This window comes from Carassius gibelio, chromosome A17 (genome assembly GCF_023724105.1).
Source record: "Carassius gibelio isolate Cgi1373 ecotype wild population from Czech Republic chromosome A17, carGib1.2-hapl.c, whole genome shotgun sequence".
Lineage (NCBI taxonomy): Eukaryota > Metazoa > Chordata > Actinopteri > Cypriniformes > Cyprinidae > Carassius > Carassius gibelio.
The window spans coordinates 25,865,734-26,094,589 of NC_068387.1; the positions used below are offsets into that span (position 1 = coordinate 25,865,734).

Consider the following 228,856-nt stretch of genomic DNA (forward strand, 5'->3'; position numbering starts at 1 on the left):
TATTATATGACATGACAAGTTCAGTTCAGATTTAACATCAAAATAAATGAACCAATTTTAGCTTCATTTTTAAAACTATTCTAGATTGTCTAACTCAGTTTAATATCGTTTAAATTAACTGAAAATAGAATTTAATTGCAATGTCTTTTACATCCAATTTAATTATACCAAAAAATAAAAAATAAAAAAAAAATATGGCAGCAACTAGGTGGATTTTCATTCAGAAATTGCTAGTAAATGTAACAAATTTATAATTTAAATTGAGATATTTCAAAAATAATAAAAAAAATAAATTAATGGAACTTCTGAATAATTAAGCAATTTCTAACACTTACACCTGATATTTTTTTAAAAAAAATCTGTAAAAAAAAAAAAATCATTTTAAGTTTAACTTTATTGCACTGTAAAAATAATTTCCTCATTACTTTAATTCATCAAAATAATTTAACCAATTTCACCTTCATTTTTTTTAAGTTATGCAACATTCTGAAACTAGATATCTAAGTCAGTTTAATCTAATTTAAATGAACTGAAAAACAAACTAATTAGAAAAGACTACAGCCAATTTAATTTGATTTAATTTCATTCTTACTCTGTAATAATCTAAAATGGTAAGATCTAAATTAAATAGTTCAATACAACTTAGAAATATTATTTAACATCACTGAACCAACCTATGTACATTAATTTACATAATTATACCAAAATGAATTTGAATCGGTTAGAAAAAGCTCTTTGAACAGGTTAACTCTTTTTACAGTCTATTTAATAGAAGTTGCAAATGATTCGAGTGTTTGTGACCAAATACAGTATGTGTTATGAGAAAGTGCTTTTGGCTGCATTATGTGCTTTAGATTAAATTCAGTTCCACCGTATAAAACAGCTCCTGGTCAGACACAAAACAATGCTTGAGGAGCGTTTTCATTTGCTCACGAGTGTGTGTGTGTGTGTGTGTGTGCGAGTGTGTGTTTATTTGAACTCATTTTAAATCAACGCTGGCAGCAACACTGTCAGAGCAGCTTAATGTCTTCAAACATTTCAAATGCCTGAAATAATCTGAGTGGGAAAAGGTTTGTGTACAAGAAGCTGCCGTTAATATGCAACATATTACAGACTTCCCACTGCATGTTGATCCAGGATGCAGGGATTGTTGTATTTATTCAGTATCATCTGATCTGATAACATCTAATAACATTCACTTTCATCTGATCTCGGGGGTGTTCAGTGGGGTTCAGAAAGAGCCCAGAAAAGCCTGTTCATTAGGATGGTGTCCAAATATTTTCCATCATGCAGTGCAAATGCAGTCAGGCAGAAAAACCTTTCCATTTGTCATCTGTCAGGCTGTTCTTGCAACTTGGTTGCATCAAGTCTGGTTATGTGGGTTTTCTGCAAGAAATGTAATATTTCCCAATGCCAAGGAATGTGATTTAGAAAAATCAATTTGCATTTAAAGAAAACTCTGGGCTGACAATCAAATGTGCATATGTATGCATTTAATAAAAATGAACTTGACAAGAGCAGCAATAACAAGCATGCAACCTGTTTTAATAATTTAAAAATGGTCTCCAACAACACCTTTTCTATTAAATGTCATGCATACAGATGTGACATTAAATACTATTAAACAAAAGAGCAAAACATATAGATATTAATATTGCAAAAGTGATATTAAAGAATAGTTCACCTGACAGTGTCTGTTTTTATCAATGCAATGGAAGTTGCTCTGATATACTTTATATGCCAGTCGATTCTTACATTTGACTTCTTACTGATATTTACTGGGAAATGGCATAGGATTTTCATTAAACATAAATAATTACAAGGAAAAAGCAACTGTAAATAATGATTTTTCTTAGGTGTAAACTGATTGGAGCACTTTTAAGAAGAGTCTTTCTGCTTCAAAATGCCATGTTTAATTCAAAGTGTTAATTTTAATTATTCTGAAATATACTAAGCATTTCTGAGTAAATACTGTAAATCAAACACAACTTTTTTCAGTGTAGCATTGTTTTCTATTTTATTTTTTACAGCGTGCACATTTAAAGTTTCAACAAAGTCTACAAATACTGATTATCAGTAACCTTTATAAATACCTTCAGAAAAGTGATTTTATGAGAAACACTACAAAAATAAATAAATAAATCTAAGATGCCGATGCACAAATGAAACCCTGTGTGTATGTTTATGTGACTGTACAGAGCACATGCAAATTTAAAGAAGCCTTTTATGATTGGTTCTTTGTTGCAATACCATGTTTGAGCAGTGTGTCATCTGGGGTTTGCAACACATAAAGTGTAACGTGAAAACCCTTTTTGATTTCTAGAAACATCATTTTTCAGCCTTCTGTCACCTGCACTTAAATGTGCATCCCTAAAACAAAGAGTGACACAGCTTGGCCGGCTCGATGTGGTTTTCGTCCCAGCTGGACAGTTGGTAAAGTGGTTTTGGACGCTGTCCACTTTGTTTCTGAGCGTGGTGCAGCTGCTCTCTCTGTGGATCTGTTTCCAGCCTCCTCTCCTGGCACGTCTGACACTCTCCAGCATGTCTTCTGTCAGCGCGGAGCAGTTGTCTTCATGCATGAGAGCTCATCTAGTGTCGCCTTGAGGAAAGCCCTGTTTGGGACATTCTCAGAGGATCAGACACACACAAACCTCAACATGCATTCAACTAGGTTTTATATATCATCTAATTTGCTTCGAAAATGATTGGAAAAATATATATATTTTTAAATGCATCAGATTATTAAGCCTTAAAAAAAATATTTTTTATTTATTTTTTTTTTAATTTTTTTTTTGAGCATCATATTTGATCCATCAAGCTTTTGTGACTCATATAGTCTGATACAGTGAGAATATGATGGAAAAATAGCTGTTTTATTCAGAGAAAAACATGCAATTTGCTGCAGATGCTGATATCTATATGATGACATTTTGATGCTTGTGACGTAAATCAATGAGATTTTTCTATCAGTAGAGTAGATACTGTTATAAATTTACACAAATATCAGTCGTAGCTCTATATCTACAGTAATATCTCTCAGTAAAATGAGATTAATCCAAAAATATAAAGCAGTGTAATCCAGTGCTGATTGAGAGATGGAGAAATAAAGGAGAGATGTTCTGGAGGCTTGTGAAGATCATTCCTCCGCTGAGGAACAGTGAAACAAACGCTCCTCAAAAGATCCTGAGGATCAGATTTAAGACTCTAAAATATTTCCTTTCTTTTCCAGCAATTTAGCAACACAAGAGAAACTCTAACACATTGTCCGATAGGATTCTAGGAAAGATCCTTCTGGAGAAACTGCAATTCCTGCAAGATGTTTTAAGGCATCTACTGTGTCTTTCACTTTCCAGTATTCATGACAAAAGGCCTGGCACACTGTTGTCTGGCTCTTATGGACCGAAGCACATGAATCTGGACCATGATTGAGTCTCTAGGGATCCTGACATCACTTCATCCAGCAGTTTAACGTGAAAACCTGCAATCAGTGTATGCAAACTATTTTATATGCAGAAGAGAAAGAGCTGATATTTCAACCACAAGCACTTTATTCTCCCATTGTTTTTTAGTTTTCCACAGATTTAAACTTCATTTATTTGTATTTTTTATTCATTCATATTTGTTAAACAAAGATCACAATATCACAATAATATCTCTTATCATGCCTTCATTAATAATAATATATTTTTCAAAAAAAGAATATATATATATATATATATATATATATATATATATATATATATATATATATATATATATATATATATATATATATATATATTTATTTATTTTTTGTTTTTAATTTTCTTTTTTTTTGCTGCCTTTTAACTACAGATGTTTATATCAAGCTAATCTTGTCCCAGTCTCAGACTTTGAATAATTATTAATTATGCTTGTATTGTCCACTGTTGGAGATTATTACTAAAGTTTAATAAATATAAAAAATTTAAAAAAAAATAAAAAATATATATAATTTAGTAGTTTTTGCCGGCAAACTGCACACAACTTTGTATAAAGTGATCTTGTGAAATGTAACATTTATCCATGAACTCTTAGAAAGCATAAATGCTAAATAAGGTCAGCAACACTAAATACATGAGCATACTACTTCTTTTTCCTGCATTCAAGCACATTTTTCAGCAGTTGATTATGTTTTATTCATGGGACGATAGAAATGAATATATTTTGATGAAAAAATCTCTTTCATGCACTTTAATAAATCATAACCATAAAAGCTTGAGGAAAACCAGTGCAACAGAGCAGAGAAATGCTGCAGTGGCCGTTAGGGTTATAGATGACAAAATTATACTCTGTTAATAATTTGATTACTGTTGGTATTTTATTTTAAAATTTTACTTTAATTATTAATTTAATTTATTAAATATAAACTATTTTTATTTTACATAAAATGGGTATATTTACTTGGAAAACTGTATATTTTAAAAAAGTACAATTTAAATAAATTAAATTAAATATATATATATATATATATATATATATATATATATATATATATATATATATATATATATATATATATATATATATATATATATATATATACATATACAATTTTTTTTTTTTTTTTTTTTTTTTTTTTGGGACATTGCACCACAGCAGTACCATTGCTTGTTGGACATTTACCATGGTATTCTTTACAGTCCATTAAAGCATCATATAAATACCAACCGATATCATCCTTGTACTATAGTATTGCAACAGTATGCAGTCGATTTGCTTTTAAAGACAATTTTTTAAAAATGTTTATTTTTTTTTATTTTTTTATTTTTTTATTACGGAAAATGGCATGTAGCACATTTAATTAAATGTGAAATTCTGAAGTAGAAAGACTGAAAAAGCATGCAACACTTTTTTTTATATATATATAATCCCGATTTTATTATTCTATTATAACACCTTAATTTAGTTTGTTAACCGTGTTTATTGAAGTCGTGATGAAGAGTTTCCCCTTCCACTGTTTAAATATCGACTGACGGTCAGCTGGTGTGTGTTTCCCAGATTGGTGTGAGAGGAAAACTGCAGACTTCTCCGAGGAAAATGCTAAACACTGCTCTGAGTGATGAGGAGAAGGGCATCCAAGACAAGGAAAGCAAGGAAGAGTCCATCCTGGCCATGCTGGGGATCATCGGGACGATCCTCAACCTCGTCGTCATCATCTTCGTCTACATCTACACCACCCTGTGAGACCCAGTATGATTGGGAGTGAGATTCAGGCCGCTCCATCAGAGGATCATGGGAATACAGACACTGCTGAAAGAACAGATTCCCTTCAAACACAGACTGCGTTAGCTGTACATAAGCATGTTTTTTTCATATTCCCGTCCGGCAGGCGTTCGTCCCGGATCCGGAGACACTGGAGCGTGTCTATGCATGGCTTCAGATCCATCAGCGTTTTTAACACTTAACATGCTGTGACGTTTCTCACAAACTCCTGCAGGCCACAGTTTCAGGTTTATACTGTATTTATATACAATACATTGCTTGTTATTAGACCTGAGCTTTGAAATACATCTTGAGTTTTGTCATGAGCTTTTTAATGCATAGAGTACAGCATTCAGTCGTTCGGCTGTTAAACGTGTCGTTTGATTAGTTTTGCACTGCATTTAATTGAATTAATTAACTATTTAGTTGTGTTTGTGCGATGCTTATTTGCAGATCTTGTTGTTGTATGTTGATTTTAAATACAGAACTGATTCCCGTTGATTTGAATGAGAGAAACTGTTCATCAGACAGCGTTGCCTTAAGAATGACCGACACATTGCATCATTTCAGAATATATTTAGATGCTTAGGCAGCAAAAGCATCTTATTTTATAAATAAAAGGAAATGGTTTCAATCATTTGATGCAAATATGTTTTTATTTCTATATTTTGCCCTGACACCAACACAAGACTGCACTAATGTTGATAAAAGCACAAGAATACTGTCAGAATGAATGAATGTATATTATGCGAGTACAGTGCATTTCTGAAAATGTGACAGAAAGCATCTGAAATCCAGTTGTCAGTGCATAAAGTGCCTGTGTTTCTGCAAGATATTCTCTAGTCTAGTCAGATTTTAAAGTCATTTTATGTTAATACTGAATTTTAGTTGACTTTAATTGCATTTCTATGTGGACAGAATCATTTGTACATGTGCGATCTAATAATGGTATGTATTTAAATATGTTTTATTGCTACTGCTGATTTAGTAAAGATAGACAAAGTCAAACACCATCTTTTTCTGATAATCCACCTTACGGATCAGTTGTAGCTAAATGCATTTTGTGTAATTATGGGATGGATTGTTATGCACGGTTGCCTAGTAGCGTATAGAGCAATTCCAAATGTTTGAGAATCCAAAAATGAATTCATTAAAGTTGTGTGACCTATGACAGATCCATCTAATACAAACCACTTTAAGTCGTATATTCGTGTCAATTAGGGATTTTTACAAGTGTACTGGAATAAAGGTGAGCGCTGTAAAACACAGCTGAAGGTGAAATGATGCAGTGGAGCGAGTAAACAATGCTTTTTGAAGATTCACAGCTGCAGAAATACAAAGGAGCCCAGGAGCCCTTTCCTCAGGCTTTGTTTCACCTGGATAAAGAGCGTCCAGATGCTAAAGAGACAGAAAACCTTCAGAGAGGCTTTCTCAATAAACAAGAGACGAGACCGTTATTATCAGGGACAAACTACTGAATCAAAAACTTTCACACACAACTTTTATGTTGTAAAGATAATATAGATATATAAATATTAGGCTATAACTTATAATACATCATTTTCTTCAAAAAGTGACAGTAGAAATGATGTATTTTAGGCTTACCATGAGATGATGATGATGACTTTTTATGTCACACTCTCAGACAAAAAGGTACAAAAGCTGTCCATGGTGCGGTACCTTTTCAAAAGGTACAATTTTTTGTACCTTTTAGGCAGAAATATGTATCTTTAAGATACCAATATGTATCTTTAAGATACCAATATGGACTTTTTAGGTACAAAGGTGTGACTTTTGAAAAAGTACAGGCCCAACGACAGCTTTTGTACCTTTTTTCTGACAGCTGCACAATTCAGATCTTTTTTTTCATATGGCTATTTTCTCACAAAAAAAAAAAGAAAAGAAAAAAAGAGAAAAATACATCTTATAATTCTACTTTTTTTTGTATAAACAAATGAATAGGAGTTTTTATCTCACAATTTTTTCTTTTGTTTTATTTTTATTTTAAAAATAAAAAAGTAATTGCTCTCACAATTAATAATAATCTCAAAATGATGACTTTTTTCCTTTTTTTTGCCATTTAATATCTCACTAATTCTGACTTTCATTCTCAGAATAGAGAACTTATATCTCGCAATTCAGTAAAAAATTAAATATATATATACATATATATATATATACATATATATGTATATATGTATATATATATATATATATATATATATATATTTTTTTTTTTTTTTTTCTAATTTCTATTTATTATTATTATTATTATTTAAATCTTGTAATGGAAACAAGTTTCCTTATAAAATAAATAGATCACAAAAATAAGGTTATTTATCGTTACATTGACACCATTTGAGAGTGAGCTCAGGTCATCCAGGTCTCTGAACAAAGCCTTTGCTCGTTGTTTCTTTGTTCCGGGCTGAACACGATCAGCATCACCACAAACACAAACAATGTGGTTAAGAAAGTGAAGCATCACTTGTGCGTCTGCGCTCGTGTCTAAACTTGCGTAAGGAGGAGATATTCTGGACCTAACGATGCTCATCTCTGGGAGTTATATTGAAAACTCATCTCATCTCTTCACGTCTGGCTCAGGGCCGGTCGTATCACACCTGTGAGATGATGGAGCTTCTGGTTTCCATCAGAAGGACATTACTGTCCGTCCATTGAATCTCTCTGGCCGAGTTAAGGCAGTGAAATGGTTTTGGTGGTGAGCCGCGTGTCTTACATACATTTCATGGCTTCTGCACACATTTCATCTCTCAAACTGATCTAAACCAGAGAGACGCTGATACCCATGACCAATCCCAAATCCAACATAAACCTCAGGAGAGGGGGAAGGATCTAGGAGATATGAATAATAAAGTGTGTTGTATTTTTAGGTTTTTGGAAGAAGATTGAAAGTTAGATAGGGAGAGAGAGAAAAATATCAGAAGTGCAGTGAAAACTAACCAACTTTCACCTTGAGCAAATATACTCAGATGTTTGGAGTCAGTAAGATTTTATATATTTTTGCATCAAGGATGCATTGCATTAATCAAAAGTGCAAGACTGTGGAATGCATATGTTTGGATATAAGTGACACAATGAGCTGCTGTTTACTGCACATGTACTGTACAATAAATATCATCCTGCTGCTGTCAGAAGTGCATTCTTCTTTCCAAAGATGCCAGAAATAGAGGCACCGATCATTCACTTGTACTTGGTATTTCTTCTGGTTTTCCAGTACAGATATCTAAACTTTCTTAAATCAAGATACATTTACTGGAGAAGCAGAATTCTTTAGGATATTAAACTCATCTACATCTGGGACGGCCTGGGGGTGAGCACATTTTCAGCAAATGACATTTTTGGTTGAACTGTATTTGGTTCAAGTCTTACTTTCAAAAAAATGTTTTTTACCAAAATGAGTTGAGTTTATGCTTAAAAGAAGAACATATGTCTGCCAATGTCTTCTGAATCAAATCATTCAGATTCCATCGTCAGATATTTTTTCTTGTTTTAAAGCATGCATGAATGCGTGTGTGTGTGTGTGTGTGTGTGTGTGTGTAATGACATGGGTATGACACAGGTATTACAAGGAGAGGGAGACTTATGAGAACATAACCCATGTCCCCATTTTTCAAAACACTTATAAATCATATAGAATGAGTTTTTTTGAGAAAGTAAAAATGCACAAAGTTTCCTGTGAGGGTTAGGGTTAGGTGTAGGGTTGGTTTAGGGCCATAGAATATACAGTTTCTACAGAATAAAAACCATTACACCTATGGGATGAACCCACTTTACACAAAAACAAACAGACTAAATAAACACGTACAAACGTTTCATGCACTTGAGCAAGAAGTCTTCAGTTTAAACAGTACTCTGTAGAGTTTACTGGAGCATGTTTGACTACAAATACTGGTTTGGTTTATCTACTTTTATGTCCAACTTTATATCCAGAGTTGCGCAAATATATACATTTAGTGATTTGAAAATATTGAATTAAAAAAATAAAATTAATAATTATTAATAAAAATTGTTAGCCTGCATGCACTGTAAGTCACTTTGGATAAAAGCGTCTGCTAAATGCATACATTTAATTTAATTTAATTTAATTTAATTTAATTTAATTTAATTTAATTTAATTTAATTTAATTTAATTTAATAAGATTTATTTTCAGTTCTTTGAAATTTTTAAAATTGACTAACTTTGAGGAAAAATTATTGTCTACATTTTTTTCAGTGCACACACTATAGAAATATTCTCAAGTTGCAAAGCCATCTGTGGCTTCATGACAATGCAATATGCATTTTAGAATTAATACAAAGTATATTTTATACTATTTTTACAGAGTAGCAAAAACAAATCTATTTTGATCGTGATTAGATGTTCTTAACATGCATTTGTCACAGAAGGAAAAACAGGAATATGTATTTCTGATCTGGAATCAGTTCCACATTCACATAAATCCTCTCAACTTAAGATAAACAAAGTACTCTTGACATCTAGTGGACAAAACTGAGATCACAGTTGTCACCATCTCATTTTCCTTGTCTGATACTGCGCTTTAAAATCTTGTGAATTATTATGAGAATGTGTTCATTACAGAGTCATTAATTAATTCACTGATCTTGGATTGTTATTATACTTTGATGACCTTTATTGCATTTCATAAACTGAAAAAAAATGGTAAAGGATTCTCAGATCTTGCTAAATTTATATTATTTTACAAAAGAAGCAGCATTGAATTAAACATGCAATTATGAAGTAGACAGATTTTGTATTGCGTTTTTTTTTTTTATTGCAACTTATTTTTTTTATTAATTAATTGATTAATATTTAATTATTCCTTAGTGACAATTAAATGAAAATTACAACAGTATGCACAGTTGCACTTTCCCAATCCTGTCCCCTTTTTCTCTCACTTTGTTTCCTGTCAATATATACTGTCCTACTAACAAAAGGCAAAAATTGCATAAATAAATAAATAAATGTCAACAATATTTGTGCATATACAGGTCCATGCGATCAGCTAAACGTTCTGCATGACATCCAGACAGCAGTTTCATTTCAACTGTGTAGAAACATGATTTATCTATTATAATGCATGCATTGTTTTTATTTGTATTCACCCAGTGAGAGATCAAACACCTGCTGATCATTTATGCAATAACTGCATTTTAACAATATGTCATGTGTGTTATGAGCTTAATGTGAATATTCAGTTTAACAGAAGCAATGATTTCCAAACCGAAGGAGAATATATGGCATACATTATATTTTTCCTCACTTGACTTAAGTTTGATTTGTTGAATTTGTATTTGTATTAGAAAGTTGTATTTAAGTTGATACAATACATTTTATTTATTTATTTATTTTCTTTTTGGACTTATTTGTTATTTCCAATATTTTTATTAAAAAAACACATCTTTTAAAACACTGAAACTGCAAATAAACAATTAAATAAAAACTACACTAGAAAAAAAATACACTATACATATCATTGCTATGAAATTTCACTAATAATTACAAAGAATCAGCAAGAAACACATTGAACTACACATTCAGTTTTAAAATAGAAACACTGTATTTCATGTTTAATTCACTGTTACTTTCCATTTCTTTGTAATTATTTGAGAAATGTACAAGCGATTTCATGATTAAAAATTCACTCCAAATGTAAAGATTTTAATTTATGAGATACACAATGATTTTAGCTACTCACCTTTGAGTTTCCATCCAGGCTTTTTAGCAAACCTGAGTGAGATGACCTTATCAAAATGACATCTGCAAATACACAGTGACAGCGAATGCCACGGTCCTGAAATCAAGACGTTACACGACAGCCGTCCTGACTTTCACGTTGTTTTGAGGAAGCAAAACACAGATAAGAGGAAGTGAAGTGCAATGCAATTGCATGAAAATTAGTCTCACGGTCAGACAATCATACATTTAATCAATGCAATTAAATGAGAGGCATCATTCATTTATCATCTGTAAGGGAATAGTTCACACCAAACTGTAAATGTGCTCACCCTCAAGCCATCAAAGATGAGTTTCTTTCTTCATCAGGTTTGGAGAAATGTAGCATTGCATCAGTGTCTCATCAATGGATGCTCAGCAGTGAATGGGTGCCGTCAGAATGAGAGTCTGATAAAAACATCACAATAATCCACAGCACTCCAGTCCATCATGTCTTCAGCAGGAAAACCTGAAAGAAACCCATCAAGACATTAACTAAAATATGAAGGGGGTGTAAAATAAACCATGTTTGTATTTTATACAGAATGTGTCTAATCAAACTTCACTAAATGAGAAAACACTGAACGTCTTTGATTAGTTTTCTCTCACTAATGGGATTGAATTCAGTGTCCTTTGAGGAAATCAGCTGAGAAACAGTGTGACTATAAAACCGTTCCCTAAAAACACGAGCAGCCAATCAGATGAGACGAGGACGTGATGAGGTCAACATGACAAACTACATGAAAATTACAGACTAAACCTGTCTGTCTAAAAGCAAACAACACTTCTAATAAAAGAGGAGAAATATAAACATTAAGTAGCAAAATGTTTTTAGTGAAAATTATTTAATATCGAATTTAGCTTCTTTTAATGGTGATATTAAGTTGTATAAAGTAAATAAACAAATAAAAATTGACCTCCATCAAGTAACATTTTGGTCTACGTCTAAAGAAAGTTGATTAGCTAACTGTAGTTTGATAATGATATTTTTACTTGGTGTGAATGTTTCTATGGGATTTTTATTTTTATTTTTTATGAATATTAAATAATGTAGTGTTTACACCAAACCATAAATGTAATATGAGAAAAAAATGAATGTAAAAATATTAGTCGGTCCATTTTTTGTTAGTGTCAATGCTGATCATTAAAACTATAAACCCACACAGAGAGAGAATGTTCCAGAACGTTGGATAACTTAATGCAAACATCATTATCATGTCTTTAGAGAAAACACTGAGAGAAACATTGTTTTCAAGGAGATTAAAGCTAAAGAATGTCATTTCTATGCAACTGGTATCATCAAATAGAATTGCAACTGACTAGACGGTTTTAAAGTTTATAAAAGCGACTGGTGGACAGTGACAGAGAACTGGACATCGGAATGTTCCAGCAACCAAAATAGAATGTTCAAACGCGAACTTTAGATCAAAAAGGTCAAAAGGTCATCTTTAGAACAGGAATCCAGCAATTCGCTTGTTAAGTCTGACGTCACGTAGCAGCTAGTGATGGCCGATTTGTGAACGAATCGTTCAATTTAACCGGTTCTTCTTAGTTAACCGGTTGAACCAGTTCACCAAATCGAACTGAATCGTTTGAAACGGTTCACGTCTCCAATAAGCATAAATTCACAAATTACTTAAGCTGTTAACTTTTTTAACGTGACTGACACTCCCTCTGAGTCAGAATAAACCAATATCCCGGGGTAATCCATTTACTCAAACAGTACACTGAATGAAATGCTGTGAAGACCGAACTGAAGATGAACACCGAGCCAAGCCAGATAATGAACGAACATGCCCACTGCTGGAGCAGTTCTCGTTCTCGAGTCAAGAACCGGTTGCTTCGGTTTTCGGATCACCAGTACACTCAACCGAGAATCGTTTCTGTCGGACGCGTCCGAATTGAGAACCGATGAACTGATGATACTGCGCATGCGTGTAATTTTGTAAGTATTTTGTTAAACATCGGAAAGTTTGATAAAATAACTATATTTTATTTTGATTTTTTTTTATTATTATTTTTTTTTTAGATTAATGTTTCCAATCTGTATATTGTATATAATGTATAGGCCCAATGGGTTTTCAGGGAAGTTGGACAATAATTAAGACTCTAAAGACTCTTATGTTTAATATAGCAATAAGGGATGATTTATGAGATATCAGTACTGTATTTATAGTTAATGATGACATTCACAAATTGAGTTTGTAGTAAACAGAACATGAACACGAGTAGAGCAGCTGATGATACTGAACTGCAGCACGTGCTGGTTAGAGCGATTCTCGTTCTCGAGTCAAGAACCGGTTGCATCGGTTTTCAGATCATCAGTACACTCAACCGAGAATCGTTTCTGTCGGACGCGTCCGAATTGAGAACCGATCCCTTACGAAAAATAACCATGGTTTTATTATAGTAAAACTGTAGTAACCCATGGTTTTTTGGCGTATTGACTGCCATTTGTAAAACCACAGATTTACTACAAATACCATGGTTAAACTATGGTTAATATAGCAAAACCATGGTTAATTTGTGGTTACCATGGTTTAACTACAAGAACCATGGTTTTTTGGTTTTATTTGTAGTAAAACCATGGTTAATTTTCATAAGGGGATGAACTGATGATACTGCGCATGCGCGATTCAGCGTGAAGCCAACTGACTCACAGCATGTCTCTGAACCGAAGGGATTCTTTTGGTGATTGATTCTGATTCTGTAGTAATGTTATGAGCGCGGGTATTTCGAGGGCTTGGATGAAGGGCAATCTGGCGAAACGTAAGTTCATTTAATAACAAATACATCGCAATGGATTATGTTTAGTAAGTGGATCATGGTTTCTGCGCTGATGACACCTAATTTATTTACTTTATATCTTCAAGACTTAAATTCTCATATGCACATTATTGCTGTTACTGTATTTAGGTGTTGTTGCAAAACTCAAATGTAAACTTTTCATGATTATGAGGTTTTAACTGACTAAAGTTATGATTACTAACTTTATATATTTGAATGTTTGATAGACGTGACGCCATTACGTCATCGCCAATGACGTCATTACGTCGAGCGTGAAAGAACCGATGAACCGGTTTTTTCAACCGGTTTATTGAATCGAACCGTCCGAAAGAACCGGTTCGCGGAAAAGAATCGAACTTCCCATCACTAGTAGCAGCGCTTCCGGGTCCAAACACTCTATCAGTTACCATGAGAAAACAACAGAAGGTGCTAATATAAACTCACAATGTGATAGAATATTAGCGAAAAAGTTATAATCTTAACCTTTAACTCCATACCGAAGTCCCAGATAGCCAGACAATGAAAATATAAATATTCAAAAAAATATTAAAAAATTATTTTGTGTTTGGGACGCTGTGAGCAGGGAGACTGTAGCGTATACCGTCAGTCTGAAAGTGTTTAGCTTAAATGATTAATATGAATAGACTAAACAGTGCTCATAAACGGCTCCTGAGGTCGTATTCTCAAGTGAAGTGAGTTGAGGCTTGGACCCGGAAACAGCGCTTCTTACGTCATCACTTAACAACCGAATATAGGCAATATATTTATTTATTCTAAGAACATATGCTAATATTTAAAATATGCTTTCAAAACGTCCGTTTTTAATGTTATGTGAGCAGTAAGAGAACATTAAAGAATTACTACAATGAAAATGGAGAATATAAAAAAATAACAACTGATTCAAAATATGAATAATAAACTATAATAGTATCTCAATGATAATAAAATAACACGAGCGATGTATAGATAACACTTTGAGAATATTATTAAAGACCAGATAACTTTACTGGAAGAACATTTGTTCATTACGTTCAGCTGGGAATGTGTGAGATGGGAAAGGTCGAGCTGAAGTGAAGGTCAGATGCGCTCCGGTAAATAACTGCATCGGAGGTTTGTCCTGCTGAACGCAGAGATGAAACATGCGATGAAAACATGTTCTCGTGTGCTGCAGTCAGCACTTACAGCGGCTTTCAGCTGCAAACTGTAAATGGGAAGTGAAAGGTGGGTCACGGCTGTCAGGAGACCGAACGCAAAGACAGCAAGAAGAACCAAACCAGAAGCAGCTCGTAATGACGAAGGATAGTGTTTATTTTATTTTTATTATTATATGTCATGTATTCAAATGCTATGATGTAGAAATAAAAGTAAACAGGTTTGAAAAACATGAATATATATATATTCTTTGAGTCTCGTTACCAGCAGGGATTGTAATTATAAATTAGCATGTTTATCTCCTGAATTATTCACATGTATACTGCCACAACAGGTGATATTTAGATCAAATTGAAGATTCAAAACCTCGGATTATAGAAAACTGGTCAGATTAATCTGAATTTGAAGTTTGATGCTTTAAAATTATAAAAAAATAAATAAATATAAATATAAATATAAATAAATAAAATTATATATATATATATATATATATATATATATATATATATATATATATATATATATATACTGTAAAATCTATTTTTCATAATAGTATTAACTCTTTCCCCATCAGCATCAAAGCATTCTTTTTTTTTTCTACACTTGAATGTAAGTAGGTTTCATAAAAATGTATATTTTTGAGCAAAAAGATGAGAATTGTTTTTTTTTTTCAAAAACTACACCTGTATAATATTCAGTAAAATTATTTTTACTGTACATTTCAACATTTTACTCTGTAACATTATGCCGTTTTCATTTATATGCTGTTTATCGCTGATTATCGCATTATTTCTCATATGCATCTGTTTCGATGAGACACCGCTAGTTTTTCCATCCTGTGTTTTTGTTCGGGAGGTTTTGTACTCATTCAGAAGATGTGTAACAGCGCCCCCAAGTGTATAACAGTGAAAACACAAAAAGCAATAAATCTTGTCAATGGTGGGGAAAGAGTTAACATAACAAGCTGATGAAATTTGAAATTTGTATCAAATTGAAGATTTACAACTTCAGATAATAGCACACTGTTCAGGTGATGCTGAAGTTGAAGCATGATGTGTGATGAGGAGGAGACAGCCGAGCGCTGGAGCATGAAATCAACTCAACACGTTACTCACCGACCGTCATCCTCCTAAACAACTGGACTTTCTGAGTCAGGAGTTTCCTGAAGAGCCGAGCTGCGTGAAGCGAACGGAGAGAAGCGTGTGATGAATCCAGACCTGATCAGCAGTGACTGCGGATGACATCTCGACACGCGAGGATGATGACGTTAAACATCACACGAAAACCGTCACCTGAGACATCCCCGAAACGCTGTACCTCTCAGCTCTTTCTGACAGACGTCTAATGGAGAGCCATTTGAGAGTCTCCTGTACTGTAACGTGTCCAGTCGTGTCTCTTTTATGAATTTAATTATATATATATATATATATATAATTTAGTATAAATTAAAAGTCTTAAAACAAATCATATCATTAAAATACAAATTAATATTTTATTTTTTTATTTATTTGGTACTGTATAACAGTAATGAGAATTTGGGGCATGAATGTGAAAATTAAATTAAATTAAATTAAATTAAATTAAATTAAATTAAATTAAATTAAATTAAATTAAATTAAATTATAATCATTTTCTTTATGCAAAAAAAATATTTAAAAAAATTAAATAAATAAATAAAACTGTTGTTAATTTTTTTATGATCCTGAAGTGAAATCATCCAGGCATTCTAAGTGTGAGCGCACAGGATGGGAGATAAGAGAGAGAAAGAGCGAGAGAGAGAGACTCAGAGAGAGAGAGAGAGAGAGAGAGAGAGAGAGAGCCTCAGCAGTGTTTCTCTCTATGTTCTGCTCTCTCCATCTCCACTCGTTCATGATCGCTGTGTTTAATGATGGACCTGAAAGGATGAACTCGGAGGACGTTTGGAGACGGTTCTGCTGTGAGTATCCCATGAGGAGCTGAAGAATCGTTTCATCCAGGAATCAAACACGTGTGATCACCATGGATCTTTCGTTCATGGCTGCGCAGGTATGTTTGCCATTATTCATTAAAGATTCAAGTGTCACAGAAACATCAGTCTGTTCACTTGGAGTTTAGAGCTCAAGATCCTCATCAAGATCCTCATGACATGATTTCACGTCCTCTGACAGCTTCTTCGTTCCTCTCTGTGCAGTTCAACTAACATCACAGAGACTAGTTTAGTTTACTGGCTCGCTTATTCATGCATATCTGTTTATTATTTATATTTAATGGATTTATTCTGGTTAACAAAGTGACTGTAGCCTCTTTGCTACCCAGAATAAATCCATTAGATATAAATATAAATAAGATACTAAAGTCAGAGGATCTCAAACATTTCTGTGAACTCCTCCACATTCATTTGATGCCTCTATATTCTTGTATGACAGGTAGGAAGTTATTTGGGATTTTTTTTTTTCTTTTTTTTATTATTTAAATAAATGTGTAAAATGTTTTAAAAATTAATAATAAAATAAAAAAATGAACACAAAATTCAAATTAAATGCATGAAAACAAACGCAATGAAAATAAATGTTACAATTGACTTTATTTATTTTCAATTACAGTCTAATGCAAAATCCCCAAAATCTATCAAATGTGTAATATTATGAACATTATAAACTATGCATACAAAGATGTAAATATTTAGTTTAAGAGTCAAGAGTATATCAAGTTTCCTCAGTGAAGTCTTTTCTATTTTATTAAGAACAAATCTTTTATTTTAACGGTTAAACGGTATTTAAACTCACTTTGCAGAAACCATTCTTACTTGTATTATTTGAAAGTGATTTAATAATATCCTTCACAGGGAAGAAAGAATGTGTGAATGAATAAACGCTCTTTATTCAGGTCCATCACACATCAATGAAGAAGAAAAATTACTGTTTTAGACACTTCATGCATTTCGACTAATAAAGAGATGTGTTTTATCGAGACCAGACTGATTGTATATCATCTGCACGTCAGAAGCAGTTGAACAATTGAACCTATTTGTCTTTCGATGACTTTTCGGATGTGATGATAAAACAAGAGTGATTGCATATGAATACAGCACACTCCATTAACCTACTGGAAGAACAACTCCATGAATCGAGCATTGTGAAAAACTGTATTGTTCTCAAACTTCACATCAGACTATGAGTAAATGCATCTGCCATGACCACACCAACACGAGCACGAGCGAGCAGACAGAGCAGACAGCAGGTGCTGAACAATCAGAAGTGTCCCACATCATCACTCAGAGAAAGTCTCGCGGCGCCGGACGGCTCACGTTTCACACAGCAGGAATGAATCTTCTAAAGTAAATGTGTCAGACGGGCTCCAGTGACCCTCCAGAGCCACGAGCGCGTGACACACACACACACACACACACACACACACAATACAGTCACTGTTTCACACTTTACTCAACACAAATCCAGAATGGGCATGATGAATAAGAACATATAAAAGCAGATAGAAGTTATTATAACATGAATGCTGTAGAGAAATATGTACATATATTGAAGTAGGCTTTTACAGGAAAATAAAATGTTAGGCTTTTGATTGCAAAATGTCACATTTATTTCAGTGTGTTACCATTTCTTTGTAGTTATCAAAATCAGAATCAGAATGAAGAATTATTTGTAAAATTTACTAGCAATTCCTGAATGGAAATTGTTTCAAAGTAAATCATACACAATTTTTTCCCCAGTGAATATCTAATTTAGTATTATTTATATACTTTAATATATAAATGTATTATTATTATTATTATTATTATTATTATTATTATTATTATATATTTAAGCATTATTTGAGTAATTTTATGTGATTTGTCATATTTATTATTATTTTATTTTTATTGTTTTAATAATATTATTCAGGTTTCTTTCTTTTTTTTCTTTTTTTTTTTAAATGCTTCAAATTAAACTAATTTAATTTAGTTGCCAATACAGCATTTCTCATTTTTATTTAGTCTATAGTTTAGTTTACTTTCATTAATACTTATATTTTTTTATTTGATTCTAAGTTTATTCAGTAATTTTTTGTAAAATGATTTTGTCATTTTATTAGTATATATATATATATTAAATAATATTATTCAGGTTACATTTATTGTGTATTTCAGTTTTAACTTAGTTGTTATATTACATTTTATGTATTTCAAGTTTTTTATATATATATATATATATATATATATTTGTGCATTAATTCAAATTTTCTTTTAAAATGTTTCATTTAATATTTTTATTTTATTATTATTATTATATTTAATTTGATCCTTATTTCAATCAATACAAATGTTTTGGTTTATATTTATTCAACAACTAAAACCCTAGTGAACATGCATTTAGTGTTTGTCATAAATGACATTCACACATTCTGAATGTGTTTTGGGGTCACTGCATGTACTGTAAACTCATGCTGTCAACTTTATTTATGACCTACTCATGAATCCAGCACTTGAAAAATGAAAACGGAGTGCTAGGAGAACAAGAAATGCTGGCATTAGTAATTTAAGCATTGTGTTGTTTAGAGATGCTGTAACGCTTCAGACACGTTCTGCTCCCTGTGGAGCTTTGTTTCTATCTGTGGCAAATGGTCAATGGCGATTTGTTGCTCACTAGCACCCACTCCATAAAGGCGGCGAATGAATCCTGAGGTGCACCTCCAGACAACCGCACTCTGTACACCTTGTTGAACCCAAAGAGGTTGCTGGAATGATTGGCGACCTCCACAAATATCGACGAATGAACCTCACGTAGTTTTCTACAAAGTCCCTCCTTCTGACAAGCACAGTCTGCTCTGATTGGCCAACTGACCCAGTCTTGGGTATATATATATATATATATTATTATTATTATTTTTTTTTTATTTTTTTTTGATGATTCCCCTCATCCCCTGAGGTAACAACAACTATATTGACGGGCTTTTATATACAGCAGTCAACAGGCAACATTAATAATAAATCCTTTTATTAGTTTGTGGATTTGCTTGAGCTAGAAAGAACTATTGAACATAAATAAAATGTGCAAAAGTATTTTGAAAAAATACCCTTAGAAAGAGCTACTGCATTACTGCATTCAAACTTCCAGACTGACTCAAATGATTCGCGAACCCGCTCCGAACTCCCGAACTGACTCAAATGAATCATGCTCCGAACTCCCTAACTGATTCAAATGATTCGCGATCCCCAAACTGACTCAAATGATTCGCGAATCCGCTTTGAACTCCCGAACTGACTCAAATGATTCGCGATCCCACTCCGAACTCCCGAACTGATTCAAATGATTCGCGATCCCCAGACTGACTCAAATGATTCGCGAACCCTATACGAACTCTCGAATTGATTCAAATGATCCGCGAAGCCGCTCCGAACTCCCGAACTGACTCAAATGATTCGCGAACCCGCTCCGAACTCCCGAACTGACTCAAATGAATCACGCTACGAACTCCCTAACTGATTCAAATGAATCATGCTCCGAACTCCCTAACTGATTCAAATGATTCGCGATCCCCAAACTGACTCAAATGATTCGTGAACCCGCTACGAACTCCCGAACTGACTCAAATGATTTGCGATCCCGCTCCGAACTCCCAAACTGACTCAAATGATTCGCGAACCCGCTTCGAACTCTCAAATTGATTCAAATGATCCGCAAAACAGCTCCGAACTCCCGAACTGATTCAAATGATTCGTGAACCCGCTCCGAACTCCTGAACTGACTCAAATGATTCGTGAACCCGCTCCGAACTCCCGAACTGACTCAAATGATTCGCGATCCCACTCCGAACTCCCGAACTGATTCAAATGATTTGCGATCCCCAGACTGACTCAAATGATTCGCGAACCCTATACAAACTCTCGAATTGATTCAAATGATCCGCGAAGCCGCTCCGAACTCCCGAACTGACTCAAATGATTCGCGAACCCGCTCCGAACTCCCGAACTGACTCAAATGAATCACGCTACGAACTCCCTAACTGATTCAAATGAATCATGCTCCGAACTCCCTAACTGATTCAAATGATTCGCGATCCCCAAACTGACTCAAATGATTCGTGAACCCGCTACGAACTCCCGAACTGACTCAAATGATTTGCGATCCCGCTCCGAACTCCCAAACTGACTCAAATGATTCGCGAACCCGCTTCGAACTCTCAAATTGATTCAAATGATCCGCAAAACAGCTCCGAACTCCCGAACTGATTCAAATGATTTGCGATCCCCAAACTGACTCAAATGATTCGTGAACCCGCTCCGAACTCCTGAACTGACTCAAATGATTCACGCTCCATACTCTGAACCAGGAAGAATTAGGAAGCGTGCATTGTGAGGGCGCTCTGAATAGAGGCAGTGAAGGCAAAGGATTAAAACCTCTATTAAAACAGATGTCCAAATGAACTAAAAGCACGTTCTGGGCGCACGGAGAGGTGGTGGTATGCTCAAGAGCTATATTTGGAAGTGGCGGTACTGAGTACCAAATGATTCGCGATACCGGCCCACTTAAAGCACTGAGAGTCGCCTGACAGACACAGTGATGAAGCCATTTCACGGGCTTAACTTTGATAAAGAATATCTCTTTGGTTTTGAAACTTTAGTCTTTGCAACTCCAGGGATCTTATCTATGCACAGCTTGTAACACTCCAAAGAGAAAGGAAAAATTTTAATCGCATTTGACCCCTTTAAAATAACAAAATGTTTATATTTATGCATTTTAATATTATTTTATTTTATTGAAATGTATGCTAATTTACTCCCAAATTCTCATTACTCTAATTTAAATCTTTACATTTTAAAATACATTTTAAATCTTTAAATTGTAACATTTATCATGATTGCATTTGTCGAGCTGCATTTAATCTGTGCTAATTTAAACGTTTATTTATTTTTTCTTAACATTGCAAAATGTAAACTTAAAATTCATAGAATCAAGTCAGAATCTCAAAATATAAAATCATAATCATGAGATATAAACCTTACCTTTAAACTTTTTTTAAAGTGGGAAAAATAATAATTGTGAGAGATAACTCAGAGTTTGAAGGAGTTTGAAATGTGAGAATTCTGAGTTTACATCTTAATTAAAGAGAAATATATTAATTATTACTTTTTTCTCAGAATTGACAGTTATAAGACAAAATTGTAAGATATTTAAAGATAAAAAGATGCAATCAACTTTATTTTTTTTCATGGAGGGAAATAATAAAAATAAAAAAGCAAACGAAACATAAACGTAATTTGTCAATACAAACAATCAGAAATGACTATGATTCAACAGAAACAGTGACACTCTTAAACACTTTCTTTGATATTTTACAACATTCATTAAATGTGCTTTCACTGTCCAAATACTTTGATTTTCCACTTGAGTAATTCAATACAGAAGTAGGTCAATTCTATTAGAAAAGCTCATTAGCATGACAGAGAGCTGAATGGAGTGTGGAATGAGTTGAAAATGCTTTTTTCATCCAGCTGTAATGAAGCTTTCCTCCGCCGTCTGTCCCTTCATTCACAAGTGAAATTTATTTTCCAGCTCCAGAGGCTTAAATATTGAAATGGCATTATAAAACTGAGAGGTGGGGTGTTTCATGAAGAGCAAGTTTTACAGTTTTGTACAATAACTTTGCTACTATTTTCAGAACCTTGATGTCATTTTTCAAAACTCTAGACACAAAACGTGTATCACTTGTAACACAGTCTGTCTAATGTTCAAAACATTGCATTGTGCATTCACATCTTTAAAGAAATCTCGCACAATCATTGGTTCAAAACACAAATCTACTGTGAAATACCATTGAAACACAACTATAGATCACTCACACACAAGCAACCGATAGTTTCACTGTGTCATTTAGAACAAAATAGGTGAAACAGATTGCATTATGGTATTACATGTACAGTAAATACATCTCTGTAAAAGTACTGCAGCAGTAGAGAGAATACTACAGACACAGTGGAAACATTGAATAAAGTTTGTAATATATCGATGCAAAACACTACAGTACAATCACACCATAGGTTTATTTGAATCAAAGCAAAAGTAATTAGCTATGAAATAGAAAATGAAAGACAGTACTGTAAAACATGTATTGTAAGAAACAATAAAAGCACATCTGTCTTGGCCAGATTAAAACCTGCCTCATCCAAATATATGAATCTGTGAAGGTCATCATCAGCATCCAGCTCCATCACCCTCTAAAAATACCTTTTGGAAAGAGATTTAGAGATTACTGGACAATGTAGAATTTTTGGGAAGGTTTTTTACAAATATTAAGCTACATCGATGGATATTGTAGTCTAATTTGTTCATGCTCCACGCTAATTGGTGACAATGAATCTCGTTATCTTGAAACTTTTATGATGAGTGAACAAATGATCTAAGTTGTATGTGTATTGTATCCAAGCAATTGAAAAAAAAGGGTTAGAGTTTTGGAAAATGTGCATTTTGATCATCGGTTGTGAGTTTTGTGTCTAGAGTTGTGAGAAATGACATCGAGGTTCTGGAAATAGCAATAACAAAGTGATTGTAAAAAGCAGTGATGTTGAATTTGTTCACATCTAATGAGTTCACACTGTTCCCTACAACTGTAATAACATAGTTTCTTTTATTAATAATTCATGCTTAAAAAGAAAACACATTGGTTTGTAATTTAGCTTTCTGTCATGTGCCTCAAGTTTAATTCTCTTCATTCATTCATTCAAGCCAGTGCCATTCCAGCATAATTGATATACATATTATTTTATGCTTTTAATTTTTATTTGTTTTATTTTATTTTAGTAAGTTTGGGATATTTTGTTGTGTTTTTGTCATTATTTGTATTATTATGCTACAAATGACAATCAAATAAATGCATAAAACTAGGTAATCTTTCAAAATCTAATCAAAATGAAATTTAAAAAAATCCCTCAATTTCTGGCAAACAAAATGCTGCACAACAGAGGTTTACATTTAAAACATTTCATCATCATCATCATTATTATTATTATTATACTTCTGATTCATGCATCCAAATCTTGCCCAATTCTGAGGCATTCTATGTTATAATAGTTTAAATGATACCTGTCATAAAGAAAACAACAAAACTAAATAAACAAACAAATAAAAGCAGTATCGCCTCATCATTAGCACGAGACAATGAGTGAATCAGGATTATTATAGTTCATTCAACCTGAAACATAAAAAAAAGTTGTAGTTATTCAAACAGTTATTCAAACGTATCATTTTCATTTAGTTTAACCATTAATTAAAAATAAAGTCATTACAAAAATATAAATAAAACAAAGATCTATAGACAAATGACAAATACAATAAAAATCACTAACACTTGAACAAAATAAAAATGAAAACAGATATAAGAATAAAAAAATCTAACTATTATTAATCATATCTCAACAATAATAATAAGAAAGTCACTGCATTTCTCATCCACACTACACTGCAACACTTTCACATTTTAAAGTGGCTACATTTAGTATTGGAAATTTTTTTTAATAAACATGCTTCATTATAAAAGATGAAGCCCTGAAGAACTTGATATTACATGCTTCTTAGCAGACGATGTAGATACAGTGCTCATGTTTGTGTCACTGTGGATGAGGAAAGGCTTGTTGTGTTCTGTGCATGTACAGTAGCAATGACACTGCACTGTTGGGTTATGAATGTCTCACCCAATAAATCACTATCACTTCCCTCTTCCTAAATATTATGGCACGTGTGTGTGTGTGCGTGTGTGTGTGTGTGTGTCTGTGTGTGTCTGTGTGAGTGTGTGTGAGTAATTGCATGCATGTCATGAGTGCTCTTGTTTTTGTGACATATCAGGACACAACTCTGCATATATATATAACCCATAACCCATGTCTCCATTTTTCAAAACGCTTATAAATCATACAGAATGAGTTTTTTTGAGAAAGTAAAAATGCAGAAAGTTTCCTGTGAGGGTTAGGGTTAGGTGTAGGGTTGGTGTAGGGTGATAGAATATACAGTTTGTACAGAATAAAAACCATTACACCTATGGGATGAACACACTTTACACAAAAACAAACATGAGTGTGTGTGTGTGTGTGTGCGTGTGTGTGTGTGTGTGTGTGTGTGTGTGCGTGCATGCGTCCGTGTGTGTGTGTGTGCGTGTGTGTGTATGTGTGTGTGAAACACTCCTGAGGCCATGATTCAAAAACAGACGATCTGAGAAGTATCTTCTGACAGAGCAACAGCATCTATGCGAAGCGCTCTGCTTTACATCAGTTCTCGTGTGGATGTTATTTGATGGTTTTTATCCTCAGCGCCCGTGGCTGGATTTGATCAGGTTGTATAGAGTTATTCCTCACATGCATGTTCACACAACAACTATGCTGGGACCACCCTAGCAAACACATATGAACCAGGCCCATTAGGTTTATAAATCCAGCTCCTGTGCGTGTTGAACTCTCTGTGTTTCAGCTGCCGATGATGGGTGGTGCGTTCATGGACACGTCTCCTGTGGACGACTGCAGCGCGGAGCACTCGCTCTTTAACTCCTCGGCCAGCGTGAACGCACTGCCTCCTGCATCATCAGCACCGGTCCAGCAGGAGGAGCCACAGCGTGTGTCCAGCGACGCCGTCTGGCTCTGGATCGCCATCTTCGCCACCATCGGAAACATCGTGGTGGTCGGAGTCGTCTATGCTTTTACATTCTGAGGACGGAACAGATACAATATGAAACAACCAATCAGAGCTGCGGTCCCTAACTTTGTTTGTGTTCAAAATGTAGAAAAATGTATATAATAAGCGAGTACACCATGAATCCATTTTCCAAACCGTGTATTTAGCTTGTCTTGAATCACTAGGGTGCACCTATAATAAGTGTTTATATTCTGACTATTTTAGATTGCTTCGGAGATACCGCGGCGGAGTAACCCAGTACCTTTGTGATTCTTCATAGACATAAACAGAGAGAAGTAGTTCCGGCTACGATGTTCTTCCGCAAGACGCAAGCAGTTCTGTTTATTAACCGCTAGAGCGTCATAAGTTACAGACTGCAGCTTTAAGACACTTCTTAACATTGACTTTATGCAACTGGCCTCTGGTCGACAAATATGATCTGATCATAGAAAATCTGTGTAGAAAGTGAAAGCTCAGTGTGTGTATAGTAAACTGTATATTTCAGAGAACAGTCTTTATTTTTCAAAATCAGAGTTGCATGAATCTGTTTCTGTAGCATTTTTATTTATTTATTTTTTTGGGTGAAAATGCCATTTACTATTAAAAGTTAAACAACCAATATCCGTCAGTTTCCCTGTCACCTAATTCTGATTCAGAAACGATGCACAGATCATTACGGCTGTATCAGCGGCGTCTGATGGAGTCACTGATGATAAAAATATGATGTTTACCTATTTAACAAGCTCTGTTTCTACACAATATTGGCAGCTCAATCAATCTAATGCCAGTCATAGGCTCCTCAGTCTACATGACATCATGTCCACATGCATTATGGATCAACATCATTTGTAAACCTCCCAGAATGCATCAGTGCTGACAGCTCTACATGTTAAAGTCAGAGCTGCAGAGATCGACCGGCCAGACCAGACCAGACCAGACCAGAATCTCTCTCAAGCTCAAAAAGTCCAAAACAGACTCATAGAAGTAATAACTTATGACATGAAATCCCTAACACAGACATCCAGCTATAAAAAGGTAAAGATAATACATGCACGATTGCAACTATGTATAGTTTGTGTGTTGTTCTAGTCATCCTCAGGTAATAAATGAATAATGCATTGCTAACTGACATTGCATTTATTACAGTGGCCTATAGAAACTATAAAACATATGTTTTGCCTTATTTTGTGGTCAAATAAATACATAAATAAAAATAAATTAAATCGTAGAATATAAACAAACCATAAAACTGACATTAGGAAAATATAGGATTTATTTTACAAATTATTGGTAACTGTCCAGCAGTGCATTTTATTTCTTAGCCAATTAAAGGTAAGTAAAAAATAAAACCTGTTGAAATGGTGAGAAGAAAATCATGCAATGTCAGATATATATAATTCCCATGCATTTACAGAATTTAAATATATTATTATAATAATTCTCATCAGCATTATAATTATTAATACTAAATAAAAGCATTATAAAAAAATCTAAGTTACTGTATTTACTGCAGATCTAGCATGAACTGTGCTTTACCTGTTGTCCAGCAGGAGGCGCTGATGCTAAAAGAATAAACTTAAACCAATCTCACCTGAATGTTTTTATTTTTTTATTTTTTTATCTAACCTGAAGTCTTAAATCCAATAGTCGTTTATAATCGTAATTATATTGTAACTGATTGACACAAATAATATACTGCAAACAAATGCAGAATTGAGGTGCAGTTCTGATAACAGTGAGGATGATTCTTTTAAAGACGGGAATGACATGATAAATAATGGGTGAACTATTGCTTGTGTAAAGCCAGAGGAACACAGAGGAGACACAGTGTGTTTATCTCCACTTACATAACCTGATGAGTGTGTGTGTGTGTGTGTAAACAGATGTGACATAACGAGCATCACAAACACATGCTATCATCAGCAGAGAAGAATCTGAACCGCTGAACAGTACTTTCAATCTTTATATTTATTACTATTAAAAGAAAAACTTTTATATAATAGTATAGTAGTAGAAGACTTTATTGTCCTCGAAAGGAAATTTGTTGAGGACTACATGTTGCTGCATAAACATGCAAAAAATACAATAATAAAAATGTTAAATTAAGACTTTAAAATGTATTTAAAATTAATAAAATAAGCTGTTATTCAGCATTCATACAGATACAGACACAAAATAATTATACCTATTAAGTTTACACATATGTGTACTTTGGTCACAGCACTTATATATAATTGCCAGTGGTTTGATTGCTTTTATTGCAGCTTTGGATGAAAGTGTCTGCTAAATGATTAAATGTAGAAGTGACCTGAAGCGCTTCAATGATAATCCATGTAAAAAACAAAAACAAAAAACAAACAAACATTGCATTGCAGTTATTTCACCAGTAACTAAGTAAATAAATAAATATGACTTGGTCTGACAGACAATTGTTTCTATTTCTGAAACGAGCGGAGTGTTTTCTATTTTCGTTTTATTTATGCATTGCCATGCTACACGTAAATAAATAAATAAACACAAGGTAAAACCCTGGAACATGTCCAAAAAGTATTGCATTAGTTGGTGAATTTTGCTGGGAGAAAGCAGTCCTGTTCACGAGTGAAAGGTAAAGTGATTGTGCTGTGTTTGGCAGAGAGCTGCTTCATCTGGCAGAGCTTTACTGAGAAGTTATAAATCATTACACTGAAGAAACAAGGTTAAGATGACTCCACGCCGTCCAGACATGAGCACGTTCATCCGGTCCACCCACAGTAATGAATTTCAAACATGCTCCTGGACTTTAAATATGACTCTGTGGTTTTGGGAGCTGGGTGAAGTGAGAAACGACTCTGAAAACTGCTGGAAAATCAGAGTCAATAAACGTACGCTTTATTTTATCTGGATGATATTTAAATCCTGGATGCAACTTACAATTGAATTGTTGTAATTTATATGAATTAACATGCCATGCACTAGTGTTATTTTTGTATCACTGATACACTATACAGTTTTTGTTAATATATTGAATTGGATTTCATAAAATATATAAATATATTAACAAAAACTGTATATTTATTCTGCATATATATTAGGTTTGAGTTTTTAGTTCATTTACTTTTAATTATTTTAGTACTTCAATTTAACAAAATTGAAAAATTCTGACTTGGCAACTAGATATTTTTTTTTTTTTTTTTCAGTTTATTAGAATTTTTTTCTATTATTTTTCAATGGTCATTTTTATATATATATATTTTTTCCATGTTAATTGTTGTTAAAGTTTTAGTAGTTTTGTTGAGTGTTTCTATCATGTTTATAATTTTTTTAATACTGGTTAGGTTTTAGTTTTTAATTAATTTACTTTGAATTTTTTTTTCAGTATGATTACTGGGCCACTAAGTAAAAAAAAAAAAGTTAATTTAAAATTTATATATATATATATATATATATATATATATATATATATATATATATATATATATATATATATTTCATTTATTTACTTATTTGTGTTTTTTTTTTTTTTTTTTGCAAGTTTTTTTTTTCAATTTTTTTTTTTTTTAGTTCTATTTAATCCTGTTTAATCCTAACCCTGGTTTACTTGCTCTCTGTTAGTGTAAGTGTGGATGTCTAATGTCTCGATGTGACGTGTTTTGAAAGCTGTGATCTGCCCTAAGACTTTCCACAGCTCGAGACCATTTCAAAACCACACGTTAAGAATAAATAAATGAAGAAACCCAGACACAAAACCAACACGTTAAAATCTTCCATTCTGTTCTGAAACACAAACACTTCATAAATCTGCACATTTGTCACGGTTGGTTTGGGTTTTGGTTGATGTTCTCATGTCTTTTATTTTGTCATTTTCGCAGTTATTGTTCCTGTCATGTGTTTCCCTTACCCTCATTGGTTGACTAGGTCATGTGGTTCTTATTCTGTTCTGTGATTGGGTCATTGTCTTGATTGTTCACAGGTGTTCCTCTTGTGTATAAATAGCTCTCATATTGTCTTTTGTGGGTGAGTTGTGTCCATGTCTATGTTCTTGTTAGCAAACCAAAGCACTTCAGCAACTGTGATTTGTGCTTGAAACTTATGATTTCAAACTCTCTAAATCATTTCCATCTGCTCAAGTAGCCAAACATGTCCAGTATTTCCTGGACTCTCTTCACTTATTGCTTTTGATGAAATCACGCATCTCTTACCATCCTGAGAATGTCATTCATATTGGCTCAATATATAGCAGTGATCTCAAACAGAACAAAAATAAGGAAATCTGGAGTTTAAATACCGGTTGCATTTACTTTCTTTACTGCTCTTCTTACTGTAAACGATTGCAAAGAAAAAAATGCCTTAATAATCTTTCAATTAAAATGCATGTAACACGCTTTTTTGATCTTCCATCTGACTCTATTCTAGTAAATAACAGCCCTTTTCAAGATCCAACTAATTCCCAATAGATAATCAAGCCTGGACCTCCATTTTTATTTAATTGAGCATCCTTTTTTGACTCATAAATTAATCAGACTTTGCAAGAAAAAATGGTTTTGAATGGCATTTCAATTTGACTAAGTGTCTTTCTCAAGGGAACAATGTTGACTCTACATCACAAAACTAAATCTACTGAACCACATCATTTCACCCAGACGTTGTGCTATTTCCGAAAAAAAAAAAAAAAATAAATAAATAAATAAATTGACAAGCACCATTCAGAATTCTGCAAAATAGAATATGCATACAAAACATGCTATTGTTGCGTGTATGGCATTCTTGGATGACTGAAATTTATGTTTATTTTATTTAAGATGTTTCTTTTTTCACCAAAAAGTCAGTTAATATTATTACAATATAAAAAACTGTTTTCCATGTGAATATCTGTTCAAATATAATTTATTTCTGTGATGCACCGCTGTATTTTCACCATCATTCCTCCAGTCTTCAGTGTCACATGATCTTCAGAAGTCATCCTGATATGATGATTTTCTGCTTAAGATTTGCTCAGTTGTTCTAAGGCACATTTTTGTGGAAGTTAATATCCTTTTAGCAAGGATGCATTAAAGGGATAGAAAGAGAAGTGACAGTAAAGACGTTTTTAAAGTTACAAAAGACTTCTATTTTCTTTCGAACCTTCTGTTCATCAAAGAACCCTGAAAATAAAATCTTGCACATTTTAGACAGAAATATCATGCAGAAAAATCTCCTAAAGTGCAATGCATTAAACTTGACTTAAAATTTCCTATGTGACAAAAATATCATCAATAGATCATTATTTTCCCCCTAATATCTACTCATTGACTTACAATTTGATCAAACTGCCAAAAGCTAAGACATTTTAGTTCAAAATTGGATTAAAAATGACAAACTTCTGTTTTTACGCCTCACTTGACAACAGCGCAGCATAATTATGCAGTATACTAGTAGTATTCCTTTCTGAACATAGCCAACAAAATGTAATTACTTCAGAACGCATAGTTACATGCATCATGATGTCACTATAAGCGATCCATTAGCATTAGTGTGATTTGCATTAGTAATATCTGACAGCTGCATATTCTCAACAGAGCAATAAAAGCACTAGTGTACAGTAAGTGTTCAGTAAGTGCTAAATGATTATGTGATCAAGTGATTTTGATCTTGAGGTCTGTAAACTAACAGCTTTGCCTCAGTAATGGTTTTTTGGGGTCCACTTGGCTCCAGTGTGATTTTTAAATGGAAGCATCATTGGAATTGATTGACATAAACATTGAATGTCTCAGAGCTCCACACAAAGCAAGCATTGAAACTCTTCCCACCAAAGCTAAGGTTTCGTTTTGAAGACAGTGAAGTTCAGAACACCTCAGCAACCAACTATATTGTGATGCCATTCATCCTCATTCACAGTTGTTTTGTAGGATTGTTAATCATTGATCCAGATGTTTGACAGAGGAAGAGATTCAAAGAAGTACCCAGCTAATGAAAAATATGTTCTGAAGACGGTTTGTTAACAAAATGAAAACGTTATTTCTGAATGTTCTCAGAATGTCTAGATATTTTTTCTTGTCGCGGTGAACATTCCATTTTAGCATTTTGAAAACATTATGCTAATGTTACTCTCTGGAGTTGTGTGAAGTTCAATTCCTGCTTCAAACGCTCCACCATCATCCCCGTTCCAAAGAAACCCAAGATAACAGGACTTAACGACTACAGACCTGTGGCTCTAACATCTGATGTCATGAAGTGGTTCTGGGTTATCTGAAGGACATCACTGGACCCTTACTGGGCCCCCTGCAGTTTGCTTACCGAGCAAACAGGTCCGTTGATGATGCAATCAACATGGGATTGCACTTCATCCTGCAACATCTGGACAAAACAGGGACTTATGCGAGGATCCCATTTGTGGACTTTAGTTCGGCTTTCAACACCATCATCCCAACAGCCCTTCAGACCAAACTGCCCCAGCTCTCTGTTCCTAGCTCTATCTGTCAGTGGATCACCAGCTTTCTGACAGATAGGCAGCAGTTAGTGAGACTGGAGAAATTCATGTCAAACAGCTGCTCCACCAACTCTGGTGTCCCTCAGGGCTCTGTTCTCTCACCTCTGCTCTTCTCGCTGTACATCAACGACTGCACCTCTAAAGACCCTTCTGTCAAGCTCCTGAAGTTTGCAGACAACACTACAGTCATCGGGCTCATCCAGGACGGTGATGAGTCTGCTTACAGACAAGAGGTTGAGCAGCTGGCTGTCTGGTGCAGTCTTAACAACCTGGAGCTGAACACACTCAAAACAGTGGAGATGATCGTGGACTTTAGGAGAAACCCCCCTGCACTTTCCCCAATCACCATCATGAACAGCACTGTGACTGCAGTGGAGTCATTCAGGTTCCTGGGAACCACTATCTCTCAGGACCTGAAGTGGGACAATCACATTGACTCCATTGTGAAAAAGGCCCAACAAAGGTTGTACTTCCTTCTCCAGCTGAGGAAGTTTAACCTACCACAGGAGCTGCTGAAACAGTTCTACTCAGCCGTCATTGAGTCTGTACTGTGTACTTCAATAACTGTCTGGTTTGACTCAGCAACAAAATCAGACATCAGAAGACTACAGAGAACTGTTTGGACTGCTGAAAGGATCATTGGTACTCCCCTGCCCACCTTTCCAGAACTGTATACATCCAGAGTGAGGAAAAGGGCTCAGAAAATCACTCTGCATCCCTCACATCCAAGTCACCCCATTTTTGAACTTTTGCCATCTGGCCGGCACCTCAGAGCTGCAAATACCAGGACAGTCAGGCACAAGAACAGTTTCTTCCCCCAGGCAATCTACCTCATGAACAGTAAAATGTAATAAAAACATGCAATTTCCTTATATTTATTTGTAACCCCTCCATCGTAGTACATCCCTGCATCTTACTCAATCCTATTCCATTATCATTTATAGCACAATTGTTTATACACTTATTTATTTGCAAAGGTTTTTTTTATTTTATTTTGTATTTTTTGTCTGTGTGTTGTTGTCTCTGTGTACTGGAAGTTAATGTCCCCAAAACAAATGCCTTGTACTGATTTTACAACATTTTAAATAAGTTAGAAGGTATCCAGTGTTTTTGTGCTAACGTTTTGATAACATTATTAAAGACAGATAACTTTGAATGAACATTTTGTTAAGATTACTTGATGAACGTTGTTCAAAATTTTGAGAAGACCTTATCTGTAAATAAAATGCCTGCTCGTATTATAAAAATAAAGTTCAATACTTATTATTTGGCATTTGAAGGATCAGGAAGGATTTAAAGAGATGCTTGCCTCAGTTTTAAACAGCAAGTGTAAAATATCAACTGCAAACAGATTGGTTTTTCTGGCACAGATTCATCACTTGAAAAATTCTCAACTTTCTATTTTCACCCCCATAATGATGTCAGCAGCAGCTGGGATGTTAGTGGGTTTATAAACACACTTTTACGAGGTCATGATTTATTTATCTTATCCAAAGCATTAAAACTGACAAATACACTGCTAAGCATGAAAGAAAGACTTGAGGGGTCACAGACACTCCTAGACTCTCATCCGCATGGATCTTGACCAATAAAGGGAAATATGCTGTATTTGTTTGATTCCAGGCGGCTGTTTCTGGGTTTTCCAGTACAAACAGGAGGGAAAAGCCGAAGGGTGGAGACCAGGTCTGACATCAGAGTAACGTGGATCCACTCTTTTAAGAGTCAGGCCATGCCATGTGCTCACTAAAGCACGACACACTGGAAAGGGGCACATCAGCGGGAGAAAGCACACATCTGGATTCACTTTTTGGACGAGTGAGGTATGTACAGCTCTGTTTGAATGACAAAACCATGTAGATGTCTGTCAAACGGCGGGTCGTTTTAACTGAATTTACCTAAACTGTGAGGATCAAATGCGTCCACTCTGCTGGAGAGCTTCAATGATATATTGTGCTTTAATTTTGATTTGCTCAAATGATAAAGAACCAAAAAAAAAACGATTACAACATATTGGCTCAAAGGAGTGTCCTGAAGCAACATGTTCTGTTTATACTGAAGTAGAAGAATGGGGGGAAGAGAAAAAGTAAAGCTGAAGAGAAAAGCAAAAGAAAGAGACGTTTTAGCATTTTTAATTCTGTTTAAAACTGCATTACATATTTTGCCGATTTTTCTAAACTTATTAATAAAAACGTACATTATTTTCAGGTTATCTGTATTGCTTATTGATTCTTCTGAATGCCTGAAAAAAAAAAACACTGTTAATATTGATTCATGTTTCTTATTCACTTTTTAAATGCTTTTTGTGATTTATTTGCATTATGCAAATCAACAATAAAGTGATAAATAATGATGGTATATATATTTTACTAACAATTCCAATGTAAAGTTCTAAAGCAGCTGACTGTTGCTATGGTTACCACATTAGTGAACACAAACTGTGTTTTTGACTGTCAATTTAAATTGTACATATGCACGCGTACTAACTAAAAAAGTTTTATTTTTTATTTTTTATTTTCAATAAAATGCATTAAATTTAAGACATTTTTGGGCAAAAACTTTGGGCAACTGTTTTCAACATTGATAATAATCAGAAATGTTTCTTGAGCGGCAAATCCGTATTTCAGAATGATTTTTTGAAGATCATGTGACTCTAAAGGCTGGAGTAATGATGCTGAAAATACAGATCTGCATCACAGCAATCAAATTCATTTTATAATATATTCACAATGAAAACAGTTGTTTTAAAGTGCATTAATATTTAGTTTTTACAGTATCTTTAATTAAATAAATGCAGCAGTTGTGAACAGACGACTAAACAGAAGACTTCTTTCAAAAACATTAAAAACCTTACTGACCCCAAACTTCTGCATACTAGTGTATAAATTCACACATTAATTAGTAGTTTCAGACAGTCTCATAATTCATATCCTGAGATAAACAGACATTAATAAGACTTGAACAAACTTAGCCTCTAAGACAGTCTTAAGAACTAATCTGACCAACTAGCAGTTAGCCAACGGTTAATCAGTCTTTGTGCGTGTGTGTGTGTATGTGTGTGTGTGTGTGTGTGTGTGTGCGTGCGTGCATGGGTGCGTGTGTGTGTGTTTGTGTGTGTGTGACCGAATAATAAAAAAAGAAAACCTTTTAAGCAACCAGTTCCTAGTTAACAGCAATTAGTGAACAGTGAAACAGTGATTAAACAGTGATTTAAACTTCTGACTATACTGATCAATGAAGCTGTAATAAAAATTAAATGTTATGTCAGACTCTTCCTTATTTTGTGTGTGTTTTAGTCCCCATATGTTTCCATGCCCTTTTTTGGTCTTCCTGTCCCTGCTTGATTTCCTAGATTAGCCCCTTAATATAAACCTTTTGCTTCTGAATTCAAGCGCTCAGTCTACATGTGTGTGTTTCTCGTTGTTTGCAAGAATAAATACCTTTCATGTTAATCCTCATTGTCTCCTCGCTCCTTCGTTTCCTCGTTTGCGCAGTTTTCCACAGTAAGTGAGCCGGGACAGAATACCGGACCTGAACAGAACAGTAAGCAGCGCCACTTTGCCCCTTGTTTGTTTTCCATTTATTTTAAGAGGGGTTTTTTTTCCTGTTTGTTTTTGTTCAAGCCCACCGGCCGCTCCGAAGTCAGGCTTGCCGGCCACGCCATTGTGAAGACCACTGGTAGCCATTGACCTAAGCCCACCGACCGTGGCATCGACAGCCGCCCAGTTCACCCGTAATCAGAGGAGGAAGAGCTCAACCCAGCCCCTGATTTCGCTCCAGTGCCAGCTCCTTGTAATCACTTCCCAATCCCTGAGTCTAGCTTAGTGAGTGCTCCTGTTCCTGAGTTCAGCCCACGGAGGGCTGCGGTGCCTATGGCTGACCTAATGCCCTTACACGCAGCTGTGGCCAAATGGTCAGAGAGTACTAGTTACCCGAAGGTTGCTTGAATTACCGTTGAGCAAGGCACCGAACCCCCAGTTGCTCCTTGGTCGCTGGATCTATAGATGCTCACTGCTCCGGGTGTGTGTTTACGGTGTGTGTGTGTGTGTGTGTGTGTGTTCACTGCTCCTGGTGTGTGTTCATGGTGTGTTCACTTCTCATTGCTGTGTGTGTGCACTTGGATTGGTTAAATGCAGAGCACCAATTCCGAGTATGAGTTACCGTACTTGACAAATGTCACGACTTTTCACTTTCAAAGAGGGCCTCGGAACCCTTAATCTTCCCCAAATATTGTGGGGTGGTAGGGCTCCAGCAATAGAGGCCGAGGAGGGGGGCTCCACCATGTTCTCTTAATCTGCCAGCTCGCCCTGGCCCCCCAAGCTGCATGTGCTACCATGGTCTCCTAGTTGGCAAGATCTGCCATGGTGCTCTGAACTTTCGGATCCATGGGTCCCTGGAACATGTGCTGCCCTAGAGACCTTCTGTCCAAGAACCCTGCTTCTAGAGGCCTCCAGAGCACCCACCTTCTGGGAGGGGGGAGTTATGTCAGACTCTGTTCCTTGTTTTGTGTGTGTTTTGGTCCCCATACGTTTCCATGCCCTTTTTTGGTCTTCCTGTTCCTGCCCTGATTGTGTTTATTTGATCCCAGCTGTGTCCCATTGATTTCCTAGATTAGTCCCTCAATATAAACCCTTTGTGTCTGAGTTTCCCTTGTCCAGTTTCTAACATCAACCCCTGAGTTTGCGTGTGTGTTCCAGCTTGTGTTCCTCGTTGTTTGCAAGAATAAATACCTTTCGTGTTAATCGTCTTCGTCTCCACGCTCTTTCCTCTCCTTGTTTCTGCCACAGGAGGCGAGCCGTGACATGTTGTAGGTTCTCCCGCTGTTTTTCCAACTAATCTGTAACCTGACAGACAGTTTTCCTAATCACACTAGAAATATTATTTAACTACACAATGCTTTCATTCCATAGGGATGCCACTTCCGGGATTCAAGGAGTAACTCACCCACAAGCTGTTCCAAACCACCATGACTGATTTTTTTCTTCGTTCTTTTTTTTCCTTCTTTTTTTTTGTGAAAACAGAATAGTACTCCTTTCAGTACAATGAAAGCAAGGCATATGGGTTTTTTTTGTCAGTACGTGCCGACAGCCTTTTAATTTTAGGTTAATTTTCAAGTGAATTACAGTATTCCTTTACCAATCTACACAACCAGTCAAATATTGGGAGTAAAACTGTGAGTAAAAATGTGGAAAGAAGTCTCTTGCTCACCAAGGTTGCATTTATTGATCAGAAATACAGTAAAAACAGTTAAATTGCTAAATATTACACAAATTTAAAATAGTTTTGTGTGAACATTAATTCAATTCATTTATGAGATGTGCAGCTGAAATTTCAGCATCATTCCTCCAGTCTTGCTGATTTGCTGCTCAAGAAACAGTTTTGATTATTATCAATGTTGAAAACAGTCATACAACAGTCAATATTTTTGTAGAAACCATAATGCGTTACCATTCAAAAGTTGGGGGTAACCAAAAAATGTAATAAATAATTTTACTTATACTTTTATTCAAAGTGACAACATTTAAAATAGCAAAAGATTCTTTTGAACTTTCTGTTCACCGGGGAATCTTGAAAAACAACATGTATGACTATTTCCACAAAAAAATATGAAGCAGCTTTTTTATTATTAGCTGTTTCAACACTAATGTTAAACAGAAATGTTTCTTGAGCAGCAAATCAGTATATTATAATGATTTCTGAAGATCATGTGACACTGAAGACTGGAGTAATGATGCTGAAAATACAGCTTTGTTCCCAGAAATTAATGACACTTTAACAAATAATACAATAGAAAACAGTTATTACGTTGACTTGAAAAAGCCAACTTACTGAAATCCTATGTAAAGTTCTTCTTCTTCGACCAAATTTTAAAATGCATCTTCTCCTAGACCTTTAAACTACAATAACCAAACTTGGTCCAAACCTTCAGACTGGTCTGACTCAGGTTGCTATATATTTTCTAACTGATCTTGCTAATGGTTACCAGACTTTCATTGAGGGGGTAAAAACATTTGTAGAATGAATCTCATTGTGTATTTAATCTGTCTATTGCTAAACAACAAAACAACTCCCTACTGAAAAAAAAAGAACAGTCTTGGGTGACTGCCTGCTTGGCTGGTCTCTCAAGCTTTTCTGATGTTTTTTAGAGGTGTTGTTAATCATGCTAAAAACAAGCTAACAACTTGCTAAACATACTAACAAAATGCTAGCAACTTGCTAAACATGTTAGAAAAATGCTAGCATCATGTTAGTAAAATGCTAATCATGCTACCAACATGCTATTAATGTATTAATCATGTTAACAAAATGCTAGTAACTTGGGAATCATGCAAACAATCTAATAATTTGTTAATCATTCAATAATCGTCGTAACAACATGCTAGTAACCTACTAATCATTCTAGAAACAAACTAGCAGCCTGCTAAACATGCGAGAAAATGCTAGTAACATGCTAATCATGCTATAATTATGTTAACAACATGCTAGCAACTTACTAATCATGTTATTAACATTCTAGTAACTTGCTAATTGTGCTAACAGCCAGCTAGAAACATGCTAGTAACTTGCTAATCATGCTAAAAATTGCTAGTAAAATGCTAATCGTGTTAAAAACATGTTAGTAACTTGGTAATCATGATAACAAAATGTTATCACCATGATAGCAACATGCCAATCATGCTATCAACATACAACTAACATGCTAATCATGTTAGAAACATGTTAGTAACGTGCTAATCATGCTAACAAAATGTAAGCACCATTCAAGAGAAATGCTAATCATGCTAGAATCATGCTATCAACATGTTATTAACTTGTTAATTATGGTAACAAAATGCTTAGCATGTTAAAACATACAAGTAAAATTATAACCATGCTGGAAACAAGTTAATTGTGCTAATATCATGCTAATCATGCTAAAAACATGCTAGCTACATTCAAGTCATGCAAGAAACAACCTAGCAACCACCCCAGGTACCCAAGCAATATGTTTTATACCCATCTGACTGTATTGCCTTGAAAACATTCAAACTTTAATCTTCAAAACTATTTTAGCTTACAAAATACTTCAAACTGAAAACATTCAGATTGCAAAGTTTTGAAAGATTTTCAAAGTTCTACCTGGGCTTTTTCACGCCAACTTAAAGTTATTAATAAATACTCATTAAATTATAATACTATTTCACACTATTATTGTTTTGAATGTATTTTTTTATCAAATAAATGCAGCTTAGGTTAGACGAAGATACTTCCTTTAAAATGATTAAATGTAAAAACTAACACTGTACATTTCTCCACAGAAACATGGAGCACGACATACAAGCAACAACACCATCCATCTTTTCCACAATCCCTACGGCTTTCTCCAAGAGCAACCTTACCAACGACACCCAGTGTCCGCAATGGGAAGTGTGGGACTGGTTGTACATAATGCAGCCTGCTTACATGTTCATCATCTGTGTGCTGGGAATCCTGGGAAACATCTTCGTCCTGCTGGTCTTCGGCCTGCATAAGAAAGCGTGTACGGTGGCAGAAATTTATTTGGGGAATCTTGCAGCTGCCGACCTCCTGTTGGTCTCGTGTTTGCCGTTCTGGGCTATCAACATCGCTGATGGGTTTAAATGGCGATTTGGCTCGCTCATGTGCCGACTAATCAACACAGGGATCAGAATGAACATGCTTTGCAGTATTTACTTACTAGTGTTGATTAGCGCAGACCGCTATGTCGCACTCGTCCATGCTTTATCGCGTGGTAGAATGAGACGACCGCGCTATGCCAAGCTCAACTGCATCGCCGTATGGTTTTTCGGATTAATCCTAAGCATCCCCACGCTTCATTTCCGGGATACTCAATTCATCCCGGAGCTGAACATCACGGCTTGTATTCTGAACTATCCGAACCCCAACATCGGCCTCGCTTGCGACATTCTTCTGATCTTGCTAGGCTTCATCATCCCGTTTTTGGTGATCTCCTACTGCACGCTGAAGATCATCCGAGCTCTGCGCGAGCAGGTCCTCGACCGCTTCAATGCGGAAAACACTGAAAGGAAAGCCACCGTCCTGGTGCTGGTGGTGCTGATGGTGTTTCTCTTGTGTTGGGTGCCGTTCCACATCGTGACTCTCATGGATATCCTGATGCGCTTCGGCGTCTTCAGCGGATGTGACTTTCAATCTGGTCTGGACATCTCCAATCAGATATTCACCTACTTGGCTTTGAGCAACAGCGTGTTGAACCCCATACTCTACGTGATCGTGGGCAAGAACTTCAGGAAGAAAGTCAAAGAGCTGATGAAGCAGCTTACGGAGATAAAAAATGATTCGACAAGCGGTTCTACAAGATCACAGCTCTCCTCCACCTTAAAGACCTTCACAACATATTAAGAGCATTATGCATTGAACGTCCATAGGCACAAATTAAAATGATCATTTATAATGTTTGTTTAACATGTCAGTTTTGATGTGTACTAAAAAAAATGAAGTTGTAAATAAATGATTGAAGTAGGTTTTGCAGGAAAATACTATTTCAGCCTGTTTCTGTTTCACATGTTACTTTCCATTTCATCATAATTATCTGTCAAATTTATTGGCAAATATCAAGTGAAAATTGTTTGCGTAAATTGTACAGACCATCACAAAATATTAAGAACATTATGTATAAAATGTATATTAATTTGTTTGTTTAATGTGTCAGTTTTGATGTGATTTTTAAATGTTAATAAAAATGTACGTATAAGAACGTTTTTGTATGTCGATGTTAAAAATCATTAATCTCTGATGTTAACGGAATACTAATAAAATACCGTCAACTCAGTGTTATTTTAGTATCACTCAGATACTATTTTATATATTTTGTGTTAATATTTTCAAAATAGTTTTGTATTTTTGTATTTTACGTTTTCATTTTAGGTTAAAGTTTAAGTCATTTCGTTTTGTGATTTTGTCAATTTATTATTATTTTTATGGTTTTATTATTTTTTTATTTCAATTTTTAGTTTTAAGTAACACAAATTGTTTTAAATGGAGTTATCTACAATACCCCTGTTCCAACTGCCAAATTAAGTACAATTACATTAAACATCACATTTATACGTACAACTCAAGGTTATACACGTGTTTCTTTGTCATTGTGGATAAAAGTGTTTGCTAAATAAATCCTAAAATTCAAAATATTGCAGAAAATACAATGACACTGCAGTCGATCTTGTTCAAAGGCATTGCAATATTTTGGCACTTTTTGTCTGCGTAATGCATGTTAAATATAAGACAGACAGACGGTGATTTCTGCAGACTGTGTCTGTTTCCAGTTTTTGTTTCCAGGGTATGAAAATGACTAGTTGGTTTTTAAATTACATACTTTCCAGTAATGACTCAACACTTGTTCCTCTTTGTGTGTCTATGAATAACAACCTCATAAACAGTGTTTTTCCAGCGATACCTCAATGGTCAGACGTGTTTTCACACAGAGCGGTGGGACCAAAAAAAAAGCAAGAATGGTCACCCTAGGTAAGGGGTTTACTGAACTATCAGTTCGCTTTTAGAAATGAGTTTTGCTCTCAAAAAATGTGCAGTTCTACTTTTAGAAATGAGCCATGAGCGGTGGCCTGAGGTCATGTTTGGACCCTATACTGTCCCTATTAACTACAAATGCCCTCAAATAGACCATCATTATGGAGTAACACAAAAGAGACAAACATATGCTTTGAGGAGCATAAATAATAGAATGAATTTGCAACATCTCTAAGCTAGAGTCAAAGTCTAAATGCAATATTAAATAATCATTATAATATAATAAACAAGACATGTTCTCTCAGTTGAGAGATCAAAACCCTGAAATAACTTTGAGCAAAGAAAAAAAAAGCCAGAGATGTTGGCTTATTAGTATTATAACATTTCTGGTTATATCGGTGTCCTCTTATGTCAGGTTCTTATTATAAATTCAATCAAATAAAAAGACATGCTGGCTATTAACAATCAAATTAAATCACTATAAAATAAAATAAAAACATAGATAGATTGTGCATAAATGTTGTTTAAATATAACATTTTAATGTAGATGATTTAATATTAAATGATTACAAAAAATGAAAATAAAATATGAAATTAGAAATGCCAGTAGGTGACAGCAAGTGAGATGATCATCAAATGAGCAACATTAATATAGTAATATAGAATCATCCTCTGTAAAGAAATTAGCATTAGAATTTGAGAATGTATTATTATCTTTCTAAATGTGCATTGCATAACATAACTTAAAGTTAAAACAAATTGCAACATTACAAACCACTAAAATCAAAAATACTAATAATAAATAATAATAAAAAAGTTAAAAAAAAATCAACAAAGTCAACAAAAACTAAAACTGAAGTAAATATTCATAAAAACTGACAACAAACACTACAAAAGTTTACAGAATCTGATCTCATGTGGTGAACAGAATCTATTCAAAATAAATAATCACTTCTGACATTTCATGAATGCATTCCATATTAAATATAAAAATATTACTCCTCAAATCATCAAGTGAAGATTAGTGTGATAGCATTAGTTATTCTGCCAGAGCATCACAACCCATTTAACAGGTATTTATGAACTCATCTGACAGTTTCAGTCATATGCAAAATATGAACTTATTACCAGGAAGTCACTGAAGGCACATTTTTGGCCATTATATTTTAAACATTTACATATCCACACATCAGAAACACGTGAAGCTGTTGACTCAGATCTCCCTCTGCTGGTAGACATACTGCATTACAAGTGTATGCTGTATATCTATCTATCTATCTATCTATCTATCTATCTATCTATCTATCTATCTATCTATCTATCTATCTATCTATCTATCTATCTATCTATCTATCTATCTATCTATCTATCAAGCCAATATCAAAGTCTGTCCTGAAAATCTTTTTTGTTCTAGTATGGGCTCATAAAAACTGCATGTATAATAAATACAGGTGACAAAAATGTCACACTGCTTCATTTTTATTATATGTACTATTAGTATTATTTATGTGATACTTTCTATTAAGAAGACCAGCACACAAGTCCAGCAGCGCATCAGACTTGACGTTTGCATTGCTCTGAAGTCTTCATCTGTCTCTCTTCGGTGGAGGGAAGAGAAAGTGTGAGTATAAAGAGATTCAGCTTCAGCAGCCGCTCAATGGCTCTGGAGGAATGAGGCTGTGAAGACCGAACTGCTCTCTCTCTCTCTTACTGAACGCTCTTCTGCAAGAACAGGAAGATTGTGAGGAACATCAGTCCAGCAGAAAAAACAGAAAATATAGAAAAACACTTAAAATTAAGGTAAGAAGATACATGATTCAAAGTGGCTCCAAAAAATATATTGGATGCTTCAGACACAATTTCATCATTGCATTAGATCAGGTATAGACACAGTGCTTTTTTTTTTAACAAACCTTTCTATTATTATTATTATTAAATGTTGTCCTTGTAAATTTGTGCTTTAAAAAAATAATAATAATAATTTCAAGTTAAAGTTTCCCCCGAAAAAATGTCAAATCAAAATTAAATAAATGTTTTTTTTTTTTTTTTTTTTTTTACTTTTTTTTTATGTCATGAGACGATTAAACAACTTCAGGGAATCATGAGCATGCATATGTGTTGTTTAGTAATTAAAATAATATTTTTTATCCCAGGGGACTTCAAGAAAACATTTTCGATCAAAGCAGATCGGATGACAAAAAAAAAATCCCTGCAATAAATGACACATCATAAAGTGTAAATCAGAGTACAAATATCTTTTTTTTTTTAATGGTTTTGGATTAGACCTCAAATCTGAACAAACGTGCATCAGCAGAATTACATGTTTCTTGAAATATTTACACAAACCATTTCCATTTTGATATTTTATTTATCTAATGCAATGTCCGAACTGATTGCACTGTATTTTATGTATAATTATTTTCTATTCGAAACTGTTTTAAATCAATTTTAAGTTTAAAAAAACATTTTCAAAAGTTTTTAAATTCCTTGTTTTATCGTTGTGATTATTATTTATTATTATTATATATTATTTAATTTTATTTTATCTAAAGCACATTGAATTACCATTGTGTGTGAAATGTGCTTTATAAACAAACATACCTTGCCCAATGCAAACACATTCACACATTGTAAAGTTACAAATGTTTTAAGCATCCCTCTGGAATAAATTAGACTACACTACTATAATTTGTATTAAAATAAAAATACATTTTTTTTTGAGTTTTGTTGTGTTTTTTTAAAGCCTATATTATTTTTGTATTCACTTTATTTTATCTATATTGTTATCTTCTAGCATGCAGTCAGAGCTTGTGTCATTGGCGACGCTTCAGCCTCCAAATGCATCCGTCACTCCATCATACCAGGATCTGTTAAACTCGACAGAGTGGGACCTGGTCTACTCCATCGTCCCGCCCTACATCTTCACCGTGTGCTTGACGGGAATTCTGGGAAATATTTTCGTGTTGCTAGTGTTCCTGCTCCAGGGAAGCCGCTGGTCCGTGCCTGAGATCTATCTCAGTAATCTAGCGCTGGCCGATCTCCTCCTACTCATCTGTCTGCCGTTTTGGGCCATGAACATCCTGAACCATTTCATGGGGTCTTACCGAGAGATCATGTGCAAGGTGGTCAACCTCTCTATCAACGTCAACATGTACACGAGCATCTACATGTTGGTGATGGTGAACGTGGACCGCTACCTCGCGTTCGCTTTGACCATGAAGGCCATGTGGCTTCGTCGGAAAAGCTACGCTAAGTTCATTTGTGTCGTTCTTTGGCTGTTCGGTGTGGGAATGGGATCTCCGACCATCTGCATGCGAAAACTGAAAGATATTCCAGATCACCAAGCCGTCGAATGCCACATGGATTATCCCAACACGACGTGGAGACTCGCTCATCTTCTGCAGCTGATCCTGGTGGGCTTCGCTCTGCCGTTCCTGGTCATCACGTTCTGCTACGTCAATATCATCTGGGCTTTGAAGCAACGGAGACACATCGGTTATTGGGAGGACAGAAACGACAAGAAGGCTACGGCTCTGGTGTGCGCCGTCACCTTGCTCTTCTTCATCTGCTGGGGTCCGTTTCACTTCATGACTTTGCTAGACTTGCTCTGTGATCAAAAGGTTTTGGATAAGAATGAGTGGTCTCACTTTCTAAACATTGGAAGCCAGTTTTCTGTGTACTTTGCGTTCTCAAACAGCTGCCTCAATCCGGCGCTGTATGTTTGCTCAGGAAAGTATTTCAAGAGGAAAGTCAGCAGCATCTGTAATAAACGAAAACGCTCCTTGGATGCGACTGCGCTTCAGCGGACTGTTTCAACAAATACGACAACCGCCAATTAAATCAACCTGTTGTTATATGAGAAGTAATAGTGTAAGAGTTTTACAACACTGCAAATTGTGTTTCTAGTATTGTTGTGATTATCAGGGTTGGCGCACTTTTTGATCAAACAGCTTTCCGAAATATTTCTCAAAGATTCGATCAATAATTTTAGAAATAGCTTATTAGATTTTTTTTTATTATATAAATACATTAACTATATATGTTACAAAAAATTGAATGTAATATATTAAAGAAAAAAAGGGGTCAATCAACTTTCACTCAATCTTTAATGTATAAGAGGTCATTGTACTAAAATAATGCCCTGTACGTTTCAGAACAACAACAACAACAACAAAAACAAAAACATTGTTACTAAAAATAAAAGCTTTTATCGATCCCGGAATGTGCTTGTAGGTTAAACTCCGCCTCCACAGAAGAAGATCAAAGCCTAATTCTGTAGCCCCGCCCACTGAGTCAGATCGAGCAACCGTGCGATAAACATGGCATTAAATATTGCTAAATATTATGTAGTTCCTGGTTGTGGAAGAACAAAATCGCTGCATAACCTTCCTTCAGAGTCAAATATTAGAAATGCTTGACTGAACTGTATTTTTAATTAAGTTTCAGCTCAAGTGAGCAAAACATTGAGCGTTGTTTGATTAAATTCCTTTGATGCTGGATTTGCAGAGAGACTGAGATTAAAAAGCAATGCTGGTCCATCTATACTGGAAAATATAGATACTATGTCACTATTGCTTCGATCGAGATCGCTCAATGCTATCTCACGACCAATTCTTACGTATTTTATGAGGTGGCTTATTCGTACGAATTTGTACGACCTCACTCGTACGATTTTATACGACCCCAGTGATGGTTAGGTTTAGGAGTGAGGTTAGGTGTAGGTCATTCGTACAAATTCATACGAATTGTGCAAATCGTAAAATACGTACAATTTGGCAACAATCGTATGAATTTGTAAGAGTGTGGTCGTACGAATTCGTACGAATAAGCCACCTTGTGAAAAATGTACGAATTGCCGTGAGATCGGGTTGGATCGCTAGATATGTCCTAGATATGAAGGACCTAGCTGGTCAAACAGACACACAGAAAGTTAGTTTACTATGCAAAATGAGTTCAGTATCCAATCATAGCAGTGGGTGTTTATTTCCAAGTCTTCAATGCAGCATGCCCATAAAAACCAGCGTTTCTCGAGCCGGCCTCAAAACCAGGTATAAAATAGCCTTTTAGTTACTGATTTTAACGTTTTTGAATGTAAAAACCATGTGAACATCATAAGTGGACCTCAGACAACAGTATAAAATAATAATAATAAAGCCAGGTCTTGACCCCTCTAAGTTCTTCTAAAAAATAGCAAAAAAAAAAAAAAAAAAATTGATATTTTATAATATATAGTAAGTATATAATATATAAAATAAGTTTATTTTAGATTTCTCTCAAAGTTTTATATATAAAAAAAAAATCTGATTCACTCTAATTTGCATAAGAAGAGAAAATCAATCAATTTATACATCTCACAAAATTGCATCTTCATCACACTTTTAAAAAGCCTCGATTTTAAAAAGATGATTTTAGTTTTTAATTTTGTTTTTGTTGTTGCTGCTGTTTTTTTTTTTTTTACCTGGCATATATAGGAAAACAAATAATCCAGATTTTATGCTATGGTTGAATTATGGCAGGATTCTAAATTAATTCTGAAGGGAAAGTATGGTTTTCTGTTCACTCTTAACACAGAAATGTCATGCCGTCAGCTTCAGTCTCACAAATTCATTAAGCAGCAACAAATATTCACATATCTAAATGTTTACCAAGCTTGCGCATACAAAGTTTTAATAGCAGTGATAAATAGTTTTTGTTTGTTTGTTTTTTCATAAATTCTTTGCTTCTTCCCTTGAGGTTTATGATTCGAGCTTTAGAATATAAACAGGAAGTGGCAAATTAGGGAAGGCTCATTCAGATAAAGACTGCTTAGCACAGACACACTTCTCCAAATCAAATCATTTCTTTAGCTTTGATGCAACTTTGAACAAAGAAGACTCGGAGGTGAGCATCTATCTCTTTCTCACACTTAATATCGAAATAGCAATGTCATCACAACATGCAGCGGAGCAGGATGTTTACCATCATCAGAGAAGCATTTAACTAGTAAACATTGCTTGAACCATCACAAGACTGTCGCTGAGGTCTTTAGATTTACTAAACCAATTGAAGTGAAGAAACTCTTTAAACTTAATATTTACTTTGAACCAGCCATGCTGGCAAATGAATGTCATTAATTCATCATCCCTTATGAAACAAAAATATATTGCAATATATTGGAAAATATCATGTAATATATTAGGCATATATTCTTATATATATTTATATTTTTCCAATATATTGCAATATATTAAAAGGCAATAATTTGTATATTTTTCAATATATTATATAATATATGTATCATCAATATATTATTAAATGTATTCAAATATATTAAATATTAGAAAATAAAAAAGGAAAATAATATATTGCAATATATCACAATATATTGTAAGAAATATATTGGTAAATACATTTTCCTTTCGTAAGGGATAACAAATAAAGCTACCTTTATATTACTAGAAATAACACAGGGCTGCAAATCTGTAAATGAATGATCAAATTTAGCATGTCAGCTTTAATTTGACCACTTTAATGGGTCATTAGATTGAAACTTTTGGCAAATTTGAAATTTTATTTCAATAAATCATCAAATCTTAATGTTGTGTTTCTATGTTTATTATTGTATCTTGCTTCTAACTTGTATAAATGCAAATACTCAGCTACTGATTAGCAAGTTTTCTTCTGCGAACCCACATATAACTGTGACATGCTCCCATCAATCCCACAAACTCACGGGACATTTCGGTTTTATCTGCCATTTTTGTCAAAATTTTGTTATTCAAATTTTCTTATTCTGTGATAACTCATTTAAATAATAATATTTTTTTTAGTTGTGTACATTTTGGGACAGATGTATGAAAGAGATGTTTCCCATTTCACTGTATGGAGTGCAAACTCTTTGAAGCTCAGTATCTCAAAACTAATCAGAATGCGGACAGAATGTTATAATTCAAAGGTGACATCACACATGGTTTAAACCGCAGCAGTCTGATCCTGATCACTGATGTGAATGATATCGGCCATTCAAATGAATGATCAGGCTTCCACAGAAAGCACATAACGACTTACATGACTCGACTCTGACCTCAAGTGTAAATGTAAAAGATTATTATTGTGCCCCTTTCCTCTCTGGTGAAGCTTTCAGTCTTTGCACTTGCAAATTCCACCATGTAGAAAATCTGCCATGGCCTGAGTGCCACTGGCTTTTAAAGTGAATGGGAGATGATACTCCCAAAAACTCACCCATGACTCATTAGGAGAGTAGGGACAACCCTTTTGGACCATGCATGGGCATGCCAGCCATTTTTTTTCCATCGTTAAACTCGCAAAAGTGGATTCGGACACGTCTTAAGCACAATTGCGCCGTGCGATTTAGAACAGGCGCTTATCATTCAAACACGGACCTATGAGTTTCTTTCTTCTTTTGAACACAAAAGATGATATTTTGAAAAATGTTAGTGTCCAAACTCTTGATGGGCACCATTGACTTCCACAGTAGAAAAAAATATTAAAGTACTATGGAAGTCAATGGTGCCCAACAACTATTCGGATACAAACATTTTTCAGAAGAAAGAAACTCATACAGGTTTGGAAGTGAAGTGGAGGGTGACTAAATGATGACATCATTTTCATTCTGGAAGTGAACTAATCCTTTAAATAAGCAAATTAAAATATATCCAGGAAATCAGCAGTCATGCTATCCTAGTTCTTTGTGAAACATGATTTGCATGGCTCATTTTTCCGTGAATGCAACACCTACTCACATTATTTGGTTCTAATACACTGGATGTAGGCGAGAGTAGCATTCAACTCCTTTTAAAAAATGATACCTTAGCGTCTACAATGGACCAAAACGCTTCGGTAAACTGTACTAACTCCTCATATGGACACGCGGTGGAGCGGTACATGTACCCAACGGCTTACTCGCTGTTCTTCATCATTGGATTTCCAGCAAACTGTCTGTCCCTGTATGTGGCTTGGGTTCTGATGAGGAAAGGCAATAATTTGGCAGTTTATCTGATTAATTTGTCAGTCGGAGATCTGCTGTATATCCTCACTCTTCCCGTTTGGATCGTGATGGCACTCGGATATGAGCTGAACGACAGTCTGTGCAGCGTTATAGCAGTGGTCATGTTCAACAGCTTCTATGTGGGTTCAGGCTTTCTGTGCTGCATCTCTGTGGACCGATATTTAGCCATCGTGTTTCCGCTGTATTTCGCACGTGTGCGAGAAGTCAGAACTGCAGTATTGGTGAGCGCCATTGTATGGCTGGTGGAGATCGTGCTTCATGTGGATCTTCTAACCTACACGAAGGCGATCAGTACATTTTCTGCCAGTCGTCTGTGCGAGGAACCAATGGTAATGAGCGCCGCCGCTGCAAACATGGCCATCACACGCGCGGCCCTGGGATTTCTGGTTCCTGTGCTCATTATGAGCTTCTGCTTCGAGGAGATCATCAGGGCGCTGAAGAAGAGCACCTCTACTGTGGTCAGCGAACGGAGGAAGATTTCCCGCCTTCTCTTCTCTCTTCTTTTCACCTACTTGTTGGCTTTTACGCCCTTCCAGGTGGTGATGTTCATCAGAGGACTGCTGGAGCCCGGAAACTGCAGCGTCGCACACTATCTCAGAGACTATTACATGGTGTTTGTGGCTACGACTACAATAAACAGCGTTTTAGACCCCATCCTTTATTGTCTCATAAGTGACAGTGCCAAAACTGAAATGAAACGGCTTTTTAAGCTCTGTGAGGAACAATTCAGTAAGATGTATTCATCTGTGGTGAAACCCTGAGACTCCAAATATACTGTATATTAATTTCTTGACAGACTCTTAAGATCTTAAAGGAATAGTTGACCCAAGGTAATCAAACAGTGGGTGCTTACCATTGACGTTCATAGTATATATTTTTTCCTACCATGGAAGTCAATGGTAACCACCAACTGTTTGATTTCCCTCAATCTTCAAAATATATTCTTTTATGTTCAACATAAGAAATTGTCAGAATTGTCATTGTTGGGTGAACTATCCCTTTAAGCCTGTAAAGTCTGACATATGAAATTATAGTCAGAATTGTTTCTTGTTTTGTCTTTTTGGAACAGTTTATTAAACCTTTAGACATAAAAAAAGTCATCTTACATGTTTTTGTTGAGTATCATATTTGATACATCATGCTTGTATGACTCATATGGTGTGATATAGTGTGATACATTTAATTTAGACAAATGAGGAACAATATGGTATTTGGCACAGATGCTGATATTTATATTGACAAATATCAGTGGTAGCTCTATATCTCCAGTAATATGTCTCAGTAAGATGAGATCGAAATGATCCAAACATATAATGCAGTGTAATCCAGTGCTGATAGAGAGATGGAGAAATAAAGGAGAGATGTTCTGGAGGCTTGTGAAGATCATTCCTCCGCTGAGGAACAGTCGATTGGACACCAGAAGGCATGGAGTAAATTGTATGATTATCATGTTGATCATTTAGACACCTTACAAATTTGTATATCAAATACGATAGAGTGGATTTTCAGGGTTAAAACAGTTACATACAAATGAGTAGACGAGTCCAAGCTTGCACATCTCCGTGCATTTGTTTGATGTGTGTATTTGTTTCCAGAAAAGAAAAGAGAGTTGTGAAACATATCTTATCTGCTGCAACAAACATGCAAACCTCTTATCGAAGCATCGTCTGTGGTTTCTGAGAGATGTTTGACATCACGTGTTCCTCTGGCAGAAATGCAAAACACTTATAAGAAACTAAAGGAGCGAGTCACCTAAAAGGAAGCCTCTGTGGTTATTTACTTATTCACTCACGTTGCTTAAACCTGCATGAAATTCTTTATTTCTACTAAAACAAAGAACACAAGCAATGTGTGATGACATTGCACCCCAAATCATCACAGACTGTGAAAACTTAACACTGGACTTCAAGCAGCTTGGGCTATGAGCTTCTCCACCATTCCTCCAGACTCTAGGACCTTGGTTTCCAAATGAAATACAAAACTTGCTCTCATCTGAAAATAGGACTTTGGACCACTGGGTCCAAAACAGTCCAGTCCAGTTCTTCTTCTCCTTAGCCCAAATTAGACGCCTCTGATGTTTTCTGTGGTTCAGGAATGGCTTAACATGAGGAATACGTCAACTGTAGCCAAATTCCTTGACAAGTCTGTGTGTGATGCCTTGACCCCAGCCTCAGTCCATTCCTTGTCAAGTTCACTCAAATTCTTGAATCAATTTTGCTTGACAATCCTCATAAGGCTGTGGTTCTTTCGGTTGGCTTCCACACTTTTTCCGTCCAATCAACTTTCTGTTAAAATGCTTGGATACAGCACTCTGTGAACAGCCAGCTTCTTTGGCAATGAATGTTTGTGTATTGTAATTGCATGTGCATTTTATTTTATTCAAACCTCCATTGAGTTTAAAATTAATCCATAATCTAGATTTAAATCTGAGTTTTAAATTATATTGCAACAGGATTAAAGTGAATCTTAAATATAGGCCCAGGATCAAATGATGGGTTCAAATGTAAACCTGATTATTTTTAATGGTTTAATGTTTGGCGCAAAATAATTATTAGATAAACCTTGAATTAATCTAGATTTTAAATGAATCATTGCAAAGCATTTAGCTATAATTTAAAGAAGAAAAATGCACATTAGGCCTGGTGTCTGAAGTGGGCAAGCGGCAATAGGCCTAATGATCATTTAAAATATAATTTGAAGAACTGTTTCTTTCACGAAATGAGTATTGAATATATAACTATAAATTACAGGCTAGCCAATTTTGCTCACTCTTCACCAGGCACTCATGTCACTTCCATTTATTTCAGGATAAATTCATTAATTCATGTGTTGTTAATAAGTTTGAAGGCCTAGTGCACATAGCCCCTAAAATTAGCAATCAACTAAGCATATTATAAACTTAACATTAAACTTTTTTTCTACTAAATGATTCTGTCTTTGTTACTCTTTTTTTTTTTAAATGGTAGCACAGCTTTTTTGAATGACTGTCCTCATGAGTTTGTCTGCATCCATATTGCATGTTTCCTCTCACTTGTAAAGTATGCTTGCATTTACTTCTTCAAGTTCTTTTAAAGCAGTTCTTTCTGTGTTTCCTGTCGCTCACATGTTTTTAAATCTGGTTCATTGAGGTTTCAAATAATGGAAGCATATATTTGTATGCACACGTGCAAAGTATGTTGCAGCTGTTATTTCTACGAAATTATTTTCTCTTTGCTATTCTGTTACTAATAAAATTGTTTGTTTATTTATTAATTTTTTTCACTGCCTTTCCTAATTGAACTTGAGTAGTTTTACTAAGGGCACCGATCGTACATCAAACTGTACTATGTCTATGTACTTTGTTTTTAACCCAGTGTTTCTTAGAGTGTGAAGTCCAAAATGTTACTTCCTTTAAGGAAACAAGCCCATATGTACAAAACAAAAAGTGGTAAGCAGACGAAAAGTAACAAAACATTTGCGCAATCATATTTCGAGAACACTGACAACACTGTCAATGTAACGTCACTTCTTGAGTATTTGGTGGTTTCTGCACACTGTGGTTAAACAAGGAAGTGATGTTTTTTCGTATTTCCTCCCATGTGGACAAGATCGTTGAAATGTGCAGTTCTTTGTAAACCTTAACATATATATATATATATATTTTTTTTTTGTCCAAAAACCAGGTTCCTGAAATGCTGCTGTAATGGTGAGTTCAGAATTGATCCTCTTCTGGTAAAATTCACCACATGTTTGGTTGGTTGATTTATTTCAACATTCTAGTGAAGCTACAATGTCATTCTAGTAATATTACGGTTGTTTTGTGATAGATATTGTGGGCCAGTAAATAAATCCACTTAAAGGGAAACTTCACTCATTCTGTAATTATTTACTCGCCCTCATGACTTTATTTCTTTTGTAGAAGCATTTCTTAGGCAGTTATGTTGACTCCGCTCTTCTGTACAGCAAAAGCAACCAGTGACTGTTGAGCTTAAGCTTTGTAAAAAAAAAAGTCCATGTGTTACAGTCTTACAAGTTTGTGTTGCAAGGAGGGTACATTACAAGTTTTCCAAACCAATATGAGTTTTGTGTGAGGAAGAGATGAAAATATAGCTCTCAAATGGCTTAAAAATGTAATGTGATACTTTGCATTACAGAAATGAATTAAGTTTTATAGAAGAGACTGACAATAAAGGTTTTAAGTAAAAAAAGGCTGATATCAATATATATATATATATATATATATATATATATATATATATATATATAATGATAATAATACATTTATTTTTATGAAGCGCCTTTAAAAGTAAATTCTCAAAGTGCAGATGATATTCATTATGCGTATATTATAGTACATTACCAGTGAAAATGTTCCCATTCTTGTGTCCAAACTTTTGACTGGTATTATATGTAGAATACAGAATATATATAAAGACTTTTGTTTTGTTTTTTTGTGTTTTTTTGCAAAGCCATCATTTAAATGTGGTGGTCACAGGATATTTGACAATTTAACAATAAACAATTATCATCCAAATTTAGTCTGACGTGAGTACACTGAACAGTAAAGTTGAAGTATATTAAACTGTATTTCAATTGAATTCCGTTAAATTTAGGTAAATTTCAGTTCAGATTTGCACTACACCACTGTCTACACACACAGACAAAACTTACTAGAGAAGTGTAACATAATTTACCTACTAAATACTATTTATATTAATGTCTTGTGCACTTTTAAGTCTTTGAATGGAATATATATGGTCCCTTCAAACTGGAATGATGGCAGAAAATCCTGTGAAGTCCACTTCGCAGAGCACTTATGATCGAATAGCACAAACCTATGAAGTGATAAAAGAAACATAAAAAAATGTGCAGAGCGGGCAGTTATGAGGAACAGGATTAAGAACCGCTGCTTAATAGCATTACTTCTTACCAACTTGGTGACAATGTAGCACTAAATCACCATTCAACAGACTCAGGATCAGATCAAAGCGTTTCATCCGGGTCACTAGTAGCAAACAATGGAGCATGCTCTGCTGGAAAAGCTACATAATTACACCACTTGCAAGCATTTTATTTGCATTTTATGTTCCATAAAAAATATATATACTGTAATAATCATATCGGTGGCATATCTGTGACATATACATTGAAACCGATATATCTGCGACAGGCTCATATCGGCCGATTAAATCGACAGACCGATAAATTAGTCAGGCTCTATTTTATAATATGTTCAAATGACCTATTAAAGCAAAATAGCTAATTTTTATTTACATTCAATCATTTAGCATCCATTCAGGCTCCTTTGTCTTTAATCACTTACCCCCAAATCGTTTCAAACCTGTAAATGCTTAGTTTAACTCCAGAACACAATTGAAGATGTTTTGGATGAAAACCGGGAGGCTTGTGTCTGCCCCATAGACTGCCAAGTTAGATACACTGTCAAGGTCCAGAAAAGCATGAAAAGCATCATTGTGATTAATGACAAAACTTTAATTTCGGGGTGGAGTAACCCTTTAAGTTATTATATCAATGTAATAATATTTCATAATATTACAGTTTTTCTTTATTTTAATCAAATAACTGCAGCCTTTGTGAGCAGGGGAAGAATCTTGTTTAAAAACCTCGGCTTAAATTGGCTTTTTCTGCTTTTTCAGCCACATTCACTAATAGCAGCATTATGTATGTTTCACTTATCGCTTCAGAAGTTTGTTTCAATCGACCGTAAGTGTCCAGCAAAGTGTGCATCGCAGGATAAAGAACTGCTGACTTAAAGAAAAGAGCAAGATGAAAAGAGGTTTATAGAAATAGTGAATACTTTTTGCATGATTGCTATTCCACTGTACAACTATCACACAGTAAAAAAAGATTTCTTTCTAAATAGCTGCCTTGAGATGAACACAACGGGTGGATTGATGAACACCAGCCAGAACGAATCAGACTGTTACCCATCAAGTCATGAGGGCATGGTATTTGTAGCCCTTCATCTGGCTGTGATCGTGATCGGCACCCCATCCAACATCTTCTTCCTGTTTGTGTCGTATCGGCTCATCCGTCAGAAGAACGAGCTGGGTGTCTATCTGTTTAACCTGGCTCTGTCGGACCTCTTGTTTATCACATGCTTACCAGTGTGGGTTCAATTTAATCTTTACGATGTGTGGCCTCTCAGCGAGACGATGTGTGTCATTTGTGTTTTCGTGCTCTGGACAAGCTTCTACACCAGTGCTATGCTTCTGAGCTGCATTGCTGTGGATCGCTACTTAGCCATCGTTTACCCGCTCAGATTTGCCTCTTTTAGAAAACGCAAAACTGCGGTCATCATGAGCATTGCTGCTTGGATCTTTACTGTCATATTCAACGCAATCATTGTGCATCCGGAGAGTATTTATGATAAGGATAACTCAGTCTGCTTGGATATATATCCTTTGCCCCTAGAGCAAAGATTGGTCAACATCGCTCGTTTTTTAGTAGGCTTCCTCATTCCCGCATTGGTGGTGGGTTTCTGTTATTGGCGGATATGTTCGGCCGTGAGGAGAAACCAAAAACTTGGGTCAATGGAGCGCCGGCACGTCTTCAGGCTTCTTGGATGCATTTTGTTGACCCTTTATTTGTGTTTCGGACCTGTGCACATCATTATGGTTTTGAGGATTTTTCTGGAACACTGTCCGTATCCCAACTGGCTCTTTATCGTATATAAAGTTAGCGTCTTCCTAGAGACGCTTAACTGCCTGGCCGATCCACTTCTCTACTGCTTCATGAGCAGAACGGGTCAAGCCAGTGCTTCAAATGTGTTACTCATCCTCAGGAGACCGTGGAAGAAAGAGTGTCAAAAAGAGATGGTACAACAAAACAACCAATTTCTTGGAACTGGTTCTGTTCCAATCACAAAAGCATCTTTTAGGACTGAATTTAACACTGATTGCTTGTGATTAGATCATGTCATTGTATGTTGGACTGAAGGAGTGGAAGCTTTACAACTTTACAAGCCGTACTTTCAAACACAAACTGTCTGCATAAGCTCATCTGTCTAAAACATCCAGGTCCTACAGTGTTCAAACAAACTCCTCATTTATTAAAAATCCCTGGAGTAAACTATTTGTAAAAGTTTAAAGGGAAAAGTTGACAGTTAAACACAAAGACTGTTCCATGAACAGTTTACACTTATACATCTCACTTATATATTGCTTTCTTTTGAAATGAGATCAGCGTTTTAACAGCATTTCCTGTTATATAGTCGAGAATAGGCATCATATCAGCTTCATTTTCACACCATCTTCCATAATGTTTTCCACAAAATCTGAAATGTAATGGTAAATATATATGGAGTGTGATGTATTATACAATGCTGGGTCCAACTATATAAAACTGAACGACTGTTCAGTTGGGGGTCAGAAATATTATTCAATTTTTTACTCTTTTTTTTTTTGCAAAAATACTGTAACATTTTTTATTTTATTACAATTAAAATGACCTTTTCTATTTTAATATAATTCAAACTCAATTTGTGATGCAAGCTGTACATATATGTATCTTATAAGCAATTTAGTGCTAAACATTACCCCTTACTGACCCTAAACTTGTGAACAGGAAGTGTGTGTGTGTGTGTGTGTCATTATATCTCATGAATATTTTCTGCAAAGATATATTTAACATGCCATTTGTTTCTCCTTTACACCATGTCGACCACTTCATGTGTGTTGCACACGGAATATAACTTTTTAACCAGATGGTCAATAAAGAGAATGCTACTTGAATCATGTTGAAGTTACGTTTTTAATTTGAATATGTAAAAAAAAATCTGATTTAAAATCTTGAATTGCTCAAAAATTCAGTTTGCCATACAGTATATAATAATAATCAATCCTAATTATTATTATATATTTATTTTCTCGTAAAATGCACCTTTTTTTCCGCTGTGTACAAAGTGATATTATCAAAAAAAAGCAATGTTTTCCAACCCAAGTATCTCAGACGCAAATAGCACAGACAACCACAAACCAACCCACTGATGAAAACTGTACACAAGCACTATCAGATATACACATCCGTATTTTTCTGATAGTAAAAGCATAGTGAAACAAAAGTCAGACACTCTGAATAAGCTTTTATACAAATATAAATATAATGTATGATATAAATATAATCTGACTGGTCAGCTTTTAATGCATTAAATGTTTAAACTTTCAGTTTCAGTTTTGTTTTTTTGTTTTGTGGTTCTTATTGAGCTGAAGTGCAGCTTGTCGTTGTTTGGTCGGGTTTGGCCACATTACGGTTTACTGTTTTGACTCTTTGACCAATGACTGAGCTTAAGGCCTTTATCACAAACCAAATTTATTTGTTGTATTATTTTGTTTACTCTTGCATTATATTTATTGTGATTAACCACCCTTTTTGTATACAGTATAATGCTGTTCAGTCATTGCAATCTATCACGCAGGATATGACTTGGTTAAGATGATCAATCTTATTTTTAATGTCTATGTGCTGGAAATATTGTATTTTTATTTTAACTATTTTAATTTGATGTAATTATTGAGGATTTAATTATAAAGTAAGTGCATGAAAAATGTGACCCTGCAGCACAAAACCAGCCCCAGTCTCTGGGGGATATTTGTAGTAATAGCCAACAATACATTGCATGGGTCAAATTCATGATTTTTCTTTTATGCCAAAAATCATTAGGATATTAAGTAAAGATCATGTTTCATGAAGACATTTTTTACATATCCTACCATAAATATATAAAAACTTTATTATTATGTAATATGCATTGCTAAGAACTTAATTTGGACAATTTTGAAATGCTCTTTAATGTGATATGATGTTCGTATTGTTTTACAAATACAGTGTGGTTTTCATGTTCCCCTTTAAGTCGTGAAATATTCCTTGGTTTCACAATTCTCAATTAATGAATGTATACTGAGTTTTGTGTGTTTATGAGAGGTGTCTGTGGCTGAATTTTATCCCATCATAAATAGATACAGCCTGCAGCGGAAGTTTTTTTTTTTTTTTATGCTATTTGAAACTTCTGCTTTTTAAATGTGGAAGTGTGATAACGCCTTAAACTGAAACTAAAATTAAAACCATAAAAAAATAGTTTCTTAAAATAATAGTATATATATGTTTCATTCCTTATTATCATTCATTACTTTTTTATTTATTTTTGCTAATTTTGTTAAGCCAAAAGAGTGCATTTAACACTGAACATCTGAATGAACATGAATTGGTCAAATGACATGTTACCTAACTTCCCCTTTTTATTAAATAATTCCCTGCTTAATATAAAATAGCCTGCATGAAGCGGTCTTCCTGTCATGACAGATGTGCATTTACTGAACTTTCTTAGTTACTCAGAAGTTCAGTATGTAAAACTTATTTACATTTATTGTCTGACAACAAAACAATATTACATTGTTTGCGTTTTTTTTTTATTATTATTATTAAACTTTTTTAAAATGTAATTTTGTTTTTAAATTTTAAAGGGTCATATGATTCTGCTAAAAATAACATTATTTGGTGTATTTGGTGTAAATCTGTTTATGTGGTTAAAAAAACATTATTTTCCACATAATGTACATTTTTGTTTCTCCTCTATGACCCGCCTTCTGAAATGCATAGATTTTTACAAAGCTCATCGTATTGAAAAGTGAGGTGTGCTGTGATTGGCCAGCTATCCAGGGCGTTGTGATTGGCGGAAATGTTACGCCCCTCAACATATACTGTTATGGCGTGTCTCATTCAAAACACCAGCATGACAAGACAAAAACAATAAAACCCATTACAAACAAGGCAGTTGTTGCATCCAGTGGGAACATGATTACTGATTATATTGACTTATACTGCTTTTTTACACGTTGCGTTGCATATCGCGTAAACATAAAACCATATCTGCATTTGTGATCAAAGAAATGACAAACAACAAGCACTACTCAACATTGCTCAAAACTTGCGTTTGAATCATCAGTGGCAAGTCCTTTAGATATGTAAACCTACTTACATTCAGTGAGTCAGAAGCACTTTAGTCTTTGCAACTTTGCAGATCTTCTTTATGCACCAAGAGCTTGTAACTCTCCAAAGAGAAAGGAAAAATTTAAATCTCATCATATGACCCCTTTAAGTCATTTTGTTGTTTGCTTTTGTCATTTTATTAGCTATTGTTTGCATTTTTTAAATCCTTTATTTAAACATTAGTTTATTTTTATTTTATTTTATTATTATTTTTTTTGTCTCTTAGTTCTTTAGTCTCATAATCAAGGTGAAAACTTTATTGAAAGAGTCATATATATTCTGCACCAGAGGTAGTTTGGTCCTAGAGAGCCGCTGTCCTCCTGCAAAATGTCTGTATAAATGCATAGCCTAAGAAAATGTACAAAACTATGATGCAAAAATGAAAGTGAGGAGAATGAACTAGATATTCCAGGTTTGGCTGTTTTGCAGGTGTGGTGGTGTTACTCCTATTCATCAGATGGGGAAATTATGACATGAGAAGAAGCTTAAGAAAATTTTGGTGGAATATGCAAATTGTTTGGCTAATTTAACTAGCCAGACACACGGTCACACACTGAATGCATTCAAACTTGATATCAACATCCATTTAGGCAACTTTGTATTTTCCGTCTATCATAATAGGAAGAAAAACAGTGGTCTACTACTAATTCATACACAGGGCCAAACGCAACTTGTGAAGTCATACAACACTGTGATTGTCAACTTTTGATTCCTTATATAACCACTTGTGCTTATCATTTGATGTTTTGTATAAAAGTGAAAGAAAAACATGATATGTTTGAGTTATTTAACAATTAACACATTTATGGGCTAGGCTAGTTGAACAACTGAACATTATATTTCATATTGATCATGTTCTAATATATAACTAGTGTTTCCCTGCTGAAAAAAAAAACTTGTCCTTTTGCTGGTTTATGCTGGTCCTTTGCCAGCTCATGAGTCATGACCAGCATAAAACATCAAAGGACCAGCATTAACCAGCAAATGACCAGCATAAACCAGCAAAGGACCAGCATAAATCAGTAAAACAAACAGCATAAACCAGCAAAAGCACCACCATAAACCAGCAAAGGACCAGCATAAACCAGCAAAGGACCAGCATAAATCAGCAAAGGACCATCATAAATCAGTAAAACAAACAGCATAAACCAGCAAAAGCACCACCATAAACCAGCAAAGGACCAGCATAAACCAACAAAGGAACAGCATAAATCACTAAAACAAACAGCATAAACCAGCAAAGGACCAGCATAAACCAGCAAAAAAACAAAAACTGCATAAACCAGCAAAGGACCAGCATAAACCAGCAAAAAAAAACAGCATAACCTAGCAAAGGACCAGCATAAACCAGCAAAAGGACCACAATAAACCAGCAAATGGACCAACATAAACCAGCAAAACAAACCGCATAAACCAGCAAAAGGACCACCATAAACCAGCAAAAGGACCACCATAAACCAGCAAAACAAACAGTTTAAACCAGCAAATGACCAGCATAAACCAGCAAAAGGACCACCATAAACCGGCAAAAGGACCACCATAAACCAGCAAAGGACCAGCATAAACCAGCAAAAGGACCACCATAAACCGGCAAAAGGACCACCATAAACCAGAAAAGGACCAGCATTAACAAGCAAAGGACCAGCATAAACCAGCAAAAGAACCACCATAAACGAGCAAAAGGACCACCATAAACCAGCAAAGGACCACCATAAACCAGCAAAACAAACAGCATGAACAAGCAAAGGACCAGCATAAACCAGCAAAATGACCACCATAAACCAGCAAAAGGACCACCATAAACCAGCAAAGGACCAGCATAAACCAGCAAAAGGACCACCATAAACCGGCAAAAGGACCACCATAAACCGGCAAAGGACCAGCATAAACCAGCAAAACAAACAGCATGAACAAGCAAAGGACCAGCATAAACCAGCAAAATGACCACCATAAACCAGCAAAAGGACCACCATAAACCAGCAAAGGACCAGCATAAACCAGCAAAAGGACCACCATAAACCAGCAAAGGACCAGCATAAACCAGCAAAAGGACCACCATAAACCGGCAAAAGGACCACCATAAACCGGCAAAAGGACCACCATAAACCAGCAAAGGACCAGCATGAACCAGCAAAAGGACCACCATAAACCAGCAAAAGGACCACCATAAACCAGCAAAGGACCAGCATAAACCACCAAAAGTTCCACCATAAACCAGCAAAAAGACCACCATAGACCAGTAAAGGACCACCATGAACCAGCAAAAGGACCACCATAAACCAGCAAAAGGACCACCATAAACCAGAAAAAGGACCAGCATAAACCACCAAAGGACCAGCATGAACCAGCAAAGGACCAGCATAAACCAGCAAAGGACTAGCATCCACCAGCAAAAGGCCTACCATAAACCACCAAAAGGACCACCATAAACCAGCAAAGGACCGGCATAAACCAGCAAAGGACCACCATAAACCAGCAAAAGGACCAGCATAAACCAGCAAAGGACCAGCACAAACCAGCAAAATGACCACCATAAACCAGGCAAACAAACAGCACAAACCAGCACAAACCATTAAAGGACCACTATAAACCAGCAAAAGGACCAGCATAAACCAGCATCCCACTGTCAAAACGTACCTAACCAGCATGTGCTGGTGTTTTTAACAGGGTTATTATAATTTATACACTGTCAGAATAAAATAATTGGACTGTATGGTTGCAACCGGCAGTCTTTTATGAAAATTAACCATTGTCTTACTATACAGTGACCATCGTTTTTGTAGATTTCCATGGTCACCATTACAGTAAATATATTTTAAACATGTACACTAACATATAATCTGAATTTTAAATGCCTTTCAAATATAATCTTAATTGGGTATCATTACCTGTTTTACTCTTAATAATTTAATAAATGTAATAATTTAAAAGTTAATATTAGGGGTATTAGTATACTGGCCTTTGAAATTATCGGTATCTATCGGAAACAAAGTAAAATAATTTCCATAAAAACTGCTCTACACAAACACTACGTCTTTTTTATGTTAACACAAGATTAACAGTAATCTTCCAAACAACACTCACCCGTAGTCAAATTTTGAATAAATATTGTTATATCAACAGCCAGGACACAACCAATCGCTCTCCAGCAAAATCAGTGTGTTTTGCGTAAGTGCACAAACACAAACGTTTGCGCTGAGAAAAGTACCCTAAACTAACTATTACTTAAATTACACTTTCAGTTTTGATCGTACAGATAAGAGCAGTACATCAATCGAATCTATAAAGGGTCTACTTTTTTGTATACAGACATACAGTAATAACAACAAAACTTTGTGCATTTATAAAATAAAGATAACAACAAGGTTTGCTGTCTGCAGCCTTGGTCTGCACTGATCTTCATTTACAAATGCGTCATTAAAATGAACTTTAACTCCGTGAATACTCAACACGGAGACATGAGAGAGATACAGTATCTATCTATAGATATATCGGTAGCACTTTATTTTACAGTCCTGTTCCTCATGTACATACTTTGTACTTATTATAGTAATTACAATAACTATGTAATAACTAGGTACTAACCCTGAACCTAACCCTAAACCTAACCCTACCCCATGTAGTTACCTTGTATTACCAGAACTTTCTTAAATAAATACACTGTAAGTACACTATAAGTACATGTAAGTACACGTACTGTAAAATCAAGTGCAACCGATATATCTATAGATATATCTTTTATTTTTTCACCAACCAGGCATAATTTTTTTTTTTTCTCAAAAACACAATCATGTACATACATGCTGCTCACATATTATTATAGCCCATATTATTTGTGCTTATTACAGTGAGATTAGACTTTAGCCATTTAGATATTTATAAGAAATATAAACACAAATGTCAGGGCATGACAAGACTTCTCCTGGCCCCAAAAATACCCTTAGACCTCAGAGGGTTAAAACAGCAACAGGTATCTGAGACACATTTATATGTTATAGCCTAAACCATATATCAATCCAATAGTTTGCCAATAACCAAGCATACATAAGGTAAATAAATCCTCATCATCCACATCAGTACAAAACCTAAAACATTACAAATAGTAAATATTTGAGTTGTCCTGTCTAAGCTACAAAATAATCCGTTTTTGTCAGAAGACCTCATCCCATGTACTTTCCCTTTACATTTGTACAAGAGAATTAAAACTCCAGCAGAGGGGCTAGAGCCATTGCTACAATATTTACCCATTGATTTTTCCAAAACTTTTACATCCATTTCACATCAGAGTGTTTCCTCAAGATGGATTATCAGACTCTCTGCTCTTACAAAATTATATGTATACCCAACAAACGAAGAGGATAAAGAGAGTTGTATGGTCCTGCCCAGCCTACAGCCTTCTTTATATAGAAACTGACTTCTCAATGCCATAAATACTCAAATGCTCAGCTGCGATGTTCAAACATGAGCAGTGCAACAAATTCCCACGATAAGATATGATATTTACCATCTTGACCACCCGAGCACATAAATGACTGAATGAAAAGTCAACCGTGACGTGATTAAAGGTGAAGCCATGACAGAGAGCCGCATGTGAACCATCCATCACTATTAAAGCGGCAGTAGGTAACTTTTGTAAAAATATATTTTTTACATATTTGTTAAACCTGTCATTATGTCCTGACAGTAGAATATGAGACAGATAATCTGTGAAAAAATCAAGCTCCTCTGGCTCCTCCCAGTGTCCTATTGCCATTTGCAGAAACTCCATCGCTCCGTTAAGAAACAACCAATCAGAGCTGCGGTCCGTAACTTTGTTTGTGTTCAAAATGTAGAAATTTTTTTATAATAAGCGAGTACACCATGAATCCATTTTCCAAACCGTGTTTTTAGCTTGTCTTGAATCACTAGGGTGCACCTATAATAAGTGTTTATATTCGGACTATTTTAGATTGCTTCGGGGGTACCGCGGCGGAGTAATCCAGTACCTTTGTGATTCTTCATAGACATAAACAGAGAGAAGTAGTTCTGGCTACGATGTTCTTCCGCAAGACGCAAGCAGTTCTGTTTATTAACCGCTAGAGCGTCATAAGTTACAGACTGCAGCTTTAATCAGTTCCAGACAGAGATAAGTGGAGGTTACCTCAACCTTGGACACATTTACCGTCTGCTTTCATTTTACAGTTGATGGCTGCTCCCTGATACTGCTGACCCAAATCATTTTCCAATAAAGCATGAGAAAATCTCACATGCATGTCCTCCAGTAAGTAATATCGAATCTACTGAAATGCAGAAATGCAAACATTATATATCATGAAATCCATCTTTCTTTGCTGGTGCAGAAAGGCTTGGCAACTGATGATCACAGATGATGATAAATTTTCTCTTTAAAAAACTAATTTCTTTGCACTTGAGGTTGCGCATTCACAGGTTTGATTGCATCTTGTTTCCCACGCTGCATTGATTTGATCAGTAAATGCTGTGAAAATTTTCCAGCAGTGAAGGTTGAACTAGTGAAACAAACTCAATGTTTTGTGTACATTTTTAATTGTCATTTCCAACCTTAAATGATTTATTTGAAAGTGCCTCCAAACTGTTAAAATAGTACAATAAATATTAATTTTTACTTTCATTTTCAATGATTTTAACCTCATTTTTTGAATATTTTTTTATCTATCTGTCCTAACAACATGCTAATCATGCTAAAATCATGATAGCAACATGCTAGTCGCATGCTAATCATGGTAGAAACATGGTAGCAACATGTTAATCATACTAAAATCATGCTAGCAACATGCTAATCACATGCTAGGCATGCTAGAAACATGCTAGCAACATGCTAATCATGCTAAAATAATGCCAGCAACATGCTAGTCACATGCTAATCATGCTAGAAATATGATAACAACATGTTAATCATGCTAAAATCATGCTAATAATGCTAGCAACATGTTTGTCGCATGCTAGTCATGTTAGCAACATGCTAGCAATATGCTAGCAAAATGTAATCATGCTATAAAATGCTAGCGACATGCTAATCATGCTAGAGACATGCTAGCAACATGCTAATCATGCTAAAATAATGCTAGCAACATGCTAGTCACATGCTAATCATGCTAGAAATATAACAACATGCTAATCATGCTAAAATCATGCTAATAATGCTAGCAACATGCTTGTCGCATGCTAGTCATGTTAGCAACATACTAGCAATATGCTACCAACATGCTAATCATGCTATAAAATGCTAGCATCATGCTAGCAATCATGCTAATCATGCTAGAAACATGCTAACAACATGCTAATCATGGTAAAATCATGCTGGCAACATGCTAGTCACATGCTAGTCATGCTAGAAACATTCTAGCAACATGCTAATCATGCTAGAAACATTATAGAAAATGCTAATCATACTAGAAACATGCTAGTCACATGCTAATCATGCTAGAAACATGCTAGCAACATGTTAGTAATGCTAGAAACATTCTAGCAACATGCTAATCATGCTAGAAACATTATAGCAACATGCTAATCATACTAGAAACATGCTAGCAACATGTTAATCATGCTAGAAACATGCTAGCAAACGTGCTAGTTGCATGCTAATCATGCTAGAAACATGCTAGCAACATGCTAATCATGCTAAAATCATGTTAGCAAACATGCTAGCCGCATGCTAGTAATGCTAGTAACTTGGTAATCATGCTAGCGTCATATCTAGTCACTTGCTAATTATGCTAGCGACATGTTAACAACATGCTAATCATGCTAGAAACATGCTAGTCGCATGCTAATCATGCTAGATACATGCTAGTAACTTGCTAATCATGCTAGCAACATGGCTACTTGGTAATTATGCTTGTGACATGCTAGATACCTTGTTAATCATGCTAAGTACATGCTAGTCACTTGCTAATCATGCTAGCAACATGCTAGCAACTTTGCTAATCATGCTAATGACATGGTTAGTCACTTGCTTGTAATGCTAGCAATATGTTAATCACTGTCTTTTTTAAACTTCTTAAACTTAAATCTTTTTAAACTTTTTAAACTTTTCACATTTTCAAACTTTTCAAACTTTCTAAACTTTTCAAACTTTCTGGTCAGGCTTTCTCAAGCCAATTTTTCTCAAGACAAACTTTTTTATCTAGTTCATATTTGCAGCACAAATTAAGACATTGACATTATTTGGTCAATTGACAAAAATAAGTCAGTAATGTTTAGATCTAAATTTAAGATTAATGAATTTAAATTGCATTGCAATGATTCATACTTTTAATTTTCTTCAGTGGGCAAACAATACATTTGATTTACAGATAATTAAATTATGCATGCTGATTCTAAACAATTTGAATGAATGCATTTTGAAAACAGAATTATTTAAATTACATCAAATGCAAGTCAGATGCAAATAGTTAATAAACTTTGGCATGAACTTTTATAAGTGTAGCGAATATGAAAAAAAAAAAAAAAAAAAAAAAAAAAAATATATATATATATATATATATATATATATATATATATATATATATTATGCATTTTATGCAATTGAACCTGACTTCAGTTCTCTCACAGTTGCATGAAGCCCATGCAGTTTCACTGTAAACCCCTTGTTGGGAAACTCTGCAGTGTAAAAACACTCTCAAAATAATGAAACACTCATGTGGCAATCTGAACACATCCGACCACTAATGAGAAGTTAAGGCTTGAAACAAACTCTGCTCAACCCTTGTGCATCAATTTAAAAAAGTTACACATAGGTCCATAGTGGACAAAAATATCCATGTCAAAAAGTTGTCAGCACAGAGTTAATTTGGTCTCATTTTAAAGAAAACCCATGGCAAATTATTGTTGAAGTAAAAAAAAAAAAAAAAAAAGATATAGAGGTTTAAATTTATGAAAATGGTTTATGAACAATATTTTATATAAAAAATATATTTTATGAAACATGTCAAACTCTATAACTGCTAGAAAATCAAATCCATTAATCTAAACAAGTTCAATTCCAAATTTGAAGTTGATATCTTAAAAAAATAGCTTTCAGTAAGATTTTGTTTGGGCGCAGTACCTAATTTTCCTCATTAGATGCCAGCAAAACTCTGCTGATGCACACAGTAGTTTGATTTGTGATTTGCAATAGAGTTTTTCATACACACGCACACACTTTTTTAAATATAATATAACACATACAAACCAACACACCCACACAATTGTAGTTGCATTATTTTTCCAATTGGCTCTATAATATGCAGAAAACAGGAACCAAGCAAGTATTTGCTTTATAGGCCAAACCTGAAAAAAATGAAACCATCTGGTAAAAAAGGTCCTGACAGGAACAATTTTGTGTACCAAGTGCAAAATAGATTTATTAAAGGAAATGGAACTAAAATAGTAAAATTCCCATAAAATACGCAACTGTGCCAAAATGTACGCAGTTGGCAAAAACACATGCAAAATGTTCCAAAAAAAAAAAAAAAAACAACCTGAAAAGCACAAAACTGGACAAAAGGTTGCACAAGTGTTAAGCACATAAAAGCAATGCATGTTATGTAATAGGAACTTTGATTCACTGATGTGTTTTATTGGCATTTTTGTATACCTTTCTGTCTGACTTTCTAATTGGTTCACCAGTAAATGCTACAAAGCAAAAGCCACATTTCATGATTTATTTTCCCAAAGGCACTCATTAGTACATTTGATGTCATGTTTTGCACAAGTATTGATGTGATCACCATGACAACACAGAGCATGAGTACGATTACCGTAATATCTTGGGATGTAATGTGTGTGTTTGTTTTTGTGACATATCAGGACACAACTCTGTATAATGACATGTTCATCATATTTTCAACACTAGATCAATCGTATAACCATTTATAATGGTACAAAGTTTTTGTGTGATGTTTTGTAAAGATTGCATCTTTCTTTACAATAAAAGACTTTTGTTGTGATATTTTATTTTTTATAATGCAATGATATTCACAAAGTTTTATGTGTGACTGAAGTGTGTCTAGATATTTTTGGGGGTCACTGTATGTCTTATACAGATGCCATTTGTTCATCTTGTTCTAATACTTTGAGAAAATTGGGTTTCATTTTCATTTAATATCATCAGTATGGATTTGATTCCAGTCATTTTGAGGGGGTTTGATATGTTGATAGAGTTCTGTGTGAAAGCAGTATTTTACGATCAGATAAATCGTTGTTGTTTAATCTCTGGCATCACAATCAATTTCACATCTCACATCTCACATCTCAATTTTCAACCAAATTCAATAAATTAGTGTTTCATAGAAGTTCATGATTTGCCATCGTAGATGACAGATTCATCTGAGCAGCAGTAGATATCCATGTTTTTCTTTCCTAAGACATCGTGATTTACAGTTTTCACACCTTCGAAAAGAGCAAAAGCCTTTGTTGACTGTCCTGTGATGAGTAATCAATCCTCATTAAACCCATTTGAGTTTCTTTATATGAGTTTCAATATGATTTCTGACTAAAGCAGATGTATTGCATTATTAATAATAATGTGAAAAAATTCATAGTAAGTTCCAAAAAAGTCGTTATTCACTGAAATCTTACTTTCCACCACAACTGTCAATCTCATTCAAATTGAAAATGGTATATAGCACCAAATGTAACATCAGTGAAATTTTTGTTGTTGTCTTTTTTGGAGCTTTCCATTGAAGGAGGAAATTCATGCAGGTTTGGAACAACACAAGTGTGAGTAAACAATGACAGAATTTACAGTTTAAGGTGATGTCAGTCTGTATTCCTTGAGCTCTCTGTGTCTTTTCATATTTTTGGCAACTTGTCATTTGTCACAGTGAAAATCAGCTCCAGTTGATCGATAACGAGTCAAACCGCAGCTTACAAAACACAAAGGCACATGTTCACCCTGTCACTGTCTGCCTACGGTTGATGTTCTTTCTGCTCCAGTCTTTTATTTCGCTCTTGTTCTTTGGCCTGAGCCGGAGCGAAACCGTTCTGCTGTTTGGGTTCATCGGGATAGTGAGGCAGACGCGTGAAGCCAGTGTTGGCCTCCATTGCTGTTTTCTCTTCCTCCATCTCCTCCTCGTCCTCTCTTCTCTCTTCTCCCAGAGTGACGTTGCTGCTGTTGCTGCTGAGGACATCGCTCAGCCTGCTGGTGTCCTCCGGGATGTTCCTGTGGAGATCTTTGCTCCTGTTGCGCTTGGCCAGTTTGGTGAGCGAACCGAAGCGGTTGAAGATGTTCTCCTCGGAGGACGCCTGCTGTTCACTGTGCTCCGCCTTCAGTCGCAGGTTGTTCAGTTTAGTGTCGATGCTCTCCTGTGAGGAGGTTTGAAATCGCCTGGTGTCCAGACTAGAGAAAACGGCACGCTTTTCAGGTGACAGCATGTCTAGTGACTGCGCCCTCTGCTCCAGACCCAGACGTCTGCGCTCCATGCTGCGGATGGTGGCCGCACGCTGTAGTTTGTCGTGGATCTCGCCGCTGAGGCGTCGCCGTGTCTCGCGTAACTCTGCCCGAACATTTGCTTTCCATTCTGCCGCATGGGCCTTAAACTCTCCGACCTGCGTGAGAGTGACATTTAAGAACTTGACCTTACATTAAAACATCATTTGCAACTAAATTGACCATTTTAAAGCTAGTTTTACTACTTGAATCAAATGTAAAACATTGCTTAAGATTACTAATTGTTAATTTTATCATTAAAGTCAAGGTAAAACAGCATTTGCAACTAATCTTATCATTTACCTAAACCATTATTTGCGACTAATTGTGTCATTTAATGCCAATGCAAAACAACATTTGCTACAAATTTTACCATTAAAGTCAACCTATAAAATAATTTGTGCCTAATTGTATTATTTAAAGCCAATGTAAAACTGCAATTGCAACTTATTTTAACATTTAAAGTCAACATTAAAGCATTTATTAAAAAAATATCTATCTATCAATCAGATCTATCATTATTTGATATTATTGCCATGACCTTTATTGCATTAACCAGCATTAAATGAGTGCATTAATAACTATTGACTAGAAAGGTTGCATTAGCAACTCCAGCCAAATCAATGCCTTCTGGTTAGCATTAACCAATAGTTTACACACCCTAGTTATCATCAGCTGAAAAGGAAAGGCCAGGATGTGTAGCACAAAGTAAATATGGCTCTGATGCTGTGAAACAATGCTGTATTGTATATTGGACATCATGTTTGACATATCATACCTCTTCTTTTGTTTTCTTGGACAGAACCCTGAGCCAGTCTCCAATCATGCTCAGGACCGCTGCGAAATATGCCAGACCCACCAAAATCCAGAACCAGACCAGAGGCTTGTACCATTTCATGTATTCTATTTTGCGATCTCCTCCTATAAAATAATGAACGTTTTAATACCCAAATATTCCATTGGAATGGAGTGTCCAAAGCATTCTGCCCAATTCCATTCCAAAAGGTCAAAACAAGGTCTGAACAGGGACAAAAGATGCAAAATTGCCAGGAAAAGTATTTTGAGAAGCTGTCAGGTAAAAATGACATTTACATTTATTCATTTATGTTGATGCCTTTATCCAAAGCAATTTACACTGCTTTTGATATGTTCATTTGATCAAAATGTGACTTCTCTAGCATTCACACCAATGATTATGGTGCCACTAGCACAATACTCCATCAAATGGGTTATCAAAATTTAGCGACTCTTGACAAAATTATGAAAATTACCATTTAAAACTTAAGGCAGCAGTTTAAACAAATTTGAACAAAGACTACGGAAAATGCCATTTACCATTTTAAAGTCAACAAAAAACTGAATTTACGATTTAAAGTCAATGTAAAGCGGTATTTTCTACCAATTTTACCATTTAAATATACATAAAAAGCATTTTAAGTCAAATTTACCTTTTAAAACCAATATACTGTAAAACGGCATATACTACTTGAAAGTCAACTTAAAATAGTATTTGCAGCTAATTTTACAGTTTAAATTCAACTGAATTTACATTTAAAATCAACAAAGCAGCATTTGAAGCTAAATTTACCATTTAAAACCAATAAAAACTGAATTTACCATTTAAACTCAATGTCAAGAAACATTAGCAGCAAATAAATTCAAGATAAATCTGCATTTACTACTTAAAAGTAAACTTAAAATAGCATTTCCCATTTAAATTCAATGTAAAATAACATTTAACTCTTTAAATTCAACATAGCATTTGCAGCAACTTTAACCATTTAAATTCAACATAAAACTGTGTGTACATTTAATTTCAACATAAAATAGCATTTGCCACAAATTTTACCATTTGAAGTCAAAGTAAAACAGCCAGGACAACATAATATAGCATTTGCTTAAAAACTCTTGACTGTACAAAATTTACAGACAAAACTTACCATTGAAAGTCAAAGTAAAACAGCATTTGCTATAAAAATTAAGCAACTCTTGACTATACTAGGCAAAATTATGTAAAATGCCCTCATCAGTGCTCCTACCTGCTACATAATCTCCAATGCCGATGGTTGTCAGAGTAATGACAACAAAGTAAATGGATTCTAAAGTACTCCATCCCTCGATGTGTTTGAAAATCACTGCTGGGATGGTGACAAAAATGATGCAGCCAGCAATGATGAAGAGTATAGTGGAGGTGACACGGATTTTAGTCTGACTGATTTGCTTGTGTTTTTGCTATAAAGGGAGGCAGAAGAAATTTCAGGTGAACTGAAGTATTTATATAACCAGTAAATAGTTAACTATCCTATAACAAGTCGACTCACCCTGAAAACTTTCTCCACTTTCAGAATGCTCTTCATAAACATGGTCCCTAGCTGATCACCGATCCCGGCCAAGAGGAAGCCAAACAGAGGGATGCCAAATATGGCGTAAAGGATGCAGAAAATCTTGCCGCCCTCAGTACTGGGAGCGATGTTCCCATAGCCTGTAGACGTAGGCGGAAAAGACAAGAGGTTATTTAATCGTTATAAAACAAACTGCTCTAGTTGACCCCCTCTATTAAAACCACATTCATAGATCCAGAGGGAGACAATTGGTGGCTTCTACTGAGAGAACATGGCAGTAATTATAGATTGTTGAACAAAAGGGAAGATCAGACAACGACAAACTAAACAGTTTCAGTAAGAGATGAGAACTGGGCTGAAAGTCTCATGTGTTGTGCAGTTACGCTTAGGAATGTCAGTGCAAATCTTGTTGGAAGTAAAACAATGAAAAACAAATGCATTGTTTAAAGTAAGAAACATTTTTTACCATTTAAAACAATTTGCTGCAATTTTTACTGTTAAAAGTCAACACAAAACAGGATTTACCATTTAAAGTCAAAGTAAAACAGCATTTGTTGTAAATTTTACTGTTAAAAGTCAACACAAAACAGGATTTACCATTTAAAGTCAAAGTAAATCAGCATTTGTTGTAAATTTTACTGTTAAAAGTCAAATCAAAACAGGATTTACCATTTAAAGTCAAAGTAAAACAGCATTTGTTGCAAATTTTACTTTTAAAAGTTAACACAAAACAGGATGTACCATTTAAAGTCAAAGTAAAACAGCATTTGTTACAAATTTTAGCGTTAAAATTCAACACAAAACAGAATTTACCATTTAAAGTCAAAGTAAAACAGCATCTGTTGCAAATTTTACTGTTAAAAGTCAACACAAAACAGAATTTACCATTTAAAGTCAGAGTAAAACATCATCTGTTGCAAATTTTACTGTTAAAAGTCAACACAAAACAGAATTTACCATTTAAAGTCAAAGTAAAACAGCATTTGTTGCAAATTTTACTGTTAAAAATCAACACAAACAGGATTTACCATTTAAAGTAAAAGTAAAACAGCATTTGCTGCAAACTTTACTGTTAAAAATCAACACAAAATAGAATTTACCATTTAAAGTCAAAGTAAAACAGCATTTGTTGCAAAGTTTACTGTTAAAAGTCAACACAAAACAGAATTGACCATTTAAAGTCATAAGTTAAACAGCATTTGCTGCAAATTTTACTGTTAAAAATCAACACAAAACAGGATTTACCATTTAAAGTAAAAGTAAAACAGCATTTGCTGCAAATTTTACTGTTAAAAGTCAACACAAAACAGAATTTACCATTTAAAGTCATAAGTAAATCAGCATTTGCTGCAAATTGTACTATTAAAAGTCAACACAAAATAGCATTTACCATTTAAAGTCAACATAAAACAGCATTTTCTGCAAATTTTTAGCATGACTATGTCAAACCTTGTACTTCCGCTCAATTTCAGTCAAGAGTTTGGTATTACCAGTAAAACATGAAAAACAAATGCATTGTTTAAAGTAAGAATTTTTTTACCATTTAAATCAATTTGCTGCAAATTTTACTATTAAAAGTCGACACAAACCAGCATTTGCTGCAAATTTTATAAATGTAAACACAAAACAGCATTTAGCATTTAAAGTAAATGTTTAACAGCATTGCTGCAAATATTACAATTAAGAAGTCAACATAAAACAGCATTTGCTGACCATTTAAGATTTAAAAAAGTATTTGCAACTAATTTTACTATTTCTCATAATGTTCACATAAAGTAAAAGTTGAACTATTTCTCATAATGTGCAGTATTTTTAGAGGCATCGCTGAGATGCATTGCTGTTCTCTTCTGAAGGTTAGTTTATTTTACCTATCGTGGTGATGACGGTTCCAGCGAAGAAGAAAGCACTGCTGAGGTCCCAGTGGCTGGAATTATAGGACGTGTCTCCAATGGGACTCACGCCAGCGCTGACCGCATCTACTGCATGCTGGGAAAAGATGCACATACAAAAAAAGACTCAGACAGCCAGTCTGGAAATGCTTCATTGACAGTAAGTGAGCAAACAAAATTAACAAATCATTTCACAAAGCCATTTCCCCTGAGTCACCCCGCACAATGGCAGCCACTTTAAGAACATCACGTTTCTCAAAGTAATTCATTAGACTCGGATTTAATTATTAAAAGTGATGTCAATATGACGTCAAGCCACCCACTTTGTTTCATTGTCTAAAAATCCCGCACTGAAAATCAGACTGCTCAGTTAATTTGATCAGTTTGTGTGGCTCTTCTATTCTTTCTATTTAAAGAATAAGTAGTATAAATGGATTAAGCTGAGTAAATGTAGTCAATATATCGATAAGTCCTGTCTGAGCAGACTGTGGTGATGATGTTTTTATGTTAGTCACCAATCCTGAAGTAGTACAAGATATATCTGTACCCAGAGAAAGAGGGATATATGTAACAGTAAGGTAAAGGAGTAGAAGTTAATGCTCTGCAATCGATCCGTATAAACTACAGCAATAAATAAGTTAGATGATATGAAAGCATGAAAGTGTTTTTTTTGTTTTTTTTTTTGAGTAATGTTTTTTCTGCTCCGATTGGACTCGACAAGCGTCCTTGTGGGAAGATTTCTGAGTCATTCCCTCTCCCGGCCAAGAACAACAACACCGACAACAGCCAGCTGGTCTCGCATGACAGGACTGAGGCATGTCAACATGACTGAAACACCGTGCATCTGATTCTGCTCCGATTAAGTGTGAGTTTAAAGGCTTTTTTGAGCTGAATATTCAGTATAAACATCAAGGCTGTCACAATTCCTCGATTAAATTTGAGCACTTGAGTACTTGGTTGCCTTTTGCCTGTGTCAATGAAACGGCAAAATACCGGAAGTGGCACATTCCACGAACGAGAATCCATGAAAAGCATTACTGGACCGTTTTCTGTTTGCATGTTTGCATGTTGTCCACATGTTCGTGTTCAAGAAATGACCGAGGCTGTAGCATTTCTATTATAGAGAAGTGGCCAAATATTAAATGATGTTAGATTGAGCTGTAAAGTGTAAAAACAATCATTAAGCCATGGGCACCCTCTGCAGGCATTTGTTAAAATGCATAATGTACATTAGTTCCATTGTTTATAATACATTATGTTATTTGACCAGTTTTGTTCAATAAAACTATATGATTACTTGCTATAGTTTATTTGAACCAATTATTATTTCAATTATTATTATTATAATTTCAAACAATTATATATTAAGTTATTTTAAAAGTCAATTAAAAATATTTACATTTTAAATTAAATTACTTGATTAATCGTCAGAATAATCGCCTACCAAAATAATTGTTACAGACAGGCCTAATAAAGATGCTTTGCATGTCCTGCAAAATGTTCTTTTTGGAGTCAGTTATAGCACATTGTCTGAGTTGTTTGTCATAGATAACAGTTTGATTAAATAGATATTACCCCGTAATTCCTACTGTATCATAAATGAAATGCACATTTTGTGATCAAGACTTTGCTGTTAAACCTGTTTCACACACGATCTACTCCATGCCTTCTGTTTAGGGTTTTTTAAAGCTCTTTGGCTAATTGCACAAACTTCCAACTTCAGCTCAATCTTCAGTCTTTCTTCTGTCAGATCTCTCCTGATTGTGATCAAGTAAAGGTCAGAATAAGGTCAGTAATATCTCCAGATGAACTCTTCCTGGACTGAAGCAGCTCAGCTTTACTTGATTCTCCATCAATCATGTTTTAGAGTCTCAAATCTGATCCTCAGGATCTTTTGAGGAGCGTTTGTTTCCAGAAGCTTTACTTTCACTGTTCCTCAGCGGAGGAATAATCTTCACAAGCCTCCAGAACATCTCTCCTTTATTTCTCCATCTCTCATTCAGCACTGGATTACACTGCTTTATATGGTTGGATCATTTCAATCTCATTTTACTGCGAAATATTACTCGAGTGATGACTGATATTTTTATTTTCTCTACTGTTGTAAAGATCTCATTGATTTACATTACAAACAACTGAATTCAATCACTTTCTGTCCCTATATATATATATATATATATATCAGCATCTGAACCATATAGTATATTTTTGCTCAATTTGAGTCTCTGAATAAAACTGAGCAGTTTTTTTCCTCCATATTTTCATTATATTATATTATATGAAACAAAAAAATGAATAAATACTTAAAGGTTCAATGACCTGTTCCATTTCAAAACATTTGATTTTTTTACAATTATTTCATATGTCAGATTTAACAGGTCTGATCAGTTATAGCTTCATGCAGACTATGAAGATGTCTGAAGCTCCAGCAGGGCTTTGCTCTCAGAAGACTCTATTAAACTATTAAAGGGGTCATATTATGTTTTATGTTATCATTATTTTTGTGCATTTGGTTTAACAGAATATGTTCATGCTTTAATATTCTAAAAACAAATTATTTTTCAAATCCTGTACATTATTGTAGGTCCTCTATGCCCCGCCTCTCTCAAAAACGTCATTTTCTACAAAGTCCCTCCTTCAGACAAGAGCAGTCTGCTCTGATTGGCCAACTGAGCCAGTGCACTGTGATTGGCCGAACACTGCAAGCAGTGTCAAAAATGTAATGCCCTTTTCCATAATCCTCTATTCCTCTATCACACACAACTTGCAAAACTCCACGTCTGAACATTCAATAGCAAATTCTTAAACTAATAACAAAACATACTTACAGTAGCTGATTCAGAATGCGTTGCTTTTCTGTTGTAAGTAATCTTAAAGATTCCTAAATGCATCTACTTTCGGAAGAACAAATAAAGTGCTTTTGCTTTCTTCCAGATACACACACATCTCCCTGACATGACTGCTTCAACATTAACTGTGTTACTGAAACCATGCCTTCTTTCTTTGTGTCAGCATTTGGGCAACATTATGCAAATATTTCCACATAGTGATGTAGAGATGTGGGGGCGTGTTTAAACGAGGTGTTTTAGGGGGCGTGGACGAGATCATGAATATCTCTTTGGATTTGGATTACAGATCTTCTTTATACACCAAGAACATGTAACACTCCAAAGAGAAAGCAAAAATAGAAATTGCATCATATGACCCCTTTAATAATTGATTATCTCTGATCCTATTCCGTATCGAGGGGTCCGTTTCAACTGTCTTGACTGGAAATGGAAAATGTTTCTTCTTTGGCGTGAGCTCAGGGCACACTTTGAGTCACAAAGGATGCTTGCGTGACGTAAAGAGGAAAAATATGAAGAAGGATGTAGGCGTACATCAAAGTGACATCTTATCACTTACGCATACAGTTATTGACAGGTTTGACTAAACTTTGTAAACTGGGTCAGACTGCAGAATGATCACATGATGATTTAAAGTGAAACATTTAATGTAACGCGGTCATGTGACACTGTTATTTTAGTTTCTTTGATGTGTTATTTCAGTTTGATGTTTTATTTAGTATTCTTTTTTTATTATAATTGGGCCTCAGTTATTAATTTTTTTCTTTTAGTAAATTTGTTGCATGTTTTTGAGTTTGTCGGTTTATTTTTATATTGTTCATTTTATTATCATTATTCAGTTTTAGTCATTGTATTACTTCGAATTAAACTATGCACATGCATGCATCGTGGTACTCTCGTGAACGCACATCAAAGACTGACACAGAAGAGAAGAAATTGTTGAATAAAATCATTATTTTTGTTTTCTTTGAAAAAAATAAATAAATCTTGTAGCTTCATAATATTACAGTTGATCCACTGACGTCACATTACTCCCTTTCTAGACCTTGAACGTAGTAGTTCCCTTGCTGTCTATGCAGGGTCAGAAAGCTCTCGGATTTCATCCGAAATGTCTTAATGTGTTTACATGAGGGTGTGTAATTAATGAAAGAATTGTAATTACCCCTTTAAAAACCCTGGTTTGGTATTTTACTATTTGAAACATTTACACATCGCATTCTGCTGCATATAAAGGCTAGTAATCATGCAGTAAAGTATTCAGTATACTAGCTTTCTGTATCATCTAATCTGTTTATTAGTGACCATCTGCTTCCTTATTATTACAGCTCCCTGGACATTTATTTACATGGAAACGCTTGAATCAGCAAGCCTCAGTTAACCTTGAGATGAAAGTCCTGTTTAATTTCTTGATTATAAAGAACTAACCATGAACAATAGCCTTTACAGCTTTTATTAATATTAAATATGAACTTAAGATACATACAGGACTAAGAATGTCTTCTCAGCTTGTTATAAAATGAAGTGTTTCCTAACCATCTCATCGACCCTCCCTGACTATGAAGAATGTACTGCTGTGAGAAATCAATGCAAAGCTTTAATTGATGGCAGCACATTTGCTTCCATATATATGAGATATATGTGTTCTGTGTTATGTAACAAGCATTGCTGGTGCTTTATCATATACACAACATTCAGCCTAAAGTGAGTTATGCTGGGAAAAGTGAGAGCTGGTAATCCTGATGATGGCTAAAGGGATTCATGCCTGTTTCAGAATGACATTTACTGTTCGATTAGAGCTTGGCGTCAGCCGGAGGAGATGTGTGGTTGAGGAGGATGTTGCTGATGGCCACCGTAGCTGGAAAATACTCATTTTGCGTCTTTAGATATCCTATGATGCAAGTGTCACAAAAAAAATGCTGCTTTAAATATCAATCTACTTTATGACACTGAATGCAGTCTTTATAGTTTAAAGCTTCAGCTTTCACAACTAAGGGTTAAAGCTGCAGTCGGTAACTTTTGACGCTCTAGCGGTTAATAAACAGAACTGTTAGCGTCTTGCGGAAGAACATCGTAGCCGGAACTACTTCTCTCTGTTTATGTCTATGAAGAATCACAAAGGTACTGGGTTACTCCGCCGCGGTACCCCCGAAGCAATCTAAAATAGTCCGAATATAAACACTTATTATAGGTGCACCCTAGTGATTCAGGACAAGCTAAAAACACGGTTTGGAAAACGGATTCATGGTGTACTCGCTTATTATTTTTCTACATTTTGAACACAAACAAAGTTACGGACCGCAGCTCTGATTGGTTGTTTCTTACCGGGAGCGATGGAGTTTCTGCAAATGGCAATAGGACACTGGGAGGAGCCAGAGGAGCTTGATTTATTCACAGATTATCTGTCTCATATTCTACTGTCAGGACATAATGACAGGTTTAACAAATATGTACAAAATATATTTTTACAAAAGTTACCTACTGCAGCTTTAATTGCTCAAAAACTTCATATTTTGTGAAATTGATTTCAGGAGAATCAATCTTATTTTACTGCAAAAATATCATTACAGTTATGTTAAATAAATAAATAACTTAAAAACAAAATTGTAAACGCTATGACTGAACTTATAAATTGTAATGATTTTTTACAAATTATGGTAATATCTATTACACTGCCTTTAATTGAGGCTGATATAAAAAGAAAATACATGTAACTGTTTTATATAAAGAAAATGTGTAGATATCATGGTTTTTATAGTTATAAATATAAATATAAACCATGAAAAAAAATTCCTTGAAGTAAAGTAAATTTTAAATAAAAAATATACAAAAGTAGTGCAACAGGGTTTGAAACTTTTTTCATTTTCATTTAATTTAAATTATGTAAATATATATATATATATATATATATACACTGCTATATCTAAAATATAAAATGTATAACTAAAATACCTACAAATAAAGTTTAAATAAAAACTTATTAAAACCATACAGACATGTTTCTAATAAACAACAACTAATATCAATTACAAAAACATAATGAAATTACTAAAACTTTAACTAAAATGTAATTTTATATTCTTTCATTATTTCTCAGCGGAGGAATGATCTTCACAAGCCTCCAGAACATCTTTCATTTATTTTTTCCATGTCTCAATCAGCACTGGATTACACTGCATTATGTTTGGATCATTTCAATCTCATCTTACAATGACACATTATTAGAGATATTTTAGCCTCTCGTGAGCGGAGTATTTCTCTGATCTCATGATCTCACCTTGATAAGGGCCTCGAGCTCGGCTGGAGAAACACAGGGGTTCCTCTCCAGGAACAGGGCCTTCTCCTGCGTGATGTTGTCCTTCTGGTTGCTCTCGAAGGGTTGCTCCAGCGCGCAGAAGACCAGACCTCCACACACCAGATACATCACCACCACCACAAACACGGCCACCACCGTCTTACACTTCATGACCGAGTGCGGCGCAGCACCGTCTGCATCCATCCCAGTCACCACGCTGGCCGAGCGGGACGAGATGGAGAGGCGCGGGAGAGCGCAGTGACCGTTAGCTTTGACCTCACAGCCCATCGGGTTCTGCATGGCTGCTACGCTGGCCTGGACCAGACTGGACTGCACCTTCTTCGGAGGGACGATGTTTGTCTGGACAGCCACTAAATAGAGACGGAGACAGATGGAGAAGATAAATGAGATTTTTTGAAATTATTGCAACCAGAATGAACATTATATTACGTATCTTTTAGCTTTAATTACTTACAAAGACCTAATAAAGAAAATAAAAGACATGACTTGAAAAAAAAATATATATATATATATATATATATTGCAAAAGTTTGCCTTCCCATTCAGGAATGCTGCAGTGAAATGGTTAATATTCTGCGGGGGAATTTAGACACACTCACAAACTTCTCTAAGCACTTCCCCACGGGGGAATCCCCACTGACATTTTGAAGTGCGTTCCACTTTACGAAGTGACAGACCCTCGACCCCTAGATTTTGACTGAGGGAGTGAGTCTCCGGAATAGGACGGTGTCACTATCCCGGAAGAAGAGTCTCTTGGATGGAACAAAATCTGCTGCTTATATACCATTGATCCTCAAATCTGGCTCACGAGATCCACTTCCTCTCGAGTTTAGCTTCAACATAATCAAACAAGATTAGATTTGAGGATCACTGTCAAATACGGTCGAAACGATGATTGGCAGGACTGGTTTTGATTAGGCTCCTCCCGAAGTTGAAGTTGATGTACTAAAATAACTAAAACCGAAATAAAAATGAATGAGAACTACACATACATTCAAAAATAAAATAAAAATTGAATTCAAAATATTAACAAAGATTATAACATAATGCTAAAATAACACTGGTCTCTGTTTTATTTATTAAAATACACACAAATGAGACAAATATTAGTATAGAGCTCATTTTATGTTGATAGCATGTTGAAAAATGTTCATTTCAGTAATATGAAAAAAAAGCAGCTAATATTGAAAGTATTATTTGTCATGTTGCCTTATTTATTTAAGCTTTTAATGTTTAAAAATATTTTTTTTAAAAATAAAAAATTATAATCACCATTGAGAGTAATGAGTAATTATTAAAAAAAAAGAAATAAAAAGCATGTACACATTCCAACTTTGAAAAAACATTTTATATATATATATATTTAATGCTTTTTCAAAGTTGGAAATAAAGAATATGGAATGGAATATGTTTTACAAGAAAATACTATTTCAGTCTTTATACTTTTTTCCAGTTGTATATATGATACTGTTATTATATATTGAATTATGTGGTATTTTTTTACCATGTTAAACAATACAGAATGCAATTGCATAACAGTTCATAATCACAGAGCGCTCATGCATGAAGAGGGTGTAATAATTCAGACCATTAGTAACGTAATAGATCCTGAAGTGATCTTCTGTGAGTCTCCTGAGAAGCTTTAATCTAATCGTCTGGTTAAACACCACTCAGAGAAGCACTCCAGGTTATGTCTTTACCACTGTAGAGAGATGCTCTTCTCTAAGGTGTTATGGCGTGTTATAGTGTGCTCTTATCGCTCATGAATGGGGTGAAGCAGCACAAGGTGAGACAGATGATATCCTGAGAAGGACAAAGCCATTAGGGGTCCCTACTGAGAGCCATTCATGTGTTCATACGAGCACAGCTGCGTTCAGTCGCCCCCTTTAAACATTCACCGCTGCCTTTGTGGGGGACAGTGGGCGGAGTCTCTGAGTCATAATGATGTCATGCTCAAACCACCACCACATGATTTATGCAGGCCCCGCCCCTCAGCATGCTTCAGTAAACTCCCTTTGTAAAAATGAAACAGAAAATGTTGCAAGTTGGGGATTTATGAAAGATCACTTGGATATCGAGACTGGATTTGCCCAAACAACCATAATCTTTGACTCTGAGTGACTCAAGGACTCCTGTGTCACTATATCTGAGACATAAAATCTCTCTCCAATCCATTTCCAATTTAAGTATAAATATAAACACTGAGGATATATGTGTTGATTACAATATATGACAGAATAATTTAGTGATTTTTTAAGTGCTCAGAGAATATGAAATGGTACATGTCTGCAATTTATAACAATAGATAGATAGATAGATAGATAGATAGATAGATAGATAGATAGATAGATAGATAGATAGATAGATAGATAGATGGATGGATGGATGGATGGATGGATGGATGGATGGATGGATGGATGGATGGATGGATGGATGGATGGATGGATGGATAGATAGATAGATAGATGGATAGATAGATGATAGATAGATATACTTTATATAAATAAATTATACTTATGAAGTATACAAATATACTTATAGAATATATATATATATATATATATATATATATATATATATATATATATATATATATATATATATATATATTAAATCCACAAATAGTTATAAATAAATACATGTGCGTGTGTGTGTGTGTGTGTGTGTGTGTGTGTGTGTGTGTGTGTGTGTGTGTGTGTGTGTGAAGAAAAAAATAAATAATAAATCCAATGATGAAAAAAGACTTAATCTATCAGACCATATTGAAATGAAAGATGTTTTCTCTTATTTAAAAGTGCAACAAACCCGAAAACGTTGTAAATAAATGAGCTCAACTTGAGTGAACACAACTAACCTCGTTCAGGATCCCAGTTCACCTGTTTCCTCTGATTCTCTGACGGGAATTTCATGATGATCACGCCTTTCCGTGTCAGAGTAAAATAAAACTATCCTAACAGTTCGGAGAGACGAATCTGTTACATTCTCGCTTCTCTCGGAGTGTTTCTGCTTCTTTAGAGAAAGCGAACGCTTCAGACCCGAGAGCGCGCCGCGCGCACTGATGAGGATGAGGACGAGGAGAGATGCTCGTGCACTCCTCATTCTCTCGACACTGTCAGTCATTGTGTGAGACCTGCCAACATCCCACTCTCAGCAGCTTCTCACTGGCATTACTTTGAGGAAAGCAAGTAAAGCGCTAAACATCTGCTGGGAAGCTGCACGGGAGCGTCTCGGGATCGCGCCTTTGTTTCAGCGTCTCATCCTTTGTTGCTATCGCGATTCCCACAGGCTTAAAGTCATGAAAATAGATCTTTAGTCATTCGTGCTCGTTGTAATAACTGACATATGATCGTGTCGGGTTGAGGTTGACAGATAGAAGTGATACTCACTGATCATCGGGTTTTTTTCCGGCGTGAATGCGGCACAGAAGCGGCACAGAGCCGGCTCACATGGAGAGCAGGTGCAGAGGGCTGGACTCACTCACCAGCAGCAAATCAACGACTACACACCAATGTGAATTATTCATTTCGACTGTGGGTTGTATTCAAGCCATGAAAACCCTTGTGATAACGTAAAAAAATATTTTAGAGAGTATTAATCTCTACTTATTGCTGCTAATAGGATCACAATAATATTATATAATATTTAACAAATAATAATAATAATTTAGCATTGCATATTGTGAAATTCTATTATAATAATAGCTATATTTATTTAATAATAATATAATTTATATTTAATTATTAATTTAATAATTACACAATTTGTTTCATTTTTATTCTGACAACAATATTATTATTATTATATTTACAACTGTTTAATTATATATATCCATATCTATATTTTTTATAATCTTTATAATTATTTTAAATATGATTTAAATATGACAATAACGTTTAGCTACGTTATATATTGTTCGACATAATAATAATAATAATAATAATAATATTCATTAAGTTAGCATTAGCTAATTATTTAATGTATTGTAAATCATATATGCATTTTTTGTCAAACTGAATGTATTTTAATAGTTTAACATTTGAATACAATTTTATAAAATCTAATATATCTGAATAAAAAAAATTATATTCACTCATAATAAAGATGTTCAAGCCATACACTCACAGAATGATGCATAAACAGAATATATTAATTTACACCATTAGGATACTTTGTATTAATAAATTAATACATTTATTATTTTTATTTTGACAGTAATATTATTGTATAATATTTAACACAGCATGCATGATATACATTAAATATAATGCGTATTCTAATATTACTTTTCTGTATTACAAATGTGATTTGATGTGATTTTTTATTTAAATGTGAAATGTCTTTGAAATGCTCATTATGCTGTCTCATGCTTAGCTCTGTGAAAACATTTACAGGAAGGATGAATTTCTTCGTCATCATTTGCTGATGCACTGAATGCTTCATTGATGCATTGAACAGGAACCACCCAGAGATTCCTCATTAAATATGGATGAAACTACAGCCTCCTTAAGACTCACATCTATTAGTAATGACATCATAACCACATGTGCATTTGTGTATATAAAATATTCAGTATCAGATGAACACAAGTCATTGGACCTTTTTGAACTAGTGGCTCATATTTTGTGTTGTCTAGTATTTTATAGAAGAGAGAAAATTGTCTCTGCAGTGTAAATAGTCTTTTTTTATGTGATTTTTCATTTATGTATTATTCCTTAAACTGCATTTTCAATCTTACTTACAGGGCAAGGTTAGAATTTGGTGGAGTCTATGACTCTGGAAATTTTGTATTTATCTGGTTCTCTCATTTGCTCTTTTTGCATGCACTAGACTAATACAATCAGCAACAATAATCTCTCAATTATTTATTGTAACGATTGATATTTTCGTGGTAGACATCACACTTTTTTTCGCTTGTTTCAAATGTCATGAAACTAGCGAGCTGACGCTGTGAAAAGAGGAACAGACAAACCGAATCAATCGAGTGAGTCGTTTACACTGGAACCGCTCCGATTGATTCACACTCAAACTCGATTCACTGGCAAAACAGATCAAAGAGCCTTTTTTTTCTACATCGCTTGTAATGATTATAAAATGCACTTATAGTGATGGTGAAACGGATCCTTTTGAAAATCTGAATCAGTTAAACCATCGCATCGCAAAAATGATTCACTGTTTGAAGCGCTCCAATCGGATCGCGAATCATTTGATTCAGATCCGGACTTCGAAGCGCATATCGCGATTTTTTTTTTCTTTATCAAACAAGTAAAAAAACATCAAACAATAAAGATAATGCAGTTCTAAAATCAAAACAAAGAAAATGAAATAAATTATAAAAACCTGACCAAACACAGACGATTATAATCTCTTCAAAATATGCGTTTAAGAGAGATGCCTTAAATCATATGTTGTACATCACGTTTTTTGAACATGTAACGTTACTATGGTAAAAGCAAAGTAATGCCATCTGGGATCATTTGATTTGTTGTTTTCTGATGGGCATGTTAATGTATAATGTCATTAAGTGTAATTACTCTTATAGTCTGTAATGGCTTTAATAATCTTCTTTCAGGTTACAGTCTTGTCTCAACAGCAAGTGTCTGAACAGGAGCAGACCAGAGGAGACATCAGTGATGATGAGGTTTATCTCACTGTAACACTGTAATTATCAGGAGGTCAGATCTCTGTTTTTTATGTTATTTTCCTTTTTTGTTTTTTTACAGAAAAGCCATGTGTGTTTTCAATGAAGTGATATTTATACAGTATTTTCAGCATGCTATGTACAGTGTTGAGTACTTTAATGATTTTATTCTGCTCTTAATTTTCGGTGTTTGTTGGTTATCTAGATTGGTTAGGATTCAAAAGCCATGCTGTGTCGTATTTTTGAACATGCTAAAGAAGCCTAGTTTGTGATTTAATTCTTCTATACTTAATTTGTTTAACTTTATGTAACATACACTTGCAGTATTCATATTTCAGTAATATACTTGACTATTTAAACTGGAAGAAAAACGTCTTGATTGCACTACAATATATGCATAGTGTGTGTGTGTGTGTGTGTGTGTGTGTGTGTGTGTGTGTGTCTGTGTGTGTGTGTGTGTGTGTGTATGTGTGTGTATATATATATATATATACAAATGACTTTACTATTGTATTTTTTGTTTAATAATGATTATAGATAATACAATTTTATTGCAATTATCTTTGGTCAATGTTTATTGTACACCTTAATAAGTCCTTGAGAATTAAATCATATCAGCAAAAGTTAAATGTGCAATAAACATTTAACTTAAGGGTCATTCCTGGGGTTGCAGTCACCCTTATTTTCTAACGTTGTGGTCCCCAAAAATTAATTGTTAGAAGCTTTTCGCAACATTTTGGTATACCCATTATAACGAATAAATCGAATTATTGTATTCTGATATATTTTTTTTTTTTGTGCATCAAATAATGTCATATTTATTTTTAACCAAGCATTTTGTCATGTTGAAAAAACAAAAATTTGGTTTAAATGTTACCGAATCCTATGAATGACCCTTATAAAGTTTAACAGATGACCAGACATAAAAGATGACAACACTGTGTTTTATTGCACACCCGCGAATTCTCAAGAGCTGATAAATGCTTGCTTATCACAGAGTTTTATTGTGGTAAATAATGTGCAGTTCTTCACATGGCTTTACAGCAGCTGCTCTCATTCCGCGCATTCCAGGCGACTGACGTCATGCGACCTGTATCGAGCCGCAGCACAGTTGCGCCATTGATTAATCCTATCTAACATTTCGATTAGATATAACCTTGCTTTTCTACTCCAAAATATAAAAATAATAATGCAAAATCAATTTCTACGCGTTCTGCATCAAAGTCAGTTCTCGTGACTGTGCCAAATCCGAAAACGACTTGAAAAATAGTTCCGCGGAAGAATCCGCGTCCCGGCGGTCTCCTTTCCTCTGGTATTCCGAGCGGATGTGACGCAGCAGCAGGAGTGTGACCCGAGGAACCTCAAACATGCGTCAATCCCGAAAAAACAAACTCCACCAAGTATCGGATTATCATCACAAACTGTAATTTCTACTCCGGAAACTATTCATGATATAACTCGAGGATATAATAAATCAGATAATCCATCAGGTGAGCTTCTGAAATAATTCTTTTCCACAGTTTTACTCAAAAGTGTTAGCAGCGCTAGCCAGCGCGCGCGTTCTTAAACTCTAAATAAAGATAAAACTCAGTCATTTTAATAAATCGCATCTATTTATACATTTAACTGTGTGTTTGGAGACTTTAACGTTTTGTTTCATGAAGTGTATACGTCCCATCTGGATGTGTGCGGTTTTGTGGTCACTTGTTGCTCCAAACGCTAGTCAGACATTTTTTGATGTTTGTTTATATTTCGCAAAAGCAGAAAAACTCCTCTATCTCTTATAGAAATAACAGCTTCGACGTACTTTTATATAATCAAATTATTATATTTGCATATTCGAGGACCTTAAGTCTAAATCACAGTTCTTTATTGTTTTGTTTTTGTTGTTTAGTTTTATTCGTTCCATTTTATTTACAGTCATAGTTGATATCATGAATGTATTTATAATAAATATGTAATATTATTAATAAACATAAGACGTACAACTATATGTGTACATATTGACTTTTAATAATTCATAATAAATCATTATACTATTGTGATTGATTTATAACGGTATGAATTATGTTATTGAACTGTATTTTGAGCTACCGCTGTCTGACAGATTGCGTGAATATTCTTCTTGTCATGCTTCAAAAATAGATTTTAATAAATGTATTTTATCTGTAGTGGTTCTCAACTGGTTTTGCATAGAAAATAAATAAATAATACATTTAGAATTGCATATTGAGTGGTGACCTGAATTGTTTATCGTTCAACAGTAACAAAATGTCCCTAAAATCACAGATTTATTCATATTAATAAGCCATCCGTTATGTATAAACACCCAGTTTGGTCTAATATAAATTAGTATACTTTACCAATTAAAAATTTAACTTGAAATATATTTATCTTTCATAAAACTACATTTGGTTTTTGTATACTCCATATGTTAATTTACTGTCAGAGTTTTTATTTATTTATGTACTTAATAATTTGTATTTATTTATCTAAATATATTTGTGCATTTATTTCAATATTTTATTAATTAAAAATATAATTATATTGTTTTATTAATTATAATATTCTATTAATATATTTTACACTGGTTTTCAGTTTAAAAACCCCTTGTGTGTATTAGATTAGAATAAGTTTATGTAAATGTCTTTTATTGACTATTTTGCATATTGTTAGTATACTGTGTCAATTTAAAATATATATTTCTTTTTATAAAGCTAAATATACTTGTTAATATATATATATATATATATATATATATATATATATATATATATAATTTATCTAAATATATTTATATAATTTATCTAAATATATTTATGCATTTATTTTAATATTTAATTAATTAAAATATAATTATATTATTTGGTTATTTATAATATTCTATTAATTGTTTTCCCCACTGTTTCTCAGTTTAAGAATCCCTTGTGTGCATTATATTAGAATATGTTTACGTAAATGTCTTTTATTTAATATTCTGTGATTGTTAATGGTAACACTTAAGTTACTATTGTACTATTGTATTCGTCATACTACTAAATTACAGATTAATTAAAATACGAAATGCGCAAGAAATGCAGAAAGCGTTTTTTCCTCCACGGTAAAAATTGATAACCATCTTTATTTCGCTTCCTAATTATGCATGATTGCATGCTTTTACAGTTTTGTTCTTGTAATCTGAGACCGTTTGTATCTGTGAATGTCATCAATGCTAATCTGTTTGGCTGTGGTCTGTCTTTATCCAGGGACTCATGTGTTTGTCTTGTGGAGCCCTGTATAATCCAGCACCCCTCCATGGATTAACCGCAGAGAAAAGCTGAATCCAGTCGTTCTCGCCGCACCGGTGCAACATGCCCCTTCCGTTCGGATTAAAGCTCAAGAGAACCAGAAGATACACGGTGTCCAGCAAGAGCTGCCTGGTGACCCGCATACAGCTGCTCAACGGCGAATATGTGGAGTTCACGCTTTCGGTGGAAAGCACGGGACAGGAATGTCTGGAGGCAGTCGCGCAGAGACTCGAGTTACGAGAGGTAGGATTGCCGTCGTTTTTGGTTTAATCTGGTCTAAATCACACATGGGCGTGTGTTTATTTTAGCTCGCTGGTGCCGTCTGGAGTCTCGCCTATTCTAGGACCGCTACCAAAACGCTGTCAAACACCCTAAACGCATGTGTGCCAACAATTCGGCCTGGACTCTGAGTGCTGCGTTTGCATGCAGTCAGCTGCTCGTGAGAGTCTGAATCAGATTATAGTGTCGGTATGACATCCATACCTAGTTATAGATGACCGACCGTGTCTTTTCAGATGTGTTTTATGAGTCTTGTTACCGACCGATGTGGCTTTGTGTGTATGAAGCTGCCAAATGTCATGTCCAGGTCAGCATCAGGATTGTAGGATTGATGCATAAGTTAGAGATGCTGTAATAGATCACCATTTCGTTTCAGCTTCCACCCATTTTAATGACCATTTAGCTGTTTTTGCAGGAAATTAGTTTTTAGACGTACACAGATTTAATGCATGTAGTCGGTGACTTGACTATGAGTCGTAAAACTACTTGCATAATCAAAGTTTAATAAAGGAATTTGGAAAATGTTGATTAAAGTAGTTTGGTAGCCCTTTAGTTTCAGTTTTTCACCCATATTCATCATCATTCAGTCTTGCATTTTGATATGAATTTACATTTAATGCAAGAAGTGTGTGACTTAACGAGTCATAAAAACAGCTTGTTCAGTAATTGTGTAAAGGAACTTCAAAAACATGTTGAATACAATATTTTATTTAGTTAGAAACACAGCGTGTTGAACTGTGGTGTTTAAGTTTTTAGATAAGTTTTAAGTTTTTTCCAATGCTTGTAGTTTAGAGCTTAATATGAATCAAACAAACTTTTATGTCATAAAAAAAAGAAAAAAAAAAAGAAATAGTTAATAAAAACAGTTTTAGCCTGGAAAGTTGACACGCATAACGTATTTTATTTTGTTTGTTTGTTTAATATTTTCGATTAAATGCGTATGAATGCATGAAGTGATGCTGTTATTTGGGTTCAGTTTTTCACTTGTTTTTAGAGATCAATAACCATCCCTCAGATCTCATAATGTGTAATTATATAAATACATTTTTCATGATGTCACACCTCTCCTCTTTGGCTAAAAGCGTTGAGAATATGCCCCGTCTTCACCTCCAGAAATACCGATTTGAAGTTAAAGACGAGGTCCGATCAGTGAACTACTTCTCATTCCCCAGATAACGTATTTCAGCCTCTGGTACTGCAACAAACAAAACCAGCCGAGATGGATAGATCTGGAGAAGCCGCTGAAGAAACAGCTGGACAAGTACGGGCTGGAGCCGACCGTTTACTTTGGAGTGGTGTATTACGTGTCGTCTGTTACACAGTTACAGCAAGAGATAACCAGGTGAAGAACGGGAATGTGTTTCTAACGGTCGGTGCTTTAAGGACGCTTCTACTCACTTCCTGTTTTCCACACAGATACCAGTATTATCTCCAGCTGAAGAAAGACGTTCTGGAGGGGAAGATCCCGTGCTCCATTGAGCAAGCCATTCATTTGGCCAGCTTGGCTGTGCAAGGTGCTTTTGTTTTCTTCTATTTCCGGTGATTTACAGTGGGGCTCGAAAGTTTGGGCACCCCTTGCAGAATCTGTGAAAATGTGAATAATTAAAAAAATAGAATAAGAGAGATCATACTAAATGCATGTTATTTTTTATTTAGTACTGTACTGAGTAAGATACTGTACATAAAAGATTAAGTCCACAAGACAAAACTTGCTGAAAAAAAAAAAAAAAAAGCCCCGTTCAAAAGTTTGTGAACCCTTGGTTGTTAATACAGTGTGTGGTTACCTGATGATCCATGAATCACATACAGTTACTGGACTGCAGTGAGACTCACTGTCACAGCCAGATCAAAGAAATATTTCTTCACGTGGTTTGTGTCATTTCGATGAGGCCACACATATTCAGTGGGAGTTATTTTTATGCACCAGCATTGCTTCACGCGATGGTAATGTTTCGGATTGACAGCATAGCTGTGAACATTTCTAACGGCTGGTTAGACATGCTACTACAGTTTCAAAGCTAAATCGATTCCTTCCATAACAAAACGTCTAAGGCTTTTCTAAATTTAGATGTGTGATTTCTATAAACGATGTTGATGATTTTGCAGGAGTGTCATCTCACACTTTACGTTTTAAACCCAACATCAAACCCATAAAATCAATGTGTCTTCATTCAGAATGAGTATGTAAAAATAATAAATAAATAAATATATTGAATAATTTGTCAAATAAAATAAAAATACATTTGTCAAATAAAATAAAATAAATGCTTAGAATAATTAGCAAAATTTAAAAAGGAAACCGATAAATTAGTAAAATGAAATAAAAATAATAATATTCTTTGTATAATACAATAAAAATAAGTATATATTTTGTAAAATAAAAATAAAATAATTTGTAAAATCTAAAAATGAATGTAAAGGTATAAACAAAAAAAATAAAATATATAAAATTAATTCATTAATTGAAAATATATTGAATAATTTGTTAAAAATTAATTTGTCAAATAAAATGAAAATAAATGCTTAAAATAATTAACACAATTAAAAAGGCAAACATTAAATTAATTAGTCAAATGAAATAAAATACAATAAAAATAAGTACGTAATTGGAAAATAAAAATAAAAGGATTTGTCAAATAAAATCTAAAAATAAATAAAAAATACATAAAATTAATTAATGATTGAAAATATATTGAATAATTTGTAAAATAAAATAAAAATACATTTGTAAAATAAAAATAAATTCTTAAAATATTCAGCAAATTTAAAAAAAGGAAAACTTAATTAGTCAAATGAAATAAAAATAATAATATTCTTTGTAAAATACAATAAAAATAAGTAGCTACATCATTTGTAAAATAAAATCTAAAAATAAATGTAAAGGTATAAACTAAAAAAGTAAAAATACATAAAATTGTAAAATGAAATACAAAAAAAGTAAAATAAAAATGAATAAAATACAGTTCTAATTTAATTGGTGTTTGCAAAGTCAAATTATATTCATTATATTGCTCATAATTAGGATTAGAGATTTGAATGTACTTCATGTGCATCTTCAGATATTGTATATTTAGTACATCTAGTTAAATAAATAAATGATATATCGCCCCATGTTTCTTCCTTGGAGGAATCAATATCATTATGTGTTATTTGGAGGCTTTTTTTAATCAAACACTAAACTTGTATTTGTCTGTTGGTTCCAGCTGACCTTGGAGACTTCAATCGATATGATTCCCAGGAATTCCTTCAGAAAATTGTGCTTTTTCCAATGGTACGTAATCATTGAAGGTTTAGATGTCTATTCCAGGAATAAAGACGGCAGGATATTTAACGAGTCCGTTTCTTTTCTTTTCTCAGCCGTGGATACAGGACGAGAGGGTTGTGGAAGAGGCCACTCAGAAAGTCACCATGCTCTATCAAAAGTACCGGTGAGAGGCTGTAGTTGTTGGCCAGAGTTTAAGTGAGGTTCAGTGATTATCAGATGTGTTCAGATGCTTCCTGTTAGAGGATTTCAGAGGACGTGACTCATGACCAGACTTTCAGCAACTTAAACGCTCTTCAATGTCCTGCAAAAGTTCTGCTTCTGAAGCTCTTTCATGCATGAGGTTTTTTTTTTTTCATCTTAAATGTGAACTTCAGTAACAAAATGGAATTTAGGTCTTAATAAGGTTAGAAAGTCAAATTCATAGTCATGGCATTAAATGTTGCATGCAATAAAAAAAAAAAAATATCCTCAGTATTTGTGTGTTATCTTCTAATACACACATCTAAACAGCTCTAAATCAAGATGCATTTGCATAAAATGCTAATTGGAAGTAGTTATAATGAAAAATTAAACCAAATTAAGTTATGCATAAAAAAAATCTCAGTTTGGTATGAAAACATTTTCCAATCGAGTTGATTTTTCTTTGCACTGGCTGATATTTGTTCGTGTTTTAATCACAAGCTCACTTCATTTTGATCAGTTTCTCAGAAAACAAGACTTTGTTACTTTGCGTCTCTGTGTATATTTAAAAACTTTTGGACGGGAAAATAAGACAAAAACACTGAGGAAGACATCACTTTTTAGCAGCATGAAAACAAATCGTGCCAAAAAAATCTAAATATTGAGAAAATCATCTTTAAAGTTGTCCAACTGAATACTTAGCAATGCAGATTACTAATCCAAAATTAAGTTTTGAAATATTTACGGTGGGAACTTTACTAAATATCTTCATGGAACATGATCTTTAATTAAGCTCCTAATGATTTTTGGCATAAAAGAAAAATAGATAATTTTGACCCATGCAATAAATTGTTGGATATTACTACAAATATCCCCCAGAGACTCGAGACACATTTAGAGCTGTGTGTGTGTGTGTGTGTGTGTGTGTTTTCTGTCCCCAGAGGTGTGTCCGCAGCGGAGGCGGAGTTACTCTACATGCAGGAGGTGGAGAAGATGGAGGGCTACGGGGAGGAGAGTGTCCAAGCGAAGGTAAAGCTGTTCTTCGTGCAACTCCTGTTCCTTTTCATGGTGTGACAGTATAAAAGAGTGAAATGCATGCACCTAAAATATCACGAAACCATGCACATGAATATAAATCCTACTGTTTACTTATAAAACTTTAAGCTTGCCTTATAATAGATTCCCCGGACACATTTTGCATTATACAATAAAAATGTTTTTTAGACTTTGGTGTTAATTTGCTTGAAAATGCAGAGAAGAAAGATATTATTTGATATTAAAAATGCAGAGAATTTACTCATGTTTGTTTGTTTCTTCATCAGATTTGTAGAAATGTAGAATTGCATCAATGGGAGTGAATGGGTGCCGTCAGAATGAGAGTCCAGACAGCTGAAACAGTAGGAGTGGTGTTGGATTACTTCTGGTTTACTGTGATGTTTTTATTCAGCTCTTACATTAGACTCTCATTCTGACGGCACCCATTCACTGCAAAGCATCCATTGCTGAATTAATAATTAATTTTATGTTATTTCACGATGCTATATTTGAAGATTTCCTTCCTTGTGTCTAAACAGGACGCTCAGAGCACAGATGTGATCATCGGCTCTTGTCTGGACGGGATTTTTGTCAAGCACAAAAATGGGAAAGCACCTCTCATGTTTCAGTATGTGCGCGTGCATTACAGCTCGTGGAATGTATTCAATATTTGTGACACATTTATGATGTTTAGCAATCCTTAGTTTTATTTTGCATTGACTTTTTTTATGCATTTCTATTTAAAGATGTCTGCATCAGTGAGAAGTCTCTGCATGGCATATGAAAATGTTTTATATCGCAGCATATGAATTAATATGGTTGTTCTTGTGCTAATGTAGTGAAACAAGCATGCATTGATAATGTAACTAGATTTATTTCCATGCTTTACTTAGCTAGAAACATCTATGCATAGAGATTTATGTCGGATATTGTCAAAAGGCTTTCACTCGTGCACTTCAGAAGTCTGTTTATCATTCAGCGTATTGTGTTTTACTGTCATGGGTCTGACTCCTCTCTCCATTGTTTCTGCAGGTGGAATGACATTAATAATATGACTCATAATAAGTCTTTCTTTGCCCTGGAGCTCGCCAACAAAGAAGACACAATCCAGTTCCAGACCGTGAGTCAGATGCTTCTCTTTCTTTAGACTTACATTAAGCTGCAGTTATTCCCTCACATATGTGCCTCGATGAATGTCCTTTCCTATTAGTGAATAGTTCAGGCCCTGAGACACATGAGGCTGATTTGATTGAGTAAAAATGCTCTGGCTTCGTTTCAGGAGGACATGGAGACGTCCAAATATGTGTGCAGGATGTGGCTGGCGCGGCACAAGTTTTACAAAATTAACAACAGCAGTCTGTAAGTGTGTGTGTTTGTGTGTGTGTGTGTGTGTTAGGGATGCACTGGTTTTGGCCAATACAATTTAAGGAACTCTGTAGCCTGCTAAAGATGCCAGTTATTAATCTTTTATTTCCCTAAATTAACCATTTTTAATGCTGTGACTAAACAATCTGTCTTTGGTGGATGGATGTATAAGGAAACATCATATGCACAATAAAAATAAAATAAATAAATAAATCATAATTTAGCAAATAATTCAATTCAGTGTGTGGTCCGTACGGTTATTTATCGTGTTTGTCTCTCGTGCTCACCCAGAGCTGCATTTATTTAATTAAAAATACTGTAAAAACAGTGAAATAGTATTTTAATTTAAAATAACTGTTCTCTATGTGACTATTTTGTTAATTGTAATTTATTCCTGTGATGTACAGCTGTATTTCCAGCATCATTCCTCCAGTCTTCATTGTCACATGATCTTCAGAAATCATTCGGATTTATCAAGAAACATTTCTTATTATGGAAAGTTATTTTACTTTAAGCTTTTTTAAACCAAAAAGTATTAAAAAACAGTTTAATTTATTAGTAATTAGCTGATTAATATGGTTGGCTTGATCAGTGCGTCTGTAGTTTAGTGTCTCCTCCTTGTCTCCAGAGCGCTGTCTGACGGCCCAAACTCTGCGGGCTCCCAGAGGTCCTTTCTCTCTCTTTCTTTTCCTCGTCTCCCAAACCTCTCTCGTCCCTCTGTGCCCGCTGACAAGGGGTGAGCCTGACTGCATGAGGCGTCGATTTTTTAACTGCTCAGAGAGACAGAAAACTCCCGAAAACTCTCCAAAGGAATGACATGACAACATGTCCAGCTCACATTTCACAGTGAAAAATACTATTAAAATTATAAGTAAAATGCAAGTAAAATTTTATTTTAAGACGAATAATAGACAGTAAATCAAATGCTACTTTAAATACAATATATAAAATATTGAGAATGTGGCTGAGAGTTGTCATTAAAATGTCACAATGCAAAAATTAAATGCTTTGCGAAATGCAAACCCTGACTTTGCACCGTAGTATCGCAGTGCATGTGACATAAACGCTGAGCTTTAATACTCTGGTTTCTTTAACACCTGTCTTTGATTGTTTTGTGTTTTATTACAGACAAACGCAGCCTGCTCCAGTAAACACAGTGAGACGACGGTCCTCGACGAGAATGTCTCTGGTCAGCATTAATCCAGTTATTCGATGACTGTCACAGTTTTGCTCATCAATATGACTTGTGATGCTAAGTCTAGAGGGGCAGCTCACTGGGTTTGGGACCGAGTTAATGTGTCCAGCTGAATAATGCTGCTTTTGTTCTGTCTTCTGATGCAGCCAAAACCACAGCCCTACATGATGCCACCTCAGATGCACTTTAACGGCCATTACACCGAACCCTACACATCTTCACAAGGTAGAACATGTCCCATCAGCAACAGGCCAGAAATGCTTTGTCTGTTCTCAAAACAAGTATCTTCTTATTTAGTATTTTGCATCTAAAAATTCTTAAATCAAGAGCATAGTCCGACAGATATTGGTTCTCGTTTCAAGCATGTTTAAAAATAATCTTGATGCATTTTTCAGAAAAGAAGACCTAATATAATATCTAAACATTCTTAAATCAAACAGCAAAGTAACTTCAGATATTAAGTCTTCTCGAGGTAATACATCTTGATTTAAGAGTTTATATATTTATACTTGAAAACAAGACGAAAACAATTAATTTATCTTAGTTAAAAAATACTAACAAAACCATTATTGTGTTTTATTTAAAATAAGGTAAATTGTAGAGAGTAAATAATAAAATTGCAATTTCAATAAATATAAAAATATGGTAAATGATGGTGAAAAAAAAAAATATATATATATATATATATATATATATATATTTATTTTTTTATTTTTTTATTTTTTTAAATAACCAATGCCATTTTTCTAAAGTTTATTTATTCAGATTGTAAGCTTGTATTGGAAAAAGACAAAAGTGCTAAGTATAAGAAATTGTTTATTTTATATATATATATATATATATGTGTGTATTCATTCATTCATTCATTCATTCATTCTCTCATTTTTTATCAAGAAATATTATATCCAGTAAATTAAAAAAAATAAATAAATAATATATATATATATATATATATATATATATATATATATATATGTATTTATTTTTTTATCAAGAAAAATTATATCCAGTAAATCAAAAATGTAATTTTTTTTTTCTTTTTTTTATGTAACTTAACCATACTTTTGCATCCTAATGACTTGCTTCTCGTGAATGTGTCTCGATTAAAGAAAGTTCATATATTTGTATATAATAAAATTATAATAAACCAGAACTGACGCACGTCTCTTGTACATCCCACAGATAATCTGTACATCAACAACCAGAACGGTTTCTACTACCATTCCCAGACCAGTCTGGACCGCTCTCCTCACGAGTACAACGGCCGGATCCGTAACGGCAGCGTTTACAGCGCACAGAGCACCAGCTCCCTCAACAACCCTCAGCACTACCTACAGCCCTCGCCCATGTCCTCCAACCCCAGCATCACAGGAAGTGACCTCATGCGGCCCGACTACGTGCCTTCCCACCGGCACAGCGCCCTGATCCCGCCGTCCTACCGCGCCACGCCCGATTACGAGAGCGTCATGAGGCAGAAGAACCACGGGATGATCCCGCCAGCCGAGCGCCAGAGCCACTCCATGAGGAACCTGAATATTGGGAACTCGTACGCCTACAGCCGCCCCGACCCGCTCGTGTACAGCCAGCCGGAGATCCGGGAGCACGGCACGGGCCAGTACCCCTTCCACCTCAACTACAGCTTCCACAGCCCCTCCCCGTACCCCTATCCCACCGAGAGACGGCCTGTCGTAGGAGCCGTCAGCGTCCCCGAGCTCACCAACGTCCAGCAGGCGCAGGAATATCCTCCGCCCAACATCATCAGGAATCAGGTTTATTGGCCGCCGCCGCCGTATCCCTACCCTCACCCTCGACCCGCTAACAGCACCCCGGACCTGTCCCGCCATCTCTACGTCAGCAGCAGTAACCCGGATCTGATCACGCGCCGCGTCCATCACTCGGTGCAGACCTTCCAGGAGGACAGCCTTCCCGTGGCTCACTCGCTGCAGGAAGTGAGCGAGCCGCTCGTCACGACCCGACGGCCTCACATGCACAAACGCAACTCCATCGAGATCGCTGGGCTAGCGTACGGCCTGGAGAACATGAGGCTGAAGGAGAGGAAGGTGTGATGATGATCATATACACATCTAAAACCATTTCAATAGTGTTTGCACCTTCAACTGATGCACCTTTAGTTATATAAGAGTCCGAATTCTGTAATTAATTATTATAATGTAAATTAAACTCTGAATCTAGATTATGCAATCAAATAATTGTATTGGAATCCTAATAATTTAATATTTTATAATTACAAAGATATATAGTTACATCAGAGGTGGGTAGTAACGAGTTACATTTACTTCGTTACATTTACTTGAGTAATTTTTCAGGGTAACTAATACTTTTCGGAGTATATTTAAAATTGGGTACTTTATACTCTTACTTGAGTAAATTTTTTGGGAAAAATCTGTACTTTTATTTCGTTACTGTGGGCGACGCTCCTCTCGTTACTTTATCTTAAAGCAATAAATGTTATAAATGCTTCAGTTTATTCCAAACGCGCCGTCTACTTTTCTCTGGACAATGAGCGATGCCCATTCGCTAATGATTCATTCTTTTGAGTCAACTCTGTTCAAAGGCTTGATCAAACCAATTGGCAAACGAGTGAATTGGTTCATGAACCAGTTTGAATGAGTCGTTCAGTTCCCTGGAGAAACGCGCTGAGCGTCTGAAGCGGTTCACTCAGAGTTGTAACGTTTAAGAATATCAGCAGCGTTGAAAACGTGGATATGGAACTGCACTGAATTGAAAGCTAATCTGCAAAGGCTATTCTTTGCTTGCGATGGAGATCCTTATTAGATGAACGTGTGTGCTGTCTACTGTTTAACAGGTAATAACTTGAGCTACATTCGATTACAGTAAACGATACCACTGTGACATTAGTTTGTTGTACGTGTGTGGCTTATAACAGAGGGGAGTCAAGTTGAATGCAGCTTCCAAAAGACAAAAAATAGCCGATTAAGATTTTATTAATTTTAATACAATCACACCGGTGCGAGTACGTTCAGCAAGTCATATCATCAGCTGCTAAATTCATATCTGTGATCGCTTGCTGGCGCTGAGCCAGAGATAGATGCGTTTTTACAGCGTTGCGCATTATAACCAATCACACACGGTTCTTTTGAATGCAATCAGGCCAATCGGAGGTGTTCCGATGAGTCATCGCTGAAATGCCGGTGCTTCCTTCACTCGCTCACTGTAACCTCTTTCTGGCGAATTCTCTCGTCAGAAACAACAAAGTGCAGATGTGTGTACGAATCTATAATTAAGATATTGATTTCACAGTGTTAACAGTTTCAGTGATTTTAATGGGAGTTTCTGAAAGGGATTAAAATCTAGACTGTCAGTGAAAATGATCTTTAATAATGTAAATGTTATTTGCTCTCTTTCTGAACAATGAAAGATTAGTAGCAATATTTATATCACATTAACTTTCAATGTTAAATTCACATTTAATATAAAGTCAGTCGTATTAAAAATATGTTATGGCATGAAACCTATATCTGTTACTTAAGTAAACAGACAGGGTTTTATAATGAATTGGAGTAAAGGCTGATGAAATATATACATTTACACACGCACACATACATTATGTACATTTATCTATATATCTAAATAAAATTAGGCTCCGTATATATGACCCAAAGTAACTAACTACTTGAGTAGATTTTTTATCCGATACTCTTTTACTCTTACTCAAGTAACTATTCGAGACTAGTACTTTTACTTTTACTTGAGTAAATATTTCTAGAATTACTTTTACTTTTACTTGAGTAAAGTTTTTGGGTACTCTACCCACCTCTGAGTTACATATATATATATATCAACCTGTGATTCTTGATTGAATTATATTTAAGATAATTGTTTAGATTGTGTTTGGATAAATCCTATGATTATTATTATTATTATTTTTTTATATAAATCATGCTAATTATAACATTTTTATATAATTATTAGCATCATTATATGATTAAAATATATATCAAATTATGTGTATATTTATGAAATTTTTTATTTGTGATATTAAACACATTTTCAATTGTTTTCAGCTGTATTTTGCTGATTCTTATATAATTTCTTATATAGCTTCAATAATTGTAATTATTTATAATTAATATCTGACTCTAGATTGAGCTATTTGAGATTAAAAATGTCTCAAAAAATATTTTAATGTGACTACGCATATTCTGTATTTATAGAATAATCAATTTTATTTTTTATCTGTGTCTTCGGTGTGATGTTATAGACATTTAAACAGGATTTTGCCAATTAATAATATATAATGAATAAAATAATTCCTGCGTAATTATTAATAATATAAGACTCTATTTTCTATATTCAATGAATTCATGAATATGCATCAAACACCCATGGATGTGCATCTTCAGTGTGATTTAAAGCTCTTCTCAACAGAATCATTATAATTCATTAGGAATGATTATAATTAATTCTTATATAATTATTAGCAGTGATCTCAGTTTCTAAATTAACTTTATTTAACAAAATGCATTATTGGTTTTAGTATTCATGGACATTTTTTGCATCATCTCCCCAGGTATCAGCATCTGCAGCCGAGACCCCGCCCCCTGGTGCCCAGACGATGCAACCTGCAGCATCCGGCTCCGACATCAACATCGTCCTGGAGGTCACAAAGCCAGAGGACGCGGTCATCAAGGAGGACGTCATCTACGGGCACAAAAAATCCCTGTCCGACGCCACGATGCTGGTGCACAGCAGCGGTGAGGAGGAAGAGTTCGAAGACGACAGTGGCAGACACACACCTCAGTCTCAGGATGCTGTGGGCGGCCCCGAGCATCACATGACCCAGATGGGACGGCCCCTCGTAGATCCACCCGCTTATCCCTTCAGCCACAGTATGGAGACGGTCCCAACATCCCCTCTGGTGTTCCCCATCCCCATCATCCGCAAACCAGAAGACATGGTGCAGCTGCCGCCTCTGAGAGAGCCCGGACACATGGTGCCTTCAGTATCAGACGGAGACCTGAGCGGACAGGGACGCTTCAGACAGAAGAGAGATGTCTATAAGAGACCCGTCTCAGACGTGCCACCTCCCAGAAGAAACATCGATGGTCTTCCACCGGCCGTAAGTTCACTTAGACATTTGCAAATGCAACCTACACTAAGTTGAGATTTATTGTCATATGCACATAATGTTAAAACCTTAAGAGATGGAATGTTTGAAAATAAAAAATGCAAAGATGTAAACGATACACACTTTCGTACTGAACCGCTTTTAAATAGATTGTAAATGCTTGCACGCATTTTACGTTCACTTTCGAATTGCAGCAACAGCTGACGTCAACAAAACAGTACGACAAACTCACATTAAAATAAAATGTTTCATTTATTTCATTTAAGTTTCATTATTTTAGGCCCAATATAAAATAACAAATATCTTACACAAAGTTTATAAATATAAAACACGGTGGAACCAAAGAAATAAGAAACAATTGATTAAAAAAAAGCTTCCAAAAATGGCAAAATTCCTTCCAAAAATTTTTTTTTAAGATCACATGATTATTTGAATAAATTAAAAAAAAAAGAATAAAAATCATAATTGAAAATTGTGACATCCCTGTTGTATCCAAAACATGAATTTTGCGAATGCTTACACTCCTAATAAATATTATTGTAACGAGTAATGAGTGCTAGAGATAAATTATAATTATAAAAATTATTTTATATTAAGCAGTAGAATTGTAATGTATTTTGAATTTTTATAAATATATAAATATATATAAAAAATATATATTATTTCAAAGCTTTAAATCCACTTTGAAGTCCAGCTTCAAAGTCAAAATAAAACTCTAATTTTATATTTTTATGACTTCACTTAAAGATCAGAATTGAATCAGAAATCGTGAAAAGCAAAATAGACATAATTATTATTGTAACCTGTAGTATAAAATAAAATGATAATTCAAAAATTATTTAACAAAATAATGTATTCAGCATTTGTTGTTGTAATTATTATTTAAAAGCTTTGCACCCACTTAAGTCCAGTTACAAAGTCAAAATAAAACACTTTAATTTAAAATGTATTAAATATTGAATGTATTATTACATGTATGCCATTAACCAGCTTCAGAATTGAATATGCAAATGTTTCATTAAATTATTTAAATATTAACTTTAAAAATCTACTACAAGTAACAATTTTATGTAGAGTTTTTGGACTAAAAAAGTTATGAACCTTACTTAAAGATCAGAATTAAATCACAATCACAAAAAATACAGAAAAACTGGAAAATATAAGATTAAATATTCAAAAATAAATTACTGTAACTTGTAGTGTAGCATAAAATTATCATAACATTTGTATTACAATTATAATTATGTTATTAAGTATTTAACAAAATTGTAATTTACAGAAATGATATATATATATATATAAAGTGTTTTTATTAGTTAAAATAATAATAATTATAATGTATTACAATTGTGTTATATTTTAATGTAAAAAAAAATTATTACATATAATTTATACAAATTTGTAATTAATTTCCCCTAATATATTGTTTTCTGTTTAGTCTGTTTGAGGGTTATTATACTGTAGAATTTGTGATGTGTCATGTAGAAACGCAGGGTTTTTATTAGCCCAAAGTATAATGAACACAATGTAAGGCGTCAGTATTTTGTGTAGCCACCCAGATGAGATCATTACGTCATCATGTGAGCATCTCCAGGAGTGTTTTCAGGTGTTCACTAAAGAAAAGCCTCACAATTAGATGCAGTGTCTCTTCTAATGAGCTTTAACCAGGATCTAAATGCTACTTCCTCCTTCCATTAATAACACATTTAAGTTATGCAGTTATACATATGTGTATGTATGTATATATATATATATATATATATATATATATATATATATATATATATATATATATATATATATATATATATATATATATATATATATATATAATATTATTATTATTTTTTATTTTTTATTTTTATGGTGACAGGAATCAGAATTATTTTTATACTATTATAATTATTTATATTTAATAATCATAATATTATAATGATTAATTTTCTTTTTTTTGTCCTTTGTTACAAACACACACACACACACACACACACACACACACACACACATACAAATAATTTATATATATATATGTGTGTGTGTGTGTGTGTGTGTGTGTGTAAGATATGATAAATCTTTTATAAATAATTATAATAGTATTAAAATAATACTGATTCCTTTCACCCTACTAGTAATTCATCAAGTTTTAGTATTAATGCAATAAATATATTTTTTTTGCTCCAGTTATTCATTTTAATATGTACTGCTGTACTGTTTTTTTCACATACTTAGTTTTGAATTTAAAATAACCTTAAAATAAGATTTCAGTACTTTAACATGTGGAGCATAAATCCAGATGTTTCTCAGAATGTTGACGCTGCTCGTCACAGAGACACAGATATAGATCAGTTCAGCTCAGCTGTGAAAGGAAATGTGAACTGACTTGTGATTCCTTGGTGCTGCTTTTATTTTCATTTGGGGTGTTTGTTCACTGGGCGAGGCCGAGCACTTGACTTCATACGTGTGCTCTGGAGAATGTGACCCGACCGGTCGTCAGACCCGAACGACTGCATTCTGTGTCTCTCAGACGCTGATCCTCAGACTCTGTGTTTCTCTCTCTCTCTCTGTGTGTGTGTGTGTGTCTCTCGCTCGCTCCGGGGATGAAGGGGATGAAGAAAGGACGCTCCGAGGTCAAGAAGGTGGGTCCCCTGAAGATGGCGGCTCTCAACGGCCTGACCCTGTCCAGAATGCCTCTGCCCGATGAAGGGAAGGACGACCCGGAGAACGCCTCTAATGATGAGCGGGTGAGTGCTGCTTTCTGGTTGGTCGAAGAGTAGTTAGTTAGTTTGTTTTTTAATGGTCAGTGATGTTGGGTTAACCAGGCTTGGATCTGCACAGATTTGATTAATGATATTTTTCCCATTTTTGTAAAAAAAAATCAATATTTAAGAATTAGTCCTTTTAATAAATACATGTATTGAATTTTTATATTTAAACAAGAAAACTGAAATATGTTTTAAATGTATTAATGTATTTAATAGTTATAACATTTATAGTAGAGTCATCAAAAATGTGTGTTTATATATATACACACACACACACTTCTGTAATTTACTATCTAAATATATTACTGTGTTAGAAAATTTGTATGATTGTTACTAGTGTAACATATAATATTCATGTTTCTAGGATTTTTTAAAAACTTAAATATTTTGAGAATATATATATATATATAAATATGTGTGTGTGTGTGTAGTTTAAATTTATTACTCTATTAATCATTATATTATTATCACTTTTATTATTGTAAATGTTATAAATAGCATAATTTATATTGATGTCATCAAAAATATCAGTGCATATATAATATTAATATTAATATTTTTGTGTTTTAAATATTTTTTATATATTAAAATTATTATATTTTAATTTATTGTTGTTGTTAGCGTATACAATACTAAACATTTATATTGAAGTCATCGTAAAAATTATATTATAAATTATCATTTATTTTCTAATATTTAAAAAATGTGTTAACTATTCGGAGTTATATCTTTAAATATGTTAATGTATTTATTATAATTATTACAATTATTGTTAATTAATGAAATCAATCAGATCTATGAAATATAACATCTAGTTTTGATTAATCCTCATCGCATCGAGCAGAATCTCAGTTGAGGACAGATTGTTTATTAATGTGAAATACTAACTGGCTTCTCAGACACATCTGCGCTCGATGTTAGCATGCTAACTGCTAACACACCTCACGTCCTGTGTGTTTCCTGCAGTGTAAGATCCTGGAGCAGCGCATGGAGCAGGGGATGGTGTTCACCGAATACGAGCAGGTGCCCAAGAAGCGTCCCAACTGTGAGTGCACTTTCGCTCTGATGCCCGAGAACAGCGACAGGAACCGCTTCCAGGACGTCCTGCCCTACGACGACACGCGTGTGGAGCTGGTGCCCACCAAAGAGAACAACACGGGCTACATCAACGCCTCGCACATCAGGGTGAGCGCGAGATCTGTGATGTCTAGAGACTTATTAGACTGATAGAGAAAAAGATTCTTAAAATAAGAACAATATCACTTCTGTTTATTTATTAAGATTATTAATAACTATGTGTCCCAAAACACTGTAATCTTAGAAAAAAATTTTCTTATAATAAGTTTTATAGTAATAATATTAATTATAATTAATAATGTTTTGTAATAATAATACTAATTATTATTATTATGCCCTAAAATTGTTTGTTATAATGTAGTTTAGGATTATAATAATACTTTTTGAACCATGTTGAACTAAAATAAAATAATATAAATATATATAAAATAATAAATGAAGAAAAATGCAATTATTTTTTTCATTAATTTTAATTTTAATTTATTATTATTATTATTATTATTACTACTATTGAAACAAGAAAAGTAATGATGTTAATATAATATAAATATGTAAAATAATTATTACATTTAAAAATATAAATATTTTTAAGAAGAAATGTACAATTACAAGTTAAAAATATATTCTTATTCTTAATATTATTATTATTATGCATGTTCATGCAGCATCAAAATAATCATAGAGATCTGATATAAAAATGTGCATTATTTTTTGAAGATTCTAAAATAAATCATTGAACGTCATGAAATCAGGAAAGCACATGCATCTTATGACCCAAAAAAAGCATGCAAAAAAAAAATTATATTCTAATTACCTAAATTTTTATTTATGATTTTGGTTCATTGTTACTTGCTAAATTTTACATAATTTTTTTATGCATGCACATAAAAGTCTTAAAGTCCTTGAACACCAATAACTGCTGTTTGCAGCTATATTTGTGGTGCTTTGAATCCAATAAATAATCTTTCATGTTGTGTTTTCTGCTGCTGTGTTGATCAGGTTACGGTCCGAGGGAAAGAGTGGAGTTATATCGCGTCTCAGGGTCCGCTCTCCAGCACCTGCCAAGACTTCTGGCAGATGGTTTGGGAACAAGGAGTCTCCATCATCGCAATGGTTACAGCAGAGGAGGTGACGATGGAAAGCTCATTAACGGAGTGTCACTCTTGAATCTGAAGTGTAAGTCATTGTTTTGTGTGCCGTCCTGCAGGAAGGGGGTCGAGAGAAGAGTTTCCGCTACTGGCCTCGTCTGGGCTCTCGTCACAACACGGTTACATACGGGCGATTTAAGATCACCACACGCTTCCGCACAGACTCGGGGTGCTACGCCACAACGGGGCTGAAGATCAAACACCTCCTGACGGGACAGGAGCGAACCGTCTGGCACCTGCAGTACACCGACTGGCCCGACCACGGCTGCCCCGAGGACTTCAAGGGCTTTCTCTGTGAGTACAGCACAGATACCGGCCTTTCTTTATATCAGATGTACTGCTTTGGCACACAGGACATCACGGTGAAATGGTGTTAGCATCTGCGTGTGAAAAGATAAAGACATTAGTGTCTGGACAAACTACTGAACCAGAAAGAAAAGAGAAAGTATTCTCTTAAACTCTTTAATTATGCAGTTGGTAAAGCGGGTCACAAAACATCTTCATCTTTTTTTCCCAGGTCATATATACCTAAAATATGTATACCAAAAAAACATATTTCATTGTGCATTTATACATGCAATTATATTTAATCAGTATATTATAAAGAAAAACATAATGCATATTTTTCTGAATGCAATTTTTTGTAGCATTATACTTAAGAGCAATTAATCTGTATATGCTATATCTATCTATCTATCTATCTATCTATCTATCTATCTATCTATATATATATATATATTCAGAATAATTGCTCTTTAATGTAATGATGATGATGATAAAATACTAAACAATTTGCATACTCACACACACACACACACACACACATATATATATATATATACTAATCTTTCTTGACACTGTGCCTAAAAGTATTGTCACAAAATCTTGTTTTATTAAAATGTTTGTACATTATACATTAGTTTTATAATTAACTAACATTACATATTAATTCTGAGTATAATAATGTCAAAAAAATATTTATTTTTTTCAGATTTTGGAGTAAAACTTGACTGGTTGTGTTTGCTTAAGCTCATCCCAGCAGTGTTTTTCAGCACCATTATAATGATTCAAGATACATTATTTTGATGATGTTCGTATCGTGCATGACTTTAATCTTCAAGAAGAGTGTTTTCTTGTGGCGTGTCCCTCGGCTGGCCTCTTTCTGTTGTGCAGCGTTGTGTTTTCTCTCCTGGCGTGGCTCTCTAAAGCGCTCTATTTCTGTGTCTCAGCGTACTTGGAGGAGATCCAGTCTGTGAGGCGACACACCAACAGCTCCAGCGACCCAAAGAACACAAACCTTCCCGTCCTGGTGCACTGCAGCGCAGGGGTGGGACGCACTGGTGTGGTCATCCTGTCTGAGATCATGATAGCTTGTCTGGAACATAATGAGGTACATGTGTCCTGTGCTTACAGTGGCAGGAACGCATGAGAGATTTAGTGCATTTGAACAGCTTTTCAGGGCAGAATGGTGACGGTTACCAGGGTAAAGGACATACACTGCACAGAAATGAAATTGCTACACTTCTGCTAAGCTAACAAACACACGGTTGCTAGTCTCTGCAGATGTCAGGATGTGACTGATGGACAGGTTTATACTGCACTTAGACCTAGTTTACACATTCAATGTGGCGAAATCACAGCCGAGAGGCATGGAAGGACAGACAGTGGTGTCGTTATGCAACTCGGGCACAATCATTTAGCCATTAAAAAACACTGAAAATGCCATTTCACAATTTTCTTAAGACGGAGACATTAAACAGACTGTACTCGAATGCCTCATTTACATCAAAATTAAATATGGTGTATGGGGTCGTTTAATTAGTTTCACTGGAAGTACAATAGAAAAATATTTGTGTTTAATATTCTTTTTATTCTTTATTTATGTTCTTTTTAACAGTTAAAAATAACTGTTTTAATGTCTTTATTAATCTAAAAAGAAATGAAACTTGCAAATCAAATAAAACATTTATTACAATTAATTTAATAATTATTAAATATTTTAATAATTTATTAAAATGATTTCATTAAATCTTAATTTGAAAGGTGATTAACAGAAAAAAAATCTAATAATTTGTGTGAATTACTAAAAAAAGATTCATGTTACGAAACACTTCAAACCTAAAGACTTGTTTTTCCATTATTATTTATTTTAATTATTATACTTTAATTTTAAATGTTATTTATTTTTTACATTTATATATTTTTCTATTATGTTATGTACCTTTTTAATACAACTTTTAAATCGTGTAAATTGTGAATGAATGAATCAGTGTGAAAACAGCTTTGTTACTAAAGACTTGAGCTCAATCTTAAAGATTAAAAATTATTACATTTTAATTATTTAACTATTATATTAAATGCTGTGTAATAAGTAAAATAATTAATGTAATCTAATATAAAGGATACAATATTTTTATCTTTTATTTACCCTTTTGTATACATATTTTTAAACATTTTTGTATAAATGATTTTTAGCAAATAAATGAATCAATCTGATATCAGTGCAATAACAGCTTCATGTTATGAAACACTTGAGTTAAAATTAAACTCAATTAGTGGTCGACCGATATGTGTTTTTTGACAGCCGATGCCGATATCTTGGAAAGCAGGGGAGCCGATATAAAGCCGATATAATTGTTTTAATTATTATTATTAATATTTAAGAAATTTGAAATAATTTAACAATGGATTAAAAAATAAATGTGTAACAGAAACATACTTTATATGACAGTATTTTTCACAAATAAATAAATATTTAATTAAAAATATAATTTATCAACAGGGCATTCAGTATTCTGGGAAGTCTGTGTGCACTGGGAATCATATTTTTCAAATACAGCCAGGGTAACACTCACGAGAAAGTATTATAATGTTTGCCTCTCTATTACTAATAGGCCTAATATAATACTTTATGTATACATTAATTGTTTAACCGTTCTATTTGATTATTAGATAGACTTCTGTCTGTATTAGACAGAACTATTAACGACGACGACGATGAACAAGAGAGAGATTGTAAGCACTGTGCGCACTCAGACATTGCCGCTCTCAGCGCTGTCAAAATAAAAGTCCTGCCTCAAACACATCTGCCAAAAGGAAATGCGTATCTGCCATTGCCGATTTTTTAAAAATGCAAAATATCGGCCGATATATCGGTCGACTACTAGACTCAATTATTTGGTTATATTCTAATAGCCATTTACAATTTTGTAAAATTTTATCTCAAGCTCTTTGCATTATCGCTGTATGTGAAATCTGCTTTACAAATAAACATGGCGTACTTTGCTTATTAAATATTTCATAATTCAGAATCTAAATTTGGATTTTCCACATTCAAAACTGCTGTGAAATACTCCTGTTTTAATACTGACGTGTCGATGTTTCCTGACAGATGCTGGACGTCCCGACCGTTCTGAACTTGCTGCGGCAGCAACGCATGATGATGGTACAGACGCTTTCACAGTACTCCTTCATTTACAAAGTCCTCATTCAGTTCCTGAGAAACTCCAGACTGATCTGAGACCAGCGCTGGCACAGAGGAGCCTCTCACAAGCCCTCGGTCCCCGTCGGAGCTTCCTCACGGGGCAGTAATGAAGGACGCCGCGGCGCGCTCTGCTTTACCAGTATTATTCACTGTGGACTTGTACACAGATGTCATCCAGCACTTTTATTTTGCTGTACATAGACGCAGCTTTGTTATTTAATAGAATACGCTGAACTGCAGTGGTTCTTTTATACCGGGTTCCTCGTGGATTTTATTAGTTTACGCATGAAGTTTTAGCAAGCAAAGATTATAATAGCGGACACAGTGTTTACCGAGATGAACTTCAGTCGATGAATCTCATGAAAAGCCCAGATTTTGTGTCAAAATGTGCTTAATATTATGCTGAAATGCAAAAAAGGTTTGCTTTTCTGTATGCAACGTGTTCGAATGCTCTTGAGATTCTCTCAGTTGCATCATGGGATGGATATAACAGGACTCTGGGAGTTTGAAGTATCATGTCCAGTGTTACGCGGCATGTTCAAGCAATGTTTTACAGTTTAACCCTACGAACAGGGTTTCACCCCCGGCTATCGCATCTCAAGTTTGAATGCTGCCAAAGACGGGACAGGTTTCTTTTCTGATCGCAGACACAACCTATGGTTAATTTACAATATGTATTAAAATTGTATATGAAAACTGTATTCTAAATATAATAATCAGAAAGGCTTTCTCGTTGCATTAGGGATGATTTTGTATTTTTGCAGCTCTTGTGACTTTCCACCTGCATCCGACAACCAGACGCACCAAAGAGCATCACAGACTCGACTTTTGCATTGGAGTGAACAATAGTGTGGGTTTATTGTGGACGGTTAGTAACCTCATTATCTTAGACACACCAGCTATGATGGTTTACCTAAGAGATTTCAGCATATCGAGTTCTTTAAGTCTTAAAACACTGTGAAACTGCATAACCCATTCTGTTATGTGCAGTTGAATTGCATTCTGGGTATTTACGATAAAGCAGTACAGACAGATGCTACAGTCCACCATAATGGTGCTGTTGCATGTTCTGAAAGAAATAGTTCGGCCAAAAATGTACATTCGCTGAAAATGTACCGAATTTGGAACCAAAAGCTGTTTAGACTCTCATTCTGATGGCACCCATTCACTGGGTGTGCAAGTGACGCAATGCTAAATTGCTCTAAATCTGATATCTTGGATGACCTGAGGGTGAGCACATTCTAGCTAATTTTCATTTTTAGTAAACTATTGCTTTAAACCCAAACATATATGCAGCGTCCTGCCAAAATATTCCATGGGAGAGTCAAAAATCTAAAGAAAAAAGCAGTGCAATTTAAGTAAAAATTTAAAATAAAAAATACATTAGTAAAGTGGAACTGAAAGTATTTGTTGTACTGAATTTTATTTATTGTGTGCAGAAAGGACAATGTATTACTGAATTTTAGTAATGAGGATGAGATTTCTTTCACCTGTCCATAATGAAAATTTGAGGCAAAATAGTTGCTTAATTGTTCTGAAAAAAGGCAGAAATGTTTAATTGTCCCAGAATCAGCTGAAATATAAAATTATATATATATTTCTATTTCTATTGAATTCGGGCTGAAATATGATTAAAAAAAAAATGTTCTTGTTAAGAGTCACTCTCTCTATTCAGTTCTGACTTGTGCCTAAAACAAAAGCAATGTGTTCTTGTTGGATTTTGGCTAAACTGTAAATTAAAATATTTTTTTGTTGCGAAGAACAATCACTTTTTCACATTATACTGTGCATCTGAATATCATGAAACATTCATTTAAAAACTGAACATATCCACAGGTTGAGCTCCTTCAACGATGGTTTAATCAGCATTTATCCGTCATTACTATGAGGTAAAAGTCATTTAAGTGTTTGGAGTAAACGGTTGTAAAAGCAAACCTTTTCATAATTCATGTTGAGTTTTGTTGGGTTAGCTTCAGACGAACTGCTGTGGTGTTTGAGGTTTGCTGATGTGAGTGGACAAGTGTTCATCTGAACTGGAAAAACAAACTTAAAGACAATTAATGAACAAAGCTGAAAACTGGACTGGAAAAGCCCTTCTCAGAGCTGCTTTTTGGAATACATGTATATTATTTAGCAGATACTGTTTATATTGGTGACTTTTAAATGTTAGTAACTTTTTTAACCACATTACATTTTTGAGGCTGTTCACCCCGGATGGATTCTCATCTGTTTTGGTTTTGTAGAGCAAGATCTCATCCTCCACCATTGCCACCATCATCATGAGTGATTTACAGCTGACAGAAGAGCTAAATTATATCCCATTGTAAACAACTATATTTTTCATTCAGAAAATAAATGTTCTAAATTGTTTAAGTAATGATTTGTGATTCTATCCTTTTGCAATTTTTTACATAGTACAGATATGACAGCACTGACAAACTTACATTAAATTTTTTTTTTGTAGTATTATGCTATTATAGTATTAATTTAAAATATTTATTTATAAATATTTATATTTATAGTATTGATTTTTAAATAGCTTTTTCTTTTCAATTTTAGTATTTTCTATTGCTTTAATTTATTTTCAAGCATTTATTTTTAGTTTAGTTTTAGTTGCTTTAGTATTAAACAAGTTTTGACGATTGTTTTTAATGAAAAAGTGACTACACGTATCTGTTTATGTTTCTTTAAAGTGTTAACAATTCAACTAATTCTGCAAATCAACCCATTTTATTGTTCTAAATGTATCATTTGTTAGGTAAATAATTCCTTTATTTCACTTACATCTCCAATGTATCCCAGCAGCCACAAGAGAGCGTCATGTTTCATGTGATGGTTTTGTGGATGCATCAAAATGTATTTCTGGAATAAATCGTAAAGATGGATTGATTTTAAGAGAATCACAGTGTTGTCTCAGAACATCTAAAAAGTTTCAGTCACTGTCAGATGTGGAGACTGAATACATCTAAAATATTTCTAGTTCCTCAATCTTTCTAAAAAATAAATAAATGTTGGCAATATACTGATGAATATCTCTCAGTATGAAATCTCCATACATTACAAGGATTGACATGCACTGAAGTAAAAATAGTAAAAAAAAAAAAGAATGTTCCGGGCTGCTTAGTCCCTCCCATTTTGCCAATTTACTAATATTTTCCTTTCTACTCATTTATATGAGTATTTAGGTATACATGATGTTACCATTACACATGTGATTAGACTAAAAACTAAAACAAAAATTAATTAATATTTATGATTATTAATCAATAATTTATGAATTCTTTAGATGCCATTAACTATCTATAATGGACAAAATGTTTCTTATTATAAAATAGCGAGCAAATGAAGATTAAAATCTCAGATTCACATTTAGCTTTCTATTGGGTAGTGATGTTCTTGACTTTTCTAAATTTGGGATGAATAAACTCTACAAGCCCAGAGGAGAATCAAAGTTAATCAATTAAGCTGAAAGGGGAGGAGCCACATTAATTCAAAGCTCTACTAAATAGCAAAGCCAACACTGATGTGTATTGTAGCATTGTGCCAAAGTTTGTTAGGATGGGGTTCTTGCAAGGTGTGTTAGTGTTGGTTGTGATTGTGGCTTTTGACCTGAAGAGCGCATTGGGAAGTTTGAAACACCGTCAAAGTCCAAGCAGCACAAAGCCACAATCAGCTCCAGCTTCCAGAGTTCCTGATCTTTCTTCTCAAGGGTTCTTGAATCCTTTCCAAAAGGCTTCTCAGCTTCCGAGTCTTGACTACAGAAAATTTGCGCAAGACCCTCTTGGTCTTCAGGAGAAGCAGCTGTTGCAGGGTCCAGTCAAGCCTTTGTCCTGGAAGTTTCCCGTTGTTCCAGAGGTGCAACGTGAGTTGGCGGTGAACTTCCAGTTGAGGAAACCTGTGACTCCCAGTAGTGTGGCTGTTCAATGCAGTGAGGACCGGGTTCATGTGGAGGTAAAGAAGGATATGTTCAGCAATGGTCAACTGATCCAGCCATCTGGTTTGTCTATGGGAGGCTGTGCTGTTGTTGGTGAGGACTCTGCCTCTGGGGTGCTCATCCTCGAATATGCACTACAGGACTGCAATAGTGTACTGATGGTAAGAATGGTTACGTCTTCCTGGATTAACCAATAAAAGCAAGGGTTGTTCACTAGTATTTGTTGAATGTTAAATCTCCACAGAACCTTTCAGTTTCTGAAACCTGATAACTGACAGCTGCTTTGGGGAACTGCTAGAAACACCCTTCTTGAACATTATTTTTAAGTGTAGTTGAACAGAACCCATTTGGTAACCACTTCTGTCTCTTACAGATGACTGCGGATGAGCTAGTCTACACCTTTGCTGTTACCTACACCCCTGTGGCATTTGCTGGCACGCCGATTACCCGTACTGAGGGTGCAGTTGTTGGCGTTCAATGCCACTATCAAAGGTAAGCGACTGACTGGATGTCTTCAAGCAGTGTCTTATGGTGTTGTAACCAGAAAACGGTTTATTTGGTATCCCCTTGAACGACAGGCTCCATAATGTGAGCAGTGATGCTTTGAATCCAACTTGGGTTCCTTATGCTTCAACGGAGGTTGCTGAAGACGTCTTGGTGTTCTCCATGAAGCTCATGCTGGGTTTGTGTAGTTTCTTTAGATCTTAAGCCTTGTGAAATGAGGCTGTGCCTAAGCTGTTCTTTCCTCTTGCAGATGACTGGGCCAATCAGAGGCCTTCAAATGTTTACTACTTGGGTGACATTATTAATATTGAAGCATCTGTGAAGGTGTACAACCACGTCCCCCTGCGTGTGTTTGTGGACAACTGTGTGGCCACCCAAGTACCTGATGTGACTTCTGTTCCGAGATATTCCCTCATTGAGAATCATGGGTAAAGTCCTGTCACTTCTCTAGAATGGTTTCAGTTTGTTCAGTGAGCACTCGATCCCTGAGAATTAGGTTGAGTCAAGTGACCATCGGTTTAGCTCTTTTTGGTAAATGCTTTTGGCATCGCTGAGAGTGACTGTCCCAATGTTCATCCTACTGAAATGGTATGAGAGCTTTAAAATTCGTCTGAAGCATAGCTTGGCATTTCCGTTTTTGGTTCAAGTGTGGACTTGTGCGCACTCTAATGGCTTATGTTGCCCACAATCTTTTGTGCTCTGGCTAGGAATTGGTTCGATCCACGAACCCCTACTACAGTGTTAACCACAAACATTGATGTGGGCAACTGGCTGTAAACCTCCCTTCACCCACTCTTTATCAGGTGCCTTGTGGATGCTAAGGCTACGGCTTCCAGCTCCCACTTCTTGCCTTGGACCCAGGAAGACAAGATCCGGTTCCAGCTGGAGGCTTTCATGTTCCAGGGAGGATCCAGTCCTTCTGTACGTACTATATTGACTGAATCTGCGTTCTCCCATCTGCTTTGGTTTTGTGAACCCTTACCGGTGTCTCTTGCAGATCTACATAACGTGTACCGTGAAGGCCACTCTTGCTTCTGCACCCAGTGACGCTCTCCACAAATCCTGTTCCTTTTCCAACGGGTATGTTCATGCTGCTTAAGAACACTATGAAGCTGCCGCGTCTGATTGTTCTTGTTGCAGGTGGCTTGCTGCTGATGGGAACCACCAGGTTTGTGCTTGCTGTGACTCAACTTGTGGTCCTGAAGGGGGACGTGATGCTCCTATTGGGGGTAGGTAGCTGCTTTAAGATCGCTTCTGACACTTCATGTGCTCTACTTGACTTGGGATTTGCCTTTTTTCAATAGGTGTTCAGTGGGAAGGCAAGGCCTCACTCGGTCCTGTAATGGTTCAAGGGCGACAGAAGTCTTTAGGTGGACTTTAACAAATGGGGACAACCCTATTGCTTCCAATAAACCGAAAACAGTGTTCTTGCTTCTGCTCTTCTTGTCTAGTTTAAAAACCCTGGGTTTGTGCTCTAAAGATTAGATTCTTCTCATTGCTAGTTTAACTTCATCTTAGTGCTGCATTTGGCACCATAGATCCTGACATGCTCAGATTGATTACAAAACTATACAGGTATTCAAGGGCAGGCTCAAAGATGTTTAGATCCTACCAGTCCAATCGCTACAATTTTGTTTTATTACTTACTGGGCCTAAAAAAGGTACACCAACTACAGTTTGCAACTAGATTGCTGTGCGGTTACTTTCTCTACAGCCAAAAATCTGGGTGGTATATTAGACCGCAACTTGTCTTTTGAAAGCTGTTTCTGATGCAGAAAAGCTAGTTCATGCAATCAGAACCTCTAGACTATTGTACTGCACTTCTACAGTAGGTGGTTGTCCAGCATTTTCAATAAGCTACAGCTAGTCCAAAATGCTTACCATGTCAAGAAATTCTGATCGTCCCTCCCAATTTTACAGTCTCTGCAATGGCCACCTATTAAGATCGGTTTAAGTTCCAAATTATTACTTGACTAAGGCCCTAAATTATTTAGCTCATTTAACTACTCTTATACCATGCTTCAATCACTCTCTCTAAGGTCACAAAATGTTGGACTTCTGGTAGTTCCTAGGATAGTAAAGTCCACTTAAGGAGATTTATGCATTTGGCTTCCAAACTCTGGAATATATTCATAATGTTCGGGGTTCAGACACACACCGTTTAAATTTAGATTAAAAACATGTTTTGCCAAGCATTTGTATAATGCATCTCATGATTTGTGACTGCAGTTGTATCTGATCAAATGTGCATTATTATTATTTGGCTTTGGTTAAACTAATTAATTTTACTTTGTTAGAACAGCATCTACGCTGATGTCTTTGTTTCTGTTTTGCCATGAGATTTACATCCTGTGGTAACTAAGGTTTACACAACCTCCAGTCTGGATCCAGAACACCTGAGAAGAGATGATGCCAAGCCATCAGAAGACCTCAGATGATGCTAACCCTTAAACAACATACAGAGCTACCAAATATTGTTACAAGTGTGATTGCATTATATAATTGCTGTTAAGAGTGTTCATCTGGTTGACTACGTCTTGTATTAATTTTTCAGAAAATTCCTGTTTTTTTTTTTTAAATGCTATCAGCATGATAGACAAATAGGTGTACTATGAACATACCAGACCGCTTTATTATGTGATAAGTGTATTTACACTATAAGCAGAGCTATGAACATTTGCACTTTGTGCAATGGATATTTGAAAAAATAAGTGCATGGAAAAATGTTCCACTGTGCAAACGGAATCTTCTGTATGAAAGAACAGTCAGTAGTGCAAGTAATGAGTGTAAATTTTTTGTTGTTGTTGTAAATCAATGGGGCTCAGTGGGCAGAATTCAGTAAGGAAAAGACTTACAATACAAAAAACACAAGCGAGACTAGCTGCTGCGTGTGGACGCACCGCCCTCTTGTTCCAGACTGCAGCAAAGTCAGATTGTGTCAGATTTCTGCTGATATTCAGAACTAGGGGTCCTCTCTAGAAGCTGATCCACCACCTGGTCTGGAAACGTACTGGATCTGGGTGACTGCAGTGACCATCTTATCTGGATACAGACTGGATCTGGTGGCCACAGTGGTGGACAGTAACGGAGTAGCTTTACTTTGTTACTGTACTTAAGTACATTTTTCAAGTATCTGTACTTTACTGAAGTAGTTTTATTTTGAGTAACTTTTACTTCACTACATTCCAAAGCATAAGATCGTACTTTTAACTTCACTACATTTCATAAAACATATCGTTACTCACTATAATATATCACGTGCTCCGACACGCAGAAGCGGTGTCTGATTCATCATGAACGAACTGAGTCTTTTCAAAATAAGCCTTTAAATCGGATCGCGAATCGCACCAAACGATTCGTTTACGAATTAGAATGATCCGATTGCAGCTGTTCTGGAGTCGACCACTCACTGATTCAAATGAACCATTTAGTGTGAGTCTACAGAAGTAAGAATAGTGAGATCTGGTGAGCGGGTGCGTCTGATGTTGCTAAAAGTAAGTTATTAATGTCAGAATTTAGGATTAACTATTGTAACTGAAAATCATATTTTTTATTATTTATTTTATATATTTTATTTTGATAATTTAGAATTATTACTGAAATACAACCTTTTTTTGTTTCAAACAGTTCATTGAACAATAATAAATGAAGTACCTGAAGCTGACAATGAAGTAAATGTATAATAATTAGCAAAGATGATTAATTTTAACGCTGTAAACGCACGTGTGAGGGGCGGAGACGCGCCGTGGAGCCTCAGACGCGCGTGAGGACCAAACACAGCAGAGCGGTAGGAAACTTCACTCCTCTTATTATTTCTCTTTTACTATAGCGATTTATTTTTAGATACGTGATCTGAGTCTTTCATAGAGTTGTAGAGTTAGAGTTATTAGAGAAATAGAATTATTTTTTACATTCTTTGGTCGAAGTTTTTAGATCGGCAATTCGGAGCCTGTTCGCGACTCTGTTGATTCAGATCGGGACTTCGGAGCCTGTTCGCGACTCAGTTGATTCAGATCGGCACTTCGGAGCATGTTCGCGACTCGGTTGATTCAGATCGGGACTTCGGAGCCTGTTCGCGACTCAGTTGATTCAGATCGGGACTTCAGAGCCTATTCGCGACTCGGTTGATTCAGATCGGGACTTCTGGACTTCGGAGCATGTTCGCGACTCCGTTGATTCAGATCGGCACTTCGGAGCATGTTCGCGACTCGGTTGATTCAGATCGGCACTTCGGAGCCTGTTCGCGACTCGGTTGATTCAGATCGGCACTTCGGAGCCTGTTCGCGACTCGGTTGATTCAGATCGGCACTTCGGAGCCTGTTCGCGACTCGGTTGATTCAGATCGGCACTTCGGAGCCTGTTCGCGACTCGGTTGATTCAGATCAGGACTTCGGAGCCTGTTCGCGACTCGGTTGATTCAGATCGGCACTTCGGAGCCTGTTCGTGACTCGGTTGATTCAGATCAGGACTTCGGAGCCTGTTCGCGACTCAGTTGATTCAGATCGGCACTTCGGACCATGTTCGCGACTCGGTTGATTCAGATCGGCACTTCGGAGCCTGTTCGCGACTCGGTTGATTCAGATCGGGACTTAGGAGCATGTTCGCGACTCGGTTGATTCAGATCGGCACTTCGGAGCATGTTCGCGACTCCGTTGATTCAGATTGGGACTTCGGAGCATGTTTGATATTTTTTTTTAAATTCAGATCTCGAAGCAGGAAGTGTTTGTCAAACAGTTAATTGGTGAAAAATGAATATTTGGACTTGAGGCTTTTTTTTTAGACGAGTAACGTTAGACAGACATGAATGTTTATTCAGAACGGTACTGAAAATAAGTAAATATTGTAGCTGATGCTAAATGTCTAGCAGGCTTGTTGGTGCTAACTTGAGGTAATTTTTATAAATAATGTCCAAATATTTTTATTCAACCACCTATATATATATATATATATATATATATATATATATAGGTGGTTATCTATATTTATATATATAGATAGATAGATAGATAGATAGATAGATAGATATAGATATATAGATTACATCTGGGGAGAAAAGAAATGATGTGATGTTCAGAACATGGTAACTACAGTAATTATCAAAGAGGGGAAGAGATGCACCCCGTTTGGCCAGGGGTGTTTTTACACCACAGACAAGGTTTGAGAAGGAAAAAAATCATTAAGAAAATATAATTATATTTTCCTTAAGATGTTCTTCCTAACTGCAGGCCTTATTATCTTGTCATATATAACTGTGGTGTTCTGTAAAACCACAAACTTTAAAATACTTTTTTCTTACAGGTGAAGATCAGATTATCATCTCTGTTTTCTCTCAGGTACATCACAGTGTAAGCTTCACAGTGAACGTTACTCTCGTAAGCGTAGTCCATATCAACAACAAAAATATATCTTAGCATAGGTCATAATTTAGATATATTTTTTAGATGGAAAAATGCAGTTTTACAGATGCTAGAAATGTGGCTTTCTAAGGAAAGATTGCTGTCAAATAGCACACCTAGGTTCCTAACTGATGACAAAAAATTGACAGAGCAGCCATCAAGTCTTAGACAGCGTTCTAGGTTATTCAATGCAGAGATTTTAGGTCCTATAATTAACACCTTTGGTTTTTTTTCAGAATTTAGCAGTAAGAAATCACCAGTCATCCAGTTTTTTATATTGACTATGCATTCCGTTAGTTTTTCAAATTGGTATGTTTCGCTGGGCCAAGAAGAAATATAGAGCTGAGTATCATCAGCATAACAGTGAAAGCTAACACCATGTTTCCTGATGATATCTCCCAAGGGTAACATGTAAAGCGTGAAGAGTAACAGCCCTAGTACTGAGCCCTGTGGTACTCCATACTGTACTTGTGATCAATATGATGCCTCTTCATTCAATGCTAAAAAATTGATGGCGGTCATATAAGTATGATATAAACCATGCTAATGCCCTTCCATTAATGCCAACAAAGTTTTCTAGTCTATGCAAAAGAATGTTGTGGTCAAAAGCAGCACTAAGATCCAATAGCGCTAATAGAGAGATACAACCACGATCAACTGATAAGAGCAGGTCAATTCTAACTAGAGGAGGACAGGGTACACAGCTTCATTACTTGAGTAAATGTACAAAGTATTTGTACTTGTTTTTAAAAGTACTTAGTATCAAGAGTACATTTTCTAAAAATGCTAACATTTATGTACAGAAACGCCCTACAAAGAGTTATGAAAAATGTTAATGTTAATACCTTGGATAATGTAAAAGGAGTTGAAAGTACTTTTTAGCATATTGCTTTGTTTAACATTTCTCACTTGCCCACAAGGCAATAGCACAATGGAAACGTTCTGACAAACCTCTGCTAGAGTTATAATGGATATTTTTCACCCACATTTGAACCTGACTGTGTTAAACACACTGCATACTGAAGAATGAAGCAAATGCTCAGCTTACATTAATGTGTAATATCAGAAAAGAAAATTCACCTAACAATTGTGTTTCTCTGTTGTTTTCATCAATCAAATCAATAAACCTAAACCAGCAAAGAAGGCAATATAGCAAAGTTCTGACACACCTCTGAACCTGACCATGTTATACACGCAGCATAGAAGAGAAAATAATAATGAAAATCAGCTAATCAGCTGTGTTTAGGTCAGCATACAAAGAAGGAAAACTAAAATTCAGCTCATTTGAGTGACAGTATTAAGCCCCTTCCTCTCACATTGACATGCAGGCGCCTGCACAATCCAATCACGTTTGAGAGGGAAACGATAAATTGAAGGTGCGTTCGACTTCACGCAGTAGTGCACAACCTGATCGCAGTCTGACTTGAAGCAGTGCATGCCGGTTAGATATTTTGTCCGACTTGAGACGGTGCCGAAGCCACAAAGTACCATGAGAGTGTTTCGAGAGCAGCCGGCTGACTCAGCCGCCACAGTTTCTCCAGAGTGACTGCAGGAGCGCTGATGACGACACAGCTGTTTCATGATTGGTCAGATTCACCACATGACTACTACCACGTGTGTTTCAGGTTAGACAAACCCTTTCAGTTCCATTAATGGCAACACATCTGTGTTTTTAGATTGATAATAGCTTTTTTACTGTAGTCCCACTGTTGTATTGAGTCACGTTTATCTCACGTGATGAGAGGCTTAATACATAACCTACTGTAATGACAATGATGAATTAATAATAGTCAGAAGAGGATCTATGACTTCTGGAACCAGCTCTTTTAAGATCTTAGATAGAATAGGGTCTAACATGTTGTTGGTTTAGATGATTTAACAAGTTACAGCTGTCAGCAGAGCTAAATTATATCCCATTGTAAACAACTATATTTTTCATTCAGTAAATAAATGTTCTAAATTGTACAGATATTGTACAGAGATGACAGCATTGACAAACTTACATAGAAAATGTTATTTTGGCATTATTGTTTATGTTTGTTAAAGTGTTAACAATGAAATTGATTCTGCAAATCAACCTATTTTATTGTTCTAAATGTATCATTTGTTAGGTAAATAATTCATTTATTTCACTTACATCTCCAATGTATCCCAGCAGCCACAAGAGAGCGTCATGTTTCATGTGATGGTTTTGTGGATGCATCAAAATGTATTTCTGGAATAAATCGTAAAGATGGATGGATTTTAAGAGAATCACAGTGTTGTCTCAGAACATCTAAAAAGTTTCAGTCACTGTCAGATGTGGAGAATTAATACATATAAATATTTCTAGTTCCTCAATCTTTCTAAAAATAATGTTGGCAATATACTGATGAATATCTCTCACTATGAAATCTCAAAACATTACAAGGATTGACATGCACTGTACAACACTACAACTATAAATTCCATAAAACTTCAATAACAAACAAATCATATTGTTAATTGAAAGCTTGTCCTAAAAAGGGAGCGAGTTCCAGAGCCTTGGAGCCACAACACAGAAAGCACGGTCACCTCTTGTCTTAAGATGTGTTCTGGGAACAACTAAAAGATCTTGGCCTGAAGACCTCAAAGACCCACATGGAGTATGTATATGCAATAGATCCTGGATGTAAGAGGGTGCTTGACCATGCAAGTCTCTGAAAGTAATGACCAGAATTTTAAAATGCACTCTATATCCACATGAACACATGATATGTAAAAATTGATAGCCTGAATGCACTGTAAGTCGCTGTGGATAAAAGCATCTGCTAAATGCATTAATTTAATTTAAATTTAATATCCAATAGGAAGCCAATGAAGGGCCTTCAGCACAGGAGTAATGTGTGATCTCCTGCTGGTCCTAGAAATAAAAGCATGAACAAGCATCTCCCTCTCTTTTTATTTAAACCATAGATCTAACCTTAGAAATGTTCCTGAGGTGGAAAAAAACAGGTACAAACCACAAACTTAACATGACTGTTAAAACACATCGCTCTGTCAAAAATGACACCCAAATTTCTCGTGTCACTTCAGTCAGATGATGATAGACCCTCAAGGACCTGCCTAATCTTAAGGGTAATGTTGTCTGGGGCAAAAATCATCACCTCTGTTTTATCTGTATTAAACAGATAAAACGTTCTTAGCTTTCTATTGGGTAGTGATGTTCTTGACTTTTCTAAATTTGGGATGAATAAACTCTACAAGCCCAGAGGAGAATCAAAGTTAATCAATTAAGCTGAAAGGGGAGGAGCCACATTAATTCAAAGCTCTACTAAATAGCAAAGCCAACACTGATGTGTATTGTAGCATTGTGCCAAAGTTTGTTAGGATGGGGTTCTTGCAAGGTGTGTTAGTGTTGGTTGTGATTGTGGCTTTTGATCTGAAGAGTGCATTGGGAAGTTTGAAACACCGTCAAAGTCCAAGCAGCAGAAAGCTGCAATCAGCTCCAGCTTCCAGAGTTCCTGATCTTTCTTCTCAAGGGTTCTTGAATCCTTCCCAAAAGGCTTCTCAGCTTCCGAGTCTTGACTACAGAAAGTTTTCACAAGACCCTCTTGGTCTTCAGGAGAAGCAGCTGTTGCAGGGTCCAGTCAAGCCTTTGTCCTGGAAGTTTCCCGTCGTTCCAGAGGTGCAACGTGAGTTGGCGGTGAACTTCCAGTTGAGGAAACCTGTGACTCCCAGTAGTGTGGCTGTTCAATGCAGTGAGGACCGGGTTCATGTGGAGGTAAAGAAGGATATGTTCAGCAATGGTCAACTGATCCAGCCATCTGGTTTGTCTATGGGAGGCTGTCCTGTTGTTGGTGAGGATTCTGCCTCTGGGGTGCTCATCCTCGAATATGCACTACAGGACTGCAATAGTGTACTGATGGTAAGAACGGTTACGTCTTACTGGATTAACCAATAAAAACAAGGGTTCTTCACTAGTGTTAGTTGTATGTTAAACATCCACCGAACCTTTCAGTTTTTGAAACCTGATAACTGACAGCTGCTTTGGGGAACTGCTAGAAACCCCCTTCTTGAACCTTATTTTTAAGTGTAGTTGAACAGAACCCATTTGGTAACCACTTCCGTCTCTTACAGATGACTGCGGATGAGCTAGTCTACACCTTTGCTCTTACCTACACCCCTGTGGCATTTGCTGGCACACCGATTACCCGTACTGAGGGTGCAGTTGTTGGCGTTCAATGCCACTATCAAAGGTAAACGACTGACTGGATGTCTTAAACGGTGTTTCTTGTGGTGTTACAACTGGATGACCATTTGTTTTGGTATCTCCTTGAACTACAGGCTCCATAATGTGAGCAGTAATGCTTTGAGGCCAACTTGGGTTCCTTATGCTTCAACGGAGGTTGCTGAAGATGTCTTGGTGTTCTCCATGAACCTCATGATGGGTTTGTGTAGTTTCTTTAGATCTTAAGCCTTGTGTAATGAGGCTGTGCCTAAGCTGTTCTTCCCTCTTGCAGATGACTGGGCCAATCAGAGGCCTTCAAATGTGTACTACTTGGGTGACATTATTAATATTGAGGCATCTGTGAAGGTGTACAACCACGTCCCCCTGCGTGTGTTTGTGGACCGCTGTGTGGCCACCCAAGTACCTGATGTGACTTCTGTTCCGAGATATTCCCTCATTGAGAATCATGGGTAAAGTCCTGTCACTTCTCCAGAATGGTTTCAGTTTGTTCAGTGAGCACTCGATCCCTGAGAATTAGGTTGAGTCAAGTGACCAAGGGTTTAGCTCTTCTTGGTAAGTGCTTTTCACGGTCGCTGAGAATGACTGTCCCAATGTTCATCCTACTGTAAATGGTATGACCGTTTTAAAACTTGTCTGAAGCGTAGCTTGGCATTTCCGTTTTTGGTTTAAGCGTGGACTTGTGCGCACTCTAATGGCATATGTTGCCCACAGTCTTTTGTGCTCTGGGCAGGAATTGGTTCGCTCTACGAACCCCTACTACAGCGTTAACCACAAACATTGATTCGGGCAACTGGCTGTAAACCTCTTTTCACTAGGGATGGGTACCGAAACCCGGTATTAAAATAGCCCGGGGCTAAATTATGAAAGCCCGTAGTATCCATAAGATCTGACTGTATCGGTTCTGCTTTTGGTACTGGAGGGAAAAAATTAATGTACTATGGATTTTCTTAATGTTATCGTGCACATCTTATCTCACCAAACATTTCTAATGTGCGATCATATTAAGATGCTTGTCTGTGAGATCGGTCATGCGCGCCGCGGAGTACGCGTGTACGGTGCACACACACACGCATGAGGGCAAGGGGCCGTTCACATATCACTCAAGTTCGTTATTTCAAATGTAGGCGCACGGTATGCGCGCTCGTAATGGAAGCGGGTTTTTTTTTCAGAATGTCGCAAGTGCAGGTCATGTAACTTCCTCCCCTTTTCCGTAACAATGTTGAAAGCTCAACCAAGATGAAGGAACCACTGATAGCTGTATGGGGATTTTATTTTTATTTTTTTATTTTTTTTTTTAGTAGCGGTGCTACTGAAAGCAGTTTTTAGTGTTGGACCGTTAAGCAGTATCGGTAGGAGTAGTAATGCCGTTAAAGCCTTAACGATACCCATCCCTACTTTTCACCCACTCTTTATCAGGTGCCTTGTGGATGCCAAGGCTACAGCTTCAAGCTCCCGCTTCTTGCCTCGGACCCAGGAAGACAAGATCCGGTTCCAGCTGGAGGCTTTCATGTTCCAGGGAGGATCCAGTCCTTCTGTACGTACTATATTGACTGAGTCAGAGTCCTCTTCCCATCTGCTCTGGTTTTGTGAACCCTTACCGGTGTCTCTTGCAGATCTACATAACCTGTACTGTGAAGGCCACTCTTGCTTCTGCACCCAGTGACGCTCTCCACAAATCCTGTTCCTTTTCCAACGGGTATGTTCATGCTGCTTAAGAACATGATGAAGCTGCCGTGTCTGATCTTCCTCTCTTGTTGCAGGTGGCTTGCTGCTGATGGGAACCACCAGGTTTGTGCTTGCTGTGACTCAACTTGTGGCCCTGAAGGGGGACGTGATGCTCCTATTGGGGGTAGGTAGCTGCTTTAAGATCGCTTCTGACACTTCATGTGCTCTATTTGACTTGGGTATTTGCCTTTTTTCAATAGGTGTTCAGTGGGAAGGCAAGGCCTCCCTCGGTCCTGTAATGGTTCAAGGGCGACAGAAGTCTTTAGGTGGACTTTAACAAATGGGGACAACCCTATTGCTTCCAATAAACCGAAAACAGTGTTCTTGCTTCTGCTCTTCTTGTCTAGTTTAAAAACCCTGGGTTTGTGCTCTAAAGATTAGATTCTTCTCATTGCTAGTTTAACTTCATCTTAGTGCTGCATTTGGCACCATAGATCCTGACATGCTCTGATTACAAAACTATACAGGTATTCAAGGGCAGGCTCAAAGATGTTTAGATCCTACCAGTCCAATCGCTACAATTTTGTTTGTTTACTTGGGTAGTGGTCCCATTATCACCAGTAAAATATGGAGCGCCACAAGGATCCATCTTGGGGTCTTATTTTAAATATACATGTTGCCCCTTGGTAAAATTAGAAAATATGGGTTTAGCTGCCACTTAGATCTCAACGAGACCAGATGACATTACGTGTGTTAATGTAAAGGATTGCATGACCTATTTTCTCAAATTCGGATTAGTCCATTATTACTTACTGGGCCTAAAAAAAGGTACACCAACTACAGTTTGCAACTAGATTGCTGTGCGGTTACTTTCTCTACAGCCAAAAATCTGGGTGGTATATTAGACCGCAACTTGTCTTTTGAAAGCTGTTTCTGATGCAGATAATCTAGTTCATGCAATCAGAACCTCTAGAATATTGTACTGCACTTCTACAGTAGGTGGTTGTCCAGCATTTTCAATAAGCTACAGCTAGTCCAAAATGCTTACCATGTCAAGAAATTCTGATCGTCCCTCCCAATTTTACAGTCTCTGCAATGGCCACCTATTAAGATCTGTTTAAGTTCCAAATTATTACTTGACTAAGGCCCTAAATTATTTAGCTCATTTAACTACTCTTATACCATGCTTCAATCACTCTCTCTAAGGTCACAAAATGTTGGACTTCTGGTAGTTCCTAGGATAGTAAAGTCCACTTAAGGAGATTTATGCATTTAGCTTCCAAACTCTGGAATATATTCATAATGTTCGGGGTTCAGACACACACCGTTTAAATTTAGATTAAAAACATGTTTTGCCAAGCATTTGTATAATGCATCTCATGATTTGTGACTGCAGTTGTATCTGATCAAATGTGCATTATTATTATTTGGCTTTGGTTAAACTAATTAATTGTACTTTGTTAGAACAGCATCTACGCTGATGTCTTTGTTTCTGTTTTGCCATGAGATTTACATCCTGTGGTAACTAAGGTTTACACAACCTCCAGTCTGGATCCAGAACACCTGAGAAGAGATGATGCCAAGCCATCAGAAGACCTCAGATGATGCTAACCCTTAAACAACATACAGAACTACCAAATATTGTTACAAGTGTGATTGCATTATATAATTGCTGTTAAGAGTGTTCATCTGGTTGACTACGTCTTGTATTAATTTTTCAGAAAATTCCTGTTTTTTTTTTAAAATGCTATCAGCATGATAGACAAATAGGTGTACTATGAACATACCAGACCGCTTTATTATGTGATAAGTGTATTTACACTATAAGCAGAGCTATGAACATTTGCACTTTGTGCAATGGATATTTGAAAAAATAAGTGCATGGAAAAATGTTCCACTGTGCAAACGGAATCTTCTGTATGAAAGAACAGTCAGTAGTGCAAGTAATGAGTGTACATTTTTTGTTGTTGTTGTAAATCAATGGGGCTCAATGGGCAGAATTCAGTAAGGAAAAGACTTACAATACAAAAAACACAAGCGAGACTAGCTGCTGCGTGTGGACGCACCGCCCTCTTGTTCCAGACTGCAGCAAAGTCAGATTGTGTCAGATTTCTGCTGATATTCAGAACTAGGGGTCCTCTCTAGAAGCTGATCCACCACCTGGTCTGGAAACGTACTGGATCTGGGTGACTGCAGTGACCATCTTATCTGGATACAGACTGGATCTGGTGGCTACAGTGGTGGACAGTAACGGAGTAGCTTTACTTCGTTACTGTACTTAAGTACATTTTTCAAGTATCTGTACTTTACTGAAGTAGTTTTATTTTGAGTAACTTTTACTTTTACTTCACTACATTCCAAAGCATAAGATCGTACTTTTAACTTCACTACATTTCATAAAACATATCGTTACTCCCTATAATATATCACGTGCTCCGACACGCAGAAGCGGTGTCTGATTCATCATGAACGAACTGAGTCTTTTCAAAATAAGCCTTTAAATCGGATCGCGAATCGCACCAAACGATTCGTTTACGAATTAGAATGATCCGATTGCAGCTGTTCTGGAGTCGACCACTCACTGATTCAAATGAACCATTTAGTGTGAGTCTACAGAAGTAAGAATCGTGAGATCTTGTGAGCGGGTGCGTCTGATGTTGCTAAAAGTAAGTTATTAATGTCGGAATTTAGGATTAACTATTGTAACTGAAAATCATATTTTTTATTATTTATTTTATATATTTTATTTTGATAATTTAGAATTATTACTGAAATACAACCTTTTTTTGTTTCAAACAGTTCATTGAACAATAATAAATGAAGTACCTGAAGCTGACAATGAAGTAAATGTATAATAATTAGCAAAGATGATTAATTTAGCGCTGTAAACGCACGTGTGAGGGGCGGACACGCGCCATGGAGCGTCAGACGCGCTTAAGGACCAAACACAGCAGAGCGGTAGGAAACTTCACTCCTCTTATTATTTCTCTTTTACTATAGCGATTTATTTTTAGATACGTGATCTGAGTCTTTCATAGAGTTGTAGAGTTAGAGTTATTAGAGAAATAGAATTATTTTTTACATTCTTTGGTCGAAGTTTTCAGATCGGCAATTCGGAGCCTGTTCGCGACTCTGTTGATTCAGATCGGGACTTCGGAGCCTGTTCGCGACTCCGTTGATTCAGATCGGCACTTCGGAGCATGTTCGCGACTCGGTTGATTCAGATCGAGACTTCTGGACTTCGGAGCATGTTCGCGACTCCGTTGATTCAGATCGGGACTTCGGAGCCTGTTCGCGACTCAATTGATTCAGATCGGGACTTCAGAGCCTATTCGCGACTCGGTTGATTCAGATCGAGACTTCTGGACTTCGGAGCATGTTCGCGACTCCGTTGATTCAGATCGGCACTTCGGAGCATGTTCGCGACTCGGTTGATTCAGATCGGCACTTCGGAGCCTGTTCGCGACTCGGTTGATTCAGATCGGGACTTCGGAGCATGTTCGCGACTCGGTTGATTCAGATCGGCACTTCGGAGCCTGTTCGCGACTCGGTTGATTCAGATCAGGACTTCGGAGCCTGTTTGTGACTCGGTTGATTCAGATCAGGACTTCGGAGCCTGTTCGCGACTCAGTTGATTCAGATCGGTACTTCGGAGCATGTTCCCGACTCGGTTGATTCAGATCAGGCATTCGGAGCCTGTTCGCGACTGGGACTTCGGAGCCTGTTCGCGACTCGGTTGATTCAGACTTCAGAGCCTGTTCGCGACTCGGTTGATTCAGATCGGGACTTCTGGACTTCGGAGCCTGTTCGCGACTCAGTTGATTCAGATCGGCACTTCGGACCATGTTCGCGACTCGGTTGATTCAGATCGGCACTTCGGAGCCTGTTCGCGACTCGGTCGATTCAGATCGGGACTTCGGAGCATGTTCGCGACTCGGTTGATTCAGATCGGCACTTCGGAGCCTGTTCGCGACTCGGTTGATTCAGATCGGCACTTCGGAGCATGTTCGCGACTCCGTTGATTCAGATTGGGACTTCGGAGCATGTTTGATATTTTTTTTTAAATTCAGATCTCGAAGCAGGAAGTGTTTGTCAAACAGTTAATTGGTGAAAAATGAATATTTGGACTTGAGGCTTTTTTTTTAGACGAGTAACGTTAGACAGACATGAATGTTTATTCAGAACGGTACTGATAATAAGTAAATATTGTAGCTGATGCTAAATGTCTAGCAGGCTTGCTGGTGCTAACTTGAGGTAATTTTTATAAATAATGTCCAAATATTTTTATTCAACCACCTATATATATATATATATATATATATATATATATATATATATATATATATATATATATATATATATGTGTGTATATATATATATAGGTGGTTATCTATATTTATATATAGATATATAGATAGATAGATAGATAGATAGATAGATAGATAGATAGATTACATCTGGGGAGAAAAGAAAGGATGTGATGTTCAGAACATGGTAACTACAGTAATTATCAAAGAGGGGAAGAGATGCACCCCGTTTGGCCAGGGGTGTTTTTACACCACAGACAAGGTTTGAGAAGGGAAAAAATCATTAAGAAAATATAATTATATTTTCCTTAAGATGTTCTTCCTAACTGCAGGCCTTATTATCTTGTCATATATAACTGTGGTGTTCTGTAAAACCACAAACTTTAAAATACTTTTTTCTGACGGGTGAAGATCAGATTATCATCTCTGTTTTCTCTCAGGTACATCACAGTGTAAGCTTCACAGTGAACATTACTCTCGTAAGCGTAGTCCATATCAACAACAAAAATATATCTTAGCATAGGTCATAATTTAGATATATTTTTTAAATGGAAAAATGCAGTTTTACAGATGCTAGAAATGTGGCTTTCTAAGGAAAGATTGCTGTCAAATAGCACACCTAGGTTCCTAACTGATGACAAAAAATTGACAGAGCAGCCATCAAGTCTTAGACAGCGTTCTAGGTTATTCAATGCAGAGATTTTAGGTCCTATAATTAACACCTTTGTTTTTTTTCAGAATTTAGCAGTAAGAAATCACCAGTCATCCAGTTTTTTATATCGACTATGCATTCCGTTAGTTTTTCAAATTGGTATGTTTCCCTGGGCCAAGAAGAAATATAGAGCTGAGTATCATCAGCATAACAGTGAAAGCTAACACCATGTTTCCTGATGATATCTCCCAAGGGTAACATGTAAAGCGTGAAGAGTAACAGCCCTAGTACTGAGCCCTGTGGTACTCCATACTGTACTTGTGATCAATATGATGCCTCTTCATTCAATGCTAAAAAATTGATGGCGGTCATATAAGTATGATTTAAACCATGCTAATGCCCTTCCATTAATGCCAACAAAGTTCTCTAGTCTATGCAAAAGAATGTTGTGGTCAAAAGCAGCACTAAGATCCAATAGCGCTAATAGAGAGATACAACCACGATCAACTGATAAGAGCAGGTCAATTCTAACTAGAGAAGGACAGGGTACACAGCTTCATTACTTGAGTAAATGTACTAAGTATTTGTACTTGTTTTTAAAAGTACTTAGTATCAAGAGTACATTTTCTAAAAATGCTAACATTTATGTACAGAAACGCCCTACAAAGAGTTATGAAAAATGTTAATGTTAATACCTTGGATAATGTAAAAGGAGTTGAAAGTACTTTTTAGCATATTGCTTTGTTTAACATTTCTCACTTGCCCACAAGGCAATAGCACAATGGAAACGTTCTGACAAACCTCTGCTAGAGTTATAATGGATATTTTTCACCCACATTTGAACCTGACTGTGTTAAACACACTGCATACTGAAGAATGAAGCAAATGCTCAGCTTACATTAATGTGTAATATCAGAAAAGAAAATTCACCTAACAATTGTGTGTTTCTCTGTTGTTTTCATCAATCAAATCAATAAACCTAAACCAGCAAAGAAGGCAATATAGCAAAGTTCTGACACACCTCTGAACCTGACCATGTTATACACGCAGCATAGAAGAGAAAATAATAATGAAAATCAGCTGTGTTTAGGTCAGCATACAAAGAAGGAAAACTAAAATTCAGCTCATTTGAGTGACAGTATTAAGCCCCTTCCTCTCACATTGACATGCAGGCGCCTGCACAATCCAATCACGTTTGAGAGGGAAACGATAAATTGAAGGTGCGTTCGACTTCACGCAGTAGTGCACAACCTGATCGCAGTCTGACTTGAAGCAGTGCATGCCGGTTAGATATTTTGTAGCCACAACACAGAAAGCACAGTCACCTCTTGTCTTAAGATGTGTTCTGGGAACAAATAAAAGATCTTGGCCTGAAGACCTCAAAGACTGACATGGAGTATGTATATGCAAAAGATCCTGGATGTAAGAGGGTGCTTGACCATGCAAGGCTCTGAAAGTAATGACCAGAATTTTAAAATGCACTCTATATCCACATGAACACATGATATGTAAAAATTGATAGCCTGAATGCACTGTAAGTCGCTGTGGATAAAAGCATCTGCTAAATGCATTAATTTAATTTAAATTTAATAATTTAATATCCAACAGGAAGCCAATGAAGGGCCTTACGCACAGGAGTAATGTGTGATCTCTTGCTGGTCCTAGAAATAAAAGGATGAACAAGCATCTCCCTCTCTTTTTATTTAAACCATAGATCTAACCTTAGAAATGTTCCTGAGGTGGAAAAAAACAGGTACAAACCACAAACTTAACATGACTGTTAAAACACATCGATCTGTCAAAAATGACACCCAAATTTCTCGTGTCACTTCAGTCAGATGATGATAGACCCTCAAGGACCTGCCTAATCTTAAGGGTAATGTTGTCTGGGGCAAAAATCATCACCTCTGTTTTATCTGTATTAAACAGATAAAACGTTCTTAGCTTTCTATTGGGTAATGATGTTCTTGACTTTTCTAAATTTGGGATGAATAAACTCTACAAGCCCAGAGGAGAATCAAAGTTAATCAATTAAGCTGAAAGGGGAGGAGCCACCTTAATTCAAAGCTCTACTAAATAGCAAAGCCAACACTGATGTGTATTGTAGCATTGTGCCAAAGTTTGTTAGAATGGGGTTCTTGCAAGGTGTGTTAGTGTTGGTTGTGATTGTGGCTTTTGATCTGAAGAGTGCATTGGGAAGTTTGAAACACCGTCAAAGTCCAAGCAGCAGAAAGCCGCAATCAGCTTCAGCTTCCAGAGTTCCTGATCTTTCTTCTCAAGGGTTCTTGAATCCTTCCCAAAAGGCTTCTCAGCTTCCGAGTCTTGACTACAGAAAATTTGCGCAAGACCCTCTTGGTCTTCAGGAGAAGCAGCTGTTGCAGGGTCCAGTCAAGCCTTTGGACTGGAAGTTTCCCGTTGTTCCAGAGGTGCAACGTGAGTTGGCGGTGAACTTCCAGTTGAGGAAACCTGTGACTCCCAGTAGTGTGGCTGTTCAATGCAGTGAGGACCGGGTTCATGTGGAGGTAAAGAAGGATATGTTCAGCAATGGTCAGCTGATCCAGCCATCTGGTTTGTCTATGGGAGGCTGTCCTGTTGTTGGTGAGGACTCTGCCTCTGGGGTGCTCATCCTCGAATATGCACTACAGGACTGCAATAGTGTGCTGATGGTAAGAACGGTTACGTTTTACTGGATTAACCAATAAAAGCAAGGGTTGTTCACTAGTATTTGTTGAATGTTAAATCTCCACCGAACCTTTCAGTTTCTGAAACCTGATAACTGACAGCTGCTTTGGGGAACTGCTAGAAACGCCCTTCTTGAACCTTATTTTTAAGTGTAATTGAACCGAACCCATTTGGTAACTACTTCCGTCTCTTACAGATGACTGCGGATGAGCTAGTCTACACCTTTGCTGTTACCTACACCCCTGTGGCATTTGCTGGCACACCGATTACCCGTACTGAGGGTGCAGTTGTTGGCATTCAATGCCACTATCAAAGGTAAGTGACTCAATGGATGTCTTCAAGCAGTGTCTTATGGTGTTGTAACCGGAAAACGGTTTATTTGGTATCCCCTTGAACAACAGGCTCCATAATGTGAGCAGTGATGCTTTGAGGCCAACTTGGGTTCCTTATGCTTCAACGGAGGTTGCTGAAGACGTCTTGGTGTTCTCCATGAACCTCATGATGGGTTTGTCTAGTTTCTTTAGATCTTAAGCCTTGTGAAATGAGGCTGTGCCTAAACCGTTCTTCCCTCTTGCAGATGACTGGGCCAATCAGAGGCCTTCAAATGTTTACTACTTGGGTGACATTATTAATATTGAGGCATCTGTGAAGGTGTACAACCACGTCCCCCTGCGTGTGTTTGTGGACCGCTGTGTGGCCACCCAAGTACCTGATGTGACTTCTGTTCCGAGATATTCCCTCATTGAGAATCATGGGTAAAGTCCTGTCACTTCTCCAGAATGGTTTCAGTTTGTTCAGTGAGCACTCGATCCCTGAGAATTAGGTTGAGTCAAGTGACCAAGGGTTTAGCTCTTCTTGGTAAGTGCTTTTCACGGTCGCTGAGACTGTCCCAATGTTCATCCTACTGTAAATGGTATGACCGTTTTAAAACTTGTCTGAAGCGTAGCTTGGCATTTCCGTTTTTGGTTTAAGCGTGGACTTGTGCGCACTCTAATGGCATATGTTGCCCACAGTCTTTTGTGCTCTGGGCAGGAATTGGTTTGCTCTACGAACCCCTACTACAGCGTTAACCACAAACATTGATGCGGGCAACTGGCTGTAAACCTCTTTTCACTAGGGATGGGTACCGAAACCCGGTATTAAAATAGCCCGGGGCTAAATTATGAAAGCCCGTAGTATCCATAAGATCTGACTGTATCGGTTCTGCTTTTGGTACTGGAGGGAAAAAATTAATGTACTATGGATTTTCTTAATGTTATCGTGCACATCTTATCTCACCAAACATTTCTAATGTGCGATCATATTAAGATGCTTGTCTGTGAGATCTGTCATGCGCGCCGCGGAGTACGCGTGTACGGTGCACACACACACGCATGAGGGCAAGGGGCCGTTCACATATCACTCAAGTTCGTTATTTCAAATGTAGGTGCACGGTATGCGCGCTCGTAATGGAAGCGGGGTTTTTTTTTCAGAATGTCGCAAGTGCACTGCAGGTCATGTAACTTCCTCCCCTTTTCCGTAACAATGTTGAAAGCTCAACCAAGATGAAGGAACCGCCGATAGCTGTATGGGGATTTTATTTTTATTTTATTTTTTTTTTAGTAGCGGTGCTACTGAAAGCAGTTTTTAGTGCTGGACCGTTAAGCAGTATCGGTAGGAGTAGTAATGCCGTTAAAGCCTTAACGATACCCATCCCTACTTTTCACCCACTCTTTATCAGGTGCCTTGTGGATGCCAAGGCTACAGCTTCAAGCTCCCGCTTCTTGCCTCGGACCCAGGAAGACAAGATCCGGTTCCAGCTGGAGGCTTTCATGTTCCAGGGAGGATCCAGTCCTTCAGTACGTACTATATTGACTGAATCAGAGTCCTCTTCCCATCTGCTTTGGTTTTGTGAACCCTTACCGGTGTCTCTTGCAGATCTACATAACGTGTACCGTGAAGGCCACTCTTGCTTCTGCACCCAGTGACGCTCTCCACAAATCCTGTTCCTTTTCCAACGGGTATGTTCATGCTGCTTAAGAACACGATGAAGCTGCCGTGTCTGATTGTTCTTGTTGCAGGTGGCTTGCTGCTGATGGGAACCACCAGGTTTGCGCTTGCTGTGACTCAACATGTGGTCCTGAAGGGGGACGTGATGCTCCTATTGGGGGTAGGTAGCTGCTTTAAGATTGCTTCTGACACTTCATGTGCTCTACTTGACTTGGGTATTTGCCTTTTTCAATAGGTGTTCAGTGGGAAGGCAAGGCCTCACTCGGTCCTGTAATGGTTCAAGGGCGACAGAAGTCTTTAGGTGGACTTTAACAAATGGGGACAACCCTATTGCTTGCTTCCAATAAACCGAAAACCGTGTTCTTCTGCTCTTCTTGTCTAGTTTAAAAACTCTGGGTTTGTGCTCTAAAGATTAGATTCCTCTCATTGCTAGTTTAACTTCATCTTAGTGCAGCATTTGGCACCATAGATCATGACATGCTCAGATTGATTACAAAACTATACAGGTATTCAAGGGCAGGCTCAAAGATGTTTAGATCCTACCAGTCCAATCGCTACAATTTTGTTTTATTACTTACTGGGCCTAAAAAAGGTACACCAACTACAGTTTGCAACTAGATTGCTGTGCGGTTACTTTCTCTACAGCCAAAAATCTGGGTGGTATATTAGACCGCAACTTGTCTTTTGAAAGCTGTTTCTGATGCAGAAAAGCTAGTTCATGCAATCAGAACCTCTAGACTATTGTACTGCACTTCTACAGTAGGTGGTTTTCCAGCATTTTCAATAAGCTACAGCTAGTCCAAAATGCTTACCATGTCAAGAAATTCTGATCATACTACCCCAATTTTACAGTCTCTGCAATGGCCACCTATTAAGATCTGTTTAAGTTCCAAATTATTACTTGACTAAGGCCCTAAATTATTTAGCTCATTTAACTAGTCTTATACCATGCTTCAATCACTCTCTCTAAGGTCACAATGTTGGACTTCTGGTAGTTCCTAGGATAGTAAAGTCCACTTAAGGAGATTTATGCATTTGGCTTCCAAACTCTGGAATAGCCTTCATAATGTTCGGGGTTCAGACACACACTGTTTAAATTTAGATTAAAAACATGTTTTGCCAAGCATTTGTATAATGCATCTCATGATTTGTGACTGCAGTTGTATCTGATCAATTGTGAATTATTATTATTTGGCTTTGGTTAAACTAATTTTACTTTGTTAGAACAGCATCTACGCTGATGTTTCTGTTTTGCCATGAGATTTACATCCTGTGGTAACTAAGGTTTACACAACCTCCAGTCTGGATCCAGAACACCTGAGAAGAGATGATGCCAAGCCATCAGAAGACCTCAGATGATGCTAACCCTTAAACAACATACAGAACTACCAAATATTGTTACAAGTGTGATTGCATTATATAATTGCTGTTAAGAGTGTTCATCTGGTTGACTACGTCTTGTATTAATTTTTCAGAAAATTCCTGTTTTTTTTTGTTTTTTTTTAAATGCTATCAGCATGATAGACAAATAGGTGTACTATGAACATACCAGACCGCTTTATTATGTGATAAGTGTATTTACACTATAAGCAGAGCTATGAACATTTGCACTTTGTGCAATGGATATTTGAAAAAATAAGTGCATGGAAAAATGTTCCACTGTGCAAATGGAATCTTCTGTATGAAAGAACAGTCAGTAGTGCAAGTAATGAGTGTATATTTTTTGTTGTTGTTGTAAATCAATGGGGCTCAGTGGGCAGAATTCAGTAAGGAAAAGACTTACAATACAAAAAACACAAGCGAGACTAGCTGCTGCGTGTACTTAAGTACATTTTTCAGGTATCTGTACTTCACTGAAGTAGTTTTATTTTGAGTAACTTTTACTTTTACTTCACTACATTCCAAAGCATAAGATCGTACTTTTAACTTCACTACATTTCATAAAACATATTGTTACTCCCTATAATATATCACGTGCTCCGACACGCAGAAGCGGTGTCTGATTCATCATGAACGAACTGAGTCTTTTCAAAATAAGCCTTTAAATCGGATCGCGAATCGCACCAAACGATTCGTTTACGAATTAGAATGATCCGACTGCAGCTGTTCTGGAGTCGACCACTCACTGATTCAAATGAACCATTTAGTGTGAGTCTACAGAAGAATCAGAATCAGAATCAGAATGAGCTTTATTGCCAGGTATGTTTACACATACGAGGAATTTGTTTTTGTGACAGAAGCTCCGCAGTACAACAGAATGACAGCGACAGAACATAAAACACATAATAAAAGAATGAAAAATACAAATAAGTAGATAAACAAATAAGTAGAATCGTGAGATCTTGTGAGCGGGTGCGTCTGATGTTGCTAAAAGTTATTAATGTCGGAATTTAGGATTAACTATTGTAACTGAAAATCATATTTTTTATTATTTATTTTATATATTTTATTTTGATAATTTAGAATTATTACTGAAATACAACCTTTTTTTGTTTCAAACAGTTCATTGAACAATGAAGCTGACAATGAAGTAAATGTATAATAATTAGCAAAGATGATTAATTTAGCGCTGTAAACGCACGTGTGAGGGGCGGAGATGCGCCGCGGAGCGTCAGACGCGCGTGAGGACCAAACACAGCAGAGCGGTAGGAAACTTCACTCCTCTTATTATTTCTCTTTTACTATAGCGATTTATTTTTAGATACGTGATCTGAGTCTTTCATAGAGTTGTAGAGATACATTTAGAGTTATTAGAGAAATAGAATTATTTTTTTACATTCTTTGGTCGAAGTTTTCAGATCGGCAATTCGGAGCCTGTTCGCGACTCTGTTGATTCAGATCGGGACTTCTGGACTTCGGAGCATGTTCGGGACTCCGTTGATTCAGATCGGCACTTCGGAGCATGTTCGCGACTCGGTTGATTCCCAGCAAACACAGAACGTTGTGAGGACGTCGCCAGTTAGTCGTCATTTGGTCAGCGCGACATTACTTTATGGCAACGTTGTAAGGACGTCGTGGTAAAGTTCCATTTTTTAAAATCTTGGCTAACTTCCCAGAAACGTCGTGGGCACGTACTCAAAAGACGTCGCTAGTTAGTCCCATTGGGGACATTGTAGCGACGTGGTCAGCTGGTCTTCAGATAACTTTTAATATTATTGCACTAGATGTCTTATTATTATTAAGATACCATTTGAACAGCATATTCTTTGGGAAATATACAAAAAAATTAATCAAGCATGGTAAAATAATTATATATATATATATATATATATATATATATATATATATATATATATATATATATATATATATATATATGCCATCAGTTTAACAATAAAATAAACAATTTACTTAGCAAATGGTGATAATGTTTGTTAATGAAAGAGAGTACGGGACAAATTAACATTTAAACCTTAAACTAGCAGCGCACGTCACTTTCTGAATGAGGTGCGCGACGTGCGCGTGCCCGTCATTTTGTAACGGTCAACTTCCAGCGGACGGACACGGAGGAAAGGTAAGTCCTATAAATCTACTTTTATTCATAGATTTTAACTGATATAACGTTAAATGCCATCAAAGAGGAGTAGTGTTTTGTATTTTTCTAGGTTTTCTCTTTCAATTTAATAAATAAATGCTCTGTTTGGTTAATTAGCTCAAAAGCAGTCTCAGAGGTGGTCTAAGGTAACGGTAACTGTTAAAATAAAATCGAATATAACCTTACCTAGTTTAAATTATTTGAAATTTATCACTATAAACTATACAGTGTTAACTTTCTAATAATTTAATTTTTAACCGTAGTAACGTTAATTAGTTTGTTTGAATACCTGCTGCTCGAGCTTGATGATGCTCATGCTATCCATGCTGTGAATTTGAATATAAACCGATAGAACGTTAAATATAAAGTTTAACGTTAATTAGACCGAGGCTGCCGAAATCATGTTCAGTGTAACGTTATGTGGGATTAATAATTTCCCCTTTTCTCCCTCAAGTGGCAGGCTTGTAAATTCTGTCATCTGTTCATTATTGGTGTTAATGGTGTTTTTCACATGCATGCTTTTTAATGCTAGTTTAATTCTCAAATTGATCTGATACTTTCGTTTCACAAAAAGTAAACACATTTTTCACTTTCTTAGGGCCTGACAACCACCAGTTGAGTCCATGATTCAGTGAGTTCCTTATAAGGAAATATATTTGTTACCACCTAGTAATTTAAATGTATTATTTATTGTTTTAAAATTAACACATATATTTATCATCAGGGGAAGAGACAGTCTGGGCAGCAGCAACAAGACAACTATTACAAGTAGAGATGGGTTTCAAGAACTGGTACTAATTTGGTTCCTGACTTGTTCAGTACTGAAAACATTTACATAAGGTACAGGATCAATAGTGCTGCTATCAGTATTCTTGTAACATTGATTCATTACCCTTTAGACACAACCACATATCCTCCAAATCATCTCTGCGTGGATGGCAGCAAGGATCCAGGATCAAGAGGTCATTCTTCATGGAGACTGTTCCACAGGAAGCAGTTTCTCCTGGGTGAAAAACTAAACCTGGTTGTTTCAGCATCACTCAGGCAAGCCTAAATACTTTTAAATTGATTTCAGTTGGTTATGTGTTTCAGGTCATCCTGACCATTCTGCTGTCATGGATGTAAGGCCGTGCTGGAACTACATTTCTCGTGATTGAAAGATTTGTGCAGCGGTATCCAGACATATAACGCCCCATCACACGGGGCGTCAACGCCTCTCGTTTACTTTTAAATGAAGTGACGTCAAGGATGGTGAAATTAATTCTAGAAATTAATTCTAAATAGAAGTTGAAGACTTCTCAAGCGCCAATGCAGCCGTCCTCCAGTCAGAACATCCTATGCAAATACCCTAGCGCAGACGCAAGCCAATCGAGTGCATGCAATACCAGAAAACTAATGTGATTGGCTGTCACTATGAGAAGAGACAGTAGTTCTGATCCGATATCAGTGTCGTTTTTTGCAAAAAAAATTTTAAATCAATGTAGAATTTTCTATACTTCTGTGTAGGGATGTCAATTTTCAATCATTTCCATGATCGATCGTCGTTTAAATTAATGAACAAATAATCGATTAATCGTTAACCTTAATGCTGCAAAGTCTATTGCAGTAACACCCAGTCACTGGTATGACAGGATGTGCAAAAGTGTGTGTGTGTGTGTGTGTGTGTATATATATATATATATATATATATATATATATATATATATATAAAAAAACTGTAAAATATATATTTTACAGTAAAGACCAAAAGTTTGGACACACCTTCTCATTCAAAGAGTTTTCTTTATTTTCATGACTATGAAAATTGTAGATTCACACTGAAGGCATCAAGGGCTATTTGACCAAGAAGGAGAGTGATGGGGTGCTGCTCCAGATGACCTGGCCTCCACAGTCACCGGACCTGAACCCAATCGAGATGGTTTAGGGGTGAGCTGGACCGCAGACAGAACGCAAAAGGGCCAACAAGTGCTAAGCATCTCTCTGGGAACTCCTTCAAGACTGTTGAAGACCATTTCAGGTGACTACCTCTTGAAGCTCAAGAGAATGCCAAGAGTGTGCAAAGCAGTAATCAAAGCAAAAGGTGGCTACTTTGAAGAACCAAGAATATGACATATTTTCAGTTGTTTCACACTTTTTTGTTATGTATATAATTCCATATATAAATCCACATGTGTTAATTCATAGTTTTGATGCCTTCAGTGTAAATCTACAATTTTCATAGTCATGAAAATAAAGAAAACTCTTTAAATGAGGAGGTGTGTCCAAAACTTTGGTCTCAAACTGATATATATATATATATATATATATATATATATATATATATATATATATTAGACAGTTTCATCGGATGCACGCGCCTGGACCTAAGTTAACTTCCAGTCTGTGTTGTGTATATCGGTCTGGCTGCGGTGCCTTCTACAAACGCAGTTAAAGGCAAGGTGATGAGTAGACTGAAGTTGGGCTCAGGTGGTTGTGCTGCGGGATGTGTTCCCATACATTTATTTATTTTTGGAGACTCGCCACAATTTTAAAACTGATCGATTTTCAAAAAGGCTTCGTTGAATAAACATGAGTAACGTTACGTACTGCACGTTTAATAATTCCTAACATTTATATGTTTAAACATCAAAACGAGGCACGGGTGTTTTTATATCGTTGTATTTCTGAAGGAGGACTTGCATGTTATATGCCTGATAAAGCAGCGTATGAGCGTAGCTCTGCTTTGTTTACAGCTGTTACTGGGGAAACCTCTATTTCTCGCGCTTTATGTCTATGCTTTAAAACATCTCCTGCTGGCAAAGGATGAATTTGCATTTTCATTAAGTCCGCCTGATCCACGCAGCAAACATATTTTGTTTGTAATCAAAAAATATCTACTCTAGAGGGACTTGGCTGTTGTTATTGATTCTATTTGGAAGTCTACCGGTTAGGTTAGGTCCACAAAAGCGCGCATGCGCAGTAACGTTTTTTTAATGTTGTTGCCGTTGAAACCGTCTATATATATGTGTGTGTGTGTGTGTGTATAATGTATGTGTGTGTAAAATACATTTCTTTTAAATGTATAGCACAGTAATGAAGGCAGCAACATGTGGTAGATGGGACAGAACAAGAATCTATCATTGTGCTAATGTATTATAATACGAAAGGGTATGGCTCCTATACAGCGTGCAGCACGTAAACACAACCAGTGTGCAGAATGATGCACTTGAAGCAACACAGAGTCACAGCGTGTAGCATTACTCACAGAAATGTTCAAAACACAAAAGGAAGAGATATTGTTGTGTATTATATGTGTGCAATATTTTGAGCCTTTTCTTTTAACAGTTTTAAATATCAGTTATTGTGCGCTCTTGAAGAGAGTTTCATTGTTTTGACTGTAGTAACTAGGGCTGGGATGATATGCTAATCTGCCAATTCAATACTATCCCGATACTTGTGTGCCGATTCAATATATATTTATAATTATATATATATATATATATATATAATTTAGCATTGTGATTATAGTTATATAACTATTGCAATTCGTGACTTATCCAAATTGTCTGTAAAATGATGTTTGTTTCTGTAGATTTGAGGGAAAGATTAAAAACAAGGATGTCTGGGAATGACTGAAGGGATCTGACAGCAGTGAGGGAAGGAAGTAATCACCAGAATGTAAGTTCTTTGAGAATGTGTGCATTATTACAAGTTGAGTTTTCATTTAAATGTGGCAATGTACACAACTGGTCAAAAGTTTTAAATATATTTTAAAGGTTTAATTTATTTCTATAATGCACAGTTATATTTTCAGCATTAATTACTCCAGTCTTCAGTGTCACATGATCTTCAGAAATCAGAATAATATGATGATTTACTGCTCAATACATTTTTCTGATTATTATCAGTTGTTCCGAACAGTTGTGCTGCCCAAACATTTTGTCTACACTACAGTTATATTTATTTATTATTTATTTTATTTATTTATTTTATTTGGGGGTGGTTGGCTAATAGCAAGAATGCATAAAATTGAAAACCAGTGGTAGAGAAGACTTTTGTAATTTTACAAAAGATTACATTTTTTGCTGGAAATCATTTCTAATATGGGGTGCGTTTCCCTAAAACCAACTTTGTTCAAAAAGTTCCTTCTTTACCAATAGAGTTCAGTGGAACTAACAACCGTAGTAAGCTAACTGCAGATGTGATTTACATCATGTATGTCATGAACAGATGTACACTTTGATCTTAGCGGCAATAATGCGATTGGGTGCATGTAAATGCACTGATTTGTGATAATCAGCAATGCTTCCCGATCAGCAAATCAGTATATGAAAAAGATCATGTGACACTGAAGACTGGAGTAAAGTTACTGAAAAATTCAGCTTTGCCTCATAATTATTTCAATAAATATGTTTAAGTATATTCAAAAAAAGAGTATGAAAACTGTTATTTCTTTCTTTCTGTTTGCTTTTTTTTTTTTTTTTTTTTTTTACAATTACTTTAAAAAATTTTTTTTATCAAATTAATCTAGCCTTGGTGAGCAGAAGAGACTTCTCTTGAAAACCATAAAGAAAAGATTCCAGATTTTGACTGGTTGTGAACATACATGAGCAACATTAACAAGATGATCCTCCCTTTCAGCTCAGAGAAGGATGTTGACAGTGCAGGCCCAGGATGAAGAAGAGGAGGAAGAACACGTTTAACAATTTTCTCATAAGCTTGCCATGTGTTATAATAAAAACAATGAACATGACTACAATAATATGCTAAATGTTATTAAAAGATTCCAGTTTGCAAGAAGTCTGAGTGTCTGACTCTACACTAGAGGAACTCTTTTCTGAAGAAGATCAGGTGCTGAGAAGAAGCCTTGTTCTACAGCACAACACTGCATCAAGCCTCCTGTCCTTCCCTCAGAAGAGCCTGTCTTCTGCTGCTGGGGTAAGAAACACACTCTTCCTCTTCTCTATCAGCTGTCCAGCACCTAACTCTGCCTCCTCAGCACTGTCTGAAAGAGTCTTCTCCACAGTCAGTAATCACAAATCACAGATTCTTCTGAGAAAGTCGATATGCTCATTTTCTTAAAAAAATTGTTTTTTCGGGTGGGACAAATAATACAGGAGAGATGCTAGAAATCTCTATATTGTTCATTTTTCATATCTTTACGCTTTATGAATGTTTTTCTTCTGAGAAGCTCAAGAATTATGGTTCTTTGGTAATTGCTTTATTGTTTAGGTTTATCCTCTGATAGTGAGCACAGAGCCCTGATCATGACATGCAAGAAAAAGAAAGAAATCATGTCCATGATTTACTAATTCGTTCCCTCTATGTACTAAAACATGCACGATTACTTTTACATTTCATTGATTTGCTAAATCGTATGCACAATTTACTAATTTGTTCTCTTGATGTATAAATAGTGTACACGTTTTAGCAAATCGAGGGAATGAAATAGAAAATCGTGCGCATGAATTAGCCTAAATGTTTTCCTGCATGCCATGTAATTAAAGCACATCACCACCAGACATTTATACCAGGAGCCTCATATATGACGCTCACAGTTTTACTTTGTGCAGTATCTCTGTGCAGTATCTGCTGAATTGTTTCATATCTATTTATCATGTATTTTTTGTTGCACTAAATTATGTTGTATCAATAAGTTTACTGATAATTATTTTTAATTTTCACTAATAACGTCATTAACCATCTCCCCATCTTTAAGACAAAAATGTTCTATTGTTTATATTGTGTAATCTATGAATTGATGTGTTTAGTTTTCTGTGCTCATGACATTTTGCATGTTTAAAGAACAGGTGCGATGTTCAAAATGTTTTGGCTTCGTATTTGTACAAAGTAGTGCAGAATAAATATTGATTTGTGAATGAATGCAGTGTGTTTGTGTCCATTTTATACTAGAATGTAATGTTTTTGTATTTGTTTGCATTGCATGTATGTAATTAATGTATTAACTATGAATCCCCTATAATTAGATTACAATTAGATTTCATAAGGTTTATTTTTTGCACCAGAGATGGATTGAGTTTATTAGTTCTTTATGTATTTCAAGGTAATGGTGAGGTGAAAATATGAATTACCAATATGATCCTGTAATGTCACGTCCTCATAACGTGCCAGTTTGGTCGTCAGGACATACTCATCACGTTCCAGCAACGTTCCACTATAACGTCGCCACGACGGATATGGGAATCACAAAGTTACGTCACTGGAACGTTATGTGGTACGTCGCTGAGACCAATATGGTATTTTATAGGAACGTCCTCATAACGTGACAGTTTGGTCGTTGGGACGTACTCCTCACGTTCCATTGACGTTCCACTATAACGTCGCCACGACGGATATGGGAATCACAAAGTTACGTCACTGGAACGTTATGTGGTACGTCGCTGCGACCAATATGGTACTTTATAGTAACGTTCTCATAACGTGCCAGTTTGGTCGTCAGGACATACTCATCACGTTCCAGCAACGTTCCACTATAACGTCGCCACGACGGATATGGGAATCACAAAGTTACGTCACTGGAACGTTATGTGGTACGTCGCTGAGACCAATATGGTATTTTATAGGAACGTTCTCATAACGTGCCAGTTTGGTCGCTGGGACGTACTCCTCACGTTCCAGCGACGTTCCACTATAACGTCGCCACGACGGATATGGGAATCACAAAGTTACGTCGCTGGAACGTTATTTGGGACGTCGCTGCAACGAATATGGTCTGGTCCAGTTACGTCGTCACAACGTAACTGTGTTAGCTGGGTGTCTGCCGAGTTTGGGGCTTGTGGCTTTAAAGCCCTAGGAGGAGTAGCGTTTAGAATTTCTGTCAGAAAAATAATAATAAGAAAAAGAAGAAGAAGAAGAAGAAGTTTAAATAGCATAACAGTATGGTGGCTTGTTGCCAAGCCAACATAATTATGTCTCTATTTGTTTCTCTGTTTGATAGACAAATGATAGACCGATAGGTGTACTATGAACATACTGGAAAGCTGGATTGTGTGATAAGTCTATGTACATTATAAGCAGAACTATGAACACTTACACTAGTGCAATGGACATTTAAAAAAAAAAAACCTTTAAAGAAACCTACTGTGAACTTGGTTTAAGCTCAGTTTAAAGAATTAAAGCTGCAGTAGGGAATTTTTGACGCTCTAGCGGTTAATAAACAGAACTGCTTGCGTCTTGCGCAAGAACATCGTAGCCGGAACTACTTCTCTCTGTTTATGTCTATGAAGAATCACAAAGGTACTGGGTTACTCCGCCGCGGTACCCCCGAAGCAATCTAAAATAGTCCGAATATAAACACTTATTATAGGTGCCCCCTAGTGATTCAGGACAAGCCAAAAACACGGTTTGGAAAATGGATTCATGGTGTACTCACTTATTATGTTCATTTTTCTACATTTTGAACACAAACAAAGTTACGGACCGCAGCTCTGATTGGTTGTTTTTTACCGGGAGCGCATGACTTTCTGCAAATGGCAATAGGACCACTGGGAGAAGACAGAGGAGCTTGTTTTTTTTCACAGATTATCTGTCTCATATTCTACTGTCAGGACATAATGACAGGTTTAATAAATATGTAAAAAATATTTTTTTTTTACAAAAGTTCCCTACAGCACCTTTAAGTTGAATCTGTTGCCCATGACGCTATAAATTCTTCTGCCAAGAGTTCCACTTGAACACCCACTTCCCAGAAGCTCTGCAGATATTTTGTATGCATCTTATGTTGTGAACTAATTGCTTTCTATATGTTGGCTAAATTCAATTGGACAATTTTATTTGTCCTCGCGTCACCGAATATAATTTATCATTTTTAGTGTGTTTCCCAATATGCCTTGACAGTCCATCACAAATCCATCACTTGCTCCGCAATGAAACCACTCTCATTCTGATGGTACCCATTCACTGTGTGAGCAAGTGATGCAACGTTACATTTTTCTAAAGCTGATGAAGAAACAAACTCCTCTACATCTTGGATGACCTGAGGGTGAGCACATTATCAGCAAATTTTCATTGTAGTAATTTATTGCTTTAATCCCAAACATACAGTATATGCAGCGTCCCGTTCAAACAAAGGATTGATGTAAAAAAAAAAAAAAAAATGTTTTTGTTGTTGTGCAGCCAATGTTTTCCATGGGTGGCTTGCACAGAAACATCCATAATCAAAGAGAAAAGCAGTGCAATTTAAGTAAAAATAAAAAATAATTTTTCAAGTCAAGTCACCTTTATTTATATAGCGCTTTATACAAAACAGATTGTGTCAAAGCAACTGAACAACATTAATTAGGAAAACAGTGTGTCAATAATGAAAAATGACAGTTAAAGGCAGTTCATCATTGAATTCAGTGATGTCACCATTCAACTCAGTTTGGTTTAAATAGTATCTGTGCAATCATTTGCAATCAAGTCAACGATATCCTTGTAAATGAAGTGACCCCAACTGAGCAAGCCAGAGGCGACAGCAGCAAGGAACCAAAACTCCATCGGTGGCAGAATGGAGAAAAAACCTTGGGAGAAACTAGGCTCAGCTGGGGGCCCAGTTCTCCTCTGACCAGACGAAACCAGTAGTTCAATTCCAGGCTGCAGCAAAGTCAGATTGTGCAGAAGAATCATCTGTTTCCTGTGGTCTGTCCCGGTCCCCACTGTCTTTCAGGGCTGTAGAGGTCCTTTCTAGATGCTGCTCCACCATCTGGGCTGGATAAGTACTGGATCCGGGTGACTGAAGTGACCAGCTGATGGGGATACAGACTTGATCTGGTGGCTACAGTGACCTCGGAATAAGAGAGAAACAGACTAATATTAGTGTAGATGCCATTCTTCTACATTGGGTGTTATGGGAAGTGCCCCCGGTTCCAGTTTACCTAACTAATGCAGCCTAAAAATGCTTTAACGGATTTGGATTTTAGAAGCGTATTAGTGTGTTATGTGTAAGTCAGGTTAAAGAGATGGGTCTTTAATCTATATTTGATCTGCAAGAGTGTGTCTGCCTCCAAAACAATGTTAGGTAGGTTATTCCAGAGTTTAGGCGCTAAATAGGAAAAGGATCTGCCGCCCGCAGTTGACTTTGATATTCTAGGTATAACCAAGTTGCCAGAGTTTTGAAAACGCAGTGGATGTGGAGGACTATAATCTAACAAGAGCTTTTTCAAATACTGAAGTGTTGAACCATTGATGGCTTTATAAGAAAGAAGCAAGATTTTAAAAACTATACGATGTTTAATAGGGAGCCAGTGCAGTATTGATGCAGGCTAATATGGTCATACTTCCTGGATCTAGTAAGAACTCTAGCTGCTACATTTTGGACTTGCTGGAGTTTTCAGAATTTAGCAGTAAGAAAACACTTGTCATCCAGTTTTTTTATATCGACTATGCATTCCGTTAGTTTTTCAAATTGGTATGTTTTGCTGGGCCAAGAAGAAATATAGAGCTGAGTATTATCAGCAAAATAGTGAAAGCTAACACCATGTTTCCTGATGATATCTCCCAAGGGTAACATGTAAAGCGTGAAGAGTAACAGCCCTAGTACTGAGCCTTGTGGTACTCCATGCTGCGCTTGTGATCGATATGATATCTCTTCATTCACTGCTAAAAAATTGATGGCGGTCATATAAGTATGATTTAAACCATGCTAATGCCCTTCCATTAATGCCAACAAAGTTTTCTAGTCTATGCAAAAGAATGTTGTGGTCAAAATTGTGGAACGCAGCGCTAAGATCCAATAGCGTTAATAGAGAGATACAACCACAATCAGATGAAGAGAGCAGGTCAATTCTAACCAGAGGCGGACAGAGCACACAGCTTCATTACTTGAGTAAAAGTACAGATACCTCTTACTCAAGTACAAGTCAGATGTCTACTTAAGTAAAAGTAATGAAGTACTTGTTTTTAAAAGTACTTTATTATCAAGTGTACAAGAGTACATTTTCTGAAATATTCCATTACTACTGCCACAGTGCTTACATTTATGTACGGAAATGTCCTACAAAGAGTTATGAAAAATGTTAATGTTAATACCTTGGATAATGTAAAAGGAGTTGAAAGTAAAATTAAGTCATTTTCATCATTTTAGCATATTGCTTTGTTTAACATTTCTCACTTGCCCACAAGGCAATAGCACAATGGCAACGTTCTGACGAACCTCTGCTAGAGTTTTAATGGATTTTTTGCACCCACATTTGAACCTGACTGTGTTAAACACACTGCATACTGAAGAACGAAGCAAATGCTCAGCTTACATTAATGTGTAATATCAGAAAAGAAAATTCACCTAACAATTGTGTGTTTCTCTGTTGTTTTCATCAATCAAATCAATAAACCTAAACCAGCAAAGAAGACAATATAGCAAAGTTCTGACACACCTCTGAACCTGACCATGTTACACACGCAGCATAGAAGAGAAAATACTATAATTTTAAATAATACTGTGCTGCACAGTAATATAAAAATAGACAATAAAATAAAATAACAACTGTTCAAATAAACACCTAGTACAACACTACAACTATAAATTCCATAAAACTTCAATAACAAACAAATCATATTGTTAATTAAAAGCTTGTCCAAAAAAGGGAGCGAGTTCCAGAGCCTTGGAGCCACAACACAGAAAGCACTGTCACCTCTTGTCTTAAGATGTGTTCTGGGAACAATTAAAAGATCTTGGCCTGAAGACCTCAAAGACCCACATGGAGTATTTATATGCAATAGATCCTGGATGTAAGAGGGTGCTTGACCATGCAAGACTCTGAAAGTAATGACCAGAATTTTAAAATGCACTCTATATCCACATGAACACATGATTTGTAAAAATTGATAGCCTGAATGCACTGTAAGTCGCTGTGGATAAAAGCGTCTGCTAAATGCATAAATTTAATTTAAATGTAATAATTTCATATCCAACAGGAAGCCAATGAAGGGCCTTACGCACAGGAGTAATGTGTGATCTCTTGCTGGTCCTAGAAATAAAAGGATGAACAAGCATCTTCCTCTCTTTTTTTAAAAACCATAGATCTAACCTTAGCAATGTTCCTGAGGTGGAAAAAAACAGGTACGAACCACAAACTTAACATGACTGTTAAAACACATCGATCTGTCAAAAATGACACCCAGATTTCTCATGTCACTGCAGTCAGATGATGATAGACCCTCAAGGACCTGCCTAATCTTAAGGGTAATGTTGTCTGTGGCAAAAATCATCACCTCTTTTATCTGTATTAAACAGATAAAACGTTCTTAGCTTCCTATTGGGTAGTGATGTTCTTTACTTTTCTAAATTTGGGATGAATAAACTCTACAAGCCCAGAGGAGAATCAAAGTTAATCAATTAAGCTGAAAGGGGAGGAGCCACCTTAATTCAAAGCTCTACTAAATAGCAAAGCCAACACTGATGTGTATTGTAGTATTGTGCCAAAGTTTGTTAGGATGGGGTTCTTGCAAGGTGTGTTAGTGTTGGTTGTGATTGTGGCTTTTGATCTGAAGAGTGCATTGGGAAGTTTGAAACACCGTCAAAGTCCAAGCAGCACAAAGCCGCAATCAGCTTCAGCTTCCAGAGTTCCTGATCTTTCTTCTCAAGGGTTCTTGAATCCTTTTCAAAAGGCTTCTCAGCTTCCGAGTCTTGACTACAGAAAATTTGCGCAAGACCCTCTTGGTCTTCAGGAGAAGCAGCTGTTGCAGGGTCCAGTCAAGCCTTTGGACTGGAAGTTTCCCATCGTTCCAGAGGTGCAACGTGAGTTGGCGGTGAACTTCCAGTTGAGGAAACCTGTGACTCCCAGTAGTGTAGCTGTTCAATGCAGTGAGAGCCGGGTTCATGTGGAGGTGAAGAAGGATATGTTTAGCAATGGTCAACTGATCCAGCCATCTGGTTTGTCTATGGGAGGCTGTCCTGTTGTTGGTGAGGACTCTGCCTCTGGGGTGCTCATCCTCGAATATGCACTGCAGGACTGCAATAGTGTGCTGATGGTAAGAACGGTTACGTCTTACTGGATTAACCAATAAAAACAAGGGTTCTTCACTAGTGTTAGTTGTATGTTAAACATCCACCGAACCTTTCAGTTTTTGAAACCTGATAACTGACAGCTGCTTTGGGGAACTGCTAGAAACACCCTTCTTGAACCTTATTTTTAAGTGTAGTTGAACAGAACCCATTTGGTAACCACTTCCGTCTCTTACAGATGTCTGCGGATGAGCTAGTCTACACCTTTGCTCTTACCTACACCCCTTTGGCATTTGCTGGCACGCCGATTACCCGTACTGAGGGTGCAGTTGTTGGCGTTCAATGCCACTATCAAAGGTAAGCGACTGACTGGATGTCTTAAGCCGTGTTTCTTGTGGTGTTACAACTGGATGACCATATATTTGGTATCTCTTTGAACTACAGGCTCCATAATGTGAGCAGTAATGCTTTGAGGCCAACTTGGGTTCCTTATGCTTCAACGGAGGTTGCTGAAGACGTCTTGGTGTTCTCCATGAAGCTCATGATGGGTTTGTGTAGTTTCTTTTAGATCTTAAGCCTTGTGAAATGAGGCTGTGCCTAAACCGTTCTTTCCTCTTGCAGATGACTGGGCCAATCAGAGGCCTTCAAATGTGTACTACTTGGGTGACATTATTAATATTGAGGCATCTGTGAAGGTGTACAACCACGTCCCCCTGCGTGTGTTTGTGGACCGCTGTGTGGCCACCCAAGTACCTGATGTGACTTCTGTTCCGAGATATTCCCTCATTGAGAATCATGGGTAAAGTCCTGTCACTTCTCTAGAATGGTTTCAGTTTGTTCAGTGAGCACTCGATCCCTGAGAATTAGGTTGAGTCAAGTGACCAAGGGTTTAGCTCTTCTTGGTAAGTGCTTTTCACGGTCGCTGAGACCGTCCCAATGTTCATCCTACTGTAAATGGTATGACCGTTTTAAAACTTGTCTGAAGCGTAGCTTGGCGTTTCCGTTTTTGGTTTAAGCGTGGACTTGTGCGCACTCTAATGGCATATGTTGCCCACAGTCTTTTGTGCTCTGGGCAGGAATTGGTTTGCTCTACGAACCCCTACTACAGCGTTAACCACAAACATTGATGCGGGCAACTGGCTGTAAACCTCTTTTCACTAGGGATGGGTACCGAAACCCGGTATTAAAATAGCCCGGGGCTAAATTATGAAAGCCCGTAGTATCCATAAGATCTGACTGTATCGGTTCTGCTTTCGGTACTGGAGGGAAAAAATTAATGTACTATGGATTTTCTTAATGTTATCGTGCACATCTTATCTCACCAAACATTTCTAATGTGCGATCATATTAAGATGCTTGTCTGTGAGATCTGTCATGCGCGCCGCGGAGTACGCGTGTACGGTGCACACACACGCATGAGGGCAAGGGGCCGTTCACATATCACTCAAGTTCGTTATTTCAAATGTAGGCGCACGGTATGCGCGCTCGTAATGGAAGCGGGTTTTTTTTTCAGAATGTCGCAAGTGCACTGCAGGTCATGTAACTTCCTCCCCTTTTCCGTAACAATGTTGAAAACTCAACCAAGATGAAGGAACCGCTGATAGCTGTATGGGATTTTTTTTTTTATTTTTTTTTTTTAGTAGCGGTGCTACTGAAAGCCGTTTTTAGTGCTGGACCGTTAAGCAGTATCGGTAGGAGTAGTAATGCCGTTAAAGCCTTAACGATACCCATCCCTACTTTTCACCCACTCTTTATCAGGTGCCTTGTGGATGCCAAGGCTACGGCTTCCAGCTCCCACTTCTTGCCTCGGACCCAGGAAGACAAGATCCGGTTCCAGCTGGAGGCTTTCATGTTCCAGGGAGGATCCAGTCCTTCTGTACGTACTAGATTGACTGAATCAGAGTCCTCTTCCCATCTGCTTTGGTTTTGTGAACCCTTACCGGTGTCTCTTGCAGATCTACATAACGTGTACCGTGAAGGCCACTCTTGCTTCTGCACCCAGTGACGCTCTCCACAAATCCTGTTCCTTTTCCAACGGGTATGTTCATGCTGCTTAAGAACATGATGAAGCTGCCGTGTCTGATCTTCCTCTCTTGTTGCAGGTGGCTTGCTGCTGATGGGAACCACCAGGTTTGTGCTTGCTGTGACTCAACTTGTGGCCCTGAAGGGGGACGTGATGCTCCTATTGGGGGTAGGTAGCTGCTTTAAGATTGCTTCTGACACTTCATGTGCTCTACTTGACCTGGGTATTTGCCTCTTTTCAATAGGTGTTCAGTGGGAAGGCAAGGCCTCCCTCGGTCCTGTAATGGTTCAAGGGCGACAGAAGTCTTTAGGTGGACCTCAATAAATGGGGACAACCCTATTGCTTCCAATAAACCAAAAACCGTGTTCTTGCTTCTGCTCTTCTTGTCTAGTTTAAAAACTCTGGGTTTGTGCTCTAAAGATTAGATTCCTCTCATTGCTAGTTTTTCTTCATCTTAGTGCTGCATTTGGCACCATAGATCATGACCTGCTCAGATTGATTACAAAACTATACAGGTATTCAAGGGCAGGCTCAAAGATGTTTAGATCCTACCAGTCCAATCGCTACAATTTGGTTTGTTTACTTGGGTAGTGGTCCCATTATCACCAGTAAAATATGGAGTGCCACAAGGATCCATCTTGGGGTCTTATTTTAAATATACATGTTGCCCCTTGGTAACATTAGAAAATATGGGTTTAGCTGCCACTTAGATCTCAACGAGACCAGATGACATTACGTGTGTTAATGTAAAGGATTGCATGACCAATTTTCTCAAACTCTGATTAGTCCATTATTACTTACTGGGCCTAAAAAAGGTACACCAACTACAGTTTGCAACTAGATTGCTGTGCGGTTACTTTCTCTACAGCCAAAAATCTGGGTGGTATATTAGACCGCAACTTGTCTTTTGAAAGCGGTTTCTGATGCAGAAAAGCTAGTTCATGCAATCAGAACCTCTAGACTATTGTACTGCACTTCTACAGTAGTTGGTTGTCCAGCATTTTCAATAAGCTACAGCTAGTCCAAAATGCTTACCATGTCAAGAAATTCTGATCGTCCCTCCCAATTTTACAGTCTCTGCAATGGCCACCTATTAAGATCTGTTTAAGTTCCAAATTATTACTTGACTAAGGCCCTAAATTATTTAGCTCATTTAACTAGTCTTATACCATGCTTCAATCACTCTCTCTAAGGTCACAAAATGTTGGACTTCTGGTAGTTCCTAGGATAGTAAAGTCCACTTAAGGAGATTTATGCATTTGGCTTCCAAACTCTGGAATAGCCTTCATAATGTTCGGGGTTCAGACACACACTGTTTAAATTTAGATTAAAAACATGTTTTGCCAAGCATTTGTATAATGCATCTCATGATTTGTGACTGCAGTTGTATCTGATCAAATGTGCATTATTATTATTTGGCTTTGGTTAAACTAATTTTACTTTGTTAGAACAGCATCTACGCTGTCTTTGTTTCTGTTTTGCCATGAGATTTACATCCTGTGGTAACTAAGGTTTACACAAGCTCCAGTCTGGATCCAGAACACCTGAGAAGAGATGATGCCAAGCCATCAGAAGACCTCAGATGATGCTAACCCTTAAACAACATACAGAACTACCAAATATTGTTACAAGTGTGATTGCATTATATAATTGCTGTTAAGAGTGTTCATCTGGTTGACTACGTCTTGTATTAATTTTTCAGAAAATTCCTGTTTTTTTTTTTTTTTTAAATGCTATCAGCATGATAGACAAATAGGTGTACTATGAACATACCAGACCGCTTTATTATGTGATAAGTGTATTTACACTATAAGCAGAGCTATGAACATTTGCACTTTGTGCAATGGATATTTGAAAAAATAAGTGCATGGAAAAATGTTCCACTGTGCAAACGGAATCTTCTGTATGAAAGAACAGTCAGTAGTGCAAGTAATGAGTGTATTTTGTTGTTGTTGTAAATCAATGGGGCTCAGTGGGCAGAATTCAGTAAGGAAAAGACTTACAATACAAAAAACACAAGCGAGACTAGCTGCTGCGTGTGGATGCACCGCCCTCTTGTTCCAGACTGCAGCAAAGTCAGATTGTGTCAGATTTCTGCTGATATTCAGAACTAGGGGTCCTCTCTAGAAGCTAATCCACCACCTGGTCTGGAAACGTACTGGATCTGGGTGACTGCAGTGACCATCTTATCTGGATACAGACTGGATCTGGTGGCTACAGTGGTGGACAGTAACGGAGTAGCTTTACTTCGTTACTGTACTTAAGTACATTTTTCAAGTATCTGTACTTTACTGAAGTAGTTTTATTTTGAGTAACTTTTACTTTTACTTCACTACATTCCAAAGCATAAGATCGTACTTTTAACTTCACTACATTTCATAAAACATATCGTTACTCCCTATAATATATCACGTGCTCCGACACTCAGAAGCGGTGTCTGATTCATCATGAACGAACTGAGTCTTTTCAAAATAAGCCTTTAAATCGGATCGCGAATCGCACCAAACGATTCGTTTACGAATTAGAATGATCCGATTGCAGCTGTTCTGGAGTCGACCACTCACTGATTCAAATGAACCATTTAGTGTGAGTCTACAGAAGTAAGAATAGTGAGATCTTGTGAGCGGGTGCGTCTGATGTTGCTAAAAGTAAGTTATTAATGTCGGAATTTAGGATTAACTATTGTAACTGAAAATCATATTTTTTATTATTTATTTTATATATTTTATTTTGATAATTTAGAATTATTACTGAAATACAACCTTTTTTGTTTCAAACAGTTCATTGAACAATAATAAATGAAGTACCTGAAGCTGACAATGAAGTTAATGTATAATAATTAGCAAAGATGATTAATTTAGCTCTGTAAACGCACGTGTGAGGGGCGGAGACGCGCCGTGGAGCGTCAGACGCGCTTGAGGACCAAACACAGCAGAGCGGTAGGAAACTTCACTCCTCTTATTACAACGCGACTCCGTTGATTCAGATCGGGACTTCGGAGCATGTTCGCGACTCGGTTGATTCAGATCGGGACTTCGGAGCCTGTTCGCGACTCAGTTGATTCAGATCGGGACTTCAGAGCCTATTCGCGACTCGGTTGATTCAGATCGGGACTTCTGGACTTCGGAGCATGTTCGCGACTCCGTTGATTCAGATCGGCACTTCGGAGCATGTTCGCGACTCGGTTGATTCAGATCGGCACTTCGGAGCCTGTTCGCGACTCGGTTGATTCAGATCGGGACTTCGGAGCATGTTCGCGACTCGGTTGATTCAGATCGGCACTTCGGAGCCTGTTCGCGACTCGGTTGATTCAGATCGGCACTTCGGAGCATGTTCGCGACTCCGTTGATTCAGATTGGGACTTCGGAGCATGTTTGATATTTTTTTTTAAATTCAGATCTCGAAGCAGGAAGTGTTTGTCAAACAGTTAATTGGTGAAAAATGAATATTTGGACTTGAGGCTTTTTTTTTAGACGAGTAACGTTAGACAGACATGAATGTTTATTCAGAACGGTACTGAAAATAAGTAAATATCGTAGCTGATGCTAAATGTCTAGCTTACAAGCTTGCTGGTGCTAACTTGAGGTAATTTTTATAAATAATGTCCAAATATTTGTATTCAACCACCTATAAATATATATATATATATATATATATATATATATATATATATATATATATATATATATATAGGTGGTTATCTATATTTATATAGATAGATAGATAGATAGATAGATAGATAGATAGATAGATAGATAGATAGATAGATAGATAGATAGATATATAGATTACACCTGGGGAGAAAAGAAAGGATGTGATGTTCAGAACATGGTAACTACAGTAATTATCAAAGAGGGGAAGAGATGCACCCCGTTTGGCCAGGGGTGTTTTTACACCACAGACAAGGTTTGAGAAGGAAAAAAATCATTAAGAAAATATAATTATATTTTCCTTAAGATGTTCTTCCTAACTGCAGGCCTTATTATCTTGTCATATATAACTGTGGTGTTCTGTAAAACCACAAACTTTAAAATACTTTTTTCTTACAGGTGAAGATCAGATTATCATCTCTGTTTTCTCTCAGGTACATCACAGTGTAAGCTTCACAGTGAACATTACTCTCGTAAGCGTAGTCCATATCAACGACAAAAATATATCTTAGCATAGGTCATAATTTAGATATATTTTTTAGATGGAAAAATGCAGTTTTACAGATGCTAGAAATGTGGCTTTCTAAGGAAAGATTGCTGTCAAATAGCACACCTAGGTTCCTAACTGATGACAAAAAATTGACAGAGCAGCCATCAAGTCTTAGACAGCGTTCCAGGTTATTCAATGCAGAGATTTTAGGTCCTATAATTAACACCTTTGTTTTTTTTCAGAATTTAGCAGTAAGAAATCACCAGTCATCCAGTTTTTTATATCGACTATGCATTCCGTTAGTTTTTCAAATTGGTATGTTTCGCTGGGCCAAGAAGAAATATAGAGCTGAATATCATCAGCATAACAGTGAAAGCTAACACCATGTTTCCTGATGATATCTCCCAAGGGTAACATGTAAAGCGTGAAGAGTAACAGCCCTAGTACTGAGCCCTGTGGTACTCCATACTGTACTTGTGATCAATATGATGCCTCTTCATTCAATGCTAAAAAATTGATGGCGGTCATATAAGTATGATTTAAACCATGCTAATGCCCTTCCATTAATGCCAACAAAGTTTTCTAGTCTATGCAAAAGAATGTTGTGGTCAAAATTGTGGAACGCAGCGCTAAGATCCAATAGCGCTAATAGAGAGATACAACCACGATCAACTGATAAGAGCAGGTCAATTCTAACTAGAGGAGGACAGGGTACACAGCTTCATTACTTGAGTAAATGTACAAAGTATTTGTACTTGTTTTTAAAAGTACTTAGTATCAAGAGTACATTTTCTAAAAACTCTAACATTTATGTACAGAAACGCCCTACAAAGAGTTATGAAAAATGTTAATGTTAATACCTTGGATAATGTAAAAGGAGTTGAAAGTACTTTTTAGCATATTGCTTTGTTTAACATTTCTCACTTGCCCACAAGGCAATAGCACAATGGAAACGTTCTGACAAACCTCTGCTAGAGTTATAATGGATATTTTTCACCCACATTTGAACCTGACTGTGTTAAAGACACTGCATACTGAAGAACGAAGCAAATGCTCAGCTTACATTAATGTGTAATATCAGAAAAGAAAATTCACCTAACAATTGTGTGTTTCTCTCTTGTTTTCATCAATCAAATCAATAAACCTAAACCAGCAAAGAAGGCAATATAGCAAAGTTCTGACACACCTCTGAACCTGACCATGTTATACACGCAGCATAGAAGAGAAAATAATAATGAAAATCAGCTAATCAGCTGTGTTTAGGTCAGCATACAAAGAAGGAAAACTAAAATTCAGCTCATTTGAGTGACAGTATTAAGCCCCTTCCTCTCACATTGACATGCAGGCGCCTGCACAATCCAATCACGTTTGAGAGGGAAACGATAAATTGAAGGTGCGTTCGACTTCACGCAGTAGTGCACAACCTGAGCGCAGTCTGACTTGAAGCAGTGCATGCCGGTTAGATATTTTGTCCGACTTGAGACGGTGCAGAAGCCACAAAGTACGGCGAGAGTGTTTCGAGAGCAGCCGGCTGACTCAGCCGCCACAGTTTCTCCAGAGTGACTGCAGGAGCGCTGATGACGACACAGCTGTTTCATGATTGGCCAGATTCACCACATGACTACGACCACGTGTGTTTCGGATTAGACGAACCCTTTCAGTTCCATTAATGGCAACACATCTGTGTTTTTAGATTGATAATAGCTTTTTTACTGTAGTCCCACTGTTGTATTGAGTCACATTTATCTCACGTGATGAGAGGCTTAATACATAACCTACTGTAATGACAATGATGAATTAATAATAGTCAGAAGAGGATCTATGACTTCTGGAACCAGCTCTTTTAAGATCTTAGATAGAATAGGGTCTAACATGTTGTTGGTTTAGATGATTTAACAAGTTACAGCTGTCAGCAGAGCTAAATTATATCCCATTGTAAACAACTATATTTTTCATTCAGAAAATAAATGTTCTAAATTGTACAAATATTGTACAGATATGACAGCATTGACAAACTTACATAGAAAATGTTATTTTGGCATTATTGTTTATGTTTGTTAAAGTGTTAACAATGAAATTGATTCTGCAAATCAACCCATTTTATTGTTCTAAATGTATCATTTGTTAGGTAAATAATTCATTTATTTTACTTACATCTCCAATGTATCCCAGCAGCCACAAGAGAGCGTCATGTTTCATGTGATGGTTTTGTGGATGCATCAAAATTCTTAGCTTTCTATTGGGTAGTGATGTTCTTGACTTTTCTAAATTTGGGATGAATAAACTCTACAAGCCCAGAGGAGAATCAAAGTTAATCAATTAACCTGAAAGGGGAGGAGCCACCTTAATTCAAAGCTCTACTAAATAGCAAAGCCAACACTGATGTGCATTGTAGCATTTTGCCAAAGTTTGTTAGAATGGGGTTCTTGCAAGGTGTGTTAGTGTTGGTTGTGATTGTGGCTTTTGACCTGAAGAGTGCATTGGGAAGTTTGAAACTCCGTCAAAGTCCAAGCAACACAAAGCCGCAATCAGCACCAGCTTCCAGAGTTCCTGATCTTTCTTCTCAAGGGTTCTTGAATCCTTTCCAAAAGGCTTCTCAGCTTCCGAGTCTTGACTACAGAAAATTTTCACAAGACCCTCTTGGTCTTCAGGAGAAGCAGCTGTTGCAGGGTCCAGTCAAGCCTTTGGACTGGAAGTTTCCCACCGTTCCAGAGGTGCAACGTGAGTTGGCGGTGAACTTCCAGTTGAGGAAACCTGTGACTCCCAGTAGTGTGGCTGTTCAATGCAGTGAGGACCGGGTTCATGTGGAGGTGAAGAAGGATATGTTCGGCAATGGTCAACTGATCCAGCCATCTGGTTTGTCTATGGGAGGCTGTGCTGTTGTTGGTGAGGACTCTGCCTCTGGGGTGCTCATCCTTGAATATGCACTACAGGACTGCAATAGTGTGCTGATGGTAAGAATGGTTACATCTTACTGGATTAACCAATAAAAACAAGGGTTATTCACTAGTATTTGTTGAATGTTAAACCTCCACAGAACCTTTCCGTTTCTGAAGCCTGATAACTGAAAGCTGCTTTGGGGAACCAACGTTCTATGGCTGCTATAAATGCCGTTCTTGAACCTTATTTTTAAGTGTAGTTGAACCGAACCCATTTGGTAACCGCTTCCGTGTCTTACAGATGACTGAGGATGAGCTAGTCTACACCTTTGCTGTTACCTACACCCCTGTGGCGTTTGCTGGCACGCCAATTACTCGTACTGAGGGAGCAGTTGTTGGCATTCAATGCCACTATCAAAGGTAAGCGACTGACTGGATGTCTTCAAGCAGTGTTTCTTGTGGTGATGTAACCGGAAAACTGTTTATTTGGTATCTCCTTGAACTACAGGCTTCATAATGTGAGCAGTAATGCTTTGAGGCCAACTTGGGTTCCTTATGCCTCAATGGAGGTTGCTGAAGACGTCTTGGTGTTCTCCATGAAGCTCATGATGGGTTTGTGTAGTTCCTTTAGATCTTAAGCCTTGTGAAATGAGGCCGTGCCTAAACCGTTCTTTCCTCTTGCAGATGACTGGGCCAATCAGAGGCCTTCAAATGTGTACTACTTGGGTGACATTATTAATATTGAGGCATCTGTGAAGGTGTACAACCACGTCCCCCTGCGTGTGTTTGTGGACAGCTGTGTTGCCACCCAAGTACCTGATGTGACTTCTGTTCCGAGATATTCCTTCATTGAGAATCATGGGTAAAGTCCTGTCCCTTCTCTAGAACAGTTTAAGTTCGTTCAGTGAGCACCCGATCCCTGAGAATTAGGTTGAGTCAAGTGACCATAGGTTTAGCTCTTCTTGGTAAGTGCTTTTGGCATCGCTGAGAATGACTGTCCCATTGTTCATCCTACTGTAAATGGTATGTGAGCTTTAAAATTTGTCTGAAGCGTGGCTTGGTGTTTTTGGTTAAGTGTGGACTTGTGCGCACTCTTATGGCTTATGTTGCCCACAATCTTTTGTGCTCTGGCTCGGAATTGGTTCGATCTACAAACCCCTACTACAGCGTTAACCACAAACATTAATGCGGGCAACTGGCTGTAAACCTCTCTTTATCAGGTGCCTTGTGGATGCCAAGGCTACGGTTTCCAGCTCCCACTTCTTGCCTCGGACCCAGGAAGACAAGATCCGGTTCCAGCTGGAGGCTTTCATGTTCCAGGGAGGATCCAGTCCTTCTGTACGTACTATATTGACTGAATCCGCGTTCTCTTCCCATCTGCTCTGGATTTGTGAACCCTTACCAGTGTCTCTTGCAGATCTACATGACGTGTACCGTGAAGGCCACTCTTGCTTCTGCACCCAGTGACGCTCTCCACAAATCCTGTTCCTTTTCCAACGGGTATGTTCATGCTGCTTAAGAACATGATGAAGCTGCCGTGTCTGATTGTTCTTGTTGCAGGTGGCTTGCTGCTGATGGGAACCACCAGGTTTGTGCTTGCTGTGACTCAACATGTGGTCCTGAAGGGGGACGTGATGCTCCTATTGGGGGTAGGTAGCTGCTTTAAGATCGCTTCTGACACTTCATGTGCTCTACTTGACTTGGGGATTTGCCTTTTTTCAATAGGTGTTCAGTGGGAAGGCAAGGCCTCACTCGGTCCTGTAATGGTTCAAGGGCGACAGAAGACTCTAGCAAGACTTCAATAAATGGGTGTTGGAAACCCTATTGCTGACTTTCAATAAATGCACAACCTTGTTCTTGCTTCTGCTCTTCTTGTCTAGTTTAAAAACTCTGGGTTTGTTCTCTAAAGATTAGATTCATCTCATTGCTAGTTTTACTTCATCTTAGTGCTGCATTTGGCAGCTCAGATTGATTACAAAACTATACAGGTATTCAATGGCAGGCTTAAAGATGTAGTCCTCTCATTTATCTCCGGCAAAATATGGAGTGCCAAAAGGATCCATCCTAGGTCCTCTATTTCCCCCCCCCCCCCCCCCATTAACCCAATTTTACAGTGTCTGCTTTGGCATCTATGTATCTATGTTCCATATCAGTCACAAATTACTACTCCCCTGTAAGGCCCTTAATGGTTTAGCTCCTGTATACCTAACTAGCCTTCTAACCAGGGGGCAAGGAACTCGAAAGGAAGTTGAAGTCGGGTGGGGGCTGCTATCTTTTAGCAGAACTTCACTTGCGTTAGCATTCCCATTGACTCCCATTCATTTTGGCGTCTCTTTGACAGTGAATAACTTTACATCTGAGGCATTTAAAGACTCCGTTTGTCCATTTATTTCTAAAGATACACGACAATGTATAAAGGGCTCCATTACCTTCTATGTTACATTATGGCCCCGTAGAAACAGTTTTTGTAAAAAATAAGCTAACGATATCGCCATAACCACACGTCTCTGCAAGATTAACGATGGCAGTTTGCACGCACAGCTACTAGAAGATTTACATCTGTCAGACAGGTTGCTGACGTTGTCAAGCTTCGTTTGAGTCTGCGCTTCAGAAACGGAAGTGCTAAGAAACGCTAAAAATGGGCTTCACTTGTCTCAGTTGAGTTCCAATGGGGTCGCTGTGTCCATTTCTTTTACTGTCTATACTTCTACCACACTACAATCCATCACACTCCTTGAGGTCACAAAAAGCTGGACTTCTGGTAGTTCTTAGGATGGCGAAGTCCACTAAAAGAGGTAGAGCTTTTTTTCTTTTTTTTTTGCGTTTGGCTCCCAAGCTCTGGAATAGCCTTTCTGATAATGTTCAGACACGCCCTCTGTTTAAATCTAGATTTAAAAATCCATCTCTTTTGCCAAGCTTTTGAATTCTGTCTCTGATTGATAGCCAAATAGGTGTACTATGGACAGCTGGATTGTGCAATGGACATTTAAAATGTCCCTACAGGACAGGTCCTCAGAAATGGTAGTTCCCAGGAACTTGAAGCTGGATACCCGTTCAACCATTCTGTGGATGGGGTCGTGTGTGCTTTCTTTTTTCTGAAGTCCACAATGAGCTCATTTGTCTTATTGGTGTTAAGGAGCAGGTTGTTGTGAACAAGACAGGAGTTGTGTCTCCTCCCTAAATGTGGGGAAATTGGTAGTCATTCTGTCCCTTCTCAGTAGGGAAGTTAACATAACCTTTGAAGAGAACTACTGTGAACTTGTTTTAAGCTCAGTTTAAAGAATTAAGTTGAATCTGTTGCCCATGACGGGTTCCACATGAACACCCACTTCCCAGAAGCTCTGCAGATATTTTGTATGCATCTTATGTTGTGAACTAATTGCTTTCTATATGTTGGCTAAATTCAATTGGACAGTTTTATTTGTCCTTGCATCACACAATATAATTTATCATTTTAAATGTGTTTCCCAATATGCCTTGACAGTCCATCACAAATCCATCACTTGCTCCGCAATGGAACCACTCTCATTCTGATGCTACCCATTCACTGGGTGAGCAAGTGATGCAATGTTACATTTTTCTAAAGCTGATGAAGAAACAAACTCCTCTACATCTTGGATGACCTGAGGGTGAGCACATTATCAGCAAATTTTCATTGTAGTAATTTATTGCTTTAATCCCAAACAAACAGTATATGCAGCGTCCCGTTCAAACAAAGGATTGATGTAAAAAAAAAAATGTTTTTGTTGTTGTGCAGCCAATGTTTTCCATGGGTGGCTTGCACAGAAACATCCATAATCAAAGAGAAAAGCAGTGCAATTTAAGTAAAAATAAAAAATAATTTTTCAAGTCAAGTCACCTTTATTTATATAGCGCTTTATACAAAACAGATTGTGTCAAAGCAACTGAACAACATTAATTAGGAAAAAACTGTGTCAATAATGAAAAATGACAGTTAAAGGCAGTTCATCATTGAATTCAGTGATGTCACCATTCAGCTCAGTTTGGTTTAAATAGTATCTGTGCAATCATTTGCAATCAAGTCAACGATATCCTTGTAAATGAAGTGACCCCAACTGAGCAAGCCAGAGGCGACAGCAGCAAGGAACCAAAACTCCATCGGTGGCAGAATGGAGAAAAAACCTTGGGAGAAACTAGGCTCAGCTGGGGGCCCAGTTCTCCTCTGACCAGAGGAAACCAGTAGTTCAATTCCAGGCTGCAGCAAAGTCAGATTGTGCAGAAGAATCATCTGTTTCCTGTGGTCTGTCCTGGTCCCCACTGTCTTTCAGGGCTGTAGAGGTCCTTTCTAGATGCTGCTCCACCATCTGGACTGGATAAGTACTGGATCCGGGTGACTGAAGTGACCAGCTGATGGGGATACAGACTTGATCTGGTGGCTACAGTGACCTCGGAATAAGAGAGAAACAGACTAATATTAGTGTAGATGCCATTCTTCTACATTGGGTGTTATGGGAAGTGCCCCTGGTTCCAGTTTACCTAATTAATGCAGCCTAAAAATGCTTTAACGGATTTGGATTTTAGAAGCGTATTAGTGTGTTATGTGTAAGTCAGGTTAAAGAGATGGGTCTTTAATCTATATTTGATCTGCAAGAGTGTGTCTGCCTCCAAAACAATGTTAGGTAGGTTATTCCAGAGTTTAGGCGCTAAATAGGAAAAGAATCTGCCGCCCGCAGTTGACTTTGATATTTTAGGTATAATCAAGTTGCCACAGTTTTGAAAATGCAGTGGATGTGGAGGACTATAATCTAACAAGAGCTTTTTCAAATACTGAAGTGTTGAACCATTGATGGCTTTATAAGAAATAAGCAAGATTTTAAAAACTATACGATGTTTAATACGGAGCCAGTGCAGTATTGATGCAGGCTAATATGGTCATACTTCCTGGATCTAGTAAGAACTCTAGCTGCTACATTTTGGACTTGCTGGAGTTTTCAGAATTTAGCAGAAAACTTCAGTATGCAGTGTGTTTAACACAGTCAGGTTCAAATGTGGGTGCAAAAAATCCATTAAAACTCTAGCAGAGGTTTGTCAGAACGTTTCCATTATGCTGTTGCCTTGTCGGCAAGTGAGAAATGTTAAACAAAGCAATATGCTATCTGTACTTTTACTCAAGTAATGAAGCTGTGTGCTCTGTCCGCCTCTGGTTAGAATTGACCTGCTCTCTTCATCTGATTGTGGTTGTATCTCTCTATTAACGCTTGTCATCCAGTTTTTTTATATCGACTATGCATTCCGTTAGTTTTTCAAATTGGTATGTTTTGCTGGGCCAAGAAGAAATATAGAGCTGAGTATTATCAGCAAAATAGTGAAAGCTAACACCATGTTTCCTGATGATATCTCCCAAGGGTAACATGTAAAGCGTGAAGAGTAACAGCCCTAGTACTGAGCCTTGTGGTACTCCATGCTGCGCTTGTGATCGATATGATATCGCTTCATTCACTGCTAAAAAATTGATGGCGGTCATATAAGTATGATTTAAACCATGCTAATGCCCTTCCATTAATGCCAACAAAGTTTTCTAGTCTATGCAAAAGAATGTTGTGGTCAAAATTGTGGAACGCAGCGCTAAGATCCAATAGCGTTAATAGAGAGATACAACCACAATCAGATGAAGAGAGCAGGTCAATTCTAACCAGAGGCGGACAGAGCACACAGCTTCATTACTTGAGTAAAAGTACAGATACCTCTTACTCAAGTACAAGTCAGATGTCTACTTAAGTAAAAGTAATGAAGTACTTGTTTTTAAAAGTACTTTATTATCAAGTGTACAAGAGTACATTTTCTGAAATATTCCATTACTACTGCCACAGTGCTTACATTTATGTACGGAAATGTCCTACAAAGAGTTATGAAAAATGTTAATGTTAATACCTTGGATAATGTAAAAGGAGTTGAAAGTAAAATTAAGTCATTTTCATCATTTTAGCATATTGCTTTGTTTAACATTTCTCACTTGCCCACAAGGCAATAGCACAATGGCAACGTTCTGACAAACCTCTGCTAGAGTTTTAATGGATTTTTTGCACCCACATTTGAACCTGACTGTGTTAAACACACTGCATACTGAAGAACGAAGCAAATGCTCAGCTTACATTAATGTTTAATATCAGAAAAGAAAATTCACCTAACAATTGTGTTTCTCTGTTGTTTTCATCAATCAAATCAATAAACCTAAACCAGCAAAGAAGGCAATATAGCAATGTTCTGACACACCTCTGAACCTGACCATGTTATACACGCAGCATAGAAGAGAAAATACTATAATTTTAAATAATACTGTGCTGCACAGTAATATAAAAATAGACAATAAAATAAAATAACAACTGTTCAAATAAACACCTAGTACAACACTACAACTATAAATTCCATAAAACTTCAATAACAAACAAATCATATTGTTAATTAAAAGCTTGTCCAAAAAAGGGAGCGAGTTCCAGAGCCTTGGAGCCACAACCCAGAAAGCACGGTCACCTCTTGTCTTAAGATGTGTTCTGGGAACAATTAAAAGATCTTGGCCTGAAGACCTCAAAGACCCACATGGAGTATTTATATGCAAAAGATCCTGGATGTAAGAGGGTGCTTGACCATGCAAGGCTCTGAAAGTAATGACCAGAATTTTAAAATGTACTCTATATCCACATGAACACATGATATGTAAAAATTGATAGCCTGAATGCACTGTAAGTCGCTGTGGATAAAAGCATCTGCTAAATGCATTAATTTAATTTAAATGTAATAATTTCATATCCAACAGGAAGCCAATGAAGGGCCTTACGCACAAGCCTAATGTGTGATCTCTTGCTGGTCCTAGAAATAAAAGGATGAACAAGCATCTTCCTCTCTTTTTTAAAAAACCATAGATCTAACCTTAGCAATGTTCCTGAGGTGGAAAAAAACAGGTACGAACCACAAACTTAACATGACTGTTAAAACACATCGATCTGTCAAAAATGACACCCAGATTTCTCATGTCACTACAGTCAGATGATGATAGACCCTCAAGGACCTGCCTAATCTTAAGGGTAATGTTGTCTGGGGCAAAAATCATCACCTCTTTTATCTGTATTAAGCAGATAAAACGTTCTTAGCTTCCTATTGGGTAGTGATGTTCTTTACTTTTCTAAATTTGGGATGAATAAACTCTACAAGCCCAGAGGAGAATCAAAGTTAATCAATTAAGCTGAAAGGGGAGGAGCCACATTAATTCAAAGCTCTACTAAATAGCAAAGCCAACACTGATGTGTATTGTAGCATTGTGCCAAACTTTGTTAGAATGGGGTTCTTGCAAGGCGTATTAGTGTTGGTTGTGATTGTGGCTTTTGATCTGAAGAGTGCATTGGGAAGTTTGAAAGTCCGTCAAAGTCCAAGCAGCAGAAAGCCGCAATCAGCTCCAGCTTCCAGAGTTCCTGATCTTTCATCTCAAGGGTTCTTGAATCCTTTCCAAAAGGCTTCTCAGCTTCCGAGTCTTGACTACAGAAAATTTGCGCAAGACCCTCTTGGTCTTCAGGAGAAGCAGCTGTTGCAGGGTCCAGTCAAGCCTTTGGACTGGAAGTTTCCCATCGTTCCAGAGGTGCAACGTGAGTTGGCGGTGAACTTCCAGTTGAGGAAACCTGTGACTCCCAGTAGTGTGGCTGTTCAATGCAGTGAGGACCGGGTTCATGTGGAGGTAAAGAAGGATATGTTCAGCAATGGTCAACTGATCCAGCCATCTGGTTTGTCTATGGGAGGCTGTCCTGTTGTTGGTGAGGACTCTGCCTCTAGGGTGCTCATCCTCGAATATGCACTACAGGACTGCAATAGTGTACTGATGGTAAGAACTGTTACGTCTTACTGGATTAACCAATAAAAACAAGGGTTCTTAACTAGTGTTAGTTGTATGTTAAACATCCACCGAACCTTTCAGTTTCTGAAACCTGATAACTGACAGCTGCTTTGGGGAACTGCTAGAAACCCCCTTCTTGAACCTTATTTTTAAGTGTAATTGAACCGAACCCATTTGGTAACCACTTCCGTCTCTTACAGATGACTGCGGATGAGCTAGTCTACACCTTTGCTCTTACCTACACCCCTGTGGCATTTGCTGGCACGCCGATTACCCGTACTGAGGGTGCAGTTGTTGGCGTTCAATGCCACTATCAAAGGTAAGCGACTGACTGGATGTCTTCAAGCAGTGTCTTATGGTGTTGTAACCAGAAAACGGTTTATTTGGTATCCCCTTGAACGACAGGCTCCATAATGTGAGCAGTGATTCTTTGAATCCAACTTGGGTTCCTTATGCTTCAACGGAGGTTGCTGAAGACGTCTTGGTGTTTTCCATGAAGCTCATGCTGGGTTTGTGTAGTTTCTTTAGCTCTTAAGCCTTGTGAAATGAGGCTGTGCCTAAACCGTTCTTTCCTCTTGCAGATGACTGGGCCAATCAGAGGCCTTCAAATGTTTACTACTTGGGTGACATTATTAATATTGAAGCATCTGTGAAGGTGTACAACCACGTCCCCCTGCGTGTGTTTGTGGACAACTGTGTGGCCACCCAAGTACCTGATGTGACTTCTGTTCCGAGATATTCCCTCATTGAGAATCATGGGTAAAGTCCTGTTACTTCTCTAGAATGGTTTCAGTTTGTTCAGTGAGCACTCGATCCCTGAGAACTAGGTTGAGTCAAGTGACCATCGGATTAGCTCTTCTTGGTAAATGCTTTTGGCATCGCTGAGAGTGACTGTCCCAATGTTCATCCTACTGAAATGGTATGAGAGCTTTAAAATTCGTCTGAAGCGTAGCTTGGTGTTTCCGTTTTTGGTTCAAGTGTGGACTTGTGCGCACTCTAATGGCTTATGTTGCCCACAATCTTTTGTGCTCTGGCTAAGAATTGGTTCGATCCACGAACCCCTACTACATTGTTAACCACAAACATTGATGTGGGCAACTGGCTGTAAACCTCTCTTCACCCACTCTTTATCAGGTGCCTTGTGGATGCCAAGGCTACGGCTTCCAGCTCCCACTTCTTGCCTCGGACCCAGGAAGACAAGATCCGGTTCCAGCTGGAGGCTTTCATGTTCCAGGGAGGATCCAGTCCTTCTGTACGTACTATATTGACTGAATCTGCGTTCTCCCATCTGCTTTGGTTTTGTGAACCCTTACCGGTGTCTCTTGCAGATCTACATAACTTGTACCGTGAAGGCCACTCTTGCTTCTGCACCCAGTGACGCTCTCCACAAATCCTGTTCCTTTTCCAACGGGTATGTTCATGCTGCTTAAGAACATGATGAAGCTGCCGTGTCTGATTGTTCTTGTTGCAGGTGGCTTGCTGCTGATGGGAACCACCAGGTTTGTGCTTGCTGTGACTCAACTTGTGGTCCTGAAGGGGGACGTGATGCTCCTATTGGGGGTAGGTAGCTGCTTTAAGATCGCTTCTGACACTTCATGTGCTCTACTTGACTTGGGGATTTGCCTTTTTTCAGTAGGTGTTCAGTGGGAAGGCAAGGCCTCACTCGGTCCTGTAATGGTTCAAGGACGACAGAAGACTCTAGCAAGACTTCAATAAATGGGTGTTGGAAACCCTATTGCTGACTTTCAATAAATGCACAACCTTGTTCTTGCTTCTGCTCTTCTTGTCTAGTTTAAACGCTCTGGGTTTGTGCTCTAAGGATTAGGTTCATCTCATTGCTAGTTTTACTTGATCTTAGTGCTGCATTTGGCACCTCAGACATGCTCAGATTACAAAACTATACAGGTATTCAAGGGCAGGCTTAAAGATTTAGTCCTCATTTATCTCCGGCAAAATATGGAGTGCCACAAGGATCCATCCTAGGTCCTCTATCTCCCCCCCCCCCCCCCCCCCCATTACCCCAATTTTACAGTGTTTGCATTGGCTATCTATGTTCCATATCAGTCACAAATTACTACTCCCCTGTAAGACCCTTAATGGTTTAGCTCCTGTATACCTAACTAGCCTTCTACCCAGGGGGCAAGGAAGTTGAAGTCGGGTGGGGGCTGCTATCTTTTAGCAGAACTTCACTTGCGTTAGCATTCCCATTGACTCCCATTCATTCTGGCGTCATTTTGACAGCGAATAACTTTACATCTGAGGCGTTTAAAGACTCTTTGTCCATTATTTCTAAAGATACACGAGAATTTAAAAAGGGCTCCGTTACCTTCTGTTACATTATTGCCCCGTAGAAACAGTTTTTGTAAAAATAGGCTAACGATTTCGTCATAACCACTCGACTCTGTCGCATTACCGTACAGACAGGAGGAGAAGCTCGCAGGCAATTAACTTAATATGGCGTACTGGCGTTACATTTTAAAATACTATACAAAATAATTAATCAGAATACTTACTCCTGCTCACTCACGCCAAAGAACTCAGTCTCTGCAAGATTAACGATGGCAGTTTGCACGCACAGCTACTAGAAGATTTACAGCTGTCAGACAGGTTGCTGATGTCGTCAAGCTTCGTTTGAGTCTGCGCGTCAGAAACGGAAGTGCTAAAAATGGGCTTCACTTGTCTCAGTTGAGTTCCAATGGGGTTGCTGTGTCCATTTCTTTTACTGTCTATGCTTCTACCACACTACAATCCATCACACTCCTTGAGGTCACAAAAAGCTGGACTTCTGGTAGTTCTTAGGATGGCAAAGTCCACTAAAAGAGGTAGAGCTTTTTTTTTTTTTGCATTTGGCTCCCAAGATCTGGAATAGCCTCTTTGATAATGTTCAGACACACCCTCTCTGTTTTAAATCTGGATTTAAAAAAACATCTCTTTTGCCAAGCTTTTGAATTTTTTTTTTTTATAGCCAAATAGGTGTACTATGGACAGCTGGATTGTGCAATGGGCATTTAAAATGTCCCTACAGGACAGGTCCTCAGAAATGGTAGTTCCCAGGAACTTGAAGCTGGAGACCCGTTCAACCATTCTGTGGATGGGGTCATGTGTGCTTTCTTTTTCCTAAAGTCCACAATGAGCTCATTTGTCTTATTGGTGTTAAGGAGCAGGTTGTTGTCAAGACAGGAGTTGTGTCTCCTTCCTAAATGTGGGGAAATTGGTAGTCATTCTGTCCCTTCTCACTAGGGAAGTTAACTTAACCTTTGAAGAGAACTACTGTGAACTTGGTTTAAGCTCAGTTTAAAGAATTATGTTGAATCTGTTGCCCATGATGCTATAAATTCTTCTGCCAATCGGAGTCTCTGCCCCTAGGGTTCCACATGAACACCCACTTCCCAGAAGCTCTGCAGATATTTTGTATGCATCTTATGTTGTGAACTAATTGCTTTCTATATGTTGGCTAAATTCAATTGGACAATTTTATTTGTCCTCGCATCACCGAATATAATTCATCATTTTTAGTGTGTTTCCCAATATGCCTTGACAGTCCATCACAAATCCATCACTTGCTCCGCAATGAAACCACTCTCATTCTGATGGTACCCATTCACTGGGTGAGCAAGTGATGCAATGTTACATTTTTATAAAGCTGATGAAGAAACAAACTCCTCTACATCTTGGATGACCTGAGGGTGAGCACAATTTTCATTTTAGTAATTTATTGCTTTAATCCCAAACATATATGCAGCGTCCAGTTCAAACAGAGAATTGATGTCATTGTTTTTGTTGTTGTTGTTATGCAACATGCAATTTTTTCCATGAGTGACTTGGACAGAAACATCCATAATCAAAGAAAAAAGCAGTGCAATTTAAGTAAAAATAAAAAATAAATTTTTCAAGTCAAGCCACCTTTATTTATATAGCACTTTATACAAATCAGATTGTGTCAAAGCAACTGAACAACATTAATTAGGAAAACAGTGTGTCAATAATGCAAAACGACAGTTAAAGGCAGTTCATCAATGAATTCAGTGATGTCACCATTCAGCTCAGTTTAGTTTAAATAGTATCTGTGCAATCATTTACAATAAAGTCAACGATATCCTTGTAAATGAAGTGACCCCAACTGAGCAAGCCAGAGGCGACAGCAGCAACGAACCAAAACTCCATCGGTGGCAGAATGGAGAAAAAACCTTGGGAGAAACTAGGCTCAGCCGAGGGCCCAGTTCTCCTCTGACCAGACGAAAACCAGTAGTTCAATTCCAGGCTGCAGCAAAGTCAGATTGTGCAGAAGAATCATCTGTTTCCTGTGGTCTGTCCCGGTCCCCACTGTCTTTCAGGGCTGTAGAGGTCCTTTCTAGATGCTGCTCCACCATCTGGGCTGGATAAGTACTGGATCCGGGTGACTGAAGTGACCAGCTGATGGGGATACAGACTTGATCTGGTGGCTACAGTGACCTCGGAATAAGAGAGAAACAGACAAATATTAGTGTAGATGCCATTCTTCTACATTGGGTGTTATGGGAAGTGCCCCCGGTTCCAGTTTACCTAACTAATGCAGCCTAAAAATGCTTTAACAGATTTGGATTTTAGAAGCGTATTAGTGTGTTATGTGTAAGTCAGGTTAAAGAGATGGGTCTTTAATCTATATTTGATCTGCAAGAGTGTGTCTGCCTCCAAAACAATGTTAGGTAGGTTATTCCAGAGTTAGGCGCTAAATAGGAAAAGGATCTGCCGCCCGCAGTTGACTTTGATATTCTAGGTATAACCAAGTTGCCAGAGTTTTGAAAACGCAGTGGATGTGGAGGACTATAATCTAACAAGAGCTTTTTCAAATACTGAAGTGTTGAACCATTGATGGCTTTATAAGTAATAAGCAAGATTTTAAAATCTATACGATGTTTAATAGGTAGCCAGTGCAGTATTGATGCAGGCTAATATGGTCATACTTCCTGGATCTAGTAAGAACTCTAGCTGCTACATTTTGGACTTGCTGGAGTTTTCAGAATTTAGCAGTAAGAAAACACTTGTCATCCAGTTTTTTTATATCGACTATGCATTCCGTTAGTTTTTCAAATTGGTATGTTTTGCTGGGCCAAGAAGAAATATAGAGCTGAGTATTATCAGCAAAATAGTGAAAGCTAACACCATGTTTCCTGATGATATCTCCCAAGGGTAACATGTAAAGCGTGAAGTCCTAGTACTGAGCCTTGTGGTACTCCATGCTGCGCTTGTGATCGATATGATATCTCTTCATTCACTGCTAAAAAATTGATGGCGCTCATATAAGTATGATTTAAACCATGCTAATGCCCTTCCATTAATGCCAACAAAGTTTTCTAGTTTTCAGAATGTTGTGGTCAAAATTGTGGAACGCAGCGCTAAGATCCAATAGCGTTAATAGAGAGATACAACCACAATCAGATGAAGAGAGCAGGTCAATTCTAACCAGAGGCGGACAGAGCACACAGCTTCATTACTTGAGTAAAAGTACAGATACCTCTTATTCAAGTACAAGTCAGATGTCTACTTAAGTAAAAGTAATGAAGTACTTGTTTTTAAAAGTACTTTATTATCAAGTGTACAAGAGTACATTTTCTGAAATATTCCATTACTACTGCCACAGTGCTTACATTTATGTACGGAAATGTCCTACAAAGAGTTATGAAAAATGTTAATGTTAATACCTTGGATAATGTAAAAGGAGTTGAAAGTAAAATTAAGTCATTTTCATCATTTTAGCATATTGCTTTGTTTAACATTTCTCACTTGCCCACAATGGCAACGTTCTGACAAACCTCTGCTAGAGTTTTAATGGATTTTTTGCACCCACATTTGAACCTGACTGTGTTAAACACACTGCATACTGAAGAACGAAGCAAATGCTCAGCTTACATTAATGTGTATTATCAGAAAAGAAAATTCACCTAACAATTGTGTTTCTCTGTTGTTTTCATCAATCAAATCAATAAACCTAAACCAGCAAAGAAGACAATATAGCAAAGTTCTGACACACCTCTGAACCTGACCATGTTATACACGCAGCATAGAAGAGAAAATACTATAATTTTAAATAATACTGTGCTGCACAGTAATATAAAAATAGACAATAAAATAAAATAACAACTGTTCAAATAAACACCTAGTACAACACTACAACTATAAATTCCATAAAACTTCAATAACAAACAAATCATATTGTTAATTAAAAGCTTGTCCAAAAAAGGGAGCGAGTTCCAGAGCCTTGGAGCCACAACACAGAAAGCACAGTCACCTCTTGTCTTAAGATGTGTTCTGGGAACAATTAAAAGATCTTGGCCTGAAGACCTCAAAGACCCACATGGAGTATGTATATGCAAAAGATCCTGGATGTAAGAGGGTGCTTGACCATGCAAGGCTCTGAAAGTAATGACCAGAATTTTAAAATGCACTCTATATCCACATGAACACATGATATGTAAAAATTGATAGCCTGAATGCACTGTAAGTCGCTGTGGATAAAAGCATCTGCTAAATGCATTAATTTAATTTAAATGTAATAATTTAAAATCCAACAGGAAGCCAATGAAGGGTCTTACGCACAGGAGTAATGTGTGATCTCCTGCTGGTCCTAGAAATAAAAGGATGAACAAGCATCTCCCTCTCTTTTTATTTAAACCATAGATCTAACCTTAGAAATGTTCCTGAGGTGGAAAAAAACAGGTACAAACCACAAACTTAACATGACTGTTAAAACACATCGATCTGTCAAAAATGACACCCAAATTTCTCGTGTCACTGTAGTCAGATGATGATAGACCCTCAAGGACCTGCCTAATCTTAAGGGTAATGTTCTCTGGGGCAAAAATCATCACCTCTGTTTTATCTGTATTAAACAGATAAAACGTTCTTAGCTTTCTATTGGGTAGTGATGTTCTTGACTTTTCTAAATTTGGGATGAATAAACTCTACAAGCCCAGAGGAGAATCAAAGTTAATCAATTAAGCTGAAAGGGGAGGAGCCACCTTAATTCAAAGCTCTATTAAATAGCAAAGCCAACACTGATGTGTAGTGTAGCATTGTGCCAAAGTTTGTTAGGATGGGGTTCTTGCAAGGTGTGTTAGTGTTGGTTGTGATTGTGGCTTTTGATCTGAAGAGTGCATTGGGAAGTTTGAAACACCGTCAAAGTCCAAGCAGCAGAAAGCCGCAATCAGCTCCAGCTTCCAGAGTTCCTGATCTTTCTTCTCAAGGGTTCTTGAATCCTTCCCAAAAGGCTTCTCAGCTTCCGAGTCTTGACTACAGAAAATTTGCGCAAGACCCTCTTGGTCTTCAGGAGAAGCAGCTGTTGCAGGGTCCAGTCAAGCCTTTGGACTGGAAGTTTCCCGTTGTTCCAGAGGTGCAACGTGAGTTGGCGGTGAACTTCCAGTTGAGGAAACCTGTGACTCCCAGTAGTGTGGCTGTTCAATGCAGTGAGGACCGGGTTCATGTGGAGGTAAAGAAGGATATGTTCAGCAATGGTCAGCTGATCCAGCCATCTGGTTTGTCTATGGGAGGCTGTCCTGTTGTTGGTGAGGACTCTGCCTCTGGGGTGCTCATCCTCGAATATGCACTACAGGACTGCAATAGTGTACTGATGGTAAGAACGGTTACGTCTTACTGGATTAACCAATAAAAGCAAGGGTTGTTCACTAGTATTTGTTGAATGTTAAATCTCCACCGAACCTTTCAGTTTCTGAAACCTGATAACTGACAGCTGCTTTGGGGAACTGCTAGAAACGCCCTTCTTGAACCTTATTTTTAAGTGTAATTGAACCGAACCCATTTGGTAACTACTTCCGTCTCTTACAGATGACTGCGGATGAGCTAGTCTACACCTTTGCTGTTACCTACACCCCTGTGGCATTTGCTGGCACACCGATTACCCGTACTGAGGGTGCAGTTGTTGGCATTCAATGCCACTATCAAAGGTAAGTGACTCAATGGATGTCTTCAAGCAGTGTCTTATGGTGTTGTAACCGGAAAACGGTTTATTTGGTATCCCCTTGAACAACAGGCTCCATAATGTGAGCAGTGATGCTTTGAGGCCAACTTGGGTTCCTTATGCTTCAACGGAGGTTGCTGAAGACGTCTTGGTGTTCTCCATGAACCTCATGATGGGTTTGTCTAGTTTCTTTAGATCTTAAGCCTTGTGAAATGAGGCTGTGCCTAAACCGTTCTTCCCTCTTGCAGATGACTGGGCCAATCAGAGGCCTTCAAATGTTTACTACTTGGGTGACATTATTAATATTGAGGCATCTGTGAAGGTGTACAACCACGTCCCCCTGCGTGTGTTTGTGGACCGCTGTGTGGCCACCCAAGTACCTGATGTGACTTCTGTTCCGAGATATTCCCTCATTGAGAATCATGGGTAAAGTCCTGTCACTTCTCTAGAATGGTTTCAGTTTGTTCAGTGAGCACTCGATCCCTGAGAATTAGGTTGAGTCAAGTGACCAAGGGTTTAGCTCTTCTTGGTAAGTGCTTTTCACGGTCGCTGAGACTGTCCCAATGTTCATCCTACTGTAAATGGTATGACCGTTTTAAAACTTGTCTGAAGCGTAGCTTGGCATTTCCGTTTTTGGTTTAAGCGTGGACTTGTGCGCACTCTAATGGCATATGTTGCCCACAGTCTTTTGTGCTCTGGGCAGGAATTGGTTCGCTCTACGAACCCCTACTACAGCGTTAACCACAAACATTGATGCGGGCAACTGGCTGTAAACCTCTTTTCACTAGGGATGGGTACCGAAACCCGGTATTAAAATAGCCCGGGGCTAAATTATGAAAGCCCGTAGTATCCATAAGATCTGACTGTATCGGTTCTGCTTTTGGTACTGGAGGGAAAAAATTAATGTACTATGGCTTTTCTTAATGTTATCGTGCACATCTTATCTCACCAAACATTTCTAATGTGCGATCATATTAAGATGCTTGTCTGTGAGATCTGTCATGCGCGCCGCGGAGTACGCGTGTACGGTGCACACACACACGCATGAGGGCAAGGGGCCGTTCACATATCACTCAAGTTCGTTATTTCAAATGTAGGTGCACGGTATGCCCGCTCGTAATGGAAGCGGGGTTTTTTTTCAGAATGTCGCAAGTGCACTGCAGGTCATGTAACTTCCTCCCCTTTTCCGTAACAATGTTGAAAGCTCAACCAAGATGAAGGAACCGCTGATAGCTGTATGGGGATTTTATTTTTTTTTAGTAGCGGTGCTACTGAAAGCAGTTTTTAGTGCTGGACCGTTAAGCAGTATCGGTAGGAGTAGTAATGCCGTTAAAGCCTTAACGATACCCATCCCTACTTTTCACCCACTCTTTATCAGGTGCCTTGTGGATGCCAAGGCTACAGCTTCAAGCTCCCGCTTCTTGCCTCGGACCCAGGAAGACAAGATCCGGTTCCAGCTGGAGGCTTTCATGTTCCAGGGAGGATCCAGTCCTTCAGTACGTACTATATTGACTGAATCAGAGTCCTCTTCCCATCTGCTTTGGTTTTGTGAACCCTAACCGGTGTCTCTTGCAGATCTACATAACGTGTACCGTGAAGGCCACTCTTGCTTCTGCACCCAGTGACGCTCTCCACAAATCCTGTTCCTTTTCCAACGGGTATGTTCATGCTGCTTAAGAACACGATGAAGCTGCCGTGTCTGATTGTTCTTGTTGCAGGTGGCTTGCTGCTGACGGGAACCACCAGGTTTGTGCTTGCTGTGACTCAACATGTGGTACTGAAGGGGGACGTGATGCTCCTATTGGGGGTAGGTAGCTGCTTTAAGATTGCTTCTGACACTTCATGTGCTCTACTTGACTTGGGTATTTGCCTTTTTCAATAGGTGTTCAGTGGGAAGGCAAGGCCTCACTCGGTCCTGTAATGGTTCAAGGGCGACAGAAGTCTTTAGGTGGACTTTAACAAATGGGGACAACCCTATTGCTTGCTTCCAATAAACCGAAAACCGTGTTCTTCTGCTCTTCTTGTCTAGTTTAAAAACTCTGGGTTTGTGCTCTAAAGATTAGATTCCTCTCATTGCTAGTTTAACTTCATCTTAGTGCAGCATTTGGCACCATAGATCATGACATGCTCAGATTGATTACAAAACTATACAGGTATTCAAGGGCAGGCTCAAAGATGTTTAGATCCTACCAGTCCAATCGCTACAATTTTGTTTTATTACTTACTGGGCCTAAAAAAGGTACACCAACTACAGTTTGCAACTAGATTGCTGTGCGGTTACTTTCTCTACAGCCAAAAATCTGGGTGGTATATTAGACCGCAACTTGTCTTTTGAAAGCTGTTTCTGATGCAGAAAAGCTAGTTCATGCAATCAGAACCTCTAGACTATTGTACTGCACTTCTACAGTAGGTGGTTTTCCAGCATTTTCAATAAGCTACAGCTAGTCCAAAATGCTTACCATGTCAAGAAATTCTGATCATACTACCCCAATTTTACAGTCTCCGCAATGGCCACCTATTAAGATCTGTTTAAGTTCCAAATTATTACTTGACTAAGGCCCTAAATTATTTAGCTCATTTAACTAGTCTTATACCATGCTTCAATCACTCTCTCTAAGGTCACAATGTTGGACTTCTGGTAGTTCCTAGGATAGTAAAGTCCACTTAAGGAGATTTATGCATTTGGCTTCCAAACTCTGGAATAGCCTTCATAATGTTCGGGGTTCAGACACACACTGTTTAAATTTAGATTAAAAACATGTTTTGCCAAGCATTTGTATAATGCATCTCATGATTTGTGACTGCAGTTGTATCTGATCAAATGTGAATTATTATTATTTGGCTTTGGTTAAACTAATTTTACTTTGTTAGAACAGCATCTACGCTGATGTTTTTGTTTCTGTTTTGCCATGAGATTTACATCCTGTGGTAACTAAGGTTTACACAACCTCCAGTCTGGATCCAGAACACCTGAGAAGAGATGATGCCAAGCCATCAGAAGACCTCCGATGATGCTAACCCTTAAACAACATACAGAACTACCAAATATTGTTACAAGTGTGATTGCATTATATAATTGCTGTTAAGAGTGTTCATCTGGTTGACTACGTCTTGTATTAATTTTTCAGAAAATTCCTGTTTTTTTTTTTTTTTTTAAATGCTATCAGCATGATAGACAAATAGGTGTACTATGAACATACCAGACCGCTTTATTATGTGATAAGTGTATTTACACTATAAGCAGAGCTATGAACATTTGCCCCAGCCGGCATTTCAACGTTGATTCAACGTTGAAACAACGTCAGGTACCATGGTTGAATCAACGTTGAAAAACCTTTCGATTTGGCAAATTGGATCAACGTTGAAATCACGACGTTGATTCACCGTTGAAATCGTGACGTTGATGTATGGTTGAAATCACAACGCTGATTCACTGTTGAAATCCCGACGTTGAATCAACGTTGAATAACCTTTCGATTTTGCAAATTGGATCAACGTTGAAATCACGACGTGGATTCACCGTTGAAATCGCGACGCTGTTTCACCGTCTTACCTGCATTATGGGTGAATTAGGGTCGTGCTGCAGCCCTGGGATGAAAGCTGAATGAGGTGTTGATTTTGAAAAGTTAATCAGCGTTGATAACACGACGTTGTTTCCCCGTCGTACCTTGCACCGTGTGTAAATACACCTAGATCCTAGTTGGCATTTAGATCAACAATGTACATGCAAGGCTAAAAATCTAATGACTGGCAGCAATGGCTTTACAAACAACTTCAATAAACTACCACATGCTCAAAATTGTCAAACAGCAGTTAAATTTTGGAAACAGATGAAAATAATCCCACACTTTATTATGCAGAGTATGCATGGAGGTAATGCTAAAAACAGGTAGTAGAACAATCCAAATACAATAATATTTAAAGGTTTTTGTGAAATAATTTGGCACATAAATGCATATTTTTTGCAGCACTTACAAGACAAACCCTTGTACCTTTATGACTGAAACCAGTGGATCTTTTATTTTGTTGGAAACCTACAGTTTCTGTCCAAAACATGTTTTAGTAATGTGTCTCATTACAAGAGTTGTGTACATTTGTGCAGTGAAAATGTGTTGAACAGTTCGAGAAGGGAACCTTCCACCAGTTGATTTCTAATGGGAACCCCCCCGGACTGTGTCTTCTTTACCGTGGGGAATGCAGAATGAGATTTCTACTGCAGGGCACTCTAAAATGTTAGAACCAGCAGCCTTAGTGTATACAGTGTGGTTGTGCTTCGGGTGATCCTTGAAAGTGTCCCAGCGCTAGGTCCTTTCTGACGCCGTCCCCTCCACTCTCTCCCACTTGTGCACTTTCTGTACCGTCCTGTATAAACATTTACATTTAATCACTTAGCAGACGCTTTTATCCAAAGCGACTTACAAATGAGTACAATAGAAGCAGTCAGGTGTACAAGCGAACAACAACAGTATACAAGTGCCATGACAAGTCTCAGTTAGTCTAGTACAGAACGCATAGCCAGGTTTTTTTTTTTTTATATATATATAAAAAAGACAAGAAAAGAAGGAAAAGTGCTAGCATTAGTTGGTTAAGTTCTGGTGAAAAAGATGAGTCTTAAGATGTTTCTTGAAAATGAGTAAACACTCAGTTCGGATTGAGATTGGGAGGTGATTCCACCAGCTGGGCACAGTCCAGGAAAAGGTCCTTGAGAGTGATTATGAACCTCTTTGGGATGGCACCACAAGGCGTCGTTCACTTGCAGAGTGCAAACTTCTGGAGGGCACATAAGATTTAACCAGTGAGTTTAGGTATGTTCACAATGTTTGACAATAACTTTGATATTGTGAAATATATTTAACTGAAAACTGAATGCAAAATAAATCACACAATATTTTCACTTTACAGTTCAGTAACAGTGAGGTTGGAAACAAAGTGGACAACACTATTCATTAAACACTTATTTAATGTATTCAGATGAAAATGTACAATATTAACAAATTATTCACAAGCAGTGTTTTCAGAGCCCCCAGTTACACTGTTTTAATCAGAACACTAACATTACAGTGTAGTAAAACAAGTAAAATCAAATTCAGTACATTTTTATTAAACTAAGCACAACCAAAACCTATCACAAAAGGTCAAAGCATCTCTAGCAGAAGTGACAGTGCAATGTAGCAGAAGAACAATTTCTTACCAATGTTTCAAGAACAAGCTGGATCCTCGATGACTCTACAAGGGGAAAGAAGAAATGGTTTACTGAAAAGTTCTTAAAAAGCAGGATTTCATATTATACCATTTCTTTAAACCACTGGTTCTCAAACTTTTTATACCAAGTACCACTTCAGAAAATATTTGTTATTAAATATTAAGTTGCACCATAATGACCAACATTACATTTCAGCAGCGTAGTAGGCCAAACTATTCAGCTACAGCTCTACAGTTAAAAAAATGAGGCAGTTTTATTCTAATAAGAATATTAATTGTTGTCAGACACTTTACCATGGTAAATACAGTTTGAACATTAACACTACAACTGTGCTTACATACACAGGTAAATGAAAAAAAAAAGTTTAAATTAAAATGTAATTTTAAATGTAATTATGTAACAAAAGTTACAAAACTGTACTGTACTTTAACTGTAACATACTTAAATGTGCAAAAAAAAAAACTTACTCAAAGATTAAGTTAAAATATATTAACATTAATTAGTTTAATTTAGTGATTCACCTGCATAACAACTAGAGGGGGCCTGACACTTTGAGAACCATGGCTTTAAACAATCCTTTTTTTTTTTTTCATTTTCATTAATCCATTAAAATTATATTATTTAAATACCGACATTTGCACTTATATGTTGCAGAAAACACTTTGAAACTAATATAAGAATACAAACATATATAACACACCTAATGCATGGGATTCATATCAGGAAAATATGGGAAAATCTCTAAAAGACAGACATTAACACATAACTTACCAGCAACACATTGGGTGAGCATCTAACTTGATCATCTGTGATAAAGCAATGCAAAAATAGACACACGGGTATTTATTTATCTGCAGGTTACATGTCCTTTAAACTACCCATTTGTAAACTCTGGTAATACTTTACTATTTTCAAAAGATAATAAAGATAAAGTTAGCGATTTTCTTACCTCATTTTGACAGGATGTTTTCAGGACCTCGCAGAACACCTGACCCTTCTTGTGTGCACAGTTTTTGTTCTCCATTGACATGTCACGACTCAAATTCGCTCGAAATAAATAAAAAATGTACAGGCAAATATGAAATAATTCGGGACCGACCGAGCAGTCAGTTATAACGAGCAGCAGCTCACAGTTAGCCGCCTCACTCACAGAAAGACGACAATAACGGTCATATTTTTAAATGTAGAAAAGCGCGAACCGATTCATTGTCCAGTTTCCTGAATGACAGCCAGATTAACCAATCACGATAGAAGTAATAAAATAAAACTACCAATGGGAGTTGTTTCAGTGTGATAAAGCAGCGAAATGTATAGTTTTATTGTTGTTAATGATGATAATATTTAACATTTTAGAATAGGTATCATGACTAAAATATTTTTAAATGCTATTAAAATAATAATTAATTTAAATAATTTAATATAAATAATTTAAAAGCTTGTTAACCTTTTTCTACCATTTAGCATTAAACATTTTTAACGTTGTTTCATTAAAACAACTGACCTTATTTCAACCATATTTCAACGTTGAAAGTTGGTCATGTGCTGGATGTTTTTCAACCATTCAGCTTTAAACGTTGAATCAACGTTGTTTCAACGTTGAAACCACAACTGACCTTATTTCAACCATATTTCAACATTGAAAGTTGGTCATGTGCTGGATGTTTTTCAACCATTCAGCTTTAAACGTTGAATCAACGTTGTTTCAACGTTGAAACCACAACTGACCTTATTTCAACCATATTTCAACGTTGAAGGTCGGTCATGTGCCGGCTGGGATGTTCGCGACTCCGTTGATTCAGATTGGGACTTCGGAGCATGTTTGATATTTTTTTTTAAATTCAGATCTCGAAGCAGGAAGTGTTTGTCAAACAGTTAATTGGTGAAAAATGAATATTTGGACTTGAGGCTTTTTTTTAGACGAGTAACGTTAGACAGACATGAATGTTTATTCAGAACGGTACTGAAAATAAGTAAATATCGTAGCTGATGCTAAATGTCTAGCTTACAAGCTTGCTGGTGCTAACTTGAGGTAATTTTTATAAATAATGTCCAAATATTTTTATTCAACCACCTATAAATATATATATATATATATATATATATATATATATATATATATATATATATATATATATATAGGTGGTTATCTATATTTATATATATAGATAGATAGATAGATAGATAGATAGATAGATAGATAGATAGATGGATATAGATATATAGATTACACCTGGGGAGAAAAGAAAGGATGTGATGTTCAGAACATGGTAACTACAGTAATTATCAAAGAGGGGAAGAGATGCACCCCGTTTGGCCAGGGGTGTTTTTACACCACAGACAAGGTTTGAGAAGGAAAAAAATCATTAAGAAAATATAATTATATTTTCCTTAAGATGTTCTTCCTAACTGCAGGCCTTATTATCTTGTCATATATAACTGTGGTGTTCTGTAAAACCACAAACTTTAAAATACTTTTTTCTTACAGGTGAAGATCAGATTATCATCTCTGTTTTCTCTCAGGTACATCACAGTGTAAGCTTCACAGTGAACATTACTCTCGTAAGCGTAGTCCATATCAACAACAAAAATATATCTTAGCATAGGTCATAATTTAGATATATTTTTTAGATGGAAAAATGCAGTTTTACAGATGCTAGAAATGTGGCTTTCTAAGGAAAGATTGCTGTCAAATAGCACACCTAGGTTCCTAACTGATGACAAAAAATTGACAGAGCAGCCATCAAGTCTTAGACAGCGTTCTAGGTTATTCAATGCAGAGATTTTAGGTCCTATAATTAACACCTTTGTTTTTTTTTCAGAATTTAGCAGTAAGAAATCACCAGTCATCCAGTTTTTTATATCGACTATGCATTCCGTTAGTTTTTCAAATTGGTATGTTTCGCTGGGCCAAGAAGATATATAGAGCTGACTATCATCAGCATAACAGTGAAAGCTAACACCATGTTTCCTGATGATATCTCCCAAGGGTAACATGTAAAGCGTGAAGAGTAACAGCCCTAGTACTGAGCCCTGTGGTACTCCATACTGTACTTGTGATCAATATGATGCCTCTTCATTCAATGCTAAAAAATTGATGGCGGTCATATAAGTATGATTTAAACCATGCTAATGCCCTTCCATTAATGCCAACAAAGTTTTCTAGTCTATGCAAAAGAATGTTGTGGTCAAAATTGTGGAACGCAGCGGTAAGATCCAATAGCGCTAATAGGGAGATACAACCACGATCAACTGATAAGAGCAGGTCAATTCTAACTAGAGGAGGACAGGGTACACAGCTTCATTACTTGAGTAAATGTACAAAGTATTTGTACTTGTTTTTAAAAGTACTTAGTATCAAGAGTACATTTTCTAAAAATGCTAACATTTATGTACAGAAACGCCCTACAAAGAGTTATGAAAAATGTTAATGTTAATCCCTTGGATAATGTAAAAGGAGTTGAAAGTACTTTTTAGCATATTGCTTTGTTTAACATTTCTCACTTGCCCACAAGGCAATAGCACAATGGAAACGTTCTGACAAACCTCTGCTAGAGTTATAATGGATATTTTTCACCCACATTTGAACCTGACTGTGTTAAACACACTGCATACTGAAGAACGAAGCAAATGCTCAGCTTACATTAATGTGTATTATCAGAAAAGAAAATTCACCTAACAATTGTGTTTCTCTGTTGTTTTCATCAATCAAATCAATAAACCTAAACCAGCAAAGAAGACAATATAGCAAAGTTCTGACACACCTCTGAACCTGACCATGTTATGCACGCAGCATAGAAGAGAAAATAATAATGAAAATCAGCTAATCAGCTGTGTTTAGGTCAGCATACAAAGAAGGAAAACTAAAATTCAGCTCATTTGAGTGACAGTATTGAGCCCCTTCCTCTCACATTGACATGCAGGCGCCTGCACAATCCAATCACGTTTGAGAGGGAAACGATAAATTGAAGGTGCGTTCGACTTCACGCAGTAGTGCACAACCTGATCGCAGTCTGACTTGAAGCAGTGCATGCCGGTTAGATATTTTGTCCGACTTGAGACGGTGCCGAAGCCACAAAGTACCGCGAGAGTGTTTCGAGAGCAGCCGGCTGACTCAGCCGCCACAGTTTCTCCAGAGTGACTGCAGGAGCGCTGATGACGACACAGCTGTTTCATGATTGGTCAGATTCACCACATGACTACTACCACGTGTGTTTCAGGTTAGACAAACCCTTTCAGTTCCATTAATGGCAACACATCTGTGTTTTTAGATTGATAATAGCTTTTTTACTGTAGTCCCACTGTTGTATTGAGTCACGTTTATCTCACGTGATGAGAGGCTTAATACATAACCTACTGTAATGACAATGATGAATTAATAATAGTCAGAAGAGGATCTATGACTTCTGGAACCAGCTCTTTTAGGAGCTTAGATAGAATAGGGTCTAACATGTTGTTGGTTTAGATGATTTAACAAGTTACAGCTGTCAGCAGAGCTAAATTATATCCCATTGTAAACAACTATATTTTTCATTCAGAAAATAAATGTTCTAAATTGTACAAATATTGTACAGAGATGACAGCATTGACAAACTTACATAAAAAATGTTATTTTGGCATTATTGTTTATGTTTGTTAAAGTGTTAACAATGAAATTGATTCTGCAAATCAACCCATTTTATTGTTCTAAATGTATAATTTGTTAGGTAAATAATTCATTTATTTCACTTACATCTCCAATGTATCCCAGCAGCCACAAGAGAGCGTCATGTTTCATGTGATGGTTTTGTGGATGCATCAAAATGTATTTCTGGAATAAATCGTAAAGATGGATGGATTTTAAGAGAATCACAGTGTTGTCTCAGAACATCTAAAAAGTTTCAGTCACTGTCAGATGTGGAGAATTAATACATATAAATATTTCTAGTTCCTCAATCTTTCTAAAAATAATGTTGGCAATATACTGATGAATATCTCTCACTATGAAATCTCAAAACATTACAAGGATTGACATGCACTGTACAACACTACAACTATAAATTCCATAAAACTTCAATAACAAACAAATCATATTGTTAATTAAAAGCTTGTCCTAAAAAGGGAGCGAGTTCCAGAGCCTTGGAGCCACAACACAGAAAGCACGGTCACCTCTCGTCTTAAGATGTGTTCTGGGAACAAATAAAAGATCTTGGCCTGAAGACCTCAAAGACCCACATGGAGTATTTATATGCAAAAGATCCTGGATGTAAGAGGGTGCTTGACCATGCAAGGCTCTGAAAGTAATGACCAGAATTTTAAAATGCACTCTATATCCACATGAACACATGATATGTAAAAATTGGTAGCCTGAATGCACTGTAAGTCGCTGTGGATAAAAGCGTCTGCTAAATGCATTAATTTAATTTAAATTTAATAATTTAATATCCAACAGGAAGCCAATGAAGGGCCTTCAGCACAGGAGTAATGTGTGATCTCCTGCTGGTCCTAGAAATAAAAGGATGAACAAGCATCTCCCTCTCTTTTTATTTAAACCATAGATCTAACCTTAGAAATGTTCCTGAGGTGGAAAAAAACAGGTACAAACCACAAACTTAACATGACTGTTAAAACACATCGATCTGTCAAAAATGACACCCAGATTTCTCGTGTCACTGTAGTCAGATGATGATAGACCCTCAAGGACCTGCCTAATCTTAAGGGTAATGTTGTCTGGGGCAAAAATCATCACCTCTGTTTTATCTGTATTAAACAGATAAAACGTTCTTAGCTTTCTATTGGTTAGTGATGTTCTTGACTTTTCTAAATTTGGGATGAATAAACTCTACAAGCCCAGAGGAGAATCAAAGTTAATCAATTAAGCTGAAAGGGGAGGAGCCACATTAATTCAAAGCTCTACTAAATAGCAAAGCCAACACTGATGTGTATTGTAGCATTGTGCCAAAGTTTGTTAGGATGGGGTTCTTGCAAGGTGTGTTAGTGTTGGTTGTGATTGTGGCTTTTGATCTGAAGAGTGCATTGGGAAGTTTGAAACACCGTCAAAGTCCAAGCAGCAGAAAGCCGCAATCAGCTCCAGCTTCCAGAGTTCCTGATCTTTCTTCTCAAGGGTTCTTGAATCCTTCCCAAAAGGCTTCTCAGCTTCCCAGTCTTGACTACAGAAAATTTGCGCAAGACCCTCTTGGTCTTCAGGAGAAGCAGCTGTTGCAGGGTCCAGTCAAGCCTTTGGACTGGAAGTTTCCCGTCGTTCCAGAGGTGCAACGTGAGTTGGCGGTGAACTTCCAGTTGAGGAAACCTGTGACTCCCAGTAGTGTGGCTGTTCAATGCAGTGAGGACCGGGTTCATGTGGAGGTAAAGAAGGATATGTTCAGCAATGGTCAACTGATCCAGCCATCTGGTTTGTCTATGGGAGGCTGTCCTGTTGTTGGTGAGGATTCTGCCTCTGGGGTGCTCATCCTCGAATATGCACTACAGGACTGCAATAGTGTACTGATGGTAAGAACGGTTACGTCTTACTGGATTAACCAATAAAAACAAGGGTTCTTCACTAGTGTTAGTTGTATGTTAAACATCCACCGAACCTTTCAGTTTTTGAAACCTGATAACTGACAGCTGCTTTGGGGAACTGCTAGAAACCCCCTTCTTGAACCTTATTTTTAAGTGTAGTTGAACAGAACCCATTTGGTAACCACTTCCGTCTCTTACAGATGACTGCGGATGAGCTAGTCTACACCTTTGCTCTTACCTACACCCCTGTGGCATTTGCTGGCACACCGATTACCCGTACTGAGGGTGCAGTTGTTGGCGTTCAATGCCACTATCAAAGGTAAACGACTGACTGGATGTCTTAAACAGTGTTTCTTGTGGTGTTACAACTGGATGACCATTTGTTTTGGTATCTCCTTGAACTACAGGCTCCATAATGTGAGCAGTAATGCTTTGAGGCCAACTTGGGTTCCTTATGCTTCAACGGAGGTTGCTGAAGATGTCTTGGTGTTCTCCATGAACCTCATGATGGGTTTGTCTAGTTTCTTTAGATCTTAAGCCTTGTGAAATGAGGCTGTGCCTAAGCTGTTGTTCCCTCTTGCAGATGACTGGGCCAATCAGAGGCCTTCAAATGTGTACTACTTGGGTGACATTATTAATCTTGAGGCATCTGTGAAGGTGTACAACCACGTCCCCCTGCGTGTGTTTGTGGACCGCTGTGTGGCCACCCAAGTACCTGATGTGACTTCTGTTCCGAGATATTCCCTCATTGAGAATCATGGGTAAAGTCCTGTCACTTCTCCAGAATGGTTTCAGTTTGTTCAGTGAGCACTCGATCCCTGAGAATTAGGTTGAGTCAAGTGACCAAGGGTTTAGCTCTTCTTGGTAAGTGCTTTTCACGGTCGCTGAGAATGACTGTCCCAATGTTCATCCTACTGTAAATGGTATGACCGTTTTAAAACTTGTCTGAAGCGTAGCTTGGCATTTCCGTTTTTGGTTTAAGCGTGGACTTGTGCGCACTCTAATGGCATATGTTGCCCACAGTCTTTTGTGCTCTGGGCAGGAATTGGTTCGCTCTACGAACCCCTACTACAGCGTTAACCACAAACATTGATGCGGGCAACTGGCTGTAAACCTCTTTTCACTAGGGATGGGTACCGAAACCCGGTATTAAAATAGCCCGGGGCTAAATTATGAAAGCCCGTAGTATCCATAAGATCTGACTGTATCGGTTCTGCTTTTGGTACTGGAGGGAAAAAATTAATGTACTATGGATTTTCTTAATGTTATCGTGCACATCTTATCTCACCAAACATTTCTAATGTGCGATCATATTAAGATGCTTGTCTGTGAGATCGGTCATGCGCGCCGCGGAGTACGCGTGTACGGTGCACATGCATGAGGGCAAGGGGCCGTTCACATATCACTCAAGTTCGTTATTTCAAATGTAGGCGCACGGTATGCGCGCTCGTAATGGAAGCGGGTTTTTTTTTCAGAATGTCGCAAGTGCACTGCAGGTCATGTAACTTCCTCCCCTTTTCCGTAACAATGTTGAAAGCTCAACCAAGATGAAGGAACCACTGATAGCTGTATGGGGATTTTATTTTTATTTTTTTTTAATTTTTTTTAGTAGCGGTGCTACTGAAAGCAGTTTTTAGTGCTGGACCGTTAAGCAGTATCGGTAGGAGTAGTAATGCCGTTAAAGCCTTAACGATACCCATCCCTACTTTTCACCCACTCTTTATCAGGTGCCTTGTGGATGCCAAGGCTACAGCTTCAAGCTCCCGCTTCTTGCCTCGGACCCAGGAAGATAAGATCCGGTTCCAGCTGGAGGCTTTCATGTTCCAGGGAGGATCCAGTCCTTCTGTACGTACTATATTGACTGAATCAGAGTCCTCTTCCCATCTGCTTTGGTTTTGTGAACCCTTACCGGTGTCTCTTGCAGATCTACATAACTTGTACTGTGAAGGCCACTCTTGCTTCTGCACCCAGTGACGCTCTCCACAAATCCTGTTCCTTTTCCAATGGGTATGTTCATGCTGCTTAAAAACATGATGAAGCTGCCGTGTCTGATCTTCCTCTCTTGTTGCAGGTGGCTTGCTGCTGATGGGAACCACCAGGTTTGTGCTTGCTGTGACTCAACTTGTGGCCCTGAAGGGGGACGTGATGCTCCTATTGGGGGTAGGTAGCTGCTTTAAGATTGCTTCTGACACTTCATGTGCTCTATTTGACTTGGGTATTTGCCTTTTTTCAATAGGTGTTCAGTGGGAAGGCAAGGCCTCCCTCGGTCCTGTAATGGTTCAAGGGCGACAGAAGTCTTTAGGTGGACTTTAACAAATGGGGACAACCCTATTGCTTCCAATAAACCGAAAACAGTGTTCTTGCTTCTGCTCTTCTTGTCTAGTTTAAAAACCCTGGGTTTGTGCTCTAAAGATTAGATTCCTCTCATTGCTAGTTTAACTTCATCTTAGTGCTGCATTTGGCACCATAGATCCTGACATGCTCTGATTACAAAACTATACAGGTATTCAAGGGCAGGCTCAAAGATGTTTAGATCCTACCAGTCCAATCGCTACAATTTTGTTTGTTTACTTGGGTAGTGGTCCCATTATCACCAGTAAAATATGGAGCGCCACAAGGATCCATCTTGGGGTCTTATTTTAAATATACATGTTGCCCCTTGGTAAAATTAGAAAATATGGGTTTAGCTGCCACTTAGATCTCAACGAGACCAGATGACATTACGGGTGTTAATGTAAAGGATTGCATGACCTATTTTCTCAAATTCGGATTAGTCCATTATTACTTACTGGGCCTAAAAAAAGGTACACCAACTACAGTTTGCAACTAGATTGCTATGCGGTTACTTTCTCTACAGCCAAAAATCTGGGTGGTATATTAGACCGCAACTTGTCTTTTGAAAGCTGTTTCTGATGCAGATAATCTAGTTCATGCAATCAGAACCTCTAGACTATTGTACTGCACTTCTACAGTAGGTGGTTGTCCAGCATTTTCAATAAGCTACAGCTAGTCCAAAATGCTTACCATGTCAAGAAATTCTGATCGTCCCTCCCAATTTTACAGTCTCTGCAATGGCCACCTATTAAGATCTGTTTAAGTTCCAAATTATTACTTGACTAAGGCCCAAAATTATTTAGCTCATTTAACTACTCTTATACCATGCTTCAATCACTCTCTCTAAGGTCACAAAATGTTGGACTTCTGCTAGTTCCTAGGGTAAAGTCCACTTAAGGAGATTTATGCATTTGGCTTCCAAACTCTGGAATATATTCATAATGTTCGGGGTTCAGACACACACCGTTTAAATTTAGATTAAAAACATGTTTTGCCAAGCATTTGTATAATGCATCTCATGATTTGTGACTGCAGTTGTATCTGATCAAATGTGCATTATTATTAGGCTTTGGTTAAACTAATTTTACTTTGTTAGAACAGCATCTACGCTGATGTCTTTGTTTCTGTTTTGCCATGAGATTTACATCCTGTGGTAACTAAGGTTTACACAACCTCCAGTCTGGATCCAGAACACCTGAGAAGAGATGATGCCAAGCCATCAGAAGACCTCAGATGATGCTAACCCTTAAACAACATACAGAACTACCAAATATTGTTACAAGTGTGATTGCATTATATAATTGCTGTTAAGAGTGTTCATCTGGTTGACTACGTCTTGTATTAATTTTTCAGAAAATTACTGTTTTTTTTTTTTTAAATGCTATCAGCATGATAGACAAATAGGTGTACTATGAACATACCAGACCGCTTTATTATGTGATAAGTGTATTTACACTATAAGCAGAGCTATGAACATTTGCACTTTGTGCAATGGATATTTGAAAAAATAAGTGCATGGAAAAATGTTCCACTGTGCAAACGGAATCTTCTGTATGAAAGAACAGTCAGTAGTGCAAGTAATGAGTGTACATTTTTTTGTTGTTGTAAATCAATGGGGCTCAGTGGGCAGAATTCAGTAAGGAAAAGACAATACAAAAAACACAAGCGAGACTAGCTGCTGCGTGTGGACGCACAGCCCTCTTGTTCCAGACTGCAGCAAAGTCAGATTGTGTCAGATTTCTGCTGATATTCAGAACTAGGGGTCCTCTCTAGAAGCTGATCCACCACCTGGTCTGGAAACGTACTGGATCTGGGTGACTGCAGTGACCATCTTATCTGGATACAGACTGGATCTGGTGGCCACAGTGGTGGACAGTAACGGAGTAGCTTTACTTCGTTACTGTACTTAAGTACATTTTTCAAGTATCTGTACTTTACTGAAGTAGTTTTATTTTGAGTAACTTTTACTTTTACTTCACTACATTCCAAAGCATAAGATCGTACTTTTAACTTCACTACATTTCATAAAACATATCGTTACTCCCTATAATATATCACGTGCTCCGACACGCGGAAGCGGTGTCTGATTCATCATGAACGAACTGAGTCTTTTCAAAATAAGCCTTTAAATCGGATCGCGAATCGCACCAAACGATTCGTTTACGAATTAGAATGATCCGATTGCAGCTGTTCTGGAGTCGACCACTCACTGATTCAAATGAACCATTTAGTGTGAGTCTACAGAAGTAAGAATAGTGAGATCTTGTGAGCGGGTGCGTCTGATGTTGCTAAAAGTAAGTTATTAATGTCGGAATTTAGGATTAACTATTGTAACTGAAAATCATATTTTTTATTATTTATTTTATATATTTTATTTTGATAATTTAGAATTATTACTGAAATACAACCTTTTTTGTTTCAAACAGTTCATTGAACAATAATAAATGAAGTACCTGAAGCTGACAATGAAGTAAATGTATAATAATTAGCAAAGATGATTAATTTAGCGCTGTAAACGCACGTGTGAGGGGCGGAGACGCGCCGTGGAGCGTCAGACGCGCTTGAGGACCAAACACAGCAGAGCGGTAGGAAACTTCACTCCTCTTATTACAACGCGACTCCGTTGATTCAGATCGGGACTTCGGAGCATGTTCGCGACTCGGTTGATTCAGATCGGGACTTCGGAGCCTGTTCGCGACTCAGTTGATTCAGATCGGGACTTCAGAGCCTATTCGCGACTCGGTTGATTCAGATCGGGACTTCTGGACGTCGGAGCATGTTCGCGACTCCGTTGATTCAGATCGGCACTTCGGAGCATGTTCGCGACTCGGTTGATTCAGATCGGCACTTCGGAGCCTGTTCGCGACTCGGTTGATTCAGATCGGGACTTCGGAGCATGTTCGCGACTCGGTTGATTCAGATCGGCACTTCGGAGCCTGTTCGCGACTCGGTTGATTCAGATCAGGACTTCGGAGCCTGTTCGCGACTCGGTTGATTCAGATCGGCACTTCGGAGCCTGTTCGCGACTCGGTTGATTCAGATCGGCACTTCGGAGCCTGTTCGCGACTCGGTTGATTCAGATCGGCACTTCGGAGCCTGTTCGCGACTCGGTTGATTCAGATCGGCACTTCGGAGCATGTTCGCGACTCCGTTGATTCAGATTGGGACTTCGGAGCATGTTTGATATTTTTTTTTAAATTCAGATCTCGAAGCAGGAAGTGTTTGTCAAACAGTTTTGAGGCTTGAGGCTTTTTTTTTAGACGAGTAACGTTAGACAGACATGAATGTTTATTCAGAACGGTACTGAAAATAAGTAAATATCGTAGCTGATGCTAAATGTCTAGCTTACAAGCTTGCTGGTGCTAACTTGAGGTAATTTTTATAAATAATGTCCAAATATTTTTATTCAACACCTATAAATATATATATATATATATATATATATATATATATATATATATATATATATATATATATATATATATATATATATATATATTTAGGTGGTTATCTATATTTATATATATAGATAGATAGATAGATAGATAGATAGATAGATAGATATAGATATATAGATTACACCTGGGGAGAAAAGAAAGGATGTGATGTTCAGAACATGGTAACTACAGTAATTATCAAAGAGGGGAAGAGATGCACCCCGTTTGGCCAGGGGTGTTTTTACACCACAGACAAGGTTTGAGAAGGAAAAAAATCATTAAGAAAATATAATTATATTTTCCTTAAGATGTTCTTCCTAACTGCAGGCCTTATTATCTTGTCATATATAACTGTGGTGTTCTGTAAAACCACAAACTTTAAAATACTTTTTTCTTACAGGTGAAGATCAGATTATCATCTCTGTTTTCTCTCAGGTACATCACAGTGTAAGCTTCACAGTGAACATTACTCTCGTAAGCGTAGTCCATATCAACAACAAAAATATATCTTAGCATAGTTCATAATTTAGATATATTTTTTAGATGGAAAAATGCAGTTTTACAGATGCTAGAAATGTGGCTTTCTAAGGAAAGATTGCTGTCAAATAGCACACCTAGGTTCCTAACTGATGACAAAAAATTGACAGAGCAGCCATCAAGTCTTAGACAGCGTTCCAGGTTATTCAATGCAGAGATTTTAGGTCCTATAATTAACACCTTTGTTTTTTTTCAGAATTTAGCAGTAAGAAATCACCAGTCATCCAGTTTTTTATATCGACTATGCATTCCGTTAGTTTTTCAAATTGGTATGTTTCGCTGGGCCAAGAAGAAATATAGAGCTGAGTATCATCAGCATAACAGTGAAAGCTAACACCATGTTTCCTGATGATATCTCCCAAGGGTAACATGTAAAGCGTGAAGAGTAACAGCCCTAGTACTGAGCCCTGTGGTACTCCATACTGTACTTGTGATCAGTATGATGCCTCTTCATTCAATGCTAAAAAATTGATGGCGGTCATATAAGTATGATTTAAACCATGCTAATGCCCTTCCATTAATGCCAACAAAGTTTTCTAGTCTATGCAAAAGAATGTTGTGGTCAAAATTGTGGAACGCAGCGCTAAGATCCAATAGCGCTAATAGAGAGATACAACCACGATCAACTGATAAGAGCAGGTCAATTCTAACTAGAGGAGGACAGGGTACACAGCTTCATTACTTGAGTAAATTTACAAAGTATTTGTACTTGTTTTTAAAAGTACTTAGTATCAAGAGTACATTTTCTAAAAATGCTAACATTTATGTACAGAAACGCCCTACAAAGAGTTATGAAAAATGTTAATGTTAATACCTTGGATAATGTAAAAGGAGTTGAAAGTACTTTTTAGCATATTGCTTTGTTTAACATTTCTCACTTGCCCACAAGGCAATAGCACAATGGAAACGTTCTGACAAACCTCTGCTAGAATTATAATGGATATTTTTCACCCACATTTGAACCTGACTGTGTTAAACACACTGCATACTGAAGAATGAAGCAAATGCTCAGCTTACATTAATGTGTAATATCAGAAAAGAAAATTCACCTAACAATTGTGTGTTTCTCTGTTGTTTTCATCAATCAAATCAATAAACCTAAACCAGCAAAGAAGGCAATATAGCAATGTTCTGACACACCTCTGAACCTGACCATGTTATACACGCAGCATATAAGAGAAAATAATAATGAAAATCAGCTGTGTTTAGGTCAGCATACAAAGAAGGAAAACTAAAATTCAGCTCATTTGAGTGACAGTATTAAGCCCCTTCCTCTCACATTGACATGCAGGCGCCTGCACAATCCAATCACGTTTGAGAGGGAAACGATAAATTGAAGGTGCGTTCGACATCACGCAGTAGTGCACAACCTGATCGCAGTCTGACTTGAAGCAGTGCATGCCGGTTAGATATTTTGTCCGACTTGAGACGGTGCCGAAGCCACAAAGTACCGCAAGAGTGTTTCGAGAGCAGCCGGCTGACTCAGCCGCCACAGTTTCTCCAGAATGACTGCAGGAGCGCTGATGACGACACAGCTGTTTCATGATTGGCCAGATTCACCACATGACTACGACCATGTGTGTTTCAGGTTAGACAAACCCTTTCAGTTCCATTAATGGCAACACATCTGTGTTTTTAGATTGATAATAGCTTTTTTACTGTAGTCCCACTGTTGTATTGAGTCACGTTTATCTCACGTGATGAGAGGCTTAATACATAACCTACTGTAATGACAATGATGAATTAATAATAGTCAGAAGAGGATCTATGACTTCTGGAACCAGCTCTTTTAAGATCTTAGATAGAATAGGGTCTAACATGTTGTTGGTTTAGATGATTTAACAAGTTACAGCTGTCAGCAGAGCTAAATTCTATCCCATTGTAAACAACTATATTTTTCATTCAGAAAATAAATGTTCTAAATTGTACAAATATTGTACAGAGATGACAGCATTGACAAACTTACATAGAAAATGTTATTTTGGCATTATTGTTTATGTTTGTTAAAGTGTTAACAATGAAATTGATTCTGCAAATCAACCCATTTTATTGTTCTAAATGTATCATTTGTTAGGTAAATAATTCATTTATTTCACTTACATCTCCAAAGTATCCCAGCAGCCACAAGAGAGCGTCATGTTTCATGTGATTGTTTTGTGGATGCATCAAAATGTATTTCTGGAATAAATCGTAAAGATGGATGGATTTTAAGAGAATCACAGTGTTGTCTCAGAACATCTAAAAAGTTTCAGTCACTGTCAGATGTGGAGACTGAATACATCTAAAATATTTCTAGTTCCTCAATCTTTCTAAAAATAATGTTGGCAATATACTGATGAATATCTCTCACTATGAAATCTCAAAACATTACAAGGATTGACATGCACTGTACAACACTACAACTATAAATTCCATAAAACTTCAATAACAAACAAATCATATTGTTAATTAAAAGCTTGTCCTAAAAAGGGAGCGAGTTCCAGAGCCTTGGAGCCACAACACAGAAAGCACGGTCACCTCTTGTCTTAACATGTGTTCTGGGAACAACTAAAAGATCTTGGCCTGACGACCTCAAAGACTGACATGGAGTATGTATATGCAAAAGATCCTGGATGTAAGAGGGTGCTTGACCATGCAAGGCTCTGAAAGTAATGACCAGAATTTTTAAAATGCACTCTATATCCACATGAACACATGATCTGTAAAAATTGATAGCCTGAATGCACTGTAAGTCGCTGTGGATAAAAGCATCTGCTAAATGCATTAATTTAATTTAAATTTAATATCCAACAGGAAGCCAATGAAGGGCCTTCAGCACAGGAGTAATGTGTGATCTCCTGCTGGTCCTAGAAATAAAAGGATGAACAAGCATCTCCCTCTCTTTTTGTTTAAACCATAGATCTAACCTTAGCAATGTTCCTGAGGTGGAAAAAAACAGGTACAAACCACAAACTTAACATGACTGTTAAAACACATCGATCTGTCAAAAATGACACCCAAATTTCTCGTGTCACTGTAGTCAGATGATGATAGACCCTCAAGGACCTGCCTAATCTTAAGGGTAATGTTGTCTGGGGCAAAAATCATCACCTCTGTTTTATCTGTATTAAACAGATAAAACGTTCTTAGCTTTCTATTGGGTAGTGATGTTCTTGACTTTTCTAAATTTGGGATGAATAAACTCTACAAGCCCAGAGGAGAATCAAAGTTAATCAATTAAGCTGAAAGGGGAGGAGCCACCTTAATTCAAAGCTCTACTAAATAGCAAAGCCAACACTGATGTGTATTGTAGCATTGTGCCAAAGTTTGTTAGGATGGGGTTCTTGCAAGGTGTGTTAGTGTTGGTTGTGATTGTGGCTTTTGATCTAAAGAGTGCATTGGGAAGTTTGAAACACCGTCAAAGTCCAAGCAGCAGAAAGCCGCAATCAGCTCCAGCTTCCAGAGTTCCTGATCTTTCTTCTCAAGGGTTCTTGAATCCTTCCCAAAAGGCTTCTCAGCTTCCGAGTCTTGACTACAGAAAATTTGCGCAAGACCCTCTTGGTCTTCAGGAGAAGCAGCTGTTGCAGGGTCCAGTCAAGCCTTTGGACTGGAAGTTTCCCGTTGTTCCAGAGGTGCAACGTGAGTTGGCGGTGAACTTCCAGTTGAGGCAACCTGTGACCCCCAGTAGTGTGGCTGTTCAATGCAGTGAGGAGCGGGTTCATGTGGAGGTGAGGAAGGATATGTTCGGCAATGGTCAATTGATCCAGCCATCTGGTTTGTCTATGGGAGGCTGTCCTGTTGTTGGTGAGGACTCTGCTTCTGGGGTGCTCATCCTCGAATATGCACTACAGGACTGCAATAGTGTATTGATGGTAAGAACCGTTACGTCTTACTGGATTAACCAATAAAAACAAGGGTTCTTCACTAGTGTTAGTTGTATGTTAAACATCCACCAAACCTTTCAGTTTTTGAAACCTGATAACTGACAGCTGCTTTGGGGAACTGCTAGAAACACCCTTCTTGAACCTTATTTTTAAGTGTAGTTGAACAGAACCCATTTGGTAACCACTTCCGTCTCTTACAGATGACTGCGGATGAGCTTGTCTACACCTTTGCTGTTACCTACACCCCTTTGGCATTTGCTGGCACGCCGATCACCCGTACTGAGGGTGCAGTTGTTGGCGTTCAATGCCACTATCAAAGGTAAGCGACTGACTGGATGTCTTAAGCAGTGTTTCTTGTGGTGTTACAACTGGATGACCATTTGTTTTGGTATCTCCTTGAACTACAGGCTTCATAATGTGAGCAGTAATTCTTTGAGGCCAACTTGGGTTCCTTATGCTTCAACGGAGGTTGCTGAAGATGTCTTGGTGTTCTCCATGAACCTCATGATGGGTTTGTCTAGTTTCTTTAGGTCTTAAGCCTTGTGAAATGAGGCCGTGCCTAAACCGTTCTTTCCTCTTGCAGATGACTGGGCCAATCAGAGGCCTTCAAATGTGTACTACTTGGGTGACATTATTAATATTGAGGCATCTGTGAAGGTGTACAACCACGTCCCCCTGCGTGTGTTTGTGGACCGCTGTGTGGCCACCCAAGTACCTGATGTGACTTCTGTTCCAAGATATTCCTTCATTGAGAATCATGGGTAAAGTCCTGTTACTTCTCTAGAATGGTTTCAGTTTGTTCAGTGAGCACTCGATCCCTGAGAATTAGGTTGAGTCAAGTGACCATCGGTTTAGCTCTTCTTGGTAAGTGCTTTTCACGGTCGCTGAGAATGACTGTCCCAATGTTCATCCTACTGTAAAGGGTATGACCGTTTTAAAACTTATCTGAAGTGTAGCTTGGCGTTTCCCTTTTTGGTTTAAGTGTGGACTTGTGCCCACTCTAATGGCATGTGTTGCCCACAATCTTTTGTGATCTGGGCAGGAATTGGTTCGCTCTACGAACCCCTACTACAGCGTTAACCACAAACATTGATGCGGGCAACTGGCTGTAAACCTCTTTTCACTAGGGATGGGTACCGAAACCCGGTATTAAAATGGCCCGGGGCTAAATTATGAAAGCCCGTAGTATCCGTAAGATCTGACTATCGGTTCTGCTCTCGGTACTGGAGGGAAAAAATTAACGTACTATGGACTTTCTTAACGTTATCGTGCACCTCTTATCTCGCCAAACATTTCTAATGTGCGATCATATTAAGATGTTTGTCTGTGAGACCTGTCATGCGCGCCGCAGAGGCTATCGGGTCTTACACGCATAACAAGAACGAGCGTGGTGCACACACACGCATGAGGGCAAGGGGCCGTTCACATATCACTCAAGTTCGTTACTTCGAATGTAGGCGCACGGTATGGAAGCTTTTTTTTTTTTTTTTTTGTTAGTAGCGGTGCTACTGCAAGCAGTTTTTAGTGCTGGACCGTTAAGCAGTATCGGTACGAGTAGTAATGCTGTTAAAGCCTTAACAAAACCCATCCCTTTTCACCCACTCTTTTTATCAGGTGCCTTGTGGATGCCAAGGCTACGGCTTCCAGCTCCCACTTCTTGCCTCGGACCCAGGAAGACAAGATCCGGTTCCAGCTGGAGGCTTTCATGTTCCAGGGAGGATCCAGTCCTTCCGTACGTATATTGACTGAATCGGAGTCCTCTTCCCATCTGCTCTGGTTTTGTGAACCCTTACCGGTGTCTCTTGCAGATCTACATAACGTGTACCGTGAAGGCCACTCTTGCTTCTGCACCCAGTGACGCTCTCCACAAATCCTGTTCCTTTTCCAACGGGTATGTTCATGCTGCTTAAGAACATGAAGTTGCCGGGTCTGATTGTTCTTGTTGCAGGTGGCTTGCTGCTGATGGGAACCACCAGGTTTGTGCTTGCTGTGACTCAACTTGTGGCCCTGAAGGGGGACGTGATGCTCCTATTGGGGGTAGGTAGCTGCTTTAAGATTGCTTCTGACACTTCATGTGCTCTACTTGACCTGGGTATTTGCCTTTTTTCAATAGGTGTTCAGTGGGAAGGCAAGGCCTCGCTCGGTCCTGTAATGGTTCAAGGGCGACAGAAGTCTTTAGGTGGACTTTAACAAATGGGGACAACCCTATTGCTTGCTTCCAATAAACCGAAAACCGTGTTCTTGCTTCTGCTCTTCTTGTCTAGTTTAAAAACCCTGGGTTTGTGCTCTAAAGATTAGATTCCGCTCATTGCTAGTTTTACTTCATCTTAGTGCAGCATTTGGCACCATAGATCATGACATGCTCAGATTGATTACAAAACTATACAGGTATTCAAGGGCAGGCTCAAAGATGTTTAGATCCTACCAGTCCAATCGCTACAATTTTGTTTTATTACTTACTGGGCCTAAAAAAGGTACACCAACTACAGTTTGCAACTAGATTGCTGTGCGGTTACTTTCTCTACAGCCAAAAATCTGGGTGGTATATTAGACCGCAACTTGTCTTTTGAAAGCTGTTTCTGATGCAGAAAAGCTAGTTCATGCAATCAGAACCTCTAGACTATTGTACTGCACTTCTACAGTAGGTGGTTGTCCAGCATTTTCAATAAGCTACAGCTAGTCCAAAATGCTTACCATGTCAAGAAATTCTGATCGTACTACCCCAATTTTACAGTCTCTGCAATGGCCACCTATTAAGATCTGTTTAAGTTCCAAATTATTACTTGACTAAGGCCCTAAATTATTTAGCTCATTTAACTAGTCTTATACCATGCTTCAATCACTCTAAGGTCACAAAATGTTGGACTTCTGGTAGTTCCTAGGATAGTAAAGTCCCCTTAAGGAGATTTATGCATTTGGCTTCCAAACTCTGGAATAGCCTTCATAATGTTCAGGGTTCAGACACACACCGTTTAAATTTAGATTAAAAACATGTTTTGCCAAGCATTTGTATAATGCATCTCATGATTTGTGACTGCAGTTGTATCTGATGAAATGTGCATTATTATTTGGCTTTGGTTAAACTAATTAATTTTTCTTTGTTAGAACAGCATCTACGCTGATGTCTTTGTTTCTGTTTTGCCATGAGATTTACATCCTGTGGTAACTAAGGTTTACACAACCTCCAGTCTGGATCCAGAACACCTGAGAAGAGATGATGCCAAGCCATCAGAAGACCTCAGATGATGCTAACCCTTAAACAACATACAGAACTACCAAATATTGTTACAAGTGTGATTGCATTATATAATTGCTGTTAAGAGTGTTCATCTGGTTCATCTGGTCCTCTTGCAGATGACTGGGCCAATCAGAGGCCTTCAAATGTGTACTACTTGGGTGACATTATTAATATTGAGGCATCTGTGAAGGTGTACAACCACGTCCCCCTGCGTGTGTTTGTGGACCGCTGTGTGGCCACCCAAGTACCTGATGTGACTTCTGTTCCAAGATATTCCTTCATTGAGAATCATGGGTAAAGTCCTGTTACTTCTCTAGAATGGTTTCAGTTTGTTCAGTGAGCACTCGATCCCTGAGAATTAGGTTGAGTCAAGTGACCATCGGTTTAGCTCTTCTTGGTAAGTGCTTTTCACGGTCGCTGAGAATGACTGTCCCAATGTTCATCCTACTGTAAAGGGTATGACCGTTTTAAAACTTATCTGAAGTGTAGCTTGGCGTTTCCCTTTTTGGTTTAAGTGTGGACTTGTGCCCACTCTAATGGCATGTGTTGCCCACAATCTTTTGTGATCTGGGCAGGAATTGGTTCGCTCTACGAACCCCTACTACAGCGTTAACCACAAACATTGATGCGGGCAACTGGCTGTAAACCTCTTTTCACTAGGGATGGGTACCGAAACCCGGTATTAAAATGGCCCGGGGCTAAATTATGAAAGCCCGTAGTATCCGTAAGATCTGACTATCGGTTCTGCTCTCGGTACTGGAGGGAAAAAATTAACGTACTATGGACTTTCTTAACGTTATCGTGCACCTCTTATCTCGCCAAACATTTCTAATGTGCGATCATATTAAGATGTTTGTCTGTGAGACCTGTCATGCGCGCCGCAGAGGCTATCGGGTCTTACACGCATAACAAGAACGAGCGTGGTGCACACACACGCATGAGGGCAAGGGGCCGTTCACATATCACTCAAGTTCGTTACTTCGAATGTAGGCGCACGGTATGGAAGCTTTTTTTTTTTTTTTTTTGTTAGTAGCGGTGCTACTGCAAGCAGTTTTTAGTGCTGGACCGTTAAGCAGTATCGGTACGAGTAGTAATGCTGTTAAAGCCTTAACAAAACCCATCCCTTTTCACCCACTCTTTTTATCAGGTGCCTTGTGGATGCCAAGGCTACGGCTTCCAGCTCCCACTTCTTGCCTCGGACCCAGGAAGACAAGATCCGGTTCCAGCTGGAGGCTTTCATGTTCCAGGGAGGATCCAGTCCTTCCGTACGTATATTGACTGAATCGGAGTCCTCTTCCCATCTGCTCTGGTTTTGTGAACCCTTACCGGTGTCTCTTGCAGATCTACATAACGTGTACCGTGAAGGCCACTCTTGCTTCTGCACCCAGTGACGCTCTCCACAAATCCTGTTCCTTTTCCAACGGGTATGTTCATGCTGCTTAAGAACATGAAGTTGCCGGGTCTGATTGTTCTTGTTGCAGGTGGCTTGCTGCTGATGGGAACCACCAGGTTTGTGCTTGCTGTGACTCAACTTGTGGCCCTGAAGGGGGACGTGATGCTCCTATTGGGGGTAGGTAGCTGCTTTAAGATTGCTTCTGACACTTCATGTGCTCTACTTGACCTGGGTATTTGCCTTTTTTCAATAGGTGTTCAGTGGGAAGGCAAGGCCTCGCTCGGTCCTGTAATGGTTCAAGGGCGACAGAAGTCTTTAGGTGGACTTTAACAAATGGGGACAACCCTATTGCTTGCTTCCAATAAACCGAAAACCGTGTTCTTGCTTCTGCTCTTCTTGTCTAGTTTAAAAACCCTGGGTTTGTGCTCTAAAGATTAGATTCCGCTCATTGCTAGTTTTACTTCATCTTAGTGCAGCATTTGGCACCATAGATCATGACATGCTCAGATTGATTACAAAACTATACAGGTATTCAAGGGCAGGCTCAAAGATGTTTAGATCCTACCAGTCCAATCGCTACAATTTTGTTTTATTACTTACTGGGCCTAAAAAAGGTACACCAACTACAGTTTGCAACTAGATTGCTGTGCGGTTACTTTCTCTACAGCCAAAAATCTGGGTGGTATATTAGACCGCAACTTGTCTTTTGAAAGCTGTTTCTGATGCAGAAAAGCTAGTTCATGCAATCAGAACCTCTAGACTATTGTACTGCACTTCTACAGTAGGTGGTTGTCCAGCATTTTCAATAAGCTACAGCTAGTCCAAAATGCTTACCATGTCAAGAAATTCTGATCGTACTACCCCAATTTTACAGTCTCTGCAATGGCCACCTATTAAGATCTGTTTAAGTTCCAAATTATTACTTGACTAAGGCCCTAAATTATTTAGCTCATTTAACTAGTCTTATACCATGCTTCAATCACTCTAAGGTCACAAAATGTTGGACTTCTGGTAGTTCCTAGGATAGTAAAGTCCCCTTAAGGAGATTTATGCATTTGGCTTCCAAACTCTGGAATAGCCTTCATAATGTTCAGGGTTCAGACACACACCGTTTAAATTTAGATTAAAAACATGTTTTGCCAAGCATTTGTATAATGCATCTCATGATTTGTGACTGCAGTTGTATCTGATGAAATGTGCATTATTATTTGGCTTTGGTTAAACTAATTAATTTTTCTTTGTTAGAACAGCATCTACGCTGATGTCTTTGTTTCTGTTTTGCCATGAGATTTACATCCTGTGGTAACTAAGGTTTACACAACCTCCAGTCTGGATCCAGAACACCTGAGAAGAGATGATGCCAAGCCATCAGAAGACCTCAGATGATGCTAACCCTTAAACAACATACAGAACTACCAAATATTGTTACAAGTGTGATTGCATTATATAATTGCTGTTAAGAGTGTTCATCTGGTTGACTACGTCTTGTATTAATTTTTCAGAAAATTCCTGTGTTTTTTGTTTTTTTAAATGCTATCAGCATGATAGACAAATAGGTGTACTATGAACATACCAGACCGCTTTATGTGATAAGTGTATTTACACTATAAGCAGAGCTATGAACATTTGCACTTTGTGCAATGGATATTTGAAAAAATAAGTGCATGGAAAAATGTTCCACTGTGCAAACGGAATCTTCTGTATGAAAGAACAGTCAGTAGTGCAAGTAATGAGTGTACATTTTTTTGTTGTTGTTGTTGTAAATCAATGGGGCTCAGTGGGCAGAATTCAGTAAGGAAAAGACAATACAAAAAACACAAGCGAGACTAGCTGCTGCGTGTGGACGCACCGCCCTCTTGTTCCAGACTGCAGCAAAGTCAGATTGTGTCAGATTTCTGCTGATATTCAGAACTAGGGGTCCTCTCTAGAAGCTGATCCACCACCTGGTCTGGAAACGTACTGGATCTGGGTGACTGCAGTGACCATCTTATCTGGATACAGACTGGATCTGGTGGCCACAGTGGTGGACAGTAACGGAGTAGCTTTACTTCGTTACTGTACTTAAGTACATTTTTCAAGTATCTGTACTTTACTGAAGTAGTTTTATTTTGAGTAACTTTTACTTTTACTTCACTACATTCCAAAGCATAAGATCGTACTTTTAACTTCACTACATTTCATAAAACATATCGTTACTCCCTATAATATATCACGTGCTCCGACACGCAGAAGCGGTGTCTGATTCATCATGAACGAACTGAGTCTTTTCAAAATAAGCCTTTAAATCGGATCGCGAATCGCACCAAACGATTCGTTTACGAATTAGAATGATCCGATTGCAGCTGTTCTGGAGTCGACCACTCACTGATTCAAATGAACCATTTAGTGTGAGTCTACAGAAGTAAGAATAGTGAGATCTTGTGAGCGGGTGCGTCTGATGTTGCTAAAAGTAAGTTATTAATGTCGGAATTTAGGATTAACTATTGTAACTGAAAATCATGTTTTTTATTATTTATTTTATATATTTTATTTTGATAATTTAGAATTATTACTGAAATACAACCTTTTTTTGTTTCAAACAGTTCATTGAACAATAATAAATGAAGTACCTGAAGCTGACAATGAAGTTAATGTATAATAATTAGCAAAGATGATTAATTTAGCGCTGTAAACGCACGTGTGAGGGGCGGAGACGCGCCGTGGAGCGTCAGACGCGCTTGAGGACCAAACACAGCAGAGCGGTAGGAAACTTCACTCCTCTTATTACAACGCGACTCCGTTGATTCAGATCGGGACTTCGGAGCATGTTCGCGACTCGGTTGATTCAGATCGGGACTTCGGAGCCTGTTCGCGACTCAGTTGATTCAGATCGGGACTTCAGAGCCTATTCGCGACTCGGTTGATTCAGATCGGGAATTCTGGACTTCGGAGCATGTTCGCGACTCCGTTGATTCGGATCGGCACTTCGGAGCATGTTCGCGACTCGGTTGATTCAGATCGGCACTTCGGAGCATGTTCGCGACTCGGTTGATTCAGATCGGCACTTCGGAGCCTGTTCGCGACTCGGTTGATTCAGATCGGGACTTCGGAGCCTGTTCGCGACTCGGTTGATTCAGATCAGGACTTCGGAGCCTGTTCGCGACTCGGTTGATTCAGATCGGCACTTCGGAGCCTGTTCGCGACTCGGTTGATTCAGATCGGCACTTCGGAGCATGTTCGCGACTCCGTTGATTCAGATTGGGACTTCGGAGCATGTTTGATATTTTTTTTTAAATTCAGATCTCGAAGCAGGAAGTGTTTGTCAAACAGTTAATTGGTGAAAAATGAATATTTGGACTTGAGGCTTTTTTTTTAGACGAGTAACGTTAGACAGACATGAATGTTTATTCAGAACGGTACTGAAAATAAGTAAATATCGTAGCTGATGCTAAATGTCTAGCTTACAAGCTTGCTGGTGCTAACTTGAGGTAATTTTTATAAATAATGTCCAAATATTTTTATTCAACCACCTCTAAATATATATATATATATTTATATATATAGATAGATAGATAGATAGATAGATAGATAGATATAGATATATAGATTACACCTGGGGAGAAAAGAAAGGATGTGATGTTCAGAACATGGTAACTACAGTAATTATCAAAGAGGGGAAGAGATGCACCCCGTTTGGCCAGGGGTGTTTTTACACCACAGACAAGGTTTGAGAAGGAAAAAAATCATTAAGAAAATATAATTATATTTTCCTTAAGATGTTCTTCCTAACTGCAGGCCTTATTATCTTGTCATATATAACTGTGGTGTTCTGTAAAACCACAAACTTTAAAATACTTTTTTCTTACAGGTGAAGATCAGATTATCATCTCTGTTTTCTCTCAGGTACATCACAGTGTAAGCTTCACAGTGAACATTACTCTCGTAAGCGTAGTCCATATCAACAACAAAAATATATCTTAGCATAGGTCATAATTTAGATATATTTTTTAGATGGAAAAATGCAGTTTTACAGATGCTAGAAATGTGGCTTTCTAAGGAAAGATTGCTGTCAAATAGCACACCTAGGTTCCTAACTGATGACAAAAAATTGACAGAGCAGCCATCAAGTCTTAGACAGCGTTCGAGGTTATTCAATGCAGAGATTTTAGGTCCTATAATTAACACCTTTGTTTTTTTTCAGAATTTAGCAGTAAGAAATCACCAGTCATCCAGTTTTTTATATCGACTATGCATTCCGTTAGTTTTTCAAATTGGTATGTTTCGCTGGGCCAAGAAGAAATATAGAGCTGAGTATCATCAGCATAACAGTGAAAGCTAACACCATGTTTCCTGATGATATCTCCCAAGGGTAACATGTAAAGCGTGAAGAGTAACAGCCCTAGTACTGAGCCTTGTGGTACTCCATACTGTACTTGTGATCAATATGATGCCTCTTCATTCACTGCTAAAAAATTGATGGCGGTCATATAAGTATGATTTAAACCATGCTAATGCCCTTCCATTAATGCCAACAAAGTTTTCTAGTCTATGCAAAAGAATGTTGTGGTCAAAATTGTGGAACGCAGCGGTAAGATCCAATAGCGCTAATAGAGAGATACAACCACGATCAACTGATAAGAGCAGGTCAATTCTAACTAGAGGAGGACAGGGTACACAGCTTCATTACTTGAGTAAATGTACTAAGTATTTGTACTTGTTTTTAAAAGTACTTAGTATCAAGAGTACATTTTCTAAAAATGCTAACATTTATGTACAGAAACGCCCTACAAAGAGTTATGAAAAATGTTAATGTTAATCCCTTGGATAATGTAAAAGGAGTTGAAAGTACTTTTTAGCATATTGCTTTGTTTAACATTTCTCACTTGCCCACAAGGCAATAGCACAATGGAAACGTTCTGACAAACCTCTGCTATAGATATAATGGATATTTTTCACCCACATTTGAACCTGACTGTGTTAAACACACTGCATACTGAAGAACGAAGCAAATGCTCAGCTTACATTAATGTGTATTATCAGAAAAGAAAATTCACCTAACAATTGTGTTTCTCTGTTGTTTTCATCAATCAAATCAATAAACCTAAACCAGCAAAGAAGGCAATATAGCAATGTTCTGACACACCTCTGAACCTGACCATGTTATACACGCAGCATAGAAGAGAAAATAATAATGAAAATCAGCTAATCAGCTGTGTTTAGGACAGCATACAAAGAAGGAAAACTAAAATTCAGCTCATTTGAGTGACAGTATTAAGCCCCTTCCTCTCACATTGACATGCAGGCGCCTGCACAATCCAATCACGTTTGAGAGGGAAACGATAAATTGAAGGTGCGTTCGACTTCACGCAGTAGTGCACAACCTGATCGCAGTCTGACTTGAAGCAGTGCATGCCGGTTAGATATTTTGTCCGACTTGAGACGGCGCCGAAGCCACAAAGTACCGCGAGAGTGTTTCGAGAGCAGCCGGCTGACTCAGCCGCTACAGTTTCTCCAGAGTGACTGCAGGAGCGCTGATGACGACACAGCTGTTTCATGATTGGCCAGATTCACCACATGACTACTACCATGTGTGTTTCACGTTAGACAAACCCTTTCAGTTCCATTAATGGCAACACATCTGTGTTTTTAGATTGATAATAGCTTTTTTACTGTAGTCCCACTGTTGTATTGAGTCACGTTTATCTCACGTGATGAGATGCTTAATACATAACCTACTGTAATGACAATGATGAATTAATAATAGTCAGAAGAGGATCTATGACTTCTGGAACCAGCTCTTTTAAGATCTTAGATAGAATAGGGTCTAACATGTTGTTGGTTTAGATGATTTAACAAGTTACAGCTGTCAGCAGAGCTAAATTCTATCCCATTGTAAACAACTATATTTTTCATTCAGAAAATAAATGTTCTAAATTGTACAAATATTGTACAGAGATGACAGCATTGACAAACTTACATAGAAAATGTTATTTTGGCATTATTGTTTATGTTTGTTAAAGTGTTAACAATGAAATTGATTCTGCAAATCAACCCATTTTATTGTTCTAAATGTATCATTTGTTAGGTAAATAATTCATTTATTTCACTTACATCTCCAATGTATCCCAGCAGCCACAAGAGAGCGTCATGTTTCATGTGATGGTTTTGTGGATGCATCAAAATGTATTTCTGGAATAAATCGTAAAGATGGATGGATTTTAAGAGAATCACAGTGTTGTCTCAGAACTTCTAAAAAGTTTCAGTCACTGTCAGATGTGGAGAATTAATACATATAAATATTTCTAGTTCCTCAATCTTTCTAAAAATAATGTTGGCAATATACTGATGAATATCTCTCACTATGAAATCTCAAAACATTACAAGGATTGACATGCACTGTACAACACTACAACTATAAATTCCATAAAACTTCAATAACAAACAAATCATATTGTTAATTAAAAGCTTGTCCTAAAAAGGGAGCGAGTTCCAGAGCCTTGGAGCCACAACACAGAAAGCACGGTCACCTCTTGTCTTAAGATGTGTTCTGGGAACAATTAAAAGATCTTGGCCTGAAGACTTCAAAGACTGACATGGAGTATTTATATGCAAAAGATCCTGGATGTAAGAGGGTGCTTGACCATGCAAGGCTCTGAAAGTAATGACCAGAATTTTAAAATGCACTCTATATCCACATGAACACATGATCTGTAAAAATTGGTAGCCTGAATGCACTGTAAGTCGCTGTGGATAAAAGCATCTGCTAAATGCATTAATTTAATTTAAATGTAATAATTTAATATCCAACAGGAAGCCAATGAAGGGCCTTACGCACAGGAGTAATGTGTGATCTCCTGCTGGTCCTAGAAATAAAAGGATGAACAAGCATCTCCCTCTCTTTTTATTTAAACCAAAGATCTAACCTTAGAAATGTTCCTGAGGTGGAAAAAAACAGGTACAAACCACAAACTTAACATGACTGTTAAAACACATAGATCTGTCAAAAATGACACCCAGATTTCTCATGTCACTTCAGTCAGATGATGATAGACCCTCAAGGACCTGCCTAATCTTAAGGGTAATGTTGTCTGTGGCAAAAATCATCACCTCTTTTATCTGTATTAAACAGATAAAACGTTCTTAGCTTCCTATTGGGTAGTGATGTTCTTTACTTTTCTAAATTTGGGATGAATAAACTCTACAAGCCCAGAGGAGAATCAAAGTTAATCAATTAAGCTGAAAGGGGAGGAGCCACCTTAATTCAAAGCTCTACTAAATAGCAAAGCCAACACTGATGTGTATTGTAGTATTGTGCCAAAGTTTGTTAGGATGGGGTTCTTGCAAGGTGTGTTAGTGTTGGTTGTGATTGTGGCTTTTGATCTGAAGAGTGCATTGGGAAGTTTGAAACATCGTCAAAGTCCAAGCAGCACAAAGCCGCAATCAGCTTCAGCTTCCAGAGTTCCTGATCTTTCTTCTCAAGGGTTCTTGAATCCTTCCCAAAAGGCTTCTCAGCTTCCGAGTCTTGACTACAGAAAATTTGCGCAAGACCCTCTTGGTCTTCAGGAGAAGCAGCTGTTGCAGGGTCCAGTCAAGCCTTTGTCCTGGAAGTTTCCCATCGTTCCAGAGGTGCAACGTGAGTTGGCGGTGAACTTCCAGTTGAGGAAACCTGTGACTCCCAGTAGTGTGGCTGTTCAATGCAGTGAGAGCCGGGTTCATGTGGAGGTGAAGAAGGATATGTTCAGCAATGGCCAACTGATCCAAACATCTGGTTTGTCTATGGGAGGCTGTCCTGTTGTTGGTGAGGACTCTGCCTCTGGGGTGCTCATCCTTGAATATGCACTACAGGACTGCAATAGTGTGCTGATGGTAAGAACGGTTACGTCTTACTGGATTAACCAATAAAAACAAGGGTTCTTCACTAGTGTTAGTTGTATGTTAAACATCCACCGAACCTTTCAGTTTTTGAAACCTGATAACTGACAGCTGCTTTGGGGAACTGCTAGAAACACCCTTCTTGAACCTTATTTTTAAGTGTAGTTGAACAGAACCCATTTGGTAACCACTTCCGTCTCTTACAGATGTCTGCGGATGAGCTAGTCTACACCTTTGCTCTTACCTACACCCCTTTGGCATTTGCTGGCACGCCGATTACCCGTACTGAGGGTGCAGTTGTTGGCGTTCAATGCCACTATCAAAGGTAAGCGACTGACTGGATGTCTTAAGCCGTGTTTCTTGTGGTGTTACAACTGGATGACCATATATTTGGTATCTCTTTGAACTACAGGCTCCATAATGTGAGCAGTAATTCTTTGAGGCCAACTTGGGTTCCTTATGCTTCAACGGAGGTTGCTGAAGATGTCTTGGTGTTCTCCATGAACCTCATGATGGGTTTGTCTAGTTTCTTTAGGTCTTAAGCCTTGTGAAATGAGGCCGTGCCTAAACCGTTCTTTCCTCTTGCAGATGACTGGGCCAATCAGAGGCCTTCAAATGTGTACTACTTGGGTGACATTATTAATATTGAAGCATCTGTGAAGGTGTACAACCACGTCCCCCTGCGTGTGTTTGTGGACCGCTGTGTGGCCACCCGAGTACCTGATGTGACTTCTGTTCCGAGATATTCCTTCATTGAGAATCATGGGTAAAGTCCTGTTACTTCTCTAGAATGGTTTCAGTTTGTTCAGTGAGCACTCGATCCCTGAGAATTCAGTTGAGTCAAGTGACCATAGGTTTAGCTCTTCTTGGTAAGTGCTTTTCACGGTCGCTGAGAATGACTGTCCCAATGTTCATCCTACTGTAAAGGGTATGACCGTTTTAAAACTTGTCTGAAGCGTAGCTTGGCATTTCCCTCTTTGGTTCAAGTGTGGACTTGTGCGCACTCTAATGGCATATGTTGCCCACAATCTTTTGTGCTCTGGCTAGGAATTGGTTCGACCTGCGAACCCCTACTACAGCGTTAACCACAAACATTGATGCGGGCAACTGGTTGTAAACCTCTTTTCACTAGGGATGGGTACCGAAACCCGGTATTAAAATGGCCCGGGGCTAAATTATGAAAGACCGTAGTATCCATAAGATCTGACTGTATCGGTTCTGCTTTCGGTACTGGAGGGAAAAAAATTTAACGTACTATGGACTTTCTTTGTTATCGTGCACATCTTATCTCGCCAAACACTTCTAATGTGCGATCATATTAAGATGTTTGTCTGAGATCTGTCATGCGCGCTGCGGAGGCTATCTGTCTCACACACATAAGAACGAGCGCGGTGCACACACCCGCATGAGGGCAAGGGGCCGTTCCCATATCACTCAAGTTTATTTCAAATGTATGCGTGCTTTTTTTTTTTTTTTTTTTTTTTTTTTTTTTTCAGAATGCCGCAGCGCACTGCAGGTCATGTAACTTCCTCCCCTTTTCCGTAACAATGTTGAAAGCTCGTCCAAGATGAAGGAACAGCTGATAGCTGTATGGGGATTTTTTTTTTTTTTTGTAGCAGTGCTACTGCAAGCAGTTTTTAGTGCTGGACCATTAAGCAGTATCGGTAGGAGTAGTAATGCCGTTAAAGCCTTAACGATACCCATCCCTACTTTTCACCCACTCTTTATCAGCTGCCTTGTGGATGCCAAGGCTACGGCTTCCAGCTCCCACTTCTTGCCTCGAACCCAGGAAGACAAGATCCGGTTCCAGCTGGAGGCTTTCATGTTCCAGGGAGGATCCAGTCCTTCTGTACGTACTATATTGACTGAATCGAAGTCCTCTTCCCCTCTGCTTTGGTCTTGTGAACCCTTACCGGTGTCTCTTGCAGATCTACATAACCTGTACCGTGAAGGCCACTCTTGCTTCTGCACCCAGTGATGCTCTCCACAAATCCTGTTCCTTTTCCAACGGGTATGTTCATGCTGCTTAAGAACATGATGAAGCTGCTGTGTATGATTGTTCTTGTTGCAGGTGGCTTGCTGCTGATGGGAACCACCAGGTTTGTGCTTGCTGTGACTCAACATGTGGTCCTGATGGTGGACGTGATGCTCCTATTGGGGGTAGGTAGCTGCTTTAAGATTGCTTCTGACACTTCACGTGCTCTACTTGACTTGGGTATTTGCCTTTTTTCAATAGGTGTTCAGTGGGAAGGCAAGGCCTCCCTCGGTCCTGTAATGGTTCAAGGGCGACAGAAGTCTTTAGGTGGACTTTAACAAATGGGGACAACCCTATTGCTTGTTTCCAATAAACTGAAAACCGTGTTCTTGCTTCTGCTTTTCTTGTCTAGTTTAAAAACTCTGGGTTTGTGCTCTAAAGATTAGATTCCTCTCATTGCTAGTTTTACTTCATCTTAGTGCAGCATTTGGCACCATAGATCATGACATGCTCAGATTGATTAAAAAACTATACAGGTATTCAAGGGCGGCTCAAAGATGTTTAGATCCTACCAGTCCAATCGCTACAATTTTGTTTGTTTACTTGGGTAGTGGTCCCATTATCACCAGTAAAATATGGAGCGCCACAAGGATCCATCTTGGGGTCTTATTTTAAATATACATGTTGCCCCTTTGTAAAATTAGAAAATATGGGTTTAGCTGCCACTTAGATCTCAACGAGACCAGATGACATTACGTGTGTTAATGTAAAGGATTGCATGACCTATTTTCTCAAATTCGGATTAGTCCATTATTACTTATTGGGCCTAAAAAAAAGGTACACCAACTACAGTTTGCAACTAGATTGCTGTGCGGTTACTTACTCTACAGCCAAAAATCTGGGTGATATATTAGACCGCAACTTGTCTTTTGAAAGCTGTTTCTGATGCAGAAAAGCTAGTTCATGCAATCAGAGCCTCTAGACTATTGTACTGCACTTCTACAGTAGGTGGTTGTCCAGCATTTTCAATAAGCTACAGCTAGTCCAAAATGCTTACCATGTCAAGAAATTCTGATCCTACTACCCCAATTTTACAGTCTCTGCAATGGCCACCTATTAAGATCTGTTTAAGTTCCAAATTATTACTTGACTAAGGCCCTAAATTATTTAGCTCATTTAACTAGTCTTATACCATGCTTCAATCACTCTAAGGTCACAAAATATTGGACTTCTGGTAGTTCCTAGGATAGTAAAGTCCACTTAAGGAGATTTATGCATTTGGCTTCCAAACTCTGGAATATATTCATAATGTTCGGGGTTCAGACACACACCGTTTAAATTTAGATTAAAAACATGTTTTGCCAAGCATTTGTATAATGCATCTCACGATTTGTGACTGCAGTTGTATCTGATCAAATGTGCATTATTATTATTTGGCTTTGATTAAACTAATTAATTTTACTTTGTTAGAACAGCATCTACGCTGATGTCTTTGTTTCTGTTTTGCCATGAGATTTACATCCTGTGGTAACTAAGGTTTACACAAGCTCCAGTCTGGATCCAGAACACCTGAGAAGAGATGATGCCAAGCCATCAGAAGACCTCAGATGATGCTAACCCTTAAACAACATACAGAACTACCAAATATTGTTACAAGTGTGATTGCATTATATAATTGCTGTTAAGAGTGTTCATCTGGTTGACTACGTCTTGTATTAATTTTTCAGAAAATTCATGTTTTTTTTTTTTTTTTTAAATGCTATCAGCATGATAGACAAATAGGTGTACTATGAACATACCAGACCGCTTTATGTGATAAGTGTATTTACACTATAAGCAGAGCTATGAACATTTGCACTTTGTGCAATGGATATTTGAAAAAAAAAGTGCATGGAAAAATGTTCCACTGTGCAAACGGAATCTTCTGTATGAAAGAACAGTCAGTAGTGCAAGTAATGAGTGTAAATTTTTTTTGTTGTTGTTGTTGTAAATCAATGGGGCTCAGTGGGCAGAATTCAGTAAGGAAAAGACAATACAAAAAACACAAGCGAGACTAGCTGCTGCGTGTGGACGCACAGCCCTCTTGTTCCAGACTGCAGCAAAGTCAGATTGTGTCAGATTTCTGCTGATATTCAGAACTAGGGGTCCTCTCTAGAAGCTGATCCACCACCTGGTCTGGAAACGTACTGGATCTGGGTGACTGCAGTGACCATCTTATCTGGATACAGACTGGATCTGGTGGCCACAGTGGTGGACAGTAACGGAGTAGCTTTACTTCGTTACTGTAGCCTACTTAAGTACATTTTTCAAGTATCTGTACTTTACTGAAGTAGTTTTATTTTGAGTAACTTTTACTTTTACTTCACTACATTCCAAAGCATAAGATCGTACTTTTAACTTCACTACATTTCATAAAACATATCGTTACTCCCTATAATATATCACGTGCTCCGACACGCAGAAGCGGTGTCTGATTCATCATGAACGAACTGAGTCTTTTCAAAATAAGCCTTTAAATCGGATCGCGAATCGCACCAAACGATTCGTTTACGAATTAGAATGATCCGATTGCAGCTGTTCTGGAGTCGACCACTCACTGATTCAAATGAACCATTTAGTGTGAGTCTACAGAAGTAAGAATAGTGAGATCTTGTGAGCGGGTGCGTCTGATGTTGCTAAAAGTAAGTTATTAATGTCGGAATTTAGGATTAACTATTGTAACTGAAAATCATATTTTTTATTATTTATTTTATATATTTTATTTTGATAATTTAGAATTATTACTGAAATACAACCTTTTTTTGTTTCAAACAGTTCATTGAACAATGAAGCTGACAATGAAGTAAATGTATAATAATTAGCAAAGATGATTAATTTAGCGCTGTAAACGCACGTGTGAGGGGCGGAGACGCGCCGTGGAGCGTCAGACGCGCTTGAGGACCAAACACAACAGAGCGGTAGGAAACTTCACTCCTCTTATTACAACGCGACTCCGTTGATTCAGATCGGGACTTCGGAGCATGTTCGCGACTCGGTTGATTCAGATCGGGACTTCGGAGCCTGTTCGCGACTCAGTTGATTCAGATCGGGACTTCAGAGCCTATTCGCGACTCGGTTGATTCAGATCGGGACTTCTGGACGTCGGAGCATGTTCGCGACTCCGTTGATTCAGATCGGCACTTCGGAGCATGTTCGCGACTCGGTTGATTCAGATCGGCACTTCGGAGCCTGTTCGCGACTCGGTTGATTCAGATCGGGACTTCGGAGCATGTTCGCGACTCGGTTGATTCAGATCGGCACTTCGGAGCCTGTTCGCGACTCGGTTGATTCAGATCAGGACTTCGGAGCCTGTTCGCGACTCGGTTGATTCAGATCGGCACTTCGGAGCCTGTTCGCGACTCGGTTGATTCAGATCGGCACTTCGGAGCCTGTTCGCGACTCGGTTGATTCAGATCGGCACTTCGGAGCCTGTTCGCGACTCGGTTGATTCAGATCGGCACTTCGGAGCCTGTTCGCGACTCGGTTGATTCAGATCGGCACTTCGGAACATGTTCGCGACTCCGTTGATTCAGATTGGGACTTCGGAGCATGTTTGATATTTTTTTTTAAATTCAGATCTCGAAGCAGGAAGTGTTTGTCAAACAGTTTTGAGGCTTGAGGCTTTTTTTTTAGACGAGTAACGTTAGACAGACATGAATGTTTATTCAGAACGGTACTGAAAATAAGTAAATATCGTAGCTGATGCTAAATGTCTAGCTTACAAGCTTGCTGGTGCTAACTTGAGGTAATTTTTATAAATAATGTCCAAATATTTTTATTCAACCACCTATAAATATATATATATATATATATATATATATATATATATATATATATATATATATATATATATATATATATTTAGGTGGTTATCTATATTTATATATATAGATAGATGGATAGATAGATAGATAGATAGATAGATATAGATATATAGATTACACCTGGGGAGAAAAGAAAGGATGTGATGTTCAGAACATGGTAACTACAGTAATTATCAAAGAGGGGAAGAGATGCACCCCGTTTGGCCAGGGGTGTTTTTACACCACAGACAAGGTTTGAGAAGGAAAAAAATCATTAAGAAAATATAATTATATTTTCCTTAAGATGTTCTTCCTAACTGCAGGCCTTATTATCTTGTCATATATAACTGTGGTGTTCTGTAAAACCACAAACTTTAAAATACTTTTTTCTTACAGGTGAAGATCAGATTATCATCTCTGTTTTCTCTCAGGTACATCACAGTGTAAGCTTCACAGTGAACATTACTCTCGTAAGCGTAGTCCATATCAACAACAAAAATATATCTTAGCATAGTTCATAATTTAGATATATTTTTTAGATGGAAAAATGCAGTTTTACAGATGCTAGAAATGTGGCTTTCTAAGGAAAGATTGCTGTCAAATAGCACACCTAGGTTCCTAACTGATGACAAAAAATTGACAGAGCAGCCATCAAGTCTTAGACAGCGTTCCAGGTTATTCAATGCAGAGATTTTAGGTCCTATAATTAACACCTTTGTTTTTTTTCAGAATTTAGCAGTAAGAAATCACCAGTCATCCAGTTTTTTATATCGACTATGCATTCCGTTAGTTTTTCAAATTGGTATGTTTCGCTGGGCCAAGAAGAAATATAGAGCTGAATATCATCAGCATAACAGTGAAAGCTAACACCATGTTTCCTGATGATATCTCCCAAGGGTAACATGTAAAGCGTGAAGAGTAACAGCCCTAGTACTGAGCCCTGTGGTACTCCATACTGTACTTGTGATCAATATGATGCCTCTTCATTCAATGCTAAAAAATTGATGGCGGTCATATAAGTATGATTTAAACCATGCTAATGCCCTTCCATTAATGCCAACAAAGTTTTCTAGTCTATGCAAAAGAATGTTGTGGTCAAAAGCAGCACTAAGATCCAATAGCGCTAATAGAGAGATACAACCACGATCAACTGATAAGAGCAGGTCAATTCTAACTAGAGGAGGACAGGGTACACAGCTTCATTACTTGAGTAAATGTACAAAGTATTTGTACTTGTTTTTAAAAGTACTTAGTATCAAGAGTACATTTTCTAAAAATGCTAACATTTATGTACAGAAACGCCCTACAAAGAGTTATGAAAAATGTTAATGTTAATACCTTGGATAATGTAAAAGGAGTTGAAAGGACTTTTTAGCATATTGCTTTGTTTAACATTTCTCACTTGCCCACAAGGCAATAGCACAATGGAAACGTTCTGACAAACCTCTGCTAGAGTTATAATGGATATTTTTCACCCACATTTGAACCTGACTGTGTTAAACACACTGCATACTGAAGAACGAAGCAAATGCTCAGCTTACATTAATGTGTAATATCAGAAAAGAAAATTCACCTAACAATTGTGTTTCTCTGTTGTTTTCATCAATCAAATCAATAAACCTAAACCAGCAAAGAAGGCAATATAGCAATGTTCTGACACACCTCTGAACCTGACCATGTTATACACGCAGCATAGAAGAGAAAATAATAATGAAAATCAGCTAATCAGCTGTGTTTAGGTCAGCATACAAAGAAGGAAAACTAAAATTCAGCTCATTTGAGTGACAGTATTTAGCCCCTTCCTCTCACATTGACATGCAGGCGCCTGCACAATCCAATCACGTTTGAGAGGGAAACGATAAATTGAAGGTGCGTTCGACTTCACGCAGTAGTGCACAACCTGATCGCAGTCTGACTTGAAGCAGTGCATGCCGGTTAGATATTTTGTCCGACTTGAGACGGTGCCGAAGCCACAAAGTACCGCGGGAGTGTTTCGAGAGCAGCCGGCTGACTCAGCCGCCACAGTTTCTCCAGAGTGACTGCAGGAGCGCTGATGACGACACAGCTGTTTCATGATTGGTCAGATTCACCACATGACTACGACCACGTGTGTTTCAGGTTAGACAAACCCTTTCAGTTCCATTAATGGCAACACATCTGTGTTTTTAGATTGATAATAGCTTTTTTACTGTAGTCCCACTGTTGTATTGAGTCACGTTTATCTCACGTGATGAGAGGCTTAATACATAACCTACTGTAATGACAATGATGAATTAATAATAGTCAGAAGAGGATCTATGACTTCTGGAACCAGCTCTTTTAAGATCTTAGATAGAATAGGGTCTAACATGTTGTTGGTTTAGATGATTTAACAAGTTACAGCTGTCAGCAGAGCTAAATTATATCCCATTGTAAACAACTATATTTTTCATTCAGTAAATAAATGTTCTAAATTGTACAGATATTGTACAGAGATGACAGCATTGACAAACTTACATAGAAAATGTTATTTTGGCATTATTGTTTATGTTTGTTAAAGTGTTAACAATGAAATTGATTCTGCAAATCAACCCATTTTATTGTTCTAAATGTATCATTTGTTAGGTAAATAATTCATTTATTTCACTTACATCTCCAATGTATCCCAGCAGCCACAAGAGAGCGTCATGTTTCATGTGATGGTTTTGTGGATGCATCAAAATGTATTTCTGGAATAAATCGTAAAGATGGATGGATTTTAAGAGAATCACAGTGTTGTCTCAGAACATCTAAAAAGTTTCAGTCACTGTCAGATGTGGAGAATTAATACATATAAATATTTCTAGTTCCTCAATCTTTCTAAAAATAATGTTGGCAATATACTGATGAATATCTCTCACTATGAAATCTCAAAACATTACAAGGATTGACATGCACTGTACAACACTACAACTATAAATTCCATAAAACTTCAATAACAAACAAATCATATTGTTAATTAAAAGCTTGTCCTAAAAAGGGAGCGAGTTCCAGAGCCTTGGAGCCACAACACAGAAAGCACGGTCACCTCTTGTCTTATGATGTGTTCTGGGAACAATTAAAAGATCTTGGCCTGAAGACCTCAAAGACTGACATGGAGTATGTATATGCAAAAGATCCTGGATGTAAGAGGGTGCTTGACCATGCAAGGCTCTGAAAGTAATGACCAGAATTTTAAAATGCACTCTATATCCACATGAACACATGATATGTAAAAATTGATAGCCTGAATGCACTGTAAGTCGCTGTGGATAAAAGCGTCTGCTAAATGCATTAATTTAATTTACATTTAATAATTTAATATCCAACAGGAAGCCAATGAAGGGCCTTCAGCACAGGAGTAATGTGTGATCTCCTGCTGGTCCTAGAAATAAAAGCATGAACAAGCATCTCCCTCTCTTTTTATTTAAACCATAGATCTAACCTTAGAAATGTTCCTGAGGTGGAAAAAAACAGGTACAAACCACAAACTTAACATGACTGTTAAAACACATCGATCTGTCAAAAATGACACCCAAATTTCTCGTGTCACTTCAGTCAGATGATGATAGACCCTCAAGGACCTGCCTAATCTTAAGGGTAATGTTGTCTGGGGCAAAAATCATCACCTCTGTTTTATCTGTATTAAACAGATAAAACGTTCTTAGCTTTCTATTGGGTAGTGATGTTCTTGACTTTTCTAAATTTGGGATGAATAAACTCTACAAGCCCAGAGGAGAATCAAAGTTAATCAATTAAGCTGAAAGGGGAGGAGCCACATTAATTCAAAGCTCTACTAAATAGCAAAGCCAACACTGATGTGTACTGTAGCATTGTGCCAAAGTTTGTTAGGATGGGGTTCTTGCAAGGTGTGTTAGTGTTGGTTGTGATTGTGGCTTTTGATCTGAAGAGTGCATTGGGAAGTTTGAAACACCGTCAAAGTCCAAGCAGCAGAAAGCCGCAATCAGCTTCAGCTTCCAGAGTTCCTGATCTTTCTTCTCAAGGGTTCTTGAATCCTTCCCAAAAGGCTTCTCAGCTTCCGAGTCTTGACTACAGAAAATTTGCTTAAGAGCCTCTTGGTCTTCAGGAGAAGCAGCTGTTGCAGGGTCCAGTCAAGCCTTTGTCCTGGAAGTTTCCCATCGTTCCAGAGGTGCAACGTGAGTTGGCGGTGAACTTCCAGTTGAGGAAACCTGTGACTCCCAGTAGTGTGGCTGTTCAATGCAGTGAGAGCCGGGTTCATGTGGAGGTGAAGAAGGATATGTTCAGCAATGGCCAACTGATCCAGCCATCTGGTTTGTCTATGGGAGGCTGTCCTGTTGTTGGTGAGGACTCTGCTTCTGGGGTGCTCATCCTCGAATATGCACTGCAGGACTGCAATAGTGTACTGATGGTAAGAACTGTTCCGTCTTACTGGATTAACCAATAAAAACAAGGGTTCTTCACTAGTGTTAGTTGTATGTTAAACATCCACCGACCCTTTCAGTTTTTGAAACCTGATAACTGACAGCTGCTTTGGGGAACTGCTAGAAACCCCCTTCTTGAACCTTATTTTTAAGTGTAGTTGAACCGAACCCATTTGGTAACCACTTCCGTCTCTTACAGATGTCTGCGGATGAGTTAGTCTACACCTTTGCTCTTACCTACACCCCTGTGGCATTTGCTGGCACTCCGATTACCCGTACTGAGGGTGCAGTTGTTGGCGTTCAATGCCACTATCAAAGGTAAGTGACTGACTGGATGTCTTCAAGCAGTGTTTCTTGTGGTGTTACAACTGGATGACCATTTATTTGGTATCTCCTTGAACTACAGGCTCCATAATGTGAGCAGTAATGCTTTGAGGCCAACTTGGGTTCCTTATGCTTCAACGGAGGTTGCTGAAGATGTCTTGGTGTTCTCCATGAACCTCATGATGGGTTTGTCTAGTTTCTTTAGATCTTAAGCCTTGTGAATGATGCCGTGCCTAAGCTGTTCTTTCCTCTTGCAGATGACTGGGCCAATCAGAGGCCTTCAAATGTGTACTACTTGGGTGACATTATTAATATTGAGGCATCTGTGAAGGTGTACAACCACGTCCCCCTGCGTGTGTTTGTGGACCGCTGTGTGGCCACCCAAGTACCTGATGTGACTTCTGTTCCGAGATATTCCTTCATTGAGAATCATGGGTAAAGTCCTGTTACTTCTCTAGAATGGTTTAAGTTTGTTCAGTGAGCACTCGATCCCTGAGAATTAGGTCGAGTCAAGTGACCATAGGTTTAGCTCTTTTTGGTAAATGCTTTTGGCATCGCTGAGAATGAATGTCCCAATGTTCATCCTACTGTAAATGGTATGAGAGCTTTAAAATTCGTCTGAAGCATAGCTTGGCATTTCCGTTTTTGGTTCAAGTGTGGACTTGTGCGCACTCTAATGGCATATGTTGCCCACAATCTTTTGTGCTCTGGCTAAGAATTGGTTCGCTCTACGAACCCCTACTACAGTGTTAACCACAAACATTGATGCGGGCAACTGGCTGTAAACCTCTTTTCACTAGGGATGGGTACCGAAACCCGGTATTAAAATGGCCCGGGGCTAAATTATGAAAGACCGTAGTATCCGTAAGATCTGTCTGTATCAGTTCTGCTTTCGGTACTGGAGGAAAAAAATTAATGTACTATGTACTTAATGTTATCATGCACATCTTATCTCGCCAAACATTTCTAATGTGCGATCATATTAAGATGCTTGTCTGTGAGATCGGTCATGCGCGCCGCAGAGGCTATCTGTCTCACACACATAACAAGAATGAGCGCGGTGCACACACACGCATGAGGGCAAGGGGCCGTTCACATATCACTCAAGTTCGTTATTTCAAATGTAAGCGCGCTCGTAATGGAAACTTTTTTTTTTTTTTTTTTTCAGAATGTCGCAAGTGCACTGCAGGTCATGTAACTTCCTCCCCTTTTCCGTAACAATGTTGAAAGCTCGTCCAAGATGAAGGAACCGCTGATAGCTGTATGGGTTTTTTTTTTTTTTTTTTTTTTTTTTTTTTATAATAGTAGCGGTGCTACTGAAAGCAGTTTTTAGTGTTGGACCGTTAAGCAGTATCTGTAGGAGTAGTAATGCCGTTAAAGCCTTAACGATACCCATCCCTACTTTTCACCCACTCTTTATCAGGTGCCTTGTGGATGCCAAGGCTACGGCTTCCAGCTCCCACTTCTTGCCTCGAACCCAGGAAGACAAGATCCGGTTCCAGCTGGAGGCTTTCATGTTCCAGGGAGGATCCAGTCCTTCTGTACGTACTAGATTGACTGAATCTGCGTTCTCCTCCCATCTGCTTTGGTTTTGTGAACCCTTACCGGTGTCTCTTGCAGATCTACATAACCTGTACCGTGAAGGCCACTCTTGCTTCTGCACCCAGTGACGCTCTCCACAAATCCTGTTCCTTTTCCAACGGGTATGTTCATGCTGCTTCAGAACATGATGAAGCTGCCGTGTCTGATTGTTCTTGTTGCAGGTGGCTTGCTGCTGATGGGAACCACCAGGTTTGTGCTTGCTGTGACTCAACTTGTGGTCCTGAAGGGGGACGTGATGCTCCTATTGGGGGTAGGTAGCTGCTTAAAGATTGCTTCTGACACTTCACATGCTCTTCTTGACTTGGGTATTTGCCTTTTTTCAATAGGTGTTCAGTGGGAAGGCAAGGCCTCCCTCGGTCCTGTAATGGTTCAAGGGCGACAGAAGTCTTTAGGTGGACTTTAACAAATGGGGACAACCCTATTGCTTGCTTCCAATAAACCGAAAACCGTGTTCTTGCTTCTGCTCTTCTTGTCTAGTTTAAAAACCCTGGGTTTGTGCTCTAAAGATTAGATTCCTCTCATTGCTAGTTTTACTTCATCTTAGTGCAGCATTTGGCACCATAGATCATGACATGCTCAGATTGATTACAAAACTATACAGGTATTCAAGGGTGGCTCAAAGATGTTTAGATCCTACCAGGCCAATCGCTACAATTTTGTTATTACTTACTGGGCCTAAAAAAAGGTACACCAACTACAGTTTGCAACTAGATTGCTGTGCGGTTACTTTCTCTACAGCCAAAAATCTGGGTGGTATATTAGACCGCAACTTGTCTTTTGAAAGCTGTTTCTGATGCAGAAAAGCTAGTTCATGCAATCAGAACCTCTAGAATATTGTACTGCACTTCTACAGTAGGTGGTTGTCCAGCATTTTCAATAAGCTACAGCTAGTCCAAAATGCTTACCATGTCAAGAAATTCTGATCATACTACCCCAATTTTACACTCTCTGCAATGGCCACCTATTAAGATCTGTTTAAGTTCCAAATTATTACTTGACTAAGGCCCTAAATTATTTAGCTCATTTAACTAGTCTTATACCATGCTTCAATCACTCTCTCTAAGGTCACAATGTTGGACTTCTGGTAGTTCCTAGGATAGTAAAGTCCACTTAAGGAGATTTATGCATTTGGCTTCCAAACTCTGGAATAGCCTTCATAATGTTCGGGGTTCAGACACACACAGTTTAAATTTAGATTAAAAACATGTTTTGCCAAGCATTTGTATAATGCATCTCATGATTTGTGACTGCAGTTGTATCTGATCAAATGTGCATTATTATTTGGCTTTGGTTAAACTAATTTTACTTTATTAGAACAGCATCTACGCTGATGTCTTTGTTTCTGTTTTGCCATGAGATTTACATCCTGTGGTAACTAAGGTTTACACAAGCTCCAGTCTGGATCCAGAACACCTGAGAAGAGATGATGCCAAGCCATCAGAAGACCTCCAGATGATGCTAACCCTTAAACAACATACAGAACTACCAAATCTTGTTACAAGTGTGATTGCATTATATAATTGCTGTTAAGAGTGTTCATCTGGTTGACTACGTCTTGTATTTTTCAGAAAATTCCTTTTTTTTTTTTTTTTTTTTAATGCTATCAGCATGATAGACAAATAGGTGTACTTTGAACATACCAGACCGCTTTATTATGTGATAAGTCTATTTACACTATAAGCAGAGCTATGAACATTTGCACTTTGTGCAATGGATATTTGAAAAAATAAGTGCATGGAAAAATGTTCCACTGTGCAAACGGAATCTTCTGTATGAAAGAACAGTCAGTAGTGCAAGTAATGAGTGTAAATTTTTTGTTGTTGCTGTAAATCAATGGGGCTCAGTGGGCAGAATTCAGTAAGGAAAAGACTTACAATACAAAAAACACAAGCGAGACTAGCTGCTGCGTGTGGATGCACCGCCCTCTTGTTCCAGACTGCAGCAAAGTCAGATTGTGTCAGATTTCTGCTGATATTCAGAACTAGGGGTCCTCTCTAGAAGCTGATCCACCACCTGGTCTGGAAACGTACTGGATCTGGGTGACTGCAGTGACCATCTTATCTGGATACAGACTGGATCTGGTGGCTACAGTGGTGGACAGTAACGGAGTAGCTTTACTTCGTTACTGTACTTAAGTACATTTTTCAAGTATCTGTACTTTACTGAAGTAGTTTTATTTTGAGTAACTTTCACTACATTCCAAAGCATAAGATCGTACTTTTAACTTCACTACATTTCATAAAACATATCGTTACTCCCTATAATATATCACGTGCTCCGACACACAGAAGCGGTGTCTGATTCATCATGAACGAACTGAGTCTTTTCAAAATAAGCCTTTAAATCGGATCGCGAATCGCACCAAACGATTCGTTTACGAATTAGAATGATCCGATTGCAGCTGTTCTGGAGTCGACCACTCACTGATTCAAATGAACCATTTAGTGTGAGTCTACAGAAGTAAGAATCGTGAGATCTTGTGAGCGGGTGCGTCTGATGTTGCTAAAAGTAAGTTATTAATGTCGGAATTTAGGATTAACTATTGTAACTGAAAATCATATTTTTTATTATTTATTTTATATATTTTATTTTGATAATTTAGAATTATTACTGAAATACAACCTTTTTTTGTTTCAAACAGTTCATTGAACAATGAAGCTGACAATGAAGTAAATGTATAATAATTAGCAAAGATGATTAATTTAGCGCTGTAAACGCACGTGTGAGGGGCGGAGACGCGCCGTGGAGCGTCAGACGCGCGTGAGGACCAAACACAGAAGAGCGGTAGGAAACTTCACTCCTCTTATTATTTCTCTTTTACTATAGCGATTTATTTTTAGATACGTGATCTGAGTCTTTCATAGAGTTGTAGAGTTAGAGTTATTAGAGAAATAGAATTATTTTTTACATTCTTTGGTCGAAGTTTTCAGATCGGCAATTCGGAGCCTGTTCGCGACTCTGTTGATTCAGATCGGGACTTCGGAGCCTGTTCGCGACTCCGTTGATTCAGATCGGCACTTCGGAGCATGTTCGCGACTCGGTTGATTCAGATCGGGACTTCGGAGCCTGTTCGCGACTCAGTTGATTCAGATCGGGTCTTCAGAGCCTATTCGCGACTCGGTTGATTCAGATCGGGACTTCTGGACTTCGGAGCATGTTCGCGACTCCGTTGATTCAGATCGGCACTTCGGAGCATGTTCGCGACTCGGTTGATTCAGATCGGCACTTCGGAGCCTGTTCGCGACTCGGTTGATTCCGATCGGGACTTCGGAGCCTGTTCGCGACTCGGTTGATTCAGATCGGCACTTCGGAGCAGGTTCCCGACTCGGTTGATTCAGATCAGGCATTCGGAGCCTGTTCGCGACTGGGACTTCGGAGCCTGTTCGCGACTCGGTTGATTCAGATCGGGACTTCGGAGCCTGTTCGCGACTCGGTTGATTCAGATCGGCACTTCGGAGCCTGTTCGCGACTCGGTTGATTCAGATCGGCACTTCGGAGCATGTTCGCGACTCCGTTGATTCAGATTGGGACTTCGGAGCATGTTTGATTTTTTTTTTTTTTTATTCAGATCTCCAAGCAGGAAGTGTTTGTCAAACAGTTAATTGATGATAAATGAATATTTGGACTTGAGGCTTTTTTTTTTAGACGAGTAACGTTAGACAGACATGAATGTTTATTCAGAACGGTACTGAAAATAAGTAACTACAGTAATTATCAAAGAGGGGAAGAGATGCACCCCGTTTGGCCAGGGGTGTTTTTACACCACAGACAAGGTTTGAGAAGGAAAAAAATCATTAAGAAAATATAATTATATTTTCCTTAAGATGTTCTTCCTAACTGCAGGCCTTATTATCGTGTCATATATAACTGTGGTGTTCTGTAAAACCACAAACTTTAAAATACTTTTTTCTTACGGGTGAAGATCAGATTATCATCTCTTGTTTTCTCTCAGGTACATCACAGTGTAAGCTTCACAGTGAACATTACTCTCGTAAGCGTAGTCCATATCAACAACAAAAATATATCTTGACTCCATATAGTGGTTATTTTGGAAAAAGGTATTTTGAGCAGTAGGATTATAAAAAAAAAAACATGGTCTTTACAGGGGATCTGTCTCTGGGCTCGTCTAGTTGTCCTGGTCTCCGCTGTCTTTCAGGGCTGTATTGGTCCTTTCTAGATCCTGATCCACCATCTGGGCTGGATACATACTGGATCCGGGTGACTGCAGTGACCACCTGATCTGGATACAGACTGGATCTGGTGGCTACAGTGACCTCGAAAAAAGAGAGAAACAGACTAATATTAGTGTAGATGCCATTCTTCTACATTGGGTGTTATGGGAAGTGCTCCCGGTTCCAGTTTACCTAAATAATGCAGCCTAAAAATCCTTTAACGGAGTTGGCTAGTTTGAACTAGCTGGAATTGGTTTATTAAGCATGCAGAGCAACCACCCAATAAAGCATTACAATAATCTAACCTTGAGGTCGTAAATGCATGGATTAACATTTGAGAGCATAGGTCATAATTTAGATATATTTTTTAGATGGAAAAATGCAGTTTTACAGATGCTAGAAATGTGGCTTTCTAAGAAAAGATTGCTGTCAAATAGCACACCTAGGTTCCTAACTGATGACAAAAAATTGACAGAGCAGCCATCAAGTCTTAGACAGCGTTCTAGGTTATTCAATGCAGAGATTTTAGGTCCTATAATTAACACCTTTGTTTTTTTTCAGAATTTAGCAGTAAGAAATCACCAGTCATCCAGTTTTTTATATCGACTATGCATTCCGTTAGTTTTTCAAATTGGTATGTTTCGCTGGGCCAAGAAGAAATATAGAGCTGAGTATCATCAGCATAACAGTGAAAGCTAACACCATGTTTCCTGATGATATCTCCCAAGGGTAACATGTAAAGCGTGAAGAGTAACAGCCCTAGTACTGAGCCCTGTGGTACTCCATACTGTACTTGTGATCAATATGATGCCTCTTCATTCAATGCTAAAAAATTGATGGCGGTCATATAAGTATGATTTAAACCATGCTAATGCCCTTCCATTAATGCCAACAAAGTTTTCTAGTCTATGCAAAAGAATGTTGTGGTCAATAGCAGCACTAAGATCCAATAGCGCTAATAGAGAGATACAACCACGATCAACTGATAAGAGCAGGTCAATTCTAACTAGAGGAGGACAGGGTACACAGCTTCATTACTTGAGTAAATGTACAAAGTATTTGTACTTGTTTTTAAAAGTACGTAGTATCAAGAGTACATTTTCTAAAAATGCTAACATTTATGTAAAGAAACGCCCTACAAAGAGTTATGAAAAATGTTAATGTTAATACCTTGGATAATGTAAAAGGAGTTGAAAGTACTTTTTAGCATATTGCTTTGTTTAACATTTCTCACTTGCCCACAAGGCAATAGCACAATGGAAACGTTCTGACCAATCTCTGCTAGAGTTATAATGGATATTTTTCACCCACATTTGAACCTGACTGTGTTAAACACACTGCATACTGAAGAACGAAGCAAATGCTCAGCTTACATTAATGTGTAATATCAGAAAAGAAAATTCACCTAACAATTGTGTGTTTCTCTGTTGTTTTCATCAATCAAATCAATAAACCTAAACCAGCAAAGAAGGCAATATAGCAATGTTCTGACACACCTCTGAACCTGACCATGTTATACACGCAGCATAGAAGAGAAAATAATAATGAAAATCAGCTAATCAGCTGTGTTTAGGTCAGCATACAAAGAAGGAAAACTAAAATTCAGCTCATTTGAGTGACAGTATTAACCCCCTTCCTCTCACATTGACATGCAGGCGCCTGCACAATCCAATCACGTTTGAGAGGGAAACGATAAATTGAAGGTGCGTTCGACTTCACGCAGTAGTGCACAACCTGATCGCAGTCTGACTTGAAGCAGTGCATGCCGGTTAGATATTTTGTCCGACTTGAGACGGTGCCGAAGCCACAAAGTACCGCGGGAGTGTTTCGAGAGCAGCCGGCTGACTCAGCCGCCACAGTTTCTCCAGAGTGACTGCAGGAGCGCTGATGACGACACAGCTGTTTCATGATTGGCCAGATTCACCACATGACTACGACCATGTGTGTTTCAGGTTAGACAAACCCTTTCAGTTCCATTAATGGCAACACATCTGTGTTTTTAGATTGATAATAGCTTGTTGATTCTGCAAATCAACCCATTTTATTGTTCTAAATGTATAATTTGTTAGGTAAATAATTCATTTATTTCACTTACATCTCCAATGTATCCCAGCAGCCACAAGAGAGCGTCATGTTTCATGTGATGGTTTTGTGGATGCATCAAAATGTATTTCTGGAATAAATCGTAAAGATGGATGGATTTTAAGAGAATCACAGTGTTGTCTCAGAACATCTAAAAAGTTTCAGTCACTGTCAGATGTGGAGAATTAATACATATAAATATTTCTAGTTCCTCAATCTTTCTAAAAATAATGTTGGCAATATACTGATGAATATCTCTCACTATGAAATCTCAAAACATTACAAGGATTGACATGCACTGTACAACACTACAACTATAAATTCCATAAAACTTCAATAACAAACAAATCATAT

General features: G+C 37.3%; 13 protein-coding genes, 1 long non-coding RNA gene and 1 pseudogene across 31 annotated transcripts; 14 read left to right on the plus strand and 1 right to left on the minus strand.

Annotated features, from left to right (window-relative positions):
* The first annotated feature begins 16,891 nt into the window (after nt 1–16,891).
* Nucleotides 16,892–25,566, plus strand: LOC127933132 (uncharacterized protein C14orf132). Its single transcript, XM_052529877.1, has 2 exons — nt 16,892–16,918; nt 25,330–25,566. Exons 1-2 carry the CDS (start codon nt 16,892–16,894, stop codon nt 25,564–25,566), a joined length of 264 nt encoding a protein of 87 aa, XP_052385837.1.
* An 8,016-nt stretch (nt 25,567–33,582) lies between these two features.
* LOC127933128 (B2 bradykinin receptor) lies at nt 33,583–40,698 on the plus strand. The gene is made up of 2 exons (XM_052529872.1): nt 33,583–33,795; nt 39,271–40,698. The coding sequence occupies exons 1-2, from the start codon at nt 33,710–33,712 to the stop codon at nt 40,349–40,351; spliced, it is 1,167 nt and encodes a 388-aa protein (XP_052385832.1). The 5' UTR covers nt 33,583–33,709; the 3' UTR covers nt 40,352–40,698.
* Nucleotides 40,699–43,156: 2,458 nt separating this feature from the next.
* On the plus strand, nt 43,157–57,218 carry LOC127933130 (B1 bradykinin receptor). Its single transcript, XM_052529875.1, has 4 exons — nt 43,157–43,276; nt 44,271–47,356; nt 53,147–53,169; nt 55,348–57,218. The coding sequence occupies exon 2, from the start codon at nt 44,272–44,274 to the stop codon at nt 45,313–45,315; it is 1,044 nt and encodes a 347-aa protein (XP_052385835.1). The 5' UTR covers nt 43,157–43,276; nt 44,271; the 3' UTR covers nt 45,316–47,356; nt 53,147–53,169; nt 55,348–57,218.
* Nucleotides 57,219–67,345: 10,127 nt separating this feature from the next.
* On the minus strand, nt 67,346–83,385 carry LOC128031821 (potassium channel subfamily K member 10-like). Its single transcript, XM_052620282.1, has 7 exons — nt 83,145–83,385; nt 80,252–80,640; nt 74,111–74,228; nt 72,222–72,382; nt 71,940–72,132; nt 70,679–70,821; nt 67,346–70,019 (listed from the first exon to the last, which is right to left on the minus strand). The coding sequence occupies exons 1-7, from the start codon at nt 83,197–83,199 to the stop codon at nt 69,381–69,383; spliced, it is 1,698 nt and encodes a 565-aa protein (XP_052476242.1). The 5' UTR covers nt 83,200–83,385; the 3' UTR covers nt 67,346–69,380.
* A 3,862-nt stretch (nt 83,386–87,247) lies between these two features.
* LOC128031819 (tyrosine-protein phosphatase non-receptor type 21-like) lies at nt 87,248–112,488 on the plus strand. Its single transcript, XM_052620280.1, has 20 exons — nt 87,248–87,418; nt 89,174–89,458; nt 90,667–90,836; nt 90,911–91,008; nt 92,698–92,765; nt 92,852–92,922; nt 93,881–93,968; nt 94,514–94,602; nt 95,007–95,094; nt 95,254–95,333; nt 96,468–96,528; nt 96,681–96,759; nt 97,717–98,594; nt 101,087–101,635; nt 104,248–104,385; nt 105,373–105,591; nt 106,483–106,611; nt 106,691–106,925; nt 107,861–108,021; nt 110,023–112,488. The coding sequence occupies exons 2-20, from the start codon at nt 89,279–89,281 to the stop codon at nt 110,149–110,151; spliced, it is 3,510 nt and encodes a 1,169-aa protein (XP_052476240.1). The 5' UTR covers nt 87,248–87,418; nt 89,174–89,278; the 3' UTR covers nt 110,152–112,488.
* Nucleotides 112,489–113,673: 1,185 nt separating this feature from the next.
* On the plus strand, nt 113,674–115,978 carry LOC127933123 (zona pellucida sperm-binding protein 3-like). The gene is made up of 8 exons (XM_052529869.1): nt 113,674–114,210; nt 114,423–114,541; nt 114,628–114,731; nt 114,804–114,981; nt 115,357–115,474; nt 115,551–115,633; nt 115,694–115,782; nt 115,858–115,978. Exons 1-8 carry the CDS (start codon nt 113,674–113,676, stop codon nt 115,932–115,934), a joined length of 1,305 nt encoding a protein of 434 aa, XP_052385829.1. The 3' UTR covers nt 115,935–115,978.
* Nucleotides 115,979–123,245: 7,267 nt separating this feature from the next.
* On the plus strand, nt 123,246–161,808 carry LOC128031824 (zona pellucida sperm-binding protein 3). Of its 16 annotated transcripts, XM_052620293.1 has the most exons (10): nt 132,874–133,449; nt 133,662–133,780; nt 133,867–133,970; nt 134,043–134,220; nt 135,186–135,303; nt 135,383–135,465; nt 135,526–135,614; nt 135,690–135,755; nt 153,246–153,265; nt 161,766–161,808. In XM_052620293.1, the coding sequence occupies exons 1-9, from the start codon at nt 132,913–132,915 to the stop codon at nt 153,257–153,259; spliced, it is 1,308 nt and encodes a 435-aa protein (XP_052476253.1). In that variant the 5' UTR covers nt 132,874–132,912; the 3' UTR covers nt 153,260–153,265; nt 161,766–161,808. The 16 variants fall into 16 exon arrangements, with proteins under 16 accessions (XP_052476257.1, XP_052476262.1, XP_052476256.1 ...); XM_052620297.1 differs by lacking the exons at nt 132,874–133,449; nt 133,662–133,780; nt 133,867–133,970; ... (5 more) ...; nt 153,246–153,265; nt 161,766–161,808 and adding exons at nt 123,246–123,835; nt 124,048–124,166; nt 124,255–124,358; ... (4 more) ...; nt 126,082–126,150; nt 135,756–135,814; XM_052620302.1 differs by lacking the exons at nt 132,874–133,449; nt 133,662–133,780; nt 133,867–133,970; ... (5 more) ...; nt 153,246–153,265; nt 161,766–161,808 and adding exons at nt 123,246–123,835; nt 124,048–124,166; nt 124,255–124,358; ... (4 more) ...; nt 126,085–126,150; nt 135,756–135,814.
* Nucleotides 138,797–141,081, plus strand: LOC127933135 (uncharacterized). The gene is made up of 3 exons (XR_008147443.1): nt 138,797–138,968; nt 139,588–139,620; nt 139,714–141,081. It is a non-coding gene; the product is annotated as an uncharacterized LOC127933135 (long non-coding RNA).
* LOC128031831 (zona pellucida sperm-binding protein 3) lies at nt 159,458–161,808 on the plus strand. Its single transcript, XM_052620312.1, has 8 exons — nt 159,458–160,029; nt 160,256–160,374; nt 160,463–160,566; nt 160,639–160,816; nt 161,175–161,292; nt 161,372–161,454; nt 161,515–161,603; nt 161,680–161,808. The coding sequence occupies exons 1-8, from the start codon at nt 159,493–159,495 to the stop codon at nt 161,757–161,759; spliced, it is 1,308 nt and encodes a 435-aa protein (XP_052476272.1). The 5' UTR covers nt 159,458–159,492; the 3' UTR covers nt 161,760–161,808.
* Nucleotides 161,809–167,209: 5,401 nt separating this feature from the next.
* On the plus strand, nt 167,210–169,562 carry LOC128031827 (zona pellucida sperm-binding protein 3-like). Of its 2 annotated transcripts, none has more exons than XM_052620306.1 (8): nt 167,210–167,785; nt 167,998–168,116; nt 168,203–168,306; nt 168,379–168,556; nt 168,932–169,049; nt 169,126–169,208; nt 169,269–169,357; nt 169,434–169,562. In XM_052620306.1, exons 1-8 carry the CDS (start codon nt 167,249–167,251, stop codon nt 169,511–169,513), a joined length of 1,308 nt encoding a protein of 435 aa, XP_052476266.1. In that variant the 5' UTR covers nt 167,210–167,248; the 3' UTR covers nt 169,514–169,562. The 2 variants fall into 2 exon arrangements, with proteins under 2 accessions (XP_052476266.1, XP_052476265.1); XM_052620305.1 differs by having other exon boundaries at nt 167,211–167,785; nt 169,431–169,562.
* Nucleotides 169,563–174,825: 5,263 nt separating this feature from the next.
* LOC127933121 (zona pellucida sperm-binding protein 3-like) lies at nt 174,826–177,758 on the plus strand. Its single transcript, XM_052529867.1, has 8 exons — nt 174,826–175,406; nt 175,619–175,737; nt 175,824–175,927; nt 176,000–176,177; nt 177,130–177,247; nt 177,327–177,409; nt 177,470–177,558; nt 177,634–177,758. Exons 1-8 carry the CDS (start codon nt 174,870–174,872, stop codon nt 177,708–177,710), a joined length of 1,305 nt encoding a protein of 434 aa, XP_052385827.1. The 5' UTR covers nt 174,826–174,869; the 3' UTR covers nt 177,711–177,758.
* Nucleotides 177,759–186,850: 9,092 nt separating this feature from the next.
* On the plus strand, nt 186,851–189,884 carry LOC128031826 (zona pellucida sperm-binding protein 3-like). 2 transcript variants are annotated; one of them, XM_052620303.1, is made up of 8 exons: nt 186,851–187,440; nt 187,653–187,771; nt 187,860–187,963; nt 188,036–188,213; nt 189,180–189,297; nt 189,377–189,459; nt 189,524–189,616; nt 189,689–189,884. In XM_052620303.1, the coding sequence occupies exons 1-8, from the start codon at nt 186,904–186,906 to the stop codon at nt 189,867–189,869; spliced, it is 1,413 nt and encodes a 470-aa protein (XP_052476263.1). In that variant the 5' UTR covers nt 186,851–186,903; the 3' UTR covers nt 189,870–189,884. The 2 variants fall into 2 exon arrangements, with proteins under 2 accessions (XP_052476263.1, XP_052476264.1); XM_052620304.1 differs by having other exon boundaries at nt 186,862–187,440; nt 189,524–189,612; nt 189,689–189,809.
* A 7,158-nt stretch (nt 189,885–197,042) lies between these two features.
* Nucleotides 197,043–202,632, plus strand: LOC128031636 (zona pellucida sperm-binding protein 3-like). The gene is made up of 13 exons (XM_052619937.1): nt 197,043–197,611; nt 197,824–197,942; nt 198,031–198,134; nt 198,207–198,384; nt 199,238–199,355; nt 199,432–199,514; nt 199,572–199,660; nt 199,737–199,811; nt 200,978–201,155; nt 202,009–202,126; nt 202,203–202,285; nt 202,343–202,431; nt 202,508–202,632. The coding sequence occupies exons 1-13, from the start codon at nt 197,075–197,077 to the stop codon at nt 202,582–202,584; spliced, it is 1,848 nt and encodes a 615-aa protein (XP_052475897.1). The 5' UTR covers nt 197,043–197,074; the 3' UTR covers nt 202,585–202,632.
* Nucleotides 202,633–209,524: 6,892 nt separating this feature from the next.
* LOC127933122 (zona pellucida sperm-binding protein 3-like) lies at nt 209,525–212,466 on the plus strand. Its single transcript, XM_052529868.1, has 8 exons — nt 209,525–210,099; nt 210,312–210,430; nt 210,518–210,621; nt 210,694–210,871; nt 211,837–211,954; nt 212,034–212,116; nt 212,177–212,265; nt 212,342–212,466. The coding sequence occupies exons 1-8, from the start codon at nt 209,563–209,565 to the stop codon at nt 212,416–212,418; spliced, it is 1,305 nt and encodes a 434-aa protein (XP_052385828.1). The 5' UTR covers nt 209,525–209,562; the 3' UTR covers nt 212,419–212,466.
* A 7,261-nt stretch (nt 212,467–219,727) lies between these two features.
* Nucleotides 219,728–222,699, plus strand: LOC127933124 (zona pellucida sperm-binding protein 3-like; annotated as a pseudogene).
* Nucleotides 222,700–228,856: the final 6,157 nt, after the last annotated feature.

Bases quoted from the DNA above. Each gene is read 5' to 3' on its own strand.
- LOC127933132 (XM_052529877.1), top strand. From the start codon at position 16,892: ATGGATCTTTCGTTCATGGCTGCGCAG. The intron at 16,919-25,329 runs GTATGTTTGCCA...TCTGTGTTTCAG, and splicing joins TTTCGTTCATGGCTGCGCAG to CTGCCGATGATGGGTGGTGC.
- LOC127933128 (XM_052529872.1), top strand. From the start codon at position 33,710: ATGTGCTCACTAAAGCACGACACACTGGAAAGGGGCACATCAGCGGGA. The intron at 33,796-39,270 runs GTATGTACAGCT...ATTTCTCCACAG, and splicing joins TCACTTTTTGGACGAGTGAG to AAACATGGAGCACGACATAC.
- LOC127933130 (XM_052529875.1), top strand. From the start codon at position 44,272: ATGCAGTCAGAGCTTGTGTCATTGGCGACGCTTCAGCCTCCAAATGCA.
- LOC128031821 (XM_052620282.1), bottom strand. From the start codon at position 83,199: ATGAAATTCCCGTCAGAGAATCAGAGGAAACAGGTGAACTGGGATCCT. The intron at 72,133-72,221 runs GTGAGTCGACTT...CTCCCTTTATAG, and splicing joins AAGTGGAGAAAGTTTTCAGG to CAAAAACACAAGCAAATCAG. The intron at 70,822-71,939 runs GTAGGAGCACTG...ATTATTTTATAG, and splicing joins CATTGGAGATTATGTAGCAG to GAGGAGATCGCAAAATAGAA.
- LOC128031819 (XM_052620280.1), top strand. From the start codon at position 89,279: ATGCCCCTTCCGTTCGGATTAAAGCTCAAGAGAACCAGAAGATACACG. The intron at 96,529-96,680 runs GTCAGCATTAAT...CTTCTGATGCAG, and splicing joins CCTCGACGAGAATGTCTCTG to CCAAAACCACAGCCCTACAT. The intron at 96,760-97,716 runs GTAGAACATGTC...TACATCCCACAG, and splicing joins ACCCTACACATCTTCACAAG to ATAATCTGTACATCAACAAC.
- LOC127933123 (XM_052529869.1), top strand. From the start codon at position 113,674: ATGGGGTTCTTGCAAGGTGTGTTAGTGTTGGTTGTGATTGTGGCTTTT. The intron at 114,982-115,356 runs GTAAAGTCCTGT...ACTCTTTATCAG, and splicing joins TCCCTCATTGAGAATCATGG to GTGCCTTGTGGATGCTAAGG. The intron at 115,475-115,550 runs GTACGTACTATA...TGTCTCTTGCAG, and splicing joins AGGGAGGATCCAGTCCTTCT to ATCTACATAACGTGTACCGT.
- LOC128031824 (XM_052620291.1), top strand. From the start codon at position 123,299: ATGGGGTTCTTGCAAGGTGTGTTAGTGTTGGTTGTGATTGTGGCTTTT. The intron at 123,836-151,150 runs GTAAGAACGGTT...CGTCTCTTACAG, and splicing joins ACTGCAATAGTGTACTGATG to ATGTCTGCGGATGAGCTAGT. The intron at 151,270-151,356 runs GTAAGCGACTGA...TTTGAACTACAG, and splicing joins GTTCAATGCCACTATCAAAG to GCTCCATAATGTGAGCAGTA.
- LOC128031831 (XM_052620312.1), top strand. From the start codon at position 159,493: ATGGGGTTCTTGCAAGGTGTGTTAGTGTTGGTTGTGATTGTGGCTTTT. The intron at 160,030-160,255 runs GTAAGAATGGTT...CGTGTCTTACAG, and splicing joins ACTGCAATAGTGTGCTGATG to ATGACTGAGGATGAGCTAGT. The intron at 160,375-160,462 runs GTAAGCGACTGA...CTTGAACTACAG, and splicing joins ATTCAATGCCACTATCAAAG to GCTTCATAATGTGAGCAGTA.
- LOC128031827 (XM_052620305.1), top strand. From the start codon at position 167,249: ATGGGGTTCTTGCAAGGCGTATTAGTGTTGGTTGTGATTGTGGCTTTT. The intron at 168,117-168,202 runs GTAAGCGACTGA...CTTGAACGACAG, and splicing joins GTTCAATGCCACTATCAAAG to GCTCCATAATGTGAGCAGTG. The intron at 169,358-169,430 runs GTAGGTAGCTGC...GCCTTTTTTCAG, and splicing joins ACGTGATGCTCCTATTGGGG to TAGGTGTTCAGTGGGAAGGC.
- LOC127933121 (XM_052529867.1), top strand. From the start codon at position 174,870: ATGGGGTTCTTGCAAGGTGTGTTAGTGTTGGTTGTGATTGTGGCTTTT. The intron at 175,407-175,618 runs GTAAGAACGGTT...CGTCTCTTACAG, and splicing joins ACTGCAATAGTGTACTGATG to ATGACTGCGGATGAGCTAGT. The intron at 175,928-175,999 runs GTTTGTCTAGTT...TCCCTCTTGCAG, and splicing joins CTCCATGAACCTCATGATGG to ATGACTGGGCCAATCAGAGG.
- LOC128031826 (XM_052620303.1), top strand. From the start codon at position 186,904: ATGGGGTTCTTGCAAGGTGTGTTAGTGTTGGTTGTGATTGTGGCTTTT. The intron at 187,441-187,652 runs GTAAGAACGGTT...CGTCTCTTACAG, and splicing joins ACTGCAATAGTGTACTGATG to ATGACTGCGGATGAGCTAGT. The intron at 189,460-189,523 runs GTATGTTCATGC...CTCTTGTTGCAG, and splicing joins TCCTGTTCCTTTTCCAATGG to GTGGCTTGCTGCTGATGGGA.
- LOC128031636 (XM_052619937.1), top strand. From the start codon at position 197,075: ATGGGGTTCTTGCAAGGTGTGTTAGTGTTGGTTGTGATTGTGGCTTTT. The intron at 197,943-198,030 runs GTAAGCGACTGA...CTTGAACTACAG, and splicing joins GTTCAATGCCACTATCAAAG to GCTTCATAATGTGAGCAGTA. The intron at 202,127-202,202 runs GTACGTATATTG...TGTCTCTTGCAG, and splicing joins AGGGAGGATCCAGTCCTTCC to ATCTACATAACGTGTACCGT.
- LOC127933122 (XM_052529868.1), top strand. From the start codon at position 209,563: ATGGGGTTCTTGCAAGGTGTGTTAGTGTTGGTTGTGATTGTGGCTTTT. The intron at 210,100-210,311 runs GTAAGAACGGTT...CGTCTCTTACAG, and splicing joins ACTGCAATAGTGTGCTGATG to ATGTCTGCGGATGAGCTAGT. The intron at 210,872-211,836 runs GTAAAGTCCTGT...ACTCTTTATCAG, and splicing joins TCCTTCATTGAGAATCATGG to CTGCCTTGTGGATGCCAAGG.